Below are 246,444 nucleotides of genomic sequence, written 5' to 3' on the forward strand. Positions count from 1 at the left end.
ATTTATATTAGCTTCTATTACCAAATTGCCATGCCAAGTTACTAATATAACTTAACTTTGAATTTGAATGCTTTCAAAAACAAATTACTAAGCATCCAAGACATCCCAGCTTCATAAAGATATAGCTTTACTTTCCTTAATAGACATCAGTAAGATTTTTAAATGGTAATTAAAGACTTTCTGCTAGCAAACTAACTTATATTTATTAGCTTGCCTATAATTCAGTTCATTTTATCCAAATAAAGCAAACTTCTTAGATATGTATTTTTCCTCACTGCATTTCTGCAAAGCCAAATAGCTATAGTAGCTTCATCATAATTTTTATAGAGTTGTGCTAAGTAAATAAATAAATAAATTAAGGTCTGGAATTTTTAAGAGCTATTTCTGGTCTGTTCTTTAATGTTAGGGAAAATTCTACTGCACAGGAGGGACCACTTTAACTTCACATATATCTAAAAATTGCATGGGGCCAAATGCAATGGCTGACAGCCTTAGCATAAATATATTAATTGAGGTTCAGACAAGAATAAATTAAGTCCCAGTTTTCTATTTTTCTCAGAACACAGCATAAGTAATGTCGTGGAATGGACTCAGTCGGAGATCAATGTGATCAGACAAAAGCCATTTATTATAGAAAACTAACTCTTTATATACTATTTCTTAAAGTTGTTTACACTAACTTGGCCCATTGTGATTAGATACCTATCTTTAAGGCCCTTAACAACTAACATATAATTGGTTAGCACAGGTGTGAGAACCTGACCTTCAAAGTTTTCCAACAGTCCTCAATTTAGCAACTCAGTAAATTCCAGCTCCTTCTTATCTTGCTGGGATTCTCACTTCCAGTGCCTCACTCCCATCCTCCTTCACCTTTAGTTGTCCCTCGGTTCATGTCGAACTCCACGTAGGCACTTGCTGAGCTGGGTATGTGGCCGTTCTTTGCCAGAAAATCATCCACAAAGTAAAATTCTGGAAACTCATGAGGTAAAAAAGATCTAGAAAGAACCAGAATTATAAATTTTAGAAGCAAAGGAAATATTGCAGACCTTTCTAAAACCAGGACAAGTTAAGGGATCAGCTGACCAAGCAACTTTAAGTAGCAGTCAAAAGCAGTTCTTATATATAATAAATAAATAAATAAACCCAACCCCTGCAAAAAAAACCCAACAACCAAACAAGCAAAACCACAACAACAACAAAAATGGCTTAAGTGCAATGGAAAATTAATAAGATGAGCTGAAGCTAGGAGCGCTCTAATAATTAAGGTCTGAGGACTCCACTGGGATATAGCTTCAACTAAACTTGAACTGATGCGGAAAATAAAATGACAGTAGCTGATCAGCAAGATTCTTGAACTTTGAAATACAACTTTTTCTATTGTAGAGCTTATGGAACGAGGTAGGTAAGTCTTGCTGGAAGACCTTTGGTGAAAATTACTAAGTAAGAGTTTAATAGCTAAAGAGAATAAATATATTTTCATTTTACTTGCCTTACAAAGAGAACAGAGCCATAGCCAAAGGTAAGTTACATTCAGTGCTCACCTATAATCAAAGTAAATAGCCTTCTAACCATAGAAATCAAAAGCATGGCTCCATCACCGCATTCTAGAAAGACTTGCACCATAAACCGTATATGCTTTCATATTTTGATGCTTTGCATTGCATCAAGATGAGCAAAGAAACTGGAAAAGCATCACAAATGCCTAATTAAAAGATGTCTAAAGCTTTTATGTAGTATTTATCTGTATAAGCTCTAATTAAAATATGGCAGGCACCTGTAGGGAGCAATTCATTCCACCATAAAAACAGATGCCTAAAACAGTGGGATGAATTGGTCTTTGGAGATACGCACCTCTTTTCTTTTACTATGGAAATAACTTGTCTAGTGTAGGCAACATAGCTAATACATATCTAGGTGGTTAAAATGAGTGAACCCTGCCTGGAGGATATTGATTATTAGCTCTTAGTGATAGACTGAGATATGTTATGTACTTAGTTAAATTTCAAGCCAGATTAGTCTGAGATGCCTACCCTTTAGGTTACTAAAGTTAGATTAAAAAGCCTATCTAATGACAAGGATGACTACCCTAGAAAAGAGATTACAAGTCATCTTCCAGCTCATTCCAAGTGTGAATGTTGTGAGCACGAAATACTTGAAAAAATCACCAATATTTATATTATAAATCATCATAATTATAATTCATCATAAATTTATATTTTACTTCATTGTGTTAAAATATTTTTTTCCAATAACTGTTTCAAATGGAAGGAGATGCTAAGAGACTTGTCAAGTTACCCTAAATTCAACAGTTGCACATAGTGCATCAAGATCACTTTGAGCACTGTGCTGGGAACAGTCCTAGCCTCACATCACCTGTAAGTGGCTCTGGAAGAAAGCAGTGGAGACAGTCCACCTGTATATGACTACTTCTTTTTTATGTTGCCTCAAATACCTGTATCTGTATGGCTTTATACAAACATATAGCATTCACAAATCTGATGATTCATTTCTTGGTAAAACTTCACTGAATATCATTCTTGTATTTCTGGTTTTGTTTTGGTGTGGTTTTAGTCAGTAAATGTTGCTATACCAGTTTTAAAAAAGCAAGGATATTCAAAACTAAAAATTAAACTAATTGGCTAATAATCCACCTGCTCTATAGTTTCTCAATAGTTAATCAATCATAATTACGAAGCTTTTAAAAAATATAGAAGAAGAATATCACAATATTAAACTTTGTAACATATAAATTCATTCTACATTTTGCTCTGTAGGCTATAAAAATATAGGGTGTGTAAACAGATACAGATGTAACCCACATGATAACCTTCTACTTAAAAAATTCCGTCGCTGCTCCTTCACCTGATGTCTAATCATTTCTACAACACAAAATATTAGCCTGGCATTGAAATATGTAGCTCTGTGGAGGTTTTCTGGTTGGTGGGGTTTGGTTTGTTTTGGGGTTTTTTTTTTGAGGGTTTTTTTGTTGTTGTTGGGTTTTTTTTGTTGTTGTTGTTTCATACAATATTGATTTTTTTAGTTACTGTAGTTACTGTATAGTATAAGAGTGGACAATGGTAGAAGCATTCTGAGTTGTAGAACTGAATTCTATTACAGGATAAATCACATATACTGATACATCTTAAGAAGTACTTATTAATCAGCTAGTTAATACTTTATTTTACAGCCCACATAGTGTTGATGTCTGAGTTGGAATATTGGAAGCCCATACCTTTAGTTCTGTCAAAGGGAGAAAGAGGATTTATTTAATGAGACCTACTTTTATGCAAAAGCATAACTAATGCTATTTCATCTTTGGCTGTCTAGCACTGCAGTCCTTTCTGTTACCTGAAGAGGGACATTAGAGAGCAATTATTCTTGTCATTCTGTTTGTACTTCTGATACTAGCACAAATTTAGTGCTCTAGCTCTCTCCTTTTAGAAGCTCTTTAAGAGCCAGAACAGTTCTAGTGGGGGCGAAATAAAAATTTTTGAATCTTCAGCCAGGGCTTTTAGAGCTCTTCTTGTGGTTTGTCTCTATGACCAGTTAATTTTAAAAAGCTTAGTCCTGTAGATCTTCCTCATATCTGCCTTAAGTGATAATGGAATGAAAAGTGCCTGGCTGCTTCATGGTAATGTAAGTACTTCAAGAAAGTAAGTTTATGTAGGTGGGTAAGTGGCATTTTTAGATTGAAAATAAGGAAAAATTCCTTCACTGACAGGGTGCTCAGGTATTGGAACAAGCTGCCCAGGGAGGTGGTGGAATCATTGTTCTTGGAAGTGTTCAAAAACAAAGTAGATGAGGCTCTTACTGACATGGTTTAGTAGCGGACTTGGCAGTCCTGGAGTAACAGTTAGATTTGATGATCTTTAAGGTCTTTTCCAACCTAGGTGATTCTATGATTTGATGTTTATTTGAGTGTATGCATACATATACCATTGTGCTCTGATGTGACCTTACTTCTTATTTGTTATTGCTCTGTTTATTGTACTATCATTTATTGCTTGTGATTTTTATCCATTTGAGTTGAATTCGAGTTTTTCCTTTCCTGTTCCATCCCTCTCTCGGTAGGTTTCTTGATTTTTTTTTCTGTTTTCAAGTGTTCCTCCCTCCAAAACAGAAGCTATTTTAAAAGGGATAGCAAAATCAAGGACTGTTCGGTACGTTGTAACTGGTGCTAGGGTACTTTTTCAAGAAGCCGTATTTAGTTCTCAGGCATTCATATCAGGATAAATCTTTCCAAAGACTGATCATGTTACCTCTCTGCTTTCATAATTATTCTTTATCTTAAAACTCTTCGTGACATTCAAAATAAACATTAAAATGCCCATTAGAATCAAGTATGTGTTCCATTCATATTTAGAGTAACATTTCAGATACTGGCTATAGCTGTTTCTTGAACAAGCCACTTTTTGCTATAGCTACCACCTTCGTCCAAAGAGGATTTTAATATGTTCTAAGAAGATACGTGGTTTGTTTAGGGCATTGTCTAGAATCTAGGTTCTAGAAAATAGGTTCTCCCAAATACAAAAGCCCTGTTTAAACGCAGAATGATGCTTAGGTCTCCTTCTTCTCACCCTGTATGCTCTACTTCTTGCAAAGGTGTTACTGTGTGTATTTTTTCATTCTTAGTGTATGATGATCACGGGTCTGGAGCATCTCTCTTATGAAGAGAGATTGCAGGAGCTGGGCCTGTTTAATCTAGAGGAAAGAAGACTGAGAGGGAATCTCATTAACTCATACAAGTATCTTAAAGGCAGGTGCCAGGAGCATGGTGCCAGACTCTTTTCAGTGGTGACCAGTGACAGTATGAGGAGCAGTGGCTATAAACTAAAATACAAGAAGTTCCACCTCAACATGAGGAAGAACTTTTTTACATTGAGGGCAGCAGAGCATTAGAATAGGCTGTTTAGGACAGCTGTGGATTCTCCGTCTGGAGACATTCAAAACTGCCTGGACATGTTCCTTTAGGTGGCCCTGCCTTGGCAGGGGGTTTGCACTTGATGATCTCCAGAGGTCCCTTCCAACACTAATGATTCTGTGATTCTGTGAATCTCACTTAATTCCCCCATTTGTCTTTAGTTTGTTGCTCAGTCTTCTGCGATATCACTCTATTTTTTTGTTTGAGCTTGTAATCTGAGATACAGATGTGCTTGAGTAACTTAAGTTCACATTTCCCCTAAGTCTAATGGAGAATCCTGATAGTTTTCCTTTCTGTTGGTTTCTGATTCGTATTACAATCTGGTCCCAAATTAGAGTTTTCGTGGTACTCCAAAATCATCTCTCTGATAGAACTCTTGAACTCTTATTTCTTAAATAAAGACCTTGAAAAACCCAAGGGAAAATATTTTATATGAATCTATTAACTTTCAAAATCAGCTTTCCTTAAAACACGATACTCTTCAAATAGGTTACCCTGTTCTTCCTCATGAGAAATTGAAGTTGGATGCTTCAGTTTGTGCAATTTTACATTAAAACCAACCAACTAACCAAACCAAACAAAAACAACTCGAACAAAATAATCCAAGTATTCCTTTGATCCTTGAAGCTTAGGGCATTTTTTTCTGTTTGGGTTGGATGTTTTTAGTGTTTGTTTGGGTTTTTTTTTCTTTTCTTATGAGTGGGATACCTATATGAGGGCGAATGGAACTAGATTCTTGTTTGAGTCTCTGTGATGTAATAACTTCTATGAGAATTGTGTTAAACTGGGTTCCTGAACTCCTGTCTTCTCATCCCTTCCCCCTTTTTTAATTTTCTACTCCCCTGTTATGGTACATCCTCCATATCCTTGTGTTTCTTCCTTGTCTTATATTACAACAGCGAACTTCTTTTGAAGGAACTTTTGAAGGATGAGACAGATGTTTGGCAGGTTTTTGGAGATGGGAAGAGAGAGATGGTTTCTTTGTTTTCCCATCTGTTGTTCTAAACTCCTGTGGGATTAGAAGGAGAGAAACACATATGGGTGTGTCGTGGTTTAAGCCCAGGCCGTAAATCAGAACCACGAAGTCCACTTCCCCCCCCACCTTTCTTCCCAGAGGGATGGGGAGGAGAATCGAAAGAATGCAGCTCCCACGGGTTGAGATAAGAACAGTTTAGTAACTAAGGTATAACACAAACCACTATTGCTACCACCAATAATAATAATGATAAGGGAAATAACAAGCAAGAGAATACAACTGCTCACCGACCGGTACCTCACCCCCACCCTGCCATGATCCAGCCCTTCCGGGGACTCTCAGTTCTACCTCCTGGGCATGACGTGCTGTGGTATGGAATACCTCTTTGGCTAGTTTGGGTCAGGTGTCCTGTCCCTGCTTCTTCCCAGCTTCTCCTCCTCCCTGGCAGAGCATGAGACTCACAAAGTCCTTGGTCAGTCTAAACATCGGTGTTATCAGCTCCGTTCCGAGGCTGAAAGTCAAAAAACAGCACTGCACCAGTAGAAAAAATTACTGCTAAACCAGGACAGGGTGTGTTAATTCTACCTCTGAAAATGGTTTAATTATTCACAATACTATGTGCTGAAATATGGTGTACCTAGAATTTGCTCAGTGTAGATGTTCCTTCATAGGGATTTGGTAGCCTATTGATTATAGCATTCTTCCAAATATGAAACACTGAGAGACACTGAAATTCACTCTGGTTCAAATCCCCAATTTTAACCAAGAGCTTGTATTTCTTGTATTTTTTTCAAAAAGGTGAATAAAGAGGCTGTGGAGGTTTGTGTTTGTGGTTTGTTTGGTTCTGGTTGTTGGTTTTTGTTTTGTTTCGTGTTTCGTTGTTGTTGGCTTGTTTTTTTTTGGGGGGGGGGGTTGGGGGGAAGAATGTTTGGGTTTTGCTGCTTTTTTTTAGTTATTATTATTTTTTTATTTTTAATCCCCTGTCCTCTCTAGTTATATTACCTAGGACTTCCTTCCAAAAAGGGAGGAATCTTTCTTCAGTGGATCTAAGCTGGTAGTAAAGAAAGAGAAGATGCGTTCCCACCATGAGCTTCAAAGTTAATGTGCTATTAAATGTGACAGCAGTCTTACCAGGGAGGATCTGTGCCCTGTTGGCTTTGTAAAAAAGGATAGCAAAGAAGATGAATAAGGAATGATGGAGTTATGCTCCATACCAGAGACAAAGAAATAGAATAAAACTCTGACTCAGGAAAACAAAGATGCAAGAAAGTAGCATGTTGTTGTGCACTCAGACTACCAGCTTTGAAATGCACCTCTTGCAGAGGCTTTCGTGAAGTCCTTTGGGAGATCATGTACCACAGTGGCTATAAGAGTACCCACAGGGCTTTTTTTCCCCTAATTTTCCAACTAAAGAAAAAGACCCTGATAACCTGTCCACAGGAGATTCCTGTCATGGTTTAAGCCCAGGCCGTAAATTAGAAAGCAGTCCACCTCCCCCACCACCTTTCTTCCCTCCGCTCCTGGAGGGACAGGGAGGAGAATCAAAAGAATGCAACTCCCATGGGTTGAGATAAGAACAGTTTAATAACTAAGGTATAACACAAATCACTACTGCTGCCACCATAATAATAATGATAAAGGAAATCACAAGGAAGAGAATACAACCGCTCACCGACCGGTACCCCACCCCCACCCTGCAGAGTTCCATCCCTTCCAGGGACTCTCCCTTCTACATCCCCGGGCATGATGTGCTGTGGTATGGAATACCTCTTTGGCTAGTTTGGGTCAGGTGCCCTGTCCCTGCTTCCTCCCGGCTTCCCCTCCTCCCTGGCAGAGCATGAGACTCACAAAGTCCTTGATCAGGGTAAACATTCTGACCAGCAACTGAAAACATCGGCTTTATCAGTATTATTCCCAGGCCGAAAGCGAAAACCACAGCACTGCACCAGCTACTAAGAAGGAGAAAAAGTGACTGCTGCTGCTGAACCCAGGACAATTCCTCTTGTTATAAACAGTTCATAGATCCTGCACATGCAGATGTCAAATTATGATAAACTGTAAAATTTGAGATTTCAGAGTTTCCAGAAGTGATGCCTCTATATAAATCATGCTAAAGCTTAAGAAACAAACAAACAAACAAAAAAACCCACACAAAAACCACCACCACACACAAAAAACCAACCAAACAAAAAAACCCAACAACAACCCCCCCCCCAACAAAGAAACCTAAACCAAATAGAAGAAAAGGTAAAACATACAACAGTAAAAGGACTTGGATTAATCTACAGTGAGTGGTGTTCTAAGGAAAATGCTCCAAAACTGTTGCCTTCAATACTGTCGTAGGCACATCATCTGATGCTTCTAAATATAGGTGAGCAGAACCATTTGCAACAGAAGAATTTTGGGGAGCAAAGAAGAAAATTAAGTGGCCTCCTCCCTGTGAGTTAGAGGAATGGGAGCAGACAGGAGAACAAGGATTGAGGAAGCCAGCTGGGCTAAGATCTATTCCCTATCTTATCAGGTCAGTCAAAAGCCTCCAGAACAAAGAACCAATTCCCAATGTGAAGTGTGTTACTAAACTGCATGAGAAACTGCAGTACCTCAGGGCAGAACTGGCAAAATCCATACACCGGAGAATGTCACACAAATAATTACCAAGTAGTCTTTGGCCAAATGCTTTGCAAAATGTTATAATCTATTTAGAATAATAAACTGTGGATTGCATGCTTGCCTCTTGGTTTAAATGTTTACTGTATTCTCCTAGAAATATCAGGAACAGTGCTTGTTCTCAGATCTGGTTGAAATGGGAAGTTCCTTTTGGCTGCCCTACTGATACATAGCAGTACGAAAATCATCTGACAAGTGACTAGTGTAGTATTACTTAATAACTATAAGTCTTCAGGGCAAAAAATAAATACAAAGAAAGAATCGTGCAGGCAATAATGTGACCAGTGCAGCAACTGGTATGTGCATAAGCCTCAGAGTTCTGTAAATGCAACGTGATGATTCAGGTCTAGAAAGTCTCTGTGTAACTGGACTTGTAGCTGAGAAGTTCACTGAGCTATTAATTTAACAGAACCCTGAGACTCTGCATTTTAAAATCAACACAAAGCCTGAAAGGGCTTAATTTAATTTACAGTTGCACAATAAAACAGTTTTAAATATCTTACAGTTACTAAAAATATGTCCATTCGTAACTGTGTGGGTTTTCAAGCACCCTAGACTGCTTTCTTCTGTGATCACAGCACCATCCCTTCAGTTTCCTAGCTAGACTTCCAAAGCTTTCACTGACAACGCAATTGTCCTACATATAATCCCTAGCATCCTGCTCTGAGTCTGGAATTTGAATTTAAAATTGACCTGATTTATCTGTTTGAGAAGTCTCAATAATGTGATTGGAGTCTTGTGTGAAAGCACAGTAGAAATATCTAATCCCATTTTTCTTATTGGGATATACAAGATTACTGCTTGCAGATTAGCACATTTGTAATGTGAGGGTTCTTTATGTCTGCCAAGCTAATTTAGTTTCCAATAGTTCAGGTGCTGGAACGGTAAACTTTTACTTTGCACAATTTAATTTGTTTTTAAATTTTTTTTTTTTTTTTTTTTTGTATGTGTACTGAGTTCTAATGAAAGCTTTTAAAGGAGTTTGGCTAAAGTAGAATTAAAGTCTACATGTTAGACACAACAGAAAGTATAAAGACAAAAGTGGGTGAGGGGGTGCACAGTGGGACGTTTTGGATAGCAAACTCTGAGATTTAGGATGGCTGGCATAATAAATAAATAAAGGTTTCATTTGTTTTCCTTCTGTATGTATCTACAATTAAGATTTGGAAAACTTGACTTGCAAAAGAGCCATGAAAAAGCAAATAAATTTGGAGAGTTCAATTTTTTTTTTTGATTTTTTTTAATTTATTTTTAAAATATATGAGCCTTGTTTTCCTTCATTTATGCTGTACATAGAAACCAAACATGAGTAAGCATATTGGTGTCGCTATTTGACCTGGAAAACAGTTCGATAGGGAGGAACAAGCATCTCCCTTGCAGGAATGGAGAAGGCCTTGTCTCTAATATGGAGGCAGTATGGTGCCCATCCTGTGCTTTTAGAGAATGTTTTAAAGAAAACATTATAATAATGATAAAAAAAAAAGCACAGGAAAATAATTATGTTGTAAAGTTTTGGCTCCCTCCATAATAATGAAGTCTCAAAATAAATGCTGACAACTTAAAATGAAGATAAATGGACATTATGAAGTAAGAATGCATAAATGAGCTTTAGCTTTGTTGTAACTATGTGATGAAGATTTTTGTTTTTTAACTAATCAAATTAACAGCCTCACAATACATCTTGATGGTGACAGAAGCTTAGTGACCAGGAGACTACTTCCTCCCCCTTCACCCCTTTCTACTGCTTTAAATCCTATTTATGGAGAAAATGTGATGCTAAGAGCTAGTTGCTTCAGGTGAACAAAGAATTCTAATATCACCTGACTGTAGTAAATTGCGCATTCTATTGCACAAGTACTGAATTCTGTGATTCATAACTCCCTGGCTGCAATTTGATATGTAAACTGTCTAGCTTACATACTTTGAAGTTATCTTATTCCAAACTCCCCACTTGCTTGTGAAGAAATTACTATATTGGTTTGTATCATCTTTTGAAAGCTTAAATAAATGAAGCCCTGGAAATACAACTGAAAAATATAAGGGTTAGGTTATGAAATTGTGGAACTTTCTCCTTTATGATCCATCACACAGGATAGAGGAGCTTTCAAATTACCTTCTTGTTCTGCTCTGTTGAAACTCACATTGGTACAATGCTGATCCATGTGAGCAGTGATAATGAACAAGACAGACTGCCAGACTCTGATTCTGGATGACACCTGAACAATTTGTTCTGCTAAAACTTATTTATAAAGGTGCCAAGTGAATGAATGCAACTGCTGAAAACCCCACCTTACAGTAAAAGGGAGAGGCTGACTGACGAAGTGCTTCATTCTGTAATGGCAAGCAGATGTTAGCAAGCAGGAAAAAAGTCGAGTATTGTCAGAAACAAGACATGTTCTGGTTGCAAAGCTGTTAACAGTGGTTTTCAGTTGACTGAGTTTGTTTTGATGGTATAATAAATCCCTCTTTCAAATATGTACTGCTAGATCCTCTGCAGCTACATGAAGCAAAAGGCTAATCTAGTGCAAACAGAGCCTTCAAAACTATACCACCATAAAAAAAAGGCCCAACAATACACAACAAACCAAAGAAGAAAACACAAAAGCACAAAAATGCAAACAACGACAAAAACTGAACAAAATATTGAACCTGTAATAATTTAATGCTAACTACAAGAGTACAGTCAAGATCAGACTTAGCATAAGGCTGGTCCAGATGAAATGTGGCATTCTTATGTGGCACAGTACTGGTATTATTGCTCAGAATCAGTCCAGAGAAAGAATATGAATTATGAGTATTGCAGCCATATTAAAAAACAAACCAACAAACCAACAAACCCCAAACAAACAAACAAAAAAAAAAAAGGAAAATGTGGCTTCCTCTGAGAACCAAACAAAAACTGAAAATATGATTATGAATGAGAACCGAACACTCAGCTCCCAACTGATGCCATTAACAGCCTCACAAGTTAGAGACTACTTTGTGTTTTGAGTCAAGAGACCTTGAGGTAGACTATAAAGAACGTCCAGAGTTATTATTGCTTGGCAAATCCTAGCTGCATTGTCAAACCCTATTGCTCATCGCAGGCTGAAGCTTATGGAAGGTGGACTTTGCACTGTGGACATTCAGCAAGATCACCCTAAAAGCAAAAAGGACTTGAAATAAAAAAAAAAGGGATGTAGTGTAGCACTTGCAACTTGCAAAAAATAATGCTCACCACGCTGCATGTGGGTCTACAACACAAGCCCAGACAAATACCACAGTTTGGAGCAATAGGCAAGAACTGCAATAAATTGCATCACTTTCACAAAGTTTGCCAGCACTTGGCTTTTATGGCATATGCATGAAGATAGCTAGGACAGCATTAGTGCAGAAGAATGATTTTGAGATGTGATGGACAATGTTACACCAGAAGATTGTCCATTTCTCAAGCAGAGTATGTTTGGTGAAGGTTTGAATCTAAAGGAGCACAGCTTAAAACATGAAAATGAGCTAAAAGGTGTGGCGTTTTTCTTTTTTATCCTCCCTTTCTTCCTCCTCTCTTCCTCCAGTTCTTGCCTGTAGGAATGATTTTAGGTAATTCCTAAAAGAGGAGCTAGACAGTTACTCTGATTCTCAGAGGTAATGCAATCTGGTGGTGATGAACATAATTCTTGTGTCTCCTTTTATCACTGCCAGATTATTATTTTCTTTTTCTCCAACTACAGTAGAAGAATTGTAATCGAAAGCTTTTGAAGTAGCATTTAAATACTTTCTGGATGGTCTCTGGTTCCACTAACTGCATTTAGAAAGTAGCTTTTTCTTCAGTGACGGCACAAATCTGTCTCTTTGCTACCTGGACAGCTACCTTTCAGAAAACCTGTACGAATTTACTGGTTTTGGTATCCCTAGTTCTCTGTAAAAAAAGTGCTTGAAACTTGGCTTGAATGCTTAAGCATCAGTGGACAACACACAAGCTTAAGAAAGAGGACAGCTGCATACTCTGTTGATATTTGCTGTTATGCAGGAGGAAAGTGTTTGCAAATATATGTATCTGTATTTGGAATCAGCAGAATTCCAGACTTTATTCAGGTTCTCTTTTGGCGGGGAGAATAAAAAGAATAATATAATGACAGCACACACTTTCTTTGCATGACAGTTTTCAGCAGACTGCCATCCAAGCCACACTTGGCATGCAGACTTCTCTCCCCCTGCCCCATAACATGTATTCTGGCCTGTACACCTGAAATTTTTAGCTGTGTAAAGCAGCAGAAAGTGTGGTAAAACTGGAGGGCTACAATTCCAACAGATAAAAAAAGAAAAAAACAATGTAAAAAATGTGAACATAAGGAAGCATCTTTGGTGAAAGGATGTAAGATCTACTGCCAGGGTGCCTGCTGCCAGGCCTCCTTTATCCTCTGAAAAGCAGGTGAGGTATCCTGGAGCTGGTGAATCACAGAATGGTTAGCAAGGACCTTAAGACCATAGAATCATAAATAGTTAGGGTTGGAAAGGACCTTAAGATCATCTAGTTCGAACCCCCCTGCCATGGGCAGGGACACCTCACACTAGAACATGTTGCTCAAAGCCCTGTCCAACCCGGACTTGGAACACTGCAAGGGTAAGAGTATTCACAGCTTACTTGGGCAGCCTGTTCCAGCGCCTCACCCCCTTCACAGCAAAGAACTTCTTCCACATAGTCAACCAAAATCTCCCATTTAAGTTTGAAGGTCCTACTCCTTACCCTATCGCTACAGTCCCTCTCCAGCATCCTTGTAGGCCCCCTTTGTACATCGGAAAGCTGCTATGAGGTCTCCACATAGCCTTCTCTTCTCCAGGCTCCACAGCCCAAATGTTCTGAGCCCGTCTTTGTATGGGAGGTGCCCCAGCTCCCTTATCACCCCTGCGGCTCTCCTCTAGACTTACTCTAACAGTTCCATGTCATTATGTTGGGCACACTCCAAAAGGGGTCTCGTGAAAGCAGAGTAGAAGACAACTTAAGGAAATCCTGGGCCCTCGTAACAACTGGATTTAGTGAACTCTGCATTAAGGAAAAGAGGCTATTACTCCTGGAGAAGACCCTGCCTAGCTAGCACTACAAAGCACACACACAAGGCCGGGGGGGAGGCGGCATTAATGCACTGGGGCATAGCTTCCGCAGTTGGTCACACCAGGATTCTTGAACCCAAACCGTACGCTGATGATCAGACGTGGGGCCTTAAGGCGACATGATGAGAATGCAACGCCTGTCCTCGCTAAAACCGGGAGCTTCTGCGTCTTGTTCAAAGACACCAGGACACTTAAAATAAAACCAAACAGACAGCCAGGCAGTGTCATCAGGGTGAAGGACAAGCTCCCTGCAAAGCCTGACAATGTCGTCGTCGTCGTCGTCCCCGTCCCCCCCCCCCCCCCACGAACACGACTTCGGGGATCTCGGCCGATACCCAGAGACCTTTCCGCCTACCACCCCTTGACACAGGTGCGAGATCCCGCTTATCCCCGGATTTCCCGGGAGCCGCGCAAGGGCCGGGCGTGGGTGGCGCATGCGGCCTGGGGCCGGGCTGGCCGCGGGGGGAGGCGGGCGGAAGGCGGGGCCGGCGCGGCTGTGCGGAGAGAGGGCGGTGGCGCTGCTGAGGCGAAACTGGGGGGGACGCGGCAGCCGGTGGCCTCCACCCCCCAACTCCCCACATCCCCGTAGCGGGAAGGGGGAAGCGAACTGCTCCGTCCACCAGCTCGCTTCCTGGCGGGGCACGGTCTTGCCCAGAGCTCGGTGCGGCAGCCGGCGCTGCGCTCAGGGCGGAAGGCGAGCGGGCGGGCAGCCGGAGCTCCGAGCCGCCGCTTGAGAGGAGGAGAGGGGTGTTCCCGCACCCCCCGGCCCCAGCCCGGGTGGATGTGCACCGCCGAGGGCGGCGGCGGCGGCTGTTGCGGCCTCCCCATGGCTGGGCCCCGGCGGTGAAGGCGGCGGGAGCCGCCTGTGTCCGCGCCGCGCCGGGAGGCAGCGCAGCCAGTAGGGGGCGGGCGGGGAGGGGGATGAGCGCTGCAGCCGCCGCCGCCGCCTCTGCGGGAGCCGCCGCCGCTTGCACCGGGGCCGAGGGCGGCTTCTTCTTCCTTTCCAGCGGCTCCGGACCGGCGGGGTCCATGGGTCCCGAAGAGGGCTCAGCCGGCGGGCTGGGAGCCCTGCCTGGCGCGCTGGCGGCGCCATCGCTGGGCTGCCGGAGCCGCTACCAGCTGCTGCTCTCCGGGAAGGCCCTGGCCGACAGATACCGGAAGATTTACACGGCGGCTCTGAGCGATCGGGAACTGGGGAGCCACCCGGGCAGGTAACGCGCGCCGAGCTCCCTCCTGGGCGAGACGGGCAGTCCTCGGTAGCCGCCACCACCCCTCCCATCGCTGGCTGGGAGCGGCCCTTCTCCCGGTCCCGTGAGTGCACCGTTCTCCCCGCAGCCACCCTCCTTATTTCTCCCTCCTCCCGCGGCTAACCCCGCTGCCTCTGCCATGTGGCCGCCGCCGGGCCCCGAGGGACGGAGGGGGCGGTGATGTAACGCGGTGGCTGCCCAGGTGCCACCGGGCCCGGACGCTAGCTTGGCCGGCGTTATCGTACAGATGGCGCTGACACCCTCTTTGCCTGGGGGCCGGGGCGGCCGGGAGGGTGTGTGGTGGTGGTTACCTGTGTCCGCTCCCCTCCCCCAGTTCGGAGGCCGGGGCCTCCGCCGCGCCCTTGTGTCGGGGGGGAGCGATGTAAAGCCCCGCTCCCCTCGTCCTCCCGTGGCCGCCTCAGGGGATGGAGCGTTTCCTCACTCATGGTGTTCATGTTGAGATCTCGCTCTGGCCGCGGCCTGTGGTGCCACTGGAACGAGCTGATCCCCGTGTTTTCTGCTGAGGGCACCCGCTGGCGGGGCCGCCCGAGAGAGGGACCTTAGTGCTTGCCGTATGTCGGAGCAGCCTTTGCCTGCCCTGCTTTATTTTTCCGCCACTTTCGGTAATCTCTTTCTCTGCCACCTTGAACGCGGCCTCGGTAACTGTGGGGTGGCTGAGCCCTGGGCAGCGCTCTCGGGGGGTGGTGTGAGGGGTGTGCCCGGGTCCCTCCGGCGGATGGTGCCCCTCGGGACTCCCTGTCCCGCCGGTCCTGCCAGTTGGCTCTCGGGCTCTGTCCCTAGGCCGCAGCAGGGTGCCTGTTGCGCCTCCCGGTCTTCGCCCGGGGTGCCCTCGCCTCCCTCTCCTCAGAGCTGTGAGCAGTGGCGAGTGTTGCCGTTACCCGCGGCCCCCGCCCCGGCCTGGAGACCGAGCGGCGGAGGCGAGGGCGGGGTGTGACCGGCCGGGGCCGGTCTGGATGAGGGGGGCGAGGGGCCGGCCTCCCTTAGGTGCCGGGGCGCTCCCCATTGTTTCCCTCCAGAGGTGGTGGTGAGGATGCGGATGACACGAAACCTGCACCTTCCTGTGTTCTCGGCCTCTGCCGGGCTTGAGCTGTGATGTGAGTGGCCAAATCGCGGTAGAGCTTTGAGTCAGCGTTGTTTTAACTTTGTAAATGGTTGTAAAGCACTAGGTGCTTCGCGTCTTCGCTTTAGTTTTTTTTTCAGTCTGACTGGAACAGCAGGGCTTATCTCCTCTCCTTCCGCCCCAAAAGTCTATGCCTGGGAGTGGTGTTAACATAAGAAGCTGAAAGAATAACATAACTTTCCCAATTTGCATATGGCACACGCGGACTGTTGACACTGGCATTTGACATCTTTGCAATTACTGAGTACAGGATGTATGACAGAGAAACTATAGTTCTTTTTTTCCCTATGTAGACCTGTGTGTTTTCTTACCGCATATATTCCTTAGTTCAGTGCTCATGCTTTTTCCTTTAAATCTTTTCTTCCTGCTTTTGAGCTTTGTATCATTTGATCCTGGGTCTCCAAGTGCTAATTGTAAGGGAACTACTCAATGCAAGGAGATCAGCTATGCTATTGCTCCATGGTATTCAGATATTTATCTGAATTTTGCCTTAACGTGTCTGCATTAAAGCTGTAGTCTTGACTTTGTTCTGCCCTCCATGTTTTTCAGTTTCAAGATAATTAAGCTGGTATTTCTTGTATTTACAGTTGTAGAAAATACTAGCTTTAGGTGGATGTAAGTGTTAATGTTTCTTTTAACTTGCATTCTTAAAAGAATTAACAGAATTAATTCCAAGGTACCATAAATTCATTCTTTTGTGTTCTGTTTTTTATTAGCAGATTCTTAGGAGAATGCCAGTTAAAAGAAACAGTAATATTTGCAGTTAATGTATGTCTTTATTTTTGAGGGCTACACTTAGTCATCTTGGAACCATTCAAAGAAGCCAGACTCTTCATATGGAGAAAACATGTTATGTTAAGCTATTTACAAGTAAATGACAGCTAGTTAATACTAGTGAATACAACCAATGTGTACTGTATGACTTCTGAGGGGAGGATGTTTAATGATAGTCTGGTTGCCAGCTATATTGTGGTACTCACCCGTAGCATCTCATGTATCAGACTGATTGCAGCCAAGGTACTGCTCATGATCACCACCCTTTTTCCATATTAGTGTCAAAGTACTGCAGTTGAAGGTTTGAGAACTTCAGCCACCTGGTTGTCTTGAGCAGAGATGGTCAAAAATGTTTTTGGACAAACATGGTAAAAATCCCAAACATTTTCTAAAGCGATGCTTTAAAGTGATTTGTGACTGCATTTAATTGCTACAGTAGATAACAGTGCCAGATAAATTAATTGAAGGATAAGATAATACAGTTTATAAGAGAAAATGTGGAAAATCTGAAGCCTCCTAATCTGTCAATAAGTGTTTGTGACTACAAAAATATCTTTAAGTATTTAAAAAATATCTTTAAGTATTTAAAAAACTAAATGGATTGGCTTATGGACATTAATACACTTCTTCCTGTGCTCCAAGAAGACTAATTTGAAGAATGATAGTGCAGCCTACTTGCTATATGTCAATTTCAAAAGAATTATTGATTCAAGCCTGCAAAATTGTACTCTGCACTTCACATGGTGTCACCAATACTTGCCTCAGTGAATGCTTTTATTCCAAACCTGACTTTAATGTTTATGAAGAACTAGAGTGCAATTTGCAAATGTTTGTATGTAGACAAGAAAATGAAACATTGTGGAGATTGTAATCTCACTTGTGAATTTCAGACAATCACATTTGCAAGGTGTTTGTGCTGACTGTCATCTGGAAGTGATGAATATCATACGTTGAGTAGGATGCAATAATTGGCTTTGAAACAGAAGAAGCAGTGCTTTGCATTTCCTCATGTAGTACTGGCTGCAGTGTTGTGAACCCTTCAGTCTCCAAAGGGGACTGTTCAGTTAGTGTGCTTGTTCCTCCTGCCATGTTGACATAATTATTTATATAGTCTCTAGTCTCTCGCACTAGCAGATTAGAGACTTGGTCTGGGTTAAAATTAACTTGGTAAAAGTGGGTTATTGTAATCCAGACTAATTCCCTGATCTGGCTCACCTTGTGGTTGTGCTTGTGACAGTGTGAGGTGAAGGGTTGCGCAAAGATCTATGTACAGAGGTGGTAGCGGAAACTGCTGGATTTAACACTAGTGCCAGCCTAATGCTTTTTCTGTTTCCTTTCATAAAATTGCCTAGTTCTACAATTTAATCGCAAATTAAAGCAACTGTCTTTGCTCAGATAACAATATTAAAAATCTGTTATGGTACTACTAGCACTGGGAAATTTACTTGTCAAGGTTAGTTTGGAAGATAAGTCAACTGTGAGTGTGCCTAATTTGTAGTCTCTGCTTTGTGTCTACTGAAAAATATGAAAATGACTAGCAATGGTATAATGGTTAATGTAGATATAAAAGTCTGTAAAACACTAGTAGGAAGTATGAGCTTCAGAGGGCAAGTAAAAACTTCATGTTGTTGGAGTGTGGTCTCATACGCTGGATTCTGAGTGGACAAAATGGGAAGTCTGCTCTGGTACTGAAGTAATGTAAGTTGATAACTACTTTCAGTCCTGAAACTTTGCATTTGCTAAATAAGGTATTCACAGTAAGGTACTTAATTATACAATTTTAACATTCTGTTGTCTTCAGATACATTTTTTCTGTTGTATAACTTATCCTAACAAACATTGCTATCCAGCTGAATTGCTGCTCTTACTAATTGTGGATCTTGGGATTTTCCCTGAACTGTCAGTTTCTTTACTCTTCTTTTACCTATGCATGTACTGCCAGAAGTATCAGTTAGGCTAAGTGTGTTCTATGAGACTTTTTGTCAAATAGAGATAGAAATAAAAATTTGAAGACTGTATCTGGATTTCTGTAGTAACATTAGGTATCAGAGATGTAGCAGTATTTACTGAATAATATTAAGGTTGCAGAGGGGAAACACTGGAATAGGGTGCCCAAAGAGGCTGTGGATGCCGCATCCCTGGAAGTGTGGAGTCAATATGTTGATACCCCATCCTTTGTTGAGATCAAGGAACATTTGAGTGATGACTGGAATCTTAAGATTTCTGCTGTTAACCAGAAATCAGATGGCTCTTTTTTTTCCAGCCATTTTGGCTGAAGAAGAGGCAGCCAACTTTCTCTCATTTTAAGCTGATTCTTTCTGGATGATAAAAGAAATTTTTGGAAGTAGGCCAGCTCATCCACACTCATAGTAGTAAATTATGCATCCGCTGGAGAAAAATGATCATTAGGTGTTAGTTAATAGGCTTTTCCAAGTTGACACAAAGTCTTCTCTTATGCCCCTTCTTTTGCTTAGTAATGCAGTGCTTATTCGGCCCTGTGATGTTTTAAGTGTATATTTTTCAAAATTTATTGGAGAAATGCTACTGAAACACTTTACCCTTGTACTGCCAAGTTATTGCAGAATTTGTAGAAGCCGAGTTTAACAGATTTAGATATGTGAAATTTGTTATTTTGATTATATGCACACTTGAAAACCTTAATTTCTTCAGATATAAAGCCTTCACAAAAGCTGTAAGCTGTTTTCTGGTTGAGATTTGATGCTTTTTTAAAATGAAATTGTAATTGAAGAAAGTTTGGAAACATTCATTTGATAGAAAATAAGATTGTATAAATAAAGTCATAACAAATGCATTAGATACAACATTTTCCTGCTTATTTGTGTAAAAAGGTTTTCTCCGTAGTTCCATTCCAACTGAAATATTCTAGTCTAGTCTATTGCTCTAGTCTCACCTGTTTTTCAGTTCATGTTTTGTAAATGCCATTGTACTGAAACAAAAGTTTGCCTTTATGTAAACTTAAAATTTCATTTCGATGGAAAAACAATGTGCTGTGGAATCTCTATGTTAACCTGTGCATTAGAAAAGCTGGTAGGAGTTGCTGTCTGCTGTAGGCTTTTTAGCTGCGATATATAGGTTGCAGCTAATAGGCCAGATTGGATGGGGCTTTGAGCAGCTTGGTCTAGTGGAAGGTGTTTCTGCCCATGGGGTTGGAAGTAGATAATCTTAAGGTCCTTTACAACCCCAGCCATTCTGGGATTCTGTAAATATAATAGTGTTTTAATACTGTATTATGCTATTGTTTTTTAGGGATTAGCTATTTTTACTTATCATCTTTACCTTATATTCTGGTAAGGAAAACAGTTTCACATGGTAGTAGTTCTTCTAAAAATCTGTAGTAGTCACTTAGTCTAACATGGTTTGTATTTGTGTAGAACCTGAAAAGAAGGTAATAATATGTTGAGAGTCTTAAAATGTTTATTTGTGCATGTGTAAAAGTAATATAATTTCTATAAACTATTAGAAAAATAAAAAAATCCCAATCCACCCTGAAATCCATAAGAATATTCATTTTGGGAGCTGATAAAAACGCATTTTCTTTTCACAAAAATAGGGGCTGAAGCAGCCTTTGAAGCCAAGTGGTGCTAAAAGACACCCTTGTCTTTTGCAGTCATGCATCCTCTGCTTCTTCATTTGGAAGGAAGATGCGTAGTTTGGAAAAGAATTACTGCATGTGTCAGAATCACATTGTGTGATCATTTTTTTTCTTGTTATTTGTTTTGGATTATGAAATAATACCATGTGGAACCTTTTGCTCTTCAGTTAAAAGTTCAGTTATAGGCCAAACTGTTACAAAAAAACTGTTAATACTGTATTTTTTTAGCTACGGGAGTGTACTTGTGTGAGAGTGTGTCAGCAAGTAGCAGCAGCTACAGTGTTTGTACTGCCAGATATCTTCTGTAGATTGACATGTTCTCCACATAGCCAGTTTGCTACTGCATCATTTGTATTGGATACCTAATTATTTAGCTGTAATATTTTGGTCATTATGAGTTAAGCCTTTTTAATGTTCATATAGTAATTGTTGTGGGAAGTGTCTTTTTATTAAAGTAAATACTAATGACAGCAGATTATTGCCTCTTTTTCAGTTCTCATTACCCGCTCTTGAGTTTTTGCATTCTTGTATATGCTTTTCAAGCATAGGTAAGGCCATACATAATTCCCCTTTATTGCTGGGTTAATTCTTGATATTTGGTGATCTCTTGATATTGTTGCTACTTTTGTGGATCTACCATACTTAATGTGTTTTAAACTTTTAAAATAATTTATCGTTTCTGAATTTAAGATTGGGGTTTGCTGATGAAAATACTTGTGGGAGTATGATTGTAGGTCTTGGCATCTATGCAATGGCAAAGATCGTAACAGTGGCAACATACCTGGCTCAGGTATTAGTCTTATACTGTCATGATTTAAGCCCAGGCCGTAAATGAGAACCGTGCAGTCTATTTCCCCACCACCACCACCTTTCTTCCCTCCGCTCCTGGAGGGACGGGGAGGAGAATCAAATGAATGCAACTCCCACAGGTTGAGATAAGAACAGTTTAGTAACTAAGGTATAACCCAAATCACTACTGCTACCACCAATAATACTAATGATAAAGGAAGTAACAAGGCAAGAGAATACAACCGCTCACCGACCGGTACCTCGCCCCCACCCCGCAGAGATCCAGCCCTTCTGGGGACTCTCAGTTCTACATCCTGGGCATGACGTGCTGTGGTATGGAATACCTCTTTGGCTAGTTTGGGTCAGGTGCCCTGTCCCTGCTTCCTCCTGGCTTCCCCTCCTCCCTGGCAGAGCATGAGACTCACAAAGTCCTTGATCAGGGTAAACATTCTAACCAGCAACCAAAACCATTGGCTTTATCAGTATTATTCCCAGGCCAAAAGTCAAAACCACAGCGCTGCACCAGCTACTAAGAAGGAGAAAAAATGACTGCTACTGCTAAACCAGGACATATACTCTCAGTAAATACTTCCATATTTAGAGAAGAGATTCAGAGTAGCCCTGCAGAGAAGGACTTGGGGGTATTGGTCGATGAGAAAATGAACAAGAGCCGGCTTCAGTGTGCGCTCGCAGCCCAGAAAGCCAACTGTATCCTGGGCTGCATCAAAAGGAGCGTGACCAGCAGGTTGAAGAAGATGATCCTGCCCCTCTACTCTGCTCTCGTGAGACCTCACTTGGAGTATTGTGTGCAGTTCTGGTGTCCTCAACATAAAAAGGACATGGAACTGTTGGAACAAGTCCAGAGGAGGGCCACAAGGATGATCAGGGGACTGGAGCACCTCCTGTATGAAGACAGGCTGAGAAAGTTGGGGCTGTTGAGCGTGGAGAAGAGAAGGCTGCGTGGAGACCTCATAGCAGCCTTCCAGTATCTGAAGGTGGCCTTTAAGGATGCTGGGGAGGGACTCTTCATTAGGGACTATAGTGACAGGACAAGGGGTAACGGGTTCAAACTTGAACAGGGGAAGTTTAGATTGGATCTAAGGAAGGAGCTCTTTACTGTGAGGGTGGTGAGGCACTGGAATGGGTTGCCCAGGGAAGTTGTGAATGCTCCATTCCTGATGGTGTTCAAGGCCAGGTTGGACAGTGCCCTGGATGACATGGTTTAGTGTGAGGTGTCCCTGCCCATGGCAGGGGGGTTGGAACTAGATGATCTTAAGGTCCTTTCCAACCCTAACTATTCTATGATTTTATGATTCATATGAGGTCTTTGCTCGAGTTTCGTGGGTGTTTTTTGTGTGGATGATGAATTCTCTTCCATTTGGAATGGGTAAACATTGCCTGAATGTTCTGCTGAAGTTCACAAGAATGTAGAATTTTAATATGAAAACATAAGTCAATATAACTGCTAAGTGTGACTGGAAAGGAATCAGCGTATTAGATTTGCAACAATGGTGGTTAATTCTGCTTAATATTTTAAGCAGTGGCTGATTCATTTGTTCTAATTTATTTCAAAATGGCTACAGCTGGCAATTTGAGAAATAATCAGTTATTTTTGCTTAACTGAAATTAGACTTTGCTTCCATTTTTTTAAAGATGTGTGAGCTCTGTTGCCTCTTTTAATATAAAGTCTGATTTCCTGTTCTCAACCATCTTCAGACTTTCTAATCTGTGTGTCCCTGGGATTCTTACAGGTACTGATGTAAAAACAGTGTGCATGTTCTACTTGGTTTTTTCTCTTTTATGTCGTAGGTTTGTGGTGGGGTTTTTTGGGTGTGCTTTTGTCGTGGTTTAAGCCCAGGCCATAAATCAGAGCCACGAAGTCCACTTCCCCCCCCCCACCTTTCTTCCCTCCGCTCCTGGAGGGACAGGGAGGAGAATCAAAAGAACGCAACTCCCACGGGTTGAGATAAGAACAGTTTAATAACTAAGGTATAACACAAATCACTACTGCTACCACTAATAGTAATAATGATAAAGGAAATAACAAGGAAGAGAATACAACCGCTCACCAACCGGTGCCTCACCCCCACCCCGCAGTGATCCAGCCCTTCCGGGAACTCTCAGTTCTACCTCCTGGGCATTACGTGCTGTGGTATGGAATACCTCTTTGGCTAGTTTGGGTCAGGTGTCCTGTCCCTGCTTCCTCCCAGCTTCTCCTCCTCCCTGGCAGAGCATGAGACTCTCAAAGTCCTTGGTCAGTCTAAACATCGGTGTTATCAGCTTTGTTCCCAGGCTGAAAGTCAAAACCACAGTGCTGCACCAGCTACTAAGAAGGAGAAAAACTGACTGCTACTGCTGAACCCAGGACAGCTTTTTGTCTTTTTTTAAAAAAGAGGAAATACCAGTTGAAGTTTCAGTTCCAATTATGCTATCTGCTCTGGCATGCTGATAGTCTTTTAGGTAGCAAATATAATCAGTTAGATGGGAGCTGGACCAATTTAAGAAGTTACCATTCCTCAGTGCTAGCTGTGTTAAATGCAGTAAATGTGCTTCTTAAAAACTTGATGTTGAATTTGTGTTTCTGCCATGTTCGCCATCAGTTGTGGAGTGTTGATTTTGTTTTTCCTCCCATATTATGATCTTCCTTGTGCCCAAAATATTTTGAAGGTATTTCTTGAGTAAATTCTTCTCTGATGTATGACTATGTACATTTCACCAAACCCGTAATTTAAAGATATATGGCATATGTTATGTGAAGCACATATGACAGCAGTACAGTGTTTGGTACTAAAGTACTTTGTGCGAACTGTTTTCCATGTCCTTCGTTTACTTTGGAAGCCACCCCCTTTCAGCATCTCTTAAACACACGGTTTTATTTTTGTCTTCTGCTTTCTTACCTTGCTTGCCATAAACACTGCTTCACACTGAGGTGTGCTGATTGGAATAGTAGCCAAGTAACTAAACTTTTTATATTGTAAGTAGGCTCTGTCACAGCTAATCTTTCCCAGTGGTCTTTCTCATCTAATTCTTACTGTTGTGCCCCTCCAAGGGATGAATACTGGAAACTGGCACAGGAGAATGGCTCTGTGTGCCATAAGTGGCTAAATGAAGGTATATGGTTTCTGTATATTTAGATTTAATCTTTCATACGTTAATGTGGTTTTGTTTTGCGTTTTTTTCCTCTGTTTTTTTTTTTTGTTTGTTTGTTTTTTTGTTTTTGTTTTTTGGTTTTTTTGAAAATACTTTATAGTAAATAGTTCACTGCATCCCTTCAGACTGATGAATGTGTTGATGGACTTAATTAGTTTTTATTACTATAGCTGAGTGAAACTTCTTTCTTTGCATCTAGTATATCTATGACTGCTTTGGTCTGAGAATACTCTGAGGATGTGTACACCTTAGAAAAGAAACAAAAATACAGCTTCTTTGTTCCCATGTAAAACTGGAGTCCTCTAGTTAGATTGGTACTATTCCTTATTTTCAGTTTCTTCCCTTAGCTTTCCTTGACTCACCTTCCCATGCATGATTGTCTGAGGTAATGGTTTTTGAACTCAGGCTTTTGAACTCTTGGAAAATACCTTATCAATTCTGTGACAGGGTGTTGTAGTTTAACCCCAGTAGCCAGCTCAGCACCACACAGCTGCTCTGTCACTCACCCCCCGCAGTGGCATGGAGATGAATATTGAAGGGATGAACGTGCGAAAACTCGTGGGTTGAGATAAAGGTGGTTTAATAGGTTAAGCGAAAGCTATGTGCACAAGCAAAGCAAAATAAGGAATTCATTCACCACTTCCCATTGGCTGGCTGATGTTTAGCCATCTCCAGGAAAGCAGGGCTCCATTGTGCATAGTGGTTACTTGTAAGCCCCAAAACTCTGAATGTTGCCCCCTTTCTCCTCCTTCCCTGCAGCTTTTATTGCTGAGCATAATATCACATAGTACGGGATATCCCTGTGGTCAGCTGTCCTGGCTGTTTTCCAACTTCTTGCGCACCCCCAGCCTACTCACTGGTGGGTGGGGTGAGGAGCTGAAAAGTTCTTGACTGTCTGTAAGTACTGTTCAGCAACAGCTGAAACATAGGTGTATTACCAGCACTTGTTTCCATCACAAATCCAAAACATACAAGCACCATACAGGCTACTCTGAAGAAAATTAACTTTATTCTAGCCAAAGTCATTACAAAGAGAATGTAAGTTAAGTTCAAAAAGTATAAGTCTATTGTTTGCAGCTTAAATTCACAGGTGCTATAGTAGTTAGATTATCTTGGTCATGCTCTCTTGTCAATCTGGAGAGATGTCTAGCTAAGAGTTTTGATCCTAATAAGGTCCAACCCTGAGCTTTTCACTTCTCCAGTGTTCTCCTTGTTGCAGTTGATAAACATCACTCATCTTTTCTGTTGCTGAGCCCTTAGGACAACTGTCTTTATACAGATCTGCAGCCAGTCATTTATATTACGTTGAGATAAGCTTGTTATTAAATAAATACCTTATTCTCCTGTTTTTATTATTTCGGCCTCCTCTTTCTTGATTGTGTCCTCAACATAAAAAGGACATGGAACTGTTGGAACAAGTCCAGAGGAGGGCCACAAGGATGATCAGGGGACTGGAGCATCTCCCGTCTGAAGACAGACTGAGAAAGTTGGGGCTGTTGAGCGTGGAGAAGAGAAGGCTGCGTGGAGACCTCATAGCAGCCTTCCAGTATCTGAAAGGGGGGCTATAGGGATGCTGGGGAAGGACTCTTAATTAGGGACTGTAGTGACAGGACAAGGGGTAACGGGTTCAAACTTGAACAGGGGAAGTTTAGATTGGATCTAAGGAAGAAACTCTTTCCTGTGAGGGTGGTGAGGCACTGGAATGGGTTGCACCGGGAGGTTGTGAATGCTCCATCCTTGGTGGTGTTCAAGGCCAGGTTGGATGAGGCCTTGGGTGGCATGGTTTAGTGTGAGGTGTCCCTGCCCATGGCAGGGGGGTTGGAACTAGATGATCTTAAGGTCCTTTCCAACCCTAACTATTCTATGATTCTATGATTCTATGAATTATGTGTAGGGTTACTTATGACTCACCTCTTAACTGGTTTTGCCTTTCCCACTAGCCAATGTGTTATTCTTTCTAACGGATATGCTCATACGTCTTCATTATGCCTGCATTTTTTCAGAGTAGTCATGTCTCTATTCTGTTTCTTTTCAAACCAACCAATTCTCTATCCCATTTTATTTCTAGAGTATACTGTTATACAGGGTAGACCATTGACAGCTGTACATGTGAGTTTCCTGTTTGCACTACGTGGTTGCATCTTCTGTGATTCGGTGGAGAAAAAGTAGGATTGATTTGGTGTACTTGCAACAGTAGTCACTCTAAGGAAGTTATACTGTCATTAACCACTGGTAATGTGCCTTTCTGAACAAGTACCTTTCTCCCTAAACTTCATAGAGCATATTCCCTAAATTAAAACTCTGCTGCTGTGATTCTGTTGGATATCGTTGTATGCATTTTGGTTTTGGTGCTTGTGTTCAGACAGGAAAGTGGCCAAAGGTGTGGATATTGTCATATTTGCTATGGTTATATGACCTTTTTTTTTTCTTTTCTTTTTTATTTTATTTTGTATTATTTTTTTAATCAAGAGTCCTAAAAATGTTTTAAGCGTAAGAGATACAGAAGTACTTTACACTGGAAAAATGGAGTTGAATGTTTTCCTTGCATGTGTTCTTGCAGATCTAATTTCATAGGTGACAATGCAGCAAATAATAAACATCAGATAACTACAGAAAAGAAACTATGAGTGTCCTACTAGTCTGCCTTTGTTTTTCTCTGAGCCTGTCTTAATTGGATTAAGATGTTCCTTACTCCGATTTGTGGATTTAGGTGACAGGATTTTGATGTTTTTTCCATTTGTAGATATACTGCTGAAGTGCCATGACTTTCCTTTTATATTGGCCTAGATAGATATTCAGTCAGAATGCTTGTTTAGTAATTCAAAGAAGATAGTGCATAAGCTGATAATGGTTTGGAGGGCATACACATGACTGTTAGACTGTTGAGCTATTGCCCTCTTTACTAAAAATCTGAGTTCCTCAAGCTTCAGATCTTAGGCTTACTAAATGAAGATGTTATTAGTAATTTTAAATAGTTGAGATTATCTAAGGTTAATATTGTCATTGTTGACAATCAAAAATACCAAGATTTTATTATTTGGGAACGAAATTTATTGTGCTCTCTGGTAGTGTTTTTGAGATCTGCCTGTCAAGCTGAGCTGTTTTCTTCTTCAGTGATTCTCACTGCTGAGTTAAAAAAAATCTGTAGCCCTTGATGAAAAGTAAAAGTACTCCCAGTAGTCCACTGCCCCTACTCAAGGAGAGCCACCTGGAGCCGGTGGCACAGGACCATGTCCAGATGGCTTTGAATATCACCAAGGCTGGAGACTCCAGAACCTTGCTGGGCAACCTGTGCCAGTGCTCAGTCACCCTCACAGTGAGATAAGTCTTACCTGAAAAGCTCCTATCTAACCTAAATGATTCTGTAATTCTTAGAAAAATAGGGCATAAGGAAAAAGGATCTATATGAGGTTTATTTGTCTTCTTACAGGAGGTGTCACAGGGAACAAATACACAGTGCCGAACAATCAATTCTTGCAGCAGAGGTGCGTTGCAAGATGTGATCCTCGTTACTGGAAACATAGAATCATGGGATCATTTAGGTTGGAAAGGACCTTTAAGATTGAGTCCAACTATAAACCTAGCACTGCCAAGTCCACCACTAAACCCATGACCCTAGGTGCCACATCTATGCATCTTTTAAATACTTCCAGGGATGGGGACGCAATCATTTCCCTGGGCAGCTTCTTCCAATGCCTGACAACCCTTTCAGTGAAGAAATTTTCCCTAATGTCAAATCTACACCTCCCTTAGCACAGCTTGAGGCTATTTCCTCTTTTCCTGTAGCTTCTTACTTGGGAGAAGAGACGGAGTCCTCTCTACTCCTTTCAGGTAGTCGTAGAGAGGTCTTTCCTCAGCCTCCTTTTCTCCAGAGTATAAACAGCCCAGTTCTGTCAGTCACTCCTCACAGGACTTATTCTCCAGACCCTTCACCAGCTTTGTTGACCTTCTTTGGTCATGTTTCAGCACCTCAATGTTTTTCTTGTAGTGAAATGAACATAATTGTTGTGGTTTAAGCCCACCCAGCAACCCAGAACCACGCAACCGCTCGCTCAGTCTCCCCTCTTCCTCCCCCTGCTCCCAGAGGGATGGAGAGGAGAATCAAAAGAATGTAACTCCCATGGGTTGAGATAAGAACAGTCCAGTAACTAAGGTATAACACAAATCACTACTGCTACCACCAATAATAATAATGATAACGAAAATAACAAGGGAAGAGAATACAACCGCTCACCACCTGCTGACCGATACTCAGCCCAACCCAAGCAGTGATCTAGCCCGTCCGGGTAACTGCCCCCAGTTTATATAGTAGGCATGATGTGCTGTGGTATGGAATACCTCTTTGGCTAGTTTGGGTCAGGTATTCTGTCTCTGCTTTCTCCTGGCTTCCCTTCCTCCCTGGCAGAGCATGAGACTCAGAAGGTCCTTGGTCAGAGTAAGCATTACTGAGCAGCAACTATAAACATTGGTGTTATCAGCGCTGTTCGCAGGCTGAAAGTCAAAACCACAGCACTGCACCAGTTACTAAGAAGGAGAAAAGTGACTGCTACTGCTGAACCCAGGACAACAATATTTGAGGTGTGGCCTCACCACTGCTGGGTACAGGCCCTTGTCCTGCTGGCCACACTATTTCTGATACAGGCCAGGATGCTCTTGGCCTTACTGGCTGCCTGAGCGCAAGCTGGCTCATGTTCAGTGCCTGTCAACCAGCACTCCATGTCTTCTTCTGGCAGGCAGCTTTCCAGGCACTCTTCCCCAAGCCTGTAGCATTGCATGGGGTTGCTTTGACTGAAGTGCTGGACCCAGGGCTTACCTTGCTGAATCTCATACAGTTGCCCTTGGCCCATTGGTCCAGCCTTTCCTGATCCCTCTGCAGAGCCTTCCTACCCTCAAGCAGTGTCTTGATGCCACTCCTGCCCAGTATGGTGTCTTCTGCAAACTTAATCAGGGTGCACTCGATCCCCTTACCCAGATCATTGATAAAGTTGTTACACTGAACTGGCCCTAATACTGAGCCCTGGGGAACCACTTGTGACCAGCCACCAGTTGCATCTTGCTCCGCTCACCACTACCCTTTGGGCTCTGCCATCCAGCCAGTTTTTAACCTAGTGAAGAGTTTACCTGTCCAAGCCATGAACAGCCAGTTTCTCCAGGAGAATGCTGTGGGAAATGGTGTGAAAGGCTTTACTAAAGTCTAGGTAACTAACATCCATAGCCTTTGCTTCATCCACTAAGTAGGTTATCTTGTCATAGAAGGAGATCAGGTTAGTGAAGCAGGACCTGCCTTTCATAAACCCATGCTGACTGGGCTTGATACGTGCTGTGTGATGGCACTCAAGATGATTTGCTTCATAACCTTCGCCAGCACTGAGGTCAGATTGACAGGCCTGGAGTTTCCTGGTTATTCCTTCCAGCCCTTCTTGTAGATGGGTATCACATTTGCTAACCTCCAGTCACCTGGGACCTCCCCTTTTAGCCAGAACTGCTGATAAATGGCTGAAAGTGGCTTGGTGAGCACTTCTGCCAGTCTCCCTCAGTATCCTTGAGTGGATCCCATCCGGCCCCATAGACCTGTGTGTGTTTAAGTGGTGTAGCAGGTAGTTGACCATTTCCTCTCAGATTATGGGGGCTTCATTCTTTCTGTCTTCCAGCTCAGGGGGCTGGGTACCCAGAGAGCAGCTCGTCTTACTATTAAGGACTGAGGCAAAGAAGGCATTGAATACTTCACCCTTTTCCTTAGCTTTTTGACATTCTTTTCGCCTGTACCCAATAAAGGATAGAGATTTACCTTAGCCTTCTCTTTTTGTAATATATTTACAGAAATATACGTTGAACTTCTATGCTGTAGCTCAACATAAGTGAAGGGAATATGAGGGGAACTGAAGAGTAGTGACACTTGCAGTTTTAAATAAGTTTAAACTACATGTTTGTGCTAACATTCTTTTAGGAAGAGCTGCATGGTAATGTGATCTAAATGTAAGTAATTTATTACTTCAGGAACCTGCTTAGTAAGGTTCCATGGGATATAGCCCTAGAGGGCAGGGGGCCCAAGGCTGTTGGTTGATATTCGAGGATCACCTGCTACAAGCTCAGGAGCCTTGCGTCCCGACTAGAAGGAAGTGCAGCAGGAGGGCCAGGAGACCTCCTTGGATGGATAAGGAGCTGCTGAGGAAAATTCAAAGGAAAAAAGAGGCTCCTAAAGGTGGAAGCAAGGACAGGCGGCCTGGGAAGAATCCAGGGATGCTGTTCTGGAAGCTAAGACCCAGTTAGAATTAAACTTGGCTAGGGATGTTAAGGATAACAGGAAGGGATTCTCTAGGTACGTAGCAAATAAAAGGCAGACTAGGGACAACGTAGGCCCCCTCCAGAAACTTTCGGGAGAACTGGCTACTCAGGATTTGGAGAAGGCTGAGGTTCTTAATGACTTCTTTGCCTCGGTCTTCACTGGCAAAGGCTCTGACCCAAGTCTTGGAAGGCAGACGCAGGGACTGTGAGAATGAAGACCTTAGGCCCACTGTAGGAGAGGATCTGGTTTGGGACCGTCTTAAAAACCTAAACGTACACAAGTCCATGGGACCTGATGAAATCCATCCGCGGGTCCTGAAGGAGCTGGTGAATGAAGTTGCTAAGCCACCGGCCATCATATTTGAAAAATTATGGCAGTCAGGTGAAGTTCCCAACGACTGGAAGAAGGGAAATATAACCCCCATTTTCAAGAAGGGGCAAATGGATGACGCAGGGAATTACAGACCAGTCAGTCTCACCTCTGTGCCTGGCAAAATCTTGGAGCAGATTCTCCTGGAAGGCATGCTAAGGCACATGAAGAACAAGGAGGTGGTTGGTGACAGCCAGCATGGCTTCACTAAGGGGAAATCCTGCCTGACCAATTTGGTGGCCTTCTAGGATGGGGCTACGGAACTGATGGACAGGGGTAGAGCAGTTGACGTCGTCTATCTGGACTTGTGCAAAGCCTTTGACACTGTCCCACATGACATCCTTGTCTCTAAATTGGAGAGACATCAATTTGATGGGTGGACCATTCGGTGGATAAAGAGCTGGCTGGATGGCCGCATGCAAAGAGTTGTGGTCAATGGCTCGATGTCCGGCTGGAGACCGGTAATGAGTGGTGTCCCTCAGGGATCGGTGTTGGGACCGGTCTTGTTCAACATCTTTGTCTGTGACATGGACAGTGGGATTGAGTGTGCCCTCAGCAGTTTGCCGATGACACCAAGCTGTGTGGTTCAGTTGATACGCTGGAGGGAAGGAGTGCCATCCAGAGGGACCTCGACACGCTTGTGAGGTGGGCTGATGCCAACCTGATGAAGTTTAACCATGCCAAGTGCAAGGTCCTACACCTGGGTCGGAGCAATCCCAGGCACAGCTACAGGTTGGGTAGAGAAGAGATTCAGAGCAGCCCTGCGGAGAAGGACTTGGGGGTGTTGGTCGATGAGAAAATGAACATGAGCCGGCTTCAGTGTGCGCTCGCAGCCCAGAAAGCCAACCGTATCCTGGGCTGCATCAAGAGGAGCGTGACCAGCAGGTCGAAGGAGATGATCCTGCCCCTCTACTCTGCTCTCATGAGACCTCATTTGGAGCATTGTGTGCAGTTCTGGTGTCCTCCACATAAAAAGGACATGGAACTGTTGGAACAAGTCCAGAGGAGGGCCACGAGGATGATCAGGGGACTGGAGCACCTCCCGTATGAAGACAGGCTGAGAAAGTTGGGGCTGTTGAGCGTGGAGAAGAGAAGGCTGCATGGAGACCTCATAGCAGCCTTCCAGTATCTGAAGGGGGACTATAGGGCTGCTGGGGAGGGACTCTTCATTAGGGACTGTAGTGACAGGACAAGGGGTAATGGGTTCAAACTTGAACAGGGGAAGTTTAGATTGGATCTAAGGAAGAAATTCTTTACTGAGAGGGTGGTGAGGCACTGGAATGGGTTGCCCAGGGAGGTTGTGAATGCTCCATTCCTGGTGGTGTTCAAGGCCAGGTTGGACAGTGCCCTGGATGACATGGTTTAGTGTGAGGTGTCCCTGCCCATGGCAGGGGGGTTGGAACTAGATGATCTTAAGGTCCTTTCCAACCAATTCTATGAGTCTATTCTATGATTCTATTACTTGGAGCATTTTAAGCTGTTTTAAGGTCTTGAGGTAGTGGTGAGTATGTAGTGTCAGTTAGTCCCCAGTTTGGGGTTATTCCTGCAGAAGTCTTAGCTTTCTTCTTCTGCAGCTTGTCTTCCACTTTTTTTTTTTTTGTTTTGTTTTGCCAGCAAACGTCATATTCAGACTTCTGTATCACAACAGGCAAAAATATGGTCTGCGAGCCAACTGCCATGTAACTGAGCTGCTTTTGCTGTCATTGTGGCAGAAGCAGTAACTGTTACTTTTCCTACCCTGACCACAGCAAAGAGCAAAGGAAGGTCAAACCACTTCTTCATGGAGGTATTTTTCATCAGTTGCTTCACAGAGCAATCCAGAGATATTCTAAAACCCAGAGATACTAACCAGTATTAGGAAAAGGTGTTGGTTTTTTTTTTTTTCTGAAGAGTTCTGTAGATTTTGTTGCCAAGTTACAGTGAAAAGATTTAGATGAGTGTATTTCTTCAGAAATTCTTCAGGTTTTTTCTATTTCTATTTGTAATTTGTAAGGTAAAATTTTGGATGTATGGCATGATATATACTTTTTATGCATGTATATTTCATAAAGCTCGCTAATACTTAGTTTTGCATTACACTGAGTTTGTGTATTTGTGATACGTATTTGTGTGCCACATTTCCGTTTGTATTTGTGTATTGTGTTTCCTGTCAATCATATCGTGGCAAGTCCTTTTGGAAACTTGATAGGTAGTATTGTGGGTGATATGAGAAATGAAGCATTAAAAGGCTTTTGGAACTATTGTCTGTAAGCAGGCGTTTAGTTTATCAGGACAAGAAGAGATTGAAGTTATTTGAGTGGTATTTATTTTCCTTCTTTATTCTTGCAGTCTTCTGACACTGTCTCCCTATGTTTGAAAGCATGTTGCATATTTCAGCTGTAAAAGGAATGATTACCTGTGGCTACTTAGTCATCAGAGGGAGGTATCTGTAAAGACAAAAAGTAAAGCAAGGAAAGACTTAGGAAAGTTTGGTCTTAGGGTACTTTAGGGTAGCCTCTAAACATGAAACATTGCTGGGTCCAGTTGACTTGAACCACTTTCACATTGATTGATATATTTGTGTTAAATGGAGTTAGATGGAGTAACCTACAAATGAGCTAAGGGCAGAATTAAAACTTTAGTTGGATAGATTGGACTTAGTATTTGAGCCATTTTCTGAATATCTCTGATTTTACCGTTATAAATGTAATCTTAAAGTGCCTACCCTTAAGTGATACATTCTGTATGCCAACTTTGTAGAAGGCATATAGTGTTTTGATTATGTGAGTTGTTTACTTTGAGTTGCTTTATGAGGCGTGTTGTGAGGCAGTTTCTCATTGTACATACTTTGAATTCTTGACAGCTGAAATAACAGCGAAGAAATCACATTGAGGCTGGAGAAATGAACGAGGATTTTCATTGGAAGGATACTCAATGCATAGCTAAATGCAGGAGGTTTTACATATAGGGGCTTTTAAGAGAAGTAGTTGCTTTCAAGAAAAAGCATTCTCCCAGTTCATAGAAGTAAGGCTGTGAAGATTGTAGCTTCTGTAAATATGGAGAGGTACCAAAATAGGGACTATGCAAGAAAAGCAGCAACTTTGTTTTATAGCCATATTCAGTGTTTGCATTTTGTCACTGGTACCTTTCCATCTCCTTGCCAACATCCAGATTCCACACATTTTTCTTGCCATTTAGTTATCTGGTCATAAAACCTCTTCTCTAGCTTTTGATTCGGCCATTAAAGCTCTACCTGCTTCCTTTGTTTTGTTTCTTATCATTGTCAACTCCCTCATGTGAGCCAGGAATTATAAAGCAACTTATTTCTTGCAATAATATGGTCCCTCCCTCAATTTTGACATTTCTTCAGTTCTTCTGATCAGCCCTGATAACACTTTTTTCTTTAGCATTCCCTTTCTTATATTTTGAAGTCCTTACAGCTGAGCTTCTGTAGCAACGAGACAGTGAGTAGTAAGTCTCTTGCTGACATGTGCACTGGTACTTATCAACTATGGTTCTCCGTTATTGTATTTGATATTAAGATGCCTTGAAGCTAGATTACAAATTAACATATGTTTTGGAGCATTTTGGAGGATGGAGTAAATGGCATGGGAAATAGGGAAGCCCAGCAGAGAATGTAATTGCTTTAATGTCTCTCTACCCTTCATCTATGTGATCATGTGTCAGATAGTTACCTGCTTACAGAAGATAAGGAAAAAATGCAAAATGCACTTTGTAGTAGTTCATCAGGAGAGTACCTCCTGGTTTTGTGCATGGCTGAAAAGTCTGATGGCAGATCTGATAGAAAAAGTAGCTCTGCCTTATTATAAGTTAAAACAATTGCAGTGATGAAGGCAAGAATAGAGAAAGAACAGTTATGTATTTTCATAAGTATGATGAAATTCCCCCTTAGAGTGGCTGGAAAAATTGACTGAGGCAATTTCAAAGCTATTGGGAGAATTATTACCTTGGAGAATTCATAAGTTGGTAAACAGTGTGTGACTAAAAAATGAGTAAAGAAGGACTGAAGTTACTCTAGAACAGTGGAATTTTGGGGTGTGTTGCCTTCCACCTATCAATTTTGCCACCCCTGTTCTAGCTGGAACTACTGTAAGGCGGATTTAAAACTGCATATAAGACCACCCTGGAGGGGTACTCTGGAAAGAGCTGTCAAGGGGCTGTACAGGAAAGCACAAAAGAGGCAGTAACTCATGTTCTGCATCTGGATCTGTCCTAGGTCCTGAACTGTTAGTCTTCATCACTAACAATTCCAGTGTGCAAATTGAGATTGTAGCTGAAAAAGTTCATAGAAGATGCAAAACTAGGAAACACTACAGATATACTGGAGTAATAACCTCAGCAAATGCTTAGCTTCAAAACCAGACAAAAATCCAGCCAACAAAAAGCCAAACACCCCCCCCAAACCAGCCTCAAAACCCCAAACCTAACTAACAAACACAAATGTAAAAACAACATTGAATAAAAGGTGAGGTAGAAGTTCCTCATGACAGCTTGTACACATTGTATAGAATTATAAAGTGCATGTGATTTAGCAGTGTCATGCTGTTGGAGTGTTTCAGATATTTTCCTTTTTTTTCTCCCCTCAAAATGCATGAGAGGGATTCTTTTGTGTAGGAAACTTTAATTAATTACTGACCTTTTATTTGCTCTTCAGGATTGTGGCACTTATTTTCTCTGTCTCTCTGTCTCTCTCTCTTTCAGCCCTCCCTCCCCCTTCCCTCAACAAGAAGGACTAAGTACGAGTATAAGAGAATAGTGAAATTAGACATCAGTGATGTAAATGATTTGTGGTTTAGGCTGAAGGAACTGAGACTGCTTAATTGACTTATTTTTCCTCAGACCTGAAAAAGAAAGTTATAGAAAAGGAGGGAAATAAACTGATTTTTCTACAGTGAAGATACATATATATATATATATATAAATATATATATATAGGGAGAGAGAGAGAGAGAGAGGCATTTTGTTGCCGTAAGAACAATTTAGAAAAGCCCTCACAAAGAGCTTTCTAGTAGGATTGTTGAGGACACGGTGGAAAGTGTGATCATTAGCAGTGTTTAATATCTCCACAGGGAAAATGCCTGTAAAGAATGAAGTAGAATTTGACTAGTCCTGTGCTGGACCAGGGAATGGAAAGACTGGCTTTTTGGGGGCCTTTCTAGACACTGTTTTTAATGATTCTGGAGTACCCTTCTCTTGCCACATTATATTTTAGATTTCCTGGGGACATGCACAAATGTCCTGTGCCACTGAAGTTTGGAGAAGTGTTGTTAAAGGTTCTGTATTCAGTGTCCATATGGATCCATCTACACAGAGAGACTTTTGGTTATTGCATGTAAACATGTTCTTTGCTGTGCATGTCTTGGACACTGATTATATCCCAAGAAAGTGTGGATCAGTTCAAGTGGCTGGCTTGTTTTATACATTTTAAATGTGGTGGAGTGGTTTTCATACATTGTTCTCTTGTAAGGGTTATGTAGTATTGTAGGTTTGATTGTGCTGACTAATTCCCATAGAAGTCTGCTCTTATGCCTGAATTTGCTGTATGTTTGCTGATCCAGATGGTGAACAGATGAAAAGCTCAGTATGTCTCTACTTGGAAGCATAATCAGAAACATGGCATGACACCAGGAAAAATGCTAAACTTGGAATGAGGAAAAAAAGGTACTCTTTCCACAATGTACAAGCACATTTATTGCAGTCAAATTTTACTTTAGTGTGTAAACAGTGAGGAATCACAGAATTTGTGAGATTAGAAGGGATCTCTGGAGACTGTCTAGTCCAACCTTCTTGCTCAAATTAGAATCAACCAGATCAGGTTGCTCTGGACATTGTCAAATTGGATTGAGAATATATTCAAGGATGAATCTATTCAAGGAAGAATATAGCCTCTCAGGGCAACCTGTTCCAGTGTTTGACCACTCTTACAGTTCTTATATTTAAATGGAACTTCAGGACTTGCTCCAGTAAGTGAGTCTCTCAAGTACTGGGGAGACCAAAACTAATTATGTTACTCCATATGTAGTCTTGCTAGTGTTGTGTAGTATGTAAGAGCCAACTCCTCAACCTGCTGGCAGTAGTTTTTCTAATGCAGCCCAGAAGACTATGTGCCGTCTTCGCTTCAGGGGCAGTGTTACTGGCTCATGTTCAGTATGTCTACCATGAGGACTTACAGGTTTTTTTCTTTAAAACTACTTTCCAGCCAGTTGGCTGACAGTGCATACAGGTACCTGAGGTGATTCCTCTCCAGATGCAGGACTTTGCAATCCCCTGTTAAACTTAATGACACTACCGGTGGCCCATTCCATCGATCTGTTAAGTTCTCTCTGAATGGCAGCAAAACCTTCTGGTTTATCAGCCACTCCTGAAAGTTTTGTGCTGTCTGCAAACTGTCTTGAAGGTGTGCTCTGTCCCATCACTCACAAGCCTTTGACCTTAGCAGTTTGGCCTCTTCAGTCCACATTTATCTAGCTTATACTTCATCAGTTTGTGTATGGGGGTGTTGTGATTGACAGTATCAAAAGCCTTACTGAAAGTTAAAATCCACTGCTCTCTAGTCAGGCCTTAAGCCAGCCTTCTCATTGTAGAAGGCTACCAGTTTGGTCAAGCATGATTTCCTCTTCATAAATCCAAGCTGACTATTCACTATCCTGTCCTTTGTGTGTTTGGATCGCCTGATCTTCCCTCTTGGCCTTCCTGAAGATAGGAGTGACATTTGTTTTCTTCCAGTTCTCAGGAACCTATGCTAATCACTGTGACCCTTCTGAGACTGAGAGTTGCCTTGCAATATCATCGGCCACCTCCCTCAGTACTTGTGGGTGCATTCTGTCAGGTCCTGTGACTTATTTAAATGTTCCCTAACCTGAGCTTCCTTCACCCCACTTCCACCTCTTGTATGCTTCCTTTTTATGCTTGAACTTTGTCAGGAGCCTGTTGTTCATCCATGCAGGCCTCCTGTCTCCTTTGACTTCCTGCATGTGTGAAAGTGTGATCCTTGAAACTATCAGCCAGCTATTCTGCATCTTTTTTCTATCCAGGGGACTGTATCCCATGAGGGTCTTCAAAGTAGATTGCTGAACAGGCCAGAGTCTGTTCTTCTGAAGTCTAGGGTTGTGATCCTCATTTTGCCTTGCTTCCTTCTTTGAGCTTCCTGAACTTCGCCTGCATTGTCATTGCATCCATGACTGCCCTCAGCTTTCATGCACCTGACTGGTTCTTGCTTGTGTCAAGTTCAGCAAAGTGCCTTCATTCCTTGACTCCTCGACCACCTGTGTCATGAAATTACCATCCGTGTGCTCCAGAAACCTCCTGCATTGCTTGTGCCCTGCTGTGTTCCTTTCCAGCAGATATTGGGATAGTTAGCTCAATTAACATCCCCCATAAGGACGAGGCCCTGTCAGTGTGAGGTTTCTGATCTACTTCTCCCTGATCAGAATGTGTGTAGCAGACACCCAAAACAATATTGGTAATACTGGCTTTCTCTCTAATTTTAACCCTTAAACTCTCAGTTGGCTTGCCATCAGCCGTTACATATTCTGTGTCACAAAAAGAACAGGGACAATCCAGTTTGTGTTCTGCAACAGCTGTGATGAAAGTTCTGGTGAAGTTTGGACATGAGAAGGTAAGGGAGAACCGTTAAACTAAATGGTGGAAAATGAAAGTTGCTGTTTGCTGTATTCTTATGAAGTATATGTACCTTCCAGAGATCAAAAGAAGAGGGTAGTAACATCATCACATTTTCTGGGCGGTCATTCTGTGTTGATGCAGCTTTGGTTAGTCAAACCAGCTTTTATTCCCCACCTCCCTTTTGTATATAAGTCTGTAGTACTTAAGTTCTCCAATGGTGATTTAGGAGTAGTAGTATTTCTCAGTGTTATTGGATGATTGTAAAGAAAAGTCTGAAAAATTGGGGGCAATCAGATGTTGTAATATGCTTACTCAAGAAGCAAATCACAATGGCATATAGACTTTTGCAAGTCAGGTACTCCTCTGTCAGTTTGTGGGCAGAACTTAAGGTAGATAAGATGGTTTCAGCTGATGTTGTAACTACTTTGGACCAGTTAGCCTTCCTGTAGTACCACTGCGTTTATGGCAAACATGATATTCTATCATGTAGTGACAACCTCTGGATAATGTGTTTTGTAATTTGTAGATCCTCTATGGCAGTAATATATCTATACAAAGAAAGCTACCAAACAGCAAAGTCTGATATCTGTGATTTAGTCATTATGTGATTGCTGCACAATAAAATGAGTATTGCTGATCTTGCACTGTTATTCCTTATGGGTGAGGAAGCTGTGGAGAAAGCATGAGTTCATTACTTTTCAACCAGTGCCTCATGTCAGTACTTGCATTTTACTGCCCTTGTGTAAAGTATGTTGGTAAATTTAAAGCTTTTTAAGGAGCTCAATGCTGTGATGAAAGACCCTGAGACATGATGGTGACTACATGAGTGATAATAACTTGCCATTGCTGGATACTTGATGGTTTCAGCTTGGGACTTCGGACTGTTTAGAAGAAAATGCTTGCTGTTACTTGTCCGACTTAATTGACCACTAGCAGCAATAACTGGTGGTGGAGGGAACAACAGAATTATTTGATACCACAAATATGACTTTCATTTCAGTGTTATTGAATGGTTGCTGCCTATTAAAAGCATTTCCAATAGCCTTCAAATGCTTAAGCTAACTGTGCAGAGTAAGCACCTATGGAAACAAAATAACAGAGTGTATCTGTCATTTGTCTGGATACAGCATGACTTTTATAGACCTCTCCTGTCAACGGTGTACTTCATCCCCAAGATGTTTAGCCATTGAACCAGGGCAAGCAAGTTTAGACAAATACACTGAGTCAAAGTCAGTTGGAAGCTTTTAAAATTCTCGTATGTGTTAGCATATGGCTTATTAAACTTACTGTTTTCAGAAGTGTACTCAAGGATTTAATTAACAATAGAATGACTGGGTCTAATGATGTACTAGCTGCTGTGACCTTTGGTGGCATGTTTCAGATAGAAACAAAGGTTTTAGGTCAGACAGCAGTTGAATAACGCTTTTGCTATTCTTATTCTACCTCAGCAGCAGAGACAGAATAATATTTTTTTCCACTCATTAGTGACACCTTTAGTGTAACGTGCAGCCTAGAAGAGCTTGTGCAGGTGTGACACTATTAACCTAAGGTTAACATGTTAACGCATATTGAGTAATTGAGTAACATTGAGTGGGGGGCACACTCAACACGCAAAGCTTCCTCCTCAAATTTAAGCCTATGAATTGCAATTCAGGACTGTTGTGACATTGAGGCTCTATTTGCATTTCCTCAGCTCTTTTGAACAGAGTGAGAGCAACGATGTTGAGATGACTGAAGAGTGTCCCCCGAATAATGCAGCAAATATTGCAAGTCCTAGTTAATGCTGCTTCTGGTTTGAAAACAGATAAATTAAGCATGTTTTTACTCTCTTCAACGGCAGATGCTACAAAACTGAATAGAAGTTGTAATCATATAATTTAACAGCTATTTTAAGTTGTCCAGAAATTGATTGTTGCCCATCCTTCCCCCTTTTTTCCCCCTTTGGTTTGAGACGGTTGTTCTATGCTCCAGAGCTGAACATTTGAGGCCTTTACTTTTATTCTCAACAGATTTTTCTGTGAAGGTTGTAACTCTGTCTTTCGGTCTATTTGCCACAAGTATTTTTTTGTCAGGGAGTCTTCGTGTTCTGCACTCATTTGACTTGCACTTCCTTTGTGGTCCAATTGAAAACTGCTGACTTAGTCTCAAATGTTAAATAGCTTGAAACATTTTGCAGAAATCCTACCTAAGATTTGCTGATAATCAGTGTTTGTTTTGTGTGAATTAAATGGTATCAACAGCTGAGTTAAAGGCTAAAAGCCTTCTGCCACTGGAAGCAGATTGTCAGCATAGCGTTTTAGGACCTTTACAAATGTCAGCTTACAGCAATTTACAGTTGTTAACCCAAAACATAATTAACAATTTAGCTAAAAAATCCAACTGAGTCATATCAGGTCTTGTTAATCTTCAGGCAGCAAAAAAGTCAGGCTTATAATTAACCCATGTGGTTTCCAACAGGAAATTACTCATAATCTGCTTAATGTTGTTTTTCATTAATATACTTGCCCACATTTTATCCTTTCTATCTGAATATAAACTTCTTGGAGTGATGGTATATAGCAGTAGAAGTGTGGACAATCATATCCACAATGTTTATGAGGGTGTTTTATTTTTTTAATTAATAACTAGTAAAATTTCATTTGGATACAGGGGGAAAGTATGCTTCCCAACAAGAATGTTGGGGTTTCAGTATCCTTGAGGTTTTGTTTTAAGAAAAAATAGGGAGATAATGTGGATTCTCGATGTGGCATTCCTATACCCCAAGTTATTCCCATGTAAAAAATACTTCAAGCCTAAGACCTGCTGAAGATAGTGACTGCTAGAAATTGTCTAGGAAATAGTAGGAATGACTAGGAAATGTTTATACTTCTGGCTTCTTTAGTGGTTGATGTATGGATGATCATAGCACCACCACTTGGAATCAGAAGGAGGAAGTAAAGCTCATTCCTGATCTCTTTTGTTTGCTAATTGGAGAAAGTGTTGTCTAGGTATTAATGACAGATGAGGTTAGTTTGTAAAATGGTGGGTGTTCTAGATGTGTACATATATACAAATCCATGCTAAAATGCAGGGATTGATCTTGTGACATATTTACAAGAAGAAAAAGTGCTTAGAATGTTTGCAGACCATAATGGATTTGGAGAGTTTGCAAGGATTTTGTCAAGCAGGATTAAATTTGAAATGTTCTGGCAACTTTAGTGTCCCTAAAATAAAAAAAAAAAAAAAAGGGAAGAAAAAAGCGCAATGCTTATCAAGTTGCCTCTGGAAAGTGCAAGTCGTACTGTGTTTAAAAGGCATAATTAGAGGCATAAAAGGCACAACTAAATGAAGGGTATTGAAAGGTCAGTTTAGAGGTTTGCAGGGAAGTGTTTTCAGGTTAGTCTGGGTTACATAGGTCTGCCATAGCATATTGCTGTGAAGCTGCCAAATAATAATTGAAATACAGTTTGAAGTGTGACCTTGAAGACATACGAGGCAATTCTTCTTCCTCTTCTTGACAGCAAATAATAAGTCCCTTTTTCAGTTCTGGTCAATGTGGTTTACTTGTGTGGATTGAGAGAGTTCAAAAGAAATCAAAAATAAATCAGGACTTTATCAGGACTTTGAAAAAAGGTTATGTGGTGCAGAGAAGGAGAATGAATGGCTACAGAATGGAAAGGACTGCCCTGTTCTTCATGTTTGACAGCAGAATAAAGTTAACTGCATTAAACCCTCCTTAAATAGGTTGTATATTGTTATATATTGAAACTGTGCTGTTGAAGGAACTTTGGGAGGCTACCTAGGTTCTCCTTACAAGCTTTAATTTACTGGGGAGGGTGAAGTGTTCCTGAGGGAGGGAAGGGGGGGTCCCCATCGCTGAATCACATAACTCCAGAATTGTTCTTATATGAAAAGTGGTCAGCTGATTTGCTTCTTCAGAAAGTGTCTTGATGAGGAATGTACTATTTCTTTGTTAATAGGTGAAGATGGGAAAGGCGATGAAATTTCTAGCAGGTAGCTTTCTTGGGATACTCTGCAGATATTCTTTGAGCTCATATTCTGACTGCCAGGCCATTGGTCAGAGTTTAGTCACCAACTTTTGACTGCTGGACCATGAGACTTGTATATACTCTTGCATTCTGAATGTTGTACATGAGAGACTAGTAATCAGTATTTTTTTAGTCTTTCAAAGTTTTTATTTAGACCAAGGGTTTTTTTGAATAAAATACTAAGTTTCTCCTGATTCTCAATCTCTTTCAAATTTGTTACCTGAAAGTGCAACTTCTTTCTACCTGTGACTTTCAGATTCTGTAGTTTTATTTTCCCAACTATTCTGAACTGTGAACTATTTGAGTAATGTTTTAAGTGGCACAGAAGAATGTGTTAGTAGCTGTTGCTTAAAGTCCTGTAGAGGATGAGTTGTATGCTGCGCAGATAACATCTGCTTTCTCTTTGCAGAAGGTTTGTAACCTGTACAGACCAGAGAAATGTAGAGTAGGTTAAAAAGTGTTCATCTTGGAGTAATCTCAGTGATGGTGACAAAATAATTGTGTGTATGTGGTGTCTTTGGGGGTGTGTGTGTGTGTGTTATAATTTTTTTAACTTAGTAGTAAAATGGAGGAAAGAGAATGTGACAGGAATGAGATGTGGGCAGAAGAGGATTAGAAGAGCTTGTGTTAGCTAGAGCTGTAACATAAAGAAATGGAAATGAAAAGTCTGTAAACTGAGGGTGGGAAAAGTCCAGATAAAAATTTAAAAATCTGTGTCAGAAATTGCAGTTTCTTCCACCAGCTGAATTTTCTGCCAAATAATACATTTTTAAAGCTTCCTTTTTTGTCTTGGAGGGCTTGAAGCTTTATCTGGTAAAGCATTCACAAAACACTTGTGTTCTGTAGTAACAGAACAGGTTATCTTACTGAGGATCATCAATAATTCTTGTTTCTAGCGTTGATGTGGCACTAATGGACTTCCCATAGAAACAGTAGAGTAAAACAGTATAAAATACAGTTTGTTTTTTTTTGTCTGTCCTAGCATATATTCTGCTTAAATTGATGAGACTAAAGGCCCTTAAAGCAGTGAAGCATTAGGAAACCATAATTTTATGTACTTTATATTCTGAAATTCTGCCTGTGTTGGTTTCCTTTGCTTAGGAGAAGATATCTTAGAGGACTTCTTTTCCTCTAAAGGATTTATATCCTTTAGGATTTTTTTTCCTCTGCTGTTGCTGCTGTTTACCGTGGGGCATGGAAGGGAGTTTAATTCTTTTGTTGTCATGGCTTTTCTTCTCTTTTTCAGAAGTAAGAAACTTTTTAGCAAGAAAAAATTGAAAAGGAAACAGAAGACTAAATTGAAAGTCAAAACACGCAACAAGGTGAGTCTGCAACTAACTGGACAAAGTTCTGACTCAAAAATGAAAATAATTTCAACTGAGAGAAATACGAGAAAAAAAGTGTAACTAGCAATTTGTTTAGAAAAGATAATAGTAGGCCAGTATTGTTTGTATGTTTACTGTATTCTACATGATTGTAATGTTAACCTTATTCAACTGTGCTTGCTACTAATGTTCATCATGAAATAATATGAAGAGCGTTATATGTTCTCCAGTTCTAAAGTGTAAATAGAGCTAAACATGTTGGTCTTACAGTTAAGTTTTAAGAGATGCGTGTCTAGCCAACAGTTAGAGACTATGCTGCAAAGAGTTCTGTCCACATCACCTAAAGGCAAAAGAGGGCATTTAGTGTCTAAGAAGCCAGAGTTACCTCTGAGAATTCCTCCATAATGGAATAGATGATACTTTTTTGTTTCTTTTAATATTTTCTGCCTGTGTAACTTCTGCCCCCATCCCTTTAAATGCATGGTAGCAGAAACAGGGGACCTCATTGAAATGTTTACTTGTTGCAGACAAGAAATCTAGGCAGAAGCAGCAGTGTTTTAAAATACTGCTCTACTGCATTCTTTCTGTATTACAAAGCTGTTATTTCTCTGTTTAAGCTGGAGTCTTGGGGGGATTTTCATGAAGGCCTACTGCAGACACAGAGGCTTCTTCCTAGGTTCCCAATGTAGTCAGTAAAGTAGCTCATTTCTGGAATAGTTCTGAAGAACCACTGAAATATCCGGTAAAAACGTGGTAGTCAGTTGAATGCTCTTATAATACAAATAGACTGTAGATCAGACTGGCCATGTTATCCCTGTTTGCCACACCTCATGTAGTTCCTCTATCTTAAGACAGATGATTTTGGGAGGGTGAAGTAAGTTCTGTATCTCTTCACTTGGTATTGCCTTTTTGGATACTTACCAGATTGTTCTGCTTATCTCAAGTAGTGCAGCTCCAGACTATGGTATAAAAGGGTCTTATCTTCACTTTCTGTTTTCAGTACTGTACAGTGAAATATTTCTGGTCCAAACTGAATTTTCCAGCCCTTTCTTCAGTTGCTATGATACGAACGGTTTTAGCCCTGTTCCTGTCATGAGGTTATCAGACCCACTGTCAACACAGAAAACCAAGTTAGAAATTTGAAGAAATTTTGCAGAAAGTAGTTAGTCTTTGTGTGTTCTATCTACTGTCAGAAACTTGTGCTTCTAAAATAACTCTTCATCTTTCATCATTGTTACTATATAAAGGGAACCTTGTCTTTCTGGATAGTGGTGCCCTAGTTCAACTGCCAGGTAGAAGCTAAATCTAGAACTTCTGTTTTTTGCAAGCTTGGCAGTCAAATGTGCTTCTGGGTTTTATTTACATTGCATAAATGGATTGGTAGGATCCCTTCTGAATGGCCAAAGACAATATGAGCATCCTAAAGACCTAAGGGTCAGTAATTACAGATTTGGCACTAACTGATCATCTCTGCACTTCATGCCTATGGAGGGTTGTTTACAAGATTTTTCTTGGATTTAAAATGGCTTCTACTTGAAGTCTTAAGTGAGATTTATCTGTCTTTGAAAGGCATAATGGGTTTTTGCATGTCTTTTAGTGATGCCTGTATTCTAGACAGCCTTTAAGGCAAGCCAGAGTTGACCAGCAGGTTATTGGTCTTTTGAGTCACTGAGGTAGAGGAAGGTACTCCAGGTTATTCCGGCATGATAGCAGAAAATTGTGTATTGCATGGAGAACATAGCTGAAAAGGGAAAGATAACCTAAAGGTGTGAGGCTGTCTTTATCAAACTTTGTTTACTGACGAAGTGAGGTGTTTTGGGGTTTTTTGTTTGTTTTGGTTGTTTTATTGGGTTTTTTTTGTTGTTGATTGGTTTGTTTCAGTGGCTCCCCACCATGCTTTTCAATGCATCCCCATGCTTGCCAGTGCAGAATAATCACAATGATAGTTTTTACAATGGAATGTCTGAAAGCAGATTTGTGTATTGTCAGGCAAATACACGTTTCCATTTGAAGCTTTATGATAGGGTTTATTGAAAAGCCCATCACTACTGGACATTCTGAGCAAGAGATCTTGTGTGCATTAGTTTAGGTTTTTAATAATCAGGGTCTTTCAGTCTGAACAGAGATGGGATCTTTCTCTGAATAGGCTTGGTAGAGGCTGGGAAGGCCTTAAATTAAGAATAAGCCAAAGGAACCCAAAAATTTGTTATTTTACCCTGCATTTAATGAATATGAGAATTGAGTAATTGAAGAAGAGAGAACGTTAAGAAAAAGATAAAAAGTCATTGTTGAGCAACTGGAAGAAAATTATTTCTGCCATTTAAGCATTAAATGTTACAATATCTTAAGTATAAAGCTTTAATTGGTGTTTAATGCAGCCCAATAGTTAGTGCATTAGTGTCTTTCTAAGCTGTGGTCATGTTATGATCGTTGTATTTGAACTATTGTTAAGTTTTGGTTTTATGGTTTATTACCTTATTTTTTTAATAAAGGTATAAAAGTTTTCCATGTGAGCGCAGTGTGTTTTGGCTTCAAAATGCAGTGCTGAATAAGAGTGACTTTGACACAGAAACAAGTATGTGATTATTAGATGCGGGTGTAGCACCTTGGACTCCTGCCCCTGGCCCCTCTTCCCTCCCCAACCCACCTCCCCCCCCACTTCCTTTTTTTTGGCAACAGTTATCAGTAGAAAATTGTAGGCTGTGTAACTTACCTCAACCCTATGAATATTGCTGCTCCCTGACCCTCCTCCCTTTTTACTCCTTGGAGTTTTCCCACTTTCCTGTTAACTCATAAAGGTGTTGCTTAGGGCATTTAGCTGAGAGACTGGACAGAAAGCCAGAGTTCACTATCTTTTGTTCTCATAATTTTATTTGAAGAAGACTGAAGAACTAGAATCCACCAGAGACAGGAAATGTACTTCCACTGATCAGCTTCCACCTGTTTAGGCAAAAGTTTTAAACTATGACTTCTTTGGCTTTGTACAAATGGAAGGAATAAAACCTTTGGAAAGGGCAGTTCATGTAGCGAACAAATTTAAGCTAATGGTTAGATGCATAAGGTAAATCAACTGGGATAAATATTTGCCTCATGAAAAACACTCATAGCTACGCAAATAATTTGGTAGTGTTTTCAGTGGTTTTTGTATTATTTGGTGTTTAAACCTCAAGAGGGCATTCCTTTCCAAGAGATGTTTGAACTGCCCAAAGAAAAATTTGGTGAGGTTCTGTGCTCTGTTATGCACAGGTTAGATCGTTATTATAACCTATCTATCTTCAACAACAGATTAACTTTCCTTTTCTAGATTATAGTTTATTTCTGTCCCATCTGAGAATAAACGGTTTTTGCAGTCATCTGGTTCAAGAGGAAGGAAATAAATTGGTCAGAAAATAAGCTATGTATGGATGTAATCTTTTGGGAAAACTGTTTACATGCAAGACAAGTGTAAGAGAAGACCAGAGGGTTTCTTTTTCCCCTCTTCTTGAGTGTACAGGAACATTACAAATGGCTAAATGAGAAGGGTACTTGTGAGTCTGGTTGCTCTATTATATGAACCAAATCTGTGCCATTTAACCTCTCCTGCATAATGCATCCTTCCATTCAGCAGGGACTACATAAGAACAAGTCACACATCAGAGTATGGGCATCTGCACTTCATTCTTTCTTTGTAAAATAGCCTCTTACCTTTTAGATAAGAGCCTCTTTTATATAAGAGGCTTCTGTGTTACTTTTAGAGAAAAGGTAGCACACAAGAAATAAAATTTTACCTTCATATATTAGAGCTATGTTCATGATTCTTTACGTACATTGGCATTGCAATTTCTCAGGCCTGTATTTAGATTTCATTATTCAGTAGCTCAGGATTGAATTGTTCTTTCTTTAACTTCCCCTAAAACTTCAAGAGAAAGACTTTTTCTAATTTTTTCTTAAATGTTTGGAGAACATAATCTGCTTCTCTTTTGTCTACCTAAAATACAGAAAACTTTTTTGAGTGAATTAATTAGGTTTCTTGGCTTCACAAATCCTCTATCTGCTCATCTGAAAGAGATGCCTTAGTCCTTCTGACCATCAAAATGACCTTTCATCACTGTTACCTCACCTTGTATGGTTTCAGAATCTTTTTTGAAGCCTAATACTGTACGTTTTGTGAGAATAACATTGTGTTTAAAAATTGCTCTTTCTTTCCATCAAAATTAATTTAAAATGTTTTGTCTAGCACAAATAAAGTTTTGCAGCACTTGAGACAGAAGATGTGATAAATACTGGATATCTGTTAAGTTCTATGATGTATGTTTCATCATGTATCTAGATTAAAGGTGTTGCATTTTCAGTTCACGATGGTACCAAGTGAAACAAAAAAGATAAAGATTTCAGAATGTCCCACTTTCTTACAGCTCATATGAAAGTCACTAAATCAAAAAGCATCGTTCTGTTTTCCAGTCTTGATGCTCCTTTTTTTTTTTTGGAAAGTGGTAGCAATTTCGTATTTTGAGAATCCAAATGCTTTGGGAGAACAAAAAGGTAGAGCCTATCATCTGGTCTTCACTAAGACATCCTAGAAGCTGGGCTTCTAGTCATTTTTATACTTGTAAGTGCTTTGGATTGCGGAATCCCAACAGCCATTAAGAAAAGGCCATTTGGAGGCACAGAAAATATGATTGTAGCTTTTCACTGTATGCACAGTGTCATGTAAAGCTATTTCATACTTCTGTGAATCTTAATACCCTTAATACCAGGAAACAAGCTATAGGGTGGAGTTTTTGAAATAATAAATCTCATAGCTCAAGAGCAGTTGATCGGGTTATTAATAATCCTAGATATGGGCAAAATGAATAAACTGCTTCAGTGAGTTTTTAGAAGTTGATTAACATTTTGTCTTAATCTTCTACCATTTTCCTTGGCAATGTGGAAGTACTTTGCGCCAACATGAATTGCAGTATCATTATGAGAATTGTTGTAACTTAAAATAGACTTTATTAGTTTGATGTAAGAATTATTAAATGGGGTTCTGTAGGTACAGTTAGTGGTTAGATTTTCATAGGGATCTATTCTATGATGAGATGAACTTAAGTCCCAGTTTCCTAACTTGATCTCATCAGTGCATCTGACCTGAGTGAGGTTAGGAATCTGTTGTAATCTAAAGGAAAAAACTTGCCTCATATGGAAAAAAATTCTGATATCTGTTATTCATACTTTCCACTGCCATTGTTGAAGAAAATAAAAAATGGAAAGTGCTCACTGAATGAGTATTTGCATTAGAGGAGCAGAAACATTTTCTGTTTCTTTTTTTGTTTTAATCAGCTCCATCTCTGCCTTTTGTAAAGGAAATTAAAAAAGTGATGTTAATACAACCTGCTTATATACCTCCACTTTTGAACAGATCTTTATTTTGGAGATCTGGAAACTATAGATATTATAGTTTAAGCTCCTTAGAGACTTGAGCAAATCCATCATTAATAAATTGTCAGTGGTGTTTACCGTATAGTGAAGTCTGTGAGGGGAGAGAGAATAAGTAATGCTTGGAAGTTCTGTTCCTACTCTCCAACCAGAAACTGTCTTGTCATTCAGCACCTTTCTTTTTTGTGTTTAGGCATCCCAAGCATCTGTATGCTTATACATTTAATTCTAATTCAGTTGAGTTTTTATTTTCTCCTCAATTGAAAGATGGTAAATGGTGAAAGTCATAATTATCCTTAAGTTTTAACCTGTTCTTACAACCCTTATTGTTCAGCTTACTGTTCAAAAAGCGATTTATTTCATGCAGTCGTAAGGCCAGTCCTTTTAAACTGACAAAATTCTTAAGTACCCGTGTTAGGATTGCTACTGTATTTGTTGAGTGTATAGCAGAATGAAGTATAATATACTTCTAGTTTCAAAGAATTTACCGATCTCATATATGGTATTGTGAAGAGAAAATAGAGGTATGAAATAAGAAATGTAGACAGTGGGTTAACATCACAGCTAGGAATTAAACTAGTGAGTCATATATTCTAGTGCTACACTGTTCAGATAGAGCAGGGTGTTTTGGGTTCTGGAGAATATTATGCTGTTGAAGTCTGGGTAGGAGATTACTGTATAGAACTGTAGTTTGCCCTGTCGTAAAAGACTGAGACACTGAACACAGAAAGATAGGTTGTTAAAGTGCTGACTATTTAAAAGCTAACACTTTAGGTAAGGGACTTTTTAATAGTTGTAGTAAGAATAAGGAAGGGTTAATTTCTGAAAATTAGTCAGCTTTTTATTAATAGGCAAGAAAACATACATTGATATTTTGTCTAGCACTGTCATGTCTAAAATTATCTGTGCTGGTTAACTTGGCCAACCTATTTCAAAAGAGGCTATGTGAGCTACAGAACTGAGGCTGTTCTGGAACAAAGACTAAGCTGAACTCCTGACAAGAAAACCTGAATGGAAACTCTTCACAGATTTTATATTTGCAATATCTGATACTAATTAGATAAGTGAACTTCAGACAGAGATATTTCAGAGATTTTAGGTACTTTTGTCTTCCTGTAACTGTCAGTAAACTAGGAAATGCATAGGAAACTTACTAAATTTTCTTTTTTTTTTAACCTGCCTGAGTTCAGCTATGTTAGTTTTAAAGGTGAAAGCTTACCTTGTGTGTTTGCTTTAGCAGCAGCTGCAAAAAACTCTTGGAGTATGTGTATGGATATTTGACATACAGAGGAGTCATATGTTACAGCTGTTCAGTTTTCTGGTGCCAAACATATTTTAAAGTATGTAGTAGCTCATTATCATTGGTATCAGTCCAAATCTATTCTGATGCATTTTGATACTGGAATAGTGTGAGGTTTGAGTTCTTGTGGGGTTTTAACATCATCTTTATTATCTCAAAGACACTCATGCTTAACAAGGACCAAACTTATGTGGTCTTTCAAGCCCTAATGACTGAAGTTATGTTGCACTAAAAAAGAAGCGAGAAAGCCCCCACACTTCCAATAAGTTTTGTAGGGAACCTTTTCCGGCTTGCTTTTTTTCTCCCCTCCTCCCCCCACTCCATCTTTATTGTTTTGTGCTTACTGCTAACACTGACACAGGTAAAAAATTAACACATTGTCTGTGTTGTATAAAATAGGGTATAGAGTAATCATTGCTTCTTGATGTCTTAGCTTGCAATAATTTTGTAGTAATAATGGAAAGGAAAGATAGGCAAATGTGTACCAGTACAGTGAGAATAATAATATAGTCAAAAGTAAAATGAAATGTGTAAACCGAAATATTTTGAAGCTATTTTGATTTTTTTTTTTAAGTTTTGTAAAATATAGTGTTAAATGATCTAACTTAGAAGCCAGTGTTATTTAGTAATAATAACCACAGATAAAAATGTATTGTGAACTATTGCTGTGTTTTGATATACAAAGTTGTGACTACTGTATTGCAGAATAAACCACCCCATTAAAACATTATCCACTTCATGGTTCTCAAACTTCTTTTCTCTTGTTTTGTATTAAAGTCCTCTTTCCTATCACTGTTCTCACAGATGTGTGTTTCCACTCTGATCAGTTCCAAATCACTGTAATACAGTTTGTTGCGTACTTTCCTGCCAAATGAAGGTTGTCATTCACAGTACCTGTTAAATGAAAAGACGAAAAGCCTCCACCCTCACTGCCCCCCAAGAATACAAGAAACAAACCAAAATAGCCTTGTGATGGTAGTCATGACCTTGACTCAGTCTGTCCTAATGTATCTCCAAATTTTTCCTTGCATGTTGAGGCAAATTTGTCCTTCACCCGCCAAATTTTTCCTTGCATGTTGAAACAATTTGGTCCTTCACATTTAACCTAGGCCTTCTCTCCTTAGGTAGTTTCTATGCCTTCTGTCTACATGGAGGTATTACAGGGAATTGCTTCCTCTATATGCCTGAAGTCCAGTTTTTCAGAGCCTGTGTTCGAACCAGCCTAGTATTTGGTAATGCACAGTGGAGAAGAAAGTATAACCCTGCCTGGGGATTTTTTGTTGTTGTGGCATTTTGGTTGTTGGTTTTTAAGTCTGTCGTTTCTCATCCCATCTTACTGTAGCAGAAAGGAAGAGTAGAGGTCAGAATTTACAAGATGTTTTTAGAATTTTTTTTTTTTTTCTTAATAGTTTTCCAAGTCTCATGACAGCTTCATGGAGGCTCTTTGTCTTGGCAGTGGCTGACAGTAGTGTACCACTGGTAGATACCAAGGGCAGGAGGGGCAGGGTAGTGGTAGGGTAAGGGTATGCGTAGTGGTAGTTTCTCAGAACAATTTCCCAACTCTTACTTTGCAGCTTGGGGCTTGTAAAAACAGAATGGTGTCCTCTTACGCCATAGGCCTTGGTACATTTTCGTATTCAGTAGTTTGTCCACTAGGTATTTATTAGTAACAAAATTATTACCCTGCCAGGGGAGTTTTTGAACTTGTTTTCATTTAATGACAAAACAGGTAATGGTATTTTTAATTTCTAATCTACATTTAGCTTATATTTTATTATTATTTAATAAGGGATTACAATGAACAAGTAGAATAATGCTTTTAAAATCCAGCAATAATTAAAAAAACCCTGACAACTGACCCTGTTAAGAAGAGAATAGGCTTTTTACTGTGGCAGAGGTTTGGACCATTCCACAGCCTGAGCTGCTTTCATTTTCCATCCCAGTGTCCTCAAGTTATGAGAGGCAGAGACTAAAGCCAGATGGGATATAGTGAAAGATCTTCATCTTCCTGCTTTCTTTCTTCCCTGAAATGTAATTGGTACTTCAACAGGAAAGTTTAGTCTCCAACTTGAGAATCATTTGGTTGGCCAATATTTCAGACTGTTGAGATTACTACATTTAGCAAAGCATGAAACTTCTAATAAACTTAAAACTAATCTTGTTTTTCAGACTGAAAACCTAGAGAGTACCATAACCATACCAGATATCAAATTACACAGCAACCCTTCAGCTTTTAATGTTTACTGCAATGTCCGCCATTGTGTGTTGGAGTGGCAAAAAAAGGAAGCATCTGTATCTCTGGCTTCAAAGAACAGTGTACAGAGTGGGGATTCGGACAGTGACGAAGAAGAGGAATCCAAAGAGCCACCTATTAAACTCCCAAAGGCAAGTAACTGGATATAGTTTAAAGCGTGCCATGCATTTCATCTAGTGTTGGTATGTTCTTTGTGGGGAATAAAGAACAGCATTACAAGCCAGCTGCTCAGAGAATAGCTATAGTTTATTTGTAGTCAGTCTAGTCCAGAATCGTCTGATTTGTTGAATTAGGAAGATCTGTATATCCCAGTAATTAATTTTAAGTCAGTTAAATGCCAGGTAGACATTAAGCATGTACTCCTGTACTGGTGGTTGAAAATAACTGACAGCCTTTAGAGGTCTACAAAAAATGTAAATAAGGCAGCTCTTATCTGTGAGAGACTACTACCTGTAGTGATAAAGGCTGCTTTCTTTTGCTTTACCCTATAAAAGAATAAATCTTTCTGCTATTGGAATTCAACTGATGGAGTGTTTTCTAAGATGGTTTGCCAGGTATATGTGTAATTGCAGTAATTGCCTATTATTCTTACTACCTTAGTTTTTTGATCATCCCCTGTTTTGGCTCCAGTGCCTTTTGGCACTATAGTAATGCACATTAAGAATTTGGACATTACAGTTGAACAGGGTAGGTTTTTTACTGTTCACTACTTCTGTGCTTATAATTTATATAGGAGTTACTGATTTTTTTTCTTTTTCTTAATTTGCTGATTCACTGGTTTTGTACTATGTAACTTCTGTGCATCTAGTTTTGATTATTGCTAGCTTATTGATGCTATGAATCCTGCTTCCTTTTGTTGTTCTGAGTCTAAAAAGCACGTTCATATTAACTTTTTCTTTGCTCTGAACCAAACACTAATTAAAAAGGTTCTTGCAGCAGTGATTATGTAGAATGTTCTAGTTGCTTAGAAAATTAGAATTTTATAGGTGTTTGTGTTAGGCAGCATTATCTGAAGGGCAGAGTTGGCACCCAAATATAATGGTGCAGAATTGAAAAGGAATAAAATGAAGTTATGTAACTGCAATTTGGTAACTGAAATTTCATGGTTGATAAGTCACAGAGTAAATAGACTGGTTTGGGTTGGAAGGGACCTTAAGGATCACCTGGTTCCAACCCTCCCTGCCATGGGCAGGGACACCTTCCACTGGACGAGGTTACTCAAAGCCCTATCCAGCCTGGCCTTGAACACTTCCATGGATGGGGCAGCCACAGCTTCTCTGGGCAACCTGTGCCAGTATCTCACCTTCCTGTCTCTCCCCTTGCAGTTTAGAGCCATTCCCTTTGTTTATGAACTGCATTTGACTCTTTGTGGATTGTGTTAAGTGAATTAGCAAGTGATTGTAGATGTGTCATTTGAAATATAAGTAAAAGGCAATGTAGCTATTAGCATTCATAAAGAATTCAATGGAGTCTTAAAGAGATTTTGAAATGAAAGAGGTTCCAAGAAGGATGAGATTTATCAGGGGTATGGACAGAACACTTGCAAGTGGAAACTAGAACACTGATACTGTTTAAAGGTGTCATAGAGCTTATCAGAAGGATAAACCGGAAAAGTAGTACAGGTTTAAAAAGATGGTGGCTTAGAAAAAATGGTAGGAAAACTCTAGGTAGGAGCCTTTCTTTTATCTCAAAATGTCTTTGTCCAGGCTAGAATTTTGTGTACCTTTTGTGAGGTGGGTTTACACTTTTGATCTGAAGTCTCAAAGATATTGCAAAGGGAATGGGAGGATGGCTGCATGGAGAGCATCAGTAAGAGCTGGCATGTTGTGACACAGAGACTATGGCTGCAGCAATACTTGTTTTCGCTCAGACCTGTCAGAAAGCAGTGAGAATAAGCTTAAGATGTCTTGAAAAGAAGTTTTCTTGTTCTTTCCTTCGGTGCACAGTTTGGAGGAGTTGAAACATTATATATATGTGTGTCTATATATAAAATATGCATATATATGTATATAAAGGTTAAAAGACCTGTTTTAAGAAGCCTACCCAGTCTGTCGATCTCAGATACTGAAAAAAAAACCAACCCCAAACAACCCAAAGCCTGTGCAGATCAGGCAAAATCCCAGCAGAACTATCCATTGTTAATTCCTACTGTAGTAGAAGTTTTTAAAATTATCTTTTCTGTTTGTTAGATTCTCTGCTTTCTCCAGCTGCCTCTTGTCAGCTGCTAGATGAGGTTTTCAGTCTGAAGATTGGGAAGAATACAATAAAATACTCAGTTGCATTTTATTCTTTAGCCTACTACAGTGCATTTTATATACTACAGTGCATTTTATTCTTTAGCCTACAAGATCAGCATAGAAGGGTTTGGGTTGGAAGGGACGTTAAGGATCACCTAGTTCCAAGCCCCCTGCCATGGGCAGGGACACCTTCCGTTAGACCAGGTTGCTTAAATCCCTGTCCAGATTGGCCTTGAACACTTCCAGGGATGGGGCAGCCACAGCTTCTTTGGGCAACCTGTTCCAGTGGCTCACCACCATCATAGTGAAGGATTGCTTCCAAGTATCTGGTCTATATCTATCCTCTTTCAGTTCAAAGCCATTCCCCCTTGTCCTATCACTGCTTGCTTTTATAAAAAGAAACTAAAAAGATGATAACTGAGTTTTGGATCCTGGAAAAACCATCCATGGTGTTATTTTGTTGATATTTTTACCCCTGTAGATTCTATGCATGTGCTTTCTTCCACTGCACTGAAGATATGAAATGAAAGGTGCAATTTTCAAGAAAATTGCAGTTGCACTCTGAAGACTTGATTTAATTATGTTTCTATTCTTCCTCCAAAAATCAAACAGGTGGTACAATAAGTTGAGGAAGACAGGAATAAAAATAAATTGAATGACAGAAAGGACATTTATGAGGCATCCAGTAGAACTTACTATTGCCCGTCAGAATATATTTGTTTTAGGCATGAGTGGCAGTTCCATTAACTTATTTTCATGTTTCAGTCTTTTTTTTTCCTTAGATTTTAGTCAGGGGTGAACCTACATTAAACACTCTAAGCACTGGGGCTCTGGTCCTGACAGAAACACATGGTGAAGTTTTGAAGATACAGTTGTGTCACGGTTTAAACCCAGACGGTAACTCAGAACCACACAGCTCACTCTTCCCCTTCTTCCTCCCCCCACTCCCAGAGGGATGGGGAGGAGAATCGAAAGAATGCAACTCCCATGGGTTGAGATAAGAACAGTCCAATAACTAAGGTATGACACAAACCACTGCTGCTACCACCAATAATAATAATGATAACGAAAATAACAAGGGAAGAGAATACAACCTCTCACCACCTGCTGACCGATACCCAGCCCGACCCAAGCAGTGATCTAGCCGTTCAGGGTAACTGCCCCCAGTTTATATAGTGGGCATGACATGCTGTGGTATGGAATACCTCTTTGGCTAGTTTGGGTCAGGTGCCCTGTCTTTGCTTCCTCCCAGCTTCCCCTCCTCCCTGACAGAGCATAAGACTCAGAAAGTCCTTGGTCAGAGTAAACATTACTTAGCAACAACTATAAACATTGGTGTTATCAGCACTGTTCGCAGGCTGAAAGTCAAAACCACAGCACTGCACCAGTTACTAAAGAAGGAGAAAAATGACTGCTGCTCCTGGACCCAGGACAGGTTGCTTATTTGTAATTAGTTAACCACCTTCTTTCACCTTCATCATTGCTACATACTTTGAAAAGGAAGTGAAAGGAAACATTCAGTGGAGAGAAGAATAATTGTAATCTCAGAATATTCAGGAATTCTAAAAGCGAAAATCAGGAGTGGCTGTAACAGTGCTTTTACAGATGTTGTATCTGTTGGCATAATGCATGTCTAAGTACATATGGAGTTCCAGTGACGAGCAATTAATCCTCATTTTTGTGACAAAAAATAATCTCGGAGGCTTTGAAGAGGCAAGTACTGGTTCTGCCAGTATCAGCTGTCAAATGCATCATTACTGAATTTGGGAATTCAGGCTGCAAGCCAATTCTAGCTTGCTGGTTCTCATTAATGAGCAAGGAAAAAGGTCTGTCAAAGTGCAAACTGCATAGAAATTAGAAGGCCTCAGAGGCAGTTTGTCTTACATTATAAAAAAAAAAAAAGTAAGTTTTTCAGGGAACTATTACTCTGCTTAGATAAGCGATTTCATATAATGACATTGCTTCTAGTATTTGCTAGTACAGTTGTGTAGGTGGGTTCTTGATTTTAATTCTTTTGTATTTTGTATTTAATGCCTTTGTATTCTGTATTACATTTTTGTTATTCAAATAACTATCTTGTTCTGTGAACCTTGGGATATACCCTTATTGGTGAAGATGCAAAAATACTAACAGTTACTCTGAAATATCTTTTCTTCCTTAGATCATTGAAGTTGGATTATGTGAAGTTTTTGAACTGATAAAGGAGACGAGATTTTCTCATCCATCTTTGTGTCTCAGGAGCCTACAAGCCCTACTTAATGTGCTTCAGGGCCAGCAACCAGAAGGCCTGCAGTCAGAACCTCCTGAAGTCCTAGGTAATGTCTCATCTATTACTGTATTTGTATTAATACGTATCTGTTACTGTGTTGGACAGAATAAAATGGTTTCTTGCAGGTATTTTTGTGAGATAGTAATGTGCTTGTTCTCAACTGACTGACTTTATTCTGGAGTGTAAACTCTTTATGGTGTAACCAGTACTTTCTCAGCATTAATTTTTTATAGAATAGTAATCTTGGGATGTAAAGGAGTATGTGTGTGTATATATATGAAGTATTTTGTTGCTGTGTAATGCAACATTTCAGTGAAACATAGTAAACCGTACAACCTTAAAAATTCATTTGTCTTACTGAAGGTATAAAATACTTGGTCTTATTGGAAAGAAGGTAGTTCTACAGTGAACTTACCATCTGCTGTTGTAATGTGTAGCTTAGCTATTTAATGTTGCAATTTATATAAAGCTATTAAGAAAAGTGTCAGAATTCTTGCTTTTGTTTCCTCTGGTCATCCAAAAGCTTCTCTGAAAATTAATTTTGTTTTTAATGATACTGAAAATAAAAGTTGAACTTCTGACAGCTCTGAGTGTATAATTATGTCGTCTAAGTTAAAATCTAATTATCTTTTGTTAACTCATAGTTTTTACTGGTTTATAGAATTGCGAGGAAGGCTAGGCTGTAGCATCTTTTTTTTAAAAGTAAAATAAAAAATAAAATACATCTCAGAGTTTTTATGTATGTTTTCCTGTATTATGGCTCAACAGTATTCCATTTCCAAACATGATAGTAGTTTGCTCCAGAAGGCTTTTATTTTGTATTGATGCAGAGTATTAAAAAAGCTACAAAGAAGGCTTTATTTTGATTGCTGCTTTAGTGATTATTTATGTATACAATCAAAAAAATTGAAGTGGATTTCAGTTCACACCTTGATTGTTACAGATGTTCAGTCACTACACAGTGCTTGAAAAGAGGCAAAGGATCAGAATAATTTTCAAGCTTTGATTTGAAATGCTTGTTTCTGAGAAATGAGATGTGCTTCAAATGGATCATGGTCATAAAGACCTACACATCATGTTAGTGATGAGGTAGACTGAATAGGCAGGTAAAATAACTCTGGCCCATTTCTTGTTAATGTGTTCCACTGTAATAGAAGGACTTTGATTTTCTTCTTTGACTGTTGTGATAATCAAGACTCAACATATTCTGGTGGAAAAAGAATGAAAAGTTCAGAATGTTTTAGGCCTATTTAAATGAGATGCTTTCTTTTCTAGGGCTAAACTTATGGCTGAGGAAAGATGTATTTTTTGTAAGTTTTAATTTCACATTGACTGGCAAATTGCTTTGTGTGATTTTGTGACTTGTCTGTGTAATTACTGTGTTTTATCTGCAGAATCCCTGTTCCAGCTTCTTCTGGAGATAACTGTCCGTAGCACAGGAATGAATGACAGTACAGGACAGTCCTTGACAGCACTTTCCTGTGCTTGCCTCTTCAGTTTGGTAGCTGCATGGGGAGAGACAGGAAGGACGTTGCAAGCAATCTCTGCTATCCTCACCAATAATGGCAGCCATGCTTGTCAAACTATTCAGGTCTTGCAATAAAACTTCTCTGTATTTGGGGGTTTATGTAAATGATGCGTACATGAGTTCTGAGAAGATCTATTGTGTAAATTCAGTTAATCTTTTTACCCTCGCTAGTTTTGCAATAAGAGTAGGTTTTTCTTTGTCTTTCTTGAGTTAGAGATAGAACAGAAAATGCAACATTTGAAAAACAGTTGTGTTTTTTTACTCTTTATTTTACCATTTAGGTGCCAACCATTTTAAACTCTCTTCAACGGAGTGTACAGGCAGTTCTGGTGGGCAAAATCCAAATCCAGGACTGGTTCAGTAATGGGATAAAGAAGGCAGCCTTGATGCACAAATGGCCATTGAAAGAAATCTCTGTAGATGATGATGACCAGTGCCTACTTCAGAGTGATGGCTTTTTCCTCTATCTCTTGTGTAAAGATGGACTTTACAAAATCGGTTCTGGATATAGCGGGACAGTGAGGGTAATGTGATTTCTTCTTGCCTGATGAATGGCAGTTAAAATAATAACTTTTATGATGTCCTCTTTCCATTGAGAATCTTCGAGGTTACTAATGATCAGTTCTTCTGCAGTTTGTCTAAATTTTTCTGATTATTTATATGAGAATTTTACAGTATTTTCTTAAAATTTTTGCTTGTCAATATGGCTCAAGACATTGTTAGACAGTAAATGATTATTTTTAAAATTGTCACTCTGGTATTTATTAAATGATTGGATTTGTTTGCTTTCCAGGGCCATATATACAATTCTACATCCCGCATCAAAAATAGAAAGGAAAAAAAGTCTTGGTTAGGCTATGCTCAGGTAGGTGAATACTTAAAACATGCACCTCACCCCCCATCCCTCATGATTAATTTAAGTAGACCTTGGCTTAGAGTAAACTTACGTGGATATTGTATTGTTGTTTTGACTTCAGTTGTAAAAACCAGGTTTTTGGTACTGACTTTTAAATTGTGGAAGCTGAGGAACATCCAATGGGGCTGACATATAGAAACATGTAATGAAAAGTTTCACTGGTGTTGTCACTCTAGGCTTTCTCACAATATGATGGTTTAACATGTAAATTTATGATTTGTACAGTCAGTTGATGTATGCTTCTTGAAGAAGTTAATGGATGGAAAAATATGCTTTTGCAAAAAAATAGTGTAAAAATACTTGAAATATCTATTTATGAAAATAAATTGACTTTGAAACATTTGCAGTAAAATAAGAAGTACTATTTTGGTTGGGGGAGGATTGAGGGTGCGTAAGCCGTAAGTAGAGATAATTGTTCATGTTACCACTGCAGAGTTAACTATATTTGGATATTTTGTTTTCTTAGAGTTAGTTTCTGGAATATCAACCACCTTTTTTTATACCTTTGCCATTCATTATAAAAATTGTGGGGTGTTTAGAATCCTGTTATTACCACTGTATGTGTTCTCTTTCTCACTCTCAAAAAACACCACAACAAACCCCAAAAGAAACAAAAACAACCCCCACAACAAAACACAGATTAAATTTCAGAAAATAATGAATTTACTTTATCTTGTAACTGCTACGTAATTTTTATGAGTGACCTCATTGTCCCATTGTGAAATTAAGTGCACTCCTTGCCATGTTTTTGAAGTTAAATTGTTCAGTACAAATATGTATTCTGTTATGCAGTTGTCTCATATATATGCATACACACACAAAATTGGGTTTTGTTTAGTATCAAAACAGGTCACCAAAAGGAATACTGGCACAATACAAGTGTGCAGATGCATTCATTCAAGAGCCCATTTTATCAATTTGGAAAATAATTGGATCCATACAGTTTCACTATATAGAGTTACACATTTGGACATTTTGTACATAGCTATAAATGTATTTGATATTCTCTGAGTGCTTGTACAGGTATATGCAGTCACAGTGACTGTACCCAAAGACGCTGTTAGTTGGAAGAATGTCACTCAGGGGCTGTATTTATAGGAAGATGTGTAAATTGCATTTGCTGCTAAGTATGTGTTCATAAAAGAGGTTAACATGTGCCTTCAGTCTCATTTCACTTCAGGTGCTTGGTTAAGTCATCTCAAATTCAAGTGATTTTTCTAACTTCATCGTATCAGTTATTTTAGACCGAAACTTTTTCTTGTCTATTTTAATGCTCTTTACTTGTTTTTCCTAGTTTGTGTGGGTTTGATTTTTCAGATTTCACAGAGATTGATTTATTCAGGAAACTTCAAATAGTTTAGATGGAAGTAAAAGGGTTGGTTGGATTTTTCTGTTGATGATCATAATTAGGTTTGACAGATGAAGATATTCTGAGGTTAAGCCTTAATGACCTCCCTGTGAAATGCATCCATTCTTACATGTGTGAAAGCCCCACCAGAGGTCAGTTGTGCTTAAAGCAAGTGCAAGCCATTGTTGTATCTACTGCTATGACACTGCTGTTGTCAGGATCATTACTTAGTCATTTTTCATATTGGCCTCTGCAACTCTCCTTCAGGTGAATGCTATTTTTTTCTTGGCCTCAGTCACCTTGAAATGAGTATGCTTATAAGAGCCCTTAAGTAGTCTGCTTCTGTAGCTACTTTTATAGCAGAAGTGCTTTCTAAGTGTAAATTCCCCAAATGTGTTCCTGACCTGCTCCCTCAAAATATTTGAAGGGTCCGCAAGCATTGTAGCATCAAAAAAGATAGGAGAGCAAAGTTGCCATATTGCCTCTCTTACGTCTCTGTGCACGTTATGCACACCATCTTGTTTAAGCTAAGAAAACCTCACTTGGCTGTATTTTTTTAAAAACATGCACTCAAAATTATGGGTATAAACAATAAACCTCAAATGTGAGTTTCAGGTAGGCAAATCTTTATACTGAGAAGCCTTCTAAACTGGTGACTGAATAAAACCTTACAAATATATGCACAGATGAACAGAGAGGGGATGCTTCCTGACACGGACTGCTGACCAGAATAGGTAATTTTGGGGAAATGAAGGCATTCTGCACATGGAGAAGCAGAAAGAGAAACTTAGCAGTCCTGAATATATCCATTCCCTTAGGTCTGGCTACAAGCTAGGAAGTGAGCAGTGTATGTAACTCATTGTATGTGACCTTGTGTCATGGCTGCTGTCATCAAAATCACCATATACTTTGTGGGCATTTCTTTGAAGGGCTCAGAGAAGAAATACATGGAATCTTGTTAGCATGGGGGTCAAAGTAGTTAATCAAGGGTTTTTAATGCACATATTTATTAATGATCACCTTTCTATGTAGGGTAATATATGTATCTGCTTCCTGGAATTCCTGTGAATCTTTTGTTGATTTGGAAAGTGGGAACAGGAACACTGGTTTTTACTGTGGCTGTGTATCTGAACTGTAATTGTATGCACATATGAAGAACAGCATTACTATATATGGCTTCAAAAGCTGTATATGATCTTTAGTATGCTGATCTACAGCATCTAAAAATGGTGGAGGAAGGAGGTCAAATTTCCATTTTTACTGTAGAATTTAATTAGTGGAAAAAAGTTGATAAAATTAAGTAATTTTAATGTAAAACTAAAAGTTTTCCAAAATTTTTAAAAAAATACCTGAGATGATTGCATTTTTTTTCACTCTTGACAATACCCTTTAATGTAATTAAGAATATTTCCATAACAATATATATATTGTTACTCTTACCAGGGTTATTTATTATATAGAGATGCGAATAATCACAGTATGACAGCCATAAGAATAAACCCTGAAACCTTGGAACAAGACGGTACAGTTGCTTTGCCAGGTAAGAATCTCCAGCTATGAGAAGATGATATATAGCATAGCATGTTTACATGCTATGTATTTTCAGGTAAGCAGAAGAGAAACTGAGACAGACTTTGAGATTATGAAGAGACTGCTTTTTCGTGACTTTGGTTTGCTGCACTAGGCCAACTGCAGTATTTCATTCAGAGGTCTTCCATCTTACTCTTGACTGCTACAAGAATATTGCGACATTTTAGGATGTATGGTCATTTTAATTTAAAGACTCCAAGAGCTTAACTCCCTTCTTAAAGAATTTTTGTTTATCACCTTGTTTAAACTTTGAGCATTTGGCTCAGATATGACCTTGTTTCCAGTACCTAGTACATCTAGGTAGTAAACTATGGCCAAACCCTTTTGTTTTTTAATATAGGTAGAAATGTATTCAGTAGTCAAAGGAGGCTAATGAACATTGAGGAACTGTGCTCCTGATGTTTAAATTGTGGATTTTTGTTTATCTGTTTTGGATTTTTTTGTAGTTTTGTTTGGGCTTTTCATTTGGGGTGTTCTTTGCAAAGGAGCCTCATAACTTGGGTCTCTGTTTTGAAGATGAGGATGTTCTCAGAACATCCTGTAATAACCTTCTGGAAAAACATATCTGTTCTTAGCCACTCACAAAAAACAGCAGAAAGGCATAAGAATATCTTTTGATTGAACAACTACAGCCTTATTCTATACATCAGAAGAAAGATTTTGTGTTGCATCCTGACATGAATAAAAGGGCACTGATTAAAACCTCAGGAAAAATCTCCAGGCTTTCTGTATTTCTAACACAAACAGTAATTCTTGAATTGCTTTGTAGAATTGTTTTTCTACTTTCTTCACCTCAAGGTAGCTTCTTCAACAAATAGGATCCTTTGAGGTTCTCAATTATGTTACCACTGGTAAACAAATCATTGCTATTCGTGCAAGTCTTGAGAGACACTTGAGAACATTTAAAGTCTACACCTCTGAACTGCTAGCTTTCTTTCGCAAATCTCAGTGGCAAGTGTCATTCTGCAAGACAGACTGTATTGTGTTTATACTGTAAAAAGACACAAAATAAACAAAAGCATGCCTGCTAAACAAAAATGTATTAATCTTTCAGTGAAAAAGGAAATTTTGTAACTGCAGGAATACCTATTCATAAATCCCTTGAAGTATTTCACACAGTTGCATTTTTTATGGTTTCTGATGGTGTCGAAGTGGATGCTAGATGTTTTCCTAATGCCTATCCTTTGTGTTTCAGCCTTTGAACTTGCTGGTTTTGCTTTCTGCACTTCTCTGTGTTACATTGTGAGCAGAGATGGTCTTGTTCTTTTGTCTAGGACAAATTCAAAGGGGTCCACTTCTGGTTATTTGCATTTCCTGTTAGAAGGAATGAAAGGGAATGAGAGGTATATATCTTGAGGAAACCTAAGTAGGTACATAACTCTAAATAGTAGTGGCTGCTAATAACTCACACGTTGTAGTTCTGAAAAACCACACCAGATAGAACTAGAGAGTAGTAACCTCGCCAACAGCTGAACACTGATATGGCTCCTACTTGGTATGGTATTCAGACATGGCTGTATCTGGAGTTAATCTGTTTCAAATGCCTATGTTGGTGATAGTGCATTTAAATAAGGTATTCATATTTATTCATGCAGGTATGCATAGGAGATGAGGAGTTCATTAGGAGATATGGTTAGGAATTGATCCTAGCTAGAAGTCACGTGACCTTAGAAAACTTAGTGAGCTATGGAATGTTATCTTTTCCTTTCTCGGTATGATCCATCAGCTTCTTGAAACCATAAATTTCTATTTCAAAGGGCAGTATTTCTGCTCTGATAGATAATCTAGCAAATCTGACAGGGTGTCTGGAGCTACCAGACACTGTGTCAGCATTCTTGTATCTAATGCTTTTGCCAAGCTTCATACACTGTCCTTGAGCTGTGGATCTGTCTTTCCAGTCCAAATACCATAAAAGAATCTCTGAATTCTGTGAGATTTTCTAGGTGATTGAATCTGAATTTACAGAGGAGGTTTTCATCTTGAACATTTCTTTAACTGTAATGCTTAGAAAGGTTGCTTTGCTCAGCTGAAGAAGTTGAAGTTACGTGTTATGTGGAAGTTACATGTTATGTGGTTTCATTGTTCTTTGAAATTGCACGTGAATATCTTGGTGCTGAGGACTAGTCACTTATTCTGAAAAATACTGCTGAGTTTAGCCTAGATGAGCTCAAGAGTACTTACTAGCAGGCACAAAATGCTGTCATAGATTCACAGGATGTTTTGTGTTGGAAGGGACCTTAAAGATCATCTAGTTCCAACCGCCTGCCATGGGCAGGGACAGCTAGACCAGGTTGCTCAAAGCCCCGTTCAGCCTGACCTTGAACGCCTTCAGGGATGGGGTATCCACTGCTCTGAGCAGCCTGTTCCAGTGTCTCACCACCCTGTGCGTAAATATTTGAATACAAAGGTGGTGCTTGACAGTCATCTTCTCTTGAAACCTCTAATGAGGCTTGTGATTAACAGATGTCTGTAGTTAATGTCCTTTAAATAAAACAGAAGCCCTTTCTGTTACAGTAATCTTCATACAGTAATCTTGGATAGCTTCGTCCCCAGACTAATTTCAAAAGTCAGATTGAATAAAACTACAGTAAGAGCACCTTGCTAGCTGAAACACTATAATATTCTACTTTTTGCAGATATTTCACTTGCCTTCCATTTTCTGCTCCCCTCATTAATTTGATGATTAATGCTGGGCCTGGATGTTATCTTATTAAGTACCAATCTTTAGGAATGATTCAGAAGAGCATCTATATTAAACCCCTCAAATCAAACAAAAACACCCACACCCCAAAAACATCCATGTTCAGATTTTCTATATGAACACAACTACAACACATCTAAAGGACACCCAAAAACGTTTACTATGAGGCTTGCCTCTTCTTGAACTGACTCGAGATCGGCCAACAGCGTAATATGGATCCACTGGTGGCCAAAATACCCTGTTTCCTTGACTGTTGTGTGAGCATTTAATTTTCAGCCATTAAAGGGTTCTTGAAGCTTAGCAATTTTCTATAACCTTTCAGAAATGTCATTTAAATTCTTTTTGGAACTTGTCTTCAAGTTATAGACAACTCCTGTTTTATCACTAGTACCACTTTACAGCATAGAGGATTAGTAACATGAGCAGACTTTGAACAGAGATTATCAGAGATTATTTCTGAGATAGCAATATTTCAAACTTCAGTGTATCTGCCATTCTCCATTCTTTTTGCTGCTTATTCCCTTTGTGATTCGTACCTGTGTGTGCTCTAAGAGGGAAGTTGACTCCTTTAGGTCTGTTTCTTCAAGATGTGAGAGTTAGAGAAGGCCATCTAATGCATATTCTCTTTCTGGGAAGATACTGTATTAGACTGGGCAGTATAGCAGGAAAATGTAAACATGTTTATGCATTTGTGAATCCTGTGGGGTTTTCCATCTGTATTATTTTTATTAGAACATTCCAGCTAGCTAGAAAAACTAGCAAACTTGCTGGATAGGCTGGAAAGATAATTGTATGTGCTTCGTTTAGCATTAAATTTGTTAGATAAAATGACTGATGCTGGATTTTTGTTCAGGTTATGAAGCAGATCTTTAGAGTGTAAAGTAGCTGTCCTGCAATAGAGATCTCTTTCCTGTGTGTAATCAATGAAACAGACACCTTACAAGCCATATAATACCATGTTAGTAGTTTCGCCAGCAGAGCAGGAAGGGAAAAAGAGATGGTGTAGGGTCATACTTTGAGACTTGTAGAGAAAGTGGTCACTCCCGCCTCCTCCTCACCACCCACCCTCACCCCCCCCCACCCCCAAAAAAAAAATATGGGCAGAATTCCGGAATTCTTTCCTTACCTGTTTTTCTTGGAAATAGCTGACCTGTTTTCGGTAGAGGTGCAATATATTCAAATATATGCTTATAGTTTTTCAACCTTCCTAGTTTTGTAGTTTGGTGAAATTTGTAAGTAATGGAAAAATGAAATGAATAATGAAAAGTTTGTTTCTGTTTCATTTATTTCTGTAGGGTTTATATGATGGACTGAGAAATCTTCTTTACCGAATGGGTTTTTAAAAGAAAAAATAGAGTCTTTGGGGGAGGATAAAGACTAACACTCTCAGAAAATTAGAATTCAGTTGTGTTGTTATAGTTTAGAATAGCCCTCACAGGTGAACACTAAATGCTTTTGCAGTTAAATTGTGCAGTAGGCTCTTAAGCTTTATACAGTGGAGAGTGCTTTAATAGCTCTTACGGGGACAAAGGAGTATTATGCTTTTGATGAGAGAGGAGATCCTAGCATAAAATAACGTTACCAGAATGGTAAGATCTCTCTTTAGATAAACTAGAACTCTCATAGTCTCACTGTAATGAGAATAAATTAGACAAAAGCAGAGAACAATGCCTGTATGTATGTTGATATAAACTGCAGTCTGCATCTTTCTCTTACAGATTGTCATACTGAAGGGCAGAATATCCTTTTCACTGATGGAGAATATATTAATCAAATAGCAGCATCTAGAGATGTAAGTCTTACATGTATTGGGTAAACTACTTTTCTCTGAACTGAATTGTTTTATTTTACAATACTTACAACTTCCTTTTTGCTTCCTGTTTGGCTTTTTCTTCACTAACACTGAAATCCATGTAGCTAGAGATAACTAGCTAGATTACTAGTGAGAAACTGCCACATTTGTGCATAAAGAAGCAGTAGTTAGGTATCTATCCGCACAATTTTGACTTTTGGTAGATTTTTCAGGTATTTTTCTCTTTTTCAGGTAAGTTTTCAGGAAAAAAATGGTTGCTTTTCCTGAGGAAAATAATCTTATGTGGAATAATGTTTTTTTAACATGTTATTGTTCAGGGTCTCTATGGGATAAGCTTCTTAAAGCTTAATTTATTTTTTTTTTTCCTAATTTAATTCACTATAATTGCTTTGGTGTGTGTTGGGGAATTTCAGCCAAATTTAATACAAGAGGTATGTTCCAATAGATTGTTTTATATGAAAATTGCCTATTGGCCAAAGCTATAGAACCAACTAAATGTTTCTAGTAGGGGCAAAACCGGTTTAACTGTTCTCTGTGTTTTCTTCAGCAGACAGTTATTATGTTCTTAGTTCTGGACAGGTCCTTATTTTTAGAGAAAGCTGTAAAACAGGGATGGGGTGAGACAGGGTTGTCAAGAGATGCCAGATGTGCATCTGTAAGAAAACCAGGATCAATCCATTTTTGTGCTAACAGAACAATTGTGGGTTTTTTAACATGGCCGGAATTTTGGGTTCTGAATCGGGAGAATTAGAGGACTTAAAAGATAGATGTAAATAGTTGCAAAAGCAAGATTTCTATATTAAAATACAAAGTTAATTATTTCTATAGCAATTTACTACTTTCATAGTGTTCATAGTATTTTTGTAGAAGCCAGTATATATAATACATTTAAGGTCTGTTCAGCTCATCCTGTTTGACATTTTCTTGTTTTCTCCTCTATAATAAATGTTACTTTATCAATGTGTCCTCTAATAGCGTAGTCTGAAATAGTATTATATGGATGTGCTTAGGCCATGAAAAATAAATTAATGCATTTATTCCACAGTATAAAGTAGATTTTTAAAAATTTATTTATTTATTGCAGGATGGCTTTGTAGTGCGAATATTTGCAACAAGTACTGAGCCAGTACTGCAACAAGAACTGCAGCTTAAGCTTGCTAGAAAGTGCTTACATGCATGTGGCATCTCCTTATTTGATCTGGAGAAAGACCTGCACATTATCAGTAAGTCCGCTTCTTTGAACAAGAATAACAAGCCTAGTAATTCAAATAATAAAACTGAAACACTGTCCTTGCCTTTGTTTGGCTTTATTATGTGCAAGAAGGTGTAGCTCAGTTAGAAACATGCGGAGAAGTACAAGGGTTTTGAAAGCACTTAAGTGTTATTTGACTCATAGTAATCCATATGCCCAGTCTGACCCCCCTTTCTGTCTATAGCACTATCCATGGTTTTCCAGTGTTTTCCTCTAGTTCTGTAATAACTGCAATATTACTTGAAGCTTGGACTTCATAGTAGCACTCCTATAACATGTATTTAAGCTACAGAGCTCTTTGCTGTGAGTCAAAGTTAACAAAAGTTGAAAGGACTGCTTTTTTTTTTTTGTTAATGGAAAAGAAATGCACTTAAAAATACTAAATACGTGGAAATAAATTCTTTGCATCAGCATTTCAGTTGCAAAATTCTTGGTGTCTGTGAAGGTAATCTGAAGAAATATCAGCTGGCTTTTGCTTTGGATGTTTTTGTTGTTTGTTGATTTTTTTTTTCTCTGTTAGCTGTCTGCTCTTGGCACTATCAGAACAAATGGATCTTTGGCTACATGGAGCTTTTGTCTGACCAGTTTCTCTTGTGCTAGTGCTTTTCCTCTTTGAACAACTCTGTCAGGTCTATCCTGGTAGGCCTTCTTGAGGCAGCAAAACTTTGTTTCGCTTGTAACTTTCTTAGAACCTTCATTATGCAGTGTTCTCCCTGACAGATTTAGGTCTGTAAACTGGTCTGTGAAAGTGCCTGTCTAAACCGTTCAGTTAATGCAATCTTACTTGCACAGGTACAGGGTTTGATGAGGAATCAGCTGTCCTTGGTGCTGGAAGAGAGTTTGCACTAATGAAAACCGCTAGTGGAAAGGTACTGAAAATGTTCTGTAGTAAAGAACAAATTGCATCAATGTATTTCTAAATGCTTTTTAATTTATTTTCCCCAATTCCTTTCTTGCCTTTTTAGTATGTTAGACTGAATTTATATGAGTGTATTTAAAAACATTTTTGGAGCCCATGTTAAAGGGAAAAAGACAAATGAAAGCATAAACAGATGGTGTTGGAAACATTGACAAATCTGCAGCTTGGGTTTATAGGAATTGCTGTAGCCAATCTCACTTAGAGACAGTATGAGGCTTTGTTTTAGATTTGAAAGGCAGAATTACCTTTTGTCTACAAATGATGTACATTTGCAGAATTGTTTACCTCATAACTTTGCATAAGTCTAACCATTGTAATTTGTTTAAATCCCAGCCTGATTTTCCTGATACCTCAGAGAATTATTGACTTCCCCTATGCAAAGTTTTTCAATTTACTCTTTTAAACCTCTTTGGAGCGGTTTCATATGTTGGTTCTGCTCAGTGGAGGCTGTATTTCAGAGGCATTTGAATGTTCATTGAAATGTAAAAGTAATTTTGCTTTCTGTCACTATGACTTTTTACGTGATTTACTGTGTTTCTGTTTTGGTTTGGGAAACTAATGTTATTTAACTTGTATAAGCATAGTTCTTTGTTTTCCTGTGTTCATTATAGTGTTTTTTTAATTGGAATAAGGGCCTTGCTCTGCTGCTTTCAAATCAGTGAGAGTGCTGAAAATGTTCATAAATAAATGTAACCATTTTTCTTAATAAAATCTAATGGCATGAAACAGCATTTGACCAAGCAGAACTCTTCAGACATCAGAGGAGGCAGATTAGTTTGATCTTCAGACTAACAAATGCCTCGTCAATATAAAATTATCGAATTCCTAGTTTTGATATCTAAAGTTCTGTGTCTAGGTATGAAATACTTTATAAAACAATGAAAATGGCTTTAAGTGCCCACATAGGTTAACACACTCGTTTTATAGTACCATTGAGAAGCATGGTTCTAGCAGAAACTTTTCAGTCCATATTAGTAGTTTTGTTTGTTGATATGGAATATTTTATTCTGTGTTATGTACTCTGTGGCCACTGTGAATTTACTGAAAATAGGTTTTAAAAATGTGTGAAGCATATTCAAGGTTGTAGCAATTTGGTATTTTAACTTTTTTTTATTATCATAGTACCATTTTGTTTTTTCACAAACCAGACATTTTTCTGAAGTCTTCTAAATGCTTAGTTTTCTCTAGGTAGTTTCTCCTGAACAGTTCTTTCTTTTGTGTTTAATTCATCTAGCCAAACAATTATATATGAAAACTAACTGTCGCACAGTAGAAAGCACATTTTAAAACAAGCAGAATCTAATCATAATGTTTCCCCCATTAAGGTGAAATTCACGGATTTAGGGTAGAGGTACTGAAATGGCAGGATTTAAAAACAGTGCAACTTGAAAAATGATGCAAGTTTTAAGTGCTGTGGCATAACTGAAAATGATAAACTGTTTTCTTCTAGATTTATTATACTGGTAAATATCAAAGCCTTGGTATCAAACAAGGTGGTCCTTCAGCAGGAAAATGGGTGGAACTCCCAATTACAAAATCTCCAAAGATTATTCAGTTCTCTGTTGGACATGATGGCTCACATGCCTTACTTGTTGCTGAAGATGGGAGCATATTCTTCACAGGTTCTGCTAGTAAAGGAGAAGACGGCGAATCAAGTACGTATTATGCTTGCTTGACTAATGGTTGATAAAAGCCTATTAACCACCTTTTAATCTGAAAATAAAGGGTTTAGCATTTTCCAAGAACAGGTAAGAATGCCACTGGGTTTGAATTTTATGTGAGCCACAGGTCCTGACTACCAGTGCCACCACATCGCCCAGCAAGAGTTGCTGATCTCAGTTTTACTACAGTTTGGATTGTGTGATGGGAGTGCTATTTTAGAGTTGTCCTAAGAAAAGGCAGTCGTAAGTGTGGTCAAGAGGCCATGCTGTCTGCCTGGGACTTTGTCTGAAATACTGAAGAAAAAGCCAAACTTTTGCCTCTTCACAGTTGTTTCAGAGAACTTTGGAAATGGGTGTTTTGCCAGCTAATGCCTCTCCGTAACGGAGAAGTACATTGATTACAAATTGTAGAAGCATGGTCTTCTTTCTTCAGGCAGAACTTTTCAGACATTAGAGAAGACGGATTAATTTGATTAACTACACTAATGTATTCCACAGCGATGTGCAGGGTTTCCAATGTAATGTGACTAAAATACAGTGATACATATGGAGTGGATTCTTGAGTGTATTCGGGGGGAAGGAAATTAATAGTAGTACTGCTAGTACTTTTACACACCTGTATAAAAGTATTTGGATAACAAACTTGGTATGTGCTATAGTAACTTGTGGAGTCTTCTTAAATGCAAATCTACTTAAAACTATGTGGGACAAAATCATGCTACTTTCCCCAGTAAATGTAAAGGAAATTTAAGAGATTGAAAGAAAAAGATTGCAGTAAATACACTTACAGGCACAAATTTCAAGATTCTTTGGGGAATTATTGGGAAGTTAGCCAAAACACAATTGGACTGATTATTTTTGTTGTGTATTTAATTAAGCTACAACTTCAGATGAAATGGAAGTTTAGCACTTTGAAGTAAATTGCTGTCACTGCTTTTGTTTGAACTAACAAAATTTAGGTGAGAAGATTTAGTGCTTTACTACATCTTCTTACTGAAAAGTCCATCTGAGGAACTGATCAAGGTCTTTCTGAGTTCTTTTGAAAGCATAGCTCTCTTCTGACTTACCCTATTCTCTTATCCACTCTGAGACAAATTAAGAAGTGACAATGCAGAAGTTTTACTTTTTTTCCCCCTGATTTCTTTTAAATTTGTGTTGGGAGACAGAGTGTGTGTGTGTTCTTTGTAGAAAGTTGGTAATTGTCATCAAGTGAAAGTAGCTGGCAGTTCTCTCACTTGCAATGAAAATTCGCAGACAGTAATGGCAGCTGTGAGTGGTTTTATCCAGTCGTCAAGTATGTTGTTACTGTTTCATTTGAGGCCAGATTGCAAACAATGATACTGGGGTGAGTTAAGTGGGGTGTAGTACTTTTTCCTCCTTTTTTTAACTCTCGTGGGCGTATGTTGTGACTGAAAGTTTTCAAATCAGGGTTTTAATAAATAGAGGATTTAGTATGTTCTTAAAAAAAAAACAAAAGAGAGAACTTGTGTAACATTTCTTTGTGGATTTATTGTACGTACATTGCCATATATATTCTCCTCAGTTGGCAATGAGGATTTTTATAATATGCTCTGCTTTGTGAAGTTCACAAAGTTAGTTCAGTATATGTGTGTGTGTGTACATGTATATAAAAAGAAAACCTTCAAGAGTCATTCCTGAAGGTTACCTATCTAATGATGACTTCGTTTGCCGTAAAATTTTTTGAGAGAAACCAGTGTAATTCAATAAAAATTACACCAGGAGATCATATAGATGGAATTTGGTTGGGTTTTTTTTTTTGGTCAGTGGCAATCCAAAATCTAACCTCTAATTAAAAACAACAGGAAAAAACAAGTTACTGTGGCTTTGAAAGTTTGGGATTTTTTGGTGTTGGGTTGTGTTGTTTTTTTTTTTGTAGAATGACTTATAATTTATCTGTTTATTTAAAGCTAAAAGCAGACGGCAGTCAAAACCATACAAGCCTAAAAAAATTATTAAAATGGAAGGAAAGATTGTCATATCTACAGCATGCAATAATGGCAGCAGTTCTGTAATTTCAAAAGATGGAGAACTCTACATGTTTGGAAAAGATGCCATTTACTCCGATAGTACAAGTAAGTTAATATTTGGTTTTTAAATGATTTTTCAACTACAAGAATTAAGTCTGGAACGTTTTAGCCTGTGGAAGTTTGTGTGTTTCTTACTCTCCTAATAGAATTTTTTAATTTCTGCTGATTCAGCCAAGTATGACAGAAGGATAGAAAGAAAAGAGTTTCATTAGATTCTGTAAAAATATATAACAGCACTGGTGACAAATACCTCAATGAATGCTTCCACGAAGGAGAAAAAATAAAAAAAGATAATTTGTTGTATTAATCTGACACTAAAAGGCCACACAGGGAAATGACACAAAAATGAATAAAGGCTGTAGGAAACCAAGCGTTATACATTGCTCACAAGACAGCCTGTTTTGACTTCACAGGTGATCCAGTACAGCTCAATTTAAATGAAATATTAAAAAAAATAAATTTCAATGGCATTATGACAACTTAAGAATTGTTTTTCAGAACAAGTGATTTGCAGCAGTGTTTGCTTTGGCTTTCCGTCCTTTGCAGGACAAATGGTCTAGGCCTATTCTCCTTTTTACTTTTTATTCTAGCACTTTTTTTTGTATTTGCTGGTTTTCTTCCTTGACATTGATCTAAAAATTGATAGTATCCACTAGCAATTTTGTTATAATCAGTGAAGTTTGTTTCTTATGTAGAAAGCGCAGTTTATCACTCAACTGTTTAATGTCTTATAGGTTTAGTAACAGATTTGAAAGGCCATTTTGTGACTCAAGTAGCCATGGGCAAAGCTCACACCTGTGTGTTAATGAAGAACGGAGAAGTTTGGACATTTGGTGTAAATAATAAAGGACAGTGTGGACGAGACACAGGCTCCATGAGCCAGGGAGGAAAAGGTAAGAGACCTAGATTTTTACTTTTGTTTGCTGGAAAAGGTTACAAGTGAAACCATAGCTAAGCATGGTTTATAATTCTAATACTGATAATACTAATACTAATTCTAATACTAATACTAATACTAATAAAATTCTAATTTTATAATTCTAATACTAAAGTTTAAGTATATGCAGCATGCTTACATGCTTAAAAAAAACCAGGTATTGATGCTTTCACTTCAGCTGTCGGCTATTTAGTGTTCTGCACATACTAATAAACTTAGTTACATTTAAAAAACAAAGTTCAATTACTTTTCTTTAGTGGGTGAAAAAGCTTTTCTGTTAAAAAAAAGAAAAAAGAATTAAACCAAAACTCATCACTTCTTGTCTAACTATGTGCTGTTTTCCTAGTAAGAAAAAATTTTCTACCTGCAAACAGCATTTAGTCTTGAGGCTTTTTTGCCTAAACAGGCATAAATGCAAGTCTACATCTTTCTCTACACAACTGAAGTTTCCTGTTACTCCTACGTATAGGTATGAAAAATCATGCTGATTCACCTTTGCCTGATTGGAGTATTTTATATATGACAAGTAAATAACCTGTTACTTGCATACCAAATATAAATGCTTCATTTCCCTCTTAGTTGTAAAATCTAGCTATATACCATGCCCATGCTCAGGTTTCAAAAGTGTCACTGTGCTGGCAGAGGGTGCAAATCAGGCATGCTTAGCCATTCCTTTTAAACCCTGGTCTGTGAGTGTTCATCATAGCTTCCTCAGTAGCTAATGTTGGACACACAAAAACAGCTGTTTCTTGTTCCAATATCTCAATTAGGTTTTGGAGTTGAGAACATGGCAACAGCAATGGATGAAGACCTAGAAGAGGAACTGGATGAAAAAGATGAGAAGTCCATGATGTGTCCTCCAGGCATGCATAAATGGAAGCTGGAGCAGTGTATGGTGTGCACTGTATGTGGAGATTGCACAGGCTATGGAGCCAGCTGTGTTAGTAGTGGGCGTCCTGACAGAGTACCTGGAGGGTAAGGAAACATATGGAAATACACTTGCTATAGTGTGTGGAATGTAAACTGAATTGATGTATTCTTAAGCTTCAGTCTGAGGTGAAATCATATCTAAAAAGAAGCTGCGCTTTTAAAATCAGAAGTAGGCTAAAATTTTTCTAAATATCTTGATGGTTGGTAGGTGATTTAGTTTTAAACACATTTTTTTACATTTCTTTAGCCTATAGGCCTTTACTAGGAGCTATTGAATATGAGCACCAGTATAATCTTTCTCGTGACAGAGCTGCTGGTTTTCGCATAACCTTTCTTAATCCTGTGATGGAAGCTTTTTTATCTTGCTTTTCTAGTTGCTTTTATCTGTCACCTCAGGGTTGAGCTGCATAAAGGAGCACTGCTTTACATATTGCCATTACTATTTCTTCAGCGTTGCATGTACTCATGTTTTCCTTATGTTTTCATGTGGTTTATGTTTAATTAAATGGAGAAAAGATAATGCTGAGAAGTCAGTTCAGATATGTATGGTCAGTGTATGCGCCCTGGCACCATACAACAGCAACTAGGTTTTAAACTGCTATGCTTTCTGTGTATCTCAGGAAAATGACATATCCACAGTAGAACAAACTAATAATGTATGTTTTAGTTACCAAGGTATCAGTAATGCATGAAAATAAAAGATAGTGATGAAGCAACTCTCTTTGCTGCAGAATTTGTGGCTGTGGCTCAGGTGAGTCGGGCTGTGCTGTATGTGGCTGCTGCAAGGCGTGTGCTAGAGAACTGGATGGCCAGGAAGCAAGGCAACGAGGAATCCTTGATGCTGTAAAAGAGATGATACCTTTAGATCTCTTGCTGGGTAAGTGATACAAAATTAGCAAGATTACTTTTTAATTTTCTTTCTTACTACACTTTTTTTTTCTTCCCCTCAGTACATATGTTTATACTCTTTAATAGACTCAATCCCACTGCTGACTTCTGAAACATGGTTTGGAATAACACATTAGTTTAGACATAGGTTTGTTCTCTTCAGTTAGTATTTTGATTCTTTTGTATGATAAAACTATCTTAAATAATCCAGTTCTTCCTTTCCAGTAAAATTACTGAGATTTTAGGATTATGGTACAGTGTTAGTATAAAATTGTTGAAATGGATAAAATATTTCATGCCAAAGAGATTTGTTTATTGGTGATATAGCGAAGTGTCATCATACTGGTAAGTGAAATATTTTAAACTTGCCCTTCCTTGTAGACGTGTGCCATTTTGATCTGTGTGGGTATGATACTAATGCTGATACTACAAAATTGTTCTTGTCCTGTTTTGATAGCCTGAAAATTTTACTGTAATCCTTTTATCAGGGTTTTTTGCAGTCACATAAAAGATTAGGAATATTGTTTCTTGAAGATGCTTTCTTTTTTAGTCTTAGAAATTTTCAGAGTGAAAAAGCTGCTAGGAATGTGAAAATTACTTTAAAAAAAGAACCCAAAACACCTCCCACCCTAGCTCATCTCCCCAAAAATACCCATCTTAGAGGAAAAGATACCACTTGGTATGATTATTGGAAACTACAGTTCGAGATCTTTTCTTGCAAGATCTATTATCACAACATTTTTAATATTGTATTCTTGGTACTGGGCAATTGCAGGTGTTTGGAGATCAGACTTTCCTCCTTCTTTTTCTTTTTTTTTGTAATGTTTAGATTTACATAGAGCCCGTAATCCTGCATGGATATATGGATATATGGATATAGTATCTGATATAGAAAAGGACCATAAAACAATCAGATATGTGACTTAAAGTATTTATACCACCAATTTATCATGGGGGTTGTGAGGGAATAGAAAATTAAGATTCTAATACTTAGTGTGGGATTTTTGGTGGGTTTTTTCCCCCAAAAATTAAGCCAAAGTTAAATGGAAACTGGAAGTGGTTCTCTTGATAAGTTAACACTCAGGACCCCAAATAACCTCAGTGTGCAGTCCTGATACTTCCATACAATTACTTCTAAATGTAATTTGGTTGTGTATGACTATCATATTTTATCCTGATGGTGATTGTGGTAATACCAGCTCTGCTTCACAGCTCTGCTCTCATGCATGACCAGAGAGGAGTTCTGGTTTTTTTGCTAACCTCTGCTTTGCTAACTCCTCTCTTAAAGGGATAGGCAACAGCTCTGATCCTGTGTTGGGCTGGGCATAGTTTGAGGTGAGGGCATTGACCACGTTTGTCTGGAGAAAAAAAGCAGTGCTTCCAGATGAAGTTTTTGTTTGATATTGGAACAAGGTGTATTTTTTTAGGAAGTTGCAACTTGCTGAAAAAACGTTGGAAAAAGGTTTTTCTTTTTAGTAGTAGTTTTATAGTTGTGTTCATTCATGTACTGTTTTCTGTTTTAAAAATGTGATTTCTCAGTTTGCTTCAAATTCCTATTAGTTGGCTAGTTTAGTAAGTAAGTCTGATTATAGACCGACATATATGTGCATTGAAGTAATTGCATGCTTTTCAGTAAGCACAAAGCATAGAGTTGTATAGCATCCTAAAACCAAAAAATACTTGTTTAAAATGTTTTTTAAAATATAACAAAGTTTATGCCTGTTTTAATGATTCTCCTTTCTGAAACTTTTTTTTTGGAAAATTTAGATAACTGTGACAGCTCATAACTAAATATAAATATATACCTAATACAAAAAAAAATACTAAATACTATTCAGTGTTGTTGGAATTGTGGCAGGTTCATGAAAACCAGGCAATTCGGAGATGAGGCCTAAAACTCTTTTCCAGATTTACTCAACTCCTTTCTTTATTTCTAAATGCCGTCAGCGCCATGTGAAGAGTAGGACATAAGCAGGCTTTGGTTTTCATTTACTCTCGCTTCTTCTAGGGTTTATTGCTGTCATAACAGTTGTTAGAAATAGGTTTACATAATTTATTTTGTTAATCTATGTAGCTGTCCCTGTTCCTGGTGTAAATATTGAAGAGCACCTTCAGTTACGGCAAGAAGAAAAGCGGCAACGTGTAAATAGGAGACATAGGTTGGAAGAAGGAAGAGGTAAGTGGCTTTCTTACTGATGAGAGGCTTGAATAGTTTAAGCAAACTTCTTAGTCTATTTTCTAAGAATGGCAATTAATTAGTTTTGCTCTGATGAGCCAATACAGTAACCAACCAGAATTCGAAACCTAAATAGCTAGTTTATTTAGCATGCTTTTGGAAAATTGTGAAAAGTTTGCATGTCTACTCATAAGAATCAGAATTTTAATGGTGAGGAATAACATTTTTGTATCACTTTCATATAGTCAATTTTTTTTTTGTTTCCCAGCTGAGTCTTCTAAAATGTAGATGCTAAAGCATATTTTCAACTGAAGTGTTTATATGCCTTTTTATGCAAAGAATTTAAATGACTGCAAGCCTGTCCAGTGCTAGTTACCTATAATTCACATTATTTAATTACTGTTCTAAATTATTGAATTTCTGTTGTATAATAGTAATCAGAATTTCTTGTTTTATAAAATGAACTTTTTGATATTTGAATAGCATAAAAAAAAGACACACTGACTGAGTTAAAACAAGAAAACACTGCATAGTTTCAACATTTTTTTACCTTGTATATTATCTGCCTCGGGAATTATTGTTGATTTTCCACAAGAAATATGTTGCTGTTACGTTCCTTAGCAGGTTTTCAGCACTCTCTTTAAAATATCTCAGTGTCTTAGTCTAGTAAATAATTCAAGTTGAGTGATTTAGACTGATGCAAATCACAATATTTTAGTGAGGCATGAGGATGTGGTGGACAAGATTAGTGTGTGTTGAGAAGAGGAACAACTTTATTGGAATGTTTCAAACTTTTCAAGTTTCTGCTGTGTTAGTAAATACCATTTTGATTCTTCTTTTAGGAATTAGGTAAGTGTTTTTAGTCTGATACAAAATGCACATTGTAATCAAACCTGGCTCTTATACAGGATGCCAGTGACCCATGTGAGGCAAACTGTGACTTTATTTCACTTGCATGTAAGAGGTTACTGGTCTTGTCACAAATAAGGAGCAACAGGAAAGATTAATTTATTGTGTACTGTGCATATGGAAAAAGGTTGTTTGGAGGTTTTTTTTTCCTTCAATCTTTGTGGTTAATTTTAGCTGTGAGGTGAAGAGGGGAAGCCTTTTTTTCTTCCTTTGTCTAGGTCACGTTGGAGCTGTATTGCATACTGCTGGCAAATACTAGGTAGAGCTAGCAGTCATTTTTTTTCTTAAATCCTCACTGAATCTGGACGTTATTGAAGCTGCTGCTGTTCAGCCCAGGAAGGTAATGATAACAGAGCTAAGAGGCAAATTTCAGTTGGAAATAAAAAAAAGCATCAGAGAAACATCTTGTTTTGCTTCCATTTCTGTGGTTAGAAGTAAAACCAGAGCAACTTATCTATTTTGTGTACCATCTGTCTTTTGGAAGCAAATAACTCCCCTCCCTCTACCCAGCCACTAACACACACACACACACACACACACACACACACAAAGTTTTCTTTCTGACAGAGTCTCAGAGACTCAGTATCAGGAATGTGTTGTTATTGTTGGCCTGATAGGTATATAGGAACTATAGCTAAACAGATATTGCTAGCAAGCTTGTTGCACACATCCGTTCTGTAGCAAAAGAACATTAAAATGTCATACCTATATGGCTACTGGAGCTAGTGGGGTATGTCTAGCTGGAAAGGTTGGAGATTATTCTTCTGTTTTACTTCAGAATGACTTAAGTGATAAAACTGGGGATAGTTTTTCACAAACACTTAGAGATCTTGATTTACATAATCAGGTGTGAAAATTTGATTTGATAATTAATCTTGATTTACATAATCAGATGAAAAAAATGGACTTTTGTTGCTTCTCCATCCAAGAGCTGCAGTTTTCCATGAGTGGGTGTAAAGATAACCCCATTCTTGAGGACTCTTACAATGCTGCACTCTTCCTGAGAGAGACCAAAAACATTTAAATAATTACTAGGTTTTCATTTTGCTATGCAAAAAAGGTTTTGCACCCTGAAAAAAGAAAAAAAAAAAAGCAATCTGCATATTCTTTTTGAAATCAGTATAGCTTAGCTTCCCCAAAAACTAGTATTTGTGCATAGGTAACTTAACAGAATGAAATAACTGTTTAGAAGTCCAAAGAACAGTTTCAGCCTTTCACTTCTCTGCAAACATTGCGTAGACAGTTCAAGGCCAGATTAGCATTTTGAGGGTACACAGTGTTTTGTTTGTCAGGATTATGATGTCTGGGTTGTAGCGTGTTAATGTGTGGCTTGTTCTTTTACCCTTGATCAGTGAGAAACAAAATATGTGTAGTTTTTGATAGTCAGGAGTAGGATCCATCACTGAATGTTGCTGATCATTCTTTAGTTACAATTGGTGACCTTTATTTAACACAAATATTTTCAGTTGATCATAGAATCATAGAATAGTTAGGGTTGGAAAGGACCTTATGATCATCTAGTTCCAGGCCCCCTGCCATGGGCAGGGACACCCCACACGAAACCATGTCACCCAAGGCCTCATCCAACCTGGCCTTGAACACCACCAGGAATGGAGCATTCACAGCCTCCCTGGGCAACCCATTCCAGTGCCTCACCACCCTCTCAGTAAAGAATTTCTTCCTTATATCCAATCTAAACTTCGAAGCCCTGTTGAAGTTTGAACCCGTTACCCCTTGTCCTATCACTACAGTCCCTGATGAATAGTCCATCCCCAGCATCCTTGTAGGCCCCCCTTCAGATACTGGGAGGCTGCTATGAGGTCTCCACGCAGCCTTCTCTTCTCCAGGCTGAACAGCCCCAACTTTCTCAGCCTGTCTCCATACAGGAGGTGCTCCAGTCCCCTGATCATCCTCGTGGCCCTCCTCTGGACTTCTTCCAACAGTTCCATGTCCTTTGTATGTTGAGGACACCAGAACTGCACACAATACTCCAAGTGAGGTCTCACAAGAGCAGAGTAGAGAGGCAGGATCACCTCCTTCGACCTGCTGGTCACGCTCCTCTTGATGCAGCCCAGGATACGGTTGGCTTTCTGGGCTGCAAGCGCACACTGAAGCCGGCTCATGTTCATTTTCTCATCGACCAACACCCCCAAGTCCTTCTCCGCAGGACTGCTCTGAATCTCTTCTCTGCCCAACCTGTAGCTGTGCCTGGGATTGCTCTGACCCAGGTGTAAGACCTTGCACTTGGCATGGTTAAACTTCATCAGGTTGGCATCAGCCCACCTCACAAGCGTGTCGAGGTCCCTCTGGATGGCATCCCTTCCCTCCAGCGTATCAACCGAACCACACAGCTTGGTGTCATCGGCAAACTTGCTGAGGGCACACTCAATCCCACTGTCCATGTCACCGACAGATGTTGAACAAGACCGGTCCCAACACCGATCCCTGAGGGACACCACTCATTACCGGTCTCCAGCCGGACATCGAGCCATTGACCACAACTCTTTGCGTGCGGCCATCCAGCCAGTTCTTTATTCACCGAGTGGTCCACCCATCAAATTGATGTCTCTCCAATTTAGAGACAAGGATGTCATGTGGGACAGTGTCAAAGGCTTTGCACAAGTCCAGGTAGATGACATCAACTGCTCTGTCCCCGTCCATCAGTTTCGTAGCCCCATCCTAGAAGGCCACCAAATTGGTCAGGCAGGATTTCCCCTTAGTGAAGCCATGCTGGCTGTCACCAACCACCTCCTTGTTTTTCATGTGCCTTAGCATGTCTTCCAGGAGAATCTGCTCCAAGAGTTTGCCAGGCACAGAGGTGAGACTGACTGGTCTGTAATTCCCTGCATCATCCATTTTCCCCTTCTTGAAAATGGGGGTTATATTTCCCTTTTTCCAGTCATTGGGAACTTCACCTGACTGCCATGATTTTTCAAATGTGATGGCCAGTGGCTTAGCAACTTCATTCGCCAGCTTCTTCAGGACCCGCGGATGGATTTCATCAGGTCATGGACTTGTGTATGTTTAGGTTTTTAAGATGGTCTTGAACCAGATCCTCTCCTACAGTGGGCCTAAGGTCTTCATTCTCACAGTCCCTGCGTCTGCCTTCCAAGACTTGGGTGGTGCGGTCAGAGCCTTTGCCAGTGAAGACCGAGGCAAAGAAGTCATCAAGAACCTCAGCCTTCTCCAAATCCAGACAATTCTTTTGATAGCTTCTGGAGGGGGCCCACGTTGTCCCTTGTCTGTCTTCTATTCACTATGTACCTATAGAATCCCTTCCTGTTATCTTTCACATCCTTAGCCAAGTTTAGTTCTTACTGGGCCTTAGCTTTCCTGAACTGATCCCTAGCTTTCTTGGAAAACATTTCTGTATTCTTCTCAGGCCACCTGTCCTTGCTTCCATCTTTTATAAGCCTCTTTTTTCCCTTCTAAGTTTCCTGAGCAGCTCCTTATCCATCCAAGGAGGTCTCCTGGCCCTCCTCCTGCACTTCCTTCTAGTTGGGAGGCAACAGTCCTGAGCTTGTAGCAGGTGATCCTTGAATATCAACCAACAGTCTTGGGCCCCCCTGCCCTCTAGGGCTGTATCCCATGGAACCTTACTAAGCAGGCTCCTGAAGAGGCCAAAGTCTGCTCTCTTGAAGTCCAGGGCAGTGAGCTTGCTGCACGCTCTTCTCACTGTCCTGAGGATCTCGAATTCGACCATCTTGTGGTGATCGCTGCAGTCAGGGCTGCTCTGGAGCATCACATTTCCAACCAGCCCTTCCCTGTTGGTGAGCACGAGGTCATGCATGGCACCTCTCCTTGTTGGCTCCGCTATTACTTGCAGAAGGAAGTTGTGTTCCACACAATCAAGGAACCTCCTGGATTGCTTGTGCTGGGCTGTACCCTCCCTCCAACAGATGTCAGGGTGGTTGAAGTCCCCCATGAGGAGGATGCCTGTGAGCGTGAGGCTGTTCCTATCTGCCTATAGAGCACTTCATCCACAGATTTCTCTTGATCAGGCAGTCTGGAGCAGATCCCCACAGTAATGTCCCCCGTAGCTGTTCTTCCTTTTTCCCTGACCCACAAACTCTCTGTTAACTGGTCACCTGAAATGGGTCACAGCAGATTATGATATCACTTGCTATGATAGAATTGTAAGCAGTAAATAATTTTTATGTTTAGAATCAGTTATTTGTGTTGCTTCACTCTGGAAAAAAATCATTTGTGACAAATTAGATCAGTTAAAATTAACAGCGGCTAAAAGTGTTTCAGTTTGGGACAATAAAATTATAATTTCAAAAACCCCGGGAGTTTCTTAATGTTATTTATTTTTCTTTGCTGTTTTCGGTGCAACAAGTATATGCAGTCTCTTCAGGTGTTTTGCTTCTTTTCTGCGACAGTAATAGAGCTGCTTCACTCAGCTGCTTTTAGCGTAATGACTGTGATGAGCAGTGAGGAGGGCTCAAAATCAGTGCTACATTTTTGAGTCTGATGTATGACCTTTTGAGAAATAAAGCCAGCTATATTCATCACAACTTCTATGCTAATTCATACTAGCTCAGCATAATTATTGATGTATGCTTCTCAGTTTTCCACTCCCTCTGTTCTGGTGAGAAGTGAAGGAGCTGATGTGCCATATGAAGAAATGTTTATTGTTTTTCAAGCTTGTTTAGGGCTTGATATGAGTAGTGGGAGCTGAGTGTGGGAGCAGTTGCGCTTTATTCAGTGCTAATGGGAAGTTTTGTATGTTAGAATGTTCAGAACATTCTAACATATGTTATTTTTCATTTCTAAGAAACACCTTTTTTTTTTAGTATTTAGTCCATTAAATTATGCTTTAATGGATTACAGAAATTCCTGTGCCACATGTACAATTAATGTAATAAACCTAACTTGACCATTTACTGAGTGAGCTAATCTTGAAAGCTGTTCCTGCGACTTTTTCAGACTGACATTTGAAGTAATAGAATTTAGTAGTAGTCCAAAGTTTCAGCTTACCATTTAAAAGGTAACTTTTTCAGAAGGCTGGATAATGTGAAAATATCTTTTTAAACAAAAAATACTTAGCTAATAAGCAAAAAATACTAAAATAAGCAAAGAAATAGCTCTTAAGATGGTGATAATAAATGGTCTCGTGCTTCATTGATATTTCACTACTTTTTCTTAGCATATGATGTAAAAACCTTAGGTAATCATCATTGAGATTACAGATTTGATCTGTAATTAACCAGAAAACCAAGGTTTAGCTTTTGATGCCTTTGCAGAAAGGGAAAATAATTTTCCATCAGTCTTACTCTACTTGGAACAACAGAAGAACCCACAGGAGATCTATTAATTTCAATCAAAGGTGCTGTGTTTTGAGACAATATAATCTAAGCCTGTCTATATTTGGGCTGGTTTTTTATTTTTCTGAGGTGTACTCGATTCCCTTAATTCAGTAATGTAGGCTGAGTATCATATAAATCTGTTTAACGTCTGCCCAAGCCACTATAAGCTTGGAATCAGTTTGTCAGTAAAACTATTTTCTGTCCATTGCTGAACATACACCTAAATATACAGCAGAACTATGTATTAAAATCCTTTTTTTTTTCATTAAATATTAGTACAGCTTCTTTCTATAGTTTTAGTTAAATATTTATTTTGATGCTTTTAGGATCCGGAGGTTATATTTGTTTCAGAGTACTTCAAACAAACCAAAGCCAATCAAATAACACCACACTTTTTACTTGAAGCAATATCAAACCCATACATGACTTTTTTTAAGAATGCTTTCAAGAGAAAGCTGTAGGTTTTTGTCCTTAATGGCCAGCAGGTATGGTTCTGTGAAATTATGTTGTTGTACTTCAGTTTGTGGTTACTGAAGGTAAAACAAAAGCAAACTATGACCTTTTACCATCAGAAGCAGTTCTTAATTAACAAGGGGACCTACTCTTGGATAAAGAGATTCCAGATAAATATAGTAGAACCAAAACAAAAAACTCTATTCTGTGTGTGAAACGTACATGATTAATGAGGCTTGGGGGCATTATATTAGCTAATACATGTGCACATAGATATATATATGTATATAACATACATGTGAATCTCAAAACTGCAGGACAGTAGTGGATTAAAAAAAAAAAAAGAACAACAAAAGAAATCATGTTTAAGTTAATGCTAAGATTTGAGAACTGTGTGTGAAGGCAAGTTTCTTCATCAGAAGGTTTTACAACTAGATAAATTTGGCCTAACTTCCACTTAAATTTCTTTCCGTACTGTTTACCATTAGTGAAGGAACTGAAGGTCTAAAGCTGACAGCAGGAAATCTGAGGCAGTGGGCATTTATGTAAAGTTAGCCTATGTTAATTTGTTAATAAAGTTTAGCTATGGAAATAGACTGTCAGTGGTTTGGGGGAATGAGGAGGAATACTTGTTTTCAAAGTTTTGCATAGGCTGTTTCTAACATAACACAAATATTGATTTGGGGTGGTTTGGGTGGTTTATTTTCTTTTTGTTGGGTTGGTTGGTTTGTGGTTTTTTCTGGGATTTGGGCAGAAGTGGGGGAGAGGGATTGGACATCCATGTAAGGTCTGGGGGCCCGTGAAATGGCAAGAGTGGCACTTGGCAGACTTAGCTGGTCCTGATTCATGCTTTCTGTTAAATGTGAGACTTCTGGAAGAAGATGATGCCTCCAGAGAAATTCTTGGTGGCATGCTTGTCATTTAAAATAGATGGAAAATACAGGTTTAAGGAAGAAATTGTTGGTTTATGATCTACATATAATCAGCCTCAAACTTCATACAGCACTGCTTGGATCTAGATTTTAAAAAGAAAAAGTAGTCTAGAAAAAAAATTAAATACATACACCATTGCTTTCCTCAAATAAAAATCTTCTCTTGAAGATGTTCACATAGATGGGTAATATTTTAAAATAAGTAGACTTCAAAATTTACAGGTAGTAAATAAGGAAAAAGTAATGATTTGAATAATTATGATTTGAGTAATTTTCTTCATGAAACAGGTGCCTTTGGGTAGCTGTTTTCTTTATAAGTGATAACACTGCATTTTAACTGCAGTAATTAAAAACAAATGGTTATGGTTTTTGAATTTTGCATTGATATGATGAGAGTGTTCCAAATCAGTATTTTGAATGTAATGTTGTAGGATGTAAGGCATGGTAATTTTTTTAACTGTTAAAGACAGTAATGGGTATTTCCTGTCAAATTTGTACAATACTTACACTGGAGTAAAATACAAGTTCTGGAGTATAGTTTTTCGTTACTTGGAGTACAGTTGCATACTTATAAGTTCAAGTAGAACTGTCACTATGGGATATTTATTATTTTTATTTCTTTGCATAATAGTTTGGTCTTATTATCAAGAAATGGCAACTTTTGTTTACTTAGTCTTTTGAATTCAGGAAAACAAGATTATTATACAGTTATTATTCATTTGTTTCATTGCTTTTTATTTGATTTTTGTTTAACACACTGTTTCCATTTTGTGAGCTTTCCTATGCATGTGCAAAATGTTTCTCCTCAGGCCCCCTTGTATTTCCTGGTCCTATTTTTATGAACCATCGAGAACAGGCTCTAGCCAGAATCAGACCCCATCCAGCTCAGCTAAAGCATAAACGGGACAAGCACAAAGGTATTTGGTCTTCCTCATTGGCTAGGGTGGAAATAAGCCCATCTTCCCAGTCACTTCTTCTGTGCGCTGAATCTGTCTTCTCAAAGAACTGCACAAAATGGGTTCTGCCTTTCCTCTTGTTAGTATCTTGTTACCTGAGGAGAAAGAAACGCATTTTAAGTGTTGACCTTTTCTTAAAAGTGTAAATGTTTGATAGTCTGCATCATTTGTTTTTTTTTTCTTTTCTTTTCCTTTTTTTTTTCCCTAAATGTGCATTGTCTCTCTGTGTGTCTTTTCTCATTTCTAATGTTGTCTCATTCCTAAGGTTCTTTAATTTCACTGTATGAAACTTAAACAGCTTCCAGTGACTTGGACTGCTGCATTGCTTTTGCGTTGGTTTTTTTGAACCTTTGTGTTGTGTATCTGGGGTGATTGCTTTAACGTGTCAATTCCAGACTTGTTAATTCTAGCACACAATTTTTCATTGGTGTTAATCTTTTAGCCAGCCTCTTTTAGAAATTAAATATTTAAAATAATGTAAATAGCGACTTTTTTTTTCTCACTAGCTTTGAATGGGGAAAATACAAATCAAAGTACAAATTTTATGTTGCAATATTCTTGATTTAAATGTTCTTTTGCAGAACGTATGTAAGGAGGTGTCTTTGATATTCTAATGGTTTTGTATGTCTGGAAAACCACTTCATTGTACCTTAAATTTCTAAAGGTGTAATTCCTTCAGATGTGATTCCTCCCCACCATGAACTTAGGAAGATGTAGTACATTAAAAAAAAAAATCAGCTGAATTTATTAAAGTTGTGCTGTATCAAATCTATCTGTAGTTTGTTTGTATCTGTATATAGCCGTGTCTGTATATATGTATATATAAGGGATAAATATGTAAAATACAAATTATAGACCTGATCGAAGTAAGCAGAAAGCTCCTAAAATGGTGGGGACCTTGAAGTTTCAACTATTTTCTGAAGAACAGCTAAATATGAAAAGAATTGTTGGAATGCCATTTCAGTTGAAATAGCAGAAGTTAGTGGTAGTATTTGGCATGTATGCAAACAAATTGTGTGACAGCTTGAAGCTTTTTGGGATATGATTTCAGTGTGTGGGTGATAGGTCTACCTAGTTATGAACATACTGGATCATGAAATCATCTTAAGTTTACTTTACAGAAATGAAAGCAGAATCTGGTCCTTTCTATTTGCATAACATATGTTCAATCTGTTTGGAAGACTTATCATCTGAGGTTTAAATCTTGATGGATTAAATAGAATATCCTATTACAATCTCCCTGGGACAGATTGGATGCTGAAAGACAGAACATGCAGAACCTAAATGCTGTCATTTGAGTGACAGTTTGCTGATGACCAGTATTCTTGAGCTGGATGCTACTGCTGGTTTTACTGCTTGCAAGCCCTTGAGCTTATAGGCAAGTGCATAAAGGAGTATACTCATTCTGTGTATACCTGTACTTTTTTGGTATGTGTTAGTAGTTTTTCAGCTTTCAGTTCAACTCTCCTTACGAGAGGTATATTCATTAGTGTCAGTCTGAAGTTTACATTGTTTCTTGGAGTTACAATCTTATTGTGCTGAAAAATTTTGTCAGATATGCTCTGAAGAGCTGAGCATTTATTTTTCGTTGAGGAAAGCGATATGCGAAGAAACATTTGGTTTATTTTAGTTCTTTGTGTCTCATTATGCTAAACACATAAGGAAGATTGTAACATCCTTACAAGTAAACTTTGACATCCTTCTCTGCCTCAGAAGACTGCTTCTCAAAAGACAACCATAAATTCCACTAGAACCTAGAAATGCCCCTTAACTTCTGGAAGAGCTTCCAAGGGAAAAAGGGAAACTTTTGAAGTGGGATGTTACCAAATAATGGGAAAGGTGGCAATTGTGAAAAAGATAAGTGGTATACCTCATCTTAAAAGGCATGCCTTTTTTACTATAGATAGGATGCAAAAGCAGTTATCAAGCAATCTGAAACGAGGATGTTGACTACAGTAAAAGCACACTATGACGTTGAAATTAGCATGTTCTTTTGTTTTACTTTTGAATATGATGCTTTCCATACCGGCATTCTTACTTCAGATGTTTCTGCTAAAGTAGTCTTGTAACTCTTCACACCAACCAGATCTTTGGGCAAAGAAAATTTATTTTGACTTGTAGTCTTGATGAGGCCAGTGCTAAACTTGGTGGTAGCTGTTCCTGCTTCTTCGAAGCTGCAGAACTTCTCTGTAAGGATATTTAGAATTGAATGTGAACAGCTCCTTCAGGGCTAACAATTGTGGCCTAATTTTAAGAGTGTATTTGAGATGTATTTGTGCATACTATCAAATTTACATAATTTTCATTTGTGGAATTCTGTTGAATTGCTCAGTTGAAAAGTCCTTCAGCTTCATCAAGGTACCCATTTTATGGAAAGCTTGCTATTGTCATCTTCTCATTTCACACTTACAGGGTCTGTGTATCTAGATCCTTGTTATAAAAAATACATATTAAGCATAATCATAATCTTTCTGATCTATATCTGTGCCTTCATTATAGGTGTAGATAGAAAGGAATAGATACCATCTTCTTGGTATTCATGGAGTGTTTTGAGTATTAAGAAGAAAATGACTTTGTGCTTCATCCTCAATCTTCAATGAGCTAGTGAATTCCCAGTATGCATCTCCAATCCCCATGGACTTCATCACTGGCAATCTGAGTAAAAAAAAGATTAATGGAAGTCTATAATTTTCTCTACTGTAGAAATGAACTGAATAGCAATTAAAACCAAAGTAAGCTCCTTGAGTCTGTTAAGATTCTGCAAGCAAATACCACCTTTTTCCTGTATTTGGGAAAACAATGTTCTAAATAATATGAAACCCAGAACCCTCAAAAGGGTAAAGGCTACATGAAACTGAACCTGCACTGATGGAACAAGCCGGAAATGAACCATTTTTTCAAATGCTAATACAAACTTATTACATGTTCAGTAAAATTTACTTGTAATTTACTTTTTAACTGTAAAATACTGCATCTGAAGGGTAGTTTGAAGCACTCATTGGAGAAAGATAGCTGACAATGAAAACTTGTGCCTAAGACTTAATAGAAATAAATATTATACTGGAGTATGTCAGTATGTTCCATATTGGCATTTCCATAGTCCAGTAGTCTTGTTCTATATGCAAAGTGTTCAAAAGAAGTTCAGAATGCAACTGAAGACGTATTGCTTAAGACTTGTGCTCTTTGACTGAAGTTGCACAAGAATGTTTCAAAGCCACTGGTTTTTTTTTGCTAGGTTTTTACACACTGCCGTTAATAAGGAGACATGTTAGACAGGCTCTTCTTTGGAAGTTGAGACTTGAAGAATGTGAGAGTATGTCAGACCTCACAAGCATACATAATCAGCATATTAACATCACAGGTGTTAACTAGTAACTTGACTGAAATGCCTTACTTGGGTAATTGCTGCTGAACTGAGAGATTTGTTGGCAAATTATGTGGTCTAAAGAGACAGTTATTGTAAGAATTATTTTTGTGTGTGTGTGTATGATCATATTGCATTAAAACTTTTCATCTTTGAGGAGAAGAAATGTATTTAATACCTTTAGAAGCACTTTCTCTGTTCTTCAGAGATGGTCAGTGAGAAGCGAAATACCATCACCCCCTTACTGCAGCTCGGGAACACTAACAAAATGTTTTCCTTTTTTTTGTTGTTTTTGTTGTTTTGTGGTGGTTTTTTCCCCCAGCAGAACTCTGATTTATAGTTTATGACTTTACTTGCTGTTGAGACTGAATAAGCTCTTTCTTTGTTCCTTGAAAGCAGTTTTGGTTTTTTTTCTCTCATTTCTCTAGACTAGAGATGGTGTGACTAGAGTCATACATGAGATTTTTTTCATTGTAAAAATACACTTTCTTTAGAGTTTTCATTGCCCACTCTCTACACAGGTATAGGTGTTTTAATGGTGATGAGCATGTTGTCTGTTTCTCTGTCATGTTGGTTTCCAGCTACTATTGGGAAACTACCTTCCTTTGTGACCTTGTGGCCATGTAGTTTAATTATGGTGTAATTGTTAGATGACTTAAATATTCTGATTTCTGGAGAAGATAGTGGTTTTCAGTAAGCTTAAAAATGATACAATTCTTTGTCACTTTGGTGCTTAAATCTGATGTAAGAGCAGTTTGACTGTAAGAAGCAATAATGCACTTCATATTAAAAGAAGTCACAGAGACAATGTCTAAAAATGTATCTTTGACAGGAAATAGGCATGCTAGTAGTGAGTATGTTGACATCATTATGAGCTGCGTTGTTAATTACGAAAAACAAGGGCTGTGTGGCCAAGTTGGAGTCAAGTAAAATGGTTAACAAGAAGTAATTAAAAAAAAAACCAACAAGCTGTGCCTGTTGAGTTTAACTACAGGGCTTTCTGTCTGCTTATCAAAGTGGTAGTCATTAAGCAAAACTTCTGAAGTTGTTTGAATTTCTTGTTTTGGTGGTCATTTTTGACCACTCTTCAGAAGTTTCTGCTTTAGAGGTGATATTTTCCAATGTGTGACTTTGTAGTAGGTTGTTTAGAAGTAGAGGTTCTGTCATCTTTCGCATCTAATTTGATGCCATGTTTTGAGCTGTCTCTTTTACTCATCTGCGAGCTCTTTCTCATGCCTTGCAGACAGCAGGGTGGGGAGTTATATTGTTCTATTTATTCTTCTAATATAACTCTTTTAGTTGTAACATGGGATGTAACTAAGTTTTGTTTATAGACGGAAGTGGAGAGAGAGGTGAGAAGGATGCCAGCAAAATCACAACCTACCCACCAGGGGCTGTACGCTTTGACTGTGAACTGCGAGCTGTGCAAGTCAGTTGTGGATTTCATCATTCAGGTAAAAAAAAAATAATTTTAATTATAGAATAGGTTAATTTTTTTTTTTTTTTAATTTTTATATGTGTTTTCACTGCTTTGTATTTAATTTTCAATTATGATGTACTCAGGAATGATTAAGTTTGGAAAGGTTGTGGTATCATTTTGTAGGCTGCTACACTGTCCTTCAATGTTGAAAAGGACCATAAGTGTCATATATTGAGTTACATCAGAGCTTTTAAGCAATTTTTAAGTCATTTGGAAACATCTGCATGGCACAGTTCTAGTCCTTCATAGAGGTGCCAGCTGTGAAGGATTGTGGAATCTGGTATAGGTCTCTTAGCGTTTCAGGAGGGAACATTAACTGTGCTGCTCAGAAAAGCTAACCAGCACTGGTGCAATACCATATTAACATGTACATGTCAAAAATATTCTTCTTGTTTGTTTTTCAGTGGTTTTGATGGAGAATGGTGATGTTTACACCTTTGGATATGGGCAGCATGGGCAACTTGGACATGGTGATGTTAATTCCAGGTGAGCTGGTAATTAAAGGGTGTGATTGTGTATTGATGTACTGCTGCATAAAAAGTGGCTGAATTTCTGGTTTTGTGTAGTAGCAAGCATGAAAACTCAAATATATTCCAAATGAAGTTGATAAGCTCTTGTTCTGCACTTAATTTTCTGTACCCCTCTGGATATAGATACGGTAACAATACTGTTGTACTGTATAATTTAATACATAAAGGCTTTTGCGTAAAGTTATTATCAGAGCTTTGATAACTGAGTTGAGTTGAAATGCTTCTGTCTCTTTAATTCTCCCTACATATGAGAATGACATTGAAATCTCATTAAGTTTCATTATTTCTGTAAAATACTGCATATGCAATAATTATAATAGTACGATATTGTAAACCTAGATTAACCTGTTTCTGTTACTCCATTGTCAGTAGTTTAGTTATGATAAAATCTTGATTTTGTTTATTATTACTCTCCAAAGTAAGTTTACTAAGCTTGGGTCTCAGCTGCATTTCACAGACATTTATTATGGATGTCAGTATGAGAGTGATGTGTGCTTTCTTTGCTGTCAGTGGAAATAGAGAAGTCAACAGAGTGCGGAGAGCTATTTGACTGATCACCCACTACTTAACTGGTTTAGGTATGCTGTGTAGCTCTGTAAACTTCATGGGCATGATCTCCATTGACTACAGTGACATAATTAAATATAGGCGTCTTTAATGTGAAGCTCAATCTCACCCTTAGTATCTCATCCTTAGCATCTTATCTACACACTAAAGTAAAAAATCAACATCCTGCCATAGAAGGAAATGTAATAATGTTGTCCTTGGGTATGTACATATACTGTATAACACGTAAGATGGGATTTTGAATAGTAGAAATCACTAAGGGTTTGCATAAGTCCAGTAATGCCTGGTATCCTTATGTGAAAGGCATACAGAGTGGAGCATCTGTGACCTGTCTTCAGTTCTGTCGTTTCTCTTCTAGTAGTGAGATGAAAATGACTAAACATCTATCCTCCTAATCTCTTTGGAGACTTCCAAATAATTTCTTTTGTCAAGTTTCTGAAGAAATCTTCATCATCTTAAAATTTTCATTGGTTTCGCTAAACAAAAGGGGGAGAGGAAAGGAAGGAAGTTTGCCAGAAGTGTCACTCTGTATTGACTGCTGTGCATAATGCTAGTCCCTAAACTGTTACCTGTTCAGTTTGCATTGGACTGGTGAACGCAGTCTGCATTTCTGCCTATGGTAGAGCCATATCACAGATAAGTACCCTTGTTTTCATTCCTGGAAATTCTTGGACACTTGTTCCAAGCTACAGTGGCTTTTAGCTGGCAATTCAGGTCACTACTTAGAATAAGGCCAGTCTTTTAAAAGACTGAAGAGGTACAAATAGCAGTGGCATTTGTACTGGTAACACTGTTGCCTGTTTCCAACTTTGATGAAATCGCTTGGCTTTTCTGAAGGCATCGGAGCTATCTGCTGTATCTGTCAGAATTTCAGGTGGTAAAACCCCACATCTGTTGCTTATTTAGACAGAGACTGGATGGAGACCAAATGTAGTTCCAAGTGAGATCCTAGAAGAGAACATGAAACATCCTGTACCAAAAGATAGTGCTTGACCAGTCCTAGAAGCTGAGGAGGTACAAACGACCTGGCACTGACCATTATATCATTCTACAGCAGACCCTAGAGAGTGTCTGAGAAAAGCCTTGAAGAAATTTGGAGTATGTCCTGTGCATGAGAACTGGCTGTAGTACTATATTGCTGTTTAGCGTACTCATTCAAATTATGATTTCCTCATTGATGTACTTCTTTTTCCAGCTTTAAGTAGAGATCTCTCCTCTATCCTCACAGTAAGGGATTCAGAGAAGGAAACAGGGAATCCTTATGCAGAGTTCCACCTCAGTTGGGACGCAGTGGTGCTCAGATGGCCAGCTCCAGCCAGGTCAGTGGTATGTCAGTCATGCAGTGTGTCACATTGCTTGTATTGACTTCAGGAAGACTATCATCTTCTGAATCCAGGAACTGATACTCTGCTGTATTTCTGAGAGAGAGGGAACTAAAGAAAAAAAGGAACCAGTGTGTAGACAGCCTAGCTAGTATATCTAAATATGGGACCCCTGAAAACGAGAACTGTAAGGGAAAATACAGGACCTCTCATTTTCATCTGAGTGAGCCATCTTCATTGCCAAACGAAGCAATTATGGAAGTTCCTGCGCAGCGATTGATGACTTATCCTTTCAGAGACTTCTGTCTTGCAGCGTAAAGGTTTAATAGTGAGACCTTCTTTTTTAAAGTCTTGAAAATGCTTAACTATTTTGAATTTTGTGCACCTGTCCTGGCATGGCTTTCTCCTTAATTAATGATTTTGGACTTCTCTATTAGAGTATGGTAAACACTACAAATTCTTGCCCGTACTTCAGTAGGAATGAGACATATTACATACCCTAGAAGGATTTACTGCTGTTTTTTTATGCACACAAACAAAACATCAGATGAACAGGACAATGTGATTCTCAGTAAACCATTAATAGAACTGAAATGGTGTGGAGGGAAAGCAATATGCACAAAATGATGTTATTTTTTTCTTCAGCAAACACTTCAGCCATTCACAGATGGACCACTTGAAAATGCAAGTGATCTGTTTCTTGGAGTCCATCTTTTTCTTGCCAGTATGTTGGAGCCATTAAACTATTCTATGTGGGCTTTCTATTGTAAAATCCACAGAGGCAGATGTTGGTGAGCTGTTCGCTACATGAAGGATTTGTCAGTCTCATCGAATTAGATGCTGGTGGGTGGAAAGTGGAAGGAAGAAATGCTTTGCAGAATCTAATCTTGGTGCAAAATAGCATGTCTTGTGTTCAAGTAAGCAAAGGCCTGTTTGTTGCTGATGAAGCTGGAACTTAAAACTCTAGGATCTTTCTATTATTGTACAAATATTGCCTGAATTTCTTATGCAAACTGTTGTCTTCAGCACTACGTTAGCAAGAATATGATCTGGCAGTGAAGCTCGAGAAATGGAACACCTGAAGTAAGACAATCTTGAAGTAATTTTGCTTCTGAAGGTTCAATGATAACATGGAAGAAAACTGAGCAGACCTTCCATGGACCGTCAGCCACGTTCTGTTTGAAGATGAAGTGTAGATACTATACCCTATTAATATCTCTAGGAAGAAAAAGTGTTCCATCATCTCTGTTTGATTGGACCATGTTTATAGGTACATCATCTGACTATTTAATTCTTATGTGTGGATCTTACTTACATCTTTTCACCAGACTTCCAGTTACCTCAAATGTAAAAATCTCAATTTTCTTTTTAACTCCATAATGTCCAATTCTGCCTGCAACTGGCAGAAGTCACTACTGGTTTCCTTTTACCCACTACAAAGTAACAGCCCATGGTGAACCTGAATTTGCAGCAGTGCCAGGATTGGTTGCCCCAAGTGACATCATTCTGGAGCTGGCAGCCAGCTATTGCCTGGATAAGTACTATGGACAGCAATTGTCCAAACAGTTAATGCTGGATGAGGTTTCAAAGACCACGTCTGCTCCCAGGAATGCTTACCCTTCAGGATTGAAGAGAGTTTTGGTGTGGACTGCCAAAATGCATTTGGACCTTCTGCGGGATCCTGAATTAGCTGATGCATGTGTATCTGCTGGTTTTTATTCAGCAATCTTACATTTTCCCAAAACATCTTAGGTTACTTTCTGTATAGTTGAGGCTGGTCTTTAGTGATCGACCTGATCCAGAAGCCAAAGGATCTGTGATTTGACAGCAGTGTATCTTTCAACTCCATCCCAGAAGACAACTTTTTCCTTTCTCCCTTTCAAATGGAGAAACCCTAGTTATCAAAACTTTGTTCTAAGAGTCTCTCAGACTCTTAAGTCTTGTCTATGCTGAGCTATTCTGTGTTGAGTTTTAGAGGGATAGAGAAATACCCAATTGTATTTGCAGGTTTTGAATTCCATATACACCAGTCAAACTGGCTTACTGTATTTTTCAAGATCCATCCTCCTTTCATGAAGTGAAAACAATTTTTCTGTAATTTCTCTTTATTTTTTTTTCTCTTTATTTTTTTGACATAGTTGAGTGTCTTAAGCTTTTTCCTTTTCAGTTCTTTAGTTGATACACTGTAGTTGCCCATTCTAAAACCTGGGTTAGCTTAATAAAAGAGCTGTTTAAGAGGATGATATACAACATCTCTTTACATTAGTTGCTTGTCAGTTTTTGTTTTGCTGCTGCCAAGGGAATTTCATGCACAGCTTTTTTTTTTTTTTTTTTTTTTTTTTTATAAAGCATAGGATTGGTAATTCTGTGCCTGAATTTATATATCAGAATATATCAGAATTTTGAGGGAGAGGAAGAAAACCTGTAATAAAAGTATTTCCCTTTAACAAGAATGCATTTGGATTAGTTCTTAACTATATTTTGTTTCTGCATCAGTGCTTTTTTGAGGTTCCTTAAAGTTTATGGGAGGCAAATGTGATATTTTTTTCTGGTTTTAAGATATTTCATCGTTGGTGCTGCTGAACTTGCTCTCTGTGTCTGTGTATAATCTTACTGATGTCCAAACCCATGTGCCTGTAGTCCAACAAAGGCTACTATATATAGGAATGTCATGTTGTGCATCCTTTACCAAATTTTGTGCAGCTCTTCACTCTCTCCATCTCCACTAGAACTGCCCACTGGAAGCTACATTCACCACAAAGGAATAATTTCTTTCTATATACCTGTGTTCCCCCTCCTTCAAGTCATCAACCTGTCTTCATGCTACATTCCTCTGTTCCACATCTTTGGATGTTCACATATTATCTGTCCTTCCCTGCTGAACACAATGCCTCTCCTTCCTCCTACTTTCTCAGCTTAACGTTCTACCTGCAATTCAGCCAAAATCAGAATACGCAGACAACCCATCTTTTGCACATCAGCTGCTAAACAATCACTGGATGATCGTGGTTTGACATTTGTCTTTTTTTGTTCCGTCATAAGACAAACTGTTCTTATTTTAGATTAATTTACTTTTGAAAGTGTGTGTTTAAAAGTAAGTTTAAATAGTACTGCTGTTCTCTGGTATTAGAGTTCCCAAACACAGAGTTATTTGGGAATAACTGGTTCTTCAAATTCGCATTTTTTCTAAGTGCACAATAAATTTGAAGTCTAGGTAGGCATTCATTATGGGATTCAGAGTCTGCTGCAGTTCTTGTAGGCTCCTGTTCACTTTGTTGGATTGAGATAATGTTTTAGTTTTAGTGTCTTATATTTCTTTTTTTTTATCTTTTCTGCTATTTGTATTACAAGTCATCACTTCAAGTTTTCTTTCTTTGCTTTTTGATCATCCTGTTGGGTTTTTTTTCCATTATTTTTAGTGGAATAGATTTATTTTCTTATACCTGGGAGACACATGGATTAGACTTTTTCAGATCTTTCTGGAAAACCATTTGGAGAGGTTTGTTCTGTCTTGAGTCTGTGATTTTAATGGAGAGCAGGTTTTGAATGCGTTATTCTCCATTAGAAATGGAGAATAATGCACTATTCTGTTGCATTATAATAATGCATTAGAAAGCTGATAAGGTGGGTAGTCCTTTTCTTTCTTTTATAGTTCCCTAGAAAGTGATCTCAGGAAGGCTATGTAAATGCTGCTTCTGGTAGTTGTACTGGTGTGCTAACTACATAAGGCTTTTGATTCTTCATAATGCAGACAGTTTGGGGTTTTTTTTATGTGTTTCACCAGCATCCTCACAAAAGAATTTTTACACTGCTGCAGTTCATTGCAATATATTTTATATATATACACACACATGTATATAACTACAGTAATATTAATGGAATCCTACAACTATATATTAAATTAACTGGGTTTATTCTATGCTAATTTGAGTTTAGCTGAAGAGAGTGTACTTGATCCGCTTCCTTGTTACAAGATGGCATAAACTTAAGTATCTGGTACAGTGTTTAAAACCTCTGTTTCGTTAATATGTAAGGTGTTGATTGACTCTGATTCCATGTAATATGTCAATATAGTGAATACATTTCACAGTGATTGAAATTCTTATAATACTAATGTATGTGTTAAATGTTGCATAAGCATATATTAATACAGAATTCATGTATTTTGATATAGAGGATGTCCCACTTTGGTGCAGGCATTACCGGGTCCTAGTACACAAGTTACTGCTGGGAGCAACCATACAGCTATTCTCCTAATGGATGGCCAAGTTTTCACATTTGGAAGTTTCTCAGTAAGGAAATAATACTACTACTACTTACTCATGGGAATATGCTAGTATTTAAAGTTGGCTTGTTTTTTTTTTTTCAAAACTGTTCATACTTGTTCTTACAGAACTACTTATGACTTCTGTGTGTCATTTGAGTCTGTCATGTTTTAAAATATGGCCTTTAATATATTTGTGGTTATAACTTGTTCATTGTATTTAAATGTGTAGTGCTTCACTTAGAGTAGCCATTACTTTGTGAAGGTAATTTTGTGGTAAGATATCTCTTCCAGATTACTACTTTTGTATATTGTAAGCGTCAAAGTAATTTGTTAATCTTTGAGACTTACTGTTATTGTTACATGCTAATTCTGTATTCTCTCTATAGAAAGGTCAACTTGGTAGACCAATTCTGGATATGCCTTACTGGAATGCAAAACCAGCACCTATGCCTAATATAGGCTCCAAATATGGACGCAAAGCAACATGGATTGGAGCAAGTGGAGACCAGACTTTTCTCAGGATCGATGAAGCTCTCATTAATTCTCATGTGCTTGCTACATCAGAGATATTTGCAAGCAGGCATATAATAGGCAAGAACTCTTCTATAATATTTAAGTGCTTATGGAAGTATTAGAGGAAAAAATAGGTTCAGTCATGTGAACAGTGGAGGAGCAATAGGTCAAAAATGTGAATGGAGGGAATTAAAATATTTTGACTGTCTAGTTATAATGCACATGGTGGCCCTAGTTCCTTTAGAAATCAGTTTTATTAAAAATAAGAATGTAAAAATCTAAACTTTTCTTGCATTTAATTCTTACTGTGGTTTATTTTTTGCAGTAGCAGTATATCTGTTCTTCCCTGCTACGTTAATGCTTGTCCTGGTTTCAGCTGGGATAGAGTTAATTTTCTTTCTAGTAGTTGGTCCTGTGTGGTGTTTTGGCTTTAGTCTGAGAATAATGTCACATAATGAGTGGAATCTTCATGTTTTTCTGCTGTTTTTGCTCCCTGATTTAGGTTTGGTACCAGCTTCCATATCAGAACCTCCTCCTTTCAAATGTCTTCTGATAAATAAAGTAGATGGCAGTTGCAAAACATTTAATGATTCTGAACAGGAAGACCTTCAAGGTTCTGGTGTGTGTCTGGATCCTGTCTATGATGTTATTTGGAGGCAAGTGTGGATTATAGCTATTAAAGTTGTAGTATAGAAATCCTATTTAAAATATTTTGAGAGGCTGGAGATTGATTATGCTCATTTCCCTAGAAAATGAAGAACAATATTTAGTCTTCCATGTATCTTTTCTCACTTTTTCTTTTTTTTTTTTTTTGGATGATTTGTTCAGGTAGGCCAGAAACAAACATCTCTTGCCTGATTTTTATTTTTTTTACTTTTTTTAATTTATTTATTTTGCATCATTTTCTTTTTGGTCTCATGATGTTTGGAGAACTCGAATCTCTTCAGCTTATTTACTGTTTTCACTCTTGCCTTATTTGCTTCCATATGCTTAACACTTCACTGAATAATTTTCTTGCCATACCCAGCTTCCACAGCCTTATATCTTAAATCTTCATCCTTCTGTCTGGTATTATTAGTTAAGACTTAATAGGAGAAGGGGTAGAGTAATTGTATTCTTTTCAGTTACAACATTTTGGGAAGTCAACATAAAAATACTTACTATAGATGGCTTAGACATTCAAATTCTGGTTGTACTTATTTCACAGTCTTCGGGGTGGTTCCCTTCAGTGGAGTCTTTGAGCAGGCATAGATCAAAAGTGCTTGTTCCAAAACAGAATTGTAACATCCAATTCTTTGATAATGATTTAAAAGCTGTGTTAGCCACGTATTAGGAGAGAAATTTGATTTTTGTCCAAGTGCAGGTGATCAGTTATGTTTAAACTGTTTGAAGACTTAGGAAAAACAAAAATAATCACAGAATAAAGCAGAGAGCCAGCTACTTTGTATTCATCTGAAAATTATAGTGTCATGTAGGATTAGATCCTTAACAGATCATTGTGTCTGTAGGCTACTTACATCCTACTTTGGATGTCTTCATCCAGAATTCCATTCTTATTTAATAGAAAATATTAAAACAGACAAAGAAGAGAGACATTAATGAATATGCCCTTCAGTAGTGAAGTATCTGGTATATTAATTATTCCTGGATGTTTTTATTTATGCCTTTTTAAATTCTGTTTCTCTGTACCGAGAGACAGCATTCTTGACTATGTAGATTTTAAAGAGTTTCTTTGTAGCCTTCTTCAGGTAGTAGTGAAATTCAAGCGGTTAAATAATTTTGTAGGTCTGTGTGTATAAACTTGCACATTGCTAACTTATTGAAATCCTGAATGCATATGGTTTGCTATAGAATTTTTCATCAAAACGATTTCTTTCTCCATTAGTTAGACCATCTTAACCCAATTTAGAAAAGTGTACCAAGTGAAAATACTTTTGTGCCTATTCAGAACATTCCCAAGGGTTTTGTTTCTTCCTTTTACACAGTGACATCAATGACAATTTCTTTTTGCTTTTTTTTATTTTATTTTCTCCATGTTAATCTATGTTAATCTAAATTTCTCCACGTTAATCTATAATACAGAAGGTCTTTGTAGTCCCTTGTTTGTGCTGCCCTTTTCTATAATCCCATGTAATCTTATGAAGTCATGTTATCCATTTAAAAAGCCCAAACAAAATATATTTTATTTCTCAAGATGTTTTTACTCTTATTTGAAGGTAACCATTTCACTTTCAGTTGGCATCTTTTTCATTTTTGAGCACACCTCCCATTGTATCTAGTACTTTTCTAGTTAATTCATGCTTCTTAATAGATTATACTATTTTAATATTAGCTTTGAAAAGTATCTAACATTTTCTGAAATTTGTAAACTCATAATACTGTTTGACTTGAAGTACAGTAAAAGTGTTTTTGTCTTTCCATTTCCTAGTGTGTTGTGCTAGTAAAGTTTATATGTGTTTGGTGTAATGATTTACGTTTTACATTAAATAGCTTATAAAATTTAATTACCAGTTAGATTTTTTTATGTTTTTAGTAGGTGAAAGGTGGTTTTTTTTAACTCTATTTTGCCTTGCTCTAGGTTTCGACCAAATGCTAAGGAACTATGGAGTTACAATGCCGTAGTTGCGGATTCCAGGCTTCCCTCAGCTCCAGACATGCAATCCCGGTGTAGTATTTTGAGTCCAGAACTTGCCCTACCAACTGGTTCCAAAGCTCTAACCACGAGATCTCATGCAGCTTTGCACATTCTAGGTATACATTTATAGTTATTGAGTCAGAACCTTAGATGAAATAAGGAAACATTCCTTAATGTATACATGAGTCCTAATCTAACAGCTTTCTGACTCTTTTTTTTGAGTTAAAATCTTACTTTGTAATCTTTCACCATTGCTCTTTAACACTTATGGTCTGGCTGCTATGCGTTATTTTTAAGCAAAATAGTTATCTTCTGCTGTCTTAGTGGTGCTTGAGGGGTTTAGAGTTCTGATGGAACCTGCTGTTAGAGGTCAGCAAGAGACCTTAGGTGATTTTTTTATTTTTTTGACTGTCTGCAGAGTAAAGTCAATGCTGATAAATTAACCTGGAGCTTCCAAGAGACAGGAAAAAAGTGATCTTAAATAAGCTAATTTTATTTTAAAATAAATGCAGTACCTGAAATTATAATTTACTCTTGTGAATTTTGTATAATGGGGCACTAACATTAATATGATTTCCTTTAGTAGTCTAAAATGCCTAACAAAACAAAAATAATCCCATGATATTAATGTGAAAACTGGCCATATCCAACATACACAGTGCTTCAAAGCACAGCTTTGGAAGTCATTTTGGGTCGCTTGCTCACTGATTGTGATGAGTGGTGTGTTCCTTGTGTTGCCCCCTTCAGTGTGTGAGAGATGTGATAAATTTTAGATTAGAATCATAGAATGGTTTGGGTTCTAAGGGACCTTAAAGCTCATCTAGTTCCAACCCCACCTGTTATGGGCAGGGACATTCAAATCTGTCCATAATTGTTACTACTTCAACTCTTTTTTTGGGTAATATGGGAAATCTTAAAAAAGTCAAAAAAAAAATTAAGGTGTTGCTGGTAACTTATTTACCATTGTAAAAGTTACAAAGTAGATTTAATCACATTACTGGGTTATTCTGGAAAATGAGTAATTTAAATGAAATTGATCTTCAGTAGTGAACCTTGAGATTCTACAGTAGTGACCCTTGACCTAATTGAAGTTATAATGATATTTGGTAGCGTATGTTTGGTTATTTCCATTTTGCTGATTATAATCAACAGTGAGAAATTTTGACTTCTTTTTGGTTTTGCTTTCTTTTAGGTTGTCTTGATACTTTGGCTGCTATGCAGGACTTAAAAATGGGTGTAGCAAATATGGAAGAAGAGACTCAAGCAGTAATGAAAGTTTATTCTAAGGAAGACTACAGTGTTGTTAACAGATTTGAAAGTATGTACACAGTATAATTGCGTAGCACAAGCCAGTCAGCTTGCAGAATGAAAGACTAAGATAGATTAACTGTATTTTTGCTCTTAATTTTTTTTTTTTTCCTGCAGGTCATGGAGGAGGCTGGGGTTATTCAGCCCACTCAGTAGAAGCTATCCGTTTCTGTGCTGATACAGATATTTTGTTAGGTGGTCTTGGTCTATTTGGAGGTAGGGGTGAATACACCGCTAAAATAAAGGTAAGCTTTTTAGTTTGATTTTAAACAATATTATGTGTCAAAATCAGAACTTTAGAAATGCCAGCTAAAACCTGATTAATTTTATTTCTTGATGAATGAGTGGTTTGCTGTATATTAAAAGCACTTGTAATAGAACACAGCTTTTCAGTGAGAAGTAATGAAACTTATGCAGGTAAGGTGGTTGAAATAGACATCTGAGAATTAGACATCTGAGAATCTTCTTACTTGTCAAAAATTGGCCCACTCTTACCTTCAGTAAATGCTATGCCGTCTTACAGGTGTCTTGAGCAGATGTGGTAGCGGGTTAAAAGGTTCTGTGATCTATTTCTACAAAGCTTGGAGGTCAACCTGCAAAAAATTGGTGTTGTGAGCTTCAAGTTAGAATTGCATCTGGTTCTAACTAACATGAGGGACTGCTTCTCAAAACCAGAAAAAGAGTGCTTATCTGTAACTTCTTAGCTGTGATTATTTAACTGAGAGTGAATGACACCAAAGATACTTAACTCTGGTTTGTGCCAAATGTAAGAATGATTAGGGCTGGAGCATGTGTGCTGACTTAAAATAGATAAACAAACCTGACTTTGTATGAAAAAGCTCACATAAACACACAGTGTGATGACAGAGCTCTGGTTTCCAATGAGTAATTTCTGTTCCTGCATTTAATAAGGATTTCAGAAACTCTGTGAAACATAATGTAAGGGAAGGATCCAGTATCTGAGATTTATATCTGATTTATTTATTTATTTATTTATTTATTCAGAGTACATTTGTGTTGCTACTTGACATTTAGTGGGTTGTTGAGTTTTCTTTTTTTATTTTCAGATGACTAGGTATTCAGGTTTGTTTTAGGGACATAGATGGCATATGCTTAGCAGTAGCATTTGCATAAGTCAACAGGAGATCCAAAATAAGTAGCTGTACTTTATTCTAGTTTAACACAGTAATTATTGCAAATGAATAAGGAAATCCAAAAAACTTTACCAAAAAAAAAAAAAAACCGACCCATGACTAATGTTTATATACTGAAGGTAGTAAGCCTGTGAAAGCACACTAGTAATACTTTTTCAATTTGTTTCTGGTTTAGAATTTAGGATTAGCTTATAGCCAAAATAAGAATTGCCAGTCATGCTGCGGATAAGCTGTGTGTTAAATGAGTGTTCGCAAGGGAAGTCATAAATGTGTTGTGGTCCTTTTTCAGACTCCTCAAACTGTAAAAATTATTTTTGACTAAGAAACCCAAGTTCTTTTGCAAAAGGTATCATCTTTTGTCCTAGTCACCGTTTATGACACTGTTGAGTAGCTCTGCTAAACAGTCAAGCTCTCCTTTTCCAGAGAAGTTGAGTAGATCTTCAGTGTATTTCAGTCTATGACAAAAGCCTGCACTTTCTGCACATCTTTGCCTTTCTTGAATGCTCTGTTTGACCTGCCTGCAAGTGGAGTTTCTCCACTTAAGAATATATCAGGGCATAAGGTTTGGGGGGGGGTCAGTGTCAGTTGCTGTTTTTTGACAGTTAATGATAGTAAAAAATCCTGATTTCTGGGTGGGAATTTGTGTGAATCATAATTCTGTCAGTGATAGTAACTGGCAGTTACTTTTGGGGAGAAGGAATAGGAGTAGACAGTTTCCAGAATGCCAGACAGGAAAAAGTGGTATTATGAGGTTTCTAACACCTAAGACATAATTTTTACCTTTTCTTCTTACTCCACGAGTTGTTTGAATTGGGTCCAGATGGGGGAGACCATGAGACTGATGGAGACCTTCTTGCTGAAACAGATGTCTTAGCATATGATTGTGCTGCTAGGTAAGATGTTTTCCTTACCTGTGGCTACTTACTTCTTGGTCTTTATTTTTACTCTATTTATGCACTTTTTAAAATCACTTTAAATATCAGAGATGATCTACATCATTAGAAGTTTGTAGCAGGTGATGTAAAACTTACACACAAAGTGTATTGGGTGAAGCGGTAAAACACCAAATACCTCACCAGACCACTATGGCACTAAATTAAAAGAAGGCAAAATCATTTCTCACTTGTTCTTGTATAAGTCAAAGTCAAATCACATATTCCTGTGATGAGAAGACAAGACGTTGCAGCAGCTCTTTTGAATGCTTCTATCAGAAAAATGCTTTCAAGCACAAACGGGTGTTGTCATTAAACAGTTCATCATTAAACTTACTGCAGTATGAAATTATCATAACGAAAAGAAGAGTTATTGTGCTTCAGCTCATTAGAATACAAGCAGTTATTGTTTGAAAGATTTTGTGCATATGGATGGGATTAGCCATGTTTTAGCTGCTTTTTCATTCCCTGTTATGAAATAATTTAACATTCAGATTATCCATGACTACTTCTTTTAGGTTTAATTCTTACATATCAATACTCCTATATATATACTTTCTTAAATATTCATGTGTAATTCCTAAGAATCCACATATAAGCTCTTGTCATTTACAAAAACTTTATAGAATTGAATTAAAATAATATAAATAATATTTTATAATTAATATTTTATTTGCAGTATCATGTATTAAATGTAGTTATGCTTGTGTGTGTTAATTTAACTCAATCTTTCTTTATTTGATATTTGATATCTGATTGTTTCAAAATGCAAGGTCAAGCTAGACTTAGGCATTTGTAGGTCCTTCTGATTTATTTTCTAATTCCTAAAGTATTTTTCCATTAAATATTTTTACTTTCTGTATATTAATAGAAATTGGCATTACTAACTAAATTCCATTAATTCTCAATTTTTTTTTAGATGCAGGGTGGAATTAATTAAAGATTAATTTGAAAACTAATTCATATGTATCTTTTTCAAAATCTCTTTATCCCAGAGAGAAGTATGCAATGATGTTTGATGAACCAGTACTCCTACAAGCTGGCTGGTGGTATGTTGCCTGGGCAAGAGTGTCAGGACCCAGCAGTGACTGTGGATCTCATGGACAGGCTTCAATTACTACAGATGATGGGTATATATATATATATATCTTTTTTTTTTTTTAATGCAAAAGGAGATATCTAATATAACTGGACTAATAATTGGATTATTTCTCTTTCAGTGTTGTATTTCAGTTTAAAAGTTCCAAGAAATCAAATAATGGTACAGATGTTAATGCAGGGCAGATCCCACAGTTACTCTACAGGTAATATTTGGATATCTATTTAGAACAATTTATTGGCGTGGTTTTTAAATAGAAGCCTGGTTAGAGTAAGTGTATGTTTCATGAAATTATTACTGTATTAGGCTAAGGAAATCAGTATCTGAAAAATTTGAGGAAAATTTAGTGTCTTTGAGAAATGTAATAAGCCAATGATAACAACATTTGTTTCTTTGCAGTTTTTCTTGCTGCCGTTTTTCATATATTATGTTCTGAGACTTTCATTTATTTCTGTAGATCCTCATGGTTTCACCTAATATGCTTCATTTTTTTACTAGCTAGGAAGTATTCTATTTAGTAGGCCTTAGTTTAGGAACAGTATACTATCAAACAGATGAACTTAATGAACACCAACCCTCCGTCCTGCAAAAAAACAATCCAGAGAAGCAAAGGAACATGTAATTGTCCTTTACAATAAGTTACCATGAATTTACTATTCTAATGTTAAACGTTATGTAGCTCTGTTTTCAAAAGCCAAAGCTCTTGCTGTATTGCTGGTATACTTTTCAGACTTCCTCAGATATATACAAACCCTAATTTTTTTATTTTATGCATGTGTGTGTATATATATATGCATATATATATAGCCATCTGCCCCCACATTAATTCTGAAGCTTGGATTTTCTTCATAGCAGTTCTTTTGCTATGTCCTTTGTAAGCATGTCCTTTTCAGAGTCTCTTATCAGAGCAGCTTGCTTTGGCCGGTAAACTTTGTGTCCGTAGACCTGTATCTCTTCAGAGGAAAGCTTCATTTTGACTGATGCACTTAAAGTCCTGGCATAACCTATGTCATTTGAGTGATTTCCATGGATAGATGGCAGTAGGCGCCTCTGATGGAAGGATATGGCTGAAGAACCATGAGTGGTACAAAAGGAGAACTGCTGTAGTAATAAATGCTGTCTGTATTTTTTATATCTCCATATATATTTTACCTCCACAGAACTACTGTTCTTTAAGGAATAATGTTTCTAGCCTTAAAAATGTCATCTTATTACAAGTAAATACTTGTAATAATTTCATGTGTAATTAAATCTGAACTTTATTATCAGTTGTCATAATCCTGCCAATTGAACAAAATTCTAGATATTTCATTACTGTTCTAGAACGATTAGGAACTGGGGGAAGTTATGCTGAAATTGAACATTTTTTTGTTAATTACCTTAACAGTTTCTTTCACTTTTGTTCCACTTGAACAATACAAACAGTAAAAACTGCTAAAAGTAAAAAGTGCAGACTTCCAAGTCAGTTCTTTAAATTGTTCTTCCAGGTTGCCAACAAGTGATGGCAGCGCATCTAAAGGAAAACAGCAAACCAGTGAACCTGTGCATATTTTAAAGAGATCTTTTGCCAGAACTGTCTCAGTGGTGAGTATTATCAAAAATCTTCTGTGTTCCCTGCAAGTTCATTCGTACTTGGAAAACAGGAAGACATAAATGTGGAAATAACTAATGATATTTTTCTGTCTGCTTTATCAAGCAGAACTTAGTTAAACTGAAATATATGTATCTTATATCTCAATTTTATATACTTATAACATTGGTTTTTTTTAACTTTTCCTGAATATTTCAGATGTTAACTTAAGCTTTGTATTGACCTGAGGGTAAGAACCTAGAAATACACTTGTTTTACAAGGTTGAGCCTACTTAGATTTGGGGGTTCATACTTGCTGGTTGTAGTCAGTGTACAAGCCTTACTCCCTGCCAGTCAATTAATATTAGCATGTTTTTTGGAGCTTTGAGGGAGCTTTACTATATGCTGTCTTCCATGGGTTTTAAATTACTGTCATTGGTGAGATTTGTCTTCCTCTTGGATGCATTCCAGTGTACACTGAGGATCAGATAGCATTCAATTTAACTTCCATATGCTGAGGAAAAGAGTATTAATAGGCACTGTGAACTGTAACTATTAATAGAAGATAATCTGCAGTTCTTCACATACAAGGGGGTTAGTCAAATTGTGAGAAATACTGCATTAATTGAAATGCAGTATTAGTGTGCAGGACAAGGCAAATTCAGTCATCATGGTTTTTAAAGTACGGTCCCTTCCTTATGTGTTACAAGCAACGATTTTTTTCAGTTCCATCCTGGTGTATATTTTATACTGTATTACAGTACTGTGAGTATTCTCCACAGATAGTTACATTGAAGTTGCTGCTTCCATAACGCTACTCACAGTCCAGTTTTCTTAGCCCCCTTGCTTTCATTTATGTATTCTCCATTTCTTCAGTATTTTCTATTTATCAGAATTACCTTCTGTTCAGGTTTCTTTTACAAATATATTATCTACATGATTTGCATTTTTAATAATAATTTTATTGGCATAATAATAGCTACTCTTAATATATGCTTGCTTAAAAAAAAACCCACTAAGCTATGAACTCTTACTATTTCTTCACATTGGATCCTTCCTCTTCATTAGTTTGCTGCTGTTATCCCTCATGATCTGACTTGGGATAAGAGGAGGGTTTTGGCTTTCTGAAGCATTAGATATTTTGTAATTAACTTTTGAACATTTAACTTGATTGTTGCAGCTTGAAGGTATACCTGCAGCTTGAAAGTATTCGATACCAAATACTTGTAGTTTGTCTTCTGAGGTACAATTTTATGAAACTATCAACCATACTTAATAATACTAGAAACCAATTTTTGGACAAACAAAACTTTTTAAGTTCTTGAGGTTTTGTGGACTATCATGTGCTTCTGTTGAACTTTCAAGTACTGTAAATGTAATATAGTTCCCGTGACCCTGCAAATCCTAACTGTTTAAAGACAAAGAGACAGGCCTGATAAGTCATTGCTGTTATGACAAAAATATATTCTATTAAAAGTGAGTATTACACTATTCATATGTAGACAAAGCAAGTAAAATATATTGAAAAATCTCTTAGAGGTGAATACAAACAATTGCTAGATCTTAAATAACTGGGAGACTTCCACACACAAATAACATACATAACATATATGATATAAATTGCTTTTAGCATGCTATTACAGTACAGTCTTCCCTACATTCTTCGTGCTCTTTATTCTCAAGCAGATAGGATTTGTGTGTTGTATGGTAGACGTGTAGAGGCATAAATATGTTTTCATAATAAACATGAATATAAATGCTATTTACATCTTATCTTACACTGATGCTGAAAGTTCAGTTTTTTGTTTTTAACACAAAATCTGTCTTCTCTATTTTCATAACCTGAATAGGAATGCTTTGAATCTTTATTGAGCATTCTTCACTGGAGCTGGACAACGCTGGTGCTGGGAGTTGAAGAACTTCGTGGACTTAAAGGATTCCAATACACTGCTACTCTTTTGGATTTAGAAAGGTTGCGTTTTGTGGGCACTTGCTGCCTGAGATTGCTGAGGGTCTACACCTGTGAAATATATCCAATATCAGGTATTCCTTAAACCACAACATCCTCTTAATTTGCTTGTTTTATATTTATCAGCAAACGATCTACAGAAGATTCAAAATTTGATCTGAGTATTCTTGTAGGGTATGCTATCAGATGAAATTGCCTGTACAGATGGTTTTATTGGAGCAATTAAGAGACTTGCTGTCAGAAATGGGACACTTGCAATAATCTGTGTAATTAAGCATCCACCACCAGATGTTTACACTAACTTTTGTATATTTAAAAGTTAATTTCTTTTTTGGCTTGGCAGTTGAGGTTTTTTGGACTATTTGGGGCTTTGGGGTTTTTTTGTGCTTTTTTGGTTTTTTGTTTTTGTACATAGTAGTTGCTTTGCTGGTGAGCACAATTTAAATTTGAGGACAGTATCTGGTTTTTATGCCTGTAGGTTAACAGTGCTCATGTAAGACCAAGTTGGATGGGGCTTTGAGCAACCTGGCCTAGAGGAAGGTGTCCCTGCCTGTGGGACACCGTTCTCTGATTCTGAAAGACCGAAAAATTGGAAGTTTATGATGTTCAGGTTTCTTTGATGTCGTTTAACACCCTTCGTTGTTTTCCTTCTGAAATTAGTTTCACTGAATATAGATATATCAGTGTTGCTAAATTCTAGTTGGTTTATCTGCATGTAAAATGTGCATTTTAATATGAAAATGTTTCATTTATTTTACATCTAATGCTCTTCTTTGTCTAACCTTCTAGCTACAGCTAAGGCAGTAGTAGAAGAAACGAGCAAATTAGCAGATTGCATTGGAAAAACAAGGACCTTGCTCAGAAAAATTTTATCTGAAGGAGTTGATCATTGCATGGTGAAGTTGGACAATGATCCACAAGGATACCTCAGTCAGCCTCTCACTCTTTTAGAAGCTGTTCTTCAGGAATGTCATAACACATTCACAGCTTGTTTTCATTCATTTTATCCAACACCAGCTCTCCAGTGGGCATGTCTTTGTGACTTGCTGAATTGTTTGGACCAGGTACATTAAAATGGCATAAATAAATACTACAGCTTAGCTTTCCCTTTAGCTCAAAGAGAAGCCAAGCGGTATTTAAAGCCTTTATTCTTTTTTTTTTTTTTTGGTGTTTATTTTAGTTCGCAGTTCAAATTCTGTTGTCTAGAAGTTCAACAAGACCTTAGGAACTTCTGTCTCCATTAGCAGGAAAATTCTCTCTGGGACACTGAAGAAAATCTGTGGTGCTGGTAACTGTTGGCACCTGCTTTTTCAGTGTTGAGACCATGCCTTGTATGTGATTACTCTTGCTGCATGTTGCTTAGGAGCATACGTGTGGCGTTTTTTATGCCCATTACTAATAGTTGAAAAATTTCTCATTATTAAATGTTAACAATGGTGTTCTGATCCAGCAAGGTATATGAGAAGCTGGCAATATTATTCTATAATCAACAACTTTTTTTTAAGTGTCTTGCTTACTGTGAATGGACAGTCCCCATTCAAATAGTGTAGTTGCTTGCTTGCCTTGATTCAAATGAGATGTAAACAATTTCCTTTCCAATTTGTATGGAAATTCATTTAGCATATAAAAATTCAATGAAGAATCAGTTCTTAAATATATTATTCTAATTAAATTATTTAAAATACATGCTTTGTATACAGAGGGTGTCATAATTCAAAAGTGATTTTTAATTGGTTTATTATTTTAAAACATGTCAACCAACAAATTTTAATTACTCCAATTTGAAAGATCTCAGTGGAAGCTCAGGAGAGAAGATCATGTAAAATTAACAGAAAAGCTATCAGTATATGAAATTCTTTCTCTAAAAATTCTTTCTTGTGATAGAACTGGAAAGTTCCTTTCAAAAGTAGTAGCTTAAACCACGACATTTCTTCATCATTTACTTTGAGTGCAACGGTACCATTCTGTTAATTTCTATTTATGTTTTTAGGACATCCAGGAAGCAAACTTCAAAACCTCCAGTAGCCGGCTTCTTGCTGCAGTTATGTCTGCTCTCTGCCATACTTCAGTAAAACTGACCTCTATCTTTCCAATCGCTTATGATGGAGAGGCATTGCTGCGATCAATGGTTAAACAAGTCAGCACTGAGAATGACTCTGCTCTGGCCCATCGTTTTCCTCTTTTGGTTGCACACATGGAAAAACTTAGTCAGGTTAGGATATATTCTAAAAATCTAATGACTTGTTTTACTTTGCAACAAAACCCAGTTATGTAAGTTGAAGTTTTAGCTTTATAAGGATGTAGCTGAATTTGTCTGAGGGTTTTTTTTCCCTAAAAATCCTGGTTTAGAAACCTGTTATTTTGTCCAAATTTCATCTTTTGGAAGTATTCCAATTATTTCTTGTTTGGAGAATGTCTGAGCAATATTAAATTGGTAGCATTTGGAGTTGTTTTCCATTGCGTAGTGTTTTCTGCAACAATTTTTAGCTCTTTTCATAATCACAAGAATTAACATATGGGTAGATTCAGTGTTTTTAGGAAGAGTCAACACAGCTTTAGTAATAGAGTCATGTCTCAAATTGGATTTTTTTAAAGGAGTCAGCAAGCAGGTAGACAAAAGAAGGCCAGTTCATATAGTTCTATCAAAGGTTATTAAACCTTTGGGCTCCCAAATGTTGTAGTATTGCAGTTCTGTTATTTCAGAATAGATTTACAGGAATAAAAGGGTAAAAATGATAATCAAAGATATGGGACTACTAGATAGTATTCTTTACTTTGGAAGACAAGAGGGGTAAGATCTTACGAAATTATAAATTATTCATGAAAGGTAAAAAAAGGATAATTGTTGAGTCTTCCAATGACTAAAGTTTGGAGCAACCAGAGACCTTAGCAAAAGGTAAGTTCAGACGACTGCTGTTCTTCATAAAATACACAGTTAAGCTGTGGAATGTATTCCTGTAGGCCATTATTATGCTAAAAGTTTTCACAGATTGAGAAAGCACCTGTGCAAATTAATGAAGAGGAAAATCACTAAAACTATTAAGTGCAAAGATAATTCCATCTTAGGTACTGCTGCCTCTTAACTGCTAAAGATAGAAAGAGTTCTGTGCAGGCATCTCTGCAGGTTTGCTTGACCTGATTGTCTTTCCTTTCTGTTTACTACTTGGATATTTTTGGGAGACAAAACGGTAAGAAAGACACAATCAGTAGAGCTGATTTTATTTTTCCTTATTGGGAATGACTATCACTATGGGTAACTGTTTCAGAAAATAGTGGGTGTCATAGCTAGGTAGAAGATACAGTAGATGCTAAGCTTTGATTTTTTTCATAGTCTTCATTCAGTAAAGAACAATTGTTTTTATAAGCATCCCACCATAAGTTTTATCCTACCTGTTTGCATGGAAGAGTCTCTTTGCTAACATCAAAGCCAAAAGCTTCTTAGTTTAGACATTGGGGAGGACATTGACATGAAGAATTCCATAGAATCATAGAATAGTTAGGGTTGGAAAGGACCTTAAGATCATCAGGTTCCAACCCCCTTGCCATGGGCAGGGACACCTCACAGTAAACCATGTCACCCAAGGCTCTGTCCATCCTGGCCTTGAACACTGCCAGGGATGGAGCATTCACAACTTCCCTGGGCAACCCATTCCAGTGCCTCACCACCCTTACAATAAAGAACTTCTTCCTTATATCCAATCTAAACTTCCCCTGTTTAAGTTTTAACCCGTTACCCCTTGTCCTATCACTGCAGTCCCTAATGAAGAGTCCCTCCCCAGCATCCTTGTAGGCCCCCTTCAGATACTGGAAGGCTGCTATGAGGTCTCCACGCAGCCTTCTCTTCTCCAGGCTCAACAGCCCCAACTTTCTCAGCCTGTCTTCGTACGGGAGGTGCTCCAGCCCGCTGGTCATCCTCCTGCCCCTCCTCTGGACTTGTTCCAACAGTTCCATGTCCTTTTTATGTTGAGGGCAACAGAGCTGTACACAATACTCCAAGTGAGGTCTCACGAGAGCAAAGGTAGCTATTTATCTGTTGACAAAGGAATAGATTCTAAAATAATTCAATATTCAAAAATAATTGAGAATTAATTTTTTTTCTTACCCTCTAGAAAGTTTCATATTTTTAAGAGATCACTGGTTTCTCAGTTATCTAATGCTTATAATATGTGAAAATCAGTGTTTTGTTTTGTTTAAAGAATGTTGTAAGAATGATGTAATTTGTCATTTTTCTCTTCATAATGCAGAGTGAAGAAAATGTTTCAGGGATGACAAGCTTTCGGGAAGTGCTGGAAAAGATGTTGGTCATTGTTGTTCTCCCAGTACGGAACAGCCTTAGAAGAGAAAATGAACTTTTCTCTTCACATCTGGTTTCTAATACCTGTGGATTGCTTGCTAGTATTGTGAGTGAGCTTACAGCATCAGCATTAGGATCTGAGGTAAAGATTCTGTGAAATCTTGACTAAAAGTCTTTCAGGACAAGTATATTATGAGTGTGATACATACTGTGACAGAAATTTTATAGCTGCTAATTCGTCCTATAAAATATGTATTTAAATTCTTTAAAAAAACCCCAGAAATCACATTCCTAACTATTCCTAGTTAATTCCCAGTTGCCAGAGATTACATTTTCTTTTCAGTCAGTACTGAATAGAAGCCCTGTATATATAATATAATATATAATATAATTTATATATAATATATATATTATATATAATATATATATAATAGTGGCATCTTCTGTGTTTTGTCAGTTGACTTTTAAAATTTACCCAGTTGAAAATCTCATAGTTTAGTTCACTTCACTTTATTAAAGTTGCCTAATGTTTAGCACGTAATTTTTTTCTGGTGCTTGCTTTTAACATTGTACAGGTTGATGGGCTGAATTCTCTCCATTCTGTGAAATCCACTCCAAACCGATTCACTAAAACAAGTCAGGGAAGAAGCTGGAATACTGGAAATGGATCCCCTGATGCAATATGTTTCTCTGTCGATAAACCTGGTGTAGTTGTAGTAGGATTTTCTGTTTACGGTGGAGGAGGAATTCATGAATATGAGTTGGAAGTATTAGTTGATGATGTAAGTACTGCATTTGCAAAATCAATGTGAACAGAAGTAACCTCAGAGTTTTTTGTAATACGTTTTAGAAAGTAAGACTATATTATTACATTATTTACAGTCTAGGCTACCAGTGAAACGGTACACTGGTAGTAGGGGTTTTTTGTGTGCCTGTTGTGGTGATTTTTGCGATATTGCAAGCTACATACCATATCCAGTAGCCACCTTATAGATTATGATTATCCTGATTATTCTTATTATGGTCTCAAAATCTTAATTTATGAGAAATAATATTTGAAGTATAGTGGGTCTTTCACTTCCTGGAGCTAAATGTAAATTAGTATCTGCTGCAAAGAAAATTAAGAAATAAAGGGGACTAATTTAAAACAATTTAAACCAATAATTGAAGAAAGGGGTTGCTACCAACATGGTCAGGCTGTAGCTACAGATGTTTTGTGTGGTGTTCTCTTAGAAGCAGCATGAATCTGTATTGTGTGTTCTTGTAATAAAGAAAAACCTCTGTTCTTTTACACCTCACTTACTCAATTTAACTGATGGTTCTAACCTCTTCCAGAGGGCAAGCGTAGGTTGCTATGGGAAATTAACTTCTTTGCTCAGTAATTTCCTTTTTAGCAGAAGGGCTTTACTCTTGACTCTAAACAGCTTTTTCAGGTTTGGTGTATTTGTAATGATGTATGTAACAATTTATGCAAGAAAACATGCACAATTGCATAAATGTGTCATGTATTTACATTATAAAAGTATTGTTTCTTTGAATCAGAGTGATCATACTGGAGATTCAACTCATTCACACAGATGGACATCTTTAGAGTTGGTTAAAGGAACTTACACCACAGATGATTCTCCCAGTGACATAGCTGAAATCAGACTTGACAAAGTTGTGCCACTGAAGGTAAATAAAAGAAGTGCACGTCTATAGGTTTCATATGACTTCTCTAGATAACAAAAATCAGAATGTTCAATGTAAATTTGGGGGTTTGTGTATACATTTGCTCTTGACACATTTGCTTTATCAAGTCTCTGTTTCACTCTAACTGAAAAGTTCAAATTCTTTTAAATTTTAACAGCAAAAAATTAAATCTCAGTTTTAATAGTAGCATAAGATAGATTGGAACTCCTTAGTAATTTCAGAATATTCTTGAATGTGTAACTTTTTGTCATGCAATTTGGTAGCTCATTTTCTTGGACACCTAGTCACTTTTCAAGTAATTAGGAGTAATATGTTACTTAAATTATGGCCCATTGTTAGGGAACAAAGAACAGCTTTGACTTTCGTTAAATGCTGGATCTTTCCCAGTTAATTTCATTCATAGTGTTTTGAAGGACTTTTCAGGCTCTTCAGTTTTAATGTAAAATAATAGCTTTCATAATACCCTGAAGTCTAACTTGTTGTATAATCAGTACTATTTTTGACTCTCCTTTTTAAGGAAAATGTGAAATATGCAGTTCGCTTGAGGAATTATGGAAGCCGGACTGCCAATGGAGATGGAGGAATGACCACAGTTCAGTGTCCAGATGGTGTAACGTTTACATTTAGTACATGTAGTCTGAGCAGTAATGGCACAAACCAAACGCGAGGACAAATTCCACAGATTCTTTATTACAGGTTTGTGTGTTGTTGTAATCCATTTCTAAGAAAAGTAAATAAAACCATTGTAGTGCAATTATACCACATATGTTTTTGAGAAGTAACAGAAAGAAATACATCTAGAGTGTGTTTGAGGAAAGAGTTTCACTAACAGTAATACTGTGTTCTTCCTGTATAGTTTCAGACTTGACAGTTTTTGCAGCACCAGTTGTACTGGTGCGTCTTCCAGTCTTGTTTTAGATTCCCTTTTTTTTTTTGACTTGGCAAGTAATTTGATGGTTGACCTCTCTTATAAGGTCCATTGTCTACTGCTTTAAAGCTGTAGTATGGGGAACTAGTAAGATGCACCACTTCAATCTTGTGTGTTTTTCTATAACCCATGAGATTTTTGAGAGCCTACTTGCTGGAATGTTTGTCTCTCTGATTTCATTTAGTTTCTTCATGTGTTTCCAGAAAGGATTGCATTATGTAATGAAGCAAGGTCTGTTTATGTAGGAACTGTCTTCTCTTACTATAGAGTTCAGAGTTGTAGAACGAGAAATTGCAGCAGCCTGAAAAAGATAAACTGAAATGTCTGACTGTCCTGCAGGGGAGCTTTAATTTAGTCTTTCAGGATAATAGTAGGAATTCACTTAAGGTAATGCTTTTGCAGAAAGCATGACTTTATTTTTTGAGGTGTGTATGTACACTGATATGCATGAAAACGTGATTTCCAAAATATGTCAACACCTGAATACATGAATTACTAGTATCTCTACAGAAAAAAAAAGGTGTCACACCTTTTATTCAAATCTCAATTTTTGTCATAAAAGGCTAATCAACAGTAGGTCCAAGGAACAAAAGGAGTAAGAAATAGTAATTTACTTTGCTATTTTATTATGTGTGAAATGTACATACCTAGTAAAAGATGAAAAGATGCTGCAAAAAGTGACATATTTTGGACTAAATCACAATAACATGTTGCTCTTAAAGTGTTAAAGAAGATAAAATGCAAAGAAATAAAATTCCCAGCAAAATGGTAGTAACAGGTCTATTTGAAGATAAAAGATAGTTCTACACTTCTAAAACGTGAGATTGGCTGTACTCAAAGATCCAGCCTGTCAGTAATAACAGTAATTGATTATGAAAGAATGGAATTGCAGTGGTGTGTATCATACTTCTGTTGATTTGGTCTCCTTGAACCTTGGACATCTATGTTTAGGGAATTCCTCTGGCATTTTGAGTAATTTTATTTGAAGATTCATAATTATGAAGTATCATATTATGTAAGAAAGAAGAAAAAAGACAAGGAAAGCATTTATTCACACTCCTAGAATATATATGCTTTTATATAAGCAGAAGTGGGAATAAAGGAGAAATAACAATTACTTTGATTTCAGAAAAGGACATAAAACTTCAGTAAATGGAAGCTTCAAGGCACTCTAACTTAAAAATAAGCTAACATATGGCAAAAAACCCACACTGAAGTGCTTTCTTCAGAACAGTCTCAGGTTTTTTGTATCAACTCTGATAAAATTCAGAGAAGCTTTTGAAGGACCATAATAGCAGAACTAAGAACCGTTACAGAATAAATTAAGTTCTGTTTGGAAAATTTGCATCCTGCTGCCTGTAGTCAGAATGTCTTTTGAAGTTTGCTCGGACAACAGAAACTTAAATGTTATCTGATGTGTGACTATAGTCATGGATTTAGTTTGAGGATTCCCAGATTGATTGATATATAATGTTTTGAGGTCTTTGTTTGTAGGGAAGGAACAACTGTTCAGTCAACTATTATAAAACAGAGCTTTTAAGAGTCACACTTGATTTTTTTTTTTTTTTTTTTTTTTTTTTAAGGATGCTCAAATACAGAGAGAATTGCTGCTTATGCAAATGCCAAGAAAGGCCATACCAAAGGGAGTGTGTTAACACACTTCTGATAAGGGCAGAAATGCTTTAGAAGGATTTGTTGGAAAAGTGCACAGTTGGAATTGCACCCACTGTCAGTTACTAATAAATTAAAATTAAAAAGGCTTGAGCAAAAATGCAATTCTAGGACACATTGACAAAAAAAGAAAAAAGAAAAAGAAAAAGCTTTTTGTCAGAGTGGCTAATTTAAGTCATAGAGAAAGATAGGTATCCTTTTTGTGTACAAAACTGCTCCAGGTAAAGTTTTTGAGCATTTTGGGGTGCCAGTCCTGGAATCTTAATATTCTGGAATTGTGTTGTGAAAGATCAGATTTTTTTTTTGACAAACACAGGAAATCTACAAGAGAATGGGAAGTTTTGTTTTACATGTTGATTAAGAAGTTTTGGTTGTCTATGATGAGGCTTAATCACTATCATATTGAAGGCTTGAACTAGTTTGCAATTATCATTTGACTGCTTTGAAAAAGCTAATCAAACCAGATCTTCTGTATACCTTATTGAAATAATTTTATGGATAATGTTGTTTATGAGAAGCTAATTTGACATAGAGTGGATTCCAAAGAAAAAAAACTATTTGGTATGGGTAAGCCTATGGTTGTATTTCAAAATCAAAATTAATCTTTAGAATATGGAAGGAGAATCTTTTCCCTGGTTATGTTACTGCAGAAGTGTCTGTTGAAATAGTTGTACTTGTTTCTGTGATGCATTTAGTATTCTTCTGTTTTCGTCAAGATGGGTGGCTGGGCTTGGAAAAGCACAGCAATTAATATATTTCTGTGGTTTGAAAGGCATCTAGTCAAAAGAAACAGTTCAGAAAAATGCTTTTAATATTTTCTGCCAAATGAAAAGATTGCAGAGGACTAAAACTGAAGCATTGCCTCCAAATATCCTCTGTGGTATCTTTGTTTCCTTTACTGCTTCATCATAAATTGTTTTACGTATTCTATGCCAAAAATCAGTCAGTCACAGTTTTTTTAAATATGATTTTGTATTTTGTGAACTTACTTTAATCAACCATCCAGGAGTGAGTATGATGGAGATCTGCAATCACAGCTGTTGAACAAAGCTAATGAAGAAGATAAAAATTGTAGCAGGGCTCTTTCTGTCGTGAGTGCTGTTGTACGGGCAGCCAAGGACCTGTTGCACAGGGCTCTTGCTGTGGATGGTAAGGCTTTTGAAAATTGACTTTCAGAATTTACTTTTCAAAACTTCTTTCTGTGATAGCAAGAGATAATATAATAGTAGAATCAGTGTTTTGTATCAGTGATACAAAAATGATGATATCTCTCTTTGCTTTCCAAACAATATTTTTCTAACCTTTCATTGCTGTAGGTATCGAACTGTAGCTTTGTAAGTCATTTAGTTGCACTTGAGACATCATAGGTAGATACCTCCTATAATTTGCACATCAGTTTAGCAAGTATCATATTAAAGCTGGTAAGATTCTTTATTTGCTAAAGATACACAGTATAAATTCTGTCCCTACCTGTGGCAGTGGTTTGGAACTAGATGACCTTTAAAGTCCCTTCCAATCCAAACCATTCTATGGTTGTATGATATGCTGTGATGGATAAGTTCCAAATTTTGTTGCATGTTTTGCACATTAGTGGTAATCAGGAAAACTGGTCAATGTAGTGCATTTACAAGCACTTAAACATCCATTTTTGAGAAATGTAGGCATTAGCCTTAAAACTGAATGTTTTTAAGCTATTGTCTTCACCCATTTTAGTCAAAATGTCCAGAATATTTTCTGTAGTGCTATAGAAATTGATTTGGAGGGCTGGGAAGAGCTTGTTGTGCTAGATTTTGTACCATAGAAAGTATGAGCACAGCTTCACAAAATGGTAAAGAATGCAATAAAATTATACTCTTAAGAGGAGAAAATTTTTAAGCAGAAAACTGTACATAATGACGTTTCTCTCAGGTGAAATTTGCAGGTTTAGAATTTGACAGTGCCCAGAATGAAAATAATTGGAAGTAAAAGCCAATGTAGAAACTTAAAGTATAACTTACAAAAATCAAACTATAAAAATGTATTCTGAATCATGGTACATCTGTTAATAATACCTGTATTGTAATTATCTTTGTTTAGCTGAAGACATTCCAGAACTACTCAGCTCTTCCAGTCTGTTTTCAATGCTGCTTCCCCTCATAATAGCCTACATAGGACCAGTAGCAGCAGCTATTCCCAAGGTATGCTCCTCAAAAGAAATTACTGAAGAAATTTAAGAATGTTATACAAGGTTTACTCTGAAACTGAACATCTTGATTTCTTATGATTTTATAAAGTAGTGGTTTATATTTGACCATGTGACTCATGAATTTTCCAGAGTCAAGAATTTTAGCAACATAATCGAGTTTTAAAAGTTCCTTTTTAAAAACTTAAATCGAAGACATAATGAAATAAATATCTTAAGGAAGCAGAGGGAAAGATGATGGGCTTTAACAGTAGAAAAAGACAAGAAGCTAGAAGGATCTGTAGTTGTGACTCATTGATGAATATTAGTGGGATGAAATGTTTCTCATATTATGTAAATTCTTATTTTTACAGTAAACATCCAAAGCAGTGGTAGCCTTTCCTTAAATTAAGATTATTTCTGTCAAATTTAGAGATGGGAAAATGTCAGCTACAAATAAAAAATAACCTTACTTTTCAGTGGCATAGCATGTGCCTAGTCTGGAGCACTCTTCAAATCTGTTACTAGATTTACAAATGTCATTAACTTAGCTAGTAGACACTGTTGCCTTTTACTGCTTTTTCATTTACTGTATGCTCTTTTTTAACTTCTCTTTAAAGCGGGAGGAAAGAGGACTGGCTACATAAGATCTAGCAGATTCATTTAATTAAAAATAGTTTCAAAGTTAACTTGTTACTGTGATGAACTGTGTTTAGAACCAAGTGTTTAGCTTTAAAAGTGTTCTTTTCCTTTAAAATGTCATGAAGATTACAAGGAGTAATGCAATGCTTAACGCTACATTCATGAAAGTACGTTGAGTATTTGGAAAACAATATTAATGTCATTATAAAACAAAATACAACTGGACTTACTTCAGTATGGTATTTCCTTTCTGTCAGCTCACGTTTATTGTTTGTTAATGTTAATGGCTTTTTAGTAGAAGGTATCTTGCAGTTGTGTACAGATTTTTGTTTCAGCTTTGGCAAGTCTCCAAGAGGAGTAATTGAGATTAATGTAGTGATACTTTGCCTGTCAGGATCATGTAGATGCAGAACTGGAAAATGACTGAATGAGTTGTAGTAGTAGTGATATTCTGAGAATACCCAAAACAACCATTGAAAAGAAATGTGTTTGTATTGTTTTTACCCAGTCATGAGTAATACTTTATTGTATGTGGTGTTTTGTTACAGGTTGCTGTTGAGGTCTTTGGCCTAGTACAGCAGTTGCTTCCTTCTGTGGCAGTTCTGAATCAGAAATATGCCCCTCCAGCTTTTAACCCAAATCAGTCTACAGACAGCACTACCGGAAACCAACCTGAGCAAGGGCTTTCAGCTTGTACTACCTCCAATCATTATGCTGTTGTAGAAAGCGAGCATCCCTATAAACCTGCCTGTGTTACACACTATAAGGTGAGCACCATTTCCAAGTGTTCATGCAGTTTCTTAAAAGGTTTTGACATGTGGGTTTTGTTTTGTCAATATTTACTCTCTGAAAAATTGTTGCCATGGATGATAATTCATGTTATCTACTGTAGGAGACAGTTTTATATGCAATTACTGTACTGCTTTCTGGAGAAAACTCCATCCAGTAAGTATAATGGAAACTGTAGTGGAAGTAAGTGTAGTGTTAACCCCCTAATGCAGGTATCTAGGGTTGAAGTTTTAGATTTTGCTACTGTCATGTACAGTTTCTTTGCTCTAACTGTACAGACCGTAAAGGTGTACACATTATGTAATCATATCTCAGACTTTCTTACCTAATGCTGAAACAATGCTTTGTAAAAATACTGTCAATTCAAGTCAAATTAATTATGGTGTAGGGATCCCTATGCTGGCTGGGTTTGGTCTGCCAGTTTAAATTTTTCATTAATTACTTTGACTTGGACTATGATTTGGCATTGAGGAAGTCTCTGAAGTCTTTAACTGTGTTAAGTCACTCTGAGTAGGATGCATTCCGCCTTACATCCATGACTATTGCAATAAAACTAGGTTTTCCTCAAGGTTAATAGTGAAAAGGTGTTTTTTCTAGTTAAGGGCTGATGCATGAATTACTTGCCTGAAAGATAAATCTCATGTTTCAGTTCTTGAAATAGTGAATTCTGCAGTCACTTTGATTCCATGACTGTGAATCATGAGGCAGCAAACCTGGAATAGACAGCTGGATGAGTTCATTAATTACTATTCCACTTGCTTCTCTTGTAAGATGGGAAGACCTTCACTGGAGAAAATGTAGTTACCATATGATCTTCCTGATGCACTGATGCTTATTATAGTTCGACAAATTTATAGATCTCATCTGAAGCCTTAGGCTTAGTTGTTGCTGCCTTTGAATTTCTGTAGTTGCATGCTGTCGTACCGCAGGCCATATTCACAAGTGCAGTTCAGCTGCTGTGTACGTCTCGAGGATTGCACAAAGTAGATACTGAATGTGTCTGTTGAAGTTTGCATTTAAAAACTTATTTGAGAGTTACATGTTTGTAATGATCTGTGGTTGGTTTATTTAATGGTCCTGCGCAAAGTTTTAAAAACAATCACAAAATGGTATCATAAGCACAAATACTTAATCTGAACGTAAGTTATAATACATAATTATAATTCAGTAAGGTGTAAAGCGTTTCAGGTATATCTGAACATCAAAGAACAGATTAGGATAATGTTAATCTAAAGCATATCAAAACAAATGTACAGAATTGCATAATTGGATTAATTCTCTAGCCTAAAGAGTTAAAACCAAATTAAACTAAAAAAGCATTTAATTAGGCTATTGTTTTGTTCTAGGTGACTTTTCCTGAATGTGTCAGGTGGATAACAATAGAATTTGACACTCAGTGTGGCACTGCTCAATCAGAGGATGTTCTTCGTTTACTAATTCCTGTTAGAATTGCACAGAGTCTGGGATTTGGACCAAAGCATGCTTCTGTTCATGACAACCTTAATTCATGGGTAGAGCTGAAAAAATTCTCTGGATCTTCAGGATGGCCTACCATGGTATTAGTATTGCCAGGTAATAAATAGATACTGCAGTATTTTCCACTAATGTGAATTATTAAAATAATGAAAGAAGGTTTGCTTTTTCTGCAAAATTATCTTAGAAAGCAAATCTGAAAAAGTGTCTTCATCCAAGCTGGCAAGACACTGTGAGCCATTGTTGTACATCAGTTGATTGCATTTTTATATTAGATTTCTTGTTTGAAGTGTTGATCTGCATATTAGTCATGGTTTTACTTTACATGTTATAAAGCCTAGGTTTCATATGTGATAATATGGAAGAAACATACAAAAAGAGGAAAAGTATCAAATTTTTATGTATTTATTTTATGTATCCTTTTACTTCTTATAAGGAAATGAAGCTCTTTTTTCTCTGGAAACTGCATCAGACTATGTGAAAGATGAAAAGGCTTGTTTTTATGGTTTCAAATGTTATGCAATTGGATATGAATTTAGTCCAGGATCTGATGAGGTAAGTGAAAAGTGCAATGGCTACAGTTGCTGCACCTATTAATTCTTTTCTATAAAGCTATGGTTTTTTGTTTGGTTTGGGGTTTTTTTGGGGGGTTTTTTGGGGGGTTTTATATATTTGTATTTCCACTTCTGACTAAAAAACGTTAGCAAAATGGTTCTAAATTAATTTCATATAAGTTTTTAAGGATTTTTTTGTTTTGTTTTGTTACAGACATTTGTTTGGAATTCTTTAATCAGAATATTATTGGAATGTCTTTTTGTTTGTGTTTTTTAAAAAAACTGACAGTCTGCAATAAATAGCATGTCAGTGGGATATGAAATTTCCTAGAATTTTGACCTTGTCTTCCGTCAGAAATCCAAAGGATTGGGATTTTCAAATACACAGTGATTAGTGTTTTGCTGTCACTGCCAATCTTGGGATGACAAACTTGCAGTATTTTTCCATGTTCACTCATACCAGAGCTCTCGAACTCTCTGGAGATGCTGTCCTCATTTAGGCTACCTGAGATTTTGTGCAGTGGTCACCTCATGCTGCCTTTAAGGACATGTGTTGTTTCCACCGCTGTTGCCTTGTTGCAAAGGGAAGATAAAATTTCTTCATGTTTTTGGGCCAGTTAATGATTTTGGGTTATTTTAAGAAATTAATGATAAAAGGCTTTATAATAATGCTGGAAAAATAGCCCCTCCCTTACCTTGGGAGTCTTTGAGCCCACTGCAGACCTTGTGAAGTGCTTACACTATAGCCCTCACAGAAGGTTTACCTCATCTTATTCCTGGATTCTTCTCAAGCTAAATCATGTCTTCAGGCTTTCAAAACATGAATTCTTCAGGATTGCATGGTATTCAGATAGTAAAACATACTGTAAGATTATTAGCTGTGATGGTCGAGGGGGAGTGAGCGAGTGGCTGCATGGTTCTGAATTACCAGCTGGGCTTAAACCACAACAGTCTCCCCTGCTTGTAGCAAATCAGATTTACAAATCCTATAAATAATCTAACTAGTCTGTGTTTGAGTAATAATAATTCTTGCTTAAGCAGAAAAAAAAAATGCAGAATCATATACATCCTTAATTTTTTTAAGCCATTTGCAAACTAAGCTGCTGGCGTGTTTTTCACAGTGCTAAAATATGCCAGCCAGTACTTTAGTTAACTATACCAGCTAAAGAAAAGTTGTAAGTAATTGTTTTGAAGCATACCTTTTTATGGCCCAAAACCTCTAATTTAAAGTTTTATAAATAGAAAAGCTATCTTGCATCTCAGGGCTAAAGCCTTAAGTTAAGTAATTGGGTATACAATGCAAGTTTCTCATTCTTTTGGGAACTTTGTGATGATAATTTTTGGAAGTGTTATCACTAGTAGAAAAATGAAGTGTATGTTCTGGTGACCATTGTGTTTTCTCTAGATAAAAGGAATCAGTAAGACCTAATTCAAGGCAGTGGGATTAATTTTTCCATGTCTGATTCTCTCTCTTTCCAAAGAACAAGCTTCTGGTACCATTACCAAACTATAGTATATTGAACGACATTCATTGTTAGGGAAGTCTCTGCAGAAAATGAAAGATGTCATACTGTGAGCTAGTGCGTGAAGGAACTGGGTGTAGTTGAGCTATTAAACTTCACTGAAACCTAGGATTTTTGCACAAATTTTAGATTTATGTTTGAATGAAAAGGAAGGCTTTTTGCTGGTCATTATTAAATCTACAAAATACGTAAAATCTGCCTTCATCATAAAGGGTGTTCACACAGCAGGGACCTCTCTGGTGGGTTGATCCACATTTCACATCTTTACTTGCTTGCTATTTCAGCACCTGCTGTTTTGAGTCCTAAAGATGCAGTTTATCGAGGGTTTAGCTTAAAATGCATTTTGGAGACTTCTCAGTGTGATTGGGATCTCAGAGGTTACAGGGCAAGTCCAGGGTTACTGATTTTGAAGGCTCTTTCCAAAAGAAGAATATTTTTATCTACTTTATATATTGCCAGTTTCTGTAAGTCTGCCTAGAAAGTCCATCATAGAGAGGTTTCCCATCTCCCCCACTGGTTTTGGTAGTGTTTTTTGGTTTTGGGTTTGGTTTTTGTTTTCTCTCCAGGAGAGGCATCTGTCAGAGGTGTGTGCTGATCCACCTACAGACTCCTTTAAAATTTCAAATTGGTGTTAGTGTCAACACCTTTTTGTGAGCAAAGTTAAGGAGGTTGTGCCTGCATGTAGCTGGGACAAGTTGAAGGGAAAATATCAGATACATTTCTTCATGGTATAAAAATTAGCTAGAACTTCCCTTGCCATTTAGGTGTACCCCTTCCTTGCACCCAGCCTCCATCCCTCCAGGTATTTGAAAATCATGTGAATGGTCTGATGATATTCCTGATGGAGAGACTCTCATGTGTTCTCAGTGACAATCTGGTGGGTGGGAGGGAGTCTTCTCATTCCCTACAACAGCAGCGTCAATAAAAAGAAGTAACTTTGCAGTGCAAATAGGAGGGAGAAACTGTCAAGGTCATCACCCAGGGTATATAATGGAGAAAGGGAAATTATGGAATCTTTTTCCATCCTTGCCTCTCCAACTAGAGAGAGGGAAGAGGAAAAAGGAGAAAGGAAAAAAAGGTTTTGAACGGTGCTATATTTAAACAAGATGGGAATGTGAGCCTGTGTGGTACAGCTGAGAAGAGGCATTGCTTTGCAGTCTGAAAATGTATGAGTAGCCCTTTTTTGTATTAGGAAGTTTCCTTTGTCTTTAATGTTAAAAATTTTGGTACCCTGTCTCATGTCACAGCAAAATATGACAGTATATTGCTGAGAAACTTCAAACTGGAACACATACTCTTTCTCTTAGGGTAAAGTAGTATCAAGGAAACATATTCATTGTCCTATTCTCTGAGACACACTTTGTTTTCAAATTTGTTTCAATTTGAAGGGTATTATTCAGCTGGAGAAGGAATTGGCAAATTTAGGAGGATCATGTGCAGCAGCTTTGATGAAGAAAGATCTAGCACTTCCTATTGGTAAGTACTCAAAGAATACACTTCGCTATTTCATCACTGCTTTGGGTTTTCTGAATTAATACCACCTTTAAGACTTAATGTTGCTTTTAGTTAGAGATAATCATATGAAATTAATTCTTAAAACTGAATTAAGTGAACAAGATAGTAAAGTGGTGTTCCCTTCAAATATGTATGGGGAGGAGGAAAACTTAGTCATTTAAATCTGAACCAACTCACCCCATCCACAGGTAATGTATCAGTGTACGAGCTATGTCTTACAGCTTCCTCGTGGCACTTCACAAATGTGCAGGTATCTTATTCGTGTTTCTCTTTCACTGTTTTTTCCCCTGCATTCCACACCTTTCTGAGTGTAAAATACCTGCAGCATTGAATTGCAAGATTTAAAATTGCTAGTTTAAAAATTGAAAGTGACCATTCACCTCATAGCCCAAAATATTGCTGCTGTAGGTGTATTTTTTACAATTAAAAAAAACCCCAAAACAGCAGTTCTACAGCAGATGCAGCAAATAAGCTTGCAGTAACCCAAATGCAATTTAAAATGTAAGAAAAAATATGAGTTTATGAAAACTAATATATATGAAAATTGAATTAGAACTCCTACTGGTACTGCCATATTCTGTGTAATAACATTCCTCCTAAATAACATTAGTGTATAGGAAAACTTCTTATAATATATAATAGGATATCTTTTTGATCATCTTAATTTAGGAGCACAAACAATAGCTCAAATATTAATGAGACTGAAGTGTGTATAAATGAGCTGGAAGGCATTGATCAGTGTTCAGTTATAACCACAAAACCTAATTCAGTATTTTTTTTTTTTTTTTTTTACTTGGTGTTTTGCTTGTGTATTTGAATGTGCAAATTTCTTTATGTTGTAAATAGCCACCTCGATTGCGCTGGTAGATATGTATTTCTCTCTCAAAAGTATAAGGCAATAATGTACTTTTAATAGTGTCCTCTTCTCTTATCCTCCAAACAGCTCCATTAACTCCTTAGTTTTGTTGACTGACCTAGCATCCATTATACTTACATTCTGATATGAAAAAAAAAAAAAAAATCCTAACTTAATTTCCCAGGTTTCCTAATGCATCACACTTCTCTCTAAAGCTGTTTTTTGTTTTGTTCTGATTTTGAATGCAGGTGGTACATAGATTGGCTTTGTATGCTTTCAGATAGAAGGAATCTGAAATAAAATATGCAGTCAAGTTTCCTCAAGTCTCAAATATCTATAAAAGTGTGGTTGTGTAAGACCTACAGGAGAGGAGGCATAGGTGCATTGGCCTGCAAATAGTTTCTGGAGTACTGATGTAATTGATTTATCTGACCATTTACACCAACTTAAGGACTTCAGCCAAGTTCTGTTAGTGTCCCTGATAATATTACAGTGCCAATGGCGTACATACATATTGTTTCATTACAAAATTAATCTACAAGACCACTAGACCCTGTGAATAAATAAAACAGATTAATTCTAAGCAGCAGTGGCAGCTGCTTTTTTACAACAGTTTTTGGTTGTTCAGAAGGTCACGCTTCATCCTTGCCGGTTCTCTTAATTTTTAAATTTAAGATACTTCTTTCCAAGAGAGATCTGATCTGTGTCAAAGATCAAACTTGAACAGCAATGTGGAAATATATTTAACATTATTACTAGCAAGGAATTACTAGCATTTCAAATTTGGTAGAAGTTACTTCTGAGAACAGAGTTTTTATATATCTCTATTTCTTTGAATTTTAAAAATACCTTAGGACTTGATTATTCTCCCTACTTTTTCTCTCTTCTGACTATTAGAATTTCCTGACATGCTTTTGAGAGAGAGTAGAAATATGGTAACCTTATCTGGTTTTCTTTTCTGTTAAAAGACTGTGTTTGGCAATTCTGGTCAACCTGGAATCAGAATTTCAAGTTGCATCTGTAAGAAAGAAGTATTGTATAATAGAATGTATTTGAGTTTTATGGTTTAAGGAGAAATCATAATTAACAAAATTATGCAGTTTTCAGGTTTTCAAATACTAGGGTAAGCTTGTAAAAGGGAGCAGTTAGTATTGCTTCCCAGAAACTATCTTGACCTGCTAATACCTTTTTCTGAATGTTTCTAGTCACATCCAAAGATTCGCCATACATACTGTCTTGGAGATAAGAAGTACCAATTTTTTGTTTTGTGTAGCATATATTGTTGCTCTGGGCAAACAACAGTTGCTTTTTTGCTTGTGCACTGAACTACACAGTACTGCATGTTTACTGTATTACTTGAAAATACTCATCTCTCAATTGCTGGATAAACAATATTGCACATCCTCACACAAGCTTGAATTTTGCAATATAAAAGGTTCCACTAAACAGAGTTGAATTTAACATTATATAATATATAAATAAGTGTCAGTGTTATTGTTATGAAAAATAGATACTTATATTTTTACAGCAGGTAATGAATTTGAAGAAGATCTTGAGATACTTGAAGAGGCTGCCTTACAGGTATACTGCAGCTTTTTATCCATTGCAACATTCTTAAGCAAATCACTTTTAAGGTTTATATAATAGGAGGGAATCCGCCTTTTTATAAAACAGTTTAAGAAAGTCTTACAGAAGTTTAGTATTTACATTCAATCTTTTTTTTATAGCTTCACTTAGAGAAAAATGCATTTATTATTACACAGAAAGTTATATTACCAAGTATATTTCAATATATCTAAGTGTTTGGCTGAAGTCACACTATGTAGGAAATTTTAAATGTTACCAAAATTAATCCTTTACATGTCTTCGTAATTGCAGAAATAAAATCACCTCTTCAGTTGAGTGGTACCATTTAGCAAGTCCCCAGATAGTATTTCAGTTGTCCTGGTTTGGTTATGGTATTTTGTTTGTTGTAATGGTAGCTAATGCTAGTCAGTAACTCCCCATCTGTAGTCCCTAGCTGATGATGAACAGTGAAAAGAGTTTTCACTTTCTCTCTCCTTCCTTATTATCTTCAGGGCAACTGTTTTGAGATTCAGTTGTCACAGTACTTGTTTAAAAACTGTATCAGTGCTACTGCATGACACTGTTGCAGAGGACTTAGATGACAGAATAGTAAACAGAAACTGACTAGGAAGAATCAGATGTTCCTTGGAAGAAATATTTTTTCAGCAGTCTGCTCTTAGACCCACCATGTTCTAATTCAGAATGTGAGCTAAGAGGGTGCATGGAAGTAATGGATTTTCAGTTTTAGTCCTATCTGTTCAGTATTTCTTGTATCTTCCCACCTTACTTCCCGTCTTGCAAAGAAAGGATTTTATTTTATCTCATTAAAAAAATTCTTTCTTTAAGAGATCTGCCTCTTTATAAGTTGTACCTGTGGCCTTTTGTGTTCCTTTGGAACATGCTCATTGGTCACATTTTCAGAATGGCTTTCTTCATTCTTCTGGTCACAGTTTAGGGTACTCTTAAGATGAAAGTTCATATTACCTTTTTGTTTCCTCCAGAAATTCTCCCTTAACTCAAGATCATTTAATCTCCTTCAACAAATTATTGTTTCATAGACTGAGATGACTTTTATTTTTATAACTTCCATCAGAGTAAAGTTTATCCACTCCTCTCCTCCTTGAGTGGTTTTCAGTGCTCAGAGTGTCTGTAATTGTGTCGTATTACGGGAATGCCTACATGTAAGATGCTGAAAAGCTGTTTTATGTCTCCATCGTTTCACCCCCACCTCAACCTCTGCAAAAAACCACAGGTGTGCAAATCTCACTCTGGCATTCTTGGGAAGGGCTTGGCACTGTCTCACTCCCCAACCATTTTGGAAGCTCTCGAAGGAAATCTTCCACTTCAGGTACAAAGCAATGAACAGTCATTTCTGGAGGATTTCATTGCTTGTGTACCAGGATCAAGTGGTGGACGACTTGCAAGGTAAAAGTTTGTGTGCTGCATGAATAAACCCATTGCTTCATTGTTGTACGGTGTAAGTTTTACGGCAAAGTAGAAAATGTTACATTATCTGCTAAATTTTAAAACCTATGCACTGTTGCATGTCTATAAAACCAGCTATAGAACTTTTAACAGTTACAGTAAATATTAGTTAAATAAAACTATTTGGCTGTATTGTTTCTATTAATATATTGGGTAAAAGAGTTTATGTATTCAGACGTTCTGTATCCTTTCTTAGCTGGAAGTCAAATTTGTACAGAGTAAGAATTTATCTTCTTTTAGGGGCTATATGGGATTTTAATGTTAGGTGATTTTCTTTGCTATAGGTGGCTTCAGCCAGATTCATATGCTGATCCTCAAAAAACATCATTGATTTTGAATAAAGATGACATTCGATGTGGTTGGCCAACTGTTATTACCGTACAAACAAAAGACCAGTACGGGGATGTTGTTCATGTTCCTAATATGAAGGTAATTACTGTAATCTTGACGACTCTTATGCTTCGTTGTGCCATCTTTTAGTATTTGTTGTAGATACTTACAGAATACTCTCATATAGGGCAGAAAGTGGCATTCATAAATTCAGTGTAGTCAGACTTTCTTACCTCTAAGTCCACAACATTATCAAATTCTGTATTATGCCAACACCATTTCCTGCAGTTTATATCTTGTCTGTAAAGAGCTACACTTGTGTACATATGGAAATAATCAGTTGTAGGCAATGTTTGATGGGGGTGATGTGTAAGGTGACATAAGAATCCATTTTTCAACTTAATTATTGTGTTTCTTCACAAACGTATTGAAGTAACAGAAACCTTCATTTAATCATTCTTTTGGACTCTTTCGGTGTGCAAACCACTGAAGTACCTTTGGTGAATGAAGTCAAATTTTGATAAAAGTGTGTGAAATCTGCAGTATTTAAACATACTTTACTGCAGATTTAGGAAGAGTAATGCATAAACTTATTTTCCAGGTAGTCTGTTCTCCCTCAGCAAACTATGTACAGCTGACTGTGTTACTTGCACTGATGGAGGTCTGTGGTACCTCTGGGGAATAAAGTCAGTTAAAATAATGTTAAAGAGCACAGTATAAATGTACAGTGCTGATAAACTAGGGTGGCAGAGCTAGACAAGATCCAATCTCGCCAGTGCTGACCCACATCTGGCAGGTCCTGATGATGCACTCTGAAATGTGTGTACTTGTTTGAAAGGCTCTTTTCCTAGTCCATAGGCTTTTCAGTTGTGAGAAAACTTAACTAAGCAAACCAGACTACATGCTGCTTCCCAGGGGGTGCTCTGGGCTGGCAGAACTCACACTGCCTGCCCCTTTACTAGTCATGTGCCAAGTCAGTTGAGTGCTTCTCTCATGTATGTTTACATTGTTCAGAGATGCTTGGCTTTGCAGATTGTTTGGTGTAGACACATAGGTTTTTGACACAGCTGGATTTATAGTGAGTTCCCTGAGCACTTTATCACTGTACATTATCAGATATAAAAAACAACGTGTGTGTTTTCTCCCTGAATCACCTTCTGTATTCCACATCTTACTGCAGGTAGAAGTCAAAGCTATTCCTGTGTCTCAGAAAAAAACATCTTTGCAACAAGAGCAAGCTAAAAAGGTACAACGGATACCAGGGAGTCCTGCAACAGCTGCGTCCCCTAGCAGTGATATGACCTTTGGAGGACTTCCTTCACCAAAGCTAGATTCTTCCTATGAGCCAATGATAGTAAAAGAAGCTCGATATATTGCTATTACAATGATGAAGGTAAATTACTGTCATTTCATCAATGTAACTATAAGATTCAGCGTTCAAAGTGTGAAAAGGCATGTAAATGAGAAGGAAAAAGGTGTATTTGGTTTTGGTCACAATCTAAAAATACATTAATTGCAAATTACTTTGGTTATGTTTAAGTTCAGCAGAAAATTAGATGCATAAAAGGATCCAATTGCCTGAACTCTAAAGCCGTTATAAACTGGATTAGCATTTTAAAAGAAAAGTTGTCTTTGATTTTGAATCGTACTGATTAACAAGCTAGTCTGAATCACTCAGGAGAAGTGAAAACAGCTACTGAAATGGTGAAGGGGAAGTAAAAGCAATATATCCATATAGAGTTGGAGTGTTGCAGTGAATCTGTATTAGAAACTAAAACTGGTAAACATAGGGAAAAAATCAGAGCTCAGCACAGTAAAAACAGTCATGATTTCTCTATCAGTGCATGACATTTTAAACAGCATCTGTTGAAATTAGCTGTTGTCAAATGGATCAGCTCTCTCTTCTTGTTGAAATATGCTTAACTTCTTTATTTAACATGTTCCTGGGGAATATTCCAGAGGTTCCTTTCAGGTTAGTCTTTTGCATCCAAAACTTCAACATCTTTTTTTTAATTCACAAGAGAGCTGATATTTTGCTGCTTAAATTAAGGACTGTCTGACATTTTGGGAAATGCAAATGTGTTACCTACTGTATTTGATTAGCTTATTAACAACTTTACGGATTCAAGAAAGTGTAAACATTCTCTTCTACTTCCCTCCCTGCATTACCAAGTACATTCATGGTAGTGTAAAATGCAGATGTCCTCTGACCTTTTCATACCAGCCTGCATGTTGTATCAGTACTTGATATAAACATCCAAATATGATTAGAAACTCCAGCTTCTCACTTCATGACAAAAAATTATGACATGTTGTATAGAGACCCAGAATGGCTGAGCTGCATCTATGTTCAAATGTTATTGAACATTTTAAACACCTCTTCTTCCCCTGTTGTTTTTAATTTAACACAGGAGTTGTATAACTCAGCAACCATTGCAGCCCAGAGAGATTTCTTGCTGAGGGACTCTGTGAAATTCTAGGACTACCATCAGTTACTTCTTCTGGGGCTTTTCCTTGCATTAGTTTCACAGGAAACTGTGCAAGTGAACCAGGTCTTTTTTGTAGTGGCAATCTGTGGAAATGCCACCTCAATATAGAGTGAATATGTTCTTCACTTTCAGTAGAAAGAAAACTCCATTGATAAATCCACTGGCCTGGTTTGAAGTTTTTGACCTACAACATACTTTGCTTTATCCTCACATGGTTTCCAATTCTCTACCTGCATTCAAAGGCTTTTTATACGAGTGTGAGGTGAAAATAGATTCAAGGACTTCACTGTGAGCAAACGTTTAGTTAGCAATACGTGCGTTTATTATCTAAATAATGGCTGTTTTAAAGAGAAAGTGAAGATACTTTTTTTCATGTATGTATATATATGTCTGTGCTTTGGAATTTGTTTCTGGTTCCCTGACCAATGCTTCTGGTGAGTGTAAAGTTAGATTACTATGTTCTTTGAGAAAATACTTTGCTTTCTTTTATTCATGACTGTCCTATAACTGGTAACTGTTGATTTTATGTTTGTTGAATTTAATCTGTTCATAGGCATATGAAAATTATTCTTTTGAAGAGCTACGCTTTGCTTCGCCAACACCAAAGAGGTAAACATTAAAAAATCCCTTTTTGATAGGGACTTAATTAAAATGCCCTGTTACTTCTGCTTACACCCAGATTCACAAGCCTTGATTGCCAGGTAAACTTGTTTAAGGGCAGAAGCAGAAAAATTGCTTCTTTTCTTTCTTTTTAAATTTGCATATTTTTTCTTAAATTTAGGGATTTTGTTTAGAATCGTTAATTCTTAATTGTGCTAGTGTTGATTCCCTATTTGTATTATCTTCTCTCTGAATGTATTATTTCATCATTTGCTGTAAATAAATGTGGCATAGGAAGTTATAACTTCATAATAAATAAGGGCTTAGTACATTGGACAACAAAAAAATGGTACTACAGATGGTTTACAATAAGACAGTAATTGTTTAACTGTGTCAATTGTTCTATTTATGTCTAGACCCAGTGAAAACATGTTGATCAGAGTCAATAATGATGGTACATACTGTGCAAACTGGACTCCTGGAGCTGTTGGTCTCTATACCATTCATGTTACTATAGATGGCATTGAAATAGGTATTTATTTTTCACTATACGTAAGCATGAATTTATATTATATCCACTTTGTATACTGATAAATGTATGTCTTGGTGCTCACAAGGCTTGTTATTACAGTTCATAGCAAAACTTAGCACCCAAGTAGCAACCCACTGAAGAACCAAATGAAAGGGAAAATTGTTCCTGACCATGCAGGAGAAAATAATATCACTTTTACTGTGGAAAACTGAGAAAGTGTGGTCTTAATTGAGACTCTACCCTAGGTCTCAATTGTTTGCACTAATTTTTAAATGCTTTGGGTTTCTTCCTTGCTTAAAATCTTTAAGTTGTCTTGCTAGTCCTAGAGATTATACTATGAGATACTATAGCATGCTGCAGAAAGATTTCCCCCCAAAAAAGGTCTACTGAGGCCATTAATTTGCAGTTTGTCTTTAACAGTGATTGCTGAGAGAATTTCTGTTAGGATTATTACTTGAGGTTATATCCATCTGGTTTGGGTTGGTTTTTTGTTTTTTGTTTTTTTTTTTTAACCTAGTCTTTGTTTGCTTATAGATGCTGGACTAGAAGTGAAAGTAAAAGATCCTCCAAAAGGAATGATACCTCCAGGAACCCAACTTATTAAACCAAAAGCAGAGCCTCAGCCAAACAAGGTTTGGAGAACTGAAAAAAACCACCAAATTCCACAATCAAACACAAACAGATAGTTACCTTGGGGTGGGATTTTATTGTTTACTACGTACTTTACCATGTTACAGTTCTGCAGGACTTAAGGATATTTGAAACCATTTTAATGTACTAAATGGAATGAAATGAATATACTGGATACAGTGAAAGCTACTCATTCCATTTTCTTTCTGTCTATCCATGAATAAAATTGTTAGAAGCTCAACAGAAACTTCCTTAGTCTTGGCTTGTCGCACAAATATTGTGCAACTATTATGAAAGCCACAGGCTGTATTCTGCACTATTATTAGTTCTTTGACACTGTACTATGAAATTAGTTGTATAAAGGGCTTTACAAAGATTTTGTTTTGTGATAAGGATCTTCTTCAGTCAATATGAAATCCAAAAATAGTTTCTTTAGTAATATCTACCTTTCTTAGAACATCATGATTTTATTTTTAATAGTTATTCTTTCTGTAGCTTTTGATTTCCCCGTTTCACCTTGTCGTTCCACCCTGAGGGACTAAAGTAGACATAAATAACAGAGGAAGGCCAAAAGGTGCTATAAGGAAAATGCCTAGAAAATGTGCTATAAGGAAAATGCCACTTCCTCTTAAATGCAAAGGAGAGGGTATTAAATGAGTCATTAAATCCTTTTTTCAATGAAGAAACCTGTATTAAAAGATGTGGAATTCTGAAATACCACGAAGTTATCCTTCCCTGTCTTGGTACAGCTGCAAAGGGGGCTAAGAAATGCATGATTACAAAAACAATTGGGTGTTTGCCAACTTCTTACCTGTACAGCACATCCTGATTTACCTGTTTTACAGCTTTCTGAATAATCCGGAGTCAGCAGCTTTGTTGTACAGTTCCCCAGTCTGTAAATGCGTCCAGCATCTGCTTGTGCTACTAACTAGATTCTTTTCCCTGCACCCACACCTCAAAATAAAAATATTTGCGTTTAGTTTCCACACTTGTTTTTTTATCCCTCATTGCATTATTTCCCTTCTTTTTTCTTTTTTTCCCCCAAAAAAATATTTTTAGGTTTTCCCCCTTCTGTTGGAAGGGAGACCTCTGGTTACTTCATTATCTTAATTAAAACTTCCAGTTCCTACTGGGTGAGATTCATCTCACAGAACTTAATGATATCTATCCAAGCTGATCATCATATGTGTTTGCTGGCAGCAAAGTGAGAGAGACATCTGATCTAAGATGAGATAAATTGCTGGATGGAAGTGCTGTGTTCTTTTGAATTTTTGCAGTGGAAATTGACATGACTAGTTCATACAATAGCAGCTACATTCTGTCAAGTAACAGTCTTCATGACAGTTAAAAATACGTGACAAAAGTTAGGCCTCTGGTATTCTGAGGCATTACTTAGTGTTTAAAAATCTCCCTGTTTTCTTCTGCTCGCATGTCTTGTTTCTTGTTCCAAGCGCTAGTCTCTTTGAAAAAGGAGCCATCTTTCTGTGCTTTATATAGTGCCTGTAGAGCCTGCTGCAAAAATGCATTAGACCTTTCATGGTAAATCACATAATCACATAACAAACCAGGTTAGAATAATTCTTTGTGTATGAATTCTTTGGGTAGCATTAGAAATAATCCAGAAAGGTAATTATTGTACTGTGATACATGTATACGAAGCCAAGAGTACAGATTAGACATGTATTAGTCAGAGAAAGGCCAATATACCAAATCACGTTTTGCTGAGAGAAAGGGCGTTGTTAGAAGCTTCTTCCTCTTCATTGTCAGCCTGAAATTTAATATAACCAAAGGACACTAACAGTGTATTCTCAGAGATGATCTGTTCTTGACTAGAAATGCCAAAATATTTTCATTAAGGTAGTGGAACATTCCAATTTTGTGGTCAAACCTTACTTGAATTGCAAGATGAAAATGGAGTAGTATATGGTAATACAGCATATTACAATTTTGTAAAGACTTCTTTCTCTGCTATTTGAAGTCAGATGAAAATCTGTTTTTTCCTGTCCATCCAAGTTGCTAAAGGAGATTATCATAGTGATCTGTATTCAGCCTGAAGTGTATGACCCATAGGAACTGCTTCCTCCTCATTGGCTGTGAAACTTAGATTAACTAACATGAAGAAAATTCCATTCCACATTGCATTGAGGGAAGCATTACCTTTCATGCTATGTAATGTAATTCAGAGTAGCTGGAACCAAGAGGAAAGAAGCAGTTCTGATTTAGCTGAATTGGAAGTGACAAGTCTGGTACCACAGCAACAAATCTCTTGAAAACTGCTGTGCACTGCAGTACCTTAATCACTGAGCCTTTCTGCATTAGTTACTTCTGCATTAGTTACTTCTTTAGTCAGAATCCATTTTGTTATGAACTGGTTATGAGGGTTACAGGGCAGAGTTACTGAACTATAGAGAAATATTCCAGTCAAAGAGGTGCTATATCAGGAAGAAGACTCAGACAATTAAATTTTTCATGATGATCAGAAATGGAGCGTAATTCCATCTCTTTTTTTGTTGTATTGTCTGTTAGTGGATCTGACCACTAAACCGTTTGTAGTTACAGCTTGAAGTTTTCTATTAACTAGTTAGCTGCTGCAAAGGGGAAAAATGCTCTTTCCTGGCCTGTGCGTATCCACATCTTGAGTGCCAGTACTTCTTCCTCTAAATTCAAGGTTTTAATTGAAGTTTTAGCTTCTTATCATATGATTTTCTGGAGTAACGTTTTTTAATGCAAGGACCCTAATTTGCAAGGCTTTGTTGATGGGCCTTTCTGTGTTGAGAGTGCTGTTAGCAGAGATTCGGCCTTACATTTTTACAGGGACCTTGTAAGTCCTTCTTTTGCCTGTTGAAAAATCTAGATCTTTGGAGTAACAGGATTGTTAGTAAACAAAACCTTGCACATTCTGGAGTAAGTTCCATTTGAAATTCTTCACATTTCTGTCTTTTTTTTTTTAATTAGCTTTAAAATAAATACCATTTCTTAAAATAGTTTATTTGGGGGGAGGGGGGAAATCAGGCACTTAGCTGTTACCTTTCATGACACTTTCCTGAGTTTATTCTTTCCATACCATTCTGTGCTTTATGTTAAGTTAGAGTTTATACTACAGTTGATACTTTTTTCAGTTTTGTCTGTGGAGTTTGAAATTAACCTTACAAGAGAAAAGCTTTATACTACATGGATAGAATATACACACTTCTTAAAACCAAAGACCAAAAGCATGTTTTACATTCGTTCTCTGTTGGATAGGTGCCTGATAATATGTTTGAATGGTGAAAAAAATTATAATGAATGACAACTAGGAGATTTTTGGGGGTGTGGTAAATCAAACTAGTTACAAGGAGCATCTGATCTAACCTTCCTGTGAAAAAGGGAGAAACTATTGAAAGAGCTATTTGAAAAATAAAGAAGTAGAAAGATCTGTTATTTCTCTATTTTTAAATGGCTATTTAAACTGTATAGCTAAAGAAAATATACACATTCTGGCCAGAAAGCTGACTAAAGAGGATATTGTCACAGCACAAATGAGAAGTGGTAATCCCAGGCTGATCAGTTACTGGAAATACTAAATTTGAAAAGTCAAAACCCTTGAAACTTGGAAGAATTAGTAAAATGAATGGAGGGCAGCAGTTAAAGGAGTCAGAAGCTTGTAGTGAATATTGTGTGGTATGATGCAGATCTTTCTAAGGCTGAGTCAAATGCGCTTTCAGGGCTTTTCTTAACTTTATGGTTTTATTGGTTATAGTAAAAAAGTGAAGTTACACACAGCAGCCATGGGAAACTAGCAACAAACTGTAACTCTTAAGACTGCCATCTCATCACTGGCATTTCAGAATCTATTAAACCTACTTCTTTTACTCTTCGAGAGCTCTGTTCCAATTTTTTCTTCCTTACTGTCTTCCTTTGCTTCTCTTAGGTTCGCAAATTTGTGGCCAAGGACAGTGCAGGGCTTCGTATCCGTAGCCACCCTTCCCTTCAGAGTGAGCAAATAGGCATAGTGAAAGTCAATGGATCCATCACTTTCATTGACGAGGTAATTAAGGAATTTCTGTTGAAAATTGGGCTAAGATGTGAAGTGAATTCATGCAAATAATGTTTTTTCATGTTTAGATGTTGACATACACAAATTAAGAACATAACAGTATAAATCACAAAAATCTAAATATTTACTAATTTAGTTTTTCAAGCTGTCATTTCCTTTTGCTTATTTGAAAACCTGTGTAACAAACTTTCGAGACTAATAAGAGGAAACAAAATTCCTAGAGTTCATCTTATAATAATATCTCTAAGAATTAAGGTGTTCATACCTTAACTATTTCAACCCTATGTAAAAATTCAGATGTAGGTGTTACTTTCATTACATCTTTTGCTTACACTTCTGAAAGATCACTAGTGTGTTAGACTACTATGCATGTATGGTTTTTACAATATAACTTCATATACAAGGAATATTTTTGCAATTTATTAAGTTATACAAACAGTGGAAAACTGGCAAGTGGGGAACTTAAAAAAGCTTTATGAAGACTTGACTTTCCTCTTCTCTCAAAGCAACTCTTATTACTGCATGATCTGATTTAAATTTATCTTTGCACCTTGCCTTCTAAAAAGATATGCCTCCCATTGCTTTGAAATTCTGGTTTTGTTGATGTTTCTCTTTACCTGTTTCTTTATTCTATCAGCATAGTGGTGATCATTGCTTCCTTGCTATTGTTGCCTGTTTGTCTGAAGTCTGTTAATCCTTACTAGCTTTGGAACAGTTACAGAAGGGCATGGCTCGTTTTTGTTGCTTGTTTCCCATAGATCCACAATGATGATGGTGTTTGGCTGAGGCTGAATGATGAGACAATAAAGAAGTATGTTCCTAACATGAATGGTTACACTGAAGCCTGGTGTCTGTCTTTTAACCAACATCTTGGCAAGAGCCTTCTGGTACCTGTTGACGTAAGTAAAAGGTGCCTTTGAAAAATATCCAAAAGGTACACTCTATCCTCATTACAAGACTTTCTTTAATTAAGGCTGCAAATGAGTCCTGAGGTAAACAATACTTTGGTTACCAAATACTACCTTATATGTGTCTGCATTTTTGAGGGCTGTTGTGTAATGAGGGTGGAGTGTAGAAAGGTATGGGGCTTTTATGTTGAAACCTCTTGTCCTAGAAAAGAAACAAAAATTCAAGGACTGCTATAACAGCATACAAAAGTATAATCATACTAGTTTGTTGTCTGCACCAGATGTTTCTGATGCAAGATTTCATTGTCCATACAGTGGTCCACTGATGCCATGATTTCAGAAGAGTATTGCAGCCAGCAGTGAATTGATGTAGCTGAGGCTTTCTTAAAAAACTGGGAAAGTTCTTTAGGCTGAGTTTCACACTTGAATCCTTGAGTTATCAATTTATTAACTAATCAAAGATTCCCAGAGCATCAAGACTTGAGTAAAAAATTGAATTTATAAGAGGAGGCACAATGTAACTGAATAACTTCAATGGTGATCACCTTCACGACAATTCAAGGATTACTTCTTTTCTGGAAACAAGATGTAGTTTAAAAAAAGTACATTAGCCAAACCAGTGTTTCTCAGAAAAACTGTTAAAGTGCAGGCGTTTCTGGCTCATCCGGTTTTGTGCATTCCCTAAAATGGGCAGTACCTTGGTTTCTTCAGGGTAATGTGAGAACCTGATCTAACTGCTAATACTGCTATTTAGATCGGATTTGTCATCTTGTATGAGTGAGCTGCTGCTGTTCCAGTGAAACAGGACTGTTTGCTAGTAGCCAACTGTGAAAGTTCATAAATCCCCTGTGGCTGCAGTCTGTGTTCTGACACTGTTACTCCCTGCCTGTGTCAGGGGGGTTGGAACTAGATAATCTCTAAGGTCGCTTACAACCAAAACTACTCTATAAGATGTGACTAGATTATCTTCTTATTCACTGTCTTGTCTATAAACTATTCATTATTTTGGGAATTACTTTAATACTGTATTTGGGAAGCAAATGATTGGCATATTTATCTAATTTGTTGTAGAATATATGAAAACATGGGCAGAAATTCAGCTTTGCTTAAAATGTTTTGCCTTAGAAATTGACGCACATGAGAATTGCTATATTATACTTCCACAAAACATTAATATTTGTATGCAGCAGTTGCATTTTACCTGTTCACCAGTGATAAAAGTAAATTCACCCTGACTAAGTAGTTAACTTCAGTAAATATTGTAAGTCTGGATGAGTATTACATTGTCAGATTTAATTTTTTTGTTTTGTTTTTTAGTTTAACTATTTCCAATTCTTTTTTAGCTGCTGAAGGGAATAGTTTTGAGCTCAGCAGTCATGTATGTGGTTAGCAAGAAGTTTCTGCTAACCACATGCATGACTTTCAAATAGCTCTAGTACACTCTTACTTCTAGAGAAGAACGTACCTTGTGCTCCCTGAGAAAAGCCTGAAAGGAAATGGGTGTCATAAATAACATTCAGTCTTGGTAATGTAATCTTGAGAATTCTAATTTTATTCTAATAAGTAGGTCAGATACAATCAAATGTGAAAAACAGCATTTAATTATCATACATTTCATTCTCTTCTGTAAACTTCAAATGAAATCCCTTTTTTCTTTTCTTTTTTTTTTTTCCTTAAATGGTGTTGTAAATTAGTTTTGATATCATTTAGACTATTAAGAGCTGATAGACATACCTGTTTTTCTTTTAAGCAGCCAGTTGCATTACATCTTTAATGACACAAGGTGAAACAACACATGCTTGCTTAGTTTCTGATAAGCAATGGCCAACATAGTAACAAGAAGTCTTACAGAAGCAATTGTTGAAACAATATAGCTGTATATAATGAGATGTGTTTTGAACTAGTTTTAGATGGAAGGTTTCTTTGCATCTGTCATATCCTTTCAAATTTTTGAAAGGACTTAGCATGTCCTGAAACTACTGGATTTCATTATGACCATATATAGAATCATAGAATAGTTAGGGTTGGAAAGGACCTTGAGATCATCTAGTTCCAACCCCCCTGCCATGGGCAGGGACACCTCACACTAAACCATGCCACCCAAGGCCTCATCCAACCTGGCCTTGAAACACCGCCAAGGATGGAGCACTCACAACCTCCCTGGGCAACCCATTCCAGTGCCTCACCACCCTCTCAGTAAAGAATTTCTCCCTTATATCCAATCTAAACTTCCCCTGTTTAAGTTTTAACCCATTACCCCTTGTCCTATCACTACAGTCCCTGATGAAGAGTCCATCCCCAGCATCCTTGTAGGCCCCCCTTCAGATACTGGAAGGCTGCTATGAGGTCTCCACACAGCCTTCTCTTCTCCAGGCTGAACAGCCCCAACTTTCTCAGCCTATCTTCATACGGGAGGTGCTCCAGTCCCCTGATCATCCTCGTGACCCTCCTCTGGACTTGTTCCAACAGTTCCATGTCCTTTTTATGTTGAGGACACCAGAACTGCACACAATACTCCAAGTGAGGTCTCACGAGAGCAGAGTAGAGGGGCAGGATCACCTCCTTTGACCTGCTGGTCATGCTCCCTTTGATGCAGCCCAGGACACAGTTGGCTTTCTGGGCTGCGAGCGCACACTGAAGCCGGCTCATGTTCATTTTCTCATCGACCAACACCCCCAAGTCCTTCTCTGCAGGGCTGCTCTGAATCTCTTCTCTGCCCAACCTGTAGCTGTGGGCATGAAGACTTGTCATTTATTATAAGCATAAAGATTTGTCATTTGATTCATAATAATGAAAGGAAAAACTGTTCTCTAATATTTTCTTTCTTAAAGGCCACAGAACAAAAGTCAAGGTTCAGTGGCTTATTTGTGAGTGCCTTAGTCTTTACTGCATGCTTTTCCAGCATTATGCACCACACAACTTTATGAAATTCAAGGAACTCTTTTGTAAGCTCCTGATTTTTGTAGCTCAGCTTGAAACTTTTTTTTCTGCTAAATCTTGATCATCCCTTAAGTAAAATCTCATTACATTCTCTAAAATATGTAAAAAAGTATATTTTTAAAAGCAAGCTGTAATGCTTCATCACTGTATTAATTGAACAGTGAACAAAAACCCCCAGCATTTTGCAGCAGTGTTAATTTTGGCCTCCTGTCCTCTTGAGACATATGTTGTATCTACATTTTATTTATTGACATTAACTACATATTTTATGGTACAACAAACATTGAGTATCGTAGATTTCCTAAATTATTAGTTTCTTCTGTATATTTTGTCCAAAGCTGTTCTATTTAAAGACAAATAATCTTAGGATAGTGGAGATGCATTGTAGTTACTATTTATCTGACCTGTGGTCATTTACCTGCTTGGAAAATCTGCATAGTTGAATCTGTTCCTCTTGTTGCTCTTGTGCTTTCATGAGAAACTGCTATACAGCCATTGATCTGAAATTGTGCTTCCAATCCATTGTAGGCAATGTGATTACAAGACTGTGAATTTAATAGAGTCTGATTTTGGATAAACTGCTTCCATCTCTTGTAGTCACTTTTCTTTTTGTCTTGTGATATTCAGTTAACTTTTTGAGAAAGTACTTGTGAAGTTCCTTAAAAATTTATGTTCTTATGCTTACACACGGTACTTAGTAGAAAGGTACAAACGTCATAAACCAGTACCCAGTAGGAGGCAATAAATTTGATCTTGATTAAACTCTGGAACATGACTTCTAATAAATCGTATTCTAAATATGGTTTTGTTACTTAATTTTAATTATGCAACTTTACTACAAGGCATATTGTACTCTGCTGGCCAGTTATATCATTACATTCCTCAACCACCGGGAAGGCAAACAGGATTGAGAAACTGCATTTTTTAGAACCAGAATTAGTATATAGACTGCAGTGTTTGGTCACAGAACTTCAGAAAGCTGAGTGTGCTGTAGAAACATTGAAGGACATTTACAAGAGATTTCTACCATCTCTTAGGCATGATGGAAGGCAGTTGGAAATTAAGATTATGTTGAGAAAAATGTCGAGTTTTTTTTCAAAGCTAAGGCTTATCTTAATAATATTGAGATTTTGAATACTTCTCAATGATCTGCTAATTTTTGGTGGCAAATTTAAGTATTCTTTTTCCCCCTGAAACGTTATTGAAAAAAAGTATGAATTCCTGAATTTTTTTTTTTTTTTTTTTCTTTTTGGAAGGGAAAGCTTGAAAGGAAAAAAAAAGAAACTAAATCTGCAGATGGTAGCATAAGGATTAAATATTGAGCTTGTATTTAGTACTTTCTTCAGAATGAAAACTAAAAAAAGTGCCTGATCTGTTCATCTAAACTAACATACAGTGTGGTAGTAGCCAGGAAGCTCTAAAGCTCCCACACAAAAGGAGAGCTTCTAACTTGATCTTCTTAGTGTTGTGAAGCCAGCATGGCCCCATTTCACTACTGTTGGTTTCTTTTGTGTTTTACATCTACAGCTTTGCAACATACAAAAATAGATCTTTAAAGTGATACTTAAATATTTTATGTACAGGTAGTCCATATTTCTCTGTAGAAGTCTATGGCAAAATATGAGACATGCTGCAAAATAATATAATCAGTCAGTTGATCTATGTTGGATGCTTATGAAATCCAGTCTCATTAGGCAAGCATGGGCTTCTTATAGTTTTTGTAGTTTTATTTCAAATTGATAAGCCTTTACCCTGCCAATCTTCCTATCTAAGACCCTCACCACCTTCACTGGTGCCCCAAACATATCTTACTAGGGCATTGGTACCTCTTTCTATTTTAAGTAGAGGTACTGAAAATTCAAAAGAAATGCTGGTGTTTTGACAGTTTCTCTGTTTGACAAAAGCACAAATCATTTGTGTTACTGAAACTTCTTGTAAACAGATGTTTGGCAAACAGAACATAACTGAATGATTTGCTTCTATCATGAGACAGAAGCATGGATTTACTTACTTTCAACATGTGAATGTCTTTCAAGGAATACAGGGAAGGCATGCCAAGAGTGTTTTGTACTTGTTTCAGCTTAAAGGGGTTCATTGCCTTTTCTTTAATTACTGTTAAATTTTAAAGTGGCTGATGTCCAGTGATTTCAATTGGTTTCCCTATCAGAATGGGGATAGAAAAAGAGACTTCATTTCATGTTCATGGAGATAAAAAGCTTGATGTGCCAAAGGGATGCTGTCATAAATACCCATTATTGGTACTACTGTATACATATTATTAATCCTTTTATTTGACAGGAAAAGTGAAAAATTATTTGAAATGAATACAAACTAGTTTATGGGGGGGAAAATGGTTTCTTTTTCATGTTTTCCAGTGATTAATAAATGCTGTCCTAGCTGTTCTGTGGGAGGAAAAAATACACAGAACAGCAGTACTCATTTCTAGAGTTTTTGTTATTTGTTATAAAATTAATGAAGTCTCTCTGTCAGCTCTATTTAGTTTATGATAGTTCATAACGAACTAATAAATGCATTTTATATTTTATGAAACTGATGAATCTTAGTATTCTCCTTACAGCACTCTGAAATTTTTGGCTCTGGTGAGGAGCGCAGTATTGATGTATAAACTGGTGAAATCATTCTGTGCAAGTGAATTGCTTTCAGCAACAGAGCGCTTAGCCCTTCTTCATCTATTCAGTTCTGACTTGGTGACTAAAAGTCCATGTGCATTTGTCTTGCAATAGCTGAAATTACCTTTCAGAACAGCAGACCATCTTGCAGTACAAAACCGGGGTTTGTGGTGAGACCAACTACTGTTTCATTGTAACAGAAGCAAGGGATTTTTCTCTGCACAAAGTCTCCAGCTTTATAAGGAATGTCTGGCTCTTAATTTCAGTAAATGGCATGACACACTACATCCATTTTGAGCTTTTGACATACTGAACTGGTTTTATTTAATGGATGATTTGCCATGGTGAGCAATGGGCTGGGGTGACTTGATCAGGAAAGCAAAACTTTTCCCCTTTTACAAAACATTCTACCAGTAAATTTACATGCGGAGAAAGTTTGCATTATAGTACCTTGACCTTCTTCCTCCAGTGTTTCTCTGTTCCCATTTCTTTGTTGATATATGTCTTTTTTTCAAACTTTGTTGCTCAGAATGTCTTTAATGCTAGCCAAGGAGTAAGGGATTTGGACTTTTTTACATGGACTTCCAAAGCTTTACCACTTAAGGTGAGTTAAATGACAGGAACAGTCACTCTGTATCTTGTGTTTTCAGATTGTACCTTATGACTCAATTTCGTAAGTCTGTTTTACTTTGAATTATTTTTACAGGAAATGGCAGGTTTGCGTACAGTGCTGTATCTGTGTCTCTTCCTTTAGGATGAGAAAAAATACCAGGGCAGCTTATTGAATTTTCCTTAACTCATAAGTAGCATTTTCATTTTTTAACAAACCAAGTTAGAAATTGAGTGATGGCCTAGTAACATAATAAAGGCTTTCATTCGCATTGATGCACCATGTCCTATTTATTTATTTTTGTTATTGGGGTGTTCGCATTAAGTTGCAGCATTTAATAAGATGATATTCCTATGAGGAAAGCCACAAATATTTAATAAATACTTAGCCCATTCTTAATCCTTTTATTTTTAAATTATAAAATGATAGGAACAAGTTATGTTATGTACAGTTAAGCAGTTAAAATCATCTGCAGAAGTGCTTCTCTAAATCACTTTGTAGCTCTGAAGCAATTTAGAGTCAAGGGTTTTTTTCAGAAGACATTGTAATGATGATGACACTCAGTATTTGTTTAGAGATTTAAAAACTTATTTTTCCACTGAATCTTTTTCCCCAATATAGCAAACTGCTTTATTATTATGTCAAAATCTAGACAATATTTAAGCTGTCTTTTAAACATACAGATTGATTTATTTTTTTTTTTTTTCATTGAACCAATTTACCTCAGCTTGCATTAACTTGCTTTGAAAGTTAGGTACTTACAGAACAGATTCATTGTTTATATAAAGGCTTCTCGTAAAGACTGCAGTATTAGTCTGGACATAGTGCACAGACCAAAAAGCTGAAAGTATGATAATTAAAGAGATTAAGAAAATACTTATGTTATTTTCTTTTTAATTAATAGAGAAGTTTGGTGTAAAGCGAGTGAAAGTAGTATTCTAAAAAGCAAGGAGTGAACTCATGGAAGGTGTTACAGACTGTGGATGCAAAAATTATCAGCACATTCATAAGAAATTAAACAAATTTATAGAAATCAGATTCATAAATAATAAGGAAAATAGCAAATAGCCTCCAACATCCATAATAAAAAGATACTAAATGTAGTTGGTGTATAAAAGACTATTAAGGACTTGTATGCTAATTATAAAGAGCATCTCCTGTTGCCACTGCTAAACACAATAAATTGGACTAGGTGATCCACCGGCTTCATCCTGTAGGGCATTTCTTAGTTCTTAACTTTCACTTGTTCCTTTAAAAGCAGCCAATACTTGCATTATAAGCATAATAGAGCTCGCTCCTGCTTCTTACTTGCTTTCTTCTGAAAAAAAATGTGCATTACTTTACTCCAGTACCTTGTATTTTTCTGTACAAGAGACCTTTTCTTCAGGCTATGGCTGGCTGAAAAATTTATACTAATATTTCTCTCCTTTCAGTAACTACCAGTTTTTCTCAGTAGGAAACTCAAAAATTGTTTTCTCATTTCAGATTTCAGTATAGATTTTCTCTGTAATTGGTACCAGGTGAAATAAATTTGCAGACCATTTTTATTCTCATAGTGAAAATAATAAATATGCACTAATATTGACATGTGCATTTAAGAATCCATGGTGTTGCTGTTCTTTGTCTTTACTCTAAATTACCAGTGTATTCTAAATGTTAAATCAAAAAAAAGCATATCATTTGGGAAGAGATAATATTCAAATTCCCTTTACGCAGCCCCAAACTTTTTGTCAAAATTTCAGAAATATAGCAGGAAGAAAGTGTATATACTGATAAGTGTCAGTGTGAGACGAGGTTTAGTGAAAGTGGTTAGAATAAATAATTTGTCTATAGTGGTAGGTATGAGATACTACTTTTATATAGATGGTAAAGTTTATACCATCTTTGTTTCAGGAGTAATGCAGTGACTTTCCAGTTAATATCCAACTTACTAGTAGTTAGTTGTTCATTGTTGCACATTAAAATTAGCAATATAACTAGTACCTCTTTTAGCTTTGAAATTTAGCTATTGTAGTCTTAAAATAAGTATTTATTACCTAAAGAGTTCAAAGGTATTATTAATAGGTTTTACTCTGTTTTGTTTTGCCCTTTTTTTTTTTTTTTTTTTTTTTTTTTTAATTTCTCAGGAATCTAGGTGTAATACTGATGATTTTTTCAAAGACCTAAATTCACACTGCCCACAGGAAGCAGTGATGCAAGAACAAGATATGCCATTTCTTCGAGGTGGACCTGGAGTGTACAAGGTAGTGAAGACTGGCCCATCAGGTCACAACATCAGAAGCTGCCCTAACCTTAGAGGTATCCCAATTGGAATGTTAGTTCTGGGAAACAAAGTCAAGGCAGTGGGCGAGGTATGGATCCTTGTAGCTTCAGTTCATGTCTTCATAGATACCAGTATATAACAGTAGTAAACACAACAAAAGAATCTGCCCCTGTACAGGTTTGCTTTTCCAACCCTCACGATAAATACTAACCTATGAACTTGGTTTATATTATAAGTACTAATGCAATTATGTCTTTTGCCTTTTAGCTGTATGCATTGATTGGAATAATGTTAAAATTGTATTGCAGTTGCATATGCTTGCTTATGTATTTCTGTTACAGTTACTGTTATGTTACAGTATTCCTTACAAAATTACGTTTCGTGTCTAACTTTTTTGTCATATTCTTTGACAGAATTTTGTTTAATTGAAAAGATGTTTTTTCTAGGATCTAACCAATTAACACATCCTGTTTCTCTGTATTCTCATTTGTTCAGTTGCTGAACTGTTGTTACTATTCCCAGCTGTGGTATTTTATGGTTAAGAAGGGCTTAAGGATGAAGTGTGTCATGCTATTTCCTAAATATAACGTCAGGGAAAAAATTAGTACTTGTACATACTTTGCGTAAAGAGCTTGGTATTACAATTCTACTGTTGCAGCCACCAATAAAAAGGCATATTTTGGTGAATATCTCCTTCAAGTTTTTATATGGCTTTTTTTGGATGTTCTGAATTTGTGGTGTTGGTGTTTTGCTTCTTTTGAACATAAACAGGTCTAAGATTTTTGTAAATACTCCTAACTGTAAATGTGCCATAAGTAGATTTGGTACTTCAGTCTGCCTCAGCCTGTGGCCTTAATTTAAGAAACTTTTTTTTTACATTTCCTTTGTAATATAAAGATTGGAATGAGTGTCTTTTTCATGTACTATAAGAAGTTGCTGAATAATGCTACTGAATTATCTGAAAAGTCAATAAATTGCGCTTTTTTATGTGTGTGCATCAGGTGACTAATTCAGAAGGTACATGGGTGCAAATGGATAAGAACAGCATGGTAGAGTTCTGTGAAAGTGATGAAGGCGAGGCATGGTCATTAGCTAGAGACAGAGGTGGAAACCAGTATCTCCGACATGAAGATGGCAAGTTGTTGTTTTGTTTTTTAATTTAACTTACTAAAAATTGAGCAATCTAAACGCAACAAAGAAGTAAAGACAGAACTGAGTTTTAAACAGGTATAACATTAATTTACACTTTTCATTTGAGTTACTTTACACAGTTGGACTTCAAAGTTGTTTAGAAATATACTTCAAATATTTTTTAAAAGAATAGTTAAAATATTTCCCCATGTTTTATTCTGTACCAATTACCAATCATAATTTTAACCATCCTTCATTCAGCAAAGAAGGGGAATAACCAGGAGCTTTTAATGTGTGAATTATGGACAGGGGAAGAGTGTTTTCTTAATACTTAGCACAGTGTCTTTTTTGTAGTCATAGATACTCCATTTTTGGTTCTGTCTAATAATGTCAAGTTCTGAGGAGTTCAAAGAGCACAAGTAGATTCTAGAAATTAAGTATTTGTGAATTAGAACAATGCCTTGCTGTTGAAAGCGTATTTATTCAATATTAGAGTTGTTAACTTCAGAATTTCCTGTTCTAATATGAGGCTGTTTGCTTTTCCAGTAGAAAATTATTTCTGTGAAGTTAATAAATTAAGCAGTGTGCAGAAATTTCCACTCAAGAGTACTTATTTTGAGTAAATATAACCTAAATTTAAATGTCACAGTATTTGTGTATTTTTAGTCTTTTCTAGTTTTAGTATTTTTAGATGTCGTTTCATCTTTTCTGAAATTCCTCTGTGATTTAAGAAAGAATTCCCAAGTTTGGAAGAATTTAAATAGGACCCTTTCTTGAAGGTCTGTCTTCAGATTCTTGATACTTCTGTACTGTTACTGAAAGATGTCTCCAAGTACATAATTGTTTTCACAGAAAAACAGAAAAGCAAGCTCCAGACTTTGAGGTCAAAACCCTGTAGTAGGACTTTTACAATCCAGTCCATAGGGATACCATGTTAGAAACTTTCTGATGTGAGTCCTAAGCCTCGACATGTCTGGTATTATTCCTTTCTAGATGAGTCTATGTTTTTGTAAATAGGGTGATGATAGGTATCTCTTGTGTATCTACCTACTGCAGTTTCAGTAGTTATTAGTGCAGTTACTAATATTTCAACCTATTTTATGTTCCTAGTCTATTTTAGTACCAGGTGAAACTCATGTGCTTAAGCGACATCCGAAAATTATTTTAATTAATTGCTTTTATTTACCATGAAATTAATTAGAACTACTCTTTGTCATCAGTTTCAATGCTTTTGCTGGAGGAAAATAATTAGTATTTGGATGAACTCCGGCTACATTTGCAACTATCTATATTTTTATCCAGAAATAATACCATCTTTAAAATTACTTTTTTATTTTCCTTATTCAATAAAATGATAATGAAATTCTCAGAAAGTAGGATTTCTATCAAAGACAAAGCAAAAGTCTTATTGAATCCACAAGCCTTTAGCCAGGTATCTAGATACTTTAGCTGAAACACTACCGCAAGATCTATCTACGTTTGCTTCCAATTGAGAAAATTCCAGCTGTTTTCTTGGAGCTGGTAATTTATTTTTTTTTCTTTTAATTTGGCTGTATCTTGTAAATGTTTGTACTTTGAAATACAGTTTTGGCCTGAAATGTAGTTTTCTAACAAATTTAACAATTGCTGTCTAAAGCATAAACATTGAAGGTTTTGATGGCACTGAAAAACAAAGTGTCCAGCCTGTTCCAAAGCGGCATATTGCAGCAAAATTGGCAGCAACTCGGTCAAACATAAAAGCAGTCTGTATGGTATTAAGTCTTCATCGTTATATTTTTAGAGCATGAGCTCCTAAGAGAGGCGTGCATTTGTTTTTTAAGAGAATTGAGTATAAGTGGAAGAGTGCTGTCTGTGGGGAAAAAATTATCCCTCCTTTGCTTTGTGACTCATCATTCCAATGTAAACCAGTTACGAAGAAGGTCTAATTCTGAAGTGGTATGTTGGTTTTTTTTCACAGAACAAGTTCTTCTAGATCAAAATGTTCAGACTCCTCCCCCAAGCCCTTTTTCAATACAAGCTTTCAGTAAGGGGACAAGCTGTAGTAATGGACAAGGGTTTGATTATGGCCTTGGAAATAACAAAGGTATGTTTATACACTCATATTTTAAAAAATCATGGTTTCCTTAACTTTGCATATATTTTTATTACTCATTTCCTACTCTCTTTAGCCCTATGAGATGATCTCCAAAAGACATAAGCAGTAGCGCAATGAATTGCAAGGTGTTTTACAAAGCATGTAGTTAGTGCTATAACTGCTTTTTTTCTGCTTTATATCACTCAGTCTAAATACTCTGTATAAAAAGGGTCATCAAAGATCCATAACTTACAGTTGAGGCTTTCTGTAACAGTAGACACAAAACTATAATGCAGAAATTGGAAATACATACTTGTAAAACAAGATAATGAAAACTTTGATTTAGAAAGCAGTGCTTTACATTGGTGAGAAACATTTGTAAACACTTTTCACCTGTCCTGAGATTTTTTAAGAGCCTCTAATGGGATAGCAAGATAAAAAGATACCATCTGAGATTTAAGTTGTAAAACTGAAGTTACCTTTCAATCCCAGTAAACTGAAACTGCATGCCTTCTGTCATTCATTGATTAGATCTAGAAGATTTAATAATACAGAAGGGACTTTTGCTGAGGCAGATGTCCCTGAGAAATATTACTTAACCATGGAGCTTTGTCATTCTGCTCTTACATTGCTGTAGTCTGTCCATGCCGCTAAAAACATAGGCCTGAAGTGTGCTATGTGTTTCTAACACCAGCATATCTTTCTAGTGGTCTTCTAAATAAAATAACTTGATTTAAGACTTTTTTTTAAAAGAGAAAAGATGGGGAGATTATTCCTATATGTTCTAGTCTGATGTTTTCTTAGCAACGAAGCTTTATATAATTTCAGTGTTTCAGTGCATAAAGAAGCAGTTCATACTTGTCCATGCATTCCTATAGGAACCCACTTTTCATTTATTTTTTTAAACAAAAGGTGGAAAAGTTGAAGTGTTTTCTTTTTGATTTATAGGGTTTTTTATATAGAACTGCTTTTCCCCCTTCAGCCATACTCTTTTCAAAGTAATGGTTGAATCACAGAAGTGGAAGCGTTTAAGATATTCAGTGTGTGAGGCAGTATTACAGGTTGTCTCTGAGCATCAATTATTCTTTTTCTGCAGAAGCATATTATGAAAATATTTTATTTTCTGTTGTCCAAAGATAAAATCTTGGAGATCAGTATGCTATATTAGCAGGTATCTTAGTTTTTGAAGACCTCGTGATTCTTTTTACTAGATCCTATTTTAAACAGTTCCTAAGGTATTTCTTTGGGATATTACAGTTACAGAAAGTTTGGAAACTACTCCTGGTATTGAAATCCATACCATTTTATTCACAATATTTTCTTGACATGCCCTCAGGCTGTGCTGTTCAGTGTGAGTGAGCAATTCGGATAGATGATTGACGTCATTCTGTGTACTGTCATTCTTCCAAATTGCCCAAGAGTGGAGAGTTGGTGGCAACTAGATTGGAAGAATAATTATATTATTTTCCCCAAAATAGAATCCCTCATCTGTATCATTACTTTGAATACAGTCATTTGCCTTCTCAGGTCTAAGAAGCTTTGAGTTTTGTGGAAAGAAAAAAAACCTAAGGCACAAGGGCAGTCTCTTAGGGGAATTTCTGCATGAGGCAGTTCTTTTTTTAGGTGCTTGTTATGAGAACTTCTGTTGGGATGCGCTAGTTTCAGTGAAAATTCAGTCACCATCTGTGAGCATTTCAAACTGCTAGTCAAATGTAAAGATCCTCATGTAATGTGTCTGTGTTTACAATATTACCTGTAAGGCAGAAGACATAATTTCCAGAATTGTTCTGTTTGATTTAGCTATATCTTCCCTATTCCAGCCTTCTGCATTGCGGACAAGCCTTTAGTATTCCTCATAAATGGCCCTACTCACCTCCATATTCAATTACTGAGGGCAGATGACTTTCAACCTCTTCTCAGATGTGCTTCCGTTTAAAATAATTGCTCATTTTAGGAAATAGGCCTGATGTATTTAATACTGATAGTGGTTTTTCAAACTTGTCAATCACTTATTATCAGGTAAGAATGATCTCTGCTCAAGTACTGATTCCAGTATATTTGGGGGTGTACTACCTCCAAAACGGTTATTGATATGTTTAGATGATTATTTAGAAAGGCTTTCCAGCTATTTTCTCAGTTTTTTTGTTCTCTCAATTTTGAAATCAAAATATCAAGAAAATAAAATTAAATTTTGGACCTCTCAGGTAATGCAGGGTTCCATACACCCTCCAGTCTTTCTCTAATTCCATGAAAAGACAATTGATAATCACCTTAAAATGCTGTAAATTCAGTGATGTAAATTCTGTATTAGCACCTAATTTTTTACTAGGATTTCTAGAATGCTGCCAAAGTTATATGAATTTGCAGAATAAAGTGATGCTGTTAGGATTTTCTTGGTGTTGGTTCAAATCTGAAATGCTCTCAAACTCTTGCAAAATGCTCATATTTCTAAGTATACTTCAAGTTATGACATGGATGATAAACTCTGCCTTCTTACTATAGGCTTCATGTATTTCTAATGCTTACATAGCGTTTGTTGAGAATTAGCGTTCATAAGTAAAAACTATTTTTAACATGATAGTTTTTTGAAGGCCTTCATGTGCCTCACAACAAATATATGTCGTTCTTCAAAAAACCACTTCCAGTTCATAAGTGGTACTTAGATTTTCTTAAATTATCTTCAGTCTGATCTTGAAAAACAGCATGATGGGATACTTTCCAAGATATTTGCAAAACGAGCAAATATTTACCAAATCCTTGGCACAGAAATACACTTGCCAAAGCCTAATTACATGTTACCTTTCCCTTCTCATCAGTTTTTCTAATCTTTTTCTGCATGTTCTGTTGCATGTGTGTATTATTGTAAATGCTAGGGTTTTCTGTTTGTTTTTTTTTCCTTTGGCTGCTCTTCATTTTTCAGTAAGGTGAACATAAATCTCTATTTTGAAATGTTTAAAATAATTGAAATCAAATACATGCAATCCTTAAGAATCCTTCTTGTAATTTACAGTAATTTTATTGCCATGTGTCCATTCTTTCCATTCTCCTCCCCATCTGTCTGGGAGCGGGGGGAGAAAGAAGGGGAGGGAGTGAGCGAGTGGCTGCATGGTTCTGAGTTACCAGCTGGGCTTAAGCCACGATACCATGCATGGGGTGAGATTTTTAAGTTTAGCCACAACCAGAGTTTTATGTGGCTAAATGAGATTTATAATCTTTCTCTATTATCATCATTTAAACTTTAATGATCACCATTTTACTCTGCCTTTCTGGAGAATGATAGGTTGTAGTTTTGACTGTTTTGCCCACTACAGGTGACCAACTGAGTGCCATACTGAATTCCATTCAGTCACGGCCAAACCTCCCAGCTCCTTCCATCTTTGATCAAGCTGCAAAACCTCCCTCTTCCCTAGTCCACAGTCCATTTGTGTTCGGACAGCCCCTTTCCTTCCAGCAGCCTCAGCCACAGCTTCAGAGTAAGTTTGTCAGCCTTACCTGCTTCATCAGTCCATTTCTGCAGCTTTGACATTGCTCTTCTCAGTTGCTTACCAGCTACTAATCATCCCTCAGTGCACCTTTTTGTTTTTATTTTGTTAAGTTTTTCTTGATTCAAAAGCATGCGAGGTGTAATGCTCCTAAAGAAGTATACTTGTTCAACTTCAATTTCTATATTGATAATATTTTGCTTTTGTATGTGTTCTGCAGTGTAGATAAGTCATGAGAGTGTTTTCAGTATTGTATGCAACTCTGGGTTTACCCTTAAGGTAAATATTTTATATGGTACAAAGTGTTACAGTAATTCTTTTAACATCAGAAATAGACTGCAGTAAATTCATAGGTATTACATTTTCTCACCTGCTGAATTCTTGTTTTTGTCATCACTCCTAACTTTAGGGATACAGCTGGATAGTTGGAGCAACTTAGCACTAAATACTCATAAGTAGTCTTCTGTCTAGTAGTCTGTGAGTCTAGTGCTCAAAGGATTGGCATGAACATGAAAGTTTGCACCTTGAGGTGAATAGTAGTTAACCTATTACTGATGGAAGGACAGGAAACTTTAGTTTTTAATTAATGAGAAATAAAAGCTCAGCATTCATGATTGATATCACATATTGTAGTAAATTTTTCCTTATATACAGAACAGGTATAGCATGGGTCATAGGAATGCTAGTCTTCTCCTGTCTCCCATAAACTGTCCTTCAGAAATGCCTCAGCTTTTTCCTGTGGAACCCTGTTAGTTCAGTCTCTATGTCTCTGCAATCCTGGATCTAGCCAGCTCATCTTATTGAAGTGACAGTGACATACTTCAGATAATAACTAGATTAAAATATCTAATTCACGTATATAAAGACAATAAGAAATAGTCCAACATCCTGAAAGCAGGATATTGTAAAACCTACTCGAATAAAACAGCTGATTGCCAGTGGCATTAGCTCACCATCATTGAGAATTTGTCAATTGTATATTCTTTCCCGTCACTTTTAGTTTTCTTCTCTTATTCAGAGTAATGAAGTCAAAGCTTCTTATTCAGTTCTGCATCAAAAATAATCCTAAATGTCTTCTTTCAAATTTCAGATTATTTGCTCATTAGCATTTAGACCTATACTGTATGAAAAGAAAAGCTGTCAAGATTTTTTTATTGGCTGCCCAACAAGATCTTGCTCAATGGATTTGTCTGTCCAACAGATGTAGATAAACTTATTCAGTAAGCTTACATCCATGATTTGTATTTTAGTAAGGATCCTTTATTCAAAAGGGGACGTTTTTTGTTAAATAGGGAAAGCATTGGTAGTCTACAATATAAAATAATAATGAAACTGAAAAAATTCTTCAAGTTTGTGACTGTTTTGGGATCTTAGCTTAGTATAAGATCTCAATCAGTACTGTTCTTTGCCCTTTCAGCAGATCAAAAATCATCAGCCAGAATGGATATAGTGTTGTACTAACTGTGACTTGATACAAGGTCTTTCTTCCAGTTTATTATCTAGTTTAAGATTGATGCAGATATGTATATTATGCGTAAAGGAGAGATATAGTACAATTTTTGTTTTGGCTATGAAAATTTAAGAATAATATGGGGAAAAAATTCCTGTTTGAACTTCCTTTAGTCTTTTGCAAATTTATTACTCCTCCATCCAAATTCAGAATATTGTTAGGGAGTCCTAAGACTATATTCATACAGTTTTTCATTTAATAGTCAAGGAAATTGTGAGGGATATAAGACTCCAGATTAAGTGTTCAAAGCAGTTGCTTTACTATGACTATATAACTATGTATGACTATATCTGTGACTTCACATATTAGAAAGTAATGGATTGATTTGCAATATAAAGTTAATTAGAATAGCAAGGCATATATGCAGTAAAAATACTTAGGCAGAAAAGTTCTATTTGGGTCGAATTCTGCTGTGTGGGTTTTAATCCATGTTCAGTGCTGATGCAGTTATAATAGAACTGTAATGGAAACTCTGTATAAGTGTTCAATTTTCATTCATTATTTCCAAAGTACTTTTCGGTTTCCTGTTAGCAAACATGTAATTAAAATTTAAATCTATTAAACATACATCCCAAGGCTCCGTATAAAATCACTTGGATTTTGCCCTAGACATGGTTGCTTTTAGTTTCAAATTATGTGCTCCATCCTTAAGTGCTTCTTGCTGTAAAGTTAGATCTAAAAATTGAAATGAACATTTGTAGTCCATAACTGCTATATTAAAGCGCCTAATGACAGTCTTAATAGTTTTAAAAGAAGTTGTGCCAGCCTAGATTTCTGTGGCTGTAGAACTTCTATACTGTATACCAATCTTGATTGACAATCTGCGTAAATAGTCTTACCACTCAGATTTTTCTGTTCTTCCTCAGGTATCTGTCCTTTTAGGGAGAAATTTTATTTGGAAGCATAATTCTGAGGAAAATCAGGATCATGTTGAATGTCCTCTAGGATTATTTCCTTAAGTTAGATTTTTGTAATAGGAAGAAAAATGTTCGTATGATTATAAAATATTGCTCTGTGTCACTGGGAGATTGTAGTTTTCCTTTAAAAGTTTCATGTTATTTACTAGAACTCTATGAAAGGCTTATTGTTCTGTCCTATTTAATTCCTTTGCTAATTTTCACGCATAGTCACACAAGGGAAAAAAGATGGGAGATAGTTTTCTTTTTCACAGGGACAGACAAAATTAAGGTGCTCTTCTCATGTAGTTTAATTCCTTGTCAGTCTTTTCTACAGCTAGAAGTCAAAAAAAGCTACAAAAGACGGTATAACCTGCATGAGTTCAGGAACAGCTGTGTTGACTTGGAAACTTAGGAAGGACTTTTTTTTTCAGAAAGAGCACAAGTTTATGTATGTTTCTTCCTTGATTATTTCAACAAAGCAGCCTGTAATTACTCCAGCTGCTGAATGCTTGCTTCTGAGAAGTTTGTAGGATCATCAGTGACAGATTCCTCAGGACTGCAACCTCACAGAGCTGCAAGATTATTAATGGTCACTTGATTAATTTGTCTCTGAATTTTGTGAAGAGTACAGAAGACTCAAATTTCTGCTTGAATTCTGAGTATAAATGAAGTGTGGAAACTTAAAGGGTCAAGAAAGATTTGTTTCTCAGCCTTCAGCAGTATGTGCTGTGTCATAAAAATCCTCAGACGTGACAAGTCAAGGAAACAGGATCTTGCCATGCTGTCCAGGATCAGTTACTAGATTTTCACTCTCGGCTGTTGAACTCTGAACTTGGGAAGTGTGAGACCTTGAATTCACCAGTGTTTGACTTGGATGTGAGGAAACGTGGCATAAGAGTTCCCATTGCAAATGAAGAATAGATTTTTAGGCTGAAGAGGCTTTGGAACCCCTGTGTTAGCCTTATCTCACACAGCCTGTGCTTCCTGACTCATCTCAGTCCAGGCAGAAGCTGAACTGCTGTTCAGTATGTTCATAGTGAGTGTCCTGTCAGACTGGTTCGTTACCAAGCCATGCTGCAGAGCTGCAGTCAAGCATATAGCCCTGCTATACATGATCATCCCCTACCATTCATGTTAGGATTTCCTATGCATCCCTGCAGTACTGTGCTACCATTTTCTTTTTGGTTTTGTTCCTTTCTTCTCTAGGTGCTAATTAGCATTTAGAACCACTAGCATTGCCTGTAGCGCCTCTATCTGCATTTCTTAAGTTGGAGAGGGGAGCACAAAAGACCAGCACACGTATGGAGCCCATAACCCTTCTCAGTAGTGTTTCAGTAAAATGGAGGGAATATTCTCAACCAGGCACACTGATCTCTTCCATATCGTGCAGAATTGACCCAACTGTCACACAAAACAGCCAGAGTATTGGTTTAACTTTTTTTCAGATGCTGCGTATTGCTGAAGCATCATTCCTGAAAATTTGAGCTAAGTTAATGTTTCATACCTTGGGCTTTACAGACTTGATTAGCAGAAATGCATATGAAGCATACATTGTCCAAGTCAATCCAAAATCATCCCTGGGAGACTGGGATAGTAGAAGAAAGAGCACAAACTGTGTCATGCTTTAGAAGCATATAAATATGGCTTATCACATCTTCAAAAATTGCAGTTACGATTTATAAAATCGTAGAATCCTTTTTATCTACCTTTCTAGCACAGGAATGCTTCATTCAGTTAATAACCTTAAGTGGCTCAAGTGTTGGTGCTCCAAGCCCTGCCTTTCAGTAAAGTTGCTAATTATTCTTCTATTGATGCTGTGTCTCAGCTTTTGCTCTCACTCACAGGCTCATACCCCTACTGCAACAGTATTTAGTGCTTTTCTCTCCTTTTTCTTCCTTCTCCAACTGTCCCTATGATAGTTGGCATTTCAGGGTGTGAAAAAGATACATTGATTGCAGTGCTTGAGGAAATTCAGCTAAAAACCTTACTGTAGCTTCCATGTCAGTAAGAGCGAGTGAAAGAGGAATGTGTTTTTATGAAGAGGTATCCATTGCTTAGGCGAAAGGGAAGAGAAGGTCAATGCTTTCCTTCACCATCATGCAGAAAAGCAGTGGTATTTTGGAAGAAACTTTTAACTTCACTCTCCAGAGACATTTTACCAGTTTGTTTAAAAAACGCTAACATGGACCAGTTGGTGGTGTATCATGCCTCCTGAATTGGTTTACCAGCATTTCCTCAGAGGAAGTAAGCATGGTTGTTTGAAGACTGTATCCTGCCATAGGAATTGAACTCTTATGTCTCTGAATTATGTGGTTTGTCAAGCTGGAGCTATTTCCATGTTGAAGGAAAGCATGTGACTAAAGATACGCTGTCACATTCAAATGAGATGTGAGACAGACCTTGCCTACCTTGTATGTATCACACAGTATCACAGTATCACAGTATGTTAGAGATTGGAAGGGACCTCAAGAGATCATCTAGTCCAATCCCCCTGCCAGAGCAGGAACACCTAGATAAGGTTACACAGGAATGTGTCCAGGCGGGTTTTGAATGTCTCCAAAGAAGGAGACTCCACAACCTCCCTGGGCAGCCTGTTCCAGTGTTCTGTCACCCTCACTGAGAAGAAGTTTCTTCTCAAGTTTAAGTGGAACCTCTTGTGTTCCAGTTTATACCCATTACCCCTTGTCTTATCATAGTTTGCCATTGAGAAGAGCCTGGCTCCATCCTCATGACACTCCCCCTTTATATATTTATATACACTAATAAGGTCCCCCCGCAGTCTCCTCTTCTCCAAACTATAGAGACCCAGCTCCCTCAGCCTTTCCTCATAAGGGAGATGCTCCACTCCCTTAATCATCTTTGTCGCCCTGCGCTGGACTCTCTCCAGCAGGTCCCTGTCCTTCTTGAACTGAGGGGCCCAGAACTGGACACAATATTCCAGATGCGGTCTCACCAGGGCCGAGTAGAGGGGAAGGAGGACCTCTCTCGACCTACTGACCACCCCCCTTCTAATACACCCCAGGATGCCATTGGCCTTCCTGGCCACAAGGGCACAGTGTTGGCTCATGGTCATCCTGCCGTCCACTAGGACCCCCAGGTCCCTCTCCCCTACACTACTCTCTAACAGGTCGTTCCCCAACCTATACTGGAACCTGGGGTTGTTCCTGCCCAGATGCAGGACTCTACACTTTCCCTTGTTATATTTCATCAAGTTTCTCCCTGCCCAACTCTCCAGCCTGTCCAGGTCCCGCTGGATGGCAGCACAGCCTTCTGGCGTGTCAGCCACTCCTCCCAGCTTAGTGTCATCAGCAAACTTGCTGACAGTACACTCAATTCCCTCATCTAAATCATTGATGAATATATTAAATAATACTGGTCCCAATACTGACCCTTGAGGCACTCCACTAGATACAGGCCTCCAACTGGACTCCGCCCCATAGACTACAACTCTCTGGCTTCTGTCCTTCAGCCAGTTCGCAGTCCATCTCACTACCTGATCATCCAGGCCACACTTCCTCAATTTAGCTATGAGGATGCTGTGGGAGACTGTGTCAAATGCTTTGCTGAAGTCAAGGTAGACCACATCCACCGCTCTGCCATCATCCATCCACAATGTTATTTCCTCATAAAAGGCTATGAGGTTGGTCAAGCATGACTTCCCCTTGGTAAAGCCATGTTGACTGCCCCTCATAACCCTCTTATCCTTGACATGCCTTAAGATGGCATCAAGGATAAGGTGTTCCATCACTTTTCCAGGGATGGAGGTGAGGCTGACCGGTCTATAGTTACCCGGGTCCTCCTTCTTGCCTTTTTTGAAGACTGGAGTGACATTTGCTTTCCTCCAGTCCTCAGGCACCTCTCCCGTTTCCCAAGACTTGGTAAAGATGATGGAGAGTGGTCTAGCAATGACTTCCGCCAGTTCCCTCAACACCCGCGGGTGCATCCCATCTGGACCCATGGATTTATGGATGTCCAGATTGCTCAACTGGTCCCTAACCCATTCCTCATGGACTAAGGCAAACCGCTCCAGTGACCTGACTTCATCTGAGGTCTCAGGAGTACAGGGTTCTTCAGGACTGCCTCCGGCAGAGTAGACTGACACAAAGAAGGCATTCAATAACTCTGCCATCTCAGTATCTTCTGTCACCAGGGCACCCATCCCATTCACCAGTGGGCCAACCTTGCCTCTGGTATTAGTTTTATCAGCTATGTATTTGAAAAAGCGCTTTCTGTTGTCCTTGACCCCTCTGGCCAGATTTAATTCTAAGGAGGCCTTAGCCATCCTAGCTGCCTTCCTACATCTTCTAGCAGCAGCCTTATATTCCTCCCGAGTGGCCAGCCCCTCCTTCCATGACCTATAAACTCTGCTCTTCCACTTGAGCATACCCAGCAGTTCCTTATTCAGCCACGCAGGTCTCCTGGCCCTCTTCCTTGACTTCCTACGTGTCGGGATGCTCAGCTCTTGAGCTTGGAATAAGCAATTCTTGAATGCCAGCCAACTATCTTGGGCCCCTTTACCTTCAAGCAGCCTTGCCCATGGGACTTCCCCTAGCAATTGCTTGAAAAGGCCAAAGTTTGCCCTGCTGAAGTCCAGGGTTGCAATTCTACTTGCTATTGTACTGGTCCTACCACTCAATATCCTGAATTCCACCATCTCGTGGTCGCTGCAACCAAGGCAGCCCTCAACCCTTACTGCTTCGACCAGACCCTCCTTGTTAGTGAGGATGAGATCCAGCAGCGCTCCTCTCCTGGTTGGCTGATCCACCATTTGCATGAGGAAGTTATCATCCATACACTGGAGGAACCTCCTGGACTGTGGCTGGGTTGCTGAGTAGTCCTTCTAGCAAACATCAGGGAAGTTAAAATCCCCCACGACGACCACGTCCTGTGACTGTGAGGCCGCTCTCAGCTGCTTGTAGAAGGCCTCATCAACTTCCTCACCCTGATCCGGTGGCCTGTAACAGACACCCACAACAGTATCGCCCCTGCCAGCCTGCCCCTTAATTCTCACCCACAGACTCTCAACTCGCTCATCCCCTGTTCCTGGACAGAGCTCAGTACATTGTAGCTGCTCTCGCACATAAAGAGCAACCCCACCACCCCGCCTAGCTGGCCTGTCTTTCCTGAAAAGGACATAGCCCTCCATGACTATATTCCAGTCATGTGAGCTGTCCCACCATGTCTCTGTAATTGCCACCAGATCATAATCTCCTGACTTAACACAGGTCTCCAACTCCTCCTGCTTATTTCCCATGCTGCACGCATTGGTGTATAGGCATTTCAAGGAGGGAGCTGAGCTCACCAATTTCACCCTAGCATTATAGGAGGCCTCCCAGTCTTCATCAATCCTAGAGTGCTGCCCCACTGGGGCAAGCCCAGTTACAACCCCATCCCCCTTCGAATCTAGTTTAAAGCTCTCCAAATGAGCCCTGCTAATTCATGCCCCAGCATCCTTTTGCCTCTGTGAGTTAAACCTTTCCCACATGCCATCATCCAGACTGAAGCCTTATAAAACCAGCTGTTATCAAAGAACCCAAAGCCCTGCCTAAAGCACCAGTCTCGTAGCCAATTGTTTACGGACTGAATTTTCCCATACAATCCCACATCATCACCGGAAGATGGAAGAAGCGAGGAGAAGATCACTTGAGCCCCAGACTCTTTCTTGTATGTCTAGTTATTGTAGTCTTTGAGGGTGATTCAAAAAGCAGGAATGCTGACCAAAAAGCTGCTCACTGTGGCTGACTGTTTATCATGGATAGACACAGATCATTCACCAAGGCAGCACGGAGGTTATGTGGGAAACTCATTCTCTTTGAGCCACAGTCCCCTTGAAATGATTGAGTAGTAGCACATTGTTCAGTATAAAACTAGATTCCAGCAACATAAGTATTCTCAGACATAGAATGAAAGAATAAAGTGTAAATGTGCATTCATGAAGATGGATTTAATATGGATTTTCGTTTAATTATTCATAGACTAGAATGCTAGTGTATCAATTTGACATTTTTAGGATTGCCTTTGCTGCTACTTTGTGGTCTTAATGTGTTTTTCTGCATTTTAACCTTTAAAAATTAGTGGAGTGACATCCTGTTACTCAGAAGCTATATAATTAGTACTGCATCTTTCCAAATCATTTCTAGGCATCAAAGTAGGCAATACTGTTCTTAAATCTATGTTAATCCTGGATTAAGAAAATAGAGAGTATTTTCTTTAAAGACTGAAATTGTTACTTCAAATGTGTGAATACCTTGTTGGAGAGTCTATAGAATATAGCTCATTGCATGAGATAGAGGGTTTAGTATATTTATATGTACAAGTTACTGAATGTACCACCAGACAAAAAGATGTCTTGAGCAGTGCAGGAATTGCAATAACTTATTTTCATACACTTGTCTTATTCCAGTTGTACAAAGGGGTCTCTCTAAAAGAGTGTCTTCTAGTGTACAAATTCTCTTCAAAATTATGAACGTGGTGAGAATTTGACTTATTTTTTTCTAAATAAAGGAATAGGAATTGGAATTATAACTAAAAATAACATTATAGGAATGCAAAATGATGGATCTGAAACTTAAAGTTCCTGCTGTTATCTCACTCCAAGCTTCATTAGGAGCTGTACCTCGAACAGATTTAGTGTCGATTTAATGTCAGTAGCCGCTCTACTGAAATTATCTTGGATTGCATCAGATCTAACTTTTGCTTAAGGCAACATTATTTTTAAGGGTTTATACAGACTTGGGTTTATGTCTGTACTGGTTGATAGAGAAACTCTTCTGCTAGTTATGTCTCTTGATAATACTGAGAATCCACAGTTCACATTATGTACATGAAGTTTTCCAAAACATTACATTATTGAGGTGCATTCAGATTTGAAAACAGGTAGTTTTGATGGGTTTAATATATTTTTCTTCATTCTTTCCAGTGAAACTTTCCAACACAAACATCTAGATTGTCTCTATTTTTCTCAAAACCATAACTCTCATTGGATAATCTACACATATTTTTAGACCCTAGAAGCTAATGCTGAAATCACAGATTGTCTTTTATTCTTTTAAAATTTAGCTCAGGGAAAATATTTTTAAGTAACTGTTTCTCAATTAAAACTAATACAGGAGTTTAAACAATGTAATCTGAATGCTTAACAAAGGAGATGCATATCATTTGAAGTGCTTGTTTTGCCTTTACTGCTTTTTCCATTGAATCTGTGCTGCTTCTGTGCAACTGTTTTCCACTATAGAAACTCCATCCTGCTGCCTTGCTTCTCGTGAGCGTATTTACAAAACTAGTGATGTAGCTGGGCCTGCCTCTGCTATTTCATCTCTCTCTCACAAACTGAAGGGTGGGTATGCATGTCCACATAGCAAGGTTATTCAGATTTTTACATTGAAAATGGTTTGGCTTTGGTTTTGGGTTTGGTTTTTTTTCCTCCTTCCATTCATTTTCATTTCATTCACTTAATAAAATAATGTTTTGAAAGTAAATATTCAGATTTGGTCTTTGTTGGGAGCTTATTTGATATAACCATTCAGTGTTGCTGAGTTGCCTCAGCTTCATGATACGTGATCTGGCTAATTCTTTCTGCTTTGCAAACAGAAAGGTGACTGTTAATCTGATCTAATAAGGCGTGTTTTCAAACAATAGGCAAATTAAATATAGAAGAAGAAAGGGGAAAAAATACAAGGTTTTTTTTGTTTGCTTGCAGTTGAAGCAGTTTGCTACATGGTTATGCAGCTTTTAATTTTTTTTTTTTTTTTTGTGCTGATAGTCTAAAATTATAATTAGGATTATTTATCTGTATATGTGCAAATCCTAACCTTTGGGGTTTAATTTATTTTTTTTTTCATGCTGGAAGCTGCTGTTAAGCTATGCCTTTCATAAGCAGTTTCATTCCAGAGCATTGTCCTAGTTGGTATTCACTAGTCATGCATATATTTTGAGTTTGATACATTGCTGAATGGCTTGCAGTGTTTCATGTCCTTGTCAACTTTTCACTATACTTTCCTTTATAAGGAATTCTGTAAAAAGGTTCTGTCTAGAGAATTTTCTTGTCTGGCACATGACCAGACCTTAAATTAACCTGTTTATTTGTTTGTGGGAAAAGCGTGTTTAAAGTAATTACTGTTTACATTTCTGAATTCGTGTATCACAAAGTAGACATCTCAAAATACCATCACCAGTAGAACTGGTGAATAACTGAGCTGGCATGAGCAAAATGCTTTTTTTGTAAGAAACTTAGGTTTTGGGTTTTTTTTTTTAGCAAGAACAGTCATTTTATAAATCATGATGTACCATGCTTTGGTTTCCCTTCCTCTTCCCCCTCCTTCCAAAGAAAAAAATAATTACAGAACTCATAAGAAAAAAGAATAAAGATGGATTAGACTTTCAAAATTCATTATGATCATGTTTGAGATGTTTTCATTATATTCTGCTGTTTACATTTGGCATATCGTTCCTGAACATAGACAAAATATTTCTTCTCTGCCTGGAGAAGTATTAACTCCTACCATGTCCTATCTTCTGGGAAGCCAGGACTGTACCCTAGCCTTCAAGCTTCTCTAATATTTCAGTATAGGTATCCTTCACTTTTTCTTGTTGCTGTTTGTTTTATTATAAGCTACATAAATACAGAGATAGAAAAATAATAATTGTTTTGTAACTTCAGGAAACATCTGGCTTGCTAGACTTTGCTCCAAAAAATACATTTGTACTGTGAGAAGTAACAGTAGGAGAAACTGCTCCTGTATATTTTCTAGCGTACAGATAAGGCTTAATGAGTGAGAACTAGAAGAAGATGATTCAGATCCCATAATTCAAAAGGAAGTAAACACAGATTTCCCACCTTTAAATAGTGAAAACCCATCCAGATCAGAAGGACTTAACTGTACTTTCAAGACTTTGCAGTGTAAAGTCTGACTTTGTGGAGAAACAGCTATATTTAATTCACAACTGCTGCATTGCTCACCAGTAATTTCAACATTGCTTGTCTTAATTTTCAAAATGCAATTCCACAAGACTGTGTTCACAAAATTACTAGAAGCAGATTGCTTTAATGAGCTGCTACTTTGCATATACTTGGGGTTTATGTATTTATATTAGCTACCCATAGTTTTTATAGTTCTGTGGATTAATATATGTACAAAATCAGTGTGCACAGAAACATTAAATTAGTGCATCAAAATAAGAGGATATCATAGACCACAGTTGATAGTTTAGTGGTTGGAAAAGGTGGGTTGGTTTGTTGGGTGGTTTTTTAGTAGGTTGTGTTCTGGTAGCAAAACATTAATTGATAGTTTGTGGCCTTTAAAAGGTATATACCTCATATTATCAATGTGAATCATTTTAGGTATGTCTGTAAACCTCTTACTCGGTTCGCCTTATAGCTGTATTTACTTTCTAAGTTTCCTGACTTTTGAGCATCAAAGAAAATAAGTCTGCTAATACATTTGGTCTTTCTGCAAGTCTCTGGCTGCAGTCAGGCTGTAACTCAGAAATAATAAATAAATAATCCCTGTTTTCTACTGCAACTGTGGTATACTTGGATAACTCTTGACATTTGCCTAAGAATTATGCTTCGTTTACTAGTGGTTTTGGGTACAGAGAACTGTGCCTTTTGATACCTTCATAGTAGTGTTTCTCTGTAAATATTTCCTAAAACTTGTTTGCATGTATCTTTGGGACAAGAAATGCATTGAAAACATTCAAGAGGAAAAGTAAGTCCCTCTGTATTTCCTTTCATTTTGCTGTGAACAGAAGCACATGTTTGATTTTCATCTTGTGTTCAGATCTTTTTAATCCTTTTGTATTACTGTTTTCTATTATTAAAGGTATCACTGTCAAAGTATAATAATTATAAAATATACTAAACAGGTGACCGAATGAATTTCACAGGAGCTGCTAGACCAATTTCTCCATCAGGAAAATCAGACATGTCATCAAAACATAGAGCTGACAGCAGGTCACCCAAGCTTGATGTGCGAATAAACAGAGCTGTTGCTGACCAGAAGAAACCTAGAAATACAGATGGCTTATCTGCCAGTGAGTCTCTTATGCTGAAATCAGATGCTGCAAAATTGCGATCAGACTCTCACAGCAGGTCTTTGTCTCCAAATCATAACACTTTGCAAACACTAAAAACTGATGGTAGAACAACTACTGGTCTGAGAGCTGAATCTCCAGGGCCAGGAACCCGTTCATCTTCTCCAAAGACAAAGACACTTACAGCTGTTAGATCTGGTGCTAGTTCTCCACGATCCTCATCACCACATGACAAAACTCTACCTCAGAAAGCTCCTTCCCCTGTAAAAACAAAGCTTGATCCTCCTCGAGAACGCTCCAAATCAGATTCTTACACGTTAGATCCAGATACCCTTCGCAAAAAGAAAGTACCGCTAACAGAACCCTTGAGGGGCAGGTCCACTTCACCCAAACCAAAAATTATTGCAAAAGATGGAAAACCTGTTACAGAAACTGAAAATAGAGCTCCTTCCCCTCATGTTGTACAAGAAAATCTTCACAGTGAGGTAGTTGAAGTATGTACTTCAAGTACTTTAAAGACTAACAGTATTACAGATAGTACGTGTGAAGACAACACAGAATTCAGAAGTCTGGACGATGGTTCTAATAAAGTTCATTTCAGCATAGGAAAAGCACCACTGAAAGATGAGCAAGACATGAGAGCATCTCCGAAAGTGAGCCGTAAATGTGCTGGTAGACACACAAGACCCAAAAAGGAAAAATCCAGCTTTCTTTTCAAAGGAGATGGCTCCAAGCCTGTAGAGCCTGCCAAGCAAGCAATGTCACCTTCTGTTGCAGAATGTGCTAGAGCTGTATTTGCTGCATTTCTCTGGCATGAAGGTATTGTTCATGACGCTATGGCGTGTTCATCTTTTCTGAAGTTTAATCCAGAGCTGTCCAAAGAGCATGCACCAATTCGAAGCAGTCTTACTCAACAACCTGCAGAGGAAAAAGAAACAAAGTTGAAAAATAGACATTCATTGGAAATATCATCTGCTCTTAACATGTTCAACATCTCGCCTCATGGACCAGATATATCTAAAATGGGTAGCATCAATAAAAACAAAGTCCTCTCAATGTTAAAAGAACCACCTCTGCATGAAAAGTGTGAAGATGGAAAAACTGAAACTACCTCCTTTGAAACATCGAGTCACCACACAATAAAATCCAAGTCTCCTCTTCCATTAACATTGCAGCACTTGGTAGCTTTCTGGGAAGATATTTCTTTAGCAACTATTAAAGCAGCTTCCCAAAACATGATTTTTCCAAGTCCTGGTTCTTGTGCAGTGTTAAAGAAGAAGGAAAGTGACAAAGATAACAAGAAAACTAAAAAAGAGAAAAAGAAAAAAGAAAAGGTCGAGACTAGGCCAAGAGGAAATCTTTTTGGCGAGATGGCCCAGCTTGCAGTGGGAGGCCCTGAAAAAGATACCATCTGTGAGTTGTGTGGAGAATCCCATCCATACCCAGTGACTTACCACATGAGACAAGCTCATCCAGGTAAGAGTGCATATGTTTTCATTCCTGTGTCCATCTGTAAAATGTATTGCACATGCACATTTTGGTATTAGTTACTGTTATGAAAATGTGTCAGGCTGTCTTGTTTAACTTTATAACACAGTTTCGCTATATAAGCTAAAGTAAAACTTAAACGTAGAAATTACACGTTTGTATATGTTATCCTTAAGTAATTATGGATCTATGCTTTCAAAGATGCTCAAGCAAGTTGTTTGAAACAAGGCCAAAATAACGAACTACCTTTACAGTATATCTTCAGAGCAGAAACATGCCATTTATTAAATGTTAGGATTTGAAGCTGTGCTGAGAAAATTTGAAATAAAAAATGTAAGATTTATTAATTAGAGTTTCTGCATTGCCAGACATTTTCTATTACTGTTCTAGTGTAAATAGTAGAAAACTTCTTTATCTGCTGTGTCAGCACTGGGTATCAGTGACTTCATTTTGGGGGTTTAAAATGTATCTTAAAAAAATCCAGTCCATGCCTCTAGACAATTTTCATGGTAAAACACCACCTCAGCCTCATATTTTGTCTCTTGATTTGGGTCCCTGATTTTTTTTCAGGACTTTATTTTTAGGAAAATGGAGTAAATTAGTGCTAGGTATCTTAGCCAGTCAAATGAGTTCAAAAGCTATGTAAGTTGTGTTTTCTTTAGAAAAGACATCGCTAATAGAAGGAATTAGCTACAATGTAGCTCGTAATAAATAACCTCGTTAAAGACAAAATTGTTTCTGTGTTTTCTAGTTTGTAAACATAAACTAATTTATGTTATCAGGCTGAAGATGTATGAGCTTGTTTTAGCACTGTATGAAAAGCAAAACAAAATTAAGGAGCCGCCTTATTCAGAGTTATGAATGCCGTGAACCTTTCTGAGAAACAGTAATCTCAAAGAAATGCACTTAATTCCCTCTTAAGCTTTGTTAGGCAGGGGGTAGGTTTTCTGTGTTATATTACATATTATCTTGGCTAATATATAATACTGATCTTACCATCCCCTAGCTGTCTGAATAGGGAGCTGTTGATGCTTTGGATAAGTTCATAATGAAAACTTAAAACGCTAAAATGCATTTGGATTCTTTGAGTACTGGTGGGACACGTAGATACGCACTTCCGTTTTTAATCAGTCCAGAGATACAGAAAAAGAGAAAATTAGGCCAGGAAAAGACAAGCATCTTCCTTCCCCTTCTCCATCCCTCTTTAACAGTAATAGATAACATAATAATAAACCTTCTTTTGAAATAATTCCTTTTCCGTCTTTTTCCCAATATAGGTTGTGGCCGTTATGCAGGTGGCCAAGGTTATAATAGCATTGGGCACTTTTGTGGAGGATGGGCTGGTAATTGTGGTGATGGTGGTATTGGAGGAAGCACTTGGTATTTGGTTTGTGATCGATGCAGAGAAAAATATCTCCGTGAAAAGCAAGCAGCAGCAAGAGAGAAGGTATTTTAATCTGGTTTCCATATGCTTAGCACTCTTATCTGCTTAATAGTACTGTGTTCACAACTTGAAAATAAAGTAGGACCAGTTTAAAAAATTTGTAATTTCGGAAGACTTTGGAATATCCACTTGTTTCATTTACAGGTTTAAAATACTAAGACAGAAACTTTGCTTATTACTTCTGACTGGATTTCTTCCCTTCAGACGGTAGTGTTTTCAAATTTGTAAAGTAATTTTGTTTTCCTGTCCCAGTACAACTTCAATACAGAATGCAGTACCTATTTTTTTAAAAGCTTGTGCCAGTTCATTTAACTTTTGTTTTATTTGTTTATTGAAATATGAGTACTGTTTTAACTTTATATGTTTATAGTTTCTTTAATGAACTTAATCCTCAATATCATTGGATATAAGATGCCAAACACTGGGCAGACTAGAACAGTTTTTAATGGGAATAGTACAAAAGATGTTTCTGTGGTTTAAGCCCAGGCCATAAATCAGAACCACACAGTCTACTCCCCCCCCCCACACACACTTTTTTCCCCCCGCTCCCAGAGGGATGGGAAGGAGAATTGAAAGAATGTAACTCCCACGGGTTGAGATAAGAACAGCCCAGTAACTAAGGTATAATACAAATCACTGCTGCTACCACCAATAATAATAATAATAATAGTAAAGGAAATAACAAGGGAAGAGAATACAATACTACCCGCCGACGGATAACTAGCTCAACCCAGCAGTGAACCAGCCCTTCCGGGTAACTCTCAGTTACATCCTGGGCATGACGTGCTATGGTATGGAATGCCTCTTTGGCTAGTTTCGGTCAGATGTCCTGTCTCGGCTTCCTTTCGGCTTCCCCTCCTCCCTGGCAGAGCGTGAGGCTCAGAAAGTCCTTGGTCAGACTAAACATTTGAGCAGTAACTAAAAACATTGGTGTTATCAGCGCTGTTCCCAGGCCGAAAGTCAAAAACACAGCACTGAACCAGCTACTAAGAAGGAGAAAAAATGACTGCTACTGCTGAACCCAGGACAATGTTTTCCTTGTATTCATCTTTCATGACCCATTCCAAATTCATGCTTAAAGCATATAAACAAGTTGAGGATTTAAGATAAGCAGAATGCTAATTTAACTTTATTTTTGAAATTAAATTTGTTGAAACTCTTTGAGCACAAAATTCATCCTGAGGCAGACATCGAAACTTTCATCTGTTTATTAAAAGTTTGCAAAGTTATGAAAACAATAGAAGTGCCATTTTGTAATATAAAACGTTTTATAACAGGAAGAACCCAGAAACTTTAGTATGAGTGTCACTGTCAGCTTCCTTGTGATGAAGTATAGTTTAAATATACATTTTTCTATTTTCTCTAGATTAAACAGTCTAGGAGAAAACCAATGCAAGTTAAAACTCCTCGTGCCTTGCCAACTATGGAAGCTCATCAAGTGATTAAGGCCAATGCACTGTATTTACTGTCGCTGAGTAGTGCTGCTGAGCCCAGTATCCTCTGCTATCACCCTGCAAAGGCATTCCAGTCTCAACTTCCCAGTGTCAAAGAAGGAATTTCTGAAGACTTTCCCATTAAAATGCCATGTCTCTATCTACAGACTTTAGCAAGGTAGTTAAAGGACATTTATGAATATAGATTTTAATACTTAACTATTTATAGTGTTGGATAAAAATGTGTATAAACTAAACTAATACATACATAGAAAAATAGTTATTTTCCTAATTCATCGTGATCTTTATTCTTTCTTTTCCCTTTCCATGATCTTGTTCAATTTCTTACACATATTTGTTTCAAGGATCAAATATACCCTGAGTACCTTTTGGATGCTAAATGTTTTTTTAACAACAGTTTAGTTTCTACTCAGAGAATTTAGAATTTCCTGAAGAGTTTAACTTAGTGTGTTAGTACCAGACATAGTGCTACTTCTCATTCTTCACGGCTAAAAACAGTAAGAAGGAAACCAGAAGACTTGTTCTTACTTGGTATTTCTAAGTAGATTTCACTGTAGTGGCTCATGTTTATGATAGATAGACATTTGTGCATACAATACATAATGGAAATGCCTAATACAAAGTTATAGCAAAGGGTGATTCCCTCTCCCTATTGGTTGAGAATGCTATTATATTTTCCACTAGCACTTTAAGTCAGAGTCAGCTTAAATGCATTAACTGAGGAGTAAGTGAATAGTGTTGGCTGGCAAAATGTATTGACAAAAGACTTTTGTGTATGTGTTTATTTCAGGAACTTGTAATCCTTAATCCTAATTTAAAAATCTAATTTGATGTAGGCATCATCATGAAAACTTTGTTGGGTACCAAGATGACAACCTCTTCCAGGACGAGATGAGGTACCTGCGCTCAACTTCAGTACCTGCACCGTACATCTCAGTTACTCCTGATGCAAGCCCTAATGTCTTTGAAGAGCCAGAAAGTAACATGAAATCTATGCCCCCAAGGTACTTCCTTGTAACTCTAGATACTACATAAAAATGCTAAAGCATTAGCATAACACCAGTTTTAAAAAGAGTAGCCCAGATCCATCTCTGAAATCGCTTCTCTATAGTAAAGTGTTCGGTTTGCAACCTAAATATGAAAAAAGTTTGTTTAGAAATTGGTAAGGACTCTTAGCATACCTCAGGGAAATTTATCCATCCATCCATTCCAGGCCTGCTTGTTTCCCCATAGAGACAAATACAATTTTTCCAGAATCTTCAGAACTGCAGAACTAAAGAAGTGATCTAAAGAGCAATGGTCCAAGGACCATAGCTGTTGCAGGCTTTTTCCCCCTGTACTTCTATAACATAACGGGCTGGAGTGCAGATTATTGGCATTTTTGAAAGGAAGTGCAGTCCTCTTCCTTTCAGGATTTCATTCTGAAGGGAAGTTTGAAGACTTCAAGAGAGAATTTCATCACCTTACATTTTTCAAAGTAAATGTTGCTGATTCTCTCTGTACGAAGTTAAAATGCCACTGAAGAAATTATAATTTTGTGCTATCTGGGACCAAGACTGCTAGATGGTTTCTGTCAGGTTAAGACAGTTTCTTACCTCATTGAATTTACTGTGATCTAATTAAAACAATCATAGGAAAAAAAAATGGCTCTTATTGTTTCTTAATAATAGCCTGAAATCAACTTAGATGCACCGTGTTTTCAGATGTCAGACAGTGATTCTTCATAATGAGGATGTAATGAAGAGAAAACTTGCTTTTAATCTGTTTTTATTTCAATCTGTTATATTTTATACTGATTGAAAGAACAGTTTATTGGAATACTGCAATCTACAATGTAGTCTTTTCAGAAATAGAACTTTTCTGACAAAACTCCTTAAGAGTGCATCATACTGGTATATTCCTTTATTAAAACTGGACACCATGGTCTCCTGAGGCCTATAGGGACAGCATAAGCTGGGAGTTCTTCTGCAGACTGTAAGAAGTCCACTGAAGGTAAGGAGTAAAACATGTCAGAGGCGTAGCCATAGCAATTGAATATTGTCTTTAAGGCTAATAATGTTAGAATCTTTTACTTCACATAAAGTTCTAAATTTCAGTTGGCTTGCATATTAAAAAATCACCCCATAGATATTTTCACGTGCATTCTTAGGGCAAATTCGGTCTGAAGTGTCGATTTGAATGTTTATGTTCTCTCTAAAAAATACCTAAATTCTTGGAACTTACCATGTACATTACTACTTTTGTTTATAAAGCACTTTGCATGCGTTTTCACAATGTGTAATTCTAGTACTTATTCCTTCTTTTCCAGCATTTAAACAGTTATTAGGTACATAAGACAAAGTTTCATGCAGTAGTAATGTTGCCATTATGAAATGCATGTGTCTTTATTTTAATAGTTACGTCAAATTCAAGCATACCCTATATTTTCATTAATGGGTCTGTAACTTCACTGATTTCTTTGTAGTTTGGAAACCAGTCCAATAACAGACACAGATCTTGCGAAGCGTACAGTCTTTCAAAGATCATATTCAGTCGTTGCATCAGAATATGACAAACAGCACTCAATTTTGCCAGCACGTGTAAAGGCAATCCCTAGGAGGCGAGTCAACAGTGGAGACGCAGGTAAGAGCACAGAAATCAGAAGCAGGAGAAAAAATATTCAAGGATATGGCACTGGGTGTGCAGTTCTTGGAAACTGTAGACAAATAGGGTTTTTTGTAACTACATGTAATGGCTTTTATTTCTGTTTATTAATAAACGTTATCAGTTTGTTAATCCACACAGAATTAGCCTAAAAACAGTTCAGGAATTACTGTGGTTCTGAAATTTGTGGTGCATCATTTGCGCTTGATGTAAAAGTTAAAGTGGTATTTTCTTTCTCAGTTGAAACATCATTTTTCCATGTTGGTTTTTTTTTTTTTTAATTCATTTTCCTCATGGAAAAAAATAATAAAAATATCAATCCTAAAATTGCTCTGTTGCTTTTTATTTTTACTGTAGCTATACAATTAAAATGCACAAAGAATCTAATGTATGCATATTTTTATGCTTTTGAATAGAAGTGGGGTCCTCTCTCCTGAGACATCCATCTCCTGAACTTTCTCGGTTAATCTCCGCCCACAGCTCTCTTTCCAAAGGAGAGAGAAATTTCCAGTGGCCAGTATTGGCATTTGTAATCCAGCATCATGATCTGGAAGGACTTGAAGTAGCAATGAAACAAGCCTTACGGAAATCTGCTTGCCGAGTCTTTGCCATGGAGGTATTAATGTACTAATGGTTCTTGTATGATTAAAATGAGACATTTTTAAATTTTGTCTCGGATTTCTTTTAAGAATTAACTTTTGATGTGCAGTAACCCTAATCTGAAAGTTCACTTACTAATGTTAGTCACTCTTAAATGTTGTTAATACAGAAGTATTGCCTGTAAACCTTCAGTAGTTCATGTAGAAAATGTCTGATGAAAATATTAATCAGTTACAGAAATACTGTTTTCTCCTCGTTTGCTGAGCATCTTCCTGGTTCTACTTACCTTTTTAAGGTCTTTCCTTTTTCAAATGTTGGACTGAGTATTCTTTCTTTAGAATTGTTTTGGTGTTGGTAATATCTAGATACTTCATAACTTTCTTCTGATAAGGGTGAATGCTACCCCTGTTCTGTACATAGTGAATGAGCAGCCAGAAGATCCATTAAAGATTAATTAAAGATTAATTGCTTCAATAAAGCTGAGGCCATCTTTTTTTTAATTTCAGCTAAGCTTTAGTAGCATTTTTTCTGAACCTGTATACAGGATGGGTATTTTTCAGGCATTTGTAACATGTGAAAATACAGGTGGATTTTCTCAGATAAAGTACCACACCTCTATTGTTAAACACCACTCATCAAATTTCCAAACATCAATATGCAGCAATATTGCAGCTTTTAGAAGAACATATGAATGTTACAGTTTAAAAAAAAACCCTATTTTTTCCCCATCATGTTGATTTTTTTGTATCTGATTTTTTTTTTTTTAATTAATTTTGTCAATGGCAGAGACCAAACAAGGAAACCAAATCTCAGTGTAGAGAGTTCTAAATTAGAAAGGATATTTACTTTGTTAACCAATTTGATTAGTAAGGAGTGCTTATGTCATCCTGTAATTGTGCCTAAAAATACATAAGAACTTTGCCTTTTTTATCCTTAGAGCTTTTGTCAAAGAATTTATTTTTGTGTATGGTGTTTCTCAATTACTTTGCTACGTTCCCTGTAATATAGTTGTAATTTTGATAAGCTGTTTCAGCCTCTCAGTTGAAGACCTTACTTGTGTGTCCAAAAGCATCAGTGCACCTCCTTACTTACATAAATGGTTTAAGAAGTAGTTTTACTCCAGGTTTCCTTAACCGATTGATAACTCTTGGCGTGTATTTTATTTTAGGCTTTCAACTGGCTTCTTTGTAATGTCATTCAGACAACTTCTCTTCATGACATTTTGTGGCATTTTGTGGCTTCCCTGACTCCTGCACCTGTAGAGCCTGAAGAAGAGGAAGATGAAGAAAATAAATCAAATAAAGAAAATGCAGAACAAGTGAGCCTTTATTTTGTAAATACAATGTCTCTGTTGATTTTGCAGTTTATTTATTATGTGTTGAAAAAAACCCAAACAACAACAACAAAACTAATCCTGTCTTTGTGAAGCAGAACCTTAATTATGTAATGAAAATTCATAGTCTTAAATTCTAGTTGAAGTCTTTTGATAGTTATAGATAAATAATTTTTTCTTTTAAATTGCCAGAATAAAAAAACAACAAAAGGCAAAAGCATAAGCACATTGCTGATCCAGGAACAAAACAAATTACTGTTGGCTTTTTATTCTTGCTTTGTCTCTCCCCTCCCCACCCCCAAAAAAAAAGAACAGATGAAAAACAAAATGTTTTGAGAGAAGCTTTGTTCTTTGGTCTGTTGTGTCTTTCAGTGCTTTAATTATATATGCACTACAGATAGAAAAATCTATAGTTAGTTCTGAAAATGTAGCATGTAAAAAGGTATAGCCTACCATGTCACTCTTCCAAAGAGTATCTTCAATCTCTTCTAGATTTAGCTCTGATTGAAAACATAATCATGTCCACAATAAATAGCTCAAGAAATCATACTTGTGTTGTCAGTAAGTCAGGGTAATTTTTATCTATTCTAATTCAGCTTTGAAACGAGAAGTTCTGAAATGAGTCTTTTCAGCATTGCAGCCCTGGTACATTGCTGTAGTCATTTACAGAGCAACTGTATTTTGTCTTGAATTTTATGTGGCATATCAGCTTTCCAATGTTACTGTTTCAACATGCAGAATTATAATTCAGCTTATTTTCAAGTGTGCCAAGTTCTTTTATGTAGACATTAAAGCTGATTTGCAGTAGCTCTGTGTATTATATTCTGAAGATTGTTTCTGTGCTTTTCTCCAACAGTTTGCTACCTGTAATAATTTCAGCTGTTACATCAAAAGCACAGCTGGAGTGAGGGAACTGTGTTATAACTGGTCTTTATCCTGGTCAGCCTCCAAAATAAGAATCTTTACTGTATAAAAGAAATATTGTCTTAGCTGTAGTTTGGATAATTACTGACTGAAAGATAAAGGATACTGGAAGGGAGTGTTAAGTCACTTCTGCTCTGGTGAGAATGCTGCTTCTCTTTTGATGTAATGAAGGGGAGAATTAAAAAATTCCTCTGGGTTTTGTGGTTCAAGCAGGATCAGATTTTCTTTTAATAGAGTACCAGGGGAAAGAGTTTGTATCCTTCATAGATGAGTCTGTCCTTGCCTTTTGAAATAGGATCTCATGATCAGAACCTCCTTCTCTTTCTCTGGTAATCTTCCTCATAACACATCTCATTGGACCTTATCCTCTTTTGTCCTCTGCCTTTGTATCACTGTTCAGTGGAACTTGTCTCACTAGACAACCATTCTCATACTGACACACCTTAATTAAGAATCATTATTTCCACAGCTCTGAAGAAATAAGGCATGTGATAACCTTAGCTTCATTACCAAGTTTGTTATGGCTGGGGTTTGCTGCTCAAAAAAGTTGTTATTAACAGCTGGAATATGTTACTTTTTTCTAGTTTTTGTATTTTCAAATTATTGCAACACACTTTATCACATCTTTAGTTCGTGACAAATATATGGTAGTGTGCAGTATACTTCCCAAATTCCTTCTTAGGTGTTCATATATGAAATGTTATTGTAAAAATTCTCTGTCAGGAGCTGCTTTGAAATTTACATTCGTTATAGGATTGTTGCAGTTACTCTTCAACCAAATACCATAAATGTTTTTATTTCTATTTATTTAACCTATTTTCTCTAAAGTCTGTTGACATACAAATTGCTTTGCATCTTAGGAAAAAGACACAAGAGTATGTGAACATCCTCTGTCAGATATAGTGATCGCTGGTGAAGCAGCTCACCCCTTACCCCACACATTTCATCGCCTGCTCCAGACAATCTCTGATCTTATGATGTCTCTTCCCAGTGGTAGTGCACTACAGCAAATGGCCTTAAGGTAGGCACAAATTAAGAAAAATCTTAAAAGGCTGGAAACATTGTAACATTATATATGAAAAGATTTTGTAATGTAGATAGGAAGTTTGAGGCAACTGTGTGCATGTATAAAAAGGAGCATGTCTATCCTTACATGTAGGAAAGATATAAGATCTCTGTATGTGTTTATACATATAATTGTATAAAAGGCTGTGTAAAGAAAAACATATTTGCTCTTACATTCTTTATTGTATTCACTATAAAAAAAAAAAAAAAAAAAAACCAACCAATAACCAACTGTTAAAATTTAGACGTTTATTGCTGTCTTCCTCAAAATGATGCCTGGAACCACTTAAGATACTGCAAGTATTTTAAGTTAAAGGTTTATAGAAGATATTTTGATAAACAAAAATGTAATTGTTCCACTGGTGAGTTTTGTCTTTTAAACAATGTGCAAAATTTCAAATTGCTCTTAATGTGTTTTCAGGTGCTGGAGTCTCAAATTCAAACAATCGGATCACCAGTTCCTGCACCAGAGCAATGTTTTTCATCATATCAACAATATTTTGTCTAAATCGGATGATGGAGATAGTGAAGAGAGTTTTAGTATCAGTGTTCAGTCTGGTTTTGAAGTCATGAATCAGGCAAGTATTACACCTCTCAGAAGGGGAGATCAGTTGTGAACAGCGTGTACTTCCTATGATAATTATGTTTGAATTAAACATTCTTTTTTGCACTGTCGTATTTCCTTGAATGTGTCTCAGTTTGGAATCTTGTTGCTGATATTCAGGTTCTCATGCTTGGCTTCAGAATTTCAAATATTGACCCTTAGCATGTATATCACTCAAACCTAAATTGTGGAGCAATGCTCATAAGAGTTTGTTTTTAAGTAAAGTATTTGGGGATCTCTTATAGTTCACTTAGGTAATTCATTTGGGTTCTTTGAGTTAAGTCATCTTTTAAATGCTGTGTACTTCTAGTTTGTACTTGCTTAGTTTTTTTTTTCTTCTGTTATTCTGAGGAGCACAAATTAATACTCCTGATGGATATCTTTAAAGCGTTTTCTTTTTTATATATTTATATTAATAAATATATTTATTAATACATTTAGACATTTATTAATATATTCAGCTGTTAGGTATTAATGCATCCTTTGTTTAAAGGGCTGGATAATTTGAACCAATAAATGACAAATTTCTTCTATAAATCAAAGGGTATGTTCCTCAGAACAGAAGTGTCTGTATAGTTTTAAGAATTGTAAATAATGTCTGTAGTTGGGCTTACTTTCAGATATTGTAACAATTTCCATTTATTTCCACAGGAACTCTGTATAGTGGTTTGTCTAAAAGACTTAACCAGCATTGTTGATATTAAAACATCGAGCCGACCTGCCATGATTGGTAGCTTAACAGATGGATCTACAGAAACGTTCTGGGAGTCAGGAGATGAAGATAAAAACAAAACTAAAAACATCACAATTAACTGTGTAAAAGGAATTAATGCGCGTTATGTGTGTGTTCATGTAGACAATTCCAGAGATCTTGGGGTAAGAGGAGAATTAAATGAAATGTCTCTTGTTGAAGGTGCATAGTCAAAGCTGTATGCATTTATCAATCAAGAACTACCATTTTCTTCGTCCAGTTCGGTTTGTAATTCTAATTTAGGACCTCACATTTCAAAGTAAACTTTGTCATTCCTGTGGTTTTGAAAGCAGTACCTGGTAGCATCAGACCAATCCACCTGAATTTGCAGCTTGTATGAACCCATGACTGGGAAACCTGGTTCTCAGTGGCATGTTCAATTTCAAATGTGTTTCAAGCAGTTAATATTTTCACAAGTTACTTTTCCTGCTCACAATTTCTATAGAAACATTCAAATAAGGAGTTTTCATAAAATCCAAAATATTTTCTAGACTTACTTCGTGTTTACATGTTTATTGATGTGTGCAGTGATGTTACAAATCTGTCTTTATTTCAACTACTATTGATGTGTGCAGTGATGTTACAAATCTGTCTTTATTTCAACTACAGCTTTTAATAAGGGAGCAAATAACTCTTTTTTTTTTTTTTTTTTTTTTTTTTTTTTTGAGAGAGCTGTGCTTTGGAATTCTTTGTCTTGGTTTTGGTGATTTTTAATTTTTTTTTCTTTTTTCTAACAAAACAGCTTGTCTCTTCTATGAATGTACTCTCTTAATACAAAAGAAATAGTCAGAATGGTCCTCAGGTGAAGTGTTTTTTTCTGATTTTGCTTGTCTGTTGCAGAACAAAGTGACTTCAATGACCTTCCTAACTGGCAAGGCAGTAGAAGATCTCTGCAGAATAAAGCAGGTAAACATTTTAATAGTTGGCAGTGAAAAATTGCTGTCATTTTTTTGGCTGTATGTAGCAGACAAAACTCTAAGCAAATTGCTTCCATTCCTTATGGTAAATAAATTACATTACAGATATCAGGCATCGTAATATTCTTGGAAATTCAATCATATGTACTGAATATTATCATAGAATCAGAGAATGGTTTGTATTGGAAGGGACCTTAAAGATCATCTAGTTCCACCCCCCCCGCCATGGGCAGAGACACCTTCTACTAACTGTTGATCAAGCTTTTACTCTTTCACAGAAACAGAACAGGGTAATATAAAATCTTCCTTAGATTTTTTTTTAGTTACTATAGCTGGAAGAAAGAGCATCAAAGAAAGGAGAAGAGATCATTTACAAAGTTTAAAAAAAGACTGTTTAGGTTGTGTTTTATAAAGACCAACAAGCTGTTTGATTTCTTTTAGGGTACTTCTATCTGAATATACCTGAAATACTTGCATTAAGTAGTACTACACATTGTTCAATATTCTGATGCCCAGCTTAGTGTTAAACTGTCACTGCCTTTTACCTGCTTCATGGAATCATTTTTCATTAGAGAAATGCAGCTTAAAAGTTAGCAGAATGCCATAAGAAAGCAAAAAATAAATCATTTATCCTCAGCACAAGTTTTTCTAGTTATATTATCTAATACATATTTATAGCACACATTTTATCCTGCCATTTTAATTCTTCAGGTAGCTAAAGACTTCTGTACTGAAACTCAAGTTCAGAATGATATTCAGTCTTTGTACTTCTGTTGCTAAGCCATGTGAGAGGTGCGTGGTTTTTACACATAGAACAATGTATTTTGACACTGACATGACCCATCAAAGATATTTAAGGTTTCAAGGAGGCAGGTGCCATATTGGGCTTAAAACTTTGTTATTTGGTTTATTGACAGTCAGTGATAAAATTCTTCAGGAGGACACATTTTCTTATTACAGAGAGACAGTTTGCTTTTCTCTACCTCATAGCCTCAGAAAGCATTTAAGGCACAGATACAGCTCCAAAAGATGTTACCAATCTGAAGAAACAAAACTTTGGTATAGTGGGCTCATACTAAACAGTAAAGTGTGAGTGTGTATATAAGCAAACAGATCTAAAGTTTGTGTGTGTGTGTGTGTTTCTCATGAGTGTGTATATGTAGATGAAAAATATTGATGGACACATATACACCCCCAAAAATATTATTTTATTTATTATTATTTTATTTATTAATTTTTTATTTTATTATGAGAATACTGACATGGTATGCTTGGCCATCCAGTTAAATAAAAGAAGGCCATGGCAGAACTCCAGTGCTGGACTCAGGATCATTTGTACAGCTTGTTTGTTATCTTTCTCCCTGGCCTTACTTCTATCTGCTCAAACCCAGTGCCCAGGCATTTTTTCCAGGGATAGTTCACTCCCAGAAGACAGGCGGGACTTGATTCAGCTTTGCTTCTCTTTGCTGGACAGTCTTTTATCACTTCTCCAACAGGTTTTTTATCTTCAAACACACCCACATACTGTACCCTAGCTCATGCATATTTCTGTCTCATGGTATTTAAAAAAAATAGTCAGTCTTGTCTGCTGCAGTGCGTTTCAGTGCAAACACTGAGCATTAGCACAGAAATGGGAAAGAACAGATGTTAGCTTCATTATCATTGAGCCTATGGATATGAGGAAAGGCTCAGAGTAACCCAAGGGAGACTTAGGCCAACTAGGGTTGCTCTGAGCAAAGATGTGAGGCACTGCGGTTTTTGGCTATCAGTAGTGTCACCACAGTTTAAATCATATACCAGTATTTTTCAAAGCATATTTATTTTAAAATAATCTGAATTTGATACAGTTCATTTGTCCTTTTTACAGTTATTAAGTCTTGCATCCCTTGATAAGGATATTGAACACTGACTTCCACAGAGTTACAATTTCTGTGGCGGGGTTTTATGTGAACAGGAATGAAATAACTACTGATAAGTGTGTGTGTTATATTTTCATTTAAATTATGGCAGTTTGGGGGGGGTTTGTTCTTCTAATTAAAAATAGTGAGCAAATATTATTTCAAAGTGGTTTTGAATGTGAACTGTTGCTTAGAGGGTAAAAGGTATAGATAGACCAGTATTTCTAATAGGCTTTAAAAACAAAAAATAATTGGCTATATGTCATTGTTTTATAACTTTAAGAATATTTTTAATTTGAATTCATGAGGTTGAATGTTTTTATAATTACACATGATAGTCTTACTGCACAGGATGAAAATTTCATTTCAGAAACTGTATTGGTTCCATTGATATATGAAGGGTTTGTTTTAGAGGTAAATGACTTTTCGTTTGATGTAATGTCAGTTCCCATCTTTCCCATATTCCTGTTTAATAGGTAGACTTGGATTCAAGACATATTGGCTGGGTAACAAGTGAACTTCCTGGGGGTGATAATCACATCATCAAAATTGAATTGAAGGGTCCAGAGAACACACTAAGAGTTCGACAAGTGAAAATTCTTGGATGGAAAGATGGTGAAAGCATTAAAATAGCAGGCCAGATTTCTGCAAGTGTTGCTCAACAAAGAAACTGTGAATCTGAGACACTGCGAGTATTCCGACTTATTACATCCCAGGTGGGATTTTAATGATGTGAAATCATTAAATACTATGAAAGTTAGTGTAAATTGTAGACTTGCAGTACTTTATGTTTATATTGTAAGGTAAAATGTCACACTTGCACAAGTTTATCTTTCAGATAAGCTAATTGTCACAGTCTTTCTCCCAGGTATTCGGAAAACTCATCTCCGGAGATGCTGAGCCAACCCCAGAACAAGAGGAAAAAGCACTGTTGTCTTCCCCAGAAGGAGAAGAAAAAGTACACAATGTATTTATTTATATTCTATCAATAATACTTTGCTGAAAAAATTACTCAGGATGATTTTCAGTATTTGTCCTATGTCTTATGCTAAATAATTTTCAAATCAGAACAGAAATAAAATATCACAATTGCTTATTTTTTAAAATTAATCATTGATACTGGGTTTTATTAGTAAATTATACTTGGGGCATATGTTTTAATGGAAACATCAATTATGCCTACAATTACAGAAATACTTGACACCTGCAGCAATGGTCAGCCTGAAAGTCCTTCTTGCCTATTATCTTGTGCCTCAGGAGGGGCTCTGTTGGTTTTTCTAGTGTTAAGAAACCACACTAGTATCCTTTTACCCAGCATAATCTTCTGTCATCCAGCAACGATAGTTTCATAATTGCTCCTGAAGAAGTCCCTGTATATGGACTGTTGTGTGTAACAGCCAAAATTGGACTGTCCCCAGTGAAAGGAATTCTGGTTTTCAGATGATAGATGGTTTTGCTCTAGCCAGAACCTTGTGACAATAAGTTCCATAACTGAACTATTAATTTCTAACAGTGTATTTTTCTCACACATGCTGTGTGGTAACTTAGTTATGTGTTCCCTGTTTCTTTCATTGTGAAATGTATGAACTGAAAATTATATTCCATGCACTGCTTTACAGAAGTAATCGGTGATTGTATTAAGCTATGTGAAGAGGCTGAATCTTGGATAATTATACTTGACTTGTTTTGCTTATAGATTATTTTATATTTATTTTCTGTTGTATTTTATTTCATGATCAAATTTCCTCTAAGAAAGTAAATACATATGAGAGGTATTTATTAACCATAGTTAAATTGATTGTGCTTCGATATCTTATTTCTCTGTAACAGAAAGCTACAAACTTTTACAACAGCTTGTTGATATTCCATGCTAATTGCTACAGTAATTGAGAAATGTTCTTGAAACCCTTGATCTAACATTAAATACACTTTTTATAAAGGCAACATCAGATGCAGACCTCAAGGAGCACATGGTAGGGATCATATTCAGCCGGAGCAAACTGACAAATTTGCAGAAGCAGGTTTGTTCATTCTGAAATGCTTTGTAGTTTAAATATTTGTGTGTTATAATCAATGTGCTCATTTTCAGTGAATATAGAACCTTTTATTTGACACTCTCAGTTCTTCTGTTGTTCTTTATAATCAAATTTTTATTTACATTTTAAATAGCATGTGTGTGTATTTTATATGAAAAACCTGCTGAAACCTGACACTGAAAAAAATCCATTTTAATAGGATTAAAAAAAAATCCTATGCTATTACACTCAATTTGAAAACTTTGTAATTGAGTTGTAAATGGTACTCATTCATGTTTGCTGGTAATAATAACATTCTAGTAGGCCATCTCAAATTTCTAGGAGAGGTTCAGTAACAGTTTAGATTCTTAAGTTTGCACATTTTCAGCCCATTTCTGTAATCAAAAAGTATTTAGGTTTGATAAAGCTTAATCATAAAAAAGTAATCAATGTATATATCATTAAATTATTATTTCCTGCAGCCACTGAAAGATTGGCTTTGTGGTTTTCTTACTTTGTCTTTCTTTAAAAAGTGGTTTTTCTTCTTTTCTTTGTGAATACTTTCTTTTTAATATACCAACTAAAGCATCTCTAATATCGTCTTCATTAAACTTGTCATGAGACAGACATTGCTGTGAAGATTTTCACAGTAATACAAAAGGCTTAGGACTAATTTTGAAGATTTTTAGACTAGTAAGTCTAATCTACCCTTTTTGTCACCCATCCTAGAAAGCTTTCAAATCTCTTAAATAGCTTTTTAACATGCTGTTGGTAAAATGAAAACACAGTTTCTAAGATTTTTTTTTTTTAAGCTTCCTGAAGAGTAAACCAAAGAAGAGCCTAAGTATTTTAGTAAGTCCTTTTCTTTTGTGAGTGTTGAGTAAATGTATTTCTTTGGTTGTTTTTTCGGGGGGAAGGAGGAAGTAGTGTTAACCTGAATTCTACACAAAAAGCAAATTAAAAGGCAGAAACTACAATAAGAAAAAACTTATTTCAATGAAATTTTCCAGAATGAAGATGAACAAATTCAGTATTAAATCTAAATATTAATTCTGAAGAATTTTAATCTTTACTCTGAATTTAAATCTAAACTTTATTCTTCGTTCGAATTTATGTTGAAAAGTAATTTAAGTACAGACCAAATTTCACAGGCTTCCCATTTTAGTCATAGTTGTGAAGTTACATAAAACACAATCTTTTTCGCTTTGTAAAGAGCTATTATGTATTTGGCTTCTGTTTGGATAGGTATGTGCTCATATAGTCCAGGCCATAAGAATGGAAGCAACCCGTGTACGTGAAGAATGGGAGCATGCCATCTCCAGCAAAGAGAACGCCAACTCACAGCCTAATGATGAAGATGCTTCTTCTGATGCTTATTGCTTTGAGCTGCTGTCAATGGTTCTGGCACTGAGCGGTTCCAACGTAGGCCGGCAGTATCTGGCTCAGCAGCTGACTCTGCTCCAGGATCTCTTCTCATTGCTACACACTGCTTCTCCCAGGGTGCAGAGACAGGTGAGTGCTAACTGTTCCTTGTCCTGGTATTCCTAGAAAAAAAGTCTCGAAAATCCTATAATTGTGTGCATGATAGTATAATATGTATTTGAACTTCTTTTTGTGTGTGTGTTTTCTTTTAAAAAATGTTTTCCCAGTCATAGTCAGATCATCTCTGTATTCCATGTAGAGAATAACTGTAAAAGCCATCCCTTTTGCTACTGCAGTCATGAGGAGAGGGCAAAACTGGTGAGCCTTTAACAACAAATTACAAAATCTTTTTTTGGAATTTAAGTGTCAGGTTTGGGGTTTTTTTCCCCAGTTTTTGAATGGGGTTAGGATGATAAAGTTTTATGTGTTCGATGTATAAATATGTATATAAAGCATCACCAAAATTTTACTGTATAGAACTATTTGTAGGAAGCACAGTGTTGAAGACAATGAAGGCTACAGTTATGAAATTGAAACAAATTCACTTTTGAGTAAGTTTGTAATGCATTGTCTCCAAGAGCTAGAACTCAGGTGTAGGAACCCAAGGCTGCTTAATTAATGCTTATGTCATTATGAACCTTAATCAGCAAACTATTCTGAAACACTTTTGAGTAATATCACCCTTCCCGTTTCGTGTCTCTATTTTGAAGGATTTGGAATAGGGCAGGATAAATTGCTGTCTCAAACCATACAATAAAGGGACATACCGTTTGCTTGGCAGGGGCTGTTACTGAAATGAAGTAGGATGCACAAAAGCAATCATTTGTGTGTCCTAATGGGGATCTTCCACAAGCAAACAGCCTTCATTTTGGAGTGATGCTGCAAAGAATTCTTCAGTGAATCTAAACTTCACAGTATTCAGTGAATCTCACTTCACAGTATCCCAGTTATTCACATTTCAATTCATCTGTGTCCTGTTACATATGTTCAGTTTGTCAGGTATTTCCTTTCTGTCACAATGACTAAGAAGTCTCTTTTTTAAGATGAAAGGTCAGATTCAGAAGTTGGCACTGCCTTGTGATGGCAGTACTTAAATTTAGACCAGTGTTATGTATTACATTTCAAAATTTAAGTTCATGCATTGCATTTGTCTGCCTTATTTGTAGATTATTACATATAAGTGCAAGAAGCAGAGATGCTCCTTTTAAATATAAGAGCTGTTAATTTTCTGTATCTCAAATGTATGAAGTTTAAAAGCTGTTTTGTTTATTTATTGCAAATAAGAATTCTGTATGAAAAGCAGTTAAGTTTTCAGGTGTGGAAGGAAACTACTGAGATGACTGCTTATTTTTTAGTAAGATCTCATGCCCGCTGCACTGTGGGGAAAGGGTCTGAGAGTGAGTTGTACAAATATCTGTATCATTGTTGTCCTAAGTCCAGTACCAAGCATATTTTTGTTATTATATGAAGACCAAGTATTATTTGAGTGAGACTGGTTCTAGACTCTTTGGCGTTGTCTCGTTGGGTATATTAATAAACACTTCAAAGCAAGATAGAAACCTCACAGAATTTCTTACACATGTGATTTAAGTACAGAAAGTAGATTCAGTCCTTCTTACTGAAATAACTTGTGAAGGAAGATCTTATTTGATTTTGTTTGAAAACGCCAGCTGTCTCAGGAAGAATTGTGGTATTCTGATTTTATTCTCCAGGTTACATCATTACTAAGACGTGTTTTGCCCGAGGTAACCCCTAGTCGCCTGGCTAGCATCATAGGAGTGAAGTCTCTTCCGCCAGCAGATATAAGTGATATCATTCACTCAACAGAAAAAGGAGACTGGAACAAACTAGGTATCTTAGACATGTTTTTGGGATGTATTGCCAAAGCTCTCACTGTACAGCTAAAAGCCAAAGGAACTACTATAACAGGGACAGCTGGCACTACTGCAGGCAAAGGAGTTACTACAGTCACACTTCCCATGATCTTCAATTCCAGGTTTGTTTAAAAATATGTATATATTCTCAAGCTAAAAACACAAAATAATGACATTCTTTGAAGTCAGTTATGTTGTCTTTGTTTTATAAATGGAAAAAAATTTGTAACTGAGTATGAATTTCTCTGTGCTGGATTTTGACAAGTAGTAGCTAATTACTTCAATTTATTTCATGTCCTTTGCAGCTATATTCGGCGAGGTGAAAGCCACTGGTGGATGAAGGGTTCAACACCTACACAAATTTCAGAAATCATTATTAAACTCATTAAAGACATGGCAGCAGTAAGTTTCTATCCTTTAAATGTGTGGAGGATATTCACATATTTCTGATAATGAAGAGTAGAGTTTTTAATTGCTTTCTATTACACTTAGTACTGGGTTGAGCTGTTTAAATGTGAGTCAGTCTGAAGAAGAAAAGGGTATAGTCTTCTAGGTAGGGTCTAAGCCTAGAAGCAGTAGGAACTGAGTTCTGATTCTGCTAAAATAAGCTTTTAAATAAGTCACTTGTACCAGAAACTTAAGAAGTAAACAGTAATTGTGTGTCATTTTCTACATTATTAACTTAGAAGCCTGATTTTTTTAATCTTGGGCACTCAGAACTCCACTTGGAACCAGAAAGTGTCTGTGGAGTAAGATAATAGTGTTGTTTTCATGTCACTGTATGTAGATTTTGTATATGGAGTTTCTGGTAAAGACTGCATGTTAAGATTGCTGCCTTTCAGTCTTACTGAAATCTACATTTATAGTTGTTTATTACTTTAACCATCCGGGTTGAATTCTTGCATAGTTATGTCTGCTACAGGCAAGTTTTTTGGCAGAAGGATTCAATAAAAAGTGATTCACCTATTTCCAAAGTCAAAAAACCAAACCAACAGGTTTTATATATATTACGGGGGAAAGAGCTTAGATGGGAGGCTGGTTTTGTTTTCCTTAATTCTGTACCTGTTTCAGTGAGATGCTCTAAATGACCCAGATTTTCCCCTGTGATTAACCTTTGAAAGCTTTTTCGATATGTTCAGCTTTGGAGTCCTGTTTTCTAAGCCATTCACTGTGTTTAGATCAAGGAGATCCCTTCTCAAAGTTGCTGAAGCTGGATGGGAATTCTCTGCAATTGCTACTGTTGAGTCTGACCAAGATTTCAGAATCTCACAATTTGTCTTTAGTTAAGAGTTAACAATTAAAGTGTGTCTCATCCCTCAGCAGTGCTGGTCCTTGCATAAAATGATCACTTAGTCTTTGCTTCCAATGGTCCAGTGACTAGAGGGAAAAGGTCTGTTGTAGGTGCCACTGTGATTCTGCACGATGGATTTCTATTTCTGCTTACTTTATCAACATTTTAGGAAATTGCATATAAAAATTAGGACCCCCAAAAATAGCAGTTGCAAAGGCAATTAAGTACTCAGAAGATAGTAAATGCCAGGATTAAGATGGTGAGCACCTATACGTATACGCCCATATGTTTTTCTCAGGTACCTTGCTTCTTTCAGTGTGTAAGATGCAACATATATTGGGAATTAATTGGGGGGGTAACTTGTTCAATACTTTTTTAAGGGTTGTCAGTATCATCTGTAGCCGTTGTTGGTAGGTATGCTTTGAGTAAGCAGGAAAACATCAGGAAAATGCTGGATTCTCTTCTGCAGCATTTTTAAATAGTTCTGGACAAGTCTTTTAAAGCAAACTCTGTAGTCCTTGTTTTATGGGATTTTGGCTCACATGATGATGGGAGAGCCTGTCCCTTACTCAACAGCTGATTAAGACTAAGCTGAGCAGAACCTTTTACCAGGTATCAAAGAATGAGATTAGTAGAAATAGATAATGGCTGGCTGACTAGAATCAGATGCTTGCATTGTTGTCTAAGCAGCCCCTCCAGCCAAGACCTTCACCGATGAAACTTTTGTATCTGCTAATATCTGGTTCTCCAAAACCAGTGTAGAATTAGTAGGAAAGTTCTTAAACCTCTGATGTTAGATATGGCAACTTGTGTGCTTATTCTGAGTATGCTAGGCTCCATGTCCCACATGCCTGATAGCTTTCCAGTAATGCTGGCTGTTGGGTCTTGAATTCTCTTGTTTAAGAGAACGTAAATATTTATTATAAAAAGAGAGGGATCAAGTCACTTGGGGGAAGTGTAGTCCTCTCAGGTGTGGATATAGAATCATAGAATCATAGAATAGTTAGGGTTGGAAAGGATCTTAAGATCATCTAGTTCCAACACCCCTGCCATGGGCAGGGACACCCCACACTAAACCATGGCACCCAAGGCCTCATCCAACCTGGCCTTGAAAACCGCCAAGGATGGAGCATTCACAACCTCCCTGGGCAACCCATTCCAGTGCCTCACCACCCTAACAGTAAAGAATTTCTTCCTTATATCCAATCTAAACTTCCCCTGTTGAAGTTTGAACCTGTTACCCCTTGTCCTGTCACTACAGTCCCTAATGAAGAGTCCCTCCCCAGCATCCTTACAGGCTTCCCTTCAAATACTGGAAGACTGCTATGAGGTCTCCACGCAGCCTTCTCTTCTCCAGGCTGAACAGCCCCAACTTTCTCAGCCTATCTTTATACGAGAGATGCTCCAGTCCCCTGATCATCCTTGTGGCCCTCCTCTGGACTTGTTCCAACAGTTCCATGTCCTTTGTATGTTGAGGACACCAGAACTGCACACAATACTCCAAGTGAGGTCTCACAAGAGCAGAGTAGAGGGGCAGGATCACCTCCTTCGACCTGCTGGTCACGCTCCTTTTGATGCAGCCCAGGATACAGTTGGCTTTCTGGGCTGCAAGCGCACACTGAAGCTGGCTCATGTTCATTTTCTCATCGACCAACACCCCCAAGTCCTTCTCTGCAGGGCTGCTCCCTTTCAATAGATACCGAATTGCTTGAAGAGTAGCAGCTCGTAAAGGAATGATCAGGACTGAGTTTACTCTGAAGTATTCAGTAGCCAAACAATAAGGTTCTTCCTCTCCTCTTCTACGAAGAAGAGATCTGAACTTTATTCCCTTTCATTCTAGATGAGGGAGACCTGACTGAGGCTATTCAGGGGTGGGATTAATAATGTTTCTTGATTATGTTTTGTCAGGGACCTCTGTGGTTTACACATACTCGAAACTTGTTCTGGGGTTCAGCCCTGTTACCCAAAAGAGAGTGGAGGAATAGAAGGGTCCTAGTTTAAAAACCTTTCTCTGAGGCTTTTTAGAACTGTATCTACCTCTGAGTTAGTCACTATAGCTTCCTTTTTAGAGTCCAGTGAGTCTTAATTATTTCTGTCACTTTTAGCTTGAAGTTTAGAAATTTAGAGAGTACATTGAGGATTCAGCAGTCTCTGAATCAGGAATTTCGGCGTATGAGGCAGTGCCATAGGTTCAGAATCTTCAAGGCTGGTTAAGAAAGTATGCTGTAGTTCTGATGTTTTCTGTGTACTCCTCTTTATTTCTTTCAAATATCGAAACTGTGGAGAGTATTCAGGAACACCAAGCTAGGCAAGTGAAGCTGGTTTCTCAAGGGATCCACTGTAATCTGTGTGGTGTTCAGTCACTTATTTGTGCGCCAGCTCTGCATCTTTCTCTTGAGGGGGCTTTAAGAATATGCCTTTTCATTCTTCAAATCATATGCCCTCTAGCTACACCAAGTTGGTTATCGCAATAGCTGCTCAGAGACTATCTCAGTCAGTCACCTCAGTATTTGAGGGCTGACATTTGAGATCTGTCTGATTTAAAAACACATGAGTTGTCAAAGTCATCCCTGACTTCCTCTTCTTCTATCTTGCAATGCTAACCTGATGTTGCTTGTAGCAGCTCTGATTACAGTTGTAGTTGTTCTTAATAAAAGCTGTAATAAACTGAGTTCTCTCTTTAACAGGGCCATCTGTCAGAAGCTTGGTCCCGTGTGACAAAGAATGCTATTGCTGAAACCATCATAGCTCTGACCAAAATGGAAGAAGAATACAGATCACCAGTGAGGTGCATTGCAACAACCAGGGTAAGAATTTTACTAAACTTAACATTAGTTCACTGTAAATGTGCAGTAGGAGCCTATTCAGGAGCATTCTATCTTTTAGAAGAACTTTCCTTATACAGGATTTTTCAAGAAACAATACATAAAGTATATGGTTTATAGTCTCCAAATCTAGCTGTGTGCATTATGGACAGGTAGTGTTCGTCCTGATAAGTCCTGCTTTCTCTGTGTTACAGCAGATACAGTTTTATTCTTTGTAGCAGAAATACACCAGTAAAAACTGAATTGTAATTAAATATGCATCTTGGGTACCTCCCAAATAACGAAGAAAAAGTGTTATGTTTATACGTTTGGGGTTTTATCCTTGAGGTAATTCTCCTTTAAGTTTGTGATACCTGTGATAAATTTTACTCAATTTATGAGCTCATTTGTGTAGAAAATTTCATAATATGTGTCAGCTGTCTTCTTCCAACACAATTATTTTAAGTGGCTTGACTTGTAGGTCATCAGCCACATCTCAAGGCTATTACAAAAACACTCAGTAACAAACATTCTCTAGGACAATTAAGCTGAACTTCATCTTTGTTTAGTCTCAAAATGACAAGCCATTTGCTGAGCCCATTATTATTTACGTGGGGTGGTTTTTTTTTCCTTTCCTTTTACTTCTTCCGTGAATCTTTTATAGAAATTGGGACTAATTTAACCTTATTAGATTGCTTGAAACACCATGAAAAGCATGCTTATAATTATTACATGGCTTCTCAAGCATAATAACAGCATGTAAAATAGAGGTTTGTAGTGGTTACAAGCGTTTGACACTCATGTTATTTTCCATCTTGAAAGGCTGCGCCAGTTATCCTTTTCATCCTGTTACTCGTATATTCTCTGCTTTTTGGAAGATGCAATCTTGGAGTACCACCAGCTCCTGCTGTCACTCTGTTAGTTTAAGCAGGTCTTAGAGGAGCCCTCAACACCAGTCTCCTTGTCAATAAACTTGGTTCTGTCGTGCAGGTGTTGTTTTGGGGGTTGGGAGTCCAACAGACTTTTCAACAAAAGCTATTTTGTTCAAATCAAACCTTCGAGCAAAACCGTTGCAAAATGCACCTGACAAGTGTGTTTCAGTTTGGGTTGCAAGCCTGGCAATAAATTATACTCACGTAGCTCGTCTCTCTAGAATTTCACCGTAGTCATTGGAGAGGAAGAGGGGAAAGCTTCCTTTGAAGAATAGTTAGCTCGGAACCCTTTTCTAGGTAATCTCAAATGCCCCATGCAGCAAGGATAGAACATAGGGAAACCAATCTCATTGAGCTGAAGTTCTGTTGTTGTTTCATACCTGAAAGAAACAAGGTAGTTCCCAGAAATTCAGTGAATTTTATTGTGTGCTTGACTTCTTGTGGAAAACAGAAAACTCACATTGTATGAGCAGGCTTCAGCTAATGATGACACTGTTTACAAGTAACAGTGATATTCTTATTTGCCAAAGTTCGTATCTTTAGTGTTTGGAGTGGGGTTTTCGCTTGTTTGGGGTTTGGGTGGAGTTTTTTGCTTGGAGTTTTGTTTGGATTTTTATATATATATATATATATATATATTTCTAAAGCATTTAATTCTACCTTTCCGTTCAATAGCTATGGCTGGCATTAGCATCCCTATGTGTACTTGATCAGGATCATGTTGATAGACTATCCTCAGGAAGATGGATGGGAAAGGATGGACAACAGAAACAGATGGTGAGACTGAATCATACCTTTTTGTGTTTATTTTGATTAATTCAGTAGTCAGAGAATTTAGAATGATAGGAAAAGCTAGACTTGGCCTAACCTTATTGCTCCCTTTTGTTCCCAGTGGAGATTGTACACACGTGTTTGAAGTATTTGTTCTAAACAAGCACTGCTCAGAAAAACAAATTTCCAACTTAAAACAGGTGGCAATTCTGCTGGTATTCAGGATGGAGCAAGGCCTTCCTAACACCTGTAGGATGGATTTTTGAGAGCAGATGTGACATGCTCTATCAAAGCTTTTTTCTCTCTGGGTCTCTGTCACATAATACAGTCAATTCTTTTTTGTTGTGCAATAACTTCTCTGTAACTTAGCTTCCTCTACCCCATCTCAGCAGAGAGTGATTACCCCAAAGAGAAACTTTCTAACTGGATTTAGTAAAGCTACCATTTACCCAGAGAATTTCTAACTTTAATATGGGATATGATGGATTGAATTTCTGTCTATATTTTTCCAGTATCACAAAAAGCTTATGATTTTTTTTAATACCCATCTGGAAAGAGCAAAATAATGAAGCTGATCTCATTATAACTTGGTTAGGTGCATCCCTGTGGGAGGCAAGGGAAGATTGTGCCTTTCCACTACCAGCTGAGAATGGTTAGAGCAAAGAAGCCTCCAAAGCAGTTTAGTATAGTTAGAATGAGAATACAGGAGACACAGAGCTGCAGCAGCAGCAGTGACTGAAACCCTTCTGAGACAGAGGTTTCTGAGGTGATTAAGAAAGGGACTTCTGCAGAGCCTTGGAAATGTCAGAGGAGTGGTCCAAGACATCATCAAGCAGGGATGCTGAACCCAGTCTGAAACTTCCCACTCCTATATCCTACCAGGATATTCAGATGTTGAGGTGAACTGTGTGTCCCCCATAAGGGCTGTTGTTGAAAGGATTCTGTTCTAAGTTGCTTGAGCAGTATCATGGAAACCAATGTTCTGGGAGTACGATGGAAACTTGTTCTCAGACGTATGCATATGCATAATCAAATCAGTCACTGAACTCTTTTATTTGTACATATATCTTGAACTGCAAAACAGAACTGTTTTAAATTTAAATATATATGCATCAGTGGAGCAACTCAATTTTATGATGGATTTTAAAGTTTATTACTACAGCTGTGTTCTCTCTGAGTTACAGGTGGCCTACAGATTTGATTAATGTTTGAACAGAGTAAACATGCCATATCAAAGTAATGAAGCATAAATATCCTGCCTGTTGACTGACCTGAGTACTCATAGCTGAACTTTTCTGTTAACATGCCCACAACCCATTATTGTTACCACATAAATCTTTTCTCAGACAAGTTGAAAAGTGTCTCAACTATACTATTGAAAGCCACATTTTTGCTACATCATGCAAAACAAGAGATGAAGAATATCAGAAGAACTGATGTAGTAAATTGGGGGGTTTTGTGTCCCAGAGTAGTTATTTAGATACTGATGATTCTAAAGATACAATTAATAGTCTAAACAAGCTCTTTACTCCCTTCATTGATCTGGGGGGAATGAATGGGGAGAGAATAAAAACAGATACAGACAAGAAATGAGGGATTTAATAGAATTATTTCTTCTTTTTTTTTTCCTCCAGCCAATGTGTGATAACCATGATGATGGTGAGACTGCCGCAATCATTCTGTGTAATGTCTGTGGGAACTTGTGTACAGATTGTGACCGATTCCTTCATCTCCATCGGCGAACAAAAACTCATCAGAGACAGGTAGAGTACACGTGACATCGTGTTGTGTGCACTGCGTGCCTTGTGTACATTTCCCCTATTAATATATAACCAATAGGCAGTAGCAAGTATGAAATCTGAAAATGGCATTTTCCTTCATTTTGGAAATGGGATAGATAATTTTCCATTTACTTCTTTTTAGGTTTGGGGTTTTTTAGTTAAATTCCCTTGTCCTTTATATTTTCAAGATTAGAAAATCTGTAGCAGTCCCTAATTCTAACACTTACGCTACGTAAGCTTTTTTCTCTCTTGTTCTGACATTGTTTAGGAACATTTTTAGGAGAATCTAGGAACTTCTTAAGTAACCATTGGTTCTTTATTTCTGTTAAATTGTTATCTCCTTTACTACTTCTGTCAAATCAGTCAGTGCTTGTCAACCCCTAATTTTCAATGTAGATACCTTTTTAAATATCCAGGAAGACCACTTGACAGCAAATATTCCTACTTGTTCCTTTATGTCAGTCTTCACTTATTTTTCAATATTCCTCCAGCTGTCACTGTCTTTCATAGCTAAGTATGTTGTCATATCCATAACCTTGAATTTTTCCTGACTTCTTTTGGTCTTGTTTTTAGAATTGAATCATCTCACCTGTTTGATTTAGATGAGTTTTCATAAATTGCTGTGTACTCTGCTAATTAGTTTTCTTTTGTGTTATTCTTTTATCCTCTTCATCTCTAAATTTGAAACTACATTCTCCTTTGAATATTTCTTTTCCTAATTGAAATTCATGTTGTAGATTCTATTACTTGTGAAACTACTGAACATTTCCCTTTTTTTGACTATTTCTCTTTTGTGGTCCTTTATTTTCCCTTTTCTCTGATTATTTACATATGTACAAAAGCTAAATATAAAACTACACATTAATAAAGTTAATTTAATAGAAATCATTCCTCTTCTACCTCTCCTAGAGTGCATCTACATCAGCTTTTTAGTTAGGATCAGGAATGGGCTTTTGAAACACATACCTTTATCTCTCTTTAACATGCATTGATTTGTGTTATAGAGCAGCTTTGGAGTGCATGAACTGGATTCCTTTCTGGTGGGACTAAAAACAACAAACCAAGATAGATGAAGGGTCACACTGCTAATGGTCATCAGTGCAGGGGATCAGCTAGTCTAGAGCACGTGTGATGTAAACATCAGGTCATGGGCACTGAGTTTGACTACAGATCTCCTTGGTGTCTCAGCATTGGCAGTGTAGACTCAGCCTGGAAGTTGCATGGGGATCTGTTACTTTCTATTTCTTTGCCAGAATCTTTGCAATCCCCTTTGAAATTTTCCTGTTTTGTCATCCCAAGAAGCTGATTTTTTTATGTCTACTCTTCCTTCATGCACAGCACAGTCTAGTCTCATTTATTTTTCTGATTTCTCCTATATAGCCTGTTCAGATTACAGTTGATAAAAAGTAAGTTCTTATCTCACAGAAGTCCTCACATCTCTCCTTTAATCTGTCCAAAATAGCTACTTATCAGATTTTTCCTATTTACTTCTAAAAGCATGTTTAAACTTTTACTCTTTATTCACCACCTTTTTACCTTTACATCTCTTGTGTTAAGCACCTAAATTTAAACTTTAAACTGTCATGGTCCCTGTCTCCTGTTTTCCGTTGGCTTTGTTCTTTGTCCATATTCTGTCATACATTCCTCTCTTTAATGTATTTTCTCTCCCTTCAAGAAAGGACAGCCTGTAAGTTACTATGGTCTGCTTATGCGAATACTCTGAAGTAATTAGGGATTTTTTCACGATCCTAATAAGAAGTAATACAAAGTTTAAATTGAGTGTATACATCCCCATACCCAGGAAAATTCTAACTTTTATTGCATTGCAGGTGAAATGAATGAGAACACAACTGCCTTCAAAACCTAGGAAAGGAGAAAAAGAAGAAACTGCATAAAGTCCACTAAGGATTTCATGCGGTTTTTTGATTTTGCAAAAATTTTATATTTTCCTCATTGTAGCCAAAATCACCCACTATTTATATAAAAGTCAAAAATATTAATATTATACACTTAAGTAATTGTTACTGCATAGTACATATTATTATAATCGTAATTATCAGTGTTGCTTTGATCAGCTACTAGTATAGTGAAGATATGTGAAGATATTTCTAATGTTACCTTGTGCTTGTAATATGCTGTGGCCTACTAGATGAGTTGGGTAGTAGTTAACGAAGTCATAGGTCCATATTTTTCAAGTGGAAAAAATGTTGTGCAGCATTAATCTTACATATTTTTATTTCTAAAAGCACCTTTATCCATTCTGCAATATATACAAATTATAGAATTCCTGAAGAAAAGCAGCTTGCAGTAGACAAACTCCAGAGAATCTATAAAACATCTGATGAAAACCCAAAAAAGCAGTGACAAAGATAACATCTAGAGATGCTATTTATTGTATGTTTGGTTAACCTGACAGGTATTCAAAGAAGAAGAAGAAGCTATCAAAGTTGATCTCCACGAGGGTTGTGGCAGGACCAAACTTTTCTGGCTGATGGCACTAGCAGATTCTAAAACCATGAAGGCTATGGTGGAGTTTAGAGAACAGACAGGTAAAATACAACTGTTATTGCTCTTTATCCTGATGATTTTTACCTTTTAAATGAGCATTTGTCAAGGGGTTGGGAATCAATCAGTTGGGGTTTTTACCTGGTTTAGGGCAATGCTTTTAATCATTTGTTAATAAAAATAAAATAGTTCAACTGCATAAGAATTGCTGTTTTTCTGGTGGCTTTCTGCAATTGTTGTTTAAATGTCTGTAGTTAGAATATCAGTCTCTTCTGTTTCATTACAACAATTTCTGGTTTTGTTTACTCTTGTGGACTTAGGCAAGCCAACCACCAGCAGTTCTGAAGCGTGTCGTTTCTGTGGATGTAGGAGTGGAACAGAGTTATCAGCAGTGGGAAGTGTTTGTTCTGATACAGATTGCCAGGTGTGTATTAACAAGTATCAGACATTATTAATTACATAAATAGAACAGACTGTATGATCAAATTGATTTCTTCTTTTGGGTAAACCTTGTTCATTCCTGCGGTCCATTTTAAATCAGAGTTTTCATATGAAATGGTTTTAATACTGAATATTATAATTCAAATACTTCTGAGTTTGTAAATGTTTAGTTTAATTACAGGCTACAAACACCAGTAGTCAACCAAAATATTGGGTAGTTTCAATACTGTCTTCAAAAGTATCTTAAGCTTTCACAATAGCATTTGACTTACAAAGTAATATGCACACTGTCAACATGAAGTCTAGTGTACTGGAAATCTTGATAAAAGTAGTTTGTGTAAACAATCTATTTATTACGTGAGCATAGAACATTTAGGGCTTGGCCAAATTTGTCAAATGTATCCTAATACACACACTGTACAAAAGGTGCAGTTTTTCTCAAGTACCTGCTGTAGCAGTAAGACCATGTGAATCATGATTCTTTCCTCTTCTTTTACTGCACTGTCCTGGTTTAGCAGTAGCAGTCATTTTTTCTACTGGTGCAGTGCTGTGTTTTGACTTTTGGCCTGGGAATAATAATGATAAAGCTGATGTTTTCAGTTGCTGGTCAGAATGTTTACCCTGACCAAGGACTTTGTGAGTCTCATGCTCTGCCAGGGAGGAGGAGAAGCCAGGAGGAAGCAGGGACAGGACACCTGACCCAAACTAGCCAAAGAGGTATTCCATACCACAGCACGTCATGCCCAGGAGGTAGAACTGAGAGTCCCCGGAAGGGCTGGATCATGGCAGGGTGGGGGTGAGGTACTGGTTGGTGAGCGGTTGTATTCTCTTGCTTGTTATTTCCTTTATCATTATTACTATTAGTGGTAGCAGCAGTGATTTGTGTTATACCTTAGTTATTAAACTGTTCTTATCTCAACCCGTGGGAGCTGCATTCTTTTGATTCTCCTCCTCGTCCCTCCAGAAGCGGAGGGAAGAAAGGTAGGGGGGAAGTGGACTTCGTGGTTCTGATTTACGGCCTGGGCTTAAACCACGACATGCACAAACCAGCAATGCTTCAAAAAGCAACACTGTATCAGACCATCCAGTGGTCTGGTATTTTCCAGAGGGGAAAAAAGGATTAATTATTTACTTTCATTTACTTTTAATAGGAGTATGCTAAAATTGCCTGCAGCAAGACACACCCCTGTGGCCATCCATGTGGAGGCGTCAAGAATGAAGAGCACTGTTTGCCATGCTTGCATGGCTGTGATAAGAATGCTACAACTCTTAAACAAGATGCTGATGACATGTGCATGATCTGCTTTACCGAAGCACTTTCAGCAGCACCAGCTATCCAGGTTTACCTTTTTTGTCCCCATTTAGAGATTAACATTATGGTTGAAATGTTAATTGTGGAAGAAGTTAAAATATGAAGTCCTTCAAATCATGCTCTTAAGAAATTCAAGACAGACACTGTAACAGTACATAAATTACTTTAAAAGCTTTCTTTTTGTCTGGCACTACTGCTGTTTCAAGACAGCAGATTGTATCAATTTAGATTGCTGTGTCTGCTTCATTAAAATATATGCTAATTTATAAATAAGTAAAACAACTGAGGTAAGTAATGGATATACTTCATATATTTCATATGTTCACTGGTAGTTTTGGAGTGGAAAGGTTGTAATTTAAATGACCATTTTATATTCTGTCTCTCTGTTAAGAAGAAAATAAGGGTCTTCTAGGAGTTAATTCTGTAATTGATATATGTTGCCACTTGATCTTCAGTGGTTAATTGAACTGAAGTGTTCACTCACATGTATTCTTTTCTAAAGCTGGACTGCAGCCACGTTTTCCATTTGCAATGCTGTCAACGAGTACTAGAAAACAGATGGCTTGGGCCAAGGATAACTTTTGGGTTTATGTCCTGTCCGATTTGCAAGGTAAATGAGCTATGTGCTTACTGCCTAGGTCAAACAAGCTACCTAATACTGTCTTGTCTCTTATTTTTTATTTTTTATTAATAATATATTGCTTGTCACAATATAAATTACTTGTACGTCACTTGTTTCCTTAATTTCTCATGTCACTAAAGAAATGGTATCCTTGATGTATCTTCTTACCTTTCCATACTGTTCCCTGAAGTCCTCTTAAAAAGAAAGCATAATGGAGACATTATATTAATGCTGATTTATTCTTAGCACCATCAGTTTGCAAATTCCCAATATTTGGGGACAGTGGGGAGGGGAGGAAGTAATCTTAATGGACATTATTATCTGAAGTAGGAAACTTGGCTTCTCTATTTTACTAAACCCTTTTAAAGCTGCTTTGCTTTTCAGTATGAGGACAGAGCTGAAGAATACACGTACTTGGTTCAGCTTAAATTACTAAAACGTCCTCTTGTGCTCTACAAAATTGTAATTGCTGCAAGCAAAAGCATGTGACAGCTGCAGGGAAGAGAGAGCACCTTAACACCCTAGGAATATGAAATTTGTGAATGACCAGCCATTCTGCATGTTCTGTTTCTTCCTTCATGCTGTGTTTTGGTAACTTACAGCAATAGCTTGTGATCATTAAATGATAAATAGCTTGCAGTAATGAGGACTGTTAGTCATTAGTCCTAATTGCTGAGGAATAAGTCAAAAAGGACCCAAATTAGAGAAAGTGTACAATCAGAATATTCCTGTGCTGTGGTGCGTATTTCATGTACCCTTTACCATCCCTCTGTGGTTGTTACAGTCTGTTGTAAGGGCTGATGATTTCATGTAACAAAAGACCATATAAATAGCATTCCTGTTATTATTTTTGCAGCAAAAAAGCATTTTGCAGCAAATAAAGCATACATTATATCAGTATTTTTTTGAAATGCCCATTACCTGAGCTCTTAGGTTTTATGACATTCATTATGCTTTTGTGTTTGACCATAATACAGATTATCACAGCTGTTGTAATAAAGATACAAGATATTTTAATCAGCTGGTTTTTTTATTTCAGAACAAAATCAATCATACAGTATTAAAGGATTTGCTTGATCCAATCAAAGAACTCTATGAAGACGTAAGGAGAAAAGCACTAATGAGATTGGAGTATGAAGGGTTGCACAAGAGCGAGGCCATCACAACACCAGGTGTTAGATTTTATAATGACCCAGCTGGCTACGCTATGAACAGATATGCTTATTATGTTTGCTACAAGTGCAAAAAGGTATGAGGATTAGTACTTTCTCCAATGAAATGTTATAGTTTCAAAAGTAATGTCTTAAAGAACAGAACATACATTTAATGTATTGTGTATGGAGTAGGGAAGCAGGAAAAGAAATCATTGTTAAATCATTATAAAAACAAAGTGTTGGGCAAATTAAATATATATAATGTCTTACCTTGTAAAGCTCAAAGGTATATACAGAGCAAGTCAGAAACCAAAAGCGTTTTGAGGCAGTAGCCTTCTTAGAACAATGTGCAGATGATGCTGTGTTAGAACACCAACTGTCCCTTTCTCCCACTTCCAACTTATGCTTTACATGACTATTAAAATAGTCTAAATACAGGTTTCATTCTAACTGTGATATGGAAGGTTCCTAAGATTCCACTGAAATACTACTTTTACCAAGTTGGAGTTCATTGCAACTGCAGTAAACTGACCTGAGGGAGAGAAGTGTTAGAAGAATGAAAAAGGAGAAGGAGGAAATGTGTGGTCTAGCCTGATGGACTCTGGGTGATATATGTACAGTTTTAATTCCCTGACACACATTCCATAGGACTCTCCCTTTTCTTTTTAGTCTGCACAGCTTGGAGGAAGCTGCGCTTCCTCCTTTCTCATCGTTGCCTTGAGACCACTTTCTCTATCCTTTCACAATCACTGCAAAAAGGCAAGAATTGCTGAGAGCAAGAACTTCCTGTGTTGTCTTATAAGTTAATAAAATGATAACAAAGGAAGGAAGTTACTTATTGCCTCATCTCACCACTCGATGTGAAAATACTTTAGTAGATGAGAAAATTCATCATTGGTACATTTTTGTGCCCAGTGTGTCCTGATAGAATATGATGAGAAAGTAGAAAGAATCTGTAGAAAACAGCAAAACCTTGTGGGAAAGGATCCCACATGTGCATAAAACCTGATACTCCTTTCAGATAGTAAAAAGCCCTGGTAGAATGCTTATCTGCTGCTTTCAGCCTCAGTCCTTTCTTTCTTACATACAATTGATAGAGCATCCAAACACTGTTTCAAAAGCCTTACACTCACTTGTGTAGGTCAGAGTATCCTGCACAATTTTTGGTCTTGTTTATCCTGAGATTGAGAGATACTGTCTTAGTGCCTCAAAAACATGTGTCTGGAATCATAGTCAAGAGATATTAGAATAGTGGAGACAACTGTAATGGCTGTTATTCATCATTTCCCTCTTACAAATTGAATTTGTTAAAATACTAGTTGTCTCTGGTTTAATCTCCAATCATTTTTGTATAAAATTAAGGCATATTTTGGTGGCGAAGCTCGTTGTGATGCTGAGGCTGGACAAGGAGATGACTATGATCCAAGAGAGCTTATTTGTGGTGCGTGCTCTGATGTTTCAAGGGCTCAGGTAAGTAAAGAACTCTGATGCCTGTTTTTATTTTGTTCTGAAGCTCCAAGTACCTGAGCTGTACAGCAGTTCACAGTCATTTGTAATTATGTGTATTGTATGATATTAACCACAGCCTGTAGAAGTGTGTAGTTTGCATTGTTGCAGCATGGGTACTTCAGTTACTGGTGTTTGCTTTCATTTGTTTAGATGTGTCCCAAACACGGTACGGATTTCTTAGAGTACAAATGCCGCTACTGCTGTTCGGTTGCTGTTTTCTTCTGTTTTGGGACAACACATTTTTGCAATGCTTGCCATGATGATTTCCAAAGAATGACAAGCATCCCTAAAGAAGAACTCCCACACTGTCCTGCAGGTAGTATTTTTACAAAGCAAATTTACCACACTGAATTCTGAGATAAGTTCTAATTGATACCCTTCATACTGATAATTCTTAGGAAAACCACGGAGTTAGGCATATAAATTTTAAGTTCAGTACCTTGAATGATATTAGAATTTGTTTGTTTTGTGCGTGCTTTTGTTTTCTTTAATTTTTCTGGCAATAAAACAGGCAGTGTCATCACACTGATCATTTAAATAGTAGATATTTTGATACAGAAAGACATTTCAAATTCCCTATTCCCAATTGCAATTCAGACTCCTGATTATAGAATCATAGACTGGTTTGGGTTGGAAGGGACCTTAAAGCTCATCTATTTCCAACCCCCCTGCCATGGGCAGGGACACCTTCCACTAGACCAGGTTGCTCAAAGCCCCATCCAGCCTGGTGACACGATGCATTAAATTTATATTGAAAAAATTAACACATTATTAAATGCTGTATCTGTAGCTAGGTACCCGCCATGTGCAAACTTGCCCCAAGGCCTTAGTTTCTAACTTCATGTGCCACTGAATTGATCTTAATAAATCATATCATTTACCTTGCTGTTGAGAAAAAAAGTGAGGTCGATCTTTTTAAGGTTATTTACATGAAGTAAGCAAAAAAATATAGTTCCTGGTATGACCTTATTAATTATTGTTTCCTGCAGATTGTTACTCTTTGTTCATATTTACTGATTTTGCTTTTAGATTGTGCAACTTCTCCCACAGTAGTAAGGAGATTAGGCTTATTTTGGTGATTCTCCTCATTAGCTGTTTTTACATTGAACTTGATTTATTTTAAATTCCATGGCACTTGGATCATTTGGGCTTTTTTTAATTCAAATACCAATTAGACATAAGTGTTTTAAGGAGCTAACAGTTTTTGATCATGTTTTGTCAGATCTAATTGATATTGTTTCTCTTGACTTATTAAGCCTTTAGACTTCTTGATTTTGACTGTGTGAAGGCACCTTTCTACCTGGTGCTTCTTAAGCCTTCATTTTTGATGCCTTATAAATTTATATTATGGAAGTATTACATTCACTTAGCATGGTGTTTTTTGAGGAAATGTGTGTATATACATATATATATACACATTTGTTTCCATTGTCTGTAAGCATTAATCTTTTTTCTGTTTTTTTTCCCTCTATTTTCCCCCCTCATCCTTAAATTCACTGTAGGTCCCAAAGGCAAACAACTTGAAGGAACAGAATGTCCACTTCATGTTGTCCATCCACCCACTGGTGAAGAATTTGCTCTGGGTTGTGGGGTTTGCAGAAATGCTCACACTTTTTAGACTAGCATTTTTTTTTACCAGAGCAAAACAGGTGCCCTCATCCCTCAAGTGTCCTGAAAATAAAGTCCAGCTGGGATGAGGATGGGACCATTTCATAACCCAGGTAAAAGGAACAATTTACAGTGCAAGAAGGATGCCAAATACCATGTACATAATTCTTGCTGTGAGATATTGAAGTTTTTTGAACCAAGACATCAAAACTTGTGAGGTGTTTGCATGTGGCCATTACAGTCATCGCCTAGGAAACATTGGACATTTACAAATAAATAATTACTATTAAAGGATCTGTGTGTCTGTGGACTATGAATGATGCTGGCTTTCAGGAGAAAGAAAAAAAATATTGATTATTGTATACTGACTTTTTGTAATCTTGTACAATTGTAACGCATCACAAGTGGGGATGGGAAAGAGGAATATTCTGGTTTATTTCCTAGACTGTTATAAAAAAACAATTGTGTTAGGAAGGCATAAATGTAACAAGTATCATGCTGTATATAAAGGTATCAATGTTTGTCCTGTATAAGAATTATTAAATTACAACCGCAGTTTCATTTAAACTTCTGGGTTATGTTTGAGCCTGAAATTTTAATGAAGTGCAATACTGAGTGTGCCTCATATCTTGCAGCTGTAAACATAATGGAATGTACATGTCAATAAAGCCACTGTACATTTTTATACAGTGAAAGTCTAATGAATGTGTAAGCCTCTGTTTTCAGATGTGGGTTTTTTTAAATGGGAGGAGAGGAGGGAAGGCGTCATTATTACTTTCGTAGGCTCTCTTAAAAAGTAGTAGAGTTTGTTGGGTAAACTGGTGGTTATGGAAGTACATAAGACATAAAAATTGTTGCTCAAATCTTTAACAAAAAGGCTGGATAAATATACTACCATTCATGTGAAGTATTGCCATTTCAATTTCCAACATTTTAAAACACAAAAGGAGACTCCATTTTAAATTACTTTCTATCAGGCAGTTATATTTTAATTTTAGGACAAGTAGCCTTTTGCCACGAATCCCAAAATGTTCATTTGATAAAAGTCCCAAAACGCCTGCTGCTGTATAGTGAAAGCAAAATATAACTTCAACTAAAGAGTTTTTTTTTTCCTGTAAGACTTTTCTCTTCAGATTTTTCTCTGTTGGGTATGTTCAACTCCTTTTCTAGTATTTCTTCTTCACATAGATGAAATGTGCATTACCGGTGGACATGAACAGCTGCTCTTACATTTAAGATGGCATCCACGTCAAATGACCTTCATCAGACTTGGACCCATGTGATCCATCTCATCTAACTTCAGTCTGTCTGCATTTTAGAATAGCTGGGGAAAAACACACACCTCTGAAGCACAATTTATCTTGGAGTAGCACAAGAGCTCTGCGGAGGGATCTGGATAGGCTGGATTGATGGGCTGTGTCCAATGGTATGAGGGTCAACAAGGCAAAGTGCTGGGTCCTGCATTTGGTCCATAACAACCCCATGCAATGCTACAGGCTTGGGGAAGAGTGGCTGGAAAGCTGCTTGGCAGAAAAGGACCTGATTGACAGCCACTGAAAATGATCCAGCTTGTGTCCAGGCAGCCAAGAAGGCCAATAGCATTTGGCCTGTATCAGAGATAGCATAGCCAGCAGGACCAGGGTAGTGATCATCCCCCTGCACTGGGCACTGGTGAGGCTGAAAAGGAGAGAGAAAACAGGATAAAGAAACTGCATTCAGTAAATTGACAGAAGTCTTGGGTAAGATCCTGTGGGAATCAGGTGTAATGAAAAAAAATTATTTATGTGAGCTGACATTTTCTTCAGAACAACCAACTAAGATCACAGCCAGCGGCCATCCTACTGCAAACAAAGGATGTAAGGGCAAGTGTAGAGTCTTGCATCTGAGGAGGAACAACCCCATGTACCAGTACAGGTTGGGGGTTGACCTGCTGGAAAGTAGTGAAGGGGAAAGGGACCTGGGGGTCCTGGTGGATAGGAGGATGACCATGAGCCAGCAATGTGCCCTTGTGGCCAAGAAGGCCAATGGCATCCTAGGGTGTATTAGAAGGGGGGTGGTCAGTAGGTCGAGAGAGGTCCTCCTTCCCCTCTACTCTGCCCTGGTGAGACCGCATCTGGAATATTGTGTCCAGTTCTGGGCCCCTCAGTTCAAGAAGGACAGGGACCTGCTGGAGAGAGTCCAGCGCAGGGCGACTAAGATGATTAAGGGAGTGGAGCATCTCCCTTATGAGGAAAGGCTGAGGGAGCTGGGTCTCTATAGTTTGGAGAAGAGGAGACTGAGGGGTGACCTCATCAATGTTTACAAATATGTAAAGGGTGAGTGTCAGGATGATGGAGCTAGGTTTTTCTCGGTGATGTCCAGTGATAGGACAAGGGGTAATGGGTGTAAACTGGAGCATAAGAAGTTCCATGTAAACATCAGGAAAAACTTCTTTCCTGTGAGAGTGACAGAGCACTGGAACAGGTTGCCCAGGGGGGTTGTGGAGTCTCCTGCGTTGGAGATAGTCAAGGCCCGGCTGGACAAGTTCCTGTGTGATGTACTCTAGGTTACCCTGCTCTTGCAGGGGGGTTGGACTAGATGATCTTTTGAGGTCCCTTCCAACCCTTGGGATTCTGTGATTCTGTAACTTGTACTAAGCAGTCAGCTTGGCCAAGTCAGGAATTACATATTAAAAAAAAGGGAAGGGGAAACCCACAGATAACTACAGATGACCAGTGGGCAGGGGAAGGTACAAGATAAAACTTAATTTGCAATGGACACAAAGAATAACAAGTAGTTGAGAGAAGGATTCATCCCATACCTGCTGTGATGGAGCCCTTCATTCCCCAAAAAAGAAAAAAAAAAAACACAACAATTTCAAATCATGTTAAACCCTCTGTTTGCATGTCAGGAGGAAGCCAATGTGGGGGGTTTATTCAGCATCTTGAAGAGTCAAGATTCCTCCTATGTTGTACTTCACTTACAGAAACAAGGAGTGTGACTCACCTGGCCAAATTATGTCCATACTATAGATGTTTACCTCAGATACAGTCATCTCCAGTGGGGAGTGACAGGCGCTTCCAGGATGTGGTTCATTCCATCTCATCCCGATATAAAACACAAGCCACCTGAATAGCCTGGATGTAGATATCTACAAAGTGCATTTCCAAATGTAAGTCACCACAGCCTACTCTGCAGTCTGGAGCAGAAGCAATGTTTTGGAGCCAGGACACCACAAGGCAGCACCAAGGCAGATTATTTTCTCTGAAAGCATGTCAAGATATAAAGAGTGAAAACACTTCTGGTGTTTGTGGCTCCATGTTCCCTGGTTAATGGGGTTTTTCATAAGCCTTTCTTCTGGCATAGCATTCTGCCCATTCTAGCAGATAAAGGGCAGACAGAGTAGCCTGAGGTTTGACAGTCCATCTCAGCTGTTGGATACCTCCTGGAGACTTACTGTTAACCTTGAAAAGACTAAGTGTTGTCTTCTGAAAATTTAAGTTCCTTACTCAGTACTTGACGATCTCGTATCTGCAACTGGTGAACCCATCTACTGGACACACCATCAGTCACTTCAGAACAGCAGATGCAGAGTAGAAGATGCAGAGTAATGTTCTAAGGACTCTTCTACTCATCAACAAGAAATGTGTGTAGGGTTATCAGAACTATAACTGTTAGCTGGGAAGTGCTGCAGTACGTTTGGATTATGAAATCAGTGGTTAGAGTACAACAGGGTGCACACAGGACAGAAGGTGAAGAGAAAGCAGAGCCCAGTGTATTTACTAAGATCTCCCTACTATACCATTCAGATACATTTCTCCTCCACAACCCAGTGCCCTCCTCACTCTACCTCTCATCTACACTCAAAGCCTCATGTCACTGCCTCCCACTCTTCACCAGGACTCCCAGGTGTTGCTTTCTGTCCTAATCCAGCACACACAAGCCCTTTTTCTCCTTTCACTGGTTTCTGGCTACTGTTTCTCCATTTCAGGAGCCTGCCCCTCAGTGCGGAGGGGGGCAGCAGGAGGAGCAGTGTTCGTAGTCAGGCTATGCACTGCTGCTCTTCCCCACAGACCGCAGAGCCAAGGAGATACACAGCAGAACCTGAAGCTGCCAGATCCAACGTACAGGGTATGCTGCACCATTTTAAAGCCAAAAAATAAGACGTTACAAAAAGAGAGAGGTTTGGGGTTTTTTTGTCCTGTGTAAGTAAGTACGCAAAGAAGCAGCTTATTTTAAGTGCTCATAATACAGGTGCAACAAGTACATAAAAGGTGTGGCTGCACTTACACCAGGGATTTCAGCACTTCCATGTTCCTAGGTCATGGATTAGAATAGAAACTGAATTCAGAGGGTATTTGGCTTAGAAAAGTCACCTTTCTAATTGTAAGCTGACTTGATGAGGAATCAGTAGAAGAAAAGATAAAACAAGAAAGCTCTTGCCCAAAAAGGATATTGAAGAAACAGAAATTAACTACAGTGGAAGATGACATAATGCATATAATTTGTACTGGTTTATATCTTTATGCATGAGTTCTTGACGTAGGTCCTTGTGGGTCTTAAATTCTAGAAAACTGAGTTACAGAGATCAGAGAAATGAGGTGTCTGACCCACTGTCCTTTTCAGAACATTTCTGAGTGTAGCACCATAGTTAAATCAACTAAATCAAATTAAATTCTGTTTCTTAATTTTCCAGCCTTCTCTTTCATTTTAGATCAATATGAGTACTAATTTAGGAAACTGAGATTACAGTGGGGAAAGGACATGACAGTGCTCCATTCAGTTTATTAAGTGGGCTGAGCCAGGGGTAGGCAATGTCAGGGACATCTTTCACACACAACTGACCATCCCCAATTACTCCTCCAGTGAGACAGCACGGCTGAGCAGGAGCATCAGGCTCTTGGGTAGAGCTCAGCTGTAATAGTGTCAAGACACATCACTGCATCCCCCCCCCCCCCCCGGCACCAGTCTCTACTGCTGATCATAGCCAGATGCCAGCACAGGCCACTAATCAGATCAGTCTCTGTCAGGTTCCTGTGTGCCTTTCCAGCACCTCACGTGCTTTTCTGTCAGCTGTTGAGCCACAGCCCACACAACAGAAATACTCAGTTCTTGCCTGCACCACCCTGTTTGCCACCACACTCAGCTGACTCCTACCAAACTCAGCTCCTGGCCAAGGTGAGTCCACAGTGCTCCCACGCAGATCATACATCATTAGTTCACAAATAGCTTAAGCTTTCACAGGTGTATCCAAACAAAATGAACAGTAAAAGTTAAAAAGGCATAGACAAATAACCAGTCACCAACCTTATGAAACAGTTTTCATTCATCACATTGTACTTAGTTGTTTCACCTAAACAGAGGCTAGCCTGGGAGCTTCAGGACCACATGGTTATTGGCGATACAACTCAAACTTTGTAGGTTTTTTGCCACAGCCCCTCCTTAACCCATGCCAGACATTGCAGGTGACGGAGAGTGCAAGTAGTTGTACCGCAGATGCCCCATGCCCCCTAGCCCAAGGCATGCTGGAAGGGCTGCACTGTCACACCCCTGCTCTCACTGCTGGGGTCTAGCTGTGATGACTTGCACTACTAAGCATTCCTGGTGGCAGGCTCTTCACTAGGTATACCTACATGGATGCCATCGAGTACAGAACAACCAATACAGCACAGCAGTTGAGTGCAACAGGGCATCACAAGTCATTGATAATCCCCCAAACATATTCCCCACCAGCTAGTCAGTATCCTCAGGTAACAGCCACCTCCAGAGTCTGCTGGGATTGTGGAGGCACCTGAGATATATAGTGCTCTGTGCTCCTGTCACCAGATTTTGTGCAGCCTGTCTGCTGCTAGTCAAACCTGAGTCCCTTTGGACGTAAGAGTGTCTTCCCATGTTGTACCAAATAGGGCATTTGGCCACCGAGACCCTGAACAGTACTTGAGGCATTGCTTTGGGTCAGAGGCTTGAGCAGCACACACAGTGCTGTTTGCTGTCACTGTCATGGCATTGCTTCTACACTCCCACTCTTTTCTGCAGCCCACTAGGATAACCATTTGCACCGTCCTTCCTGGATACTGGTATAAAAGCTGATACAGACAAAGCGCCATCTCCATTGGTCACTACTTGCACTTTTTCTTCTACCCTAGAGCACATTACCTGGACGATAAACTAGACACTATAAGGTAGACAATACCAGAATGACAAATGTAGCATCTATGGGTCAGTTGTTACTTACAGCTCCCGTATGTTCTGACATCAGTAAAGTCACCAGTGCAGGACTGTGCCTGTGGACTTTCTCAGTTACCTGCGGCAGAGGAGCAAACCAGCCTGCAGGAGCCCCATCTGGCAGGGATGGCAATGACGCAAGTAGCCCCTGAACCCCTCCCTCTACTTGTGGCCCATTACTGCTCCACCTGAGGCCCAGAAAAGCATGCTGCACCACTGAGGATCAACCAGGGCTGTGCCCTTTAGCCAAACAGCTCCCTTTTTGCATGAATGCCCCATGCAGCTACCTGCTCGTAGCTTGGCTTCTATTGCTGTTGTTCTGGGCATGATTGAGCACCACGCCTTGGCACAGGAGGAGCTCCTTGTCTGAGCATGGGCCAGGTGATTTCAACACTCTCAGCCCACTGTAGCTCTCAGCTAGTTCCTCCCACCTCCCCTCTGTTCATTAGTAGTCCTTTCCTGAGACAGCACGATGTGGCTTTGTGTACATCCTCCCCTGCACAGCTTACCCTTTCTGCCGACTCAGCTGCCCTGGAAAGGGTTCCCACTCCACCCAACCACATTCCCATGTCTCTCCTAGGAGTGTCATCCACTCCATCTGAGCAGCCATGTGACGGCATTAAACACACTGGCACATGAAGGGAATGCATAACCCACTGTGGCCACGTGCACAGTACTGTCACATTACTTAAAGCCGTACCACCTCCAAACACTTGGAGATTCAGGTGGTTTTGCATGATGGGCAGGGTATGGTGCACTAGCAGTAATTCACCATTCTAATGCCTGTTCCTAATGAGACTTTGAAACTTGACCCATGAACCTGAACATTTTAAAAGCATTTGTCTGGAGGCAGGTTCTCTCAGTGGACTCTGTCAAGGAGCAGTAACACCAACAGGATGATCCCAACTACAGGGTGAATGCAACTTAATTCCTGCAGGTTTTGCTCAAATAGACATAAGGTACATTAGATGATACACTGTATCCGCATTCAACTCTCTCCCTGTTTTCCCCAGTACAAACAGGATTTGAGCAACAACATCCCAGTTCAAGACAGTGTTACTCATAAGGCTATCATCTCTACCTCTATGCCTTTGGGATTTTCCATATGCCTAGTGTGGTGTTTTATGGCCTGGGCCCATAAGTCTTCATTTCCCCCCAAGTGGAGGCTGGGCACAGCTACACCAGTCAAATCTGACATTCTGGCAAGCCCCAAGTACCTTACTGCTGACTGAAGTGGACATTTCACATGAACATGTGCCTACTGGCAGGATATTGACTCTCTTCTTCCAGCACACTCCTACATTGAAGGAATTGGTGAATAACATCTGTGGTTCTCCCCCAGTTCCACAATACAAGAGTTAAAAACATCCATATTTTAAAACCAGCATTAGGGTGTCTGGCAGCAGTCATCTCACATGCCACATAAGGCACCCTCCTTCTTCAATGCCTTGATACCAAGGCCAATCCTAATACAATGCCAGCCCCCTCTTAGCATTAAGTCTGTTCGGGATCTTTTCCCACTGATAGCTTTCTAATCACGTTAACTCCTCACCCACTGGCAGAGACAGCTGAACCAATCTGCAGGGAGAGCCACAGAACACAGAGAAAACCCCTGTAAACCAAGAGGCTCCTCTACCCAGCTGTTGTCAGGTCAATCTGCTGATAGGATGGCACTACCCCTCTCCAGCAGTATTGTTCTCCTCTCAGGTGGTGATCCATTGTCCACACCAGAAAACGTTCAGTTCTTGTCTGTGCTGCCAGCTGCACCGCTCAGCACGTTCAGCCCATTTGTACAGAACTCCTATCGAAAGCCAGGCCATGACACTCCTGTATCAGAGAGGCTCCAGCAAATGGCAGTTTTTACAGTTACCTTACAAAACACAGCAGAGCGATATGATAGCTTTCACCAACAAAGCAACCATCTGAGCCACTCATCTGGGAAGAACCACTACAGAGACAGTAGAGACAGAAATAATTTTAGACAGTGAGTTTTGAGGAACCTTTTAAAGCCATTATCTCCAGTTTTTACTGAAGCATAAGCAACAATACCTAGCAATCTGCCTGTTGCAGGCAACACTCTACCCTGCTGTTACTCATCCTTGGTTTTATCTTTAATTTTTCTGTGGCCATGAGGCCTTAACCTGAGGTCATCTGGTTTAAGGACCATTTTACTTGTGGCTTCGTTTTGAAGAACTGGTGAGTTTCAGCTCTTGTTCTGTAACCTCTTGTTTATGACAGATAATGTATACTTATTTCATCAGTCCCTAATACTGTATTCCAACATGATAAGAACTTCCCCCTAGAAAATCTTCCTGTATAGACATATTAAGAGAATAAAAAAGGGAAGTTTCCCTAAAGATATCTATAGCTGGAAAACAATAACTTCATTTGGCATTATTAAAGAACAAGTTCTGTTTTCCTTTGTTTTTCTTTTTCAGCAGAGCCTGCTGAATAATAAGACTGTCACAGGTAGCCTAGAACAGGTCCTTCAGCCACTGACTCATCATACTAATCTCCCCGTATTCTTCACAGCTTGTATGTTCCTTAAATTGGAGTGGGCTGCTCATGCCCTGCAAGCCTCATGTTATTTCATCATAGCTGGGTCTGTTTCATTTTATTGTTACTTAACTCTCTTCTGACTGCTTCTATTATTTTCCCCGCTGCATCTTCTTTCCTAGCCAGATTGCAAGCCAGGCTTATCAGGGTGGAGGACAGCTGCTTCATGACTGCTTCAGACCTACCTGAATAGAGCCCAAAGCTTGGCATAGATGAGACTGTCAGCACTAAAAGCTGTAACTTTTACAACCAAGACCTCCTATCTGCAATGCTGCTGCAGGGTTCATCAGACAGGTAGCCTAGCAGATGAGATAAGAAGTGTACCTGTACTACCTGAGCCTGATGTGGTGAGATGTCCCATTTGCTAGGCTGTTACGAGCTACCATTCTCTTGGCTTCAAATCTCTGCCATAAGTGAGTGACCCTCCAACCAGAAAAACTAAAACTTCAGAATGCTTCTCCTTCTCTTTTTGAAAAATAAAACATCACAAGGCAGTTTCCTCAGTAATCTTGTTTCTGTGTACCAGGGCTCTGTACAGGCCACTGGACTTCTGGTACTATTAAAAGTGTACACAAATAATTTCACCTTTGTAATTTAAAATATTCCCCTCTCAAACTCATTTCCTGTTAGGTAAGTAATCAGTAAGGCAGAGAAACCACCTAATAAAGACAGATTTTCAAGTTACTAACTAAATCTTTGAGGTGCCCTGCCACAGGTGGCCACAACATAGCTCTTTCACAGACCAGCCCAGACTGCTCAATGATGTCTCTGGACCTTTGATACTTGGACTTTTCTTAACCTGCTTCCATCTCTCTCAGTGCCAGCTACCTCAGAGCCCAAGAGCTCTACAAACAGCATGGTTTGCCCTATTGGCTAAACCAAAGACAGCCATGGGGGGGCTCCTCAGGTGCCAGGAGAGGGTGCCCACACCACCAGCTGCCCATAGGTTTTCTGATTCAGTTCTGGTAAATCCCTCAGTTCTCATGCTTTGCCAACAGATGTCACAGACACTGCTGGCTGTGCTCTCTGTACCGTGGCCAGGGCCTGATTTGGCTCCAGGTGCGGAGCTGCAGCTGCCTTTCTTGCTGATTTTGGACACTATGTTCACAAATAATGCAATGCAGAGAGCTCTTTCCGCACTTGTTCTCTTCTCCCACGCCTAGTGTGCCTAAAACATACACAAGCAATCACAACAAAGCAAATACGTGCACAGACATTCAAGCAGATTTTCTTTACTCCAAATATCAGGCAGCAGAATAGAACTGCAAGGCACTGTAAGAAGTCTCCCCCAGAAACTCCATACATCTAAACCCAGATAATGCAGTAGCGGTTTTAAAATAAGGCTACCTCAAAATAATGAAATTGCAGCTGTGGCATCTCCCGAGACTGCCACAAACACCCAGAAAATACTTTTTTTTTTTTTGCCACAAGATGTTCCACTTTTTTAATGCAGATGCCAGAATTTGATCACAGCACTTCTCTTAGTGAAACGGTATTTCTACTGACTTCACCTGGCATGGTTCAGTTACACCACATCTTCAACATAATGCTGCCTGAAAACAGCGACGGAGGCTGCCTGCTCCACGTTCATGTACAAATACTAGATCCTTCTCCCCACATACCAGGCCCAGGTCTGGGTCAACCCTTTGCAGTCAGAGTCTACCTTCATCTCCAGCACCTCCAGCAGCTTGCAAGTTATATACTTGAAAATATGACTTTTCATTACTAGAAACTGTAGTTGTGGGCTGTTATCTTCCCACCTTTAGAGAACCAGCTATGAACCAGAACATGGGCCTGAAAGGAGAATTCCTAAACAGTGAGAATGGAAGCCACCAAACATTTCCAGGTGGAGACAGCAAAACACTTACTACAGTTTTCCTGACAGTATGTGCTTCAGCCTCAAACACACTTCATTTAACAAGGTCTGTGTAACTGTTCCGTATAACAAATTACACAGTCACATATTTGCTATTACAAGCATATCTGAGATGCTCATTGATCTGCTCAAGGTGAGGTGATAATCCACCTCTTGTTGCCTGATTTTTGTTGCATTTCCTAAAAAGCTGAAGGCTGGACATACATAGATTTATAAACACACACAGAACCGTAACAGCTGAGCTGTAGTAAATGTCTCCAGACATTCTGAACTGGAGAAGAACAGATTATTCTCTCATAGAAATTCAAATTTAAAATGAACATGTCTCACTGAAAACCATTCTATTTAAGTCATATTTCCCCACTAATAGTCTCGAAGAACTAGACTTAAAATGGAAAGGGGGGAAAAGGTTTCTTTTTCAATAGACTTTAAGTATGCAAAAAGTGCTGCTCAAGTTTTTTTATAGAGAGTTCTCAAATACGTCAGGGATGGTAACATGTGAGAGATCACTGAAGTACTGTCACCCCGTTTCAAAGCCATTTCAAGACTGGGAAGAGCACTGGATCACATCTGCCTGTTTCTAAGAAACTTAATGACGGGGATTATTGCGATCAGAATTCACTAGCCTGAAATTGAAAATTTGAGCAGCAATTTATTATATCTTGCGATAAATAATTAAGTTTGGGGGATCTCAACAATGCTAAAAAACTTCAGTCACACAGAGGACTGCAAACCAAACTGTATGCCATGCATCACATATGCAGAGGCACTTGCAACACACAGAAACTGTCACTCATTGCTTTGTCTCCTTTGCCTGGAGCAACCCAAGCACTCCATTCCCAGAGCCCCCTGGAACCACGGAGAACAATTGCTTGCGTTCTCCATTCCATTTATTCCTCTCTTATTCCACCTCCCTGATAAAGACAGGCTAAGTGAGTTGGGCTTGTTCAGTCTGGAGAAGAGAAGGTTCCAGGGAGACCCTACTGTAGCCTTTTAGTGCCTAAAGAAGGCCTGCAAGAAATCTTGAGACTTTTTACAAGGGCATGTAGCGATAGGACACGGGGGAATGGCTCTAAACTGAAAAAGGGCACATTTAGATTAGACATGAGGAAGAAGTTCTTCACTGAAAGGATACTGAGACACTGGAACAGGGTGCCCAAAGAAGCTGTGGCTGCCCCATCCCTGGCAGCACCCAAGGCCAGGCTGAATGAGTTTTCTCAGCAACCTGGTAGAGCAGAAGGATACACGACAGAGGGTTGGAATTAGATGATTTTGAAGATCCCTTCCAACCCATACCATTCTATGATTCTAAGGGTAGCCTAACATGGAGCTTTCAAATTGCTACGATAATTGGCTCTATCAGCAATTAAGCTCCTCTGTCAGTACTACCTCCAGTATACTTCTCTATACTTCATTTACCCCATTCCCGGCCGCCCAGAACCAGGCTGAAACTCCTCCATGCAGCTCGGGCCTTGCCACTCCGCAGTGCAGTAGCCAGGCGCACCCACCAGCCCTCATACGCCGAGGCAGCGGGCACTGAGCTGGGAGCCGAAGCTGCCGTGGAGGCGGGAACAGAACAAGCTCGCTGACCCCTAACGCTCCCGGGCGTCATTACCGCAGCGGCAGCACCCCCCGCCGCCCCGAGCGCACCCGCCTCCCGCCTGCGAAGAGGAGGGGGCGCGCCGCCTCATAGCCCGCCCGCCGCCATTTTGGCCGGTTTGCGTCGCTTCCGCTGCTGGGAAGTAAACAGAGAGGGAGGGAGGGAGAGAGGGAAGGAAACAGCGACGTAAGGTGGGACGGGACGACACGGGACGGATAGGCGAGCGGAGGAGGTGTTGGGTAGGCTTCGGTGGAGGGAGCTGATGTGGTCGGAGCGGAGGCGCCAGCGCGACCCGAGTCCCGGTTAATACGAAGCGCAGCAGGGAGCCGTCAGGTGAAGGGGCTAGAAGGGGGTGGGCGGCGGTGTAGGATCTGCGCCTGGACCCTGGCTGCGCTGCTGGTGGAGGGGAGGAGAGGGAGGGGTCCGAGAAGGGGCCCTGACTGGGAGCGGAGTCCCCGCGGGCTGCGACCGGGCCGGAAGTAGCCGACTTTGAGGTGAAGCTTTTCCGAGAGTAGTGGGGCTTAAAGCCTAGCCCTTCGTATTTATAGGGTGTCGCTGTCTCGCAGGTGTCTCATGATAACAGTAACAGATTGTAAGCCCCTCGCTGGTTTCGGCGGAGCTGGTGGTTCTTGACGGATAGGGGTCCTTAAGTACGTTCTTCCCATTAATGCACTCCTTTTATTTCTGGAACAGCCTTCAGGTGTAAAGCAACACCGCGATCTCAGTTAGGCTTGTTCGTGGGGAAGCGTTAGCAGCAGGATGGAAATAGCCGTGCATAGTTGCTTGGGTTTTGGTTTGTGGTTTTAGGGTGTTTGTGGTTTTGGGGTTTGGGTTTGGGTTTTGTTGTTTGGTTTTTAGTTTGGGGTTTTTTGTTTGTTTTGGGTTTTGTTTGGGTTGGTTGGGTTCTTTTTGGTTTTGGAACTCTCTCATCTGCACCTCACTCAGCAATAAAAACAAATGTTAAGCATGTGCTCTGCTCCTCCTACTTGCTGACTGAACTATGTGATTATGGTTGAACATGACTGAATTGCAAACAAGATAGAGTGGGTTGCACCCAGGTGCGGAGTTCAGAACAGTGAGTGCTGAAACAAGTTGTTACAGTAGGTTGAGAAATGTAGTTGGAACATCTTAAGAGTCACGCATCCTGATTTCACTCATCTTTCTGTCCTGGCAGAGTTGGCTATTCCTGTTTTTTGGCTTTCCTTTCCTGAGATTTTAAAGCAAAGTTGATTATAGCAGCAGTGGAAAAACTGATCAGTGATAAGTGTCTCCTGCATATACCTGAGAGAGTTAAAAGCAGGATTAATGGTTCAAGCATTGTAGGAAGTGATAAGCAATCATTGTTTGGAAAATATGTTGTACCTATACAGTAATGTGCCAGCATCAGTGTCTTCCTTGCTGAAAACTTATTTCTGTTGGCCTTGGATTTAAGATGGTTACATGTTTAGACTATCAGACACATAAAATGAACTGAACTGCCTGATAACTTTTGTCTCTTCCTATATTAAATTTGCAGAAAGGTTTATTCTTTTAACTGTTTTTTGTTTGTTTGTTTTGGGTTTTTTTAGTAAATAATTTTTATATGACTCCGGAAACTTTTGTAGGCAAATCTGCATTCTTTCAATTTTGCATTTGTTTTATTGTTAGGCATGTTAAGAAGTTGAAACCAGTTATGTTTTTAAAAAGCTATTCTAATACTTTAATTTCTGAAACAAGATGACAAAAATTAGATGAGCAAGTTAATAAGAAATTAACTTGGGATAGTACCCACAACTTCCAGAGTGGGTTTTGATCGGTAACCATCATAAATCAACTACTTTAGAACTCATGTAAGTTAGCTCAGAGGTGCAGCATGTAAGTTGGCTGTGGATGACCTGGGCCACTTCTGTCAGCCATCTCTCAGAAGTTAATTTTCCAGCTGAAAAATTAATACAGATTCACAGTTTTGTCAGTGGCAGCTCACTCTTGGTCTTTTCAGAAGAAAATAAATGTGTCAGATCTAGTCTTCTTGTCTTTGAAAAGATCAGTTATAGTAAGCATGCTGCATATGTGGATCGGCTCTAATGTACATGAACAATAGCACCTAGAATGTGGTAAGGGAGTAAAAACAGAACTTGTCCCCCTGAAGCAGTGATAAAAGCAGCCTACATAACTAGAAAATCTATGCACATGTGTTACCTTATTAGCAAAAGATGAGGCAGGATCTCACTAAAGGAAGACTTGGAGAGCAAAGTCTCCGTTACCTTAAATAATATTCTGGGACTGTACTTAGTAGTTGTCTCAAAGACAAACATGACAGGTTTGCAGTGGATTTGCTCATCTAATTCTTGATTAGCTTTAAGTTTATTTTGCGGATGGTTCTAAGTCACTATTCACTTCTCTTGCTTTTCTTCTGTGCCAGTGAAGTTAGTGGCTCAGCAGCAGAACTCTCTGCCAGGTGGAAAGCTTGTTTCAGCACAGGGCTCGTGTTTTGTATTGTCTCATAGTCATGAGCTGTGAATTACAGTAAATGTAGATATTTTTCCCAGTAGTATTTTCATCTTATGCTTGCATCCAAATGCCACTAGGATTAGAAAATGAAATTGAAGAAAATCAAGATACAAATTCTGTTCATCAGTCTTTCATGACAGTTGTTCAAGTTTGTTTACATCCTTTTATGAATAGCTTCAGATCTTAAGTGACAGTTTGCTTTTTGTCATGTAAAGTGCTTTAAAGATAGGTAAGGAGATGCTGGCTTTGAGAAAATAACCTATGATGCACTGGATGATAAGCAGTATAATTTTTCACTTCTGTATCTATTACACTTTGTTTTTAAAAAGACTTAAGAACTTCTGTTTAGTTGCAGTACTTAGCAAGGAAAATTAAGTGTCCAGGTCCCCCATGGACTGGGATGTGATAATCTTATATGTGTAATTGTATTTGAATGTTAAACCAGAATGATTTCAGTGTGTATGAAGTACATGTTTATCTTACAGAAATCATGGGGGCTTGGGAGGTGTTTATACATGTAAAGCCCACCCCTCCTCTGGATTCTCTCGGCTTTTTAGAGACTAGAATTGAGTGTGTTCTAGTTCAGTGTGAGTCTCATTTATCCCCCTTTAGGACATGGTATGCATTGCATTGAGCTTTTAAAAAAACAGTTGGCTGCTAAATTCAATTGTAAGCTGGCATGTATAAAAGAATACACTTTGATCAAAATGCAGTGCTAGATTTATTCCAGATTTATGTAGTGGTGGGGTTTTTTTTTTCCCCTCTTTAATAATGTAACTTAAGGTAGAACTTGTGTGAAACCACTATGGATGCTTTTGAGAATGACATAACCTTTTGCCTTAGACTTGTTGAATTTAGTATAATTTTATGATTTTGACGAAAGTTGTCCCACTCTTTTGTAAACTTTTTTTTTTTTTTTTTTTTTTTTGGTGGGTTAAAGCTTCCACACTGTTACTGGAAATCTTTCATAATCCCTCTTTACTAGTTAGTTGGAAAACCAGAAGCACACCAACGTTCGTGATGAAATACGTTTTTAAGGGTACTGATTTAAAATAGGTGCATATCAAAGTAACCTTTTTAAAAAGAAATAAATAAAGGTTCTTTCTGGGAATAAAATGAACTTGACAGATACAGTTTCTGCAAGATGCAGTGCCTGCAAACATGCATACGCTTGTTATTTACTTTCTTGCCTGACATTACCCTTCCTTGTTATTTTTGGATTACCACTTCAAAATCATAGTTACTTGTGGGTTGGTTCGAGGAATTTTTGTTTGTTTTTCTCTTCTCCATATGAGGGAGGAAAAAGAAACCTGAAAAAGTGTGTTTACAGAAAACATACCTTCTCACCTCATCACTTTTTTATTGATACTGTTACATTTACAAAATGTATAGTTTTTTTTATTATTACTATTTTTGTAGAATGAAAAGAGGAAGGAAAACTACTGAGGCCAACAGCAGTTCATCTGAAGAGACAACTGAGAAAGAATCCAAGAGACACAAGGTCACAGATGAGAAAACCATAACCGTTCAGAGTCCAGACTGGGCAAACCTGCTTCAAGACATTATCCTACAGGTGTTTCAGTACTTGCCCCTTCTGGATCGTGCTCATGCATCACAGGTCTGCCGAAGCTGGAACCAAGTGTTTCATATGCCTGATCTCTGGAGGTGTTTTGAGTTTGAACTGAATCAACCAGCTACATCTTACTTGAGGGCTACACATCCTGAACTAATCAAGCAAATAATAAAGAGGCATTCCAATCACCTGCAGTATGTAAGCTTCAAGGTAGTGTATTTTATAGGCTTTTAAACAATTTTTATGAAAATAAAAGCATTTGTTAAACTTGATTCTTTTTTTCCCCTGCATTTTATTTAGAGTGCTTTAAAGAAACATCTCAAATATTTCTGAGACAGTTCTGATGGTTCATCTAGAATAAATATCAAAGCGTGAGATGTATGGTTCATGCCAGTAATTGAAAAACTGATGATAAGGGGTAATTGACAGTTGTGATCAGAACATTTTAACGCATTGAAAATTAAAGAACATCACTAAATGTTAAGAAAGGCTCATGATGTTATTGTTATGGTTAGGATTGTCAGTTATTTAGAAAGAAAAATGGCAGCTCTCAGCGTGGTAGGCCTTGTTTTCAGGCCTACTGCAGAAATGGGTTCTCTAAATGGGCATATGGACATGGAGGTTACCTCCCAATTAACTTGTTTTATTTGGATATATTTTTAGGACTAAATCTTGGACTAACAGTTCTCAGCATAACTTTTGATGGCTTTAATTCAGTTAGGTGGGGATTTTCTTGTTTGGTGCTTGCTTTTTTTGGTTTTTCTTGTAACACCTTAGCTGTTTAAAATTCTGCATCAATGAGTGGGAAGCAATACTTCAGTTCTGATATTACTGTACATGTGTATACCTACCTCAGAATTAAGTTTCATCAGGATGCATAAACTGAGTGTTTTCCCATCTTTGCATTCTGTAGGGAGGTGGATCTATTCATGGTTAGAAAAAATCTATTGCACAGAGAATGACTTCAGTACTACTACTAAGCAACTATCAGTTTTAGTACTGAATTGAGTGGGATTGTCTGTGTATGGCATCTACTTAGCACAGCTGCATTTCAGTTAACTGGAAAACTACATGGGATTTGCACAGGATGGTGCTTGGCTGAGAACTGTCTTTGGAATCATGGAATTATTTTCAGCAGACGAAAACTTTAACATTGGCTTACATGTCACTGTTTTGGAAGGGTGCTGTGAAACAGTCACAGAATCACACAATCCCAAGGCTAAGTGACAAATTTAGAAAAGAAATTACTTCTGCAGCCAAGTAGACATACTAATTGTTTGTTTCAGAGATCTGGCAGTTTTAATGTAGGAATCACGAGCATGTCGTTAGCTGGGGCTACCAGCCTCTGCCTGATCACATGTATTGCTGCTTCATGCAATACCAGATACAAACTGTTATCACAAGGTTTGCAGGGTTTTTATCAGTGTCCAAATAAAGAATATTTATGGCAGTATTAAAATGACCTTCCAGTGCTATCTCCTGTGTATGTTGCTTTGCACCAAGTGATTTTGAAGGATTTCAGATGCCCTTCACTGGTAAATAACCCACATAATTTCTTAAACATGTTCCTTCAGTTCTCCTTCAGTGTTGTAGAATTAACTCTAGATCACAGGGAATACTAAGTAGCAAGGGTAATCACAAGAAAGTGGATATAATACTGCGTGTTACTCTGTCAAGGCTGAAAATGTGAGGGTTTTTTTGTAGGCAAAGAAGGACTGGATTGTTGAAACGAGGCTTCTCAGCTTGTGTTCAAGCAGAAAATGGACATTCATTGGACTTGGGTCAGTTGCCGACAAGCTAGCATGGCTTATGGTAGACTCCAAATTGATCTTGTGATCAAACCCATGTTCTGTGGATTTGCAAAGCTGTCTTGCATATAGAGCATCTGAGTGTCGGGGGAAATCCACTTGAGGCATGTTAAGTGATTCAGTTCTGTGGCAAGCTTACTAATGAAGATTTATTTTTTCAGGTTATCCACTGATACCTGTTGTGGTATTAATGATGAAGGTCTAGTGGAAGGTACCCATGCAGAAGGATTGGAACTAGATGAAGTTTAAGGTGCCTTCCAGCCCTAACCATTCTATGATAGAAGTTCATGTGATAATGCACTTAACTGTCCAGCAGCTGTATATTATGATCTGAGTCACCATAAAAAAGGCAACTTACAGAATTCTTGCATTTTGATAAGGAAGAATGTGAAGAGGAAGTAGGGTAGGCTCTGGACCAAGTGAACCTCTGCTTGCTTATTATTTGACATGGACTGAGTATCTTGAAATAACTGTTAAGCTGACCCCTCACCATAATAAGTTTTACCAAAGTGTTCAGGAGAGTGGCAAATTTACAGCAAATTATCTTGGATTTTTGGTATGTGCTTTTCGAGGGAAAAAGAATGGCACTGATGGATTCTCAATGAGGTGGTTTGTGGGCTTTTTTGACATCACAATTCAGAAGGTAAAGCGGAAAAAAAACGCTCTACTTTGCTCTACTGCTCTACTTTGCTTTTTGTAAAAGAGGCATGTTTGATGTGTTTTCTGAATAATAAATCTGTTTTGTTTTAAGGTGGACAGTAGCAAAGAATCTGCAGAAGCAGCTTGTGATATTTTATCACAGCTTGTGAATTGCTCTCTGAAAACACTTGGGTTAATTTCAACTGCGCGGCCAAGCTTCATGGATTTACCAAAGGTATTTTGATACGTATAGCACAGTATTTCAGTGTATCATGCAGTATTTCTACAACTTTATGAAAAGCTTTATTGTAAGAATATGAATCTTTGGTTAAAGAAAGCTTTGTTACTGAGCTCTATTAAAGGGAGGAACTGAGATGTTGTACTAAGATGGATAATTAAAGTTTCATTCATTCTCTGCATCATGTGAGAACTTGGTTCTGACCTTGTTCTTCTAAGTCCTTTTGTCTATTGACCTCAATGTAATACTGAGCAACATGATGCAAGTCAGGAGGGTAGACAATTCGCATCTGTATAATTGTACTGTGGGACTGGGGGGATATTTAGGAGACTATTTCAGTCAAATGAGTGGTAGAGTTTTGTCCATGTGGGCTTACTGTAGGGATTATATGTTCAATGAGCTCTGTTTAGAAAACAATATGATCCTGATTTTCAGTACTTCATGTCACATAGTCAAGTGTCAGATTCTTAGGCAAAGTGCACTGTATTTCTGAAGTTTTCTGACAGATTTGTAACTTGAATGTTTACCAAAAATTAGATTTTGTTAAAATGCGTCTACTGTAGATGACAACAAATCTCTTATATGTGTTTCTAAACAAGAAATCCTGCTACTGAGGTAGAAGGGTGCTGTTGCTGAGGAGCAGGAGAGTGGTTGGGGTAAGCTGGACTGCTTGTTCTATGGCAGTGACATAGAATCATAGAATAGTTAGGGTTGGAAAGGACCTTAAGATCATCTAGTTCCAACCCCCCTGCCATGGCATCTTGGATGTCTTACAGCCTCAGTTCTTGAATCTAGTCTTGTGTGTATTGAAGGGCCAAACAGAGCTAGACTATTAGCTGGATCTCAGTGACGTCATTGCTAATGACGGCAACAAGGATAAGGAAGACCTAGGGACAGCCTCAGGAAAGGAAGTAGGTTATAGGGCTTAAGTAAGGTTAGTTACAGAAGGATTATCAGTTACTGTCCTTGGCAGTGATCACAGCCACATCATGTAGTTCTCTTGAACATGTATTTTTAATCCTTAATTTTCAAAGGGGATTTCCAGATCTTTAACTATTTTTTGTATGCTTTTTTCCCTTTTTTTGACCTGCTTTGAGAAGTGACTATAAGAAAACCTGAACATGGTGAAAACAATCCACAGTGTGTTGGAAATACTTGGTCCTTTCAGCTCTTGATTCTTGTTTTATTTCTTAATCTGAATGCTGGTTTAGCTGTTTTACTTAGTTCTCACTGGAGGGATGTGTTATCGTCCTGTTCAGCTTGTCAGTACAGTTGGAAGTGGTCCCTAAAGCCAAAATGCCTAATACTTCTGATTTGAACTTTCTGTTTCCATTTACATTGACTGATTTTGACAGTTTATGTTAATGTGAAAATATTAATTCCTGCTCTGAATCTAAGTGTGTGTGAGTTTTACCAAAACCACACACGTATCACATAAGAATGGGCTAATACTGTTGCCAGGCCTTCTTTCACATAACTCTATTCAGGATTCTACAAGTGCACGTGGCTCAGAGTGAAACTCTACTGAAGTCAAAGTAGCAGGTAATTTTATGGGATACTTAATGTAGTGCATGGAGGAAGTACTTTTTTTAAGTCTTCTGTTCAGTAAATCCTGTAAGAAATCATGAAGATAAGCCTATTATTCACTTCCTTCATGCCATCAATGATTTCTACAAGCACTGCTGCATCTGCTCCTTAGTCTGTGTTTCTCAAGTTCAGGTGGTCTGGGCTCTGACTTTCCTAGTACGTTTCAGTGGTTACATAGAAATGCTGAGGACCAACCTGGACCACTGAACCTCCGTTATCTGTGCTACTTAGAATCATAGAATAGTTAATTGATCACCTGCTCCTTGGCTCTGTTTAGACTGCACCACTCTGCTTTCCAAGACAAATCCATTCAGACCCTAAATTCTCTGTGTGGATGTTAGGCAGGTAGTAGTATTATTTGGCTTTGGACACATCTTAACAGTATAGAGTTGCCAGTTCTGACTGTGTTTGCATCTCACCGGTGCAGCTTAATTTGCCACATGGAAATTCGTATTCGAAGATGCTTCTTTTAGAGTGTGACATGCAAATAACCCTCAAAATCAGAGCTTGTAGGCTTTCTCTTTGCTTGTGGTCTTCCTATAGATTTAGGTTTGTGTAGTGGATTGTCCTGGGCCAGGTTCTTGATTGATGTCTAATGTTAGACATTCTCATTTGCCAAATACATGGACTGATAGCAAAAAGTTACTGTATTTTCTCTACTCAAAAATATGTAAATTTTAATATTAATTTTTAATTATGCAATATCAAAGGAATGCTTCTCCAGCAAATGTTGTCAATAAGTAAAATAAAACTAGGACTGTTGTGCACAGTGTAACACCATTGAGATGTTTATTTCAAGTACTAGTGTTTCATTTACACTCTTTTTTTCCAGTCTCACTTTATTTCTGCACTGACAGTGGTGTTCGTAAACTCCAAATCCCTGTCTTCACTTAAGATTGATGATACACCAGTAGATGATCCATCTCTCAAAGTATTAGTGGCTAACAACAGCGACACACTGAAACTGCTGAAAATGAGCAGTTGTCCTCATGTTTCTCCAGCTGGTAAGCTGCTGTGGCTTGGTTTTTTTGTTAAGTTTGGTTTGGTTTTAAACATGAAATGCATTCATTAAATTCTGTCTGAAGCTGGTAAAGCTCTGAAAAAACAGTGGTGGGGTGAGAGCAAGGATGAATGTGGTATCTACAGAAAATGTCACTGAATAAAATACAAATTCAACTGGTTGTCAATCTATCCATCCTACCACTTGTGGAGTGACTACTGAGCTAATAATAAAACAGTGCATGTCTGTTCTGGGCAAATAACTAACCTCCTGTGGAACTTAAAGGCACATATATTGACTTGATAGTGCACTGCTTCTGCAGTGACTATTTAAGTATTCCAGTATAATTAAACTTTTTGGAACATGAGTTCCTTTTCCACAGTTCATTTTGTATGGGTTTTGAGTACGACTGTGTCATGGATTATGAAGATGCTGGTTTAGTCATTCTGAAAGAAAGCAGTTTAATCTTTTACTGGAGAATAAGTGCAAACAGTATCAATGACAGGGAGACGGGACTGAGATGTGCAGAACTTCTGTCATTACCAGATGTACTTCATTAACACTCTAAGCATGTTTGTGGCAAGAATGAAGCCAGTTTGTATCAGAATGAAATCGCTGAGGATTGTTGGAGCTCATAGAATTAACATTTGTGGAAGATGTGTGCAATACACAGCAAATTTGATTCACAGCTCATTAACTTGACAGTTCAGATTTTTCACTGAGAAATGGAAGAGGAATTGTAAATGAGATGCTGGTGACTTAATTCAGTTCCTCATTTGAGGATAAGTAGAAACTGCTGTAGTCACCGTAACTTTCTTCATGCAAGTATATTGCCGCTGTAAATATTAGGTATATTATCTGTAAAATTCACCTCCTAATACGTGGGAAAAATGATACTGTAGCAGAGGGCATGTTATTATAGTGATAACAAAAAAACCACAAACACATACCTTTTGCAGACGAAGGTCTCAGACAAAACCTTGTATTTGTTTTTGTATACTGAATTCCTGAAAATGCAGGTTTGTTTTCTGGCAGGTTTGCCCAACAAGGTGTTCACCAGCATGTTAACTGGAATGTTATTTCCTTCAAAGCTTTGTAATCGTAGGTTGTTTAAATTAGCTTGAGTGACTGCTTTTTCTGACTTTAAATTTTGTTTGAGAATCCTTGTGCCTGAGAAGTACAGGAGCCATAACATGTTTGTCCAGGGGAGGAGACTCCAGCAGTAATTTGTAACTAGGCAGAGTAAGTCATTTCCTTGGAGCTGGACTCCTCTTGAAGGAAAATTAGAAACTTTGAGCACTGAGACTTACCTAGATTTTTTTTCTATTGGGAATATTATAATTTGAAGACTGCCATAAATGTGGAAAAACATTAATTGAACCGAAAGGGCCATGAGTTATGCAAAACTAATTACTTATAGATGTGCTTCAGATGGTATAACATGCCTTCAGATTGCAGACCAGGGTGAGGTGGAATATATTCATTACTGGATTAGTTCTCAAGAAATTTGTTTCTGAAGGACAGAGAAGAGTAACGCAAGATAGTGCAAGGGGGAGATTCCAATACTATATGGATAAAGGAGAAAGCCCTAGGTATTATGAAGCAGCATGCCTGAGTCTACTGAAAGGGAGTGGTCAGAATAGCCTTTCCAGGAGTATTGCTGTAAGAATAACTTCATTACTATTTCAGGCCAGGACATTATCTCTGGAATGTGCAGGAGGTACACACAGGTTTGTAGTGATGCTTAGTTCTAATCTTGTACTCCAATCTTAAAAAAAAAAAAATTAAAAAATTCGTATATTTCTCTTCACCTTGGATCCCATCCTTTCCTTCCTGAATGAACTGATGAGTACTTTTACATCTAGAAATTGTTTTTATAGGAAATAGTTGCTGTCAGAGTTGGGTTAAAATTCTGTTTACCTAAATTATGCCTTTTTTTTTTTTTGCCTTTTTTTTCCTTTTTTTTTTTAGTTTAACTTTTTGTATTTGATAGTATTTGATATAATTAAAAGAGCTTCTGATGCATGTGTTCTTGCAGATCCTCAGGGGGAAAATACAAACTTCTTTGGAGTACACAGTTATGCAATATTTTTACAGTAATTTATTTCAGAAAGTGTTTCTTAGGCTCAGTATAGGCTTCTCTTTTGAGTTTAATAACTGGAATAACTGCTCTCTTTCTGTATTTCTTCTCACTGCTTCAAAGCTGTAGTGTATTGAACTCAAGCTTTTCAGCTCCGTATTAAATGTGATGTTCCCATCTCTCCTATTAATGGAAAGACCATGTCCCAATTTTCACACAGTTTTCTGGGTCACATGGAATGCAGAGGACTGCATGCTTTTTTTGTACTTTTGGGTTTATTTTAGTACTGTTACCAGCATGGTACCATTGCTTGTGTCTGCAAATAGGATGAGTGGGAAGCCTAAAGGCTGAACTGAATTCTTTTTGTTAATGTCTTTGCCATGAGCAGCAGGTTATATTGATTCATGAAAGGAAGAGTCTGGAAACTGCTGTTCTGTGAATTACTGCTTCTAATTTTAAGTGTTTTGTCTCTTCTGTTTTCTTCTTGCTGTTGCTTTTCCAAATTTAAGTATTAGTGCTTTGCTAGAAAGAACAAATACTGACAGCAGCAACTTCCACATTTAATTAAATATCTAGCATTCATTTTCCATTTGCTTCCCTGAGGTGACAGATCTCATTCATAGTTGCTTTGTAAGCCACAGGGGGGCAGCAGTTCTTCCAGAGCAGGCTAAGGAAATACTTCTGTATAAGCCTCTTTTACAAAAATGAAGTTGAGTATATGCGGCCTTAGCAAAGGGCAGAACAGTCAGAGTATGATAGTTCTGTGTTAGTCACGTGAGAATCCGCTCCCACAGGTCTTAAGGTCCTTCCAACTTGGACCATTCTGTGATTCTGTATTCTTTTCCCAGGTATCCTTTGTGTGGCTGACCAGTGTCATGGCTTACGTGAGCTGGCGCTGAACTACCACCTGCTGAGCGATGAGCTTCTGCTTGCTTTGTCTTCGGAAAAACATGTCAGGTTGGAACACTTGCGCATTGATGTTGTCAGTGAGAACCCCGGACAGACTCAGTTCCACACGATTCAGAAGAGCAGCTGGGACGCTTTCATCAAGCATTCCCCTAAAGTAAATTTAGTCATGTACTTTTTCTTGTATGAAGAAGAGTTTGACCCGTTCTTTCGTTACGAAATACCTGTCACTCATCTTTATTTTGGAAGATCGGTAAGCAAAGACGTACTTGGCCGCGTTGGGATGACATGTCCTCGGTTGGTTGAACTGGTTGTGTGCGCCAACGGATTACGGCCACTGGATGAGGAGCTGATCCGCATTGCAGAACGTTGCAAGTATCTGTCAGCCGTTGGCCTCGGAGAATGTGAAGTCTCTTGCAGTGCCTTTGTTGAGTTTGTGAAGATGTGTGGTGGTCGTCTCTCACAGCTTTCTATTATGGAGGAAGTTTTGATTCCTGATCAGAAATACAGCTTAGAGCAGATTCATTGGGAAGTTTCAAAGCATCTTGGTAGAGTCTGGTTCCCAGACATGATGCCTACATGGTAAAGTCCTTAAAAGACTTCAGGGCAGATGGAGTAGCACCTTAAACCCAAGCTTACCATATTGCAATTTACTGTATAAGCTTATTTAATAATACAGCTTTTACTGTAAATTACTTCATGGTTTCATTAGAAAATTAATTTTTCATTCAGAATTATTTATGAGATCCAGATTCAAAAACAGAAATCATGGATAGCTCCAAACCCCATTTTTATCCAAACGAAAATCCGTTTTCTGTTCTGGATTTGTTCTTTGTCATTGACAGTGACCTCAGACTTTTACGGAAATAAAAAATGCATTTAAAATATGGAAATGTACCTACAAAATATCAATTTCAATAGGCTGTTCTTTCATTTAGATACTAGTATTGAACATGATCAGATGTGATCTTAAAACCAAAACAAAGCCACACATAAATTACATGCTTCTGGTGCAGACTACAGACACCGTTCTAAGCCCAGGCACCTAGATCGCAAGACCTAGATAAATAGATAAATACACCTAGATAAATACCTAGAGACTTATTTAGTAGGCTGTGAAATAATACATTATTTTATATCAAAGTCATAAAAAGCAAGAGCAATACACAATAACATAGTTTAGACAACTAAATATTGTTACCTTATTCAACGGATTATTAGATCCATTTAAAATGCATTTGGAGTGCAATAGTAGAGCGAGCTACCAGAAGTGGTGTGGTTTTTCTTACCCTCTACGCATTTTAATGTAGTCTGCTTATGGGGCCTCAGATCTATGTCTAAACCTGTTTTAAGGTATTTTATGTCTAGCTCAGGAAGCGAAAGCATTCTGGGGAAAAATGTAGATACATTGTATTTAACCCACATTGGAGTTAATGAGCTTTTCTTGCCCATTAACCACTTTTGCAGCTAGGGTCAGATGGAATAAGGTGTAGTTTATGAAGTGAACCCTGAAGTGTTAAATGTGATGATGTGGATGTGAAGAGCATGAGATGTGAAGGTTAAAATTTAAGTGGTGACCAAGAATCTTGTAACAAAACCTTAGACCTTTTGGCTGCTTTCAATTTGAGAAAAATTACATTGTAACAGTTGCTTAAGCTGTATAAACTAATTGTATACTGTAAATCTGTTTCAGAAACGTTTATGTATAAAGTGAATGTTTGATAGATGATCATTTTGTATACCTTGAATTCATCTGGCTCAATCGCTTCGTATTTAAAAACCTAACAGCAGTAAACTTGCGTGGAGTAGAGCAATAGGCAAAACCTTGTTTTGAATATTTGGTACATCAGTTTTATTAAAGAAAGTTTTTAGTCTGTAAGTGCTGTAGGCAGTGTATTGGCTGTGATCTGGATGTGGCTTGTGACTTCATTTCTTACCGCCACCAGTTACGTTATTTGCTCTCCTCTGTTATTGATGGGTAACACTAACCGTCTTCACATGGCTGCTGGACATGTTTGGAAGCCATCGGCAAGGAGGCGCTGCTGCAGCTATGGGCAGGCTCAGTTGAGCAGGCAGCCTCTTCTCATGTCAGCGGTACAGCTACTCCTGAAAATAAGTAAATTTTCTTCATTTCTGACTTGGGAGGGTTTATCCAAATGTACAGTTCAAGTGTAATACACTTATGAGCGTATTTAAGTTCGTAACTGTTTTGAGTAAGCAGTGCTCAGCAGACTGGACATCTTTATAGGGGAGTTGTGTGTTTCTGTAGAGATTTGATTTAAGAATCGCATTTTCTGAAATACGCATTTTTTTGTATTAGAATTTGTTAAATCAATGTAATACTATAATTTGCTTTTATTTGTATAAAAGGTATCAATATATTTAGTCCATAACAGTAAAAAAGCTCAGTGTTTTTTATACTCTGACTGCTGGGTTTGCCTGCCTGATAAGGTGAGTACGACTAGGAATTACTAAATCATTAAATGAATGGGTGAAGTAATCTCGTCCATAATGCAGCCAAAACATCTCTGAACCCTGACGGCCAGTGTCCCGATGTCAGCAAGGCAAACCTATTGCTTACTACTGTGGTAGTGGGAATAGAGGCAATGCACAACCTACATGCTGGTGTTCCCTCACTTTGGAATGCATGTCTTTGAAATCCAACATTCTACTTCCCACAGAGAAACCTTTGTTGAATCTCTTCCTTCCACTGAAGGTCATCAGCTTTTTATTACAGCATTCTTAGCTCAAATAATGCAGCTATGAAACAAACGTTCCAGGCCAGGTCTATGTAGTAAGTAGCTTCAGGAAAAGCTACAGTGCTCTTTTTTAGCCAATGTTGCACAATTCTTATTTTGTCAATTCTTAAGTTGGAACAAATTAATAATAATAAAAAAATAAGTAAAAATCCATGACATAGTAACCAGAGTACCACAGACTGTCGTGATTTTCACTAGGAACATGAAATTGGTGTCTTACAGCTGTATAAAATAATTTTCCCTGGGTTCACATTTATTTCTTCTTGTTTCCAGAAGACAATCCAGCATTGGCTTGGTTGTCTGGTTCCATGTAGGAGCTGTTAATATGTGCAGTCACAAATCTCACCTCTGACGTAAGTGCTACATCACTTGAAGTTTTTGATACACAATCACTGTTGAAAGCAGCTGGGGTAATCCTGACCAGTCATGCTCCATGACATAATAAAAGTGAAAAGATGAGTAATTTAAGAGCAGAGCTGTTTAACTTTGTAGTTTCCTGTAGTTTACCTAAAGCTACAAACTTGAGAATTTAAGTGGGGGTTTAGGAAGTAGGTTTTTTTTTAGTCAGAAACTTTCACTAATACTCATGTAAACTGATGTAACTACACAGGTATACGCTAGCTATGTATATCCCAGTCATTGGTAAAATTTTGCCATGGGACAAATTAACTTCCTGTGAATTTAAAGCAGGCTTGAACCAGGCCTCTTCAGATTTGACATAAGCCTGACTATAAACCTAGAATTTGTCATGTTACTTCAGAGATCTGTCTTCACCTCTGGCTGGTCTAGTGGGCTGCACACACAATGGTAAACACAAGTGGGGATGCTGCTGCTGTATGTAGAACTGGAGCATTGTTTTATGAGGAAATTAGTGAAGTCTTAAAGGGACTCAACTTCAGTGTCTGTAGCTCAGATTACAAACTGCAAGTTAATTCTCCTAAAATACAGGTGCTGTAGAAACAAGTTCCTTGGAGGTATGATTGAAGTTTAATAGCATCAAACCTAGGATGGTGAGACCACACTTAGCCTCAGATGTTCTGTATGTTCATCTGTTCATCCTTTTTATAAGGTTTTTCTTGCGCGATCACATCCAGTGCTGGCCGTTGTTGTTCACGTGCTTTGAAATGGAGACTGCTGTGTGCTTTCGACTCTGCTTTCCACCCCAGCCTTTTGTAAGCTGACATTTCCTGTCAAAATGCTGAGCAACTAGGACAGCTTTAGACCTTTCACAGGAAAGTACCTGCTCCTTCTGGTCTTGCAACATGACAGAAAATGCATAGTTTCCCTTTTTAGGAAGCTCTTGCATGAAGATCAGCTGTCATGGTTTGTTACATGAATAAGGAGAGAGACTCTTATGATACCTAGTACCTCATCTGCTGTACAGTGTTACATGGTTGTAAGATAAAGAACTGTGATGTGCAACCTGGCAGCTTGGATCTCAAAGCCTGATCTAAACCCTAGTAAGGCAAGAACTTTGGTGGATGTAGCATCAGACCCCTTTTGCTGCCTTATCCCCAAGGAGCAAGATTTAAGAGATAAAGAAGTGTCACCCCTGAACCCTCCCCCAGACAAAGGCTTGAGTATTTAGGGTGTGGGGGGAAGAAGGAAAAGGGTCAATTTCCTAATCCTATAAGCTGAAATCTCTTGACAGTAACACAATATCTGGGCTGAAGGTCCTGCAGACTTACCTGATGGCCAGCTTCTTTCTTCCCTTTGAGGCTCAGGCACCCAAAAGCTGTTTCCTGCACTCTGCAACAGCCTTGATGCAGCAAAAGAGAGACAGGCTTTAGAACAGTCCCTTCCCTGTGGCCTGTAGCATCAAGCCCTTCAAGGGATTTTGACTCTCAGAGGTGGTATGAACCCTCCAAGTTAAATTGTTTCAGGAGGTGATGATGCTTTGCTTTAACTGTTCACAATCATTTTGATAGTAGTATGCTAGATGGCATAGTATCAGTTGAAAAATTCCCCACAGGAGTCCCTCAGCTGGTTAAAGCAAGAGCTAGTTGCAGAGTAAAGTCTCTCAAGGTGAGGCAGAAGATGAAGTCTCACATAAGTGAAACTAATGAGCAGCTTTCCCCTGCAGCACAGAGGTGCTCACCTCATTTATCTCCTGCTTTCACGCTCATCCCATTACAGGATAATGCAATTCAACTAATTAATTTTAGTGACTTTTTAACACAAGGTTAATTTTCTGCCATTCTTATGAACTGAATCAAATCACTGCGTACTCCCCTCTTTGCCTGCACCAGGTTCTTAACTTGGCCCAAGTCAGCTGAAACTGCAGAGCTGGGTTCCTGTGTCACTGCTTAGCCATGATGTGGCAACAACCTCTGCAGCAGCACTAATCATTCTGCAGCTAGTTAGTAAAATAAAGTGATCAGTGTACATTTGGAGACTATTATGCTGCTGATATGTTTAGCATACAGGCACCTTGCTGGTCTCCAGAACACCGGTGTTCCCTTTGCTTTGGTCAATTGGGTTTAAAGGAAACCCACTGCCAAGCTGCTTCACCATGGTCACCTGGAACAGGACTCAGGGACACTGCAGCTAGCACAGCACCATCACTGCACACAGCACTGAGCACTAAGCACACAGCACTCACTTCTCACAGGCAAATCCATCACCAGCATGGATTTCTAACTGTGACTTTGGCACCCCACAAACTGCCACTGCTTCTTTCACAGTAAGGATTCAATGCTTTTCAAATACATTTAAAAGTCATATAAACACAAGTTCTATGAAACTGACCTAATTGAAGCCTCAAGCAGATTTCAAGACAGGAGACTGCTAGAATGCTGCAGTTATGCATCAATGCCGACATCAGAACAGGCTCTTTGCCTTCTATCTGTGCCAGAAAACACATACAATTCTTGGGAAGAGCCATCTGTATTATGTTTACAGTGCAAGTGAAGGCAACAAAGTGGGGAAAAGATACCACCCATGCCATCTTCTAATAGATTCTGCCCCTTCCCACCCTGATGAACACCCATGCCACAAATCACAGAACAGTTCATAGGTCCCCGCTGTACAAACCAAAGAAATACAGAAACATCAATGTAAGGCACATGTTGAGGGGACTGGGCACAGCCAGGCACTCAGGTTTGGCAGCTCCAACACATGGATTAGCTGAGCTGGTCACACCAGCAAGTCCTTGTAATGCTCACGTCCACCCCTGTTGGTGGCCACGTGGCCATCTATGTGGAGACTAGAGCAGGCAGGCTGCCTCCCATGCACCCTTTGGCACTGCAGTCTAGCCAAGAGCAGCCACGCTGGCTCACCTTTAGACAGCAGGTCACACAGAAGCCAGCCATGTCAGAGACACTGAAGCTATACAGGTAATAAGTAAAAAAAAAGGCAGAGTCTTTCATGTGGTCTAGCAAAGCCTTCCCAACACAACTTTTACAGTTGGCAGTGAAACACTTGAACACCATCATGGCAGCACTCCCACATCCTTAAGATTATTCTGTCATACGGACAAGTCTGGTTCTTCTGTAAGCCATTACACATCAAAGGATGTTTTGTTTCCAGTAGGTAATGGGACCTCTTCATAAATTATTTTGAGGTAAGGGAACTTCATAGGTAAAAACCAGTATTCCAAGTTGTAGAAGAGGTAAAACTGATGTTTCAAGATGACATGATTAATAATTTTTAGAAGATCCACAAAAAACTCCCTGACTGTCCGATGAGGTTTGAATGGGTAGTAGAAGTCCCTTATAGCTGCTGCCATTGTCTTGTTTCCTACTGGTCCAAAAATAGATGTTTCATTTCCCAGATAAACAGGCTCACCACTAAATAAAATTATGCTTGTGTAGTTTGTTTGTATCTTCTTAAAGACAGCTCCTAAGTCAGCCAGCTTCTGGTATGTTCTCAGTATAAATTTAGAGCATTCATAAGAGTCAAACCACACTACTGACTGTTTGTCAGGACTTGCCTGAACTGTCCAGGTCTCATAGTAAATGCCAGTCTCATTGTCGAGTCTTACCCATTTTGCCATTTCATTAAACATGGCTCCTGTAAGAGATGAAAATAAGTATTACAGAGACAAGGTAACAAATACATGACTCAAAATATTTTCCATCTATTTCAAGGTTTGCCTCCCTTCCCTGCAGAAGTTTATGTGTGACGTTACCTGTCCATACAAGGACACAAGGCTTAAGTTGGAGGGAGAAGCAATACCCAGCTGAAAAAGCTATATTTACATGTAAGTTATTTAAACTGTAATTCCTTTTTCTTCCCTATTTCCTGCTACTATGTGAAAACATCCAAACATCAGGGAACCATGACAGTTCTGATTTTGTTTTATCCATGCAGACAAGCAGTGCAGGTGGCAAAATCTACCAGAGATGCTAACAAAGTGCTCACCGGCAAAACAGGTGTTTCTGCACTTCCTGAAGTTTTACCTAAATTCAGCAATTCATAGAATGGTTTGGGTTGGAAGGGATCGTAAAGAGCCTCAGGGCAGAAGTTTCATGTCTCCACACAAGAAACCCCAGACTGGGATACCTGCTGTTTTAGCAGCTCCTCAGACAGCAAACTGAACTAAAAGCCAAATGATGAGTGGGGTGTGAAGACCAGTAAACTTAAAGCCCTTTCTTAATTTCGAATACATGTTTGGAGTACTTTGATGATGGTGTTTTCACAACTGGAATGAGGAAGACATCTCTTAACTCACCTCTCTGGTAGCTTGCTATGGGTGATGCACCAGCCTCTGCTCCAAAATACAGCTGATGCACAGGGCTAATTTTCCTTCTTCTGTTTTTCCTGCAGTCCTAGCACTGCACCTCAGCTGAGCCCTTCCCACCTTCTCCTTCCTCGGCCACAGCACAGTACAACCACCCATGACTCAGATCTGTCATCTCATATTCACAGCATGACCAAATTTTGCAGATTCTTCTTGCACAACACATCAGAAGACACAGTCAAACAACAGCTTACTATACACGGACTTGAAGCTCCCCTTTTGCTTCTCTAATTCTTACCAGATTACCTTCCCAGTGTGTATTCTTTAAGGCATGTTATTGAAAAGGATTTGTCTCTCCTAACAAGACTGAGATGAACTTCATATGAAGTTCCGGCCTTAACCTCTTAAACAAAAATTATTACAAGTTAATGCATATCTCCATGATAATCTCTTGGAAGATGCCTAAGCAATCAAAAATCTGACATTGGCTATTCCTGCCCTATTTCACAGAAGAAACATACCCGTAAGTAACATTAACACAGCCAGTAGGCATTAAAGGAAAATGAGATTGCTTCACTGTGGTCTGCTAACAGAGAGCAGTGCAGGATCTCACACAGGCAAAGAGGACCAGCTGCTTCATACGTTAAAGCCTTCTCCCACAAGATGGGATGATTTGCCTGCTCTTTGAAAAAAGCAAGTTCAGCTCATGATCACAGAATCATAGAATAGTTTGGGTTGGAAGGGACCTTAAGATCATCTAGTTCCAACCCCCCTGCCATGGGCAGGGACACCTTCCACTAGACCAGGTTGCTCAAAGCCCCATCCAACCTGGCCTTGAGCACTGCCACGGACGGGGCAGCTGTAACTTGTCTGGGCAACCTGTTCCAGTGTCTCATCTGAGCTCACACCCATTCATCTTCTTCCACAGTAACTTTCGGCACTGGACAGATTATCTAGAGACTAAGTCCAGCAAAGCTGCTGAAGGTGGATACAAGCAAACATAAAGCACCACATCACACTATCTGTAACTTTCCACTGTGCCCTGTACACAGCTAACTTTGCAGAGTAAGTCATTTTATCACAAAATTTGCAATTCTCCAAGTCCTCAGTGGGCTTTGTTTGTAAGTCATTCACTGTATTACTACAGTAGTCAGCCAGATTTATATAAAGGACCTTTTTATTTTAGGATTTCAGTGTTCAATATACACAAGGAAGCTATTCTGCTGATCATTATTTAGGGGTGTAATTCTTTGTTTTCTTCTACACCGTATGACAGAGACCTATTACTGGGGACATTTGCACAGTTTTTATAACACATAATGGAGGAGACAGAAATAAGGCATTAGTATTCTTTATATTTCTGAGACAATTTCTAAATATGCCTTATTTGTTTGCCCAGTAATTTACACATTTCCACCAGTTTTACTATCTCAGCAGTCATCTGTCACTTCACAATAGAAGGTTTTGTTTTGGTGAAATCATGTGAAACAAGTCCTTTATGGTTCTGAACAAGCTGGTTTTGATTTTTACACTCAAGAGACTCAATGTTTTTGTACAGCAACACCAAATGACTCTCATTTAACAACTCTTCAGGGTGTTTTGATCAAAAGGCAGCAGCCTTAGACCACTTTTTGTATAGAGTGCAGAGATAGTATTTCAGTTTGAAATTAGCATGGGTGACTAACATTGTAAATAACCTACAAACATAAAAAGATACTGCTTTACATGAAGACAAGGCTGACTCTATATTTTATATTAGCACTACCCAAAGCATCTGAAACCTACCTGATATTGTGGTCACAAGAACTAAAGTTCCATTTTCCTTCCAGTGTGCATCATCTATTCCTTCATAAAAGCAGGCAGCGCCCTGGTTACACCAGAACGGTGCATCCATGCCAGGCCGGAGATGTGGAAATGTGCAGTTCCCAAGTTGAAAGAGTTCGTACCACTCCATTGTGTAGTTTTTGCCTGTTAGAGAGCTCTTGAAACCCACAGCATCATGCATAATTTTCTGAAAAAGAAAAAAACCCAGCAAAGTCCCAGAACTTTAACATAAAAACTACTTCAGCTTGAGCTGTACAGAAAACATGACACTTGGAAGCTGCTGTGTAACAGGGCAAGAGGAGGGAAAGAGGTTCCTGTAACACCCTGGATTATTCAGCACTGGTGCACAACATACTGGATTGTATCACACACATACTTTTATCACAGAACCACACTGTCTCAGTGGTTGTCCGTCCATCCATCCATTATGAATTCTGCCTCCAGATACTCAGTGGGAGCTCATCCTCAAAACTCAGATTTAGTTTTGAATCAATGTCACAAGAAATAAAGACCAGAACAAAGTTACCAAAACCAGATCTTAGTAATTAAAGCCACAAGAGGAATGAGATAAATATTTCTTTTAAAAGCTGTAAATAAATCAATCCAACCTTAGTTTAGCAACTGTGATATTTGAAGCTATTTCCATTTTTGACTCTGTGTGCTTGGTTCTGATGTTGCTCCTTCATGTTTACTAGTATTTATTCACTAGGGATTGTGCTTTGAAGCTTAATTATGCTACTGATACAACTATAAATATCACTGAAGTTGAGATTCTTTAATTAAAGTCTTCATTCATGGAGTCATGCAAATATGAAAGTCTGTGATCAGTCTTAAGTAAAGTCTAATGATCAGTCTTAAATACTGATCATAACATTCAAGAAAGAACCATGAAAGCAACCAACTCCCCACAATCCACCATTCAGACCAGACGGCTGTCCACTCCTGATAGGTATTCATGTTCATGCAAATATGTAAGTTTTTAACAACAGAAAAGTTAATACACTAAGAAAATATATTATCAGGTAATACTGCTGGTCTTTTCAGCACTCACAAGTTCTCAGCTCATGGCTCTGTCTCAGGTTTCAGCATCACAGTTTGAGGACAAAACACCTTCGACTCCAGTAGGTGAAGGTTATGGGACAGAATTGGCAACAGATGGTTTGGAAAACACAGATGAGACAGGTGCAAACCAGGGGGATCAGATGGTATTTACCCAAGAGGTGTAAAGGAACTAAAGAGTGTTTGAACTAACTGTGCAGTCTGTAACCTGGTGTTTCAGCTTACACAGTGGCAAGCAAGCAGAGCAGAACTGGCACTGCAGACCAGGATTATTGTACTGAACCAATAGCAAAAGCTAAAGCAGGGCATCTGAAAGGTACAAAAACCTCTGCAGAGGGAAGATGTGCTTCTTAGGTCTGCTTTGAAGGAGGCAACAAGTTTTTGGATACAGGTAAATGCTTGATTTAAGTTCACTTGGATTGCCAGAAGAAGTCAGAGAAGGTCAGGCTGGACAGGGCTCATCTCATTGAAGTTGAGCAACCTCATCTAATTAAAGATGTCCTTGTTCATGGCAGGGGGCTCAGACTAGATGACCCTTAAAGGTCCCTTCCAAGCCATTCTATGATTCTATGATTCCTTAAACCACTTTGTCTGATATAAGGGGATAAATAAATGTATTTTCTTGATACAGCTCTGGTGCAGAAAAAAGAACAAGAAATGTAACGGTGTGAGTATACAAAACACTGCCAAAGCTTCATGGGGGAACACATTCAAACCCACCAACAGCGCTGGTCATGCTCTTTTTAGCTGAGCTAAACTCTGTAACTTCTGTTTAAAACTTACAGCTCTTTGGGTATCTTTCCTATAGATAGCTGAACTTGAGTGCTCCAATACTCTTCCATGCAAACAACCTTACCGCTCCCACTCTTGACAACTTCTGTTAAACTCAGCTGAATTTGCCACTACAACTTTGTTAAAGAAACATCACCTTACCAAATGTCCTAGTAGGTCCCCATATTTGAATTCCCATACTGGAGCCTGTAATCGATACACTTCAATGATGTCCTCTTCTTTCATAACTGGAATGGCAGAGCCAGTGGGACAGAAGGTGTAACGAGCTTGGCAGTAAGGATCAGTTTTTGGACGGTAGTCAAAGCGCCTGTGTTGAGAAAGAGAAGCACAGAGAATGATAAGCACAGCTTCCCGGATGGAGTAACTGCCTCGTGGCTTCCTAAGGGCCTGAGTGGGACATAGTGTGACATGGGCTGGACAGCCCAAGTGTCCAGCCACCCCAAAGACAGGTTTTGTGATCCAGACACTACAACACTTGGAGCTACACAAGTTGGCCAGGTGCTGAGGTGCGCATCTGCAGAAACAGGACTTCAGACTCATAAATGCCAGTCATGTTGTACACAGTACTGATCACAATACAAATGGAAATACAACTCTTCTGCAACTGACAAAATACTGTTTATAAGAAATATTCAGTGAAGAACCCTGAATGCAAAGATCACATATGGCCAGTTCTGAACTACAGCAAGCATTGAATTATTTTAACTTCTTTTATATAACCTGGAAAAGAACAAGTTTGGAAAGCACAGTTATTTATTAACTAACACTATTGGAAATGTGTATCTATTGAACATGTAACTATTTCTGTGTACTTAACATCCCAGACTTCAAATAGGTTAATGAAAATGTTCATATTATGGCTCAAATTGAAGAAACTAACTGATTATATGACTTGGACATTATAATGTTAATGACTGATTTTGGTACTGGACTTGGCAGTCCTGGGGTAATGGTTGGATGTGGTGATCTTGAAGGTCTTTTCCAACCTGGTTGATTCTGTGATGCAGTTGAAATGATGCAGATTACAAAGGGTGACTTATACCCACAAAAATCAAAGACACACAGATGCTGGGGAGAGGACAGTTGAGATCTGCCTCAAAATATTCTCTTAACAGTTGGTCTACACAGGGATTGACCAGTTTGCTCTGGGAAACTACTGTACAGTAAGAGCTCCCCCAATGGAGCTGTTTTTCCTGTAGAATATTGTCAATATCAGAGCAATAAGAAAAAATAATCTATTCCTCTATGCTAATTTAGATAATGAGGTCTAAGAACCTCGCAAAGATCACTGTTTCCATCCACTATTCCTATTATGCCTCAAAAACCGAAGACCAAATCTGGTTACTTATCACTTTATATACAAACAGCAAAACATTTTTCCGACAAGTCTTCCTTTCCCCAATTTCCCTCAGATTCACTCCTTGTATTTCAGTTAAAACACAGGTTCCTATATTCCTGTTACCAAGATAGACTGGCAAACACAGCTTTGCCCAGAGCACAGCCTGAGAACCAAACACACTCAGCCACCCAGAGCTACTGAATGACACAAATAGCGCAGCCATGAGATGACTCAAGGACGTGGGACTTCCTGAGCCATAGTAAGGCCAGTAGCCCTGCTGAGACATGACTGACTGCCAGTGCTGTCTTCTTCTCCGAGCTTGCTGGGTACTTCAGCATGTCAGCTTTATTTTGTCCAGGGGAAAAGGGAAGGGAAAGGAAGCTGAAAAAAGAACACACACTTACAAATCAAAGGCTTATGCCAGCCACACGTTTAAGTCCTGTTTCTGAATTGCACACCTTGTATTTTCAACTTCCCCTCCCACTGCACCTCGCATGTGACAAGGAGGTAATAAGCATGTTAAGAAGCACTAAAATACCACATTTCTGAGGGTCTCAAACTGACAGGCTTGCACTCTAGTTTGACCACCCCAAGACCCAGTCTTGCAGCTACTGAACTTGCTGGAAAATCTGAACTCGTGACTGCAAGACCAGCTCCTTCAAGCATCACCTGATACAAACATAACTGCTCATAATTACACAACAGGCTCTCAAAACTTCAGGTGTGTATTAGATAGCAGCTAAATATTGAGAACACCTCCCTTTAGAAACAGCAAACCCACAAAAAATATACATGCAAGCATAGCTCTTCTCTGAAGAGGTTCATTTCCTCAGCATAATTCAAACTGCAGCTATTTGCTCTAGTAAAATGCAATAACATGCACTCTTCTGCTTTCCCCGACACCACCACGTCTTCCTCTGGACTAAGAAAACTCTGCAGCAGAAATAAGGAGTTTATACGATTTCATTTAATATGAACAGAAGTATGAAGGAAAATTAAATTTAAAAAAATACAATAAATCGTAGCCTGACTTCCTCATCGTAACTCTTCACTAGAATGGGAATTAAAGGATCATCTTTAAAGCAAGGGCAGTCCACTGCTGATGGAGAGCTCACAGGGATGGGACACCCACTCCCTTGCGAGCTAAATACACCCAATATTGCACATATGACAAACACCCCCGCGATTAAAAAGGGGAAACTATTCATGGCCATTTTAGTCTAAAAATTAAATAAGCGAAGAAAACCAGCGGAAAGCTGACGGGCCCTGAAGGAGGCTGCGGCGGGGGGCGGTTAGGTGCGGGCAGTCGCGGAGCCGTGCCTCTTCCCGCTCTGGCCCCTGGGCCCCGTCCGCGTGTACTCACCCACCTGTAAGGCACCGGCCACCGCCGCTGCGGGGAGCGGGATCTCGCCGAGAAACACAGACCCCAAACCGCCGCCGCCAGCAGCAGAAGCAGCAGCAGCAACCGGTAATGTCGAGCGGCGCCCATGGCGGCGCGGCCTGCGGGCCCCGATGCTGCGGCCCGGCGCGGGAGGCGGCGGGGCTGAGACGGCCGGGCGGAAGGGAAAGAGTGAAGCCGCCCCCGAGCCCGCCCACAGTGCCCGGAGAGGCGGTGGTGGCCGGGGAGCCCCCGGGCTGGAGGGCGTGAGGCAGGAAGGGCGAGTTCACGCTGTACGCGGTGTCCCGACCAACCGCGGGGAGCTTTTAAGCTCTTTCTGAAGGAAACCTGCCGTGTGGTGAATCTGCCTTTAAAAACGTCACTTGATGAGCCACGATTTCGGTTTTCTGGAGACAATTATGCATTCTTTTAATTTATCTAAAGCACTTGTTGGCAGCACGGGGTGTTGTTTCAAGCATTGCTTTGGGGCCACTTTAAAACACACATGAAATGCCCATTCTTACAAGCGGAATGCCCCGAGAGGGATGACCTGGATCTGGACCCAGGACGATGAGTTGAGGCCTCACCAAGTGGCAGAAAAGCGTTTGCTGTGATAAACACAGCTGCCCTGAGCCTCTTCTGGCTGCCCAGAAGCCTTGTCTGAAGCTTTTCAGGGCTCCAAGCTAAGTTCATACACCAGTCACCCACTCCAGAACACTTAGGTTGTAACAGCTTACATTATGGGCATTATATAGAGGTTTATTCTCTCATTTTTACAACATAGCAAGAATTATCTATCAGAGGAACTCTGGCTAAGAGAAACAGCAACTACATACAGCTTTGCAAGCCGCATCCCTGCAGCAAAGGGATCTTTCCAGCTCTGTAAAGTTCAAAACCGTCTGTGCTAGCATCAGAGCCCAGGAGGATAAGTTTGGCAGTTAGCATCCACAGTGAAAGAGCTGGAGTATGCTGTTCACTGGGTAAATAATAACTGTGCTGTGAACTTCTGACTACCAGGAGGCAGAGAAATACCCTGTTCATTCATTGCATATAAGCCCCTAAAGAACAATCAGTTCTCTAGTCAGCACTATGTTAGCCTATCTCCAAACAAAATTGGAGGTAGAAAACCCTGCATCCTACATAAACATGCATGATAGGCTGCTGAATACCAGTCTCTGTAGTGCTGGAGGTACTAGAAGTGTTCAAAACCCTGTAAGATAGCACAGCTATTGAAATCTTTAATTTCAGCCACTTTTCTCTATCTCACTTCATTGCTGCCTGATTCTATACTGCTTATGTTTGAAATCCATGTCAGTCAGCACTATACATTAATTTAATGCATGTATACATGATCTGTATTGTCTAGACTGTGCTTTTGCCAAGAAAGGTTGGACCAGATGATCCTTGAGGCCCCTTCCAACCTGGTACTCAATGATTCCATGATTCTACCATGATTCTATAGGATTCTAGTACCTATATTCCAGTATTTCATTTTAATCTCATGTTATTTGTTTCTGCTTTAAAGCTCTGTTATTTTCTTTATAAAATAAAGTGTGCTATTATTCATGTGTTTTCTAGCTTGAGTGTAGTACAAGACGCCAGCTTTTCTCATGTGTTTGAAAAGGTTATGTGTTTGTGTGGAATACAGCTGTCATTCTTTTTTTTTTTTTTATTTTTTTTTTTATTTTTTTTGAGATTTTGATGTGTAACCTTGGAAGTACTTTATGAAATAAGAGAAGCATAATTTATCCTTTCCACTAAACCAGGATGGAAGGAAGTGAAATGACATAATGAAGGTGCCATAACCGCTCATTAGCCAAACTAGAAATACAGTATGAACTGGTTCTTAGCCCTGGCTCAGCATGTGTTTGCAGTTTGGACCATTAAGTCTCTATTCAGGCACTGCTGTGGTTGCTGAAAGTGTTGGGTCAAGTGGCTAAGATGGCCAAGCTATTGATGTTTTTCATTTCAGTAGCATTTTCATATCTCACTTCATTGCACCCCTTAGGTTGTATGAGAAGAAAAAAATGGAGTACTGTGCAACAAAAGTTTCCTAAGTTACATTGTGAAACATATTTTAACACAGAAAATAAACTAATAAATATACTTGAGCTAAAAAGCTACTGTTAGCTATGTCTGAACCAGCAGCTGTCTCTTTATTAGCCAGACACACGTCAGAGTGCCCTTTATAAACCCACAGAACTGATCTGCATCTTTGTCCATTGGCAGGCTTAGAGGAAAGATTGAGACTGGCTATAAAGATTATACTGGAACAGGTTGCTCAGAGAAGTTTTGGAGGCCATGTTCCTGGCAGTGTTCACGGTCAGGTTGGACAAGGCTTTGAGCAATCTGGTCTGGTGGGAGGTGTCCCTGTCAATGGCAAGGGGACTGGAACTAGATGAGCGTTAGGGTCTATTCCAACCCAAGCCATTCTGTGATTCTGGAAAATCAGCTTCTGGAGTTGACAGGATTCCTACATTTTTCTCATTTCCTGGAGTATTTTCTTTTGTTTAGTGAAAACCAAACATTTTCCTGATACAATGAAGAAGACTCTTCAATACGATTTCCAATTATAAAAGTACCTTGTCCATCTCTGCTCTTGAAAGCACCAGGATGAAAGAACAGAGAGAAAGGGGAAAACAAACCCTCGCTGCAGCCAAAGGTTGTGGGTTTGAATAGCTAGTTTGGGTTTGAACATCTACAGAAGTCATCACACTGTAACAAAAAACAAGACTGAAACAAACACTGTCCAGCACACAGCAGTCTGCCCTCAAGCAGAGACCTTCCCTATCTCAGCACTTTGCTGTTCAAGAATCTCTATCCATCATCCTGCACAGACTCCCAACCTCTCAATATATAGCTGAATGCATTTTGCTAGAGACTTCGCTTTCTTTCATATGCCATTTCCAGTGTAAGCACTGTTGTTTCCCCTGCAGAACCCGCATACTACAAATTCATGAATCTGGGAACGGATCAAAGAAGGTAGGTTCATTTTCCAAAGAAACTCTGGTTTTCCTGGCAAAATGAAGGCACTCCCTAGCACACAGTCTGAGGTTAGGATAGACAAAAGGTGTCTGATGTGTGAGGGGTACCATTGATCCTCAACAGCATCAGAACCCACAAGGCTTCTGCCTAAACTCCACTCATTCATGCTTTCAAAGCTGTATATTCATTACATCGTTACAGTCCTGTGTGTAAACCAAAAACCCACATTGCTG

The 246,444-nt window shown here is 38.1% G+C and overlaps 3 protein-coding genes across 26 annotated transcripts; 2 read left to right on the forward strand and 1 right to left on the reverse strand.

Moving 5' to 3' along the window:
* Window positions 1-14,200: 14,200 nt before the first annotated feature.
* Window positions 14,201-205,538, forward strand: MYCBP2 (MYC binding protein 2). Of its 20 annotated transcripts, none has more exons than XM_080612121.1 (85): window positions 14,201-14,863; window positions 43,919-43,994; window positions 52,864-53,079; window positions 57,347-57,500; window positions 58,849-59,045; window positions 59,264-59,506; window positions 59,776-59,847; window positions 62,690-62,786; window positions 67,256-67,329; window positions 68,435-68,573; window positions 69,395-69,471; window positions 70,972-71,176; window positions 73,111-73,275; window positions 73,965-74,123; window positions 74,938-75,142; window positions 75,829-75,974; window positions 78,060-78,161; window positions 86,574-86,681; window positions 91,419-91,538; window positions 91,969-92,050; window positions 98,158-98,275; window positions 98,637-98,841; window positions 99,266-99,419; window positions 101,342-101,514; window positions 102,591-102,716; window positions 102,824-102,951; window positions 104,662-104,753; window positions 105,788-105,922; window positions 106,013-106,096; window positions 107,379-107,475; window positions 109,312-109,504; window positions 110,220-110,494; window positions 111,421-111,642; window positions 113,675-113,866; window positions 114,300-114,506; window positions 115,267-115,398; window positions 115,934-116,112; window positions 119,022-119,164; window positions 120,092-120,192; window positions 121,367-121,585; window positions 122,954-123,179; window positions 123,517-123,635; window positions 126,546-126,633; window positions 129,057-129,109; window positions 130,347-130,519; window positions 130,864-131,008; window positions 132,090-132,302; window positions 133,952-134,007; window positions 134,415-134,530; window positions 135,065-135,162; window positions 139,071-139,187; window positions 139,955-140,095; window positions 146,204-146,278; window positions 148,411-148,635; window positions 149,549-149,681; window positions 151,636-151,761; window positions 155,040-155,225; window positions 167,508-169,151; window positions 170,441-170,610; window positions 171,974-172,218; window positions 172,898-173,065; window positions 174,526-174,683; window positions 175,121-175,320; window positions 176,473-176,622; window positions 178,422-178,582; window positions 179,048-179,204; window positions 179,882-180,106; window positions 180,822-180,887; window positions 183,273-183,512; window positions 183,665-183,763; window positions 184,737-184,817; window positions 186,057-186,323; window positions 187,946-188,229; window positions 188,413-188,509; window positions 192,086-192,205; window positions 193,810-193,911; window positions 195,540-195,668; window positions 198,103-198,235; window positions 198,512-198,615; window positions 199,784-199,972; window positions 200,447-200,554; window positions 201,606-201,815; window positions 203,083-203,190; window positions 203,380-203,545; window positions 204,732-205,538. In XM_080612121.1, exons 1-85 carry the CDS (start codon window positions 14,574-14,576, stop codon window positions 204,845-204,847), a joined length of 14,289 nt encoding a protein of 4,762 aa, XP_080468247.1. In that variant the 5' UTR covers window positions 14,201-14,573; the 3' UTR covers window positions 204,848-205,538. The 20 variants fall into 20 exon arrangements, with proteins under 20 accessions (XP_080468247.1, XP_080468258.1, XP_080468260.1 ...); XM_080612132.1 differs by having other exon boundaries at window positions 183,665-183,754; XM_080612134.1 differs by having other exon boundaries at window positions 167,529-169,151.
* An 11,720-nt stretch (window positions 205,539-217,258) lies between these two features.
* FBXL3 (F-box and leucine rich repeat protein 3) lies at window positions 217,259-231,339 on the forward strand. 3 transcript variants are annotated; one of them, XM_080613766.1, is made up of 5 exons: window positions 217,259-217,406; window positions 220,983-221,346; window positions 223,696-223,818; window positions 226,241-226,412; window positions 229,337-231,339. In XM_080613766.1, exons 2-5 carry the CDS (start codon window positions 220,984-220,986, stop codon window positions 229,978-229,980), a joined length of 1,302 nt encoding a protein of 433 aa, XP_080469892.1. In that variant the 5' UTR covers window positions 217,259-217,406; window position 220,983; the 3' UTR covers window positions 229,981-231,339. The 3 variants fall into 3 exon arrangements, with proteins under 3 accessions (XP_080469892.1, XP_080469893.1, XP_080469891.1); XM_080613767.1 differs by lacking the exon at window positions 217,259-217,406 and adding an exon at window positions 217,444-217,723; XM_080613765.1 differs by lacking the exon at window positions 217,259-217,406 and having other exon boundaries at window positions 217,444-221,346.
* Window positions 231,340-231,367: 28 nt separating this feature from the next.
* CLN5 (CLN5 intracellular trafficking protein) lies at window positions 231,368-243,374 on the reverse strand. 3 transcript variants are annotated; one of them, XR_013956460.1, is made up of 6 exons: window positions 243,216-243,374; window positions 240,651-240,816; window positions 238,620-238,845; window positions 235,432-236,164; window positions 233,842-233,912; window positions 231,368-231,500 (listed from the first exon to the last, which is right to left on the reverse strand). XR_013956460.1 is itself a non-coding variant. In XM_080613769.1 (4 exons), the coding sequence occupies exons 1-4, from the start codon at window positions 243,335-243,337 to the stop codon at window positions 235,653-235,655; spliced, it is 1,026 nt and encodes a 341-aa protein (XP_080469895.1). In that variant the 5' UTR covers window positions 243,338-243,374; the 3' UTR covers window positions 235,122-235,652. The 3 variants fall into 3 exon arrangements, 1 of the variants encoding a protein (XP_080469895.1); XR_013956461.1 differs by lacking the exon at window positions 231,368-231,500 and adding an exon at window positions 231,548-231,634; XM_080613769.1 differs by lacking the exons at window positions 231,368-231,500; window positions 233,842-233,912 and having other exon boundaries at window positions 235,122-236,164.
* Between the last annotated feature and the right edge of the window lie 3,070 nt (window positions 243,375-246,444).

The sequence above is a fragment of the Psittacula echo genome (genome assembly GCF_963264785.1).
Source record: "Psittacula echo genome assembly, chromosome: 3".
Classification (NCBI taxonomy): domain Eukaryota; kingdom Metazoa; phylum Chordata; class Aves; order Psittaciformes; family Psittacidae; genus Psittacula; species Psittacula echo.

Excerpts from the sequence above, each read along its gene's own strand:
- MYCBP2 (XM_080612121.1), top strand. The coding sequence starts at position 14,574 with ATGAGCGCTGCAGCCGCCGCCGCCGCCTCTGCGGGAGCCGCCGCCGCT. Across the intron at positions 115,399-115,933 it reads ACAAAGTTGTGCCACTGAAG|GAAAATGTGAAATATGCAGT; the intron begins GTAAATAAAAGA and ends CTCCTTTTTAAG. Across the intron at positions 126,634-129,056 it reads AGATCTAGCACTTCCTATTG|CAGGTAATGAATTTGAAGAA; the intron begins GTAAGTACTCAA and ends ATATTTTTACAG.
- FBXL3 (XM_080613765.1), top strand. The coding sequence starts at position 220,948 with ATGTATAGTTTTTTTTATTATTACTATTTTTGTAGAATGAAAAGAGGA. Across the intron at positions 223,819-226,240 it reads GCTTCATGGATTTACCAAAG|TCTCACTTTATTTCTGCACT; the intron begins GTATTTTGATAC and ends CTTTTTTTCCAG. Across the intron at positions 226,413-229,336 it reads TCCTCATGTTTCTCCAGCTG|GTATCCTTTGTGTGGCTGAC; the intron begins GTAAGCTGCTGT and ends TTCTTTTCCCAG.
- CLN5 (XM_080613769.1), bottom strand. The coding sequence starts at position 243,337 with ATGGGCGCCGCTCGACATTACCGGTTGCTGCTGCTGCTTCTGCTGCTG. Across the intron at positions 238,846-240,650 it reads GGGACCTACTAGGACATTTG|AAAATTATGCATGATGCTGT; the intron begins GTAAGGTGATGT and ends TTTCTTTTTCAG. Across the intron at positions 236,165-238,619 it reads TCTTGTGACCACAATATCAG|GAGCCATGTTTAATGAAATG; the intron begins GTAGGTTTCAGA and ends CATCTCTTACAG.